This window comes from Oncorhynchus gorbuscha, linkage group LG06 (assembly GCF_021184085.1).
Source record: "Oncorhynchus gorbuscha isolate QuinsamMale2020 ecotype Even-year linkage group LG06, OgorEven_v1.0, whole genome shotgun sequence".
NCBI classification, from domain to species: Eukaryota; Metazoa; Chordata; class Actinopteri; order Salmoniformes; family Salmonidae; genus Oncorhynchus; species Oncorhynchus gorbuscha.
The window spans coordinates 71227462-71448729 of NC_060178.1; the positions used below are offsets into that span (position 1 = coordinate 71227462).

The window sequence follows — 221268 nt, forward strand, 5'->3', positions numbered from 1 at the left end:
GGAGGAGACATGAAAAGAGCACTTCTCAGCCTTCACGTAGAGACAATTCTCTAAAAGGCGCTGGAGTACACGTCGAACGTGCTGAACATGAATCTCGAGTGACGGTGAAAAAATCAGGATATCGTCAAGGTAGACAAAAACAAAGATGTTCAGCATGTCTCTCAGAACATCATTAACTAATGCCTGAAAAACAGCTGGCGCATTGGCGAGACCAAACGGCAGAACCCGGTACTCAAAATGCCCTAACGGAGTGTTAAACGCCGTTTTCCACTCGTCCCCCTCTCTGATGCGCACAAGATGGTAAGCGTTACGAAGGTCCAACTTAGTAAAGCACCTGGCTCCCTGCAGAATCTCGAAGGCTGATGACATAAAGGGAAGCGGATAACGATTCTTAACCGTTATGTCATTCAGCCCTCGATAATCCACGCAGGGGCGCAGAGTACCGTCCTTCTTCTTAACAAAAAAAAAACCCCGCCCCGGCAGGAGAGGAAGAAGGCACTACGGTGCCGGCGTCAAGAGACACAGACAAATAATCCTCGAGAGCCTTACGTTCGGGAGCCGACAGAGAGTATAGTCTACCCCGAGGAGGAGTGGTCCCCGGAAGGAGATCAATACTACAATCATACGACCGGTGAGGAGGAAGGGAGTTGGCTCTGGACCGACTGAAGACCGTGTGCAGATCATGATATTCCTCCGGCACTCCTGTCAAATCGCCAGGTTCCTCCTGAGAAGTGGGGACAGAAGAAACGGGAGGGATAGCAGACATTAAACACTTCACATGACAAGAAACGTTCCAGGATAGGATAGAATTACTAGACCAATTAATAGAAGGATTATGACATACTAGCCAGGGATGACCCAAAACAACAGGTGTAAAAGGTGAACGAAAAATCAAAAAGGAAATAGTCTCACTGTGGTTACCAGATACTGTGAGGGTTAAAGGTAGTGTCTCATATCTGATACTGGGGAGATGACTACCATCTAAGGCGAACATGGGTTGTGGCTTCTCTAACTGTCTGAAAGGAATGTCATGTTTCCGAGCCCATGCTTCGTCCATAAAACAACCCTCAGCCCCAGAGTCTATCAAGGCACTGCATGTAGCACCCGAACCGGTCCAGCGTAGATGGACCGACATAGTAGTACAGGATCTTGATGGAGAGACCTGAGTAGTAGCGCTCACCAGTAGCCCTCCGCTTACTGATGAGCTCTGGCTTTTACTGGACATGAATTGACAAAATGTCCAGCAAGTCCGCAATAGAGGCACAGGCGGTTGGTGATCCTCCGTTCCCTCTCCTTAGTCGAGATGCGAATACCTCCCAGCTGCATGGGCTCAGTCTCTGAGCCAGAGGAGGGAGATGGTTGCGATGCGGAGCGGGGAAACACCGTTAACGCGAGCTCTCTTCCACGAGCTTGGTGACGAAGATCTACCCGTCGTTCTATGCGGATGGCGAGAGCAATCAAAGAGTCCACACTGGAAGGAACCTCCCGGGAGAGAATCTCATCTTTAACCTCTGCGTGGAGTCCCTCCAGAAAACGAGCGAGCAGCGCCGGCTCGTTCCAGTCACTAGAGGCAGCAAGAGTGCGAAACTCTAGAGTAATCCGTTATGGATCGATCACCTTGACATAGGGAAGCCAGGGCCCTAGAAGCCTCCCTACCAAAAACTGAACGGTCAAAAACCCGAATCATCTCCTCTTTAAAGTTCTGGTAATTGTTAGAACAATCAGCCCTTGCCTCCCAGATAGCTGTGCCCCACTCTCGAGCCCGGCCAGTAAGGAGTGATATGACGTAAGCAACCCGAGCTCTCTCTCTAGAGTATGTGTTGGGTTGGAGAGAGAACACAATATCACACTGGGTGAGAAAGGAGCGGCACTCCGTGGGCTGCCCGGAGTAACAAGGTGGGTTATTAACCCTAGGTTCCGGAGGCTCGGCAGACCAGGAAGTAACAGGTGGCACGAGACGAAGACTCTGGAACTGTCCAGAGAGGTCGGAAACCTGAGCGGCCAGGTTCTCCACGGCATGACGAGCAGCAGACAATTCCTGCTCGTGTCTGCCGAGCATGGCTCCTTGGATCTCGACGGCAGTGTTACGAGCGTCTGTAGTCGCTGGGTCCATTCTTTGGTCGGATCCTTCTGTTATGCAGGTGAATGAGGACCCAAAAGCGACTTGGCGAAAACAGAGTCTTTATTCCAGTAAAGGAAATAGGCAATACTCCTAGACAAATCGGAGCAGAAAACAAAACATAAAAAACTAATTCCACTTGTAGTGACGAGGACAGACTGGAGACTTGACCATAAACTGTAGGTTGCCTCGGGAAGGCACCGACCGTAGCAGACTCAGACACCTGCTCACACGCAGCATCTGAGGGAAACAAGACACGACAGGGCGAGACAAAGACACAGCACGGTGAACAATATACAAGGATCCGACAGGACAGAAACGGAAGACAAGGGGAGAAATAGGGACTCTAATCAGAGGGCAAGATACGGAACAGGTGTGAAAAGATTAGATGATTGATTAGGGGAATAGGAACAGCTGGGAGCAGGAACGGAACGATAGAGAGAAGAGAGAGAGAGGGAGGGAGAGAGAAAAAAAGGGAACGAACCTAATAAGTAATCCTTCTCACCCCCCCCCCCCCTTAAAATATTTAGATGCACTATTGTAAAGTGGCTGTTCCACTGGATGTCATAAGGTGAATGCACCAATTTGTAAGTCGCTCTGGATAAGAGCGTCTGCTAAATGACTTAAATGTAAATGTAAATGTAAATTCTTTAAAAAATGATTCAACCTCTGTCAAGTTGGTTGCTGATTATTGACAGCCTAACCAGCCATTTTCAAGTCTTGCCACAGATTGTCAAGCCAATATTAGTCAAAACTGTAACCAGACCACTCAGGAACATTCAGTGTCATCTTGGTAAGCAACTCCAGTGTATATTTGGCCTTATGGATCACCTTATTGACCTGCTGAAAGGTGAATTTGTCTCCCAGTGTCTGCTGGAAAGTAAACTGAAACAGGTTTTCCACTAGAATTGCTTACCTCTATTCCATTTCTTTTTATCCCCCAAAACTCCCTAGTCCTTGCCAATGACAAGCATACCCATAACATGATGCAGCCACAACTCAGTGGTGCGTTGTGTTGGCTTTAGCCCAAACAAAAAACTTTGTATTCAAGAAAAAATGTTAATTGCTTTGCAACATTTTTTGCAGTTTTACTTTTGTGCGATATTGCAAAAAGGATGCATGTTTTGGAATATTTGTATTCTGTACATGTTTGTCATTTAGGTTAGTATTTCGGAGTAACTATAATGTTGTTGATCCATCTTCAGTTTTCTCTTATCACAGTCATTTAACTCGGTAACTGTTTTAAAGTCATCCTTGGCCTCATGGTGAAATCCCTGAGCGGTTTCCTTCCTCTCTGGCAACTGAGTTAGTAAAGATGCCTTTATCTTTGTAGTGACTGGATGTTTTGATACACCATCCAACGTGTAATTGATAACTTCAGCATGCTCAAAGGGATATTCAATGTCTGCTTTTTTATTTTACCCATCTGGCAATAGGTGCCCTTCTTTGTGAGGAATTGGAGAAACTCCCTGGTCTTTGTGGTTGAGTCTGTGTTTGAAGTTCACTGCACGACTGCACGTAATTGTACATGTGGTGCACAGAAGTGAGGTAGTCATTCAAAAATAATGTTAAACTATTATTGAGCTGCATGCAACTTATGTGAATTGTTAAGCACATTTGTACTCCTGAATGTATTTAGACTTGCCGTAACAAATGGGTTGAAATCTTAATGACTCAAGACATTTCAGCTTTTCATTTTTTATTAATTTGTAAACATTTAGAAAAACATATTTCCACTCAGACAATATGGAGTATTGTGAGTAGGCCAGTGATAAAAACATCCATTTTAAATGCAGGCTGTAACACAACACAATGTGGGGAAAGTCAAGTGTGTGAATATCTTCTGAAGGCACAGTATGTTGCCCTAAAAGTTGTCCAAGGTTAGTAGAATCTTAATCAAAATTACTCACAGCTGTAATGGCTGCCAAAGGTGCTTCCATCAAGTATTAACTCTGAGTGTGAAGACACGGAATCAATACATCCTCATTTAGTATTTTTTTGTCATTTGGAACGATTTCTATAATTTTCTTTCACTTTGATTCAGAATCAGAACATGTGATGATGAACATCACTTCTTCATGTGACCAAGGAAAAGGAAAAGCCCAGTGGAGATCACAAACACTTGATTGTGTTCCACTCAATGCTGGAGAGAAACCACTAAGGCAAGGACTTTCTTTCTCTTCTCTGCTCTATGTGTAGCGGGACTTCTACTATATATTGAAGGTATGTATATCTAGAATATTATTCATGTAAACTGTGTTGTAGATTTTCATGTTGGCCCATTGTGATAATCGTGGCGTACAGCAGGTCAGCCAGCGGGGGGAGACACGTCGAGGCCTGGTGAAAGACGGTATATACATCACGAGGCAATGGCTCTATCTGCTGGACGTGCCAGGTCTCGACGGGTGCTCCAGACCAGGACTAATTGGGGCTGATTAGGAGTTGGTGAGTAATCAAGCTGCGCAAGGCCCATAAAACTGCCAGAAGGGCAGCACACAGGGACAGAGTGGGGGAAGAAAGGACTCCCGTATAGTTGGGGACGGTTACAGAGGTAACAGGAGTGAGTGCAGTTTTGATTCCGACAGGATCCAGCAAGACCTGGAGCCCAGAAGACGGTATCCCAGAGAGGGACTCGTGGGGAGACCTATCCTTTTCTTGTTTATTTATTATTTAAATAAACACCCTTGAAACCAAGCTAATCCTACACTGTCTGTGTCTGATCTGTGTAAACGTCTTGACCAACCCCCCTGGTCTGCCACAAGTGGTGGAGAATGTGGGCACCCTGATAATGTGGTCAGATCAGGGTTGACGTTTACATAGCATCAGCATGGACGAGTTGATAGCTCAGTTCGTCCGGGTGCAACAAACACAACAGGTGGTTCAGGAAGGAAAGCTGGAGGAACAGCGACTACAAAACGTCCGCCTTGTTGAGGAAATCAGGAACCTGCAAGGAGGAGCGTCTCCTAAATCACATCCCAACCCATTTTTAATCAAGCTAACCGAAAACATTGAAACATACCTCTGTACGTTTGAATGGACAGCGCTACGCGAAAGATGGCCAAGGCCGAAGTGGGCAAGTCTGCTGGCCCCGTTCCTCTCTGGGAATGCCCAAAAGACACATTGGGACGGACTCAAACGGAAAATACTCAGCTGCTACAGGTACAGCCTGGCCCATCGGGCTCAACGGTTCTACGACTGGAGGTTCATACCCGACGCATCCCCCCGAGCCCAGATGAGGAACCTACTGCGCGTCAACAGGGCATTGCTCCTAACCGACGTATCCACCCTCTCCATCCTCGACAAAGTGGTCCTGGATCACTTCTTACGGGCACTACCCTGAGACAAGAAGAGGGCAGCGAGTTTATTCTCACCCCAGACTATCGAGGGCCTTCTGGAAGCAGTGGAGACGCATCAGAACACTCAGGCCCTGCTGAAAGGGAGCCGGGACGAGTCGGCAACCCGGTCGAGCGGACGGAAAGACAACCGCTGTATCCAGTCGGCAGGGCCAAAGGACCGCAAACCTGTGGAGAGACAGCTGGAGTAGTGCCGATCCGCCACCGACGACCCCAGGTAGATGGAGTCCAAAGGAGGTGTTTTGAGTGTGGCCCCCGGGGGCACATTGCCTGGAATTGCCCAGCTCGAGAGGAGTCGATGCCATCAGCTAGCCTCAGAGGCAAGATGGGTCACACCGTGAACTATGTCACCTCCTGTTGGGCGCGCCACGAATCAACTGCACCCATGGTCCCGGTGAAGGTTGACAGACAAGACACGGAAGCGCTATTAGACTCCGGAAGTAGGGTTACGCTCGTAACCATGAGCCTGCTGAACCAGGAGACTGAACGGGGTAGGGAGATGTCCATTTCCTGTGTTCACGGTGGCACAAAGCGGTCTCTAATCGTATGGGCCAACATTGTGACGCCACAAGGGAGCTGCCAGATGATGGTGGGTGCAGTACCAGAGTTGCCAGTACCTCTCCTAGTGGGACAGGATTGTCCTCTGTTCACGGCCCTATGGGGGCACGAGTTGAGTAAAATGATACGAGCCGGCCGAAGAAGAGAGCGGGGACGACCCATCGCCTATGCGGCCCGGAAGCAACCGGTTAACCAAACTGTATCTACGGGTCGGGAGTCAGAGGGGGCGCCAGAACCCCCCTCCCCCGGGGAACCACCGGAGAAGGAGCCCAGCCTCCCCCTCCTCAATTTTGAGGGGCCAGTCAGGACACCCGCTGTGGAGACAATTCGGAATGGCCCAGTTGGAGGATCCGAACATGAAAGCCGCCGCAGCCCAAGTGGTAGCTACGGACAGCTACTTCTTTGGGTGAGTGACTGGTGATACCCCCATTTCCAAATCAAGAATAACCTTTTGTATCAGGTGTCGTGCTAACAGGGGGAACTTCGAGAGCTATTCTAGCTGCCCCGACGGTTCGTGGAAACCGTCCTTCAGCTGACCCACACCCACCTGTTGGGGGTGCACCTGGGAATGTAGAAGACCCGGGAACGGATCGCCACCCGGAATGAGGAGCGCCGTGGAAGACTACTATCGCAGCTGTCCGGAATGTTAACTCACTGCTCCAAAAACCCACTTCCGAAACCCCTTGGTCCTCCTACCGAACATTGGGGTGCCCTTTGAACGCATCACCATGGACATAGTGGGACCCCTGGTAAAAATAGCATGAGGACAATGGCCACCCGTTATCCCGAGGCCATTCCCCTACGGGCGGCGGTATCCAAGGGAATCGCCGGGAGCTGTTCCACCTTTTTAGCCGGGTGGGCATCACAAACAAGATCCTGACAGAGCAAGGTACTGAGTTTGTCCCTCCTAATGAAATAGTTGTGTGCTCTCTTGCAGATAAAGCAGATCCGGACCTCCGTCTTTCTCCTGCAGATGGATGGGCTCATCAAGTGCTTCAATAAAACATTCAACCAGATGCTGCAGAAGGTCATCAAGCAGAGTGGGAAGAACTGGGAACAGCTACTACACCACCTAATGTTCTCAATCCAAGTCCTCCACCGGGTTTTCCCCTTTCGAACCCCTCTACGGGAGGAGGCCACGCGGCCTACTGGACCTCGCCAAGGAGGTGTGGGAAGCCCAACTGACCCCATTACACATCGTGGTAGAGCACGTGGAGACGATGAGGGAGCGGATGACAGCCATATGGCCAGTCGTGAGGGAACATATGGAGAATGCCCCACGAGCCCAAGCCCAGGTCTATAATCGGTGAGCCCAGCCCCGAGAATTCTAGGTGGGAGACAGGGCGTTGGTCTTCATCCCCACGGTCGAAAGTAAATTCCTGGCAACATGACATGGGCCATACGAGACCGATCGAGAAGTTGGGACCTGTCAATTACCATGGACGGCAACCGGGTAGACGGAAACCCCAACAGATTTACCACGTGAACCTATTGAAGAAGTGGCACGAGAGGACAGCCTTGGCCGTGTTATGGTCACGACCCAGGACGCCAATAGGACCAGTGGTGGTCCTGAGCAATGAGGACCTCGACCCGGCCCAGAAGCAAGAGCTCATGGTGCTCGTCGATCGGAACTCATCGGTATTATCCGAGATGCCGGGCCGGACCACCCTCATTGGACATTGCATCCGTACCTGGCCCGGGGAAGTGGTACGAAAGAGGCCATGTCGGATTCCGGAGGCCCGAAGGAAGACCAAGAAACAAGAAGTGGAAGCTATGCTGAGGATGGGGGGGTCATTGAAGAGTCCCACAGTGCATGGTGCAGCCCCATCGTGTTGGTGCCCAAACCGGACGGTAGCCTCAGCTTCTGTAATGATTGCCGGGGTGTGAATGACATAAGCATATTCAATGCCTACCACCTTTCTGCGACTGATGAACAGAGTGCTTCGACCCCACCAGCAGTACGCAGGGACAGAGTGGGGGAAGAAAGGACTCCTGTATAGTTGGGGACAGTTACAGAGGTAACAGGAGTGAGTGCAGTTTTGATCCCAATAGGATACAGCAAGACCTGGAGCCCAGAAGACGATATCCCAGAGAGGGTCTCATGGGGGAGACCTATCCTTTTCTTTTTGATTTATTAGTTAAATTAACACCCTTGAAACCAAGCTAATTCTACTCGGTCCGTGTCTAATTTGTGTAAACGTCTTGACCAAACCCCCCTGGTCTGCATGATGTATACAGATAAACAGTAGTCTACTGCAGACAGTTGCTTGGTGATGTTTACTGGGCAAGTATTTTATTGGTTCGACTATACTGTATGCGTAGTATACAGTAGACCTAATGTAGTTTTGGTTTATTACTATGTAGAAAACAATTAATATTCATGATAAGAAAAGTGAAACTTAAAGTAATTATTTTCATAATCAAAAGTGATAATTCTCAGGTAATTGAATAGGCATTTTACATCTGAGTGCAATGCTAACCATTGATAGTTGTATCATAGTGGACATTTCCTGGCAAAGCAATCTTCATCAATGATCTTCCAATGAGCCACACCCAAAGTTCAATTAGTTATCATTGTTTGAATGGACTCGATGTATTGATAACAGTGAACCTAGTGTGTCTAACAAGAGTCAGCAGTGTCTAACAAGAGTCAACGGAATGCCCGTGTATAAATATCTTGCGGGTGTAAACGGTAACTACTTAGATAAAACACAAGTGATGTTTCCTCCCAGTTCAACCTACCGTACTGAAGATGGCACTGTGGTATGTGTTAGTTCAGGATCAAAGTAATATCAAGCTCACTGGATTTGTACTAGAGCAAAGACAGGCAGGCTGGACTAAACAGCACAGCTATTAATAGATATGCAGGCTGTGGAAATTGAATTATGTGAATCATATTGTCACTCAGACTATAGGCATGACACAAACAACTGCTGACATATTTGTTACAGTACAGGGAATACGCAAGAGAATAAAACATGAGAATGAACAGGGCAGGATTAATAACCACAATGGATATTTGAAATGTTTATGATGCACAAACCAGAGAGCGATTATTATATTGTATTATTTTTCCAGACGATGGATTAATGATAATGGCAATAGCAGACACTTTGAAAGCATACATTATGGTCCGACTACATTATGTGACTGAAAGTTAATTTTCCATTGCGGTTTGTTTAGTGTCTTAGCTATCCCATCTGGTTTGCGCTTAGTGGGACTATCATTTGTTTTTCAAAAGCACAATGACCCAAAACATACCTCCAGGCTGTGTAAGGGCTATTTGACCTAGAAGGAGAGTGATGGAGTGTTGCATCAGATGACCTGGCCTCCACATTTACCCTACCTCAACCCAATTGAGATTGTTTGGGATGAGTTGGACTGCAGAGTGAAGGAAAAGCAGCCAACAAGTGCTCAGCATATGTGGGAACTCCTTCAAGACTGTTGGGAAAGCATTTGATATGAAGCTGGTAGAGAGAATGCCAAGACTGTTCAAAGCTGTCATCAAGGCAAACGGTTGCTGGAATGAGTAGGCCAAACTTTTGACTGGCACTGTAAATAAACACATTGTCACAAACACTCAGACAAATATCATGCACACAAACTCACACAGAAATACAGAATGTCCCTGAAATGTATGCACACACACCAATATAGTACCATATAAACAGGCACAAATTGACACACACTTTCATTCAAGACACACACACACAGGCTCCATTGAAAACAAAATGCATCTCATCTGATTGTAAAGATGTTTAAATATAAACTGAATGAATGGCTACTGAATACTTCCACTCTCTCTGTTGTTAATTTTGACTGTCCAGCTTGTACCCTCCTGCAGACAGAATGCAGACCATACAGTCCGCAGAGACCTAGGTGCTTTTCCTGACGGAGATCTTCTTCACCAGAGCCTTTAAAGACAGGGCGAAGATTAGTGTGACCAAGATGTTCCGCAGACAGCAGCAACAACAACATCATCCTCACCGGACGCTTCTGCCTTCTCTGGACGGGGAGGAGCCTCGCATTGAACATGCTTGGGTGAGTCGCTCATCCAGCAGCCATTATGCAACAGAGCAGATAGGAGGTAGGGGGAGGGAGAGAGTGAGACTGTCAGCCTCTTCTCAGCAACAGCATCCTCATAGCTGCTCGCAACACCGATGAGCAGGCAGGGATTCGTGCTGAGCTCCCCAAGAGCCAGTTCAACAACCCAGGAACAGCAGCCCCAGCCCCAGCAGCATGGCCTGATTGTCACGGGGGTCCACCTGTTTAGGAAGATGGGGAACCAGGAGGCCAAGCAGAGGAAGGCAGCAAGGGAAGATGTCCCCTGTGATGGGAGAGTTGAGGACAGGGAACCTGAGAGCTCCAACAAAGGCAAGTCCAAAGGGGGGATGGTGGCAAGAAAAAATCTCAATCGGAAGCCAAAACCTCTTGTTTTTGGGCATGCAAATCAGGAAGAGTCTGTCAAAGGCAAAGGGGCTTTCCAAGGAGGATATCCTGGATGGCAAGGGGTCCCAGTTGGAGGGAGCTGGTGGGGTCAGCCTTAGCCTCTCTGCAAACGAGCTGAGAATGATGTCGGATGGTGACCCAGAGCATGGCCACTTGACAATTTCGGATGAGGGCCGGAGAACGAGCTCAGAATCAGACGGGGACCTCTACAGCTTCCACTCTGCTACGGATGAGCATGTGATTCATGTGGATCTGCTCTCTGACATCCAGCAAGGTATCAGGGAGAATCATGGGAACACTGATGTGGTCCTGGATAGAGTCACTGTCCCTTTGGCTGAGGGGGTCACCTCCCCCACCACAGATGGTGATTTTAAATCCATGGCCCTTGACCCCTCTGACCCACAGGAGGTAGGCTCCACTCTGGGGCCAGACCTGGACAAGGGACAGGTTGATGAGACATCTGTTGGTACTGATACTGCAGGACCAGACCAAAGTGCTGAGCATAGACAATCAGAGGCAGAGGAAAGGGCTGCATCTGGGGGGAGTCAGATTTAGGTTTACTAAGCGACAGTGGCCCCTCCTCGGCAGATACGGAGGGGAGCAGCAACAGCCCCCTGCCCAAAACCACCAGCACCTACAGCTTCCCAGACACCAACTCCAGCACCACGTCCTATGAGAGCGCTGAGGAGACCCAGGACGACCTGGAGAACCCGGTGCTGACCTCCCAGCTGACTCAGAGCCAGACCTTTGATGGGGCAGGTAGAGCCATTGAGGGGTTCAGGTTGGGACCGGACTCAGGTTCATCCAGAAGTGTGAGTAACATGGAACTGAATGTGGAGAGGGAGGGGGACATGGGGAGAGTCTTCCGGTCTCTGAGCAGGAAGAAGTGTAGCTATTCTGTCTCTCTGCTGAAGAGTTACAGTTCCAAAATATCTCTTTCCAGAAGGACGTCCTCCACTAGCTCTACTATCAAGCCCGGTCCTCCCATCCACCCTACCTACGTGAAGATCACCACCATACAGCTGACCCATAGGCTCACCAAGCCAGAGCCCTCGTAGGACGGAGCCAGCCTCTGGGGCAGGACTTGGGGGCCACAAGCCCCAGGGATGGAGAACCCCCAGGCAGAGGTCCTGCAGTATCGCCGGGCCTTTCAGTCATTCTGCAGACTGGACCAAGGATATGGATGGCCTCAGATTGAGGCATGAGGCCGCCACTGACCTCCAGGAGTGTGGGGGTTCAGAGAGAGGCTATCCAGGGGCGAGTCTGACCCCATGCACCAGACAATGCCTCTCAGGTGTCCAGACCACCACCACAGGACACTATCAAGATGTCTTCTCTGGTAAGTGACTGAGAGTAGAGGTGTTTCATGAGTTATAGAGTAACATTGGTGGGAAGGAGGTAAATATTGCGGCGAGATGCCTTTTTGCCCAACAGGGATTATGGGATTGTGTAATGATAATTATCATCATGTAAAACTACAATAACCATGAATAAATATTTAGATTTAAACATTAAACATCACATCATGTAATGTAATGATACAGTATACTGAATGTGAAGATCGACCCCTGTAAGAACATACTGTACTGTTCCTTATTAAGCAGTATGTTGACATGAATATCCTCCTATCTCAGTATTATTGGGCTACAGAATGCTGATGGTCTGTGGCTCAGCCGTTTTTGTCTCTCAGCTCCTGCAGCAGAGCAGGGAGTGTGAAAATGATCACTCACCCATGGCAATGCCATTCTTTGCCTGACTGTCTTGAAGGATACACACACCCACAATCACACTCATTTACATTACATTTAAGTCATTTAGCAGACGCTCTTATCCAGAGCGAATTACAAATTGGTGCATTCACCTTATGACATCCACATATGCACAGCGCAACCATAGCTAGCTATTCAGATCATTCCTTGATACAGGGGTAAGTTGCTATGTCTTGCCCAAGATTTGAGCTGTCAAGCTTGATGATTAGTTTATCACTCTATCCGGGTCAGCCAGACTATTTTGATATCCAATCTGGCCCTGGTTTACCTCAGCTATTGGAGTAATCAGTCATGTGACATGGATCTGTTTCAGAGGACATCAATAGCAGAGTTTAAGTTGGACAGAGGTCTCTAGCCTGTCAACTGTTTTGCTGGTGCTGTTGTTGTTCTTTGTTCATGTGTGTCACTTTTATTCCTTTGGATAAGGTTGTTCATCATAATACTGTACGTATATCTGAAAGAGTGGTGGCTATTGCATGAAATCGGATCAACATCGTATTTTAGTAATCATTTCAATTTCTTCATGTTCTTTTAATCACACTGCTAGATAGCTAAAATAGCTTTTCACTTTTACCTGATCAAAATCCAACAAACATCCGCTGCAAGGACCAGAATTAGTTTCATATTGCTAAATGTTTTTTTGCTACCTCGCGAACAAGATCCAATTGTATTCACAGCGCGGTTAACACCTAGTTTACAGCGTCGCGACGGATAAAACTGTTCTATTCCTTCATTCCTTCATTGTTAGTGGTATGTAATTGAAATTTGCCAATATTTTCATGAGTAAATGTGACATTTAAACATTTAAACCACATTTTTCTCTGTGGCTCACATGTTTTAGTGCTAATTTAGCGCTAATTCACGTTATAACATGTTTATAATAGCATTATAGGGGATTTATAGTATGACTGTTTTAAATGAATCACCTGCCAGTAGAACATGTATCAGTAGGGGAGTTCTTCTCCTCTCCTTGCAAGGCCCAAGTAATAATATAAGTCATGGCATTGTGACCAGAGGAGCCTGTGGATTACAAAATCAGGCCTTACCTGTCTCTTCCCTGTCTCTGTCTAGGCCTGTTCACAGATTTTCAGAATATCACAGTGATTTCTATAATAATTCCACCATCTACGACTCTATAATAATCCCATCAATCTACAACTTTCTCCATCACTTTCATACCTCACACAGCTGAGCAATGTGGTATGACTATTCCTCCCCTCCTCCTAAGGTGGATTGACCAGGATGGCCCTGATAAATACTGTTATTTTGATGGTTTGTACAGTACTGTTTAAATGCCAGCTGTTAATGTGAAGGTTAAACTGTGGCATTTGCAGAAAGACATTTCATCATGTGATTTCTAAGAAGGTGCCCTCTTTTGGCCTCCTCAGGACCAATACATGTTGTGCAGAGCAGTTGAAATCACAGTATATATACAATAATAGTACTAACACAATACTGTTTTACAATGCTCGAGGCTGAATCTGATATCTGACATATCCCCTAAAAAAGCCCTCTGCTCTATCATCAATATTCATGTCTTTATCTGCAGTATCTATATCTTCATAACACTGCGTGTCATCCCTGGATATCTATTGTCTGAATCTCTCTCGCTCTTTCTCTTTCTCTTTCTCTTTCTCTTTCTCTTTCTCCCTCTCTCTCTCTCTCTCTCTCTCTCTCTCTCTCTCTCTCTCTCTCTCTCTCTCTCTCTCTCTCTCTCTCTCTCTCTCTCTCTCCAGGTCTCGCCCTGTTGGAGCGTCTATGTCTGCAGGAGGGGGAGGGAGCGAACGGTGAGGCGGAGAGATTGTGTTGTTGTATGATGGGCCTGCGGCTGCTGCAGCCCCTTAGTGGCTTTTTCAGAGAGCAGCATGAAGACATTGTCAGTCCAGTCACAGCCACCTTTAATGTGAGAACAAACTCTTTACTTCAGCACATTGTTTCACTGCTGCCATTTCAACAAATATCACATCGATCATTGTTAGTATTGTTCACTGAATGAGAGTACATGAAAAAGGTAATTCTAACAAATGTATTCTGGGTTATGTATCAACTACATGATCGACCATCTACCTCCCTATCTACTCTACCTTTTAATCTTTTAGCATTCCATTATGTTGAGAACTGTTCTTATGGACAGGCTTACCATAGGAAAACTGATTTCATAAATGTAAAAATTATTTTCCAAGTAACAGTTCACAGATGTAATCTCATGTGTGTGATTATAATATATCCCGCATAGTTCGTCAGGCACGCACACTGTCAGTGCCATTTTTATCACATGCCTGTGGCAGCTGAATCCACTCAGATGAAAGGTTCTTAGGCTGAGGATTCAAATATAGATTTCACAACTTAGTATTTTTTCATGACTAGAAATAGATTTCATAAATTGTCTGTTAGCATGCATGTGTGCGTGTATGCACACGTGTATAAGTGTGTATGGGTGTCTGTGTGCTCCCTGTTGCAGTATCTTCATAGGGACTGAACTTTGTGTCGTGCGGCAATGGGTTGTCATGTTTCCTTCATTGGTGTGAGATGTTGTCAGAGCTGCTTTTCTTTTGCTCAGCCACCAAAGCAGAATTTGTGTCTGAGCAGTTGAGCATTTGTCTCTGGCTGCACTGTGTGTGTGTGTGTTACTATATTGGTGTGTGTGCATGCATTTCAGGGACGTTCTGTATTTCTATGTGAGTTTGTGTGCATCTTATGTCTGAGTGTTTGTGACAATGTGTTTATGTACAGTGCCAGTCAAAAGTTTGGACAGACCTACTCATTCCAGCAACCGTTTGCCTTGATGACAGCTTTGCACAGTCTTGGCATTCTCTCTACCAGCTTCATATCAAATGCTTTTCCAACAGTCTTGAAGGAGTACCCACATATTCTGAGCACTTGTTGGCTGCTTTTCCTTCACTCTGCAGTCCAACTCATCCCAAACCATCTCAATTGGATTGAGGTAGGGTGAATGTGGAGGCCAGGTCATCTGTGTAACGGTTTTCTAGGTGTGGTGAAGGAGAGTCGGACCAAAACGCGGCGTGTAGATTACGATTCATGTTTAATGAAAAAACACATGTAAACACGCATCAATACAAAAAACAATAAACGTAACGAAAACCAAAACAGCCTATACTTGTCAACTAACACAGCGACAGGAATAAAGACACTAAGGACAATCACCCACAAAACAACCAAAGAATATGGCTTCCTTAAATATGATTCCCAATCAGAGTCAACGATAAACACATGACTCTGATTGAGAACCACTCCAGACAGCCATAGAGTCTGCTAGATCACCCCACTAGCTACAATCCCACTATATACCAAAACCCCAAGACAAAACACACCACAATACAAAAACCCCATGCCACACCCTGGCCTGACCAAATACATAAAGATAAACACAAAAATACTTCGACCAGTGCGTGACAATCTGATGCAGCACTCCATCTCTCTCCTTCTTGGTCAAATAGCTCTTACACAGCCTGGAGGTGTGTTTTGGGTCATTGTGCTTTTGAAAAACAAATGATAGTCCCACTAAGCGCAAACCAGATGGGATGTCGTATCACTGCAGAATGCTATGGTAGCCATGCTGGATAGGTGCGCCTTGAGTAATAAATCATTCCCACGACAATGTCACCAGCAAAACACCCCCACACATCCCACCTCCTCCTCCATTCTTCACGGTGGGAACCACACATGCAGAGATCATCCGTTGACTTACTCTGCATCTCACAAAGACACGGCGGTTGGATCCAAAAATCTCACATTTGCATTCATCAGACCAACGGACAGACTCCCACCGGTCTAAAGTTTATTGCTTGTGTTTTTTGGCCCAAGCAAATCTCTTATTATTATTGTTGTCCTTTAATAGTGGTTTCTTTGCAGTAATTAGACCATGAAGGCCTGATTCACGCAGTCTCCTCTGAACAGTTGATGATGAGATGTGTCTGTTACATTTATTTGCGCTGCAATCTGAGGTGCAGTTAACTCTAATGAACTTGTACTCTGCAGCAGACATAACTCTGGGTCTCATGAGGACCGCTTTCATGGCGGTCCTCATGAAAGCTAGTGAGGACCGCCAAAGCTAGTGTCATCATAGCGCTTGATGGTTTTTGCAACTGATCTATATATATATATATAAGAAACTTAGTTATTAAAGTTATTGAAATGTTCTACATTGACGCACCGTTGTATTACTCTTTGATTATTTGAGCTGTTCTTGACATAATATAGACCTGGTCTTTTACCAAATAGGGCTATCTTCTGTATACCATGCCTACCTGGTCACAACACAACTGATTGGCTCAAACGCATTAAGAAGGAAAGAAATTCCACAAATGAACTTTTAACAAGGCACACCTGTTAATTGAAATGCATTCCAGAAGGGCAAAGCTGTCACCAAGGCAAATAGTGGCTACTTTGAAGAATCTCAAATATAAAATATAATTGTATTTTCATAGTTTTGATATCTTCACTATTATTTTACAATGTAGAAAATAGTACAAATAAAGAAAAACCCTGGAATGAGTTGGTGTTTCCAAATTTTTGACTGGCACTGTACGTAAACACATTGTCACAAACACTCAAACATAACATGCACACAAACTCACATAGAAATACAGAACTTCCCTGCAAAGTATGCACACTAACAAACAGGCACACACATATTCACACATGTTTTCATGCAGTACCTACACACACGCGCATGCATGCCTTAAAAAACAGTCATTCTGTGACACACACACACACACACACACACACACACACACACACACACACACACACACACACACACACACACACACACACACACACACACACACACACACACACACACACACACACACACACACACACACACACACACACACACACACACACACACACACACACACACACACACACTGCTTGCGTAGAGCATCAGAATGCTCACTGTGTCTGGGTTGGTAAGAGCATTTTGTCCCCTCTCACTGTCCATACCTGGTCCTGGGATTGGACCCCCAGCTCTGCATTATTCAACTTGACCAGAGTCAACATGATTGTCTTTTGACAATGCTGCTCTCTCTCACCCATTGTTCTCCCTTCTCTCTCTTTTGTCTTTCTCTCTCACTCAATCTCTTGCCCTTTTTTATTTTTTCTTTCCTTTCTCCCATTTTTGTAATGCTACCTTTTATTAAGGTTGATGTTACAGAGTAGGATGCTATAACAGGTTTTGATCATGTTTTCCTCTGGGTCTGTACTGTAGTTGTGATTGTAGTTAGTGTTTTGTTCTGGCATTAACTGCACAGAGAGAGCGATACCTAAGGTCAGCTCTTGCATATTGCATATTTGTCCCTAAAGTGTAGACACACACTCATAAACACACACACACTTGACATGCACAGTATTGGAATGGCTTGAGATTCTTACATAGATGGAAAGTCATTATGTAATGGTCTCTGAATTATGATTCGCAATACGTTCAGATTCATACTAAATTGGGCCCTGAGAATTGTCCAATTCTATCTGGTTATGTAGTCAATATCATATTACTGTGCCGTGCTGAAACTGCTTTCTACAGTGGAAACCATTCACAGCCATTTCCCAGGAAAATAATTTGTTCAGTTGTTAAGGAATACACTCTCATGCATTAAGCGGAACTAATAGAATATACACAGTAACAAGAAGACTTTTCATACCTCAGATGAATGATTGGCTTTGAAGGTGGTGTTAACTTTTAGCTTCTCGCAATTTGCCAGAGGTTGCATTCTACTATAGGGAGCCTTGTGCTTAGCAAACACTGTACCTTACCTCACTTTTGAAAAGTAGACATTTGTATTTGTTCAATTCGGAAAGTAAAAGCCCTCTCTATTTGGCAGTGTTGGTGAATGTCATCTGAACTGGAATCAACAGACATAGGATTGATTCCTTGAAGATAAGTAAATATGATTTCCTGTTTGTCTGTCAGCTATTGACTGTATATTAAATAGATATCTGCCCTTTTGTCTGTCCGCTGTCCCCTTTTGCACAATTTTCTTTATTTGTGTGTATAAGTAAACCAAATCAATTTAAATAATGTTGGTAAAACGTTCCGGTTATGATCACCTGTAGTATCCACCTGGTTATTATACGGTGTTACTACAGTATATGGTACTGTGTTAGTGTGAATAAAATATAGATCTAAAAGTAGATACTGAAAAATGCATGTTCATTGCCTTCTCTCCCCAGGAGGACCAGCTATATACCTGGGCTACTTTCGGCCTGCCCTCCCACCTCTGGGTGCCCCCATGAAGGGCATACCCCAGGCCGCATCAAGGCCTTGAGGCCCCCTCCACAGCCAGGTCAGGTATGTTTTCAACACTGTTTTTGTTGTGTACCACCTCAAGCAGAAGCTCCAGAGAAGAATGTTTGTTCAAACGGGATGACATTGAAAATGTTTTGCCACATTCAACTGAATGGAAAATTACTGTGAGTGCCTCAGGAGGATAACAGATCTTTGTAGTCTTTTATTTGCTCTTAAGTTAACTAATACCCAGTCCCAGACAGGTTTTGATACAGTACTGTCCTCTTGTGGTTATATTTGATATATTTTGTATAATGACAGAGCATGTAGATATCACTCCTGTTCTTCCAACAGAGGTCAGGCTTGTCCTATAATAACTATACAGGTTTCATAAGTATTCACCCACTTTGAATTTTTTCAAAATTTTGTGTAATTACAAAATGGGATTGCTATAGATTTAATTGTGTTTTCTTTTTGCAATTATTCTACACAAAATCATCAATGATGTCTAGGTCAAAAGAAAGTTCTACAAATGTTTATCAATGAATCTAAATTAAATAACTAAAATATAGTTGTTGCATGAGTATTCACCCCCTTTGTTTAGGTAAGCCTAAATTAGTTCTGGAGTAAAATATGTCGGAACAAATCACATAATAAGTTACATGGACTCACTCTGTGCGAAATCATGGGGATCGACATTATTTTTTAATGACTACCCAATCCTCTGTCCTCCATACTTACAACATCTGTAAGGTCCCTCAGTCATGTATTGAATTTCAAGTACAGATTCAACTACAAAGTAAGGGGAGCTTTTCGAAAGCCTCATGTAAAGACGGGCAGTGATTGGTAGACGGGTAACAATAACAAATCAGACATTGAATATCTCTTTAATGTACACGGTCAAGTTAATAATTATGCTATGGATGAAACCACCCAGACACAACAAAGATACAGTTGTCCTTGTGAACTGAGCTGCAGGATAGGAAGGACACTAATCAGGGGTTCATGACATCATTCATTTGCTAGTAACAGACATTCATATTCTGGCAATCTCTGAAATTCACTTAGATAATACCTTTGATGATACAGTGGTAGCAATACATGGTTATACGATCTATAGAAAATACAGAAATGCCAAAGGTGGAGGTGTGGCTGTTTATATTCAGAACCACATTCCTGTAAAGCTTAGACCGGATCTCATGAAATACTGTTAAAATAATATGGCTATAGGTTAATCTGCCTCATCTAAAGCCCATTCTGGTGGGAAGCTGTATTAGACCACCAAGTGCTAACAGTCAGTATCTGGATAACATGTATGAAATGCTTGATAATGTATGTGATATAAATAGAGGTATATTTTCTGGGTGATTTAAATTTTGACTGGCTTTCATCAGGCTGCCCACTCAAGAGAAAGCTTCAAACTAGTGCCTCCAACCTGGTCCAGGTTATCAAAAAATGTTTTAACTTTATTTAACTAGGCAAGTCAGTCAAGAACAAATTCTTATTTTCAATGACAGCGGGTTAAAACTGCCTTGTTCAGGGCAGAATAACAGATTTGTACCTTGTCAGCTTGGGGATTTGATCTTGCAACCTTTCAGTTACTAGTCCAACGCTCTGACCACTAGGATACGCTGCCGCCCCAATCAAGGTACCAAGGTAGTTACAAAAAGCACAGGAATGAAATCATCAACATGTACTGATAACATCTTTACTAATGATGCAGAAATTTGTTAGAAAGCAGTATACAAATCCAGCAGATGTAGTGATTGAAATATAGTAGCAATATCTAGAAAAAACAAAGTTCCAAAGGCTGGCCCTAATATAGCTTATAAGAGGCCATACAATACGTTTTGTAGTAATTCTTATGTTGTTAATGTAAAGAATATTTGTTGGTCCGTGGTGTGTTGAGGAGCTAACAGACGTTGGACTTGACACTTCTATAAATTTGCTTAACCCAGCAAGCATGCACCCAATAAGAAAATTACTGTAAAACCTGTTAAATTATTAACCATGAAACAAAGATAAATAATGATTGTAAAAAGCTTTGGAGCACCTACGCCCTCGTCATTCATTGAATCAGATGGCCCATTCATCACAAAACCCACTGATATTGCCAACTACTTTAATCATTTTTTCATTGGCAAGATTAGCAAACTTAGGCATGACTACTAATTTTGAAAATTACTCTCTCCAGAAACAAGTCTCTCACTGTTGCCGCCTGCTACCAACCCCCCTCAGCTCCCAGCTGTGCCCTGGACACCATTTGTGAATTGATCGCCCCCCATCTAGCTTCAGAGTTCGTTCTGTTAGGTGACCTAAACTGGGATATGCTTAACACCCCGGCAGTCCTACAATCTAAGCTAGATGCCCTCAATCTCACTCAAATCATCAAGGAACCCACCAGGTACAACCCTAACTCTGTAAACAAGGGCACCCTCATAGACGTCATCCTGACCAACTGGCCCTCCAAATATACCTCTGCTGTCTTCAACCAGGATCTCAGCGATCACTGCCTCATCGCCTGTATCCGCCACGGAGCCACAGTCAAAAGACCACCCCTCATCACTGTCAAACGCTCCCTAAAACACTTCTGTGAGCAGGCCTTTCTAATCGACATGGCCCGGGTATCCTGGAAGGACATTGACCTCATCCCGTCAGTTGAGGATGCATGGTCATTCTTTAAAAGTAACTTCCTCACCATTTTAGATAAGCATGCTCCGTTCAAAAATGCAGAACCAAGAACAGATACAGCCCTTGGTTCACTCCAGACCTGACTGCCCTCGACCAGCACAAAAACATCCTGTGGCGGACTGCAATAGCATCGAATAGCCCCGTGATATGCAACTGTTCAGGGAAGTCAGGAACCAATACACGCAGTCAGTCAGGAAAGCTAAGGCCAGCTTCTTCAGGCAGAAGTTTGCATCCTGTAGCTCCAACTCCAAAAAGTTCTGGGACACTGTGAAGTCCATGGAGAACAAGAGCACCTCCTCCCAGCTGCCCACTGCTCTGAGGCTAGGAAACACTGTCTCCACCGATAAATCCATGATTATCGAAAACTTCAATAAACACTTCTCAACGGCTGGCCATGCCTTCCGCCTGGCTACTCCAACCTCGGCCAACAGCTCCGCCCCCCCGTAGCTCCTCACCCAAGCCTCTCCAGGTTCTCCTTTACCCAAATCCAGATAGCAGATGTTCTGAAAGAGCTGCAAAACCTGGACCCGTACAAATCAGCTGGGCTTGACAATCTGGACCCGCTATTTCTGAAACTATCTGCCGCAATTGTCGCAACCCCTATTACCAGCCTGTTCAACCTCTCTTTCATATCGTCTGAGATCCCCAAGGATTGGAAAGCTGCCGCTGTCATCCCCCTCTTCAAAGGGGGAGACACCCTGGACCCAAACTGTTACAGACCTATATCCATCCTGCCCTGCCTATCTAAGGTCTTCGAAAGCCAAGTCAACAAACAGGTCACTGACCATCTCGAATCCCACCGTACCTTCTCCACTGTGCAATCTGGTTTCCGAGCCGGTCACGGGTGCACCTCAGCCACACTCAAGGTACTAAACGATATCATAACCGCCATCGATAAAAGACAATACTGTGCAGCCGTCTTCATCGACCTCGCCAAGGCTTTCGACTCTGTCAATCACCATATTCTTATCGGCAGACTCTACAGCCTCGGTTTTTCGGATGACTGCCTTGCCTGGTTCACCAATTACTTTGCAGACAGAGTTCAGTGTGTCAAATCGGAGGGCATGCTGTCCGGTCCTCTGGCAGTCTCTATGGGGGTGCCACAGGGTTCAATTCTCGGGCCGACTCTTTTCTCTGTGTATATCAATGATGTTGCTCTTGCTGCGGGCGATTCCCTGATCCTCCTCTACGCAGACGACACCATTCTATATACTTTCGGCCCGTCATTGGACACTGTGCTATCTAACCTCCAAACGAGCTTCAATGCCATACAGCACTCCTTCCGTGGCCTCCAACTTCTCTTACATGCTAGTAAAACCAAATGCATGCTTTTCAACCGATCGCTGCCTGCACCCGCATGCCCGACTAGCATCACCACCCTGGATGGTTCCGACCTTGAATATGTGGACATCTATAAGTACCTAGGTGTCTGGCTAGACTGCAAACTCTCCTTCCAGACCCACATCAAACATCTCCAATCGAAAATCAAATCAAGAGTCGGCTTTCTATTCCGCAACAAAGCCTCCTTCACTCACGCTGCCAAGCTTACCCTAGTTAAACTGACTATCCTACCGATCCTCGACTTCGGCGATGTCATCTACAAAATGGCTTCCAACACTCTACTCAGCAAACTGGATGCAGTCTATCACAGTGCCATCCGTTTTGTCACTAAAGCACCTTATACCACCCACCACTGCAACTTGTATGCTCTAGTCGGCTGGCCCTCACTACATATTCGTCGCCAGACCCACTGGCTCCAGGTCATCTACAAGTCCATGCTAGGTAAAGCTCCGCCTTATCTCAGTTCACTGGTCACGATGGCAACACCCATCCGTAGCACGCGCTCCAGCAGGTGTATCTCACTGATCATCCCTAAAGCCAACACATCATTTGGCCGCCTTTCGTTCCAGTACTCTGCTGCCTGTGACTGGAACGAATTGCAAAAATCGCTGAAGTTGGAGACTTTTATCTCCCTCACCAACTTCAAACATCAGCTATCCGAGCAGCTAACCGATCGCTGCAGCTGTACATAGTCTATAGGAAAATAGCCCACCCATTTTCACCTACCTCATTCCCATACTGTTTTTTATACTGTTTTTATTTATTTATTTTTCTGCTCTTTTGCACACCAATATCTCTACCTGTACATGACCTGATCATTTATCACTCCAGTGTTAATCTGCAAAACTGTATTATTCGCCTACCTCCTCATGCCTTTTGCACACATTGTATATAGACTGCCCATTTTTTTTTCTTTTTTCTACTGTTATTGACTTGTTAATTGTTTATTCCATGTGTAACTCTGTGTTGTCTGTTCACACTGCTATGCTTTTATCTTGGCCAGGTCACAGTTGCAAATGAGAACATGTTCTCAACTAGCCTACCTGGTTAAATAAAGGTGAAATAAAAAAATAAATAAAAATAAAACATGCCAGCAACAAGGCCAAGTATCAGACCAAATTATGAAAGACAAGCATTGTAATTTTGAATTCCATAAAGTAAGTGTGGAAGAGGTGAAAAAGGTGAAAACATTATTGTTGTCTATCAACAATGACAAGCCACCAGGATCTGACAACTTGGATTGAAAAGTACTGAGGATAATAGCGGACGATATTGCCAGTCCTATTTGCCATATTTTCAATTAAAGTCTACTAGCAAGTGTGTGCCCTCAGGCCTGGAGGGAAGCAAAATGTATTCCCTTACCTAAGGATAGTATAGACCCCTTTACTGGCTCAAATAGTTGACCAATCAGCCTGTTACCAACTTTGTAAACTATTGGGAAAATTGTGTTTTATCGGATACATGCCCGGCCTCTAGGTCACTTAGAGCTCCCTCTCCTGCCTCTAGGTCACCAGACTGCTTGGTATGGGGGCACACCTGTCACCATCATTACGCATATCAGCGCATAATGACACTTACCTGGACTCCATCACCTCCTTGATTACCTACCCCTTTGGTTTCTTCCCCAGGCGTCATTGTATCTGTTTCGTGTCTGTGTGTTGTTCGCGTTTCTTGTTTTGTATTATGTTTTGTTTATTGATTAATTGATTCACTCCCTGAACTTGCTTCCTGACTCCCAGCGCACATGTTACAATATAATTATATTTTACAGTAAACAAATTGACGACAATCTTTCAGCACGTGTTATAGGGAAGGACATTGAACAAGCACAGCACTATGACTGTTGATTGACTGATAGAAATAGATAATACAACGATTGTGGGGCTGTTTGCCTTAGCAGCAGCTAATGGGGATCCATAATAAATACCATGAGGCCGTCGTGACAGAGTTCAATGGCTGTGACAGAAGGAAACTGAGAATGCATCAACAACATTGTAGTTACTCCACAATAATGACCTAAATGAAAAGTGTCTGGAGGCACTAAAGTTATACTGCAAGAAAATACTGCAAAGAAATACACTTAATGTCCTAAATGCAAATCCTTATGTTTGGGGCAATCCAACACAACACTTCACTTACTAACTGCCTCCTTATTTCCAAGCATGGTGGTGGCTGCATCATATTATGGGTATGCTTGACATTGGCATAGACAGGAATTTTTCAGGATAAAAAGAAATGGAATGGAGTTAAGCACAAGTAAAATCCTAGAGTAAAACCTGCTTCAGTCTGCTTTACACCAGACACCGGGAGAGGAATTCACCTTTCAGCAGGACAATAACCTACAACACAAATCCAAATCTATACTGGAGTTGTGTACCAAGAAGACAGTGAATGTTCCTGAGTGGCCAAGTTATCATTTTGACTTGAATCTGCTTGAAAATCCATAGCCAGATGTGAAAATTGCTATCTAGCCATGAACCCCAACACTGTGACAGAGCTTGAATAACTTTGAAAAGAATATGACTATCTAATGAAAGTATATTAGTGTTTCATTCATTTGTGTAGACCGTTGACAATATATTGCATATTATACATCTCTGTTCTATCTACCCAGGAGCTACAAGAATGGAGTCTAGACATGTGGCCTTCCCTGATCCTGACCTTACCCTCAACTTACAATGGTCCAAACCCCTGCAACCAAACACGCTCAGTTGTGGGTGTTTACCCTTTTCACTCAGGGTGTGGCATGTCATATCCACTAGGTTTTAAGTCTGAGAAATTATTCAAAATATAGCATGTGGTATACTAGGCCTAGAAAGCACATTCCTTGAAAAGTGTTAATGTAATCCTGTTTGACAGTTTACATCCAGTTTACATCCTTCAAGAAGGGCTTCAAAACATCACTTCATGTAATATTAATATGTACAATGTTTTGTATTTTTTATTACTGCTGCTGGAAGAGTGGGTCTGAAATAATTTTTTACTGACAGAATTCATCAAAGTCAGGGAATCTGTCACAAGAAGATAATGGCAGTGATATTCCAGGGCTGGAGCGGATCATCAATGACTTGAGGATAAAGATTGCAGCACTGGAAATCCAGCATGCATCTCTGGAGATGGAGGTCCACTCTAAGGAGAGTGGGGATAGGGACAATACTGTGGCCTTAGGGGGTGTCAACCACACATGGAAGAAGAGGATGGAGGTTTCCGTATAGACATCACCTGTGAAGGTGGGTTTTAGATTTGAAGTGCCTTTCAAGGGAGGGTCAATCCCCTCCTCAGCCTCTGTCCCACTGATCTCCTCTTCCTCCCTCCCTAACCATGCTTTGTCTGGATCTGCCAACAGCAGCAGCAGAGTGGTACCCAGCCACCACCTCCCCCCACCCCAGATATACCCCCTCCTCTTCTTTCTCCTCCCCCTCATCCTCTACCTCAGCTCTCTGGAGGGCCACCACCACCCCCCTCTCTCTGGTGGGGCTGGTCCTCCTCCTCCACCCCTTCCTCCTCCTTTACCTGGTATGTGCAGAACCTGTCCCCCACCTCCACCCCCTCCCCTGCAGAGCTTTGGACCTCCACCCCCATCCCCTCTACCAGGTAAGGGCCCCACTCCTCCACCCACAATCCCCAGCAGTGGACATCCATCTACCCCAGGCTTTGGCCCTCCTCCCCCTCCAGAGGTTTCAAGGTTTCCATGGCCCAGGAGGCTGGCCCTCAAAAGCCCCCCATCGAGCCCCCCCAAGCCCATGAAGCCTCTCTACTGGACCAGGATCCAGCTGCATTCTAAAAAGTAATTACTAGTCCACTTTAGTCCAATCACATTAGATATACACTGAGTGTACAAAATGTTACATTGCCAAACATTACATTTGCCTTCAGAATAGCCTCAATTCGTCAGGGAATGGCATTCCACAGGGATGCTGGCCCATGTTGAATCCAATGCTTCCCACAGTTGTGTCAAGTTGACTGGATGTCCTTTGGGTGGTGGGCCATTCTTCATACACACAGGAAACTGCTAAGTGTCAAAAACCCAGCAACGTTGCAGATCTTGACACAAACCGGTGCGCCTAGCACCTACTACCATTGAAGTTCAAAGGCACTTAAATAATTTGTCTTTCCTATTCACCCTCTGAATACCACAGATATAGTACACAATCCACGTCTCAATTGTCTCAAGGCTTAAAAATCCTTCTTTAACCTGTCTCCTCTGCTTCATTTCCACTGATCGAAGTGGATTTAACAAGTGACATCAATAAGGGATCATAGCTTTCACCTGGATTCACCTAGTCAAGGAAAGAGGAGGTGTTCTTAATGTTTTGTATAGCCAGTGTATATGTTTATCCATAGTTACCTGTTTAGCTACATGAGAAAACCATCAACATAACTCATGAATGAGAATGCAAAAGGTAGAGATGGATCATTGACATTTATGGAGGCTTTCCTTACCAAACTATAGAAGGAGTTTTCTGCTGAAGATTAAGATCAGCCATGTTATAGAGATGGGAACCCAGTGTAAAATGAGAGAAAGATGTGGGAAAAGAATGTGATGAGATGGTGTTTGAGTTGAAACGCGTGTTGTGAGGTGCTTTGGTACTGATGTACTTGACCTCACACATAAAGATGTCATGCATGCTATAATACTGTAGTACTGTGACATGTCAGAAAATAATTCCACCTTATAATAACCAGTGGACATAGTGGTGGGTTTATATGAAGTTATTGGAAATGTAATGTACTGTACAGTAGTTGTCTGAAGAGGTACTGTGGTACTGCTCTCTGTATTCAGGGGCTCGGTAAAGCACAACATGTCAGACATTTTGAATTGTAAGTTTGAGGTACACTCTTAGAAAAAAGAGTTCCAAAATTATTATTTGGCTTTCCCCATTGGAGAACCCATTTTGGTTCCAGGTAGAACCATTTTGGGTTCCATGTAGAACCCTCTGTGGAAAGGGTTTTATATGGAAGCCAAAACTGTTCTACCTGGAACCAAACAGGGTTCTTCAAAGGGTTCTCTTATGGGGACAGCCAAAGAACCCTTTTAGGTTCTAGATAGCACCTTTTTCTCTAAGAGTGCATACATCAACAGGATAAAGATCCAATGATAGAAATGTAATGCAGATCTTTCTCTCTTCTACTTGAGGGATGCGAGTGGTTCTTTGGTCTGGGAGAAGATCGAGGAGCCATCAGTGGATTTTGAAGAGTTTGTCGAGTTATTCTCCAAAAGTTCTATGAAGGAGAAGACACCAATATCAGACACCATCACCAAGTCCAAGGCCAAACAGGCACTGTACATTGTGTGTGCGTACGTTTGTCTGTCTGTCCCTTGCCTGTCTTTGGTCCCATCACTGTCTCTGTCTCTTGCTGTCCCTTTCTCCATCACTCTAGTCCCTTGCCTGTGAATGACATGAGGAAGTGATGTACTGTAGCCAGACAGTGATTATGTGGTGTGGGGTCTGGCATCCCCCTGGCTTCTAGGCCCAGTGAGGTGCAGAGCCAGTGAGTGGCGTGTGGCGAATAAACCCACACTGATGACTGGGAGACGCTGTGGCAGGCCAGTCGGTCATGTGGTTCCTCCCCTGAGACTGCTGCTCTGTGGCTCTGACCTAATAGTCTTACATAGCTTCCCATCCTAAGTTTCTACTGTCCTTTTCTGTCAGCCACTAATCGAAAATAATTTGATAGATTTAAGTACCATGGTAGAGCACTAGCCGAGTATTTCAGCTCTAAGTGGTCACAGAGGAAGGGAGGATATTAAACAGGGGTTAGTAGAGTATTGGGACAGAGCCTTGTGTGTGCTCTTCCCTCTAGAGGGACTACCTCTGTGTATATACAGACAAACCTGAATGAATGGCGAAGAGCAGAACCCCATGCTGATTCACTTTTCATACTCTCTCAGTCAGAGCTGCAGTGAAGAGCATACACTATATGTACAAAGTACACTACCGGTCAAAGGTTTTAGAACACCTACTCATTCAAGACATTTCTTTATTTTGACTATTTTCTACATTGTTGAATAATAGTGAAGACATCAAAATTATGAAATAACACATATGGAATCATGTAGTAACCAAAAATGTGTTAAACATATCAAAATATATTTTATATTTGAGATTCTTCAAATAGCCACCCTTTGCCTTGATGACAACTTTGCACGCTCTTAGCACTCTCAACCTGCAATTCTTTTCCAACAGCTTTGAAGGAGTTCCCACATATGCTGAGCACTTGTTGGCTACTTTTCCTTCACTCTGTGGTCTGACTCATCCCGAACCATCTCAATTTGGGAATTGTGCAGGCCAAGTCATCTGATGCAGCACTCCACCACTATCCTTTTTGATAAAATAGCCCTTACACAGGTGTGTTGCGTCATTGTCCAATTGAAAAACAAATTACAGTCCCACTAAGCCCAAACCAGATGGGATGGCATATCGCTGCAGAATGCTGTGGTAGCCATGCTAGTTAATAATACCTTGAATTCTAAATAAATCACAGACAGTGTGACCAGTTAAGCACCCCCATACCATAAAACTTCCTCCTCCATGCTTTACGGTGGGAAATACACGTGCAGAGATCATCCATTCACCCACACCACATCTCACAAGGACATGGCGGTTGGAATGAAAAATCTTCAATTTGGACTCCAGACCAAAGGACAAATTTCTGTCCATTGCTCCTGTTTCTTGGCCCAAGCAAGTCTCTTATTTTTGTTGGTGTCCTTTAGTAGTGGTTTCTTTGCAGCAATTCGACCACGAAGGCCTGATTCACAGTTTCCTCTGAAAAGTTGATGTTGTGAAGTATCTGTTACTTGAACTCTGTGAAGCATTTATTTGGGCTGCAATTTCTGATGTGCAGTTAACTCTAATGAACGTATCCTCTGAAGCAGAAGTAAAACTGGGTCTTCCATTCCTGTGGCGGTCCTTAGAGCCAGTTTCATCATAGCTCAAATCAAAAAATCAAATCAAATTTCAAATCAAATCAAATTTTATTTGTCACATACACATGGTTAGCAGATGTTAATGCGAGTGTAGCAAAATGCTTGTGCCTCTAGTTCCGACAATGCAGTGATAACCAACAAGTAATCTAACTAACAATTCCAAAACTACTGTCTTGTACACAGTGTAAGGGGATAAGGAATATGTACATAAGGATATATGAATGAGTGATGGTACAGAGCAGCATACAGTAGATGGTATCGAGTACAGTATATACATATGAGATGAGTGTGTAGACAAAGTAAACAAAGTGGCATAGTTAAAGTGGCTAGAGATACATGTATTACATAAGGATGCAGTCGATGATGCAGAGTACAGTATATACATATGCATATGAGATGAATAATGTAGGGTAAGTAACATTATATAAGGTAGCATTGTTTAAAGTGGCTAGTGATATATTTACATAATTTCCCATCAATTCCCATTATTAAAGTGGCTGTAGTTGGGTCAGTGTCAATGACAGTGTGTTGGCAGCAGCCACTCAATGTTAGTGGTGGCTGTTTAACAGTCTGATGGACTTGAGATAGAAGCTGTTTTTCAGTCTCTCGGTCCCAGCTTTGATGCACCTGTACTGACCTCGCCTTCTGGATGATAGCGGGGTGAACTGGCAGTGGTTCGGGTGGTTGATGTCCTTGATGATCTTTATGGCCTTCCTGTAACATTGGGTGGTGTAGGTGTCCTGGAGGGCAGGTAGTTTGCCCCCGGTGATGCGTTGTGCAGTCCTCACTAACCTCTGGAGAGCCTTACGGTTGAGGGCGGAGCAGTTGCCGTACCAGGCGGTGATACAGCCCGCCAGGATGCTCTCGATTGTGCATCTGTAGAAGTTTGTGAGTGCTTTTGGTGACAAGCCAAATTTCTTCAGCCTCCTGAGGTTGAAGAGGCGCTGCTGCACCTTCTTCACGACACTGTCAGTGTGAGTGGACCAATTCAGTTTGTCTGTGATGTGTATGCCGAGGAACTTAAAACTAGCTACCCTCTCCACTACTGTTCCATCGATGTGGATAGGGGGGTGTTCCCTCTGCTGTTTTTGAAGTCCACAATCATCTCCTTAGTTTTGTTGACGTTGAGTGTGAGGTTATTTTCCTGACACCACACTCCGAGGGCCCTCACCTCCTCCCTGTAGGCCGTCTCGTAGTTGTTGGTAATCAAGCCTACCACTGTTGTGTCGTCCGCAAACTTGATGATTGAGTTGGAGGCGTGCGTGGCCACGCAGTCGTGGGTGAACAGGGAGTACAGGAGAGGGCTCAGAACGCACCCTTGTGGGGCCCCCTTGTTGAGGATCAGCGGGGAGGAGATGTTGTTGCCTACCCTCACCACCTGGGGGCGGCCCATCAGGAAGTCCAGTACCCAGTTGCACAGGGCGGGGTCGAGACCCAGGGTCTCGAGCATGATGACGAGCTTGGAGGGTACTATGGTGTTGAATGCCGAGCTGTAGTCGATGAACAGCATTCTCACATAGGTATTCCTCTTGTCCAGGTGGGTTAGGGCATTGTGCAGTGTGGTTAAGATTGCATCGTCTGTGGACCTATTTGGGCGGTAAGCAAATTGGAGTGGGTCTAGGGTGTCAGGTAGGGTGGAGGTGATATGGTCCTTGACTAGTCTCTCAAAGCACTTCATGATGACGGAAGTGAGTGCTACGGGGCGGTAGTCGTTTAGCTCAGTTACCTTAGCTTTCTTGGGAACAGGAACAATGGTGGCCCTCTTGAATCATGTTGGAACAGCAGACTGGGATAGGGATTGATTGAATATGTCCATAAACACACCGGCCAGCTGGACTGTGCATGCTCTGAGGGCGCGGCTGGGGATGCCGTCTGGGCCTGCAGCCTTGCGAGGGTTAACACGTTTAAATGTTTTCCTCACCTCGGCTGCAGTGAAGGAGAGACCGCATGTTTTCGTTGCAGGCCGTGTCAGTGGCACTGTATTGTCCTCAAAGCGGGCAAAAAAGTTATTTAGTCTGCCTGGGAGCAAGACATCCTGGTCCGTGACTGGGCTGGGTTTCTTCTTGTAGTCCGTGATTGACTGTAGACCCTGCCACATGCCTCTTGTGTCTGAGCCATTGAATTGAGATTCCACTTTGTCTCTGTACTGACGCTTATCTTGTTTAATAGCCTTGCGGAGGGGAATAGCTGCATTGTTTATATTCGGACATGTTACCAGACACCTTGCCCTGATTAAAAGCAGTGGTTCGCGCTTTCAGTTTCACGCGAATGCTGCCATCAATCCACGGTTTCTGGTTTGGGAATGTTTTTATCGTTGCTATGGGAACGACATCTTCGACGCACGTTCTAATGAACTCGCACACCGAATCAGCGTATTCGTCAATATTTCCATCTGACGCAATACGAAACATGTCCCAGTCCACGTGATGGAAGCAGTCTTGGAGTGTAGAGTCAGCTTGGTCTGACCAGCATTGGACAGACCTCAGCGTGGGAGCCTCTTGTTTTAGCTTCTGCCTGTAGGCAGGGATCAGCAAAATGGAGTTGTGGTCAGCTTTCCCGAAAGGGGGGCGGCGGGGTAGGGCCTTATATGCGTCGCGGAAGTTAGAGTAACAATGATCCAGGGTTTTACCACCCCTGGTTGCGCAATCGATATGCTGATACAATTTAGGGAGTCTTGTTTTCAGATTAGCTTTGTTAAAATCCCCAGCTACAATGAATGCAGCCTCCGGATAAATGGTTTCCAGTTTGCAAAGAGTTAAATAAAGTTTGTTCAGAGCCATCGATGTGTCTGCTTGGGGGGGGTATATACGGCTGTGATTATAATCGAAGAGAATTCTCTTGGAAGATAATGCGGTCTACATTTGATTGTGAGGAATTCTAAATCAGGTGAACAGAAGGATTTGAGTTCCTGTATGTTTCCTTCATCACACCATGTCCCGTTAGTCATGAGGCATACGCCCCCGCCACTCTTCTTACCAGAGAGATGTATGTTTCTGTCGGCACGATGCGTGGAGAAACCCGTTGGCTGCACCGCCCTGGATAGCGTCTTCCCAGTAAGCCATGTTTCCGTGAAGCAGAGAACGTTGCAGTCTCTGTTGTCCCTCTGGAATGCCACCCTTGCTCGGATTTCGTCAACCTTGTTGTCGAGAGACTGGACATTGGCAAGAAGAATGCTGGGAAGTGGTGCGCGATGTGCCCTTTTTCGGAGTCTGACCAGAACACCGCCTCGTTTCCCTCTTTTTCGGAGTCGTTTCCTTGGGTCGCTGCATGCGATCCATTCCGTTGTCCTGTTTGTAAGGCAGAACACAGGATCCGCGTCGCGGAAAACATATTCTTGGTCGTACTGATGGTGATTTGACGCTGATCTTATATTCAGTAGTTCTTCTTGACTGTATGTAATGAAACCTAAGATGACCTGGGGTACTAATGTAAGAAATAACACGTCAAAAAAACAGAAAACTGCATAGTTTCCTAGGAACGCGAAGCGAGGCGGCCATCTCAGTCGGCGCCGGAAAATCTATATGGATTTTGAGACTGCACTTGAAGAAACGTTCAAAGTTCTTGACATTTTCCAGATTGACTGACCTTCATGTCTTAAAGTGATGATGGACTGTCGTTTCTCTTTGCTTATTTGAGCTTTTCTTGCCAAAGTATGGACTTAGTCTTTTACCAAATTGGGCTATCTTCTGTCCTTGGCTCAAACGCAATAAGAAAGCAAGAAACTCTACTAATTAACTTTTAACGAGGCACACCTGTTAATTTAAATGCATTCCAGTTGACTATCTCATGAAGCTGGATGAGAGAATGCCAAGAATGTGCAAAGCTGTCATCAAGACAAAGTGGCTACTTTGAAGAATCTCAACTATAAAATATTGTGAGCGGACCAAGTAATTGGGCGTCACTCTAAAGCGGGAAGGTGGAATAAACGAGTCAGGAGTAGGTTTTCTTGATTTAACACAGTTCTCTATTGAGGGCATTTGGTCAACAAAAACGTTTCAACATAATCAATGAAAATCTTCCAAGGAAAAAAACATACATCTTCTTCTCCAGATGAAACAGGAACACAATAGGATTATCTTTAAGCTACAACAAAAAGTCACGGGATTGTCACCGTCTTAGTGGTTCTTCCTGGATAGCTCCTCTCTCTCGGTGGCCATCTTCCAGAGATAGTTTCCCCTCTCTGCTGGTTCCATTCTCTCTCTTATAGGGGAAGGAGAGTATGTCATTAGTACCGTCAACTGTGCTTAACCTCTTGCTCCTACCTGGCACGCAGGCGTCCCATGTAGAGCTCTGGAAATGCAAATGCGCTACGCTAAATGCTAATAGTATTAGTTAAAACTCAAACGTTCATTAAAATACACATGCAGGATATTGAATTAAAGCTACACTCGTTGTGAATCCAGGCAACAAGTCAGATTTCTAAAATGTTTTACGGCGAAAACATAGCACATATTTATGTCAAACCACCACTGCAGACATAGCTCATTAGCATAGCCAAGTAGGAAAAAATATGCAAGCAACAAACTCAGGATTAAAAAAAAAAATGTCACTAACCTTTTGAAATCTTCATCAGATGACAGTAATATAACATGTTACACAGTACATTCATTTTTGTTCAATAATCTGCAATATATATCCATAAATCTCTGTTTACAATGACGCATCGTTCAAAAAATGCTACTAAAATGTCAGGAGAAATGAAATAGCTCCGGCAGATAACGTCAGCTAACAAGGCATACACATCATAAACTTTGACTAAATATGCATGTTTTACATATGTATAGGAAGATACACTTCTTCTAAATGCAATCGCTGTGTTACATTTATTTTTAACGTTACAGGTTGAGTTCACTAGGCTATACTAGGAGTCGGCGCTCCAAATGTATCATTATACCTCCTCTATCTTGGAGTCGACAGAAACCCAAAATTAACACATGAATATTCCCATACCTTTGCTGTTCTTCCATCAAAAGACCTGGAAGGGATTATACTTACCAAAACAGCGTTTAGTTTTCAAGTTTGCGTCTTTCGGTTCTCAAAATAGCCACATTTCGGTCGAAATGTAGGCAAATTTCAAGTGGATATTATGTCGAGTAAACTTGTCAAACTATGTTCATAATTAAGCTTTAACATGTTATAAAGGTGAACAGCAATTGTGAGGACGAAGCGAAACACACGTCTTTTAATCGATCCTGAAGAAAAGACTTCACCGGGGCAGAGCGCGCATAATCGTACACTTTTTTTTCGCGTGACCGAGACCTTTCGGCACACTCAACGTCTCGTGAGCGCGCGATTCTCACAATGAGAAGCCCCATTGAAAGCAGGCTTCGCGCTGAACACGTACAGACTGTTCCCAGAGTGGTAGTTGTTTGGGAAGGCGTATACGATGACGTCAAAGTTGGGCCAACTTTTTCCATGACAAGAGAGACTTTGGGAGAATGCATGCCCTGAGACTTCTGCTTTACATAGAGACAAAATTTTAACGGTTTTAGAAGCTTTAGAGTGTTTTCTATTCGATAATATTTTTTATATGCATATATTAGTAACTTTTGACAAAAACCTATCCTGTTTTATATGGGTACCCAATTCCTCCAGAAGGGGCAGTAAACCGGGCTAGGCTTAACAGGTTAATTGCCTCTGGTTACCTTGTCTCCCATGCCTTGTTGGGCTACTATTCATGAGCCCAGCCTGCCCTCTGGCAGTCCTTCCACAATATGTTGATTTGTTTTTAAAAAATATGGTTGCTAGATGATTCCATATGTGTTATTTCATAGTTGTGATGTCTTCACTATTATTCTACAATGTGAAAACAGTAAAGATAAAGAAAAACTCTTGAATGAGTAGGTGTTCTAAAACTTTTGACCAGTAGTGTATCCCATTGAAAGTATTTCAGCCACACCCGTTGCTGACAGGTGTATAAAATGAAGCACACAGCCATTCAATCTCCATAGACAATCAATGGCAGTAGAAGGGCCTTACCGAAGACCTCAGTGACTTTCAATGTGATACCATCATGAAAGCCACTTTTCCCAAAAAATTCTGCCCAGCTTGAGCATCCCCGGTCAACTGTTATTAAGTGCTGTTATCGTGAAGTGGAATGAAGGCTGAGCCATGAAGGCTGTGCATTGACTATAGAGGTCTCAATCAAATCACATCCCCGGTCAACTGTTATTAAGTGCTGTTATCGTGAAGTGGAATGAAGGCTGAGCCATGAAGGCTGTGCATTGACTATAGAGGTCTCAATCAAATCACGGTGAGGTACAGTTACCCGCTACCTCTTACTGCCACGGCGATTGAGTCAATGCATGGGGCGCACTTCGTCACGAAACTGGATCTCAGGAGTGCGTATAACTTGGTGCGTATCCGGGAGGGAGACGAGTGGAAGACAGCGTTCAGTACCACCACAGGGCATTATGAGTACCTTGTCATGCCATACAGGTTGATGAATGCTCCATCAGTTTTCCAGTCCTTTGTAGAAGAGATTTTCAGGGACTTGCACGGGCAGGGTGTAGTGGTGTATATCGATAACATTCTGATTTACTCCGCTACATGCACCGAGCATGTGTCCTTGGTGCGCAAGGTGCTTGGTCGACTGTTGGAGCATGACCTGTACGTCAAGGCTGAGAAAGTCTGTTCTTTCAGTAGGCCGTCTCCTTCCTAGGGTATCGCATTTCCACATCAGGGCCGGAGATGGAGAGTGACCGCCTTGCAGCCATCTGTTTAAAAAAAAAAAATGATTTCACCTTTATTTAACCAGGTAGGCTAGTTGAGAACAGGTTCTCATTTGCAACTGCGACCTGGCCAAGATAAAGCATAGCAGTGTGAACAGACCACACAGAGTTACACATGGAGTAAACAATTAACAAGTCAATAACACAGAGAAAAAAAGGGGAGTCTATATACAATGTGTGCAAAAGGCATGAGGAGGTAGGCGAATAATTACAATATTGCAGATTAACACTGGAGTGATAAATGATCAGATGATCATGTACAGGTAGAGATATTGGTGTGCAAAAGAGCAGAAAAGTAAATAAATAAAAACTGTGGGGATGAGGTAGGTGAAAATGGGTGTGCTATTTACCAATAGATTATGCACAGCTGCAGCGATCGGTTAGCTGCTCAGCTAGCTGATGTTTGAAGTTGGTGAGGGAGATAAAAGTCTCCAACTTCAGCGATTTTTGCAATTCGTTCCAGTCACAGGCAGCAGAGTACTGGAACGAAAGGCGGCCGAATGAGGTGTTGGCTTTAGGGATGATCAATGAGATACACCTGCTGGAGCGCGTGCTACGGATGGGTGTTGCCATCGTGACCAGTGAGCTGAGATAAGGCGGAGCTTTGCCTAGCATGGCCTTGTAGATGACCTGAAGCCAGTGAGTCTGGCGACGAATATGTAGCGAGGGCCAGCCGACTAGAGCATACAAGTCGCAGTGGTGGGTAGTATAAGGTGCTTTAGTGACAAAACGGATGGCACTGTGATAAAATGCATCCAGTTTGCTGAGTAGAGTGTTGTAATTGGCCGACTCCCACCACGGTAAAGGAGGTGCAATGATTTTTAGGGTTTGCCAATTACTACCGGAGATTTATCCGGGCTTTTGGCCAGGTTGCTGTGCCCATTACCTCACTGCTGAACAGGGGTCCTGTAAGGTTGCAGTGGTCGGTTTAGGCGGACAGGGCTTTTTGGCAACTAAGAGCTCTGTTTACTTCGGCTCCAGTGCAGGCCCATCCGTATCCCTCTTTGGCATTCATAGTGGAGGTGGACGCGTCTTTCTTAACGGATCTTCCTCCCTCACAAGGAAATAACATGATCCTGGTCGTTGTGGATCGTTTTTCTAAGTCCTGTCATCTCCTCCCGCTGCCTGGTTTCCCTACGGCCCTACAGACTGCGGAGGCCCTGTTTACACACGTCTTCCGGCACAACGGGATGCCTGAGGATATAGTGTCGGATCGGGGTCCCCAGTTCACATTGAGAGTTTGGAAGGTGTTTATGGAACGTCTGGGATTAGCCACCCCTAGAGTAACGGGCAGGTAAAGAGAGTCAACCAGGATGTGGGCAGGTTTCTGCGGTCCTATTGCCAGGACCGGCCGGGGGAGTGGGCAGCATTTGTGCCCTGGGCCGAGATGGCACAGAACTCGCTTGGCCACTCCTCCACTAACCTCTCCCCCTTTCAGTGCGTATTGGGGTACCAGCCGGTTCTGGCACTGTGGTATCAACGCAAGACCGAGACTCCTGCATTGGAAGACTGGTTTAGGCGCGCAGAGGAGACATGGGAGGCCGCCCGTTTCCATCTCCAACGAGCCGCGCGTCGCCAGAACGCGACCTGCCCTGCCGGAAGCTGGGTCCACGGTTTGGGTCCACGGTGGGGCCATTGTGGGGCCATTTTAACCCCTCGTTCCATGTGTCTCTCCTCAGGCCGGTGGTGGCTGGTCCGCTCCAGGAATCTGTCCCTCCGCCCCCTTTGGGCATCGAGGGGGCCCCGGCGTACATCGTTCATCCCATCCTGGATTTGAGGTGTCGGGTGGGGGGCCTTCAGTCCCTCGTGGAGTGGGAGGGGTATGAACCGGAGGAGAGGTGTTGGGTTCTGGTTGCAGATGTTTTGGATCCTGAACTGCGAAGGTGAAACTCCCGCAGCAATTCACATCAGGAAAATGTTTTGAATGGTCAATTTACTGTAAATTAATAAAACAGTTTATGATTAAAGTTTTATTATATTCTCCAGGGGAATAGTTATTCTGTAGATCCTGTAAAAATATATACAATGTGATATCTTCACTATGAACACATCAGACAATATTATCTGCAGTGTAGTACCACCATTATGCACCCATATTGCTCATGCTGTGTGTCTTTTAGCATTGAAATTAAATTATATCATGTCCACAGTGTGTTTGGAAACCATTTAGCTAGATATAGAGGCAGGAGTTCAGTGATGTAACTGACTCCATGTTCAATTATTATATTTTTATTTCCACTGTGAGTTGTGTGATCTTGAGCACATCAAAGTAGTATGCCTGAGGCTGGGGTTTACTATCTACACTCACCACACAACCTTATTACCCAGCAGTCACTCTGCATACTCAGCCTGACTGTGGTCACAGGGAAAATCTACTGTAAACCATACAGGTGTACTATCTTAATGTAATCACTGTTGTCACTGACAATTGTCCTGAACAGCAGGAAATGCACATTTGTAGTGTATTCTAGGTTATAAAGGCTTCTAAAGTTTGTAATTTCCACTTTAAAATGTCAGACTTGATTTGTCCTAACTAAAAATCAACCCCTACAAAAATGTCAATGAATTATAATCCACATTTTAATTCAGATGCACATGTCCTGTTGCGGCAGGATTATTTTCATGTTATGATCAACTGGTCAAATTAAGATAGAACATATGTACTGTATACTTAATAATATACAGTATATGTCACAGCCGTCAAAAGGAGGATACCAAGCATGTTGAGCGTATATATTATATATATATATATATATATATATATATATATATATATATATATATTATTTTTATTAGAAAAGCCGCCGAACAAAACAATAAACACTACAAAACAAACCGTGAATCTAAAGGCTATGTGCCATAAACAAAGTCAACCTCCCACAAAGACAGGTGGGAAAAGGGCTACCTAAGTATGGTTCTCAATCAGAGACAACGATAGACAGCTGTCCCTGATTGAGAACCCTACCCGGCCAAACATAGAAATACAAATAATAGGGTCTCCTGGGTGGCACAGTGGTCTAGGGCACTGCACAGTGCCAGCTGTGCCACCAGAGACTCTGGGTTCGCGCCCAGGCTCTTTCGCAGCCGGCCGCGACTGGGAGGTCTGTGGGGTGACGCACAATTGGCATAGCGTCGTCCGGGTTAGAGAGGGTTTGGCCGGTAGTGATATCCTTGTCTCATTGCGCACTAGCGACTCCTGTGGCGGGCCGGGCACAGTGCACGCTAACCAGGTCGCCAGGTGCAAGCTGTCACCAGGTGCGGCTTGCTTTCGGGTTGGGTGTGTGCTGTGTTAAAAAGCAGTGCGGCTTGGTTGGGTTGTGTTTCAGAGGACATATGGCTTTTGACCTTCATCTCTCCCGAGCCCATACAGGAGTTGTAGCGATGAGACAAGATAGTAACTACTAACAATTGGATACAACGAAAGTAAAATAAATTTTAAAGAAATACAAATAATAGAACATAGAATACCCACCCCAAATCACACCCTGACCAAACCAAATAGAGACATAAAAAGAATCTCTAAGGTCAGGGCGTGACAATATATTTAAATATATATTAAAACTTCATCAGCAGATATAAATGTATGTATGATTTACTAGGCACAACATAGTGACATATAGTTGTCACGAACGTCATCAGGGAAATGACTGGACCAGGGATATGACTGCAGCGTCGTGAGCGTACATTTTCTTTTAATGTTATAAATGTCTCTAACAAAACAAGAAACAACAAAAACGACTGTGACGCTGACTAGGGCTATACAGGCCACTAACACAGACAGCTACACACAACTATGGTGAAAAAACAGGCTGCCTATGTATGATTCCCAATCATGATTGAGAACCATACCCGGCCAAAACATAGAAACAGAAAACATAGAAAGATGTTAGAATGCCCAAAAGAAACTAGAATGCCCACCATAGTCACACCCTGGCCTAACTGTTATGCAGGTGAATGAGGACGCAAAAGCGACTTGGCGAAAACAGAGTCTTTATTCCAGTAAAGGAAATAGGCAATACTCCTAGACAAATCAGAGCAGAAAACAAAACATAAAAAACTAATTCCACTCGTAGTGACGAGGACAGACTGGAGACTCGACCATAAACTGTAGGTTGCCTCGGGAAGGCACCGACCGTAGCAGACTCAGACACCTGCTCACACGCAGCATCTGAGGGAAACAAGACACGACAGGGCGAGACAAAGACACAGCACGGCGAACAATATACAAGGATCCGACAGGACAGAAACGGAAGACAAGGGGAGAAATAGGGACTCTAATCAGAGGGCAAGATACGGAACAGGTGTGAAAAGATTAGATGATTGAGTAGGGGAATAGGAACAGCTGGGAGCAGGGAAGGAACGATAGAGAGAAGAGAGAGAGGAAGGGAGAGAGAAAAAAGGGAACGAACCTAATAAGACCAGCAGGGGGAAAACGAACAGAAGGGAAAGCAAAATGACAAGACAATATAAGACAAAACATGACACTAACCAAATAGAGAACAAAAGCCTCTCTATGGCCAGGGCGAGACAATAGTAAAAGAGAGTGATGATGGATAATTATTGTACAAGATAAACAATATTTTGAGACTCCACAATCTTAAGCAGTTAACTTAATATATTTGTGATCTGCCAATCTTTTTACACATTGTTGTTGTGACAGTTGACTTTTAAATACTCAAATGTCTTGCCATTGATACCCAGCCTGCAATTTGTGGTTTGTGGAAAACGTAATTTGATGAACATCTAATCACAGGAAAAAAGAGCACAATGAACATATACTACTGTATATTTAGTGGGCAATATTTGGAAATGCTTTCCTACTTATCTCCATATGAACGGCATTATCAGTGTGACGGATTCAAGTGATAAATAAGTCGAGATGTCTCTAAGATCTACAAATTCATCGAAACTCATTGAAAATATGATATATGTGGAGAACTGAACTGGAAGGGAAAACTGACAATCACATTAATTCGACTAGACAAGTTTATAATTTGCATAATGTTTGTGGGATAAGTGGCAACAATTAATTTCCAATTAAATGAAAAGGTAAAGGGGGATAGACATTGTTATGGCCTGTTTTGGACTTATTCTAAAGCTTGATCCTCTTTCCCTTCTCTGTTCTTTCTCTCTGCTCTCTATTCTCGCTCTCTCTCTCTCAGGTGGTGAAGCTGTTGAACACCAAGCGATCACAGAACGTGGGGATCCTCATGTTTAACATCCACTTGGACATGAAGGACATCCAGAATGGTGAGTGGTGATGCTCCACCTCAACCCACTTCACTCAACACAGCATCATGAAATCATTGCAAGCAGTTTTTCCCAGGTAGTTTCCTCAACTCAAGTTTCTCGGACAATGCATGGACCTCTCAGGTTTTGGCATAGCGTTCGGCCTGCCAAAACCTCCCCTAACCTGAACGACACTAGGACAATTGTGTGCCCCCTCATGAGTCTCCCAGTCGCGACCGGCTGCGACACAGCCTGGGATCGAAACTGGATCTGCTGTGAAGCATTAGACTGCTGCGCCACCCGAGAGGCCCCAACCTCTCTACACTTTTGATGCATACAGTGCATTAGGAAAGTATTCAGACCTGTTGACTTTTTCCACATTTTGTTATGTTACAGTCTTATTAAATCTACACAGAATACTCAAAAATTAACCCATTTTAGACAGAAATGTACAGAAATATCTTATACGGTATACATAAGTTTTCAGACCCTTTGCTACAACTTGGAGTCCACCTGTGCTAAATTTAATTAATTGGACATGATTTGGAAAGGTACACACCTGTCTGTATAAGTTCCCACAGTTGACAGTGCATGTCAGAGCAAAAACCAAGCCATGAGGTTGAAGGAATTGTCCGTAGAGCTCCAAAACAGGATTGTGTCGACGCACAGATCGGGGGAAGGGTACCAAAACATTTCTGCAGCATTGAAGGTCCCCAAGAACACAGGGGCCACCATCATTCTTAAATGGAAGAAGTTTGGAATCACCAAGGGCCTTGGTCAGGGAGGTGACCAAGAACCCGATGGTCACTCTGACAGAGCTCCAGAGTTCCTCTGTGAAGATGGGAGAACATTCGAGAAGGACAACCATCTCTGCAGCATGCCACCAATTAGGCCTTTATGTTAGAGTGGCCAGGTTGAAGCCACTCCTCAGTAAAAGGCACATGACAGCCCGCTTGGAGTTTGAAAAAAGGCACCTAAAGGACTCTCAGATCTTGAGAAACAAGATTCTCTGGTCTAATGAAACCAAGATTGAAATCTTTGGCCTGAAAACCAAGCGTCATGTCTGGAGGAAACCTGGCACCATCCCTACGGTGAAGCATGGTGGTGGCAGCATCATGCTGTAGGGATGTTTTTCAGCAGCAGGGACTGTGAGACTAGTCAAGATTGAGGGAAAGATGAACGGAGCAAAGTACAGAGAGATCCTTGAAGAAAAACCTGCTCCAGAGTGCTCAGGACCTCAGAATGGGGCGAAGGTTCACCTTCCAACAGAACAACAACCCTAAGCGCACAGCCAAGACAACGCAGGAGTGGCTTCGGGACAAGTCTTTTCACCCAAAAGTACATTCATCTCTAGGAGACAGAACGCATCTCCTTCCTGAGCGGGATGACGGCTGCGTGGTCCCATGGTGTTTGTACTTCCTTACTATTTTTTGTACAGATGAACATGCTACCGAAATTTCTCCCAAGGATGAACCAGACTTGTGGAGGTCTACAATTTGATTCTGAAGTCTTGGCTAATTTATTTTGATTTTCCCATGATGTCAAGCAAAGAGGCACTGAGTTTGAAGGTAGGCCTTGAAATACATCCAAAGGTACACCTCCAATTGACTCAAATTATGTCAATTAGCCTATCAGAAGATTCTAAAGCCATGACATCATTTTCTGGAATTTTCCAAGCTGTTTAAAGGCACAGTCAACTTAGTGTATGTAAACTTCTGACCCACTGGAATTGTGATACTGTGAATTATAAGTGAAATAATCTGTCTGTTGTAAAAATGACTTGTGTTATGCACAAAGTAGATGTCCTAACCAACTTGCCAAAACTAGTTTGTTTACAAGAAATTTGTGGTGTGGTTGGAAAACTCATTTTAATGACCCCAAACTAAGTGTATGTACATTTTCGACTTTAACTGTAGGTGCAAGTCAGCCAATATTTATCCCCATAATGCAACACACTTTGAAAGGTGATGACCAATAATGGTCATCGACTTCACCATTTATAATAATATAATAATAATATATGCCATTTAGCAGACGCTTTTATCCAAAGCGACTTACAGTCATGTGTGCATACATTCTACGTATGGGTGGTCCCGGGGATCGAACCCACTACCCTGGCGTTACAAGCACCATGCTCTACCAACTGAGCTACACAGGACCATTTGTTTTGTGGTACTTTTTACTACCAATTTAGTGATATCCAATTGGTAGTTACAGTCTTGTCTCTTCGCTGCAACTACCGAAAACATACCCTACCAAGCCGCACTGCTTCTTGACACACTTCTCGCTTAACCCAGAAGCCAGCCGCACCAATGTGTCAGATGAAAGACTGTACAACTGACGATAGGAGTCAGCGTGCATACGCCCGCCCCGCCAAAGGTCCCCTAACCCGGACGACGCTGGGCCAATTGTGCGCAGCCTCGAGGGTCTCCATCTCGCAGCCGGCTGCGGCACAGTGGGGGGCACTATTTGTCAAAAAATCATTAGGGAGTTTTTGGTTGACCCATGCGAACGTGACCAAATACGTCTAAACAGGAACCGATTCTAAAGATACAGGCAGAATGAAATGAAATTGGAAAAAAACATTCAATCCCCACTTGGTCTGCTTATCTCACGTAGACAGATTTTTGGGTGAGATAAATCCTCTCGCTTTGCCTCTTCCTCTCTGAATTAGCATTCACACAGTCACACAGAGTATCTACGCATGTACACTGGTGCGTTTTATGCTGCTACAACTTGGTAGCTACAGACCAAAACATCTGAGAAGTTTAGCCTTGAAGTTCAAAGTTGTTGAGGAAATTGACCCACTATTACTGTATACTTTGTGCATCTGGGTAGCAATTAAGTACATTACTGTCATTGTTTTCAAATAAAATTGTAAAAAATATTTTTTTTAATTGCTTCTTAGCAAAGTGAAATTTCTGAAGCTAGAATTTTGCTAAGATTGTCTGTGAGTGGTCTGAGTGGGGTATGGAAAGCAGAAAACTATGTGTTATTTGCAAAAGGAACTCTCTTTTTATTATTGGTCCCTTAACTGATTTATCACCTGGTGATGTCTCCTGGCAGGCCAAAACTCCATTCCACCAAAACAGGTTGAAATTCCAGCTCCTACATTTTTTATTTACCTAGGCATGTCAGTTAAGAACAAATTCTTATGTTTATTGACAGCCTACCCTGGCCAAACCCAGATGATCAATTGTGCACCTCCCTATGGGACTCCCAATCACGGCCGGATGTGATACAGCCTGGATTTGAACCAGGGACTGTGATGACAACTCTTGCACTGAAATGCAATGCCTTAGACTGCTGTGCTGCACGGGAACGCTCTTTAAGTGTGTAAATATAGAAAAAACACAGAAAAATCTAATTTTTGACAGGACTGGGCCTTTAAACCTAACCTATGACCTGACCCATCACCTTATGCTTTGCTGCCCCACAGTGGCAAGAAGGTACATCAGAAAAAATACACATCATAAATGGCTCCAAGCCTCCCAGGCACAGGCTACATTCTGTCCCTAACACTAAACCTGAAACGAAATAGAAATCTAAAACAAAATAGATTTTTTTTAAATAAAAATTTAATTAAAATAACAACTAGTAAATCAGATCTGAAAACGAACTGAAACTAAACTAATCATGAAATTAATCATCATCTTAAGATGAATAAAAATAAAAATAATATTCAAGCATAAAACTTTAATTTTGATGTGTTACCCTCAAATGAGAGGCCTCATTATTGGGTTATCACTAGACTTTGATGTATAAATGATGTATGATTATCTTTGTCTCTGTGTTTCCATCTTTCATTTAGTTTACTATATTCTCCTTAATCCTGCTCTCGCTCGCTCTTTCTTTCTCTAATCTATTGTCACTCTGCTCCTTAGTCTAAAAGACCTTGTTAAAGCGGAACTACTCCAGACTTTAATGAGAATGGATTCTCCTCCTGTTATAGTCCTCTGATTGCCTCGCCATTCATCCCTCATCTGTGTGTCTAAACACTGCTTACAGGATCTACACTGGGGACGGTCTGTCTATCGTATAAATCCTCTCTATAGGCTTATCTCAATGGGAGAATGTGTTGAAATAAGTTTAGAGGATGAAAAAATGCTTTCAGTGTAAACTTAAACGACCAAATCAAATAGAAACTATGTAGGAAAGATAATGAACCTATATATTTTTTTATAATAGCCTATAATATTTTGTTGCGTTACAAAGTGGGTTTGAAATAAATTAAATTGTATTTTTTTGTCATTGATCTACACAAAATACTACACAATGTCAAAGTGAAAAGAAAACTCAACACATTTTTACAAATGAATGTTTTTTTTAAATGAAATAGTAATTTCGTAAGTATTCAACCCCTTTGTTTAAGTTATATAGACTCACTCTGTTGGAAATAATAGGGGTTGACATGACTACCCCTTGCTCTGTACCCATACATGTAAGGTACTTCAGTCAAGTATTGAATTTCGAGCACATAATCAACTACAAAAAACAGGGAGTTTTTCAAAAGCCTTATCAAGAAGGGCAGTGATTGGAATATAGGTAACAATAAAATATGTGACAGGGAGTATATTTGTAAGCATGTTAATAATTATGCTCTGGATGATGTATTAAACCACCCAGACGCATCAAAGGTGCAGTCGTCCTTCTCAACTGAGCTGCAGGACAGGAAGGAAACTGCTTAGGGATATCACCATGAGGGCACTGGTGATTTTAAAACAGCTACAAAGTACAATGGCTGTGATGGGATAAAACTTAGGATGGATCAACAACATTGTTGTGACTCCACAATAATTACTTAAATGACAGAGTGAAAATAACAATAAAAATACACAATCATTTTCCAAAACATGCATATGTATACAAGGCACTAAACTAATTCTACACAAAATGAATAAACTTTTTGGCCTAAATGCAAATCCTTACATTAGGGACAAATCCAACACATCTTATTCTCTTACCTAATTTAAATAATTACTGCGGTGCCAAAATCTCTGCTGCAGTGTGTGCAAACCTGGTCAAGAACTACAGGAAGCATATGATCTCTGTAATTGCAAACAAAAGTTTCTGTACCAAATATTAGGTTCTGCTTTTTTGATGTATCAAATACTTATGTCATGCAATAAAATGCAAATGAATTACTTAAAAATCATACAATGTGATTTTCTGTATTTTTGTTTTAGATTATGTCTCTCACAGTTGAAGTGATAAGAATTACAGACCTCTACATGCTTTGTAAGTAGGAAAACCTGCAAAATCGGCAGTGTATCAAATACTTGTTCTCCCCACTGTAGATCAAAACAGTGTGAAAAGCCGTTATGCGTACATGGTCTCACTGTGCTCAATTCCATTGCATAACTCAACACCTCAGATTAAACATGGTAGACTCACAGGGTCTGTTCATCTTTAAACTTTCAAAGTATTGTAGATACAGTTGTACCTTGACAGAACTCATATTTATATTTTTCAGTGTTACAGGGAATTGCTGAAAACTTTGAGACTCAGAGCCAATAGTACCTGCGGTGTGAGAAAGTAGTCTGTACTGCAGTGTGTGAGACAGTGACGTGCGGTAGATAACAACGTAGCCAAGATAAACAAACGATAGCTTTCGATGGCCGCATATTTCATATCATCCGACAAAATGGCACACTCAACACAGTTCACCTCAGCTCAGTCATAGACCGATGTAGCATCGACAGTTACAACCAATAGGTGGCACTAAAAGAACAATAAATGTAAACATTTCATCCGAATAGTTTGCAACGCAAACTCCGTAGCCTTTCACAATGGATTTACAATTCTTCCAATTCACCGCACAAACATACACACACACACAATAATATTATTATGTGAAATATTATTACGCGCACATATATAATAAATAATGTTCTAACGAAAGGTCCATATCAACAATCAAAATGATTGAAAATGCAGATCAAAACGAAAAGAAAGTGTCTAATCAAAACCAAAGTCTATCTTGATAAATCAAATGCATCAAAGGGATGTTGTCTATTCTCATGTTCATTGAACCCGCAAATTGCAAAGTTAAATGCATTTAGGCCTACCTATCCTTGTAAATGAAGTCCATTCATAGAAAGTGTCAAACTCTTGTCTCCGGGCATCCACAACTTTCATTAGGTCACTGATACTGTATGTGCACAGCAGAACCCCATTCCATTATTTTATTCTGCATAACACGAAAGAGTGCATCAGTGTACCTGAAAATCTCCCAACAGACCATCAGCGGGAAGACGGTTGATGCCTTTGACAGCGAGATGTCATATCCAGAGGCCATCAGGCAGTGTGTCATCCAGAATAATACCATGTTTTGCCTTGAAAATCCAGCTTGGAAAATGATTTGGGGTGCAGTATAGTATAGTTGTCAGGTTGTTATTTCTAGCTAGCTAGATATGTTCAGTTCAAGGTATGCGATTACCAAACGATGTAGACACGCCCAAATGTTCAGAGCTTACCCCAGGCTTACCTACACAACGTGTTTAGGCAATTTGTGTGTGCAAAATATGAAATCGGCTCAATGCAACAAATGAAGCTATAGGCCAAGCAGCGAGGCCCATGCTGACCCTGTTCATCAACAGTGACTGGAGTCAGCGATTTGAATGGATGGGAATGAAGGCATGCATACTCTGACACCAGTCCTGAAGTTTTGTATGCAGTTTTAGCAAATAGATTTGGAGAATAAAAAACACCAGAATCATTGAGGAAAAAACATTAGATAACAAAAAAGATTGACAATTTTTTATATAATTGTGGCTTTTCAAACAAGTTTTTTTTTTATAACGTTTTATTATCACTGGTGTCACCAGCTCATCAGATGGTCAGCAAGAACAGCCCTGGTTTAAAACCTTAAACCAAATGTACCTCAGATATGGGTATGTGTTTTGTACTCTAGATTATTCATGTGTTGAAGTCACTGTGTTTAAAGCAACAGGCCAACGTCTGTTTCTCATATTCGTCATGAAGAAAATCCAGGATCAATTTCTCCACATATTTGAATATCAGTATTTAGTAGGGAAATGGGAGTGTAATCAGCTCAGATATCTTGACATGACTTATCTTTCAGTCCAGCATGAATGATAACTCAGGGGGCTTAAAGGTATGAGTTTATGGCAGATCTGCCAAGGTTGAAATACATTAAGTTGTTTTACTTGTCATGACTGGTTAAGAGTTCTTCGTGAGATGGGACCAAAATAATTTGTCCAATAGGAACTTGGTATAGGTTATCTTTAAACTCAATATATTCTTTCCCTTCCTTTACAGCCATTCTGAACATGGACAACACTGTAGTAGCAAGGTCGCTGTATAGCAAGGTAAGTTGTTTGTAATGTATTCATGTTATATACTATGCTTTTTTGTTGTAAGTGTTTAATGACAAGAACTTTCACTGAGTGAAAATAGTTTTCGTCAGTGTTTATGACATGTGGAATATGACAGATCAATCAATGGACAAGGAAACCTGTCTACATTACCACAAGTCAGGTAAGATACATCAATTACAACCCATTTTTTATAAAAATAATAATATAATATGTTTCTACACACTTCTACATTAATGTGGATGCTACAATGATTACTGATAGTATTGAATGAATAGTGAATAATGATGAGTGAGAAAATTACAGACACACAAATATCATACCCCCAAAAAAATGCTAACCTCCCCTTTTATTGTAGTGGTGAGAGGTTAGCATGTCTTGGGGGTATGATATTTGTTCCTCTGTAACTTTGCCACTCATCATTATTCACGAATAATTGAGGACCATTACTGAGTACCGCTCTCCATATTTTCAAGCAAAGTGGTGGCGGCATCATGTTATGGGTATACTTGTAATCGTTAAAGAATGGGGAGTTTTTCAGGATAAAATATGAATGGAATGGAGCTAAGCACAGGCAAAATCCTAGAGGAAAAGCTCTTTCAGTCGCCTTTCCACCAGACATTGGGAGATTAATTCACCTGTAAGCAGGACAATAACCTAAAACACAAGGCTAAATCTGCACTGAATTTGCTTAACAAGAAGACATTGAATGTTCCTGAACGGCTGAAAACAACCAATTTGACAGAGCTTGAAGAATTTGAAAATAATAATGGGCAAATGTTGCACAATCCAGGTGTGGAATGCTCTTTGAGATTTGCCAAGAAAGACTCACAGCTGTAATCACTGCCAAATGTGATTCTAACGTGTTGATTCAGGGGCTGAATACTTATCTAATCACGATATATAAGGTTTTATTTTCATGTATGTTTTACAAATGCTCAACTTTTTCCTCCGCTTTGACATTACAGGGTATTTTGTGTCGATTGTTGACAAAAAATGATAATTAAATCAATTTTAATCAAATTTTGTGACACAACAAAATGTGGAAAAAGTCAATGGGTGTGAACTTTCTGAAGCCACTGTAGGTATCCGTCTTTCGACGCCATACTCACCAAAGAGCTAAATGCTATATGTTCATCTCACCTGGCCATAGCAACGGTCCAATCCAAGTGCCATTTAGTAAACTCCAGACATATACATTTGTTGGTTGCTCTCAATAAAGGCTTTCTTCCTGGCAACCCTTCCCTTAAAGCCTATTGGCATGGGGGTGGCGTCTATTTGTAGATTTGGTGAACCGAATATGCCACCAGGTTATTTAATTCTCCAACTTTGGCCGTTAAATTTTTCTTTGCCTCCCTAACATCTTCCCCACTCTGCGTTGGGACAATATACACATGTGACCAGTACCAGGCAAATTAACCACTGTTCCAGTGGTTTAAACTTCTTAGTTGTTGCCATAATAGTGGTAAGTGGTATATAGTCATTTCATAGTTGTTTTTTATACCCATTGCCTGATTTATGAAGTTCAACAACCATGTGTCTCTCTTCGTGCTTTGCCTTTTCACATGGTGATGGATGACAAAGGGATTTTAAATGCATGTCACCTCATGAAACAGGAATCCATGGAAGGCCACAATGCAGTTCCTTAAGATTGCCAACGTGAGTAAGACATTTAAGCGTGTTAACCCTCGCAAGGCTGCCATCCAGATGGATTCCCAAGCTGCGTCCTTAGAGCATGTGCAGACCAGCTGGCTGGAGTTTTTATTGACATACTCAATCTCTCCCTATCCCAGTCTGTCTCCACTTGCTTCAAGATGTCCAACATTGTTCCTGTACCCAAGAAAGCTAAGGTAACTGAACTAAATTACTATCACTCTGTAGCACTCACTTCTGTCATCATGAAGTGCTTTCAGAGAATAGTTAAGGATGATATCATACCCAACACCCTAGACCAACTACAATTTGCATACTGCCCCAACGGATCCACGGATGACGCAATTGCACTGCACACTGCCCTATCCCTATGTAAGAATGCTGTTCATCGACTACAGCTCAGCTCAACCCCACCCTGTGCAACTGGATCATGGACTTCCTGAAGGGACGACCCCAGGTGGTAAATGTAGGCAACACACCTCCGCTATGCTGATCCTCAACACGGGGGCCTCTCAAGGGAGCATCTTCAGCCCCCATCTGTTAACCCATGACTGTGTGGCCACGAACATCTCCAACTCAATCACCAAGTTTTCAGACGACACATCAGTGGTAGGCCTGATAACCAACAATGTTGAGAAAGCCTACAGGGTGTAGGGGGGAGCCCTGGCGGAACGGTGCCAGGAAAATAGCCTCTACCTCAACATCAACAAAAAAGGAGGAGCTGATCGTGGATTTCCGGAGAAAGCAGAGAGAGCAAGCCCCCATTCACATCAACAGGACCTCAGTGAACAGGGTGAAAAGCTTCAAGTTCCTCTGCGTGCACATCACTGACAACCTGAAATGATCTACCCACACAGACAGTGTGGTAAAAAAAGGGACAACAGTGCCTCTTCAACCTCAGGAGGCTGAAGAAATTTGGCTTGGCCTTTAAGACCCTCATGAACTTCCATAGATGCACCATTGAGAGCATCCTGTCGGGCTGTTCCAACGCCTGGTAAGGCAATTGCACCATTCGCAACTGCAGGGCTCTCCAGAGGGTGGTGCGGTCAGCCCAATGCATCACCGGGTGCACACTGCCTGCCCTCCAGGACATCTACAGCACCCGGCATCACAGGAAGGCCAAGAAGATCATTAAGGACCTCAGCCACCCGAGCCACAGCCTGTTCACCCTGCTACTATCTAGAAGGTGGAGGCGGTACAGGTGCATGTTGCTAATTATCTGATGTGCATAGACTAATACTGGTACAGTTAACATTTTGAGTTCCACAACAAACTTGTTTTAATGTGTTATGCATCTGTATATGCATGTGTTAGGCGATTCATTGTTATTCAAATAGGCTAGATGTCCTTTTCCTTAAAAAGACAAATATACAGCTTTAATTTGAAGGAGTACATTGATTGTAAGGAGCAAAACATTTACTGGGAACGAGCCTAGTCAAGTTTAAAAACACCACACAGAGGCCTCCAATTCTTTTCAAAACAGCTTTATTCGGCTGTTGCTGTGTCTTTTTGTAAACTAAAATATGATATTATATATGTCCAAAAATGAAAAACAAAACAAAGCATTATCATTGTACATTTTACTATAGCCAATGCACAACTTATTCATATCCCTGCTTCATTAGGCTACATTCTTTTCAATTATTTTCTTTTTACAGCTTTATTCGCCTTTTGATGTGTCTTTTGGCACACACATCCATTAAAATCATCAACAGTTATGGCCCTAGCCCTTTTTGACTCTACACTTAACACCCCCGAATTGCTCAATCTCTTGTCACTTACTGTATTTCTCAAGACAGTCTTGACTTTAGCACAGAAAAACTGCACTCGCATGCTGCAGTGCTCACAGGTAATACAAGTGCAATACTGAAAGGTTTAAACATCTCGTGGAACACCTCCCTATATGGCTCAGGGAAGACTGTGAGCTCTATTAAACTGGTTGGTGTTTCCAAGCCACTAGTTGGCTTCCTATCAAGATTTCGCTGAAGCTGAGCGAGCTCATATTCTAGATCTTCAGTGCTGCAATTGTATTGTGAGGCAAATAGAAACACTACATTACATGCTTGTATCCCTTGCATTTTGACACAATTTTGTTCAGAAAATCTTCTCTTCACCTCAGAGAGAAGCACATCAACAATTGGAATGAATGAACCTGCCCAAAATGACTCCTTTTCTGTGATGACCTGTCTTTGAACTACTGGAGTAGAAATGTAGTACCCTACAAGCCTAGAGCTTGGTGTGACATGACGCGATGGAGGGCCTGTATGTGCAACACTGATATTGCATTGCTCGGCAAGGGTCACAGTATCAGTCGTGCCCATATTGAGTTGTGGGGGACTGTCAAATGTCTGACGGATGTTTTATATCACCAAAAACATTGGTGAATGTTACAAGGAGGCCAACAAACTGTAGATCTATTTGGGCTAATAGACCTCTTGCCTCTACAGCTCTGTCACCAATTCGCTCTTCAGATATTTATTTCAGTAGATGTATGATGGCTGGCAGTCTGTCCCTCACTGTCTTGCAAGCATTGTACCTACATGCCCACCGTGTCTCCATCAGCTGTTGTAACTCTCTCTGGGCCCCCTGAAACATCTCCCTTTGTACCTCTAGCCACCTTTGGTGCACATATGACCATGACACAACGACATAGAGTTTCTGCAAAAGAGAAAAGAAACAACTGGCTCCAGGGATGCATTTCACACTGTCAACGAATACTACATTTAAGCAGTGAACATAAAAAGCTAATTGGGCCTCTGATTTCATGTGTGCTTGCACACCTGTGTTCTTTCCACTCATGACAAATGCACCATGATATGCTTGCCCTACTAGGTGGTTTCTGTAGTCAAGGCTTCTGCAGTATTTGTACAATGTTCTGTGCTACAGAATCCAGGCGCTCTGCTGCTTCAAAGGTGAGGAAACTTTGAAATATTGACCCATTGTAATAGTACCGAAATACAAAGGACATCTGTTCCTTCTTGCTAATGTCTTTGGTCTCGTCGACCATGACGCTGAAAGCCTCACTTTGTGCAACTTCACAAATGATTGAGGTTTGGATCATTTCAGCCAGGCAATCAACTATTTTGTTTTGCGTACTATGCCCAAGGTATGTTGCATTTCTTTGCCTTGTTATTTTCTTTAGAATGTGTGATCATGCTTGGCTAGCAGTTCCGTAATTGAGAGGAAATGTCCTTTATTCTGACCTTTTCTTCATGTGCTCTCTGTGCAATGTTTTGTGTAGCTGTGAGGAGCAGGGTTTCTCCAACAGTTTTAATGTACTCTCTATTTTCCCTCACAAATGTATTATATTCTGTATTTAAGGAGGCTGAGAGAGAGCATTTGCTTGCAGTTGACTTTTCATATTCTGCCCATGCTAACATAGCATTATTATGTGATTCTGATTTTGCGTGGCATACAAATCTCCCATCTTTGTAAGTTGCTTTTTTCCAAATAAAATGTAACCCCTCTGCAGGTGTAAACACTGAATCACTTGAGGAGGGAGAATGAAGTGCCGGCAGGCATATCAGTAGGCAGAGTCTTTACTCTGAGACTGAGAGTATTAGCCATTTATGCGTACTCTACCACTTTCACGAAGCCCCGTCTTCTATCCCCCTGAAGGCGGGACCCCTCTGTTCTTGACTGGGATATATGTAGGATGAAACAAGAGGCAAAATCAGTTATTCTGATTTTAAAATAATACAAGTAATAATAATAATAACATGAATAGCTAGCCCCTCTCCATAGTAATTACCCATTACATTTGTAATATCAGCCTATAGACAATTATATTCAGACTATTCAAACTCAACTACCAATAAACATGAATCAGAAGGCTTTATGTGATTGTGTCATAAATCATAAATCAATGTAGACACACTATAACCATACATTTATCCAGATAATGTTACTCTCTAGCCATCCATTTCATTATCAGGGTCACTGTCACACCGTCTAACTTCACCTGCTAGTCCAGGAATGGGTTGAATAGCTCAAGCTGAGTCCTGCCTCGCTTGGTTGTCAACCTCTGTGACTGTTGTTGCTCCCTGTTCCGCACGTTCGTGCCATGCTGCTGTCTGTCGTTCTTCACTGTGCTCTGTCACCGATGCTGCCTGTGCCTGTTCGGCGCTGTCATGTTCTGCCTCTGTTCTGTCACACTCTCTCACTGCCTCTGCCTGTTCATTGGCTTGCTCAATGACGTTATCATCATCTTCGACAGCATCCTGTCTAACGTCCTCTCCTCTGCTGCTGGTCCCCTGTCGGCTGCGTCTCCCCTGTACTACTTTTCTTCTTAAAGAAATTAAAGAAAGAAGAGATATCCTTGGACGTTCTCTTCATTGTCTGACAATTGACATAACTACAGTGACTAATCGTAGCTAGTAAGCTAACGCTATACCAGCTCATAACGTCAGCTAGCTAGATGCTCTGGCAGTCCTAATGTTCATCAAGTGGTTTGAAATTCGTTCAAGAAAGCTACGATAACTTTAAATATAGTTAGCTACCACTCTCTGTGCTGCAGAGTAACCTTAAGACATAAACTAGCTAGCTAGCCAACCCCCCCCCCCCACAATCCTTGATTTAATTAGGCCCGAGATGAAGAATCTTAAATATAAAATATATTTTGATTTGTTTATCATTTTTGTTATTTGTTACTTCATAGTTTCGATGTCTTCACTATTATTCTACAATGTATAAAATAGTAAAAACATAGAAAAACACTACAATTATTGGGTGTGTCCAAACTTTTGACTGGTACTGTATATATAAACAAAACAAATCAAACCAAATCATCAAATCAAATCAAATTTTATTTGTCACATACACATGGTTAGCAGATGTTAATGCGAGTGTAGCGAAATGCTTGTGCTTCTAGTTCCGACAATGCAGTGATAACCAACAAGTAATCTAACTAACAATTCCAAAACTACTGTCTTATACACAGTGTAAGGGGATAAGGAATATGTACATAAGGATATATGAATGAGTGATGGTACAGAGCAGCATACAGTAGATGGTATCGAGTACAGTATATACATATGAGATGAGTGTGTAGACAAAGTAAACAAAGTGGCATAGTTAAAGTGGCTAGTGATACATGTGTTACATAAGGATGCAGTCGATGATGTAGAGTACAGTATATACATATGCATATGAGATGAATAATGTAGGGTAAGTAACATTATATAAGGTAGCATTGTTTAAAGTGGCTAGTGATATATTTACATCATTTCCCATCAATTCCCATTATTAAAATGGCTGGAGTTGGGTCAGTGTCAATGACAGTGTGTTGGCAGCAGCCACTCAGTGTTAGTGGTGGCTGTTTAACAGTCTGGTGGCCTTGAGATAGAAGCTGTTTTTCAGTCTCTCGGTCCCAGCTTTGATGCACCTGTACTGACCTCGCCTTCTGGATGATAGCGGGGTGAACAGGCAGTGGTTCGGGTGGTTGATGTCCTTGATGATCTTTATGGCCTTCCTGTAACAACGGGTGGTGTAGGTGTCCTGGAGGGCAGGTAGTTTGCCCCCGGTGATGCGTTGTGCAGTCCTCACTACCCTCTGGAGAGCCTTACGGTTGAGGGCGGAGCAGTGATACGGTGATACAGCCCGCCAGGATGCTCTCGATTGTGCATCTGTAGAAGTTTGTGAGTGCTTTTGGTGACAAGCCAAATTTCTTCAGCCTCCTGAGGTTGAAGAGGCGCTGCTGCACCTTCTTCACGACGCTGTCAGTGTGAGTGGACCAATTCAGTTTGTCTGTGATGTGTATGCCGAGGAACTTACAACTAGCTACCCTCTCCACTACTGTTCCATCGATGTGGATAGGGGGGTGTTCCCTCTGCTGTTTTTGAAGTCCACAATCATCTCCTTAGTTTTGTTGACGTTGAGTGTGAGGTTATTTTCCTGACACCACACTCCGAGGGCCCTCACCTCCTCCCTGTAGGCCGTCTCGTCGTTGTTGGTAATCAAGCCTACCACTGTTGTGTCGTCCGCAAACTTGATGATTGAGTTGGAGGCGTGCGTGGCCACGCAGTCGTGGGTGAACAGGGAGTACAGGAGAGGGCTCAGAACGCACCCTTGTGGGGCCCCCGTGTTGAGGATCAGCGGGGAGGAGATGTTGTTGCCTACCCTCACCACCTGGGGGCGGCCCGTCAGGAAGTCCAGTACCCAGTTGCACAGGGCGGGGTCGAGACCCAGGGTCTCGAGCTTGATGACGAGCTTGGAGGGTACTATGGTGTTAAATGCTGAGCTGTAGTCGATGAACAGCATTCTCACATAGGTATTCCTCTTGTCCAGGTGGGTTAGGGCAGTGTGCAGTGTGGAAAGAAATGAAGAAATATCAGATCGAGCAATGTCAGAGTCTGAAATATATATATATTTATAATGTATATATATATAAATATATATACATTTTTGGAAGTTATGTGTATTGTTTTGTTTTGTTCGGTATTACTGCCCTGTTGGAGACAGAAACATAAGCCTTTCGCTGCACCTGCGATAACATCTACAAACTATTTGTACACAACCAATCAAATTTGAATTAATGTAATTGCTTCATTCAAAAAGGTTGAATGTTAATGCAGACTGTATATTGTTTGTTTTTATTTTGAGGAATCTTTAAGGGTGCCAATCACCTTGACATGTATCTTTCATTGAGAAAATAAATATTACTTCTTAATCTCATGGGGCGGCAGGTAGCCTAGTGGTTAGAGCATTAGGCCAGTAACCAAAATGTTGCTAGATCGAATCCCCGAGCTGAGAAGGTAAAAATCTGTCTATCTGCCCCTGAACAAGGCAGGTAACCCACTGTACCTACAGTAGGCTGTCATTGTAAGTAAGAATTTGTTCTTAACTGACTTGCCTAGTTAAATAAAAAAATATCTTCAAATTAACCACCCGTTGCCTTGATGACCGCTTTGCACACTCTGCAAAAAATATTTTTCTGAGTACAATATAATAATAATTTTTTGGGAGCATACAATATAGCTCAGTATTTGTATGATTTATTTTAAAAATTATTCTCATCTTTATCAAGGAAGCCAATAATTTTAGACCTGACTGTAGTTACAGGAAGCTATGGTTTTATTATATAATGAAATATTTAATAGTCAAGCCCCAGTACTGGCAACTAGTTGAAAATCAGTCAGTAATTTATTTTATTTTATTTGGACTACAAAACAAAAACCACAATTCCCATAAATGAAGTGGTCCTTCCTTGGAACATGTAGGAAGGTGGCCTTTTCATAACAGCCTTTTAATCTTTAGTTATTAACAGTTTAAGGAATTTGTTCTGGTTGTCAGTTCCACAGCGTCCGCTCTGAACATTGCTCTGTATCTGGAGTTCATGTTCCATCTGGGTCACTTGAAAGGCTTAACTAAAGAAAATGTGCATTAAATACAAAAACAAACATGGAAACCACAAGCCCTACTGGTATGTGTGATGTTTGGCCACAGAGTCAGTCCGAGTGTACAGTATGTCTGCTGGAAGGAGAGATACAGTACTATTTCTCGAGTAAACATCTATTTAAGCAATAAGGCATGAGGGTGTGTGGTATATGGCCAATATACCATGGCAAGGGGCTGTACTTATACACATTGCGGAGTGCCCGGATACAGCCATTAGCCATGGTATATTGGCCATATACCACAAACCCCCGAGGTGCATTAATGCTATTATAAACTGGTTACCAATGTAATTCGAGCAATAAAAATAAACGTTTTGTCATACATGTGGTATACAGTTTAAAGGAAGAACCTCGGTCTGATATATCACAACTGTCAGCCAATCAGAATTCAGGGCTCGAACCACCCAGTTTATGGGTTGAAAGGTGTTGTCTCCACTCTTATAAGACATGCATCATCATACAAGTGGAGTAGAGACATATTATATATCTTTAATGTATCCCTCTCCAATGTTATAATGGGCACTTTTAGTAAGTACAATGAGATAACGGGATAATGTTATAAAGTTTGTTATTATTTAAATGCTTTAGAATAAGACTCCCTAGTACACCCTGCTGGTTGTGAAGGTTCCAATAGCTACAGCCAAGCATTGTCATCAAAAGCCCTGCATGACATTAATCCTGTCTCTTTCAGCAGAACATTCAGAGCCCGATGCATTGTTATGTCAATAAAGAGAAGAGCATGAAAAGGGGCATGTTTTTTACATTTCAACCGTGATACAGTTTTAAGACGCTATGACATTCCTGAGAAGCTTTTGGCTGGACAACACAAGAGGCCCGTCCTTTGACTGCTAGAGCCACATTAATAATATTGATCATGTTCAAATTACTGTGACTTGAGACATTGTGTATTTTTTCGGAAATGTGTCACAACGGAGGATCAAAAAGAGTCTTTTAGCTGCTTAACCCATCCTCATCTCTCGCACCCCGCTCCCCACACGCCCTTCTCTCTCCTGCCTGAGGCTATGTTATTGAGTTGTGGAGCCAAATTGTTTCTATTTTGTATTGTGAGACTCCATCCTGTCTCCCAGTCTCTAAACCCTAACCACAGTTGGCAGCGTAGCCACCCTGACTTAGGAATGATGGGTTCTAATGGTTACACCCTCACAGTTCTAGAACACACACACAAACACAGAGCCATGGAGGAGTTCACTCCTCACTTCACAGGAAGAAATGGAGTCACCCTGTCTGTGGGCTCGTACAATAAAACCACTTCTGCTCTCACAACACAAACCCACAGGCAGGAAGGGGTCACTGTGAGGTACCCGTCCCCGCAAATATCAGGAGTCGGAACCTTCTGACACGACTCTTAGAAGTTCAGGGAACCACTCCCAACACCACATCACTTTGCACATGATAAGCAACAACATGACAAACCACAACAGTTACACTCATGAAATATACTCATAGGCTGTGACTGCAGAGGTTGAGGGACATTATAACAACACTGTCACTTTGTATGGATAAACACAGAATTGATGACCGTGACATACAGCACCAGTCAAAAGATTGGACACAGCTACTCATTCAAGTGTTTTTCTTTATTTTACTATTTTCTACATTGAAGTATAATAGTGAATACATCATAACTTTGAAATAACACATATGGAATCATGTAGTAACCAAAAAAAGTGTTAAACAAATCAAAATATATTTTATATCTGAGATTCTTCAAAGTAGCCACCCTTTGCCTTGATGACAGCTTTGCACGCTCTTGGCTAATGCACGCTCAAGGAAAATGGTGGCTACTTTGAAGAATCTAAAATATATATATTTTGTTACTCTATGATTCCATATGTGTTATTTCATGGTTTTGATGTCTTCACTATTATTCTACAATGTAGAACATAGTTGTTGTTTTTTAAATAAGAAAAACTATGGAATGAGTACGTGTGTCCAAACTTTTAACTGGTACTGTATTTCAGTGGTACAATAATAGCACCTCAGGCTACGTTCTCATGAAAGTCATTCATCAGAAAACAACATTGACTTGAAGTTTAGTGCCATACATGGGAAGTTAAGAAAAAAACTGTTGACCAGAAATGTGGGGACTGCGGTGACATGTGTCTTTCATGTTGTCATAGCCAAAGACAAATGCACCAATTTACAGATCTCACCATCATATCTTCTTGTCCCCAAATTACTGCTCACATTGGTACACCCACACGTTGAAAAAGGATATGTTTTGTGTTAGATGTATTTAAACATGTCGTAAACCAGAACCAGAGCTTGCCCTCGCGGACCCAAGGCCTAGTGTGTTGAATACTAATTTGCTCGGTGTTTGATGCCCATATTTGATGTACTGCTGCTGAGTTATGCCTGGGCCAGACCCTGGAGTCAACGTCGGCTCCCCTAACCTGCTTCTCAGACGAACCGGAACTCATGAGAGACCTACAGAGTTTACATTTCTCTTTGTCGGACGTTTTGTGGTTTTGCCAGCCTGCCCCAGGTCTGTCAACCTCTATTGTATTTTTCTTTGTGAAATGAGAGAGCATCTCTGGCCTGGTTAATTTTGTATAAAATGGTGGATTTGTGTCTGGAAAGTGGAAAACATGTTGGAAATTGAAACAATACTGTAGGTTTCACCCTATAGTGTTTATAAAGTATCTACAAATGCTGTATTTGCCTACATTCACTTCCCCTGAATGTGAAGGAACAGAGTTTGTGTGCATGTATGGTATATCTCAAGTACAGGGTATATTTTGAGTGCCACTTACTGTTTACCCAATATCACACTCCTTACTTATTTAAGAGAGTCCAGCAAGACGAGATGGAGAAGATTGAGCAGCACATCAAATCATCCAAAGGCAAGAACGACGCAAAGCCATTGGACAAGCCTGAACAATAAGAGCAAATCTTTCCTCTGTGCCAAGTCTGTCCTGTTTCTGTTTCTCGCTCAATTGCTGGTGATAGGAAAGGTCAGGAGAATGTCCCTCATTTCTCTACATCTTTCTCCTTTCCTTTCTCCTTCTCTTCTCTTCCTTCTCTCCCTCCCCTTCCTCTACCTCCATGTCTTTCCCCAAGCTGTCTATCAGACTCTGCAGAGTGATCAGTGTGTGTTGCAGGTGCTAGGCCTCATCTTAGCTTTTGGGAACTTCATGAACGGAGGGAACCGATCGCGTGGGCAGGCTGACGGCTTCACTCTGGACATCCTGCCAAAACTCAAGGACATCGAGAGCAGTGTGAGTGTGTGTTGAGCTCTGATTGTAACTGCCCTATTATGGTGCTAAGGCAATTATTTGCCCCCAAATGACTGAGTGACTGACTGTTTATTAGATTGTAGTGTATGACCAGTGCTGTCATGTAAGAACATACTGCGAAGTTTTTACAGTATTGGAATCCTAGAGAGATGCCCATAAAGAACATAAGACACGTTACCAGCTCTAAGTTATCTACCCAGCAGAGATTTCACTCGTGTTTGATCCATTGCTTTGAGGTGATGAACTTTTAAGTCCTCTTTAGATATGTTCTACATCCCAATCGAAACATTCTGCTCTCAAATGATTAGATTAATGACAAAAAGTAAATTATGGTTTATTTATTTGGATCCTTTTTCCCCCTCTCTCTTTCAGGATAACTGTCAGAGTCTTTTGTCATACATCGTTGCTTACTATCTAAGGAACTTTGATGAGGTATGTTTTGGTTCCTGTTTATTTGAATCCCTTTCTGATTTACTTAGATATCTATCCAACCACCTTTTCATCTTTTCTCTCGCCCGAGGATAGCGTGGCTTTTCTTATCAAATTATTTATTTTCCTTTTCCTCATTTGCAAAAGAAATGAATGTCTCTTTCCCAGTTCGCCTGGACCTGTAGTACGTTAGCTTCCACAGGATCCAAAGGAGGCCTATTGTAAATAATTAGGTTAGCCAGATGAGATGAACTCAGCCAAAAGTATATTGCCAAAATCAACATACACAACGTGGTTCTGGGCTCCTAATGGCTCCCTAGTAATACTGATGGACATGACAAACGTATGCTTTGATTACAATGGCTCCACTCTAGCTGATGGCCATTACCACCATGCAACATTATCTTACTGGAAATGTTTGGACTACTGATAAGAATGGCAGCGACATCCATCCCAATCTTACCTGAGATGTATGCTGGAGAGGGCTGCTCTGGTCTTTGATGATGATTGCCTTTGTGTGTGTGTGTGTGTGTGTGTGTGTGTGTGTGTGTGTGTGTGTGTGTGTGTGTGTGTGTGTGTGTGTGTGTGTGTGTGTGTGTGTGTGTGTGTGTGTGTGTGTGTGTGTGTGTGTGTGTGTGTGTGTGTGTGTGTGTGTGTGTGTGTGTGTGTGTGTGTGTGTGTGTGTGTGTGTGTGTGTGTGTGTGTGTGTGTGTGCTCAGGATGCCGGTAGAGAGACCTGTGTCTACCCTCTCCCTGAACCCCAGGACCTCTTCCAGGCCTCTCAAATGAAGTTTGACGACTTTCAGAGAGACCTACGCAAGCTAAGGAAAGATCTTAATGGTGAGACTGACTCCCACAAATATATTCTGGTCCATTTGTAGCTCTATTTATAATCCTAGAGCTATATATGTTGAACGGTAGGTAGTAAACCTGAATCAACGTTGATTATGACATTATGATACCGTTGTGTAGGATTTATGAAAGTATTACTTATTTTAAATGCATTCCTGTATCTCTATAACGGAAAATTCTTCAAAGTTTGCCGAGACATAGTGATGTTTTGATCACAAAACAGGGTCAACAGATAGCATCTGTTTGTCATACAAACCCCCAAACTAGAAACAGATGGAGAGTCCGGAGCAGGCTCCTCCAGAATCTGCTAGGCGCCCTTTTACTGTCCTCACAACACAGAGCTCCAAAGAAATGAAGGTTCAGGGTGCTTCTTCTACCTGTGCTCCAGCTCACGTCCTTCAGAGTGAGTCAAGGGCCTAGAGAGACTGCCTTATTTATGCAGCACCCGCATACGCACATTACAAACCATAAGATCTGAAGGTCCCATAATAAAAGCCATCAGTGTACTGTATGGGTAGCAATAATGTTTGACTGCCATCTAGTTGAACAAGAACAGAATATTTTTTGTAAGTCTGTGTATCCTTTTCATAATACTTCAAACCAAATACTAGGTCACTTGGCATATAATATGAGTCCAGGTAGCACTTATAAACATGTTAGAGGTTTACAAGGAATTACCTCGATCAGACTAGGGTTAGGCTGAACGTCTTTCAAGTTTTTTCCCAGGGTAACATGAGTCAAATAGTAGGAATTAGGGAACAACAAAAATCCATGATGAAGTGTGGAAATCAGATTAAACATTTAAAGCCAAGTTCATGGTTAAACAAATTCCCTATGAGACCGATTGAATGACTGAATGGGGAAACACGTACATTCATTACTCAGTTCTAACTCATTAACACATTATAGGGGTCAGGTGGGGAAACATTAATGCTAACGGAGTACAACGTTTTGTATCTGTCGATCAAGAATAGTCACCCAAATCTCCTCTGTTCTCGATCACGTATCTCACCGTTAAACCAATCAAGGCTTGTATTTTGCCAACTATGTTTTTTACTGCACTGCAATCAATCTTGTGACGCATCTCATTATTTGTAGTGCGTGAAGATCGAGTTGACCAGGTCCATTGGGATACTGAGTTGCTTGCTCATTCCCAATAGCAGAGGCAGGTTGACATTTATTGTCATGAATCTTGTCCTGGAGGCAGAAATGAGTGATTTCTCCTTAGATAGCAAGATGACCAAAAATATCTTAATTTAAGGATAATCATTAGGGTTAGCAGTGTGGTTAGGGTTAAAGTTAGGTTTAAAATCAAATTGTATGACTTTGCGCCTGTACCAGCCAGTGACCACTCTGCAGAGCTGCCTCCAGAACAATATTCATGACGAAATACACTAACCTACATGGCAGAGTACCATGATGGCGCACATAAATGCTTCATCACAAACTGTATAGGGTTCACTTTACAGGGACCAGCTGAGTGCTGTAACAGATGTGGGCTTCAATGACAGTTGCCTGGGGGTTAGGTTGAGTAGGCGTCCCATAGCAGCGGGCTTGGATGGCCCTCAGGACAACAGCTAGCTAACTACCTCCACAGAGGGGGCCATGTGGTCGAACAATTAGTTTTGGGAACTCTAACATGCACTTTTTGGATTCATCATGGGCGCTGATGGACCATGATTCTGGAGTGCTCCAAGGGATGCTTAAGGGGTCTGCAGGTCTCCAAGGGGAGAAAAGTAGTAGGGGGAATGGAAATGCATCATGACTGGTTAGCTTAGCCTGTTCCATTATGTTTGGTAGTTAGCTCTAATTACATAAACAGGTAGAATGTAATACTGCAATGTCAAAAATGGTCTTGTGATTTACAAGCTCATTCTTTTTTTGGACAGAAAAACTAATCAAAACATGTTTTTCTTTCTTCCTCCTCCACTCCGGTATGCTCGGCCGAGACAGAGATGGTCAACCAGGTCTCTTCTGGAGAGCACTTGCAACCCTTTAAGGAGAAGATAGAGGAATGTCTGAGTGAAGGTGTCCAGTTGTGGTTACTTTACAAATGACTCAATCACTGAGGCCATTTTGGGGTTGTGGGTGAGGCAAATGGACCATTGATCAATGACAAGGGAAGCCATTTTGGTTTTTCAACTGAGAGCTTCAAGATGGGTCATTGATCCCCCTTATCCTTGGTTAGCTAAACTATAGCTGCCCCAAAGACAAAGGCCAATGACTAATGGCTCAGATATCTCCCTGGATTATGTTCAGTGTCAGGATACCTGAAATGAGGAAGCCATCTTGGCACTGTATATAGAATAGAACATAGAGATGGGCCATTGATCATCATGCTAACCCTTGGTTAGACTGCACTGCATCTGTGCAGCCAAGACTGATGTCTCAGTTGCTCTCCTGGTTAATGTACAGTGTTTGGAAGGAAGATGTGTACAGACCATCATTCAACGCAGTTTCCATGGGGACCTCTGCTTATCCCAGACTGTATTGAATAACTCAAGGCTATTGTTTCAACTTTTTCCATCTGTTATGATAGGTTGCAGCAGCACTTGGTAGTTGAGCCTTTGACCTCTGTCTGAAAGATATTTCATGAGCAGACCTACATTTTAGTCATTTAGCAGACGCTCTTATCGAGAGTGACTTACATTAGTGAATTCATCATTAGACAACAATGTATCACAATCCTAGAAAGTACATTTTCCCTCAACAAAGTAGTTATCTGCAAAGTCAGTGCTAGCAGGAAAAGACAAGTGAATGTTAGTATTTTTTGTGTGGAGGGTATATAAGTGGGCAATTCCCCTTGTTGCTCCTTAGGCAAGCACCAAGGTATTGAAGATTATGTGAGCTTCGACTGGAAGCCAGTGTAGTGTGCAGAGGAGCACGGTAGCATAGGAGAACTTGGGAAGGTTGAACACCAGGCGTGCTGTGGCGTACTGGATAAGTTGCAGGAGTTTGATGGCACAAGCGGGGAGCCCAGCCAACAGAGTTGCAGTAGTCTAGACGGGAGATGACAAGTGCATGGATTAGTACTTGTGGCGCTTCTTGTGTGAGGAAAGGTCATACTCTACGGATGTCAATGCTTTAATGTTATCCAGAGTCACGCCAAGGTTCTTTGCTCTCTGGGAAGGGGACACCATGGAGTTGTCAGCCATGATTGAGAGGTCCTGGAGCTGGCAGGCCTTCCCTGGGAAAAAGAGCTGCTACATCTTGTCGAGGTTAAGCTTGGGGTGGTGGGCCGACATCCAAGCTGAGACATCTGCCAGGCAATCAGAGATGTGCGTCGCCAGCTGGGTGTCAGAAGGGGGGGGGGGGTAGTTCAGTGTCATTCACATAGCAATGATAGGGGAGACCATGTGAGGATATGACGGAGCCAAGTTACTTGGTGTAAATAATCGAGGACTGAAGGACACCAGTAGTGAGAAGCAGTTGGAGCAGACACAGACCCTCTCCACGCCTGCTGGTAGGAATGTGCCGAGCCTGAGCTGCCCAGCCCTGAGAGGGTGGAGAGGAGGATCTAATGATTCACAGTGTTGAAGTCAGCAGATAGTTCTCGGAGAATGAAAACAGAGGAGAGAAAGTCAGATTTGGCGATGTGGAGAGCCTCTGTGATAAGAGGAGTGCGGTCTCATTTGAGTGAGCCACCTTGAAGCCTGACCGGTTAGGGTTAAGAAGATCATTCTGAGAGTGATAATGAGAGAGTAGGTCATAGACAGCATGCTCAAGTGTTTTGGAACTAAAACACAGAAGGGATACCATTTTGTAGTTTTTTACTTTGGAGGGGTCAAGTGTTGGTTTCTTGAGGATGGGAGCGACTCTGGCCATCTTGAAGTCAGAGGATGCAGCAAGTGATGAGTTGATGAGGGAAGTAAGGAATGGTAGGTCTTCAGAGATGGTCTAGAGAAGGGAAGAGGGGATGTGGATAAGTCGGTAGGTGGTCGGGCTGCCAGACATCACTAGTCGGAAAGAGAGGGGAGAAAGAGGTCAAAGTGTAGGGTAGTTCTGTTAGAGTGGGACCAGTGGCGTCAGTAGGCTAAGTGAACGAGGAACAGATGTCGTTAACCTTTTTTTCAAATTGGTCGACAAAGTCATCTGCAGAGGGATGAGCAAGGGGCAGGAGGTGGTAGGCGAACAGCTTCTAGTAAAGGTTAGGTCAAGCATATTGCCTGCCTTGTGAGTGGGCAGGGTATACTAAATTAGAAGGGTATGTAGCCAAGGGGTGGGGAGCTTATGTAAAACCTACAGGGAGAGAAGAGAATAGGGATAGGAAACACACATACTTGACAAAGCTGCAAAAGAGCCAAATTGGATCATCAGAAGATAACTAGGTGAGATACTCAAGTGAGAGAGTGATGTGTAGCCTTCCTACTCTTTCCTTTCTCAAACCGCTTGGCAGAAAGTCTTCGTTTCAGCGACAACACCACCGCTTGACAAGACCGCCAGCTGCCACTGAATAAACACTCGAGACTGAAGCACTAATCGCGTATTGCCCAGCAGAGGTGAAAGATGCAGCTCCCACCACTAATTGCTGATTGCCTGGTAGAGTTGAAGAAAACACAGTAAACACCCCCTACAACACAAGACGATTACTCAAATAGGCCTGAAACTAAGTCCACAGAAACGGACACAAATAAAGAGCGAACAGACAGTTCAAACAGCAATGTTTAAGTAGGCTACTAGGTAGGACAGCACTTAAATTCAAATGCCCTAGCAAGACAATACCAACAGATACTTATTGAATAAAAAACAGACACATTCTTCTCTTGTAGGAGCTGATATCCTTCCAAACTATAGATTATGTACATCCAGGCCAAATATGAACACATAAAGAGGGCTGTTGGCAGAATTGGACCCTGACAAGGTAGATAGTGTTATCTGGAGGCGAAAGATTCAAACACCTATTTAGGCGGGGTGCTAGCTAGCGGAGTAGAACACTTGAAAAATGAAAGGAGAGCCACACACTCTAGGAGCTCAGATACAATCATTTAATAACCTAATATCCAACGTTTCAACAGACAAGCTGTCTTCATCAGGGTATAATGACAAACACCGCAGGGTGACGAGTTTACAGTATATAGTGTCAAAGGACACACACAGGTGTTTGTAATCATGGCCTGAGGTGGCCTGATATCATTGGTTAATTCTCTGATAGATAAGAAAAATAATATACCATGAATGGATAGCATACGATCATAGATACAATTTGGCTACAGAGGCCAACAGACATTTACAAACTGCAAAATCACAATAACCACAAGAATGGCTTCAGATCAACGTCTGCATTGAGGCCGAAGTGAGCAAGGTTCTTCAAATTAAAGATCCAGGCAGCCTCTCATTTTAACAATAAATTGTCGAGGTCACCCCCTCTCCTAGGGAGGGTGACATGTTCGATGCTGATATAACTTAGGTACAAAATCGAGTAGGCCGCAACTGGATAAGTAGATTTTTTGCACCTAATGATGCTACGATGCTTCGAGATTAATACTTTTAATTTTTGCTTTGTTTTACCCACATAATTTTTATCACAAGGACAAGTTATTAGATAAATAACTGCCGTAGTGGAGCACGTGATAACACCTTTAATTGGGATCTGTTTGGGGGTAGTTTGAAGGATCTACATTTATAAGTGCCATTGCATTGAGCTCTTCCATTACACTCAGTTTCCATCCAGTAGGAGTGTAAATAGACGTTGGGCAGGGATCAGAGTTTATCAATAGATCTCTGAGATTTCTGTCCTGTGAGAATATGACCAAGGAAGGGTCCCGATTAGAATGTGCCAATGTTTGTGAATGATTCCCTTAATTTGTTCAGAGCATTTTGAATAGTGGTTAGAACACAAGAATGCTTCTTTTTGCGAGACTGTCCTTGAAAAAGATAATGTCTCGGTTTGCTTTGAATTTTCTCAATGGCAGTATTAATCTGACAATTGTTGTACCTCTCTCTTATACCCCGGTGAAGACAGCTTGTCTGTCGAAACGTTGGATATTAGGTTATTAAATTATTGCATCTGAGCTTCTAGAGTGTGCGGCTCTCCTTTAACTTTTCAAGGTTGATAGTGTAACTATAATGGCAACCTGGTTTATCTTTGTTTTCCTCCTCCTGTTCATTCTTCACCTCTTTCACTCCCTCTGCTCTTACTATTCCCTATCCGGTCCTTGACCTCTACCTCAGTTCCACCTCTTTTTTTATACTCCTTCCTCAGCACTATCTGTCTCTCTCTATCTACCTTCTGAAGAAGCCCCTCTCCCGCCGTCACTTGTTTACTCTCTGTTCATCTCCATTCTTGCCTCTATCAGAGCTGTTTACCCTGAGAGCAGTTAAAACAGAGATGATGAATTAGCAGTGGAATGAGGGTTGATGATGAATCCACCTTCCCTCTGCGATCGGCCATGTTTGTTTTCATTTCACCACAGTGTGTTTGTTATCACCTTCCCACGAAGACCCATTCAACAACCTCCCGTGAAAGAGTACCTTTCGCCCCTGCATATCAGACCCTTTAACTAACATAACTCTGAAGTAAAGCCTCCAAAACTCTAAAATAATGGAACTATTCTCATCATAACAGACAAACTATTGTGTAAAGCCAAGATTAAAATGTTTATTGATGAATGTTTCACAACTCTTAAGTGTAAGGTTTGGTTGTCATGTCTATTAAAACATGTGGGATGTCTTTCTAGGCAGTTTTACATAGGCTTTGCGGCAGGCTATTTCTAGCTAACTCTTTCCATTCTTGTTGTAAGACTGAGCTCACTGACCCTTTCTCAAGTGCTTTTGTATTCAAATGAGAGTCGGTAATTTGTAACACATGTTCTTCCACTATGTCGCTCTCTGTCCTTGAGTCCCAGTTTAAAGGAAGCCTGGATGAAAGTGTCCCTCTGAAAGAAATATTGGGTTCTCCCTTGAGGCAAATGACGAGGTTGTCCACAGAGAGAGGAATGTTCGATATAACACTGACATGTGACTTGGAAGGCTCCAGACGAAATCCACTGGGTGCCTCCACTGCAGAAAAAAAAGCAACAACAGCAATGTCTTATTTGTGTTATTTCTATAATTTCAGACCCCGGGGTTAAACAGTTTCTGGCTCCACAGTTTCCACCACTCTTGTTTATTTTCTGACCATGAAACTAACCACAGAATAACAGTGGAAGCGGACTCGTAGGAACGGCACTGTTTGGTCTAGCTCGATTTTCCCCACTCGCTTCACAGATTCTCATGCGTGCGATGCCTTTGATGGAGCCTCTATTCCTCTGAACAGAACATTGGCCATGTGATAATCTGTTTCTGATGTAAATAACGATTAGTTATACTGGCTGCATGCTCTCTTCAGGGGACTGACTACTGCCTTGGCTAGTAGAGTTGTCTCCAGGAGTAGGCCTAATCTACACGTAACATCATGTCAGATAAGATCTATTCATTGTTGTCCTAAATGTATTTTGAAACCTCTGGACTAGCACTGTAAAACTCAAATGGGTCACTATATTGATCCACTGCATCATGGATTCCACACTCCTTTGGTGACTGTTGTTGCATTGATCTGATGACATCCATCCTGTTCTGATTTCTGATTGGTTATTGATGAGCAACAGAAAGCAGATGTAAAAATGGGGATCAGTTATAGGATGATTTAGTATGGGGAGCCATGGACAAAAGTGATCGTCCCATTGGACATGTCAGGGTTCCTTAGATGTGGCTCTGGCTTCAATTACACACAGCGATTCCCTGAATAAAGGCAGGCCAGAGATCCATGCCAGGAGAGATTCCTGATCGTCTGCTTTAGTGGATGTCTTGGAAAGCTATGAAGAGGTTATGGGTAATTTCAGACCAATAAACGCTTTTAGGCTGCTATGGATTTGGAATATGCTCTTAAAAGCTACTAAGTCATTTCTTAGAATTGTGTGTGAAAGCAAAACCAATATAACTGGAGAGACACGCACATGCGATAGGCTGGGTTTGAACCCGGGTCGACTGCACACCAAAATACTCGGTTGTTAGCCCAAGCGCCATTGTGGTTCACTGAACCAACTCTCTTACACTTCACCTTAGCTTTAAAATGTTCCTCTGCTCATTGCACACTACAAGACTGTGTTAGCCTGCTAAACTAAAACCTTAGCCTATAGGCATTATCTCTGGGAGCTAATGCAAGTCAGGTCTCAAACAAAATTGGTTCACCGGACCACCTTGGCTACAGTAGCACAGACTTCCTCGATATCTCTATGAAGTTAGCTAGAAGGAGAGAGAATTATGAAAAAATCCCTCCTAAGGCTAAGGATATCCTCTGGAATTCCTCTGCCTGTTTGAGGCTTTGCACAACGTGATGCTGCTCTCTCATATCAAGTTATTCTGTGGACGAGTTTGAGGACATTTCATAATAATTTCCTGAACTCAATAATACTAAATGTACACAAAGAATACTTGCCCAGAAAACCATGGTGTTCATCTATCAGTGGTGCGACCACAATCATTTCAACACTCAATTACATGAACTAACCCTGAAAATGACAGCAAGTGTTATTAATGTTGATGTGTGAAATCCTGTGTATACCGTCTGTATATGCAAAACCAATAATTCTGCCTTTATCAAAAAATGGTTTCATCTATTCAGTACTGATAATAAAACCTTGTTCTATGTCTTACGTGTAACCACATTGTTATCATCACCGCAATGTAGCTTTATGTTGTCCATAATGACTGAACTAGTAACTAGCTCATGGGCTGGAGTGCCACATGTTTCTATAATAATCCATTACTGCTGTCCTTGCCTCTACATAGCCTTCTACTTCACTTCCTGATGTTGTCCTGTTGAGTGGCATGTTATCTACAGGGTGCCTATATTCTGACTAGGTTTTCTTTTTATAGCAAAAACTGTTCTGGAGGCACAAGAAACACAACTAGAGAACACTCATGAGATGTAAGAATAAACCTGATATGATTTTTTTTTAAAGATGTTCGAGCTGCAGTATGATAACATTGGCTCAAAGGATAATGTTGTGTCAGAACTATTTTCAATACAGCGAGCTGAGTTCACTCACTTCGATTCTCTACTACTGCATGCCAGTACGTACAGGTCCTGTGTCGATGTTTAGATCCCGAGGCTACATGGAACCTCTACCTCTAGATGGCCTTGACTGCGGGTCCTATGATAGACTGAAGGCCTCCAGTGTCTGTGTTGTTTACCTAAGCAAAGCCAGAGTAGACAGCGTCGGCTCCGGGCTTCTGTTAACACTAGGCAGGAAAGTGTTCTCTCCAAACTCCAAACAAAGGGTCCCCAACCTGTCCAGAGCATTGATCAAGCGCAACACCAGGGCATTTGTCACTTTCACATGTGCTCTCTTCCTCTATTTATCTTTCGCTCCTTTCTGTCTGTCTGTCTGTCTGTCTCTCTCTCTCTCTCTCTCTCTCTCTCTCTCTCTCTCTCTCTCTCTCTCTCTCTCTCTCTCTTTTTCTTTATGTGTTTGTCCCTCTTGAGACTTGAGCACATCAAGATTCATTTCCTTTTAAGGGTTTATAACCTGTACGCCTAGAATTGTATCTGTGGAGGGAAAATATTTATGTTATCGACTTAGAAAAGAATGCCATTGTGGCAGCTAATACATTGTAATATTTGCTGTGTTTTATTACGAAATGGCCAGTCGCCTCTATTTAGTAAACTTCCATATCAAGTTTAATGCATGAAATGATCTTAAGATTAACTTCCACATTTTGCATAATTATTATAAGCATACAGGTTTCACAATGACTTAGTCTTTCTGTAATCTATTGTTGTAATTTTGGTATTTTAGGTTTAATTTCATGTTTTTGTTGCATCTATCCTCAGTTTTTTGTAGTTTAGCTTGTTATTTTCAGTCAAGGCTAAGGCAGGTGAGAAGGAAGTGTCTCCCAACACGCTGTTCTCGGTGTGGCATGAGTTCTCCACTGATTTCAAAGACCTTTGGAAGAAGGAAAACAAACTGATGTTACAGGAACCGTGAGGATTGGGGTAAAATACGCTTTGCTTGTCCTTTCATGTGTGTTGAGTCTGTCCTATTCAATGAAAGCCACTCTTTCTTTGGGGATTGTTGTACAATGTATGTTCTGACCTTCTACAGACCTACCACAGAATGACTGTACATGTCAAAATGACATGTCTACTGCACTACTAGATCCCCCTGCGCATGAACACAATGAACATACTGTTTCACATTCGCCTTCAAGCACATTACCTTGACAAGCCAATTGAAGTCATCTGTCAGCTTAATGTGTAGAGTAAAGCACCTTGACTGAGGTCATATGTAGTGCACATTGAGCTCTTCAACTCCCTTTGAAACAATAGAGAAGGGTGTGTGTTGTAACAACCATGGATGCTGTAGCAACCGAACACCATTAATCCCAGTATGCAGTATATGTTTTATGTAATCATTTCGTAGCAGGGAGAAGCATAAGACTAACTAACATTTTGCTTCCTATAGAAGTTAAAGATGGAATCTGCAGTAGGGGAAACCGCGCCACTGTCCGCCCCACCGCCACCGCCATTGTTATGGTTTTATTTTGTTGACAGAGTGGAGGTGTACTGCAACAACAACCAATTGCAGTGCATATTCTGCTGTTCTGTCGCGTGTGCAATGATGTCAGAGGGAAGAAAACAGTGTTTGTTGTTTGCGGTAACTTATTTGTTGTAATATCTTAAACGGATAGGTCAGGTTCACAGTTAAGGATTCCAGCTGAAAAGTTAAACCAACCCTGTTAGGTCAATATCAAGCAGAAAGTCAGGAGTTCTCATAGATGAGTGTTGAATCTTCAGTGTTGGAATGATCCCCCAAACATGAGTTTCCAATAGCATGCATCACATGTTCACTATTAGATCCTATCAGATTCATTCAAATTCATAGATAAGATGAGAGAGAGGGAGGGTTGAAACGACCCAGATCGGTTTCTTAACCCCACTAATAAAAAGAACACATGAGTGATTCTGTTAGCTTCCAGTGGTTTGATGGGTGTAGAGATAGCATGTAAAATGCTAATTGTTTTGTTCTGCTGGATGTAGATTAGATTGTGATATGTATTTGCTCATTTGCTGGATAAGTAATAAAAACAAATTTGTAATCATTAACTATTTGGCCTACAGTGTACCACCATCTATAAAATTGAGAGCTTTAAAATGACCCCCCCCCCCCCCCGACTTACTACAAAGGCATACCAAATTTGGACAAACACGCACACACATTTGAGTTTACTGGTCTAGAATTGGGATGGGCAACGGGCGGCCCAAGGCCCCCCTTTTATAGGCTCGTGGATACATTTCTGAAGACAGAAAAAGTATATTGAGAGTGTAATTTCAAAATTTGGTTGTGCATCAGAAGTTTTTCTCTTGTTGCCAGTCACTAACAGTCACTTAATTAGCATATCAGCAAACATTGTTTAGATTGGTATGTTAGTCTAGCAGCCACCTATCTAAACTTGTAGAAATCATGGTCGATTTACCGACTGGGGGGGCCCCCATTGATTTTATTAGTCACTCTCAGTCAGATATCATATTAAAAACAGTTATCTCTGCCCCATGTCAAAATGGGTAGAATTGCAGGAAATATGTGATAATATTGCAAAATCTTCTCTCCGCCCCACGGCAAAATGTGTAGAATGGATGGGGGCAGACAAACTAATTTTGCTTAGTCCTCAGAAAAGCCTAGGGCCGGCTGTATGTGTGGGTAAGGATGTGGGTACGCAGAACTGCAAACAACTGATGCCTCCCATGATGAGTTTAGATTTTTATAGCCCCCACCCCCATCAAAGTTGCCCGTCACTGGTCTAGAATGTATCTTTTACCTCGTGCAGTGTGGAAAGAGGTCAGAGCACAGGGTAGGGCAGTGTGAGCAGAATCAGCGGTGTCGTTTGACTTAGCAAACGAGGATCGGATGTCGTCGACCTTCTTTTCAAAATGGTTGACGAAGTCATCTGCAGAGAGGGAGGAGGGGGGGGGGGAGGAGGATTCAGGAGGGAGGAGAAGGTGGCAAAGAGCTTCCTAGGGTTAGAGGCAGATGCTTGGAATTTAGAGTGGTAGAAAGTGGCTTTAGCAGCAGAGACAGAGGAGGAAAATGTAGAGAGGAGGGAGTGAAAGGATGCCAGGTCCGCAGGGAGGCGAGTTTTCCTCCATTTCCGCTCGGCTGCCCGGAGCCCTGTTCTGTGAGCTCGCAATGAGTCATCAAGCCACGGAGCGGGAGGGGAGGACCGAGCCGGCCTGGAAGATAGGGGACATAGAGAGTCAAAGGATGCAGAAAGGGAGGAGAGGAGGGTTGAGAAAGGGAGGAGTGGATGGCTGCAAACTTTCTACTATTAAACTCGGACAAAACAGAGATGCTTGTTCTAGGTCCCAAGAAACAAAGAGATCTTCTGTTGAATCTGACAATTAATCTTAATGGTTGTACAGTCGTCTCAAATAAAACTGTGAAGGACCTCGGCGTTACTCTGGACCCTGATCTCTCTTTTGAAGAACATATCAAGACCATTTCGAGGACAGCTTTTTTCCATCTACGTAACATTGCAAAAATCAGAAACTTTCTGTCCAAAAATGATGCAGAAAAATTAATCCATGCTTTTGTCACTTCTAGGTTAGACTACTGCAATGCTCTATTTTCCGGCTACCCGGATAAAGCACTAAATAAACTTCAGTTAGTGCTAAATATGGCTGCTAGAATCCTGACTAGAACCAAAAAATTTGATCATATTACTCCAGTGCTAGCCTCTCTACACTGGCTTCCTGTCAAAGCAAGGGCTGATTTCAAGGTTTTACTGCTAACCTACAAAGCCTTACATGGGCTTGCTCCTACCTACCTCTCTGATTTGGTCCTGCCGTACATACCTACACGTACGCTACGGTCACAAGACGCAGGCCTCTTAATTGTCCCTAGAATTTCTAAGCAAACAGCTGGAGGCAGGGCTTTCTCCTATAGAGCTCCATTTTTATGGAACGGTCTGCCTACCCATGTCAGAGACGCAAACTCGGTCTCAACCTTTAAGTCTTTACTGAAGACTCATCTCTTCAGTGGGTCATATGATTGAGTGTAGTCTGGCCCAGGAGTGGGAAGGTGAACGGAAAGGCTCTGGAGCAACGAACCGCCCTTGCTGTCTCTGCCTGGCCGGTTCCCCTCTTTCCACTGGGATTCTCTGCCTCTAACCCTGTTACGGGGCTGAGTCACTGGCTTGCTGGGGCTCTCCCGTGCTGTCCCTGGGGGTGCGTCACCTGGGTGGGTTGATTCACTGTTGTGGTCGGCCTGTCTGGGTCCCCCTTGGGTTGTACCGTGTCGGAGATCTTTGTGGGCTATACTCGGCCTTGTCTCAGGATGGTAAGTTGGTGGTTGAAGATTTCCCTCTAGTGGTGTGGGGGCTGTGCTTTGGAAAGTGGGTGGGGTTATATCCTTCCTGTTTGGCCCTGTCCGGGGTGTCCTCGGATGGGGCCACAGTGTCTCCTGACCCCTCCTGTCTCAGCCTCCAGTATTTATGCTGCAGTAGTTTATGTGTCGGGGGCTAGGGTCAGTTTGTTTATCTGGAGTACTTCTCCTGTCCTATTCGGTGTCCTGTGTGAATCTAAGTGTGCGTTCTCTAATTCTCTCCTTCTCTCTTTCTTTCTCTCTCTCGGAGGACCTGAGCCCTAGGACCATGCCCCAGGACTACCTGACATGATGACTCCTTGCTGTCCCCAGTCCACCTGGCCATGCTGCTGCTCCAGTTTCAACTGGCCTGGGCCCTAGGACCATGTCCCAGGACTACCTGACATGAGGACTCCTTGCTGTCCCCAGTCCACCTGGCCATGCTCCTGCTCCAGTTTCAACTGTTCTGCCTTACTATTATTCATTTGACCATTTGAACTGGTCATTTATAATCTCCACCCGAACATTTGAACATCTTGGGACTCATGTTCTGTTATAATCTGTGCTACTGCTCCAGTTTCAACTGTTCTGCAGACCATGCTGGTCATTTATGAACATTTGAACATCTTGGTCATGTTCTGTTACCCCACATAGCCCGGTTCCTCTCTAGGTTTCTTCCTAGGTTTTGGCCTTTCTAGGGAGTTTTTCCTAGCCACCGTGCTTTTACACCTGCATTGTTTGCTGTTTGGGGTTTTAGGCTGGGTTTCTGTACAGCACTTTGAGATATCAGCTGATGTACGAAGGGCTATATAAATAAATTTGATTTGATTTGATTTGATTTTAGAGCAGTTTCTTAAAACAGTGAAACTGGTCACCCAAATCTTTCTTGTGTGTAAACAGCACAGACCCAAATCTTGCCTGGAGAACCTCATTGCTGAACTGCCTAACCTTTTACTACTGCAAACATACCCTATCTCCATTTCTAGGAGAAGATACATTTTAAATGGCTGAAACTATTGGTGTCTTTTCAGACTGAAAATGACAGAGGTCTTCAATCAAGCCAGAGAGAAGGCCTCGTACAGCATCCAACCCAAACAGTCTTCTGGAATAGTGAGTTCTCTTTTTGTCTCTTTTGCCTTTGTCCCAACCCCTTTCTGTCTTTCTTTTGGCTTCTTATTCCTCGTATATTTCCCCCGTTCTCACTCCCGTTTCGAAAATCTCTGTATAAATTCCCCCCCCACCCGTCACCACTTTGAGTGCATAGGATTCTCGCATACATTATTTTTGTTCGAAAATGCACGGATGAATTCATTTTACGTACACCATTGTAATGTCTGTAACTCACTTTCATCTGTTTTGTGTTCCACAGAAAGCCAAACTGGGTCAGTAGATCTGAGCCAATGGACTGGTCTTATCCAGGATACGTTTGCACAAGTGAGATCAACACAAGCTTTTTAGCTATTGTATTGTGTTTAAAAATATATTTACTGTGTTATTTTATTTTTTATTTTTTTCTTTCGGTCACCTAACTGGGTATATGTATGCCTGACATGTTGTCACCTTGTTGGAAAGTGTGATATTAACACAGTACCACACTTTGCCGTAATCTGTCAATGATGCATTTCCCCCAGTTCCAAACAGCGCATTCTGCTGTCCAAAGTAAGAATGTAGATTTAATTAAAGAGCTAATAGTTTTTGGACAGGTGCCATTGTAAAGAGAAATACATAGTTTTACAGTGAGACATGTGTTGTGGTATCAGCCTGTCCCCTGTAGCTATAGATAAGACACCAGTTAAGACAATCATGTTTTACAGAGAAAATAAGCTATTTATATCAATCTCTGCACTGCCTTCAAGTATAAAGAGGAGCACAAAAGTGGGCCTATATAAATACTTGCCTACCGGATAGCAAGTGCCTAGTTAAAGACAAATGAGCCAATTAAATTTAACTAAATTACTCTGTCAATACAACCTGTATGGAAACCAGTCCTGCTCAGTAAAAACCTGCATTGTGACAATCATCAGTTTATCATACACCATAGTTCAAGAATGATACGTGATGTACAGTTGTGGTTTATGCAATAAATCATGAAATGAACCGTGACTTGAGCTTAGCTGCTAAGGTATTTAGTATGTTATCAGGACATCGGTGGTCCTGTAGCTCAGTTGGTAGAGCATGGCGCTTGTAACGCCAGGGAAGTGGGTTCAATCCCCGGGACCACCCATACGTAGAATGTATGCACACATGACTGTAAGTCGCTTTGGATAAAAGCGTCTGCTAAATGGCATATATTATTATTATTATATATTATCTCATCATCCTCTATTTTTTTGATTAGCTACAGCGCCTCACTTTTTCTACATTTCGTTGTGTTACAGAATGGGATTCAAATGGATTTCACTGCCGTGTTTTTGTCAATAATCTACACAAAATACTCTGTAATGTCAAAGTGGCTTTTTGTTTTGAACATTTGTAAAAGATGAATGAAAAATAAAACACTAATATCTTTATTAGATAAGTATTCACCCCCCTGATTCAATACACCTTTGGCAGTGATTACAGCTGTGTGTCTTTTTGGGTAAGTTTCTAAGAGTTTTTGCCCATTATAATTTGTTTAATTCTTCCAGCTATGTCAAATTTGTTGTTGATTATTGCTAGACAACCATTTTCAGATCTTGACATAGATTATCAAGCAGATTTAAGTCAATACTGAAACTCGGCCACTCAGGAAGATTCACTGTCTTCTTGGTAAGCAACTCCAGCGTAGATTTTGTGTTTTAGGTTATTGTCCTGCTGAAAGGTGAATTCATCTCCCAGTATCTGGTGGAAAGCAGACTGAACCAGGTTTTCCTCTAGAATTATGCATGTGCTTTGCAACATTCCATTTCTTTTCAAGCTTTCTCTGCCCTTAATCATGTTCTGAACACCTCCAAAATGAGGGTCATGTGGTTTGATAAGAAGAATGTCCCTCTTCCCACCGGTGTGGTTACTACCTGTGAGGGTTTAGAGCTTGAGGTAGTCACTTCATACAAGTACTTGGGAGTATGGCTAGACCGTACACTGATCTTCTCTCAGAGCATATCAAAGCTGCAGGCTGAGGTTAAATCTAGACTTGGTTTCCTCTATCGTAATCGCTCCTCTTTCACCATGGCTGCCAATCTATCCCTGAATCAGATGACCATCCTACCCATGCTAGATTACGGAGACATAATTTATAGATCGGCAGGTAAGGCTGCTCTCAAGCAGCTAGATGTTCTTTACCAGTCGGCCAAAAGATTTGTCACTCTCCTTATAGGACACATCACTGCACTCTAAACTCCTCTGTAAACTGGTCGTCTCTGTATACCTGTCGCAAGCCCCACTGGTTGATGCTTATTTCTAAAACACTCTTAGGCCTCACTCCCCCCTATCTGAGATACCTACTGCAGCCTTCATCCTCCACAGACAACACCCATTCTGCCAATCACATTCTTTCTTTGGTCCACCAAAGCACACACATCCCTGAGTTTCTCTTCTTTTCAATTGGCTGCAGCTAGCGACTGGAACGAGCTGCAACAAAACACTCAAACTGGACCGTTTTTATCTCCATCTCGTCATTCAAAGACTCAATCATGGACACTCTTACTGCTTGGCGTGATGTATTGCTGTCTCTTCTTCTTTCCCTTTGTGCTGTTGTCTGTGCTCAATAATGTTTGTACCATGTTTTGTGCTTCTACCATGTTGTGCTGCCTCCATGTTGTGTTGCTACCATGTTGTTGTGATCTTGTGTTTTCATGGGTTGCTGCCATGCTATGTTGTTGTATTAGGTCTCTCTTCATGTAGTGTTGTGGTGCATCTCTTGTCATGATGTGTGTTTTGTCCTATATTTGTATTTAATTTTTAATCCCAGCCCCCAGCAAAAGGAGGCCTTTTGCCTTCTGGTAAATAAGAATTTGTTTTTAACTGACTTGCCTCGTTAAATAAATGAAAATGAAAAATAAAATGTAAAGTTGTTGAGCCTATTCTTATCAACCATTGTTAGTCAACCGTATCCTTCAATGCCACAACATTGGTTGCATTCAGACCACACAGATGTTTCACATGAAATAGATTGTATATATATTTATAGTGTCTTGTCTTTTGACATATACTTATATAGTACCACAGTTATACATAATATAACAATATAATTTCTTTACTGGTTAGCTTGATGTTTGTCAGAGTTATTTCACAGGCGGCTCTTGAATCCAAAGGCAGAAACTTAGACAGGCTATGGGGGCTTTCTCTCAGTCCGTAGCCTTACTGGCTGGAGAGTTCCCCCAGGTAAACCCAGTAAAACATGACACAGCCAGCTTAAGAGCTCCACTTTCAGTCTAGAACTTGTTTGTGTTTGTGGTTTTATATGTATGTTCCTTCTAGAGCCAACAGCCAGATGAAAGGGGCCATCAGTCCATGGCCCTAGGTAAGGTAATATCACAACCTGTATGAGCTTATAGAGAGTTGAAGGACCCAGTTGTTGAACTGAAACATGTGTGTGCTTCAGTTGGTGTTGTGCTATGCATCCATCCATTTATATCTGCACATTTTAGTTTTCACCATAGCTGTCCATATTGTCAAAGGTCTTATAGCTGGGTCGCTCTGTACTATCAGTACCTGTCAGGTTCATTTTGTGTGACCAATCAAAGTGATTATGCAGAATAACCCAATATAAGGGAGAAGTACTAGCATGTCCCCTGTCATATCTACGCTATTCATGTTCATGTTAATGTTCACTTTCACTGTCACATTATTGTATCCATGGTGACTGTCATGGTATGGTTCCAAAGAACTCCTCACAGTTTCCCGTTGCCAGTCACGTCCACCGACATACAGCGACACTGTTTGACACGCTGTACCTTGCGATGGCGAAAGGTAGGTTGCAGGCCCGGACAGTCCAGCTGAACAGTGAGCTGGGTGAAGCGGTGTGGCCTGCAGAAGGAACAGGACTGGAAGGGCTCCTGGACCTTGTTGTGGTTTTTCCGGCTGGACCCTGGGCCTCGATTTGAGCTGGGGCCCATGAGGTGGGGGATGTAGAAGGAGTTACACTGGCCGTAGCAAAAGCGGTTGACCACCGTACGACTTCGGCAGCCCTCCTCGCTCACCGTCTGGCGGAGGGGTTGCGTCTTGCACCAGTCACGTCGGAGGTACCGGCGCTCGGTGACCACCAGGGCCTCCCGACTTGACGAAAGGACTTCGGGTTTCCGCGGCAACAGGCGCTGACGATCTGACAGGTTGCCTTTGGTCTTGAAAGGTGAGGGGATGGAGCCTTGGGGACGGGGCTTCCTTGTTTCTGTGGCTACGCAGAGTACCCCAGCCAGTAGGACTGGAAGCGTGATTCTCCAAAACATTCTGGGAAAGAGAAGACAGAAAGATTAGTAACAATGCTACTAAACCAAGATTGAGCCTTGTACCTTCACAGTATAAGCAGTGAATCTACCGTGAGCAGCATCTATTGGTTTAAGAATGTAGCGAGGTTATGTCTACTAGGTATCTATCAATCCTTGAGCTATTCCAGTGTAATAGCACTCCGTCAGTGTGTGAATGTTTTGGTGTTTAGCCTATGTATGTGTGTGAACGTGCCTTTTTCAGTCTAGCCTTTCAGGCATCATTGAGGAGATCAATCTATCATCTGCAACTCCATTTGTCAATGTCTCTTTGTCATTACTTCTATGTGCTTTCTTCTCAGCTACAGAACTTTATCCAGAAATAAACACTGGATAAAATAATCAGGCGTAATTAATGAAATAATTAAGCGATGCTTATTCTAGTTATAAACTATGCCCCAGATATGTAAACATGCATTAGCAGGCCAATCGTAATGCTATTAGGGGAGTGAAACATTACACTGTGGGTCCAGATCCCCACTCTGTGACCAAGCCCTATAGAGCAGAATGAACTGAGAGTGACCTAGCAAGTCTCTGTCTCTCTCCACACTGCCGATTGACAGATGTGAGACTGAGATGAAACCTCCCCCCCGTAAAAACACACACAGACATACATATACACACACACAAAAACATACATACACAACCACACACACAATTCACAATGTCATCTGAAACGTTCTCTAGAATTTGACTTTCTGATTTGTGTTGAGAAAAGTATGCTTTAATAAGTTGAATATATTTGTTGGGACTCTGAGGATTACTGGTATGTACGTATCTGTACATAACTGTCAGTGTTAATGCCAGTACAATTTGTCAATCACTCAAGAATCTTTGCAACAGATGTTGTTCTTGAATTGCATAGATAGTATAAAGTAACAATTCTGAATGTGGACCAAAACGCCCCAAGGTAATTGGCCGTTCCTATTCCCTATAAGACTTTTACATCCCTTATCCATTTCCTGGACTTGCATACATTTTGACGGGGGACAATGACTTTATCATAATCCACTTTGGGTTTCTGTCTCTGTTTAGTTTCTGCTCTTGACCCTGGGTCATGGCGCTCTACCCTGTTAAGCTCTCTCAGTCTCAATGAAACTGTTCTAATGTTCACAGTAATCTATTGAGCAGCTGGGTCTACTGGGTCTTTGACCAGAGAGTATTAAGTATGGAACAGTATACCCAGGAACCATGAGGCTGGTGGAGGGCTAGGTACGGTATACCCAGGAAACATGAGGCTGGTGGAGGGCTAGGTACAGTATACCCAGGAAACATGAGGCTGATGGAGGGCTAGGTACAGTATACCCAGGAACCATGAGACTGGTGGAGGGCTAGGTACAGTATACCCAGGAACCATGAGGCTGGTGGAGGGCTAGGTACAGTATATCCAGGAACCATGAGACTGGTGGAGGGCTAGGTACAGTATACCCGGGAACCATGAGACTGGTGGAGGGCTAGGTACAGTATACCCAGGAACCATGAGACTGGTGGAGGGCTAGGTACAGTATACCCAGGAACCATGAGGCTGGTGGAGGGCTAGGTACAGTATACCCAGGAACCATGAGACTGGTGGAGGGCTAGGTACAGTATACCCAGGAACCATTAGACTGGTGGAGGGCTAGGTACAGTATACCCAGGAACCATGAGGCTGGTGGAGGGCTAGGTACAGTATACCCAGGAACCATGAGACTGGTGGAGGGCTAGGTACAGTATACCCAGGAACCATGAGGCTGGTAGAGGGCTAGGTACAGTATACCCAGGAACCATGAGACTGGTGGAGGGCTAGGTACAGTATACCCAGGAACCATGAGGCTGGTGAAGGGCTAGGTACAGTATACCCAGGAACCATGACTGGTGGAGGGCTAGGTACAGTATACCCAGGAACCATTAGACTGGTGGAGGGCTAGGTACAGTATACCCAGGAACCATGAGGCTGGTGGAGGGCTAGGTACAGTATACCCAGGAACCATGAGACTGGTGGAGGGCTAGGTACAGTATACCCAGGAACCATGAGGCTGGTGGAGGGCTAGGTACAGTATACCCCGGAACCATGAGGCTGGTGGAGGGCTAGGTACACTATACACAGGAACCATGAGGCTGGTGGAGGGCTAGGTACAGTATCAGGAAATTCATATCTTGAAATTCATAACATCATATCTTGAAATTATATCTTGAAATTCTCACTCATCATCACAAATTGTAAGCAAGCTAGTGAGAGTGCCTCCTGAAGAAATGATTGACATTGGGAAAAGAGGGTGTGCTATCATCCGAGAAATGATGTTGTATGTAAATCTGCTAGTTAGCTAGCTCAATTTATTTTACTAATTGTGATATTCCTCTGTTTTTCTACCTCTCTCAGCTGTGTGTATCAGCCAATCAGACTGAATATTGATGATGATGTAGGCTAAATCAAGTGGTAATAAAATGTTATGCTGCTGTCCCACATTAAATAATACTATAGTTCACGGTAGAATACTAGAGTGCTTACTATAGAAACATGTACTGTAGAATACTATACTACACACTGTAGTATCCCTTGATCATGTGTAGTACTTACTATACAATGTTGTAGTACACTGTAGAATACTATAGTAAATAAAAAGCACTGTCGTAAATACTACATTAATGTCCGCAAAAATGCTACAGTCTGTCAAAACACTACACTACACTAGACTTCTAACTATAGCAAATTCTACAATATTCAATTTGCATATACCTTGCCCATTCCCCTCTGGGTCTACTGGGTCTTCGACCAGAGAGTAATTAAGTATGGAACAGTATACAGAGGAACCATGAGGCTGGTGGAGGGCTAGGACCTTTGAGGCTGGTGGTGGTGGAGGTCTAGGTACACTATACACAGGAACCATGAGGCTGGTTGAGGTCTAGGTACACTATACACAAGAACCCTCCGTTAGCTACAGTATACCCAGGAACCAGGATGGTAGTGGCAGGTTTAGAGAAGACTGAATGAAAGGTGTATTGTGGATAACGGTGGTCATGAGAAGGACAAGGGAAGTCGAACCTCACCTCTTCAGGGTCATCCAGAGAAGAATGTTTTTTAACGTAATTTATGCGTTGATGTCAGTAAGATATTTATGTTACGCACGACTGAGTCTGGCTAAACTCTAGCATGAAGACAAACGTCCTACATACACATACACACTCGACCACACAGTGTCAATCTCATTGTCTTAACCCCATCCATAATTCTGTCATTTACTCACCAGTTAAACAAATGCAATTTGCCCTAAAAATGTTGAGTGAATACTGATCATATTGTATGAATTCAGTCCTGGAAGGTGTTGTCTCTCCATATCCCCTTCATTAGATAAGACTATCCCAGGTCTGGTGAGTTATAAGGCCCTGGGGGTTGGAGGGATATCCTCACTGTGTACACAGCAGATTACATATGTTATACAGTCATGGCTTCAGTCCCTTCCCACTTCCAAACTTTGCCTATGTATGATACAGCCGACCCTGCCAGCTATCGTCATCATTCTCCCAGCTAGACAAATTGTGGTTTGGAAGTTGGGGTGGAAGTAGGGGGGTTAATGATAGTGTACAGAGAGACTGTTGGAAAACAAAACAAACTCTTTAGCCCTGACTTTAGTACTTGAGGCCTCCCTCATCTACCCCCTGACTCTCTCTCTCTCTCTCTCTCTTACTAATCATCATGGAGACTGAGCCGGAGGGAGACTATTGCTTTTGTTTTTATCAGTGAGACAGAGCTAAACTGGACCATGCTATTATTGCACAATTACAAATACTAGGGTCTATATGCTTGAATGAACAGTCTCAGTCCTCGGGTCTACAAATACTGGACTCCAAAAACAAAACAGGGATATCCATCTCCCAGAGTAAGAATTGCCAATGGCAACTTGAGCTTTACTGACTCCAGTGGGCAGCAACACTTGGATGGACATTCCGTCTGCACCAAAGTATCCAGTTCCTTTATTGGAGCAGATCAGCCATGTCAGGTCAAGGGTCCTTCAATAATCCAATCCGCTAATTATTCCGTCAATAAGTTCAAAGCAGTACCTCACACATGGGCCCTGAAATAAAGTGCTACCAATGACAAGAACTGGCCCAAAGAGACAGGCCAAAACAAAGCCTGAGCCAGACTATAATTATAGCTAGGTGCGCCAGGAAGTTTCATAGACAGATAACTCACGTCAATTATTGTATTCAATTCAACAGGCCAAAGCTCACACACAGAAAACAAAACTCTGTGTTTTTACATGAAAGCAATTACATTAGGTGCAAGCATGTCATTATCTCAATTTGTGGCTTGTATTTCCCAAAACTGGCCTCTTCCGGCTCATTAAAATTGAAAACGTCCATTTTGAAGAACTTTGGGTGAATGTGTCAAATGCCAACATGCCATGAGGGGACCCTGAGCTGTTTGGACAGCCATTTGTCACCACAATCCATCTTCATAATTTCTACCAGCTGAGAGATGCTATGCTGGTCTATTACAGTTAGGAGAGGCAGTTTGGACTCCATCGCCCTCAGCATTGGTGGAGATGTTTACCCTGCTCTGTACAGTACCCACAGAATGAGAACAACATATTGTAGCGAACAGCATGGCAGAGAAGTGAACCTGCGTCACTGGCATGAAAGACAAACCACCAGAGGCATTGCACCGATAGGGTTTAACCCACATTGTGGGAATTGTATTGTGGCTCATATAGCAAGGATCGCTACAATATCAAAAGGGTGTTCCCCACCTAGAGGGAGTTAATCACGGCATAACATAACCAACCCTAAATTGGAGCTGAACACACAACGACAGGCCTGTACAGTCCCTACCAGTGTCTGTTTGGATAACTTCAATCTGTCAAGTGAGCACAGGAGGTTGGTGGCACCTTAATTGGGGAGGATGGGCTCGTGGTAATGACTGGAGCGGAATAGATGGAATAGATCAAATACATCTCAAACATGTTTTGATGCCATTTCATTTGCTCCATTCCAGACATTATTATGAGCCATCCTCCCCTAAGCAGATCCCACTGCAAGTGAGAAAAACAGTGTTAAAAAATATACCGATTACAAGTCCAGAGAAGGTGGTATTTCAATAAATTAAACTTGGGAGATTCAGTGAGAATCAATTGCTCTACTCCAACAAGGCAAGGCATTGTTTAAATTTTACAAACAGAGAGTATGTTTGGAAATGTATATTTAATATGCATTTTAAATCTGGTTGTTTGGATCCTGGATACTGATTGGACAAGCAGCGTTCCCCAGCCGTGCTGTATTGGAAGTCACAGTCACACTATGGCTGCTAACAGTTCCATCTGAAAATGATCACTGCGCCTCCATAAGAATATCATGTTCACGTTGCCATCCAAATCATTTCTTGTATTTATCACTACTCCCACATTATTTCACCTTGCTTCCAGCCTAGCATTTAGTTTGGTAGAGCGGGGTTAATGTAAGACTTGCTGTCTGCCTGTCCAACCTCAGAAACAATGTTACTCTTTGGAATTTCTATCACTGTAGCTACAATACATAGAGTAAACACTGCCCAGACTCGATGAGACAACTTCTTATGAACCAGGTGAAATCACGCATCAATGTCATTATCATGGACATATCCAAGTAAATGCCAATAGAAAAAAAGCTCAAACAAACAAAATATACAGCTAACGTCAATGTGTACTGTCACTCCAGGTTCAATGTTTGACGTGACTGAGTTAGGTGAAGTTGGCTTGCTAGCTAAAACATGACAATAACGTTATCCAGCCTGCACAGCAAACATTTTGTTTAGAGCTGATGACCAGTCCTTTTGCATAGCAACTATGCAAAAATAATTTGTAGCAACATGACCAAAATAACTAACAACCAGATTTTCGTCTGGACTATATCTTCTCGTGGAAGAATGAAAGTATATGAATTTACTTATCAAAATTATGTTTTAATGAAAATATGTAATTAATTGTTATTTGTATTTGTCGGTAACAGTATTATCAAATAAATAAGGCACAAGAGGCAGTGCTGTATCATGAATGAATTAAGCATTAAGGCACAAGGCAGTGCTGTATCATGTGCTGCATCATGGCATCATGAATGAATTAAGCAATAAGGCACAAGAAGTGCTGCATCATGGCAGTGCTGTATCATGAATGAATTAAGCAATAAGGCACAAGAGGCAGTGCTGCATCATGAATGAATTAAGCAATAAGGCACAAGAGGCAGTGCTGTATCATGAATGAATTAAGCATTAAGGCACAAGAGGCAGTGCTGCATCATGGAATGAATTAAGTGCTGCATCATGAATGAATTAAGCAATAAGGCACGAAAGGCAGTGCTGTATCATGAATGAATTAAGCAATAAGGCACAAGAGGCAGTGCTGTATCATGAATGAATTAAGCAATAAGGCACAAGAGGCAGTGCTGTATCATGAATGAATTAAGCAATAAGGCACAAGAGGCAGTGCTGCATCATGAATGAATTAAGCATTAAAGGCACGAAAGGCAGTGCTGTATCATGAATGAATTAAGCAATAAGGCACAAGAGGCTGCATCATGTGAATGCATCATGAATGAATTAAGCAATAAGGCACGAAAGGCAGTGCTGTATCATGAATGAATTAAGCAATAAGGCACAAGAGGCAGTGCTGTATCATGAATGAATTAAGCAATAAGGCACAAGAGGCAGTGCTGTATCATGAATGAATTAAGCATTAAGGCACAAGAGGCAGTGCTGCATCATGGAATGAATTAAGCAATAAGACGGGCAGTGCTGTATCATGAATGAATTAAGCAATAAGGCACAAGAGGCAGTGCTGTATCATGAATGAATTAAGCAATAAGGCACAAGAGGCAGTGCTGTATCATGAATGAATTAAGCATTAAGGCACAAGAGGCAGTGCTGCATCATGGAATGAATTAAGCAATAAGGCACGAAAGGCAGTGCTGTATCATGAATGAATTAAGCAATAAGGCACAAGAGGCAGTGCTGTATCATGAATGAATTAAGCAATAAGGCACAAGAGGCAGTGCTGTATCATGAATGAATTAAGCAATAAGGCACAAGAGGCAGTGCTGTATCATGAATGAATTAAGCAATAAGGCACAAGAGGCAGTGCTGTATCATGAATGAATTAAGCAATAAGGCACAAGAGGCAGTTACAAATGAGGCAGTGCTGTATCATGAATGAATTAAGCATCATGCTGCATCATGGAATGAATTAAGCAATAAGGCAATAAGTTACAAGAGGCAGTGCTGCATCATGAATGAATTAAGCAATAAGTCACAAGAGGCAGTGCTGTATCATGAATGAATTAAGCAAAAAGTTACAAGAGGCAGTGCTGCATCATGAATGAGTTAAGCAATAAGTTACAAGAGGCAGTGCTGTATCATGAATGAATTAAGCAATAAGTTACAAGAGGCAGTGCTGCATCATGAATGAATTAAGCAATAAGTTACAAGAGGCAGTGCTGCATCATGAATTAATTAAGCAATAAGTCACAAGAGGCAGTGCTGCATCATGAATGAATTAAGCAATAAGTTACAAGAGGCAGTGCTGCATCATGAATGAATTAAGCAATAAGGCACAAGAGGCAGTGCTGCATCATGAATTAATTAAGCAATAAGGCACGAGAGGCAGTGCTGCATCATAAATGAATTAAGCAATAAGGCACAAGAGGCAGTGCTGTATCATGAATGAATTAAGCAATAAGGCACAAGAGGCAGTGCTGTATCATGAATGAATTAAGCAATAAGGCACAAGAGGCAGTGCTGTATCATAAATGAATTAAGCAATAAGGCACAAGAGGCAGTGCTGTATCATGAATGAATTAAGCAATAAGGCACAAGAGGTAGTGCTGTATCATGAATGAATTAAGCAATAAGGCACAAGAGGCAGTGCTGCATCATGAATTAATTAAGCAATAAGGCACGAGAGGCAGTGCTGCATCATAAATGAATTAAGCAATAAGGCACAAGAGGCAGTGCTGCATCATAAATGAATTAAGCAATAAGACACGAGAGGCAGTGCTGCATCATGAATTAATTAAGCAATAAGGCACGAGAGGCAGTGCTGCATCATAAATGAATTAAGCAATAAGGCACAAGAGGCAGTGCTGCATCATGAATGAATTAAGCAATAAGGCACAAGAGGCAGTGCTGCATCATGAATGAATTAAGCAATAAGGCACAAGAGGCAGTGCTGCATCATGAATGAATTAAGCAATAAGTTACAAGAGGCAGTGCTGCATCATGAATGAATTAAGCAATAAGGCACAAGAGGCAGTGCTGTATCATGAATTAATTAAGCATTAAGGCACAAGAGGCAGTGCTGCATCATGGAATGAATTAAGCAATAATGCACGAGAGGCAGTGCTGTATCATGAATGAATTAAGCAATAAGGCACAAGAGGCAGTGCTGCATCATGAATGAATTAAGCATTAAGGCACAAGAGGCAGTGCTGCATCATGGAATGAATTAAGCAATAATGCACGAGAGGCAGTGCTGTATCATGAATGAATTAAGCAATAAGGCACAAGAGGCAGTGCTGCATCATGAATGAATTAAGCAATAAGGCACAAGAGGCAGTGCTGTATCATGAATGAATTAAGCAATAAGTTACAAGAGGCAGTGCTGCATCATGAATGAATTAAGCAATAAGTTACAAGAGGCAGTGCTGTATCATGAATGAATTAAGCAATAAGTTACAAGAGGCAGTGCTGTATCATGAATATCGGGCCGAACATCACCATTTACCTGTGACTGTATTCATGATACAGCACTGCCTCTTGTGCCTTATTGCTTAATTAACAAAGAGCTTGTTGGATTAAATTGGATATAATAAGGGTGTGGGAAGGGTTTATATCAGGACAAAGATGTGTGTCCTGCCTAAAAATCCTCTTTGGAATTGACATTTCAGTGATTTAGCAGACACTCTTATCCAGAACAACTTACAGTAGTGAGTGGATACATTTTCACACTGGTCCCCCATGGGAATTGAACCCTCAATCCTAGCATTGCAAGCACCATGCTCTACCAACTGAGCCACATGGAAATCAGAGTCTGTGACGCTAGGTGGAGTAGTAACCAGAGAGGTGAGTCAGATCAGAAGCCATGCTCGCTACTCACACAACATTCACTCATGTCACACACATAATTCATCTCTCACATATTCGCACTCTCTCTAATAGACACATGCACACTGATGGATTTACACTTTAACACAAAGTTACATTCTCACCTTAATGCTACCATACCTCTCGCACCTACCCACACCAAATCATTGCTTACTAAAGGTCTTTTATTCATTAGCCAAATCAGCAATCACCCACACACCCATTAACTCACAGACGGCTCTCACATCCATTAACATTCAGGAAAATGATTCCTATGATTGAATCCCACCCTCTATACTTGTCTCTCTCCAGCCTGAATAACTGACCAGCCACCAAGGACCACTGCATGTCCTGAAGGAGAAAGACAGTGACTGTACCTCTTGCCAGTGTCCCGGGACAGTGGGGTGATCCTGTCTCCGTTAGGGGTAGCTGTCCACCCTTACCAGTCCTGGAGAGTGAATCCTGGTATTGGTTTCCATGGGAACAGCAGTGGTTGCTGAGGTGGATTGTCAGTTGCGTGTCCCAAGGTCTGTGGTCCTGTTTCTCTCCACTGAGTCTGTATTTTTGAGTTTATTAATAATCCATGTCTATCTCATATCCATCTCAAATATATATTATCTAATAATACATGTAATTATCTCTTAACCTTTCTCTGTAATCTTTCTTCGAATTCTGTGTATCCTAGTTCTGTGTCTGCAGGTCTGTGCGTCTCTGTATGTCTCCTGCTGGGTTTGGACTCTCACTTCTGCTTCCTCCTAGACATAGACGGGGGCTTTCTATTGGCTCTGATCACAACATGAATCAAACCAAGCCTCACCTCTCTCCCTTCCCTACCTCTTTTTCTCAATACTTATCCCCCCTCCTCTTTCCACAAACATACTCACTGCTGACTCTCCAGTCTTGAAATCCCGTCAGTCTTTTGCTCTCTCCCTCCCGGTTCCCTTCTTTCCTCTATTACTCCCTCTCTTAGTCTGATACCCCAAATCCCTCTTGCTCTCCCACCATTTCCCCTTCACGCAATTTCCTCCCTGGCTTACCCTTCGTCTCTAGCTCACTTTCATACTCATCTCTCTCTCTTTCCATCTATCCACCTTTCTTCTCACCTGAACATGAGGTGGGTTCAATGATTAGGGGAGTTCCAGTGCCACTGGAAAGTCTTCAATACAGAGGTCTCTTTGGGTGTGTAAAATCACATAAATCAGTCTTACTCCTGCGTCGACTCCATAAGTCGACAGGACCCTTTGAAATTGCCATCCCCATTCCTTTGGTTTAGGCATACAGTAGTAAGACAATTATGTGTGTGGTTCTGATTTCTGACCACTGGAACTAAGACAAAAAACACTGTCTGTCATTCACCATCAAAGATCTGAAACATCTACATCAAAAAAAAGCGTCAGACTCGCCAAACAATAACTATTTCATCATTTCATCATACCAGTAGAGAATGGCACGACACTACAAGCAGCAGAATTCAGGCCTCAGTCTTTGTCCATACTTTGACTAATGTGTTTAGTCATGGTTTCTCATTGGTTAAATATACTGAGTGGCCTAAAGGTTATGGTTTGTGAAACTTTGAATATTGTATTAGAATGAAGCCTTGTTTTTTGTACAGTATAGGAAATGTCCACATGTTTTGACAAATAACACATTTGAACAAAATCAAGCAAAGCATAATTTGTTGTAAACATAAAACGTATTCCCTTAAGTTACAGTAAAATAATAGAAAACGAGCTACTGCTCTGTTAAATCTACCACCATCTAGCTGTAAAAACTAAAACTGCAGATGACAGTCTGTCCCCTCAGCAGAGAGAGATTAATAATGAGTTATTACAATGACCCCAGATCAGTATGTCCATCTACTCTTTGCTGGCCAGTACAAAATGTATTGATTCATTACCAGGACAGAGAAAACAGATAAAGGGACAACTTTAATACATTTTTAAGTGTCTTTAAATATGGTATAAAAATAAATGCAGGAGAGAGTAACAAAGACTTACGTTTTACATAAGACAGAAAACACCTTTTCTTACAGCTCAAATGTGACTTTACAGGTGTAATGAAAACTGTGCTAATTATTGTAGTGCAATAAAATCAATGCAAAATGAACATAACAATTTACATTTATGCATACCGCACAACACTTCCCTTAGCGTGACCAAAGTATCTGTGATTACAGATCGAGTACTGTATAGTGATGATATTTTGAAAAGATTTTACTGTTAAGCTCACGTTTCCTTCATTTTTTATTTTATTTCTGACATTATTAGCTCAGCTGGAGAGGGACATACGTGTCCATCAGATATGGTGTAAGTAACTGGACACGGACTTTCTGGAAAGGCATTATCCAGCCCCAATATTTGTATAGTCTCCAAATGCCTCTCCTTTCCAATAGTAGACATAGATCAGGTAAAAGGAATAACAAGTCTTCTCCTTGGACATGCAACATCTGATGTACTGTCCCGCTCATCGTCTGAGTGGAAAGCAAACGGCGATGACGTAGAAATGATATGGTCCTCCTCTATATCCGAGAGTGGCTATGTTTTAGCATGATGGCACAAGACTGGTCAGCCTCTTTGACGTAAGGGGTTTCCCCTGTCAGAAGAAGAAGAGGATAGGGATTGAGAAGATACAGTAGAAAATGTAATCATATATCCATCCTGACACCATCCTGTAATCTTAGCGTGTGAAAAAGTCATACTGTATGTCAGCAGAGGGTGTAAGAGTTCTACCAGTTTGGAATGTGGAAGTGTGTGTGAGGGAATGTCTGGGTTATACTGACATCCTATGGGCATCAAGTGTACAACTTGATATGGCATCATACTGTGTTATGTGATGTCAGACATGCTGTAGGTTCCTGAATCTGAGAAAGTTAATTAAATTAATACAGAGCTATCAAGAGCTTTATTAATTCACTAATGTGAGGGAAAACACAGGATGACAGTAAGTGAGGTGAGCAACCACATGCAATTTACTGTAACACTCGGCACAGAGCTTTGGCATTGTTACCTGGAAGCAAAATCCTTCAAAACAAGTTCTTACTTTTCTGTGGGGACAAGGAGAGAACACAGAATGAGGAAGGACATTTTGGCAGGTTGGTTTCAGAGGCCAAAATGTGAGACATGCAGGAGAGGTCACATGCCTCTGTCCTGAATCAGCTCAGCTGACTCATCTAACTCTCAGAAGAGTTAACTCATCAAATGCAGCATTTTGTAGCATCCTACATTAATAAAACATGACTTCACAAGACTAGACGGGTTGGTTGTTCTCCACAAAACTGACATTTGTGCAACTATGGGGCAAAACAGACGGGGTTGGTTTAGACTGTTGACAATATGTAAACTATGTTTAATCTCCAAATGAGCACTTTCTTGCACAATGAGCACTTTTGTCTCTGAAATACATCGTTATAGTTGTTAGCTTCCGAATTTCTGCCATATTAGCATAGACATGACATCAGTCAAAACACCTTAAAACAAGACATGATATCAATAACAAGACATGAGCTGAAACGAGCTACCTAAGATACCCCACATGGCAGCTTCTTGTAATTGTTGCTAGCTATCTGACGGTTCAGAATCATATCAATGCACGCCTTCCGGCCACAGCGATGCACATGCATAAATTTCGTGACATTTACAGCCAACCCGTCTACTGTATAAAAAACAATATTAATAGGTCATGTCCAAATATACACTGACGTTCAAAAGTTTGGGGTCACTTAGAAATGTCCTTGTTTTTTGAAAGAAAAGCATGTATCTTGTCCATTAAACTATCATCAAATTGATCAAAAAATACAGTTGTTAATGTTGTAAATGACTATTGTAGCTGAAAACGGCTGATTTTTAATGGAATATTTACATAGGCGTACAGAGGCCCATTATCGGAAACCATCACTCCTGTGTTCCAGTGGCATGTTGTGTTAGCTAATCCAAGTTTATCATTTTAAAAGGCTAATTGATCATTAGAAAAGCCTTTTGCAAATATGTTAGCACCAGAACTGTTGTTCTGATTAAAGAAGCAATAAAACTGTCCTTCTTTAGACTAGTTGAGTATCTGTAGCATCAGGATTTGTGGGTTCGACTACAGGCTCAAAACAAAGACCTTTCTTCTGAAGCTTGTCAGTCTATTCTTGTTCTGAGAAATTAAGGCTATTGCCAGGAACCTGAAGATCTCGTACAACGCTGTGTACTACTCCCTTCACAGAACAGCACAAACTAGCGCTAATCAGAATTGGAAGACAGGAATGATGGTTGCTGAAAATGGGCCTCTGTACGCCTACGTAGATATTCCATAAAAAATCTTCCGTTTCCAGCTACAATAGTCATTTACAATATTAACAATGTCTACACTGTTATTCTGATCAATTTGATGTTATTTTAATGGGCAGGAAATGTGCTTTTCTTTCAAAAACAAGGACATTTCTAAGTGACCCCAAACTTTTGTACGGTAGTGTACTTTGTGCTCTTATTGCATCTAGCTCTTGAAATGTAATGGTGAATGTCTAACTACCATTGTTGCAAAATTATTGTTTTCATTATTAAATGTCTTATCAATCAGTTAATCATGAAATATATAGGCACTTTTCTCAAATTAAACACAATAATTCAGTTCAAAAGGAACAAATCTCTTAGGGCCGGATTCTTAGGGCCGGATTCAATTAGATCCGCTTTAGCCGACATCTGATGTTTCGATGGTGTTGGAGGTGGAACTGCTTTAGAGCTGTCAAATCCACAAGCAGCTCCCGCCATTATACACTGGAATGTGAGATATCATTTATACCTTCATTAGGCTGATAGAAATCCTCATTATTTAGTTTCATGATTTTCAATTTGAGCATCATCATTATTATTTTTATTTGGGGGGGCGGGGGGTTCAATTATTCAATTATTCAACAACAGAACATTACAATACAGCAAGAGTAATAAGTACTACAACCAAAGTTAATTCAATCCTTCCCAGCCCCCAAAATAAAAAATAAATTAAAACAATGACAGATTACAAAATTAAATTAGAATAGTAATAATACTAATAATGACTAAATATGACAAGCGACAAGAGAGACCAACATATTCACAAAGCAATACAAACAGTAAATTACAAAGAGACAATAGCTACATCGATCTACAAGCTCACATCCACCAACCCCAATGGAAGTTTCCATATAGTCCAGGAAGGGTTGTCATATTTTTAGTTGTTGAATTTATTTCTTAAAGCATAGGTAATCTTCTCCATAGGAATCTTCTTATTCATTTCAGAGAGCCATCTTGTAATTGGGAGAGGGGAATCTGATTTCCTTCCATGTCAATGCGACATATTTTCTTGCAGTGACAGGGCGATTTCTGTACATTTGATGTTGGAGTTATTCCTCATCTTAGGCAGAACGTTCATCTTAATTTAGCTGATTCTCCCAAATAATGTAAGAGGCAGATCTATCCATCTATTCAAGTCATCCACCACCTTCTGACCCAAGACAGTAGTTAAGCTTGTACAAATTTCTTAAGTAATTATCAACTGTGATTCCTAGATATTTGAACCACTGGGGCGACCATCTGAAGGGACCTGTTTTCTCATAGATGCTATGGTCAAAGCTGTTGACTTTGTAACCTGACTTAGAGCTGTATGTACCCAAAAGCTTTTGTAGTTTTGAGATGGATCCGGTCAGGTCAGGGAGGAACAAAATAATGTTGTCTAAGAACAATGAGACCTTGTGCATTATCTGGCCTACCTGAAAGCCCTTTAGGCCAGGATCCGTTCTTATGGCCTCTGCGGGGGGTTCTGTGGCTAGCACAAAAAGGAGTGGGGAAAGGGAACAGCCCTGTCTACTACCTCTAAAGAGTGGGAATGTGGCTGACATCATGCCATTAGTGGTGATCTTAGCTTGCGGTTTATGGTATAAAGTCATAATCCAGTTGACAAACGAAAGTTAAATTTACCAAGGACCTTGAATAGGTATGGCCATAATAGGTATGGCCACTCTAGCCTATCGAAGGCCTTTTCAGCGTCTAGAGATACTGTTATACTATGATCACTCCTCACACTGTGAATTACGTTGAATAACCAGCACAAATGATTGGTAGAGGATCAGGTTTGGCAAATATTGTCCTAATCTGTTAGCCAACACCTTATAAATCAATTTATAGTTGGCATTGAGGAACCTTATCGGCCTATAGGAAGAGCATTGTAGAGGATCTTCATTTTTTTATGTATAACTTTTATAATAGCCGTGGAAAAGGAGTCCGGAAGGCTCTGCGTATCAGCAGATACATTTAGAACATCCATCAAGAGAGGAATAAGCAAATCCTTAAACTCCCTATAAAACGTTTTCTGTTTTTGTAAAGGGCCGACCTAGTTCGTTTTGGTTTTCAATTGTAGACAGTATATCATTGCTGGTTCCGTTACATCAGAAGTGTCTAACTTAGAATAGTATTGTTTAAATGAATCATTAAGGCTTTGAAGATCTTACCTTCTTCTTGGCCTGTAACAGCTCCTGATAGGCACTGGAACGGATGAAGCGGCTATAGGAGTCACTCTTCATCAGCTTGAAGATGTGATCCTGTCAACCACAAGGAAATGGTTCAACCACAGGTCACATAGTAAGAACCCTTGATAAGATTCACCGTTCCAGAATACTTTATGTTCTGAAGAATGTACTGAACAGTATAGTAGCTTATCCAGCTGATACAAAAGTCAGTAACTTGCCTATGTAAAGTTCACAGACATATTATTATAGCGTTACCTGTGCGTCTTCAAAGGCATAGCGTCCAGGGTCCTTGACATTCTGGGTGGTCTTGTCGTAGCTCTTAGAATCAACATTGATGGCACTGGGAGCTCCAGAGGCCAGGAACTCCTGCCAGATCTCCTGAACCCGGGTCGGGACCTCCCGGATTGGCCTCTTCTTCACCTCCTGGACCGCTAGCCAGAACCTGCAAGACACAACACAGGGAGTGTGTGTGTAAAATAAATTATATAGAATTGATATACAGTACCAGTCAAAAGTTTGGACAAGGGTTTTTCTTTATTTTTACTATTTTCTACATTGTAGAATAATAGTGAAGACATCAAAACCATGAAATAACACACATGAAATCATGTAGTATGACTTGATGACAGCTGTGTACACTCTTGGCATTCTCTCAACCAGCATCATGAGGTACTCACCTGGAATGCATTTCAATTAACAGATATGTCTCGTTAAAAGATCATTTGTGGAATTTCTTTCCATGTTAATGCGTTTGAGCCAATCAGTTGGTTTGCGACAAGGTAGGAGTGGTATACAGAAGATATCCCTATTTGGTAAAAGACTAAGTCCATATTATGGCAAGAACAGCTCAAACAAGCAAAGAGGAACAACAGCACATCGTTACTTTAAGACATGGTCAGTCAATCTGGAAAATTTCAAGAACTTTGAAAGTTTCTTCAACTGCAGTTGCAAAAACCATCAAGCATTATGATGAAACTGGCTCACATGACCGCCACAGGAAAGGACAACCCAGAGTTACCTCTGCTGCAGAGGATAAGTTAAATAGAGTTACCAGCCTCAGAAATTGCTGCCCAAATAAATGCTTCACAGAGTTCAAGTAACAGACATACAGTTGAAGTCGGAAATATACTGTACATACACTTAGGTTGGAGTCATTAAAACTCGTCCTTCAACCACTCCACACATTTCTTGTTAACAAACTATAGATTTGGCAAGTCGGTTAGGACATGTACTTTGTGCATGACACAATAAATGTTCCAACAATTGATTACAGACAGATTATTTCACTTATAATTCACTGTATCACAATTCCAGTGGGTCAGAAGTTACATACACTAAATTGACTGTGCCTTTAACCAGCTTGGAAAATTCCAGAAAATAATGTCATGGCTTTAGAAGCTTCTGAAAGGCTAATTGACATACTTTCAGTCATTTGGAGGTTTACCTGTAGATGTAACATCTCAAGACATCAGTCAGGAAGTTAAAGCTTGGTCGCAAATGGGTCTTCCAAATGTACAATGACCCCAAGCATACTTCCAAAGTTGTGGCAAAATGCCTTAAGGACAACAAAGTCAAGGTATTGGAGTGGCCATCACAAAGCCCTGACCTCAATCCTATGGAACATTTGAGGGCAGAACTTAAAAAGCATGTGCGAGCAAGGAGGCCTACAAACCTGACTCAGTTACGCCAGCTCTGTCAGGAAGAATGGGCCAAAATTCACCCAACTTATTGTGGGAAGCTTGTGGAAGGCTACCCGAAATATTTGACCCAAGTTAATCAATGTAAAGGCAATGCTACCAAATACTAATTGAGTGTATGTACATTTCTGACCCACTGGGAATGTGAATAAATAAATAAAAGATTAAATCAATCAATCACTCTCTGTCACGCCCTGACCTTAGTTATCATTGTTTTCTTTATTATTTTGGTTAGGTCAGGGTGTGATGAGGGTGGTATGTGTGTTTCTTGTCTAGGGTTTTCGTATATCTATGGGGTTTCCGTATGTCTAGGTAAATGTAGGTCTATGGTGGCCTGAGTTGGTTCCCAATCAGAGGCAGCTGTTTATCGTTGTCTCTGATTGGGGATCCTATTTAGGTTGCCATTTTCCATTTTGGTTTTGTGGGTTATTGTCTATGTGTAGCTGCATGTTAGGACTCATGTTATATAGCTTCACAGTCGTTTTGTTTCTTTGTTAGTTTGTTTAGTGGTTTTCCCTTCATTAAAAGAAGAATGTATGCTTATCACGCTGCGCCTTGGTCTCATCAATATGATGAACGTGACAGAATAACTCCCCAAATCAGGACCAAGCAGCGTGAAAGGGAGGAATGACGCTTTGTGGAAAAATGGACCTGAGACGAAGTACTGCACGGTAAAAGATCCTGGATGTGGGAGGAGATTTTGGCAGGAGAGGATCGCCTACCATGGAGGCAGGTGGAAACTGCGCAGGAGGAACGGCGAAGTAAGAGAGGACAGCAACAACGTCGGGGAGGTAGGCCACAGAAACCCCAAGAAAATTTTGGGAGGGGACACATGGAGCAGTCGGCGAAGTTGAGGGGTGAGTCTGAGATTGTTGAGAAGTTATTGGACAGAATGGAGGAGAGTGAATGGAGGGGAGATTATGAGACATTCGAGGAGTTGTTGATGAAGTTGGAGGAGAGTGAAGAGAGAGAGCTGTTGGTTTGGCGTAGTATGCATGGCATTCACCCTGAGGAGCGTGTTGGCTGTCCGATGCCACCTGTGTCAGTTCCTCGTACTCATCCTGAAACATGTGTTAAAGTTCCGGAACAATTGATGCCGGCTATACTCACCAGGTCTCCAGTGTACATTCACAATCCTGTGTGTTCTGTTCCTAATGCTCACAATCTTTCTCCAGTGTGCCTCCAGGGTCCAGTATGCCCTGTTCCTTCTCCCAGCACTCGCCCTGAGGTGCGTGTCACCAGCCCGGTACCACCAGTGCCGGCACCACGCACCAGGCCTCCAGTGTGCCTCCAGGGTCCAGTACGCCCTTTTCCTGCTCCTTTCACTCACCCTGAGGTGTGTGTCCCCAGCCCGGTACCACCAGTGCCGGAACCACGCACCAGGCCTACAGTGCACCTCGGCAGTCCGGTACGCCCTGTTCCTCCTCCCCGCACTTGCCTGAGGTGCGTGTCACCAGCCCGGTACCACCAGTGCCGGCACCACGCACTAGGCCTCATGATCGAAATGCTGCAAAGAATCCGCTACTAAAAGGAAACCAATAAGAAGGGACTTGTGTCATGACTGTCCTGAACAGGTCAGGTTACAGGAGACCACAACCCTACAGATTATCTCTCATCCCAACAGAGGAGGAGAGATCTAAGGGTATGAAGATGTGGGGGTTTCATGACCCCTCACGCCCATTGTAAATCTCACTATGGAGAACCAGCCTCAGAACATTAAACATGCAATAAATGGACTTTGGAACAATAGTTTCCGTCAGCCACAATGGTGGTAATGACGATAGACGGAATATGAAAATTAATGTTATTTTTTTGTTTGTTATTAAAGGTTAAAGGGCGGCGTTATTACGAAAACATTGTAACTTAAAGAGTTTTCCTAGTATATGCTTGATGTTTATACATTGTACGTTGTGTGTAAAATGTCCAAATCAAAGAGAATGTTTTGGTAAAGATGAAATGTGAAGTTAGTTGTCTAAAATTGGATTTGAGTAAAATCTAGACCTTGCCTCTCAACTTGGTATGCACAGAGAATTTCCCTAAAGGCAGTTACACCCACTTCTGACCCGAGGGTATAAAACCTCTTTGGGCTGCAATCCCGTTAATGGGATGATATGACAACAGCCAGTGAAAGTGCAGGGCGCCAAATTCAAAACAACAGAAATCTCATAATTAAAATTCCTCAAACATACATGTATCTTATACCTTTTTAAATGTATTCTTGTTGTTAATCCCAGAATACGATTTCAAATAGGATTTACGGCGAAAGCACCACAAACGATTATGTTAGGTCACCACCAAGCCACAGAAAAACACAGCCATTTTCCCAGCCAAAGAGAGGAGTCACAGAAAGCACAAATAGAGATAAAATGAATCACTAACCTTTGATCTTCATCAGATGACACTCATAGGACTTGATGTTACACAATACATGTATGTTTTGTTTGATAAAGTTTTAAAATAAAAAAAATCTGCCGCGTTACATTCGCTAGTTCCAAAAACATCCAGTGATTTTGCATAGCCACATCGATTCAACAGAAATACTCATAAATGTAGATGATAATACAAGTTATACACATGGAATTATACCTGTCCTTAATGCAACCGCTGTGTCAGATTTGTTTTTAAACGGACGGAAAAAGCAAACCATGCAATAATCTGAGACGGCGCTCAGAACAATCAAGTCAAAATAGCTGCCATGTTGAAGTCAACATAAACCATAAATTACATGCTAATATTCCCTTACCTTTGATGATCTTCATCAGAATGCACTCCAATGAATCCCGGGTCCACAATAAATGCTTGATTTGTTCGATAATGTCTGTTATTTATGTCCAATTAGCTACTTTTGTATTTGGTATACATATCCAAACGCTCGTTCTGGTCAGCATTACGTCGGACAAAAACTTCAAAACGTTATTACAGGTCGAAGAAACATTTCAAACTAAGTACAGAATCAATCATTAGGATGTTTTTAACATTAATCTTCAATAAAGTTCCAACCGGAGTATTCCTTTGTGTCTTCAGGAGCCATGGAACGCAGGTCGCTATCATGTGGAATGCGCGTTACCAGAAAATGGCTGACTGCCAGACACCTGATTCATTCTGCTGTCATTCAGTCCCACAACACAGTACAAGCCTCATTCAAGTGGAAGCCCTAGGAAGTGCAACATCATTAATATCTCAAGGGGATTTCAATGAGAACTGTGTTGAGTACATACCAGCCTCAGATTTCTCACTTCATGTTTTGATTTCTCCTCAGGTGTTTGCCTGCCATATGAGTTCTGTTATACTCACAGACATCATTCAAACAGTTTTAGAAACTCCAGAGTGTTTTCTATCCAATACTAATAATAATATGCATATATTAGCAACTGACACTGAGGAGCAGGCCATTGCCTTTGGGCACCTTATTCATCCAAGCTACTCAATACTACCCCCCAGCCATAGAATTTAAGAATTAACATACCAGACTAACTGACCCGAGCTGCAGCAAAGGTCTGAGTAGACAACAAACCCAAAACGCAACACAAGGTTGAAGACAAAGGAATCCTTTTCTACACATACTACGGATGAAGAACCCTCAGAAGAACCCTTTCAGAATAAGGGGGAGGAATTAGGCCGTTAAGCAAAAAGGACACTGACATCGTGAGGACAACCAGTGAAGTGTGCCATCCGAGAAGACGAAACGGTCCACGCAGAGACCCACAGCAGAGACCTTCAACACGTAATAACATCATTATATTCTGACCCATAAGAGCGGCAGTTCGGGGCAAGGTTAGGGTTCAAATAAGCATAGCTGATAAATGCACCCAAGTGTATATTTCTCTCGTGTATTTTCTCTTTTTCTCTTTCTCGCCAGAATGTGTTGGCCTGTTGTACTAAGTTCTAATCAATAGCCTAGACTGTGTTTTGTGTATCTTTTATTATCATTTTAGCTTTCTAGTAAATACATAGTTAACTACAATTGATGTGGTACGATCTCATTGGTGGGACTCGGGATTTTGCAGATGCACGGATTATGCGACATTCAGAATGAGACTGTAGAGGAAATTTATAAATTATCAACTATTGTAAAATCAATATTCTGATCGATATAATTGCCTGATTCATTTAATCACGCAATTATAAACCATTAATCATTCGATGAGCAGCAGTCGGCACATTAACTAATACAACGTCACAATACTTACTTGGGCTAAGAAACACAAGCAATGGACATATGGAACATTTCTGGGATCTTTTATTTCAGCTATGTCAGGACCCGGTTACTTAACCCGGGTCTCCGGAGTGAGAAACAGTCACTAAACCAACTGAGCCACGAATAGACAGCAGAACCCAGAAGATGAGGCAGACACAGCAGTACTTGAGACGGTGTATTTAATGAAGTAAAAAGTGAAGTTCTTCAGGAAAACATTTAACTCCACAACCTCAAAAGGAATTCCACAAGAACAAAGGTAATCCTCCAAGACAAAAAGGTAAAACCACAAGGTGGAAGGTATAGCACAAAAAGCCTCAAAAGATACTCAAAAACAAAACAAACAAGAACAAAAAAACAGAATTCCACAAGAGAGTCCACCGGGATCAACAAGAGTTCACAGAGTACTAGGGCTGGGTGCTAACATACAAACACACAGCAAAGAACTGAGTAAAACAAAGGGTTTAAATACAATCAGGGGAAACGAGGCACAGGTGCAAATAATAATGGGGATCAAGGGAAAACAAAAGGTCAAAAGGCACAATGGGGGCATCTAGTGACCAAAAACCGGAACAACCCTGGCCAAATCCTGACAGAATCCCCCCCCCCCCTAGGAACGGCTCCTGACGTTCCTACCAGCTCTCTCAGGGTGGAGGGCCCTGAACTCCACTACAAATCCCAGGAATTGTACTCGGGATGAATGGAATTCACATTTTTCCGGCTTAACGTACAGATGGCTGTCTAGGAGGCGTTTGAGTACTTGTCTGATATGCTTTGTGTGTTCTTGAAGAGAGCTCGAAAAGATGAGGATGTCATCCAAGTAAACAAACACAAATATGTTAAGCATATCCCTAAGCACATCGTTTATGAGCGCTTGGAACACCGCTGTGGCGTTGGTCAGGCCGAAGGGCACCACCAAGTATTCATAGTGACCAGTAGGCGTGTTGAAAGCGGTCTTCCACTCGTCACCAGGTCTGATCCGCACAAGATGGTATGCGTTCCGCAGGTCAAGCTTTGGCCATAAGGGGTAGCGGGTAACGGTTACGGACGGTTATGGCATTGAGTCCCCGGTAGTCGATGCAAGGACGTAATCCACCGTCTTTCTTGGCCACAAAGAAAAACCCTGCTCCCGCCGGTGAGGTGGATGGACGCATGAGGCCTGCTTCCAGAGCGTCCTTGATGTAGGTATCCATAGCAGCTCGTTCGGGTGGAGATAGGGAAAAGATCCGACCCCTGGGGTGGCAAGTGCCCGGAAACAGTTCGATGGGGCAATCATAAGGTCTATGGGGTGGTAGCATGGTGGCCCTCTATTTGCTAAATACCAGTTTGAGGTCATGGTAACACTCGGGAACTCGGGTCAGGTCGATGGATTCTAAAGACTCGGGAGTAGAACTCGGGGAATTCGGGAAAATACAAGTAGCTTGGCACGTAGGACCCCACTGCTTGATAGTGCCCACAGACCAGTCGATGTGAGGGTTATGGCTGTGAAGCCAGGGGTATCCAAGGACGAGAGGGAACTCTGAACAGGAGATCAAATGAAAGTTCATCAATTCCTGGTGTTGTGAAACTGAAAGTCGCAAGGAGGTAGTGACATGAGTGACAAGTCCAGATCCCAAAGGGCTTCCATCCAATGTAGTAACCCTCATGGGGTCACTTAGAGGTTCAGAGGGAACGCCATTCTCCTTCGCCCAGACACCATCCATGAAGTTACCTGCGGCTCCAGAGTCTACCATGGCTTGAAGGTGAAGCTTGTGGTTGTCCCAGGAAAGGATGACTGGAATGAGCAGACGGGAGTTGGACGGATGGGAGGAGGTTATGTTTCCCGTTCCAGTTCCCCCCGGTCTGTACGGAACAGAGCGTTTCCCTGGAGCCCGGGACACGTGGAACGGAAATGGCCCGGTTTGCCGCAATATAGACAGCGTCACTCCCTCATCCGGCGGTCTCTCTCAGCCTGGGAGATGCGTCCAATCTGCATGAGTTCCGGTGGAGCCAGCGAGGATAAAGGCTGGGGACTCGGAGCTAGGACTGATAGGGGCAAGAGGTCTACGGTTGAGTTCTCTCTCTCTCAGACGCTGGTCAATGCGTGAGGCCAACTTGATCATGGACTCGAGATTGTCCGGTGGTTCCCGAGTGGCCAGTTCATCTTGGATAGTGTCGGAAAGGCCTTTCAGAAAGCACACCGTGAGCGCCTCGTTGTTCCAGCCACTCGCTGCTGCCACCGTGCGGAACTGGATGGCATAGTCCGTCACGCTGCGCCGACCTTGGTGGAGAGTCAGGAGCTGTTTGGCTGAGTCAGGACCACTGCTTGGGCCTTGAAACACTCGTTTGAATTCCTCAGCAAAGGCAGAGTAGCTGGCACAGCAGGAACTATGGGCATCCCACACAGCAGTAGCCCATGCAGGGCTTTTTCCGACAGCAGGGTGATGATATATGCGATCTTCGACCGGTCGGTGGGGAACGACGAGGGTTGCAGCTCGAAGGAGAGAGAACATTGGGTGAGAAACCCTTTACAAGCACTTGGATCACCGGAGAACCGTTGGGGAGGTGGAAGACGAGGTTCAGCCAGAGGGTTAACTGCCATGGGTACGTGAATCTGAGGTACTGGGACGGGAACTGTTGCCGGGGTAAGTCGATCAGATATCTGCTTTATGGAAGTCAGCATCTCCGACAGAAGATGAGAATGTCTAGCCATTAAGGCCTCTTGCTGAACCAGGGCGACTTCGTGGCATTGGACAGTCTCCTGGTGGTGAGACAGCATGGCAACAAGGTCCTGGGAACTGGCTGCCTCTGGGTTCATTTCTGGCTCTGTGTTTCTGTCAGGACCCGGTTACGAACCCAGGTCTCCGGAGTGAGAAACAGTCACTAAACCAACTGAGCCACGAATAGTCAGCAGAACCCAGAAGATGAGGCAGACACAGCAGTACTTGAGACGGTGTATTTAATGAAGTAAAAAGTGAAGTTCTTCAGGAAAACAATTAACTCCACAACCTCAAAAGGAATTCCACAAGAACAAAGGTAATCCTCCAAGACAAAAAGGTAAATCCACAAGGTGGAAGGTATAGCACAAAAAGCCTCAAAAGATACTCAAAAACAAACAAACAAACAAACAAGAACAAAAAAACAGAATTCCACAAGAGAGTCCACCGGGATCAACAAGAGTTCACAGAGTACTAGGGCTGGGTGCTAACATACAAACACAGAGCAAAGAACTGAGTAAAACAAAGGGTTTAAATACAATCAGGGGAAACAAGGCACAGGTGCAAATAATAATGGGGATCAAGGGAAAACAAAAGGTCAAAAGGCACAATGGGGGCATCTAGTGACCAAAAACCGGAACAACCCTGGCCAAATCCTGACAAGCTAAACATGTTGCGTTGCGTCTATTTGCGTTTATTATTTTAACTCCTCTATTTTTGCCCTTCTCTATCAATCTTGAGGCTAATACAGGACTACCAACGTATTAAGTGTGCATGCTTGTGCATGTCTAGTCTAGAAAAAGCCGTTTTCTCACCATGGCTTCTTAAAGGAATTTCTGTATAGTATTAGAGATTTTCTCTGGAAATATTTGTCTGGTATACAGTTGAAGTCGAAAGTTTACAAACACCTTAGCCAAATACATATAAACTCTGTTTTTCACAATTCCTGACATTTAATCCTAGTACAAATTCCCTGTCTTAGGTCAATTAGGCCACTTTGTTTTAAGAATGTGAAATGTCAGAATAATAGTAGAGAGAATTATTTATTTCAGCTTTTATTTATGTCATCACATTCCCAGTGGGTCAGAAGTTTACATACACTCAATAAGTATTTGGTAGCATTGCCTTTAAATAGTTTAACTTGGGTCAAATGTCTTGGATAGCCTTCCACAAGCTTCCCACAATAAACTGGGTGAATTTTGGCCCATTCTTCCTGACAGAGCTGTTGTAACTGAGTCAGGTTTGTAGTCCTCCTTTCTCGCACATGATTTTTCAGTTCTGCCCACAAATTTTCTATAGGATTGAGGTCAGGACTTTGTGATGGCCACTCCAATACCTTGACTTTGTTGTCCTTAAGCCATTTTGCCACAACTTTGGAAGTATGCTTGGGGTCCATTTGGAAGAACAAATTGCGACCACGCGTTAACTTCCTGACTGATGTCTTGAGATGTTGCTTCAATATATCCACATAATTATCCTCCCTCATGATGCCATCTATTTTGTGTAGTGCACCAGTCCATCCTGCAGCAAAGCACCCCACAACATGATGCTGCCACCCCCGTGCTTTACGTTTGGGATGGTGTTCTTCGCCTTGCAAGCGTTCCCCTTTTTCCTCCAAACATAACGATGGTCATTATGGCCAAACAGTTCCATTTTTGTTTCATCAGACCAGAGGACATTTCTCAAAAAAGTATGATCTTTGTCCCCATGTGCACTTGCAAACCGTAGTCTGGCTTTTTTAATGGGGGTTTGGAGAAGTGGCTTCTTTTTTGCTGAGCGGCCTCTCAGGTTATGATATAGGATATATATTGATACTTTCGTACTTGTTTCCTCCAGCATCTTCACAGGGTTATTTGCTGTTGTTCTGGGATTGATTTGCACTTTTCACACCAAAGTACGTTCATCTCTAGGAGACAGAACGCGTCTCCTTCCTGAGCGGAATGACGGCTGCGTGGTCCCATGGTGTTCATACTTGCATACTATTGTTTGTACAGATGAACGTGGTACCTTCAGGCATTTGGAAATTTCTCCCAAGGATGAACCAGACATGTGGAGGTCTACAATTTTGTTTCTGAGGTCTTAGCTGATTTCTTTTGATTTTCCCATAATGTCAAGCAGAGGCACCGAGTTTGAATGTAGGCCTTCAAATACATCCATAGGTACACCTCCAACTGACTCAAATGATGTCAATTAGCCTTTCAGAAGATTCTAAAGCCAAGACATCATTTTCTGGAATTTTCCAAGCTGTTTAAAGGCACAGTCAATTTATCGTATGTAAACTTCTGACCTACTGGAATTGTGATACTATATAAGTTATATAGTGAAATAATCTGTCTGTAAACAATTGTTGGGGAAATTATTTGTGTCAGGTTAAGTAATCCCTCTCACCCCACCCCCCCTAAGTTTTAGATGCACTATTGTTAAGTGACTGTCCCACTGGATGTCATAAGGTGATTGCACCAATTTGTAAGTCGCTCTGGATAAGAGCGTCTGCTAAATGACTTAAATGTAAATGTAAATGTAATGCACAAAGTAGATGTCCTAACCGACTTGCCAAAACTATAGTTTGTTTACAAGATTTGTGGAGTTGTTGAAAAACTAGTTTTAATCACTCCAACCTAAGTGTATGTACACTTCCGACTTCAACTGTATTTGAATTCATTTTCAGTACTCAGTTATGTCCTTTGCTGGTGATAACATCACATCTATCTAATTATAGGGTAATTCATGTGACGGATTAGGTGTAAAATTTCACCTCTGACTCTCACTCAGTTAGATAATATCAACTCTCACTTAGTTAAATGACCAGATTGACCTAAAGATTACCCCTGGGCAAAACAGTTCAGAGAAGTACCAGCAGAGGGAGTACAGGCAACGTGAAAGTTTATGCAAGGATACATTATGATTGTGTGAGAGAAAGGAAGTGAGTGTATGCATGTGGGGACGTACGTGCGTAGATATGTGTTATGTGTATGTGTATGCACTGTATCCCCTACCTCAGGTTCTCTGAGCTAAACTCAGACTCCAGGAACTTGAGGAACTGCTCCCTCCCCACCTGATCCTTGAGAACCTCATTGATTCCGAATGCCCACCTCTTCACCCTCTGCTGACCTGGCTCCTTACTGGGGAGAGACACACGCAGTCAGACACCACAGTGTATAGCAGGAAACCTCAGTGAACAGTACACACTACACAGCTACAAATCATTATAGTATTACCTGACATCCCTCATGAGATGGTTTTCAGCAGTGCAACTTACAAAGCATTTACTGGTACCACACACTATACTTGTACCAGTGTAAAACAACACAGATAAAACATTTAAAAAAGTAAAAAATACAGTACAAGAAGACAAACCTGGCCTCCAGCTCCCACACAGTGGTGTCGTCTGAGATCCAGGGGTTGGAGGGGTCAGTTGGCGTGATGAAGGGGTCGTATTCCACATATTGCTCTGTATAGGCCAACAAACTGGGAAAAAGAAAACAAACTATTCAGTTCAGGCAGGTAAAGTGGACAGAAAAGGTAACAATGTTTCATGCCGCCTGGGGAACTCAGGATATGACTAAGAGCAGTGCTATACAGTATTTGACCTTCGAAGATAGCAGGAAGTGAAATAATCTAGCATATTTACTCTAACACAATAGTGAGTAACCCAGACAACTAAGGATGGGAATCTACATTCTGTTCAGTGTTATGGCACAGGAAATGACAAAAAGCCTTAGTGCTGATGATACACATCCGGGTATTGTTTGGACTACACACTTTTCAAGGTTGTCTAAGCTCTTAATTACTGGCTCCAATAAACATTAAAGAGTTCAACAATGGATCAATGGGGGGGGGGAGTGGAGAGAAGGAGAACGTAGCTCACCTCTCGGCCACTTTGGACATTTTCAGCCGATGTCTGTCTAATTGCCCTCCCCAATAAGTGATCTGGAAAAACAAGGGGAAATAATATTTTGTGAATTATTGCGAAGAGAAAACCAACCAGGCAGTCCAGCACGCCCTACATTACCTGGTCCTGTAGCTCCTCCTCTGTGGCCGGCTTGGCCTCTGGGGCAAGGGTGTGGGTGGGGCTGTGGGTGCGCACATCATTCTGAGGCCCATATACAGACTGAGGCAGAGAGACAATCAAACAGAACCCACCAACGTCAAACTCGAACAACAGTGGTTTCAAGTGACCTGTTATTCAGAAGCAATGAATTTATCAGACACTCTAACCTTTCTTGTCTTGTGGGGGTTTTTCATTCTGGAGGACTTCTTTATGTCAACTTCTGTTGTGTTTACACATCCGGGCTGGAGTGCAACAAAAATCAGCAGTATAAATTAATAAAATAAACACCTTCAGTGAGCATTCTCTGCCTCCTCTTATTGATTCACTAGCGGCTCAGGTAGAACTGTTTAGTGAACCCAGCAAATCATAGCCTACTTCTTCTATTGTAATTTGCTGCATGCGCAGTCAAACATGGTCTTGTGAAATATTAATGTAAAAAATCTAACAAAAATTCCAAACAATCAATGTGTCACTGAGAAATAAAACATATTATTGGTACGTCCTGCATGGTTAAACAAAGGGTACAATCAAGGCATCCTCCAGGATCACGGTGCTTAAGTGGTTTGACAAGGCTGCTGTGAAATCAGAAAGGTACCTGATTATAATGCCGAGAATGCATCAATTAGGCACATCCATTCCCGAGTGGAAGCTAATGCTAAGAAGGATATGTGTCTGAATGGATGATGAGGTCAAACAGACCACTGGAGAGCTCTATGTTATTTTTTATTTTTTTTTGGGGGGGGGATTGACAGTACAGTGATAATATTTAGATATTACAGCAGACAAAGAAGAAAGAAAAAATCTCTGCCTTTACCAAGCTCTGAAAATGTGACTATTATCCAAATCCATTACATTATTCACACTGAATGGTGAAGGAAATATCTTTGAAGACTGAAAAAATGCACAGGTTACATTCTTTGTCATTTTATAAAAAGACATCTAATAAATAATCCATGAAAGTTAATACAATTTCTAAGATAAGAACAACTTAGGTTGTTGACAATTAATATTTCTAAACATGTATACATGACAAACGACAACAATATTTCACAAAGGAATACTAAGTTTGTCGATTCAATACCTATCGTGGAAGTTCAGCGCTATATGTCGGCTCAATCGGAAATTAACTTAAAATTGTAATTATTCTACAAAGCTGAACTTCAGTGATATGGATTTAATTTGAGCACAGCCTCCAGTTAACTGAATACTGCAGTGGAAAATTTGCCCAAATACAGTAGCTAGATGATATGTTATGGAAATAATGTGACTCTTGAAGCATAAGATTTTAAAAGCACAATAAACTCACCACAGGTCTGTGCACATCCCAAAATGCTCTTTCTTGACTATCGAGAATTTTCCTCTCAATCTTATCCCTTTTCTTGTCAACTCTAAGGAGATACACAGTACAGGCAATTACTTTTTTGGTATTTTACATAAACATATTTTGTGTCCTTATTACTGTTTTATCTTTGCCACTTCCCCTGGCCTAAAATTGGCTGTTATTAGGAAACTGATGAGAAGTGGTAGTTAGAGATGAGGGCATATCAACGAATACAGTACTACATTTGTTTCATTTGGAAACTTACTTTGCTTGTGCTTCTGCTTGCATAAATATGAACTCCCATTTTCTGGCAAATGCTCTCTGTAGCCTCGCTAAACTCTCCTGAATCAACAATAAGCATAAACAATCCAGACAGTTATCCCATGACATACAGTGGCTTGTGAAAGTATTCACCTGCCTTGGAATTTTTCCTATTTCGTTGCCATACAACTTGGAATTCAAATATATTTTGGGGGGGTATGTATCATTTTATTTACACAACATGCCTACCACTTTGAAGATGCAAAATATTTTTTCTTGTGAAACAAACAAGAAATAAGACATTAATAAAAACAGAAAACTTGAGAGTGCATAACTATTCCCCCAGCAAAGTCAATACTTTGTAGAGCCACCTTTTGCAGAAATTACAGCTGCAAGTCTCTTGGGGTATTTCTCTATATGCTTGGCACATCTAGCCACTGGGATTTTTTGCTCACTCTTCAAGGCAAAACTGCTCCAGCTCCTTCAAGTTGGATGGGTCCCGCTGGTGTAAAGCAATCTTTAAGTCATACCACAGATTCTCAATTGGATTGAGGTCGGGGCTTTGACTAGGCCATTCCAAGACATTTAAATGTTTCCCCTTAAACCACAAGTGTTGCTTTAGCAGTATGCTAAGGTTCATTATCCTGCTGGAAGGTGAACCTCTGTCCCAGTCTCTAATCTATGGAAGACTGAAACAGGTTTCCTTCAAGAATGTCCCTGTATTTAGCCCTTGTATTGATTCATTCAATTCTGACCAGTTTTCCAGTCCCTGCCGATGAAAAATGATGGTATTTTTGGGTTGATGAGAGGTGTTGGGTTTGCGCCAGACATAGCGTTTTCCTTGATGGCCAAAAAGCTCAATTTTAGTCACATCTGACCAGAGTACCCTCTTCCATATGTTTGGGGTGTCTCCCACATGCCTTTTGGTGAACACCAAATGTTTGCTTATTTTTTTATTTAAACAATGGCTTTTTTTCTGGCCACTCTTCCATAAAGCCCTGCTCTGTGGCGTGTACGGCTTACAATTGTCCTATGGACAGACACTCCAATCTCCGCTGTGGAGATTTGCATATTCTTCAGGGTTAGATTTGGTCTCTTTGTTGCCTCTCTGATTAATGCCCTTCTTGTCTGGTCCATGAGTTTTAGTGGGAGGCCCTCTCTTGGCAGGTTTGTTGGGGTGCCATATTCTTTCCATTTTTTTAAATAATGGATTTAATGGAGCTCTGTGGGATTTTCAGTTTCTGATATTTTTTTATAACCCAACCCTGATATGTACTTCTCCACAACTTTGTCCTTGACCTGTTTGGAGAGCTCCTTCGTCTTTGTGGTGCCACTTGCTTGGTGGTGCCCCTTGCTTAGTGGTGTGCAGAACATGTTTATACATACTGAGATCATGAGACAGATCATGTGACACTTAGATTTCACACAGATGGACTTTATTTAACTAATTATGTGAATTGGTTGCACCAGATCTTATTTAGGGGCTTTATAGCAAAGGGGATGAATACATATGCACAAACCACTTTTCGTTGTTTTTTAAACAAGTTATTTTTTAAATTTCACTTCACCAATTTGGACTATTTTGTGTATGTCCATTACATGAAATCCAAATAAAAATCTATTTCAATTACAGGTTGTGATGCAACAAAATAGGAAAAACGCCAAGGGGGATGAATACTTTTGCAAGGCACTGTAATACAATAACACAATAATACCAACAGAACAAAAGGCTTTCGCTGTGAGGATACAAATCAGGCTGATATCAATATTAATTACTCTACTGCTAACAAAATAAAGAGAGAATTGCGATATGAACAGAGAAGACCTCTTACCGCCTCATAATCTGCTAGCTCCAGACGAGCTTTGTTTTGCATTGTTCTTTTGCACAGGTAAACAGCTGAGAGACAGAACAAACGTATCAGAAAACAGAAAAAACTACTGTTGACAGATGCTGGCTGTTGATCAAGTTTTACTTTGCCAAACCCTTCCTGCAACAGCTGCAGACTAGGCCACAACATTGAGATGCCTCTGGAAAAGTAAATCCCTATGACCAGAGTACAATGTGGCTTGTTAATGCACCTTAACAAAATCCTTAACTGGTCCTAACCTGTTTACCGAAACCACTCAATGGCCAATCTAAACTGGCCTGTAAATTACACAGGTCAATAACCATAGCACTGTGTGTGAAATTGAACGGGGACTTGGATGGAAACACCTTCCCTCCCATTCCATCAATATTTCTCCTACCCTCTATCCCTCTCTACACTGACCATCTGTAGAGATTTCATTATTCCATTACCCCTGTACGCGTATTCATTAGAAAGTGTCAATCATGCCAGTCTGTTGTCTAGTACAAAGTAATTAGAGGTTCCCTAATGCTATGGTTATTCCCATTTCATTCATTAGTCTTCCTACCCCAACACAAAAGGAGAGGAAATGAATGTGCTTGGTGTTAGCTATGCGCTACAGGTGTTTAATAAACTCAGCTTTATTTCCTCTTTTATCGGTTTACACAATCAAACATCTCCTTCGTCTGGTCAATCCCTTCCCCCCATCTCCATTTCCCTCCATGCAATCAGCACTTCAACAACACAATAGGGATGAATCAAAGAGCTGCATTGGGGATGCAAATGGATCTCTATATGGCTGGTGTGGTTCTTGCAACTCACATACAAAATAAGACTCCAATTAACATAGCCCTATCTTTTCCATTAAACCACCATTTTTGGTTCTGTTTTCTTCTGCTAAGCTGGAGCTTTGGGTTACAATGTACAGCATGTCAGATGCTATACAAATGTGTGCCTAGATTCAATCCAAAGGTTTGAAGATCCGTGCTATAGCGCAATTGAAATTTAAAAGCAATGTTCCTGCGTTTGCGGGGACTGACTGCATTGATGGTAAACGCCACATATGACGGCTCAATCGAAAATACTATTTTAATTCCAATCACGCTTTAAGGCGGATCTTCCGTGCTACGGATTGAAAGTAGCCCAAAATCTATTTTTATCTATATATGGTTACATTCAATGCACCATCCAGCCTTCCATTGTGTAATACTATTCACTTCTGCTAAGGCTCTTACCATAGTCTGTATTTTCTGGCTCCCAGCAGTTTGATGGCCAGAAGTAGGGAGTCTGAGAAGAGTGATTGTAAGAAGAAAAGAGTGAGGGACGAGGCAGCTAAAGAACTGAGACACCTTTATCTAAGAACTGATCTAAGAACTGAGACACCATTATCTAAGAACTGTTCTAAGAACTGAGACACCTTGATCTAAGAACTGATCTAAGAACTGAGACACCTTTATCTAAGAACTGATCTAAGAACTGAGACTCCCTTATCTAAGAACTGAGACGCCTGGCTAAAATTCCCATTAGGCCCTTGAGCGAGGCACTTTAGTTGCCTCGCTAAAACATCTAGCAATATAAATGGATTAAGTGTAAAAGATATAGCACTCAACAAAGACATATGGATTGAGTCCTCCCTGTGTGGTCTGATATGGATTGGATGAGATAAAGAAGGAGTACATTATAGTACATATAAGAGCCATACAGCCTATGAATTCACTGTACCTGAAACCTGTAAAAAGTGCCGTCGTCTTTGAGTGTGAGTACGTGGTCTGAGATAGGGAAGAAGTAGCCATGGGCAGCCATCAGGGTCCCTATGTGAAGGGCCTCCACTGGACAACACAAACAACATCATATAATTTTCCACCACAGCACCCCTAATATTCCCATTGTCCCCTTTGAAACATCCCACTTCCCCCCTCCACCGGGGTATGGCATATGAGGTCAGCATAGAACCTTTAGGGACGGCCTCAAAGGTAATTCTGACCTCATATGCCATATCCGTTACCCCTCCTAATGTAAAATGCAAGAAATTATATTTTTATCACTATTTCCACCTTGTCTCTCTGTATGTAGAATGTGTACGACCCAGCTTTGCATGAATAAATGATCACTCATTTAATGTTTAAACATACACTATATACAAAATGGACACCCTTTCAAATTAGTGGATTCTGCTATTTCAGCCACACCCGTTGCTGACAGGTGTTTAAAAACATAGAGTACACAGCTATGCAATCGCCATAGACAAACATTGGCAGTAAATTGGCCTTACTGCAGAGCTCAGTGACTTTCAACGTGGCACTGTCAGTTCGTAAAATGTCTGCCCTGCTAGAGCTGCCCCGGTCAACTGTAAGGGCTGTTATTGGAAAGTGGAAACGTCTAGAAGCAGCAACGGCTCAGTCACGAAGTGGTAAGCCAGACAAGATCACAGAACGGGACCACAGAGTGCTGAAGCGTGTAGTGTGTAGAGAATAGTCTGTCCTCGGTTGCAACACTGACTACTGAGTTCCAAACTGACTCTGGAAGCAACGTCAGCACAATAACTGTTTGTCGGGAGCTTCATGAAATTGGTTTCAATGGCTGAGCAGCCGCACCCAAGCCTAAGATCACCATGTGCAATGCCAAGCGTCAGCTGGAGTGGTGTAACGCTCACCGCCATTGGACTCTGGAGCAGTGGAAACGCATTCCCTGGAGTGATGAACCACGCTTCACCATCTGGCAGTCCGACGGACAAATCTGGGTTTGGCGGATGCCAGGAAAACGCTACCTGCCCCAATACATAGTGCCAACCGTAAAGTTTGGTGGAGGAGGAATAATGATCTGGGGCTGTTTGTCATGGTTCAGGCTAAGCCCCTTCGTTCCAGTGAAGGGAAATCTTAACACTACAGCGTACAATGACATTCTAGACAATTCTGTGCTTCCGACTTTGTGGCAAAAGTTTTGGGAAGGCCTTTTCCTGCTTCAGCATGACAATGCCCCAGTGCACAAAGCGAGGTCCATACAGAAATGGTTTGTCGAGTCTGTGCCCTTTCAGTGTATTTGTGTGTGGATGTGTGTGATATGTTTTATGCATTGTATGCTTGTGTGAGATTTTTAGTCTGCAATTTGGATACAGTGTTTTGAACCAAAACAGCAAAATTGTTATAGATAAAGCAATTACAGAAAGAAAGAGACAGATATGCTCTTCTGTTGGGAAGCTACACAGATGGCATACTGTATATTCTGAAAGAGGATTTGCACATGCATCTATATTACTGTCTGGTTAGAGCTTCAGACACAGTGGATATCAAACAGGATTAAAAACGAATCCAGTCACCCCCCAAAATAACTTTTAACAAATTTATGGATTGTTTGCACATAGCCCTAAGTGCTAAAGCATGCATTTATAACCACCAACTGTGGATAAAAGTGTCTAGAACCAAGAGGTACATAGCTACTTTGTAGGCTAATCGGATTCATATCCTAAACAAAGGATGGAACAGGAGAATACATTTTTTTAAACTGAAATAGAAATTAGTGTCTGGCTTGGGGAGTGTCCTCAAATTTTTATTCCCTAGCTAATGTAAAGCTATCTGACATTTTGACCCCCGACTCCACTCGTGTGCCCTGTAATCATCTTTACAGTGACTCAGCCATTAAAATGTACTGTACTGTACCCGTGAATACCCTGGCATGCAGATTATAATTAATTTGAGGTAATTCTATACTAGAATGTTCTAATGAGCGTATTGGGACTTTTGTGTTCTATATCATTTGTAATCAAATTTTTCTCACAGGACCATTGGGACCTCAAACAAGATTCTCTCAAGCTTAAATGTGTTTCTGTGCAATTTCCTGCTCGTCAGACCTTGTGATTGACAACACAGTGCAATGAGATTCCTCAATCATTCCTCTTGAAGTAAAGGAATCAGAGATTCAGTCTGAACCTGTTTTCTGCTGAAGTATAGGCGCAGGTATTTCAGCCTGACTGCAGTGCTTTTGAGAGTTCTCCAGTGCTCCACGGTCCATGCGCAATTTGTGGAGTGCTGTTGAGTCAGCTTTGTTTTAAAAAGTGAAAATAAAATCACTAATGCGGGTGAATCGACCCTTCCATACCAAGGCATGCACCAGAAGGTACACACATAGGAAAACAAACACACACATCAAGGGCTCTTTGTGATTGTCTTATTGAACAGGCCGTGTGTGGAGCTGTTAACTGAGTGCTTTGAAAACAGGTAGGTAGACGAGGAAATACAATAGAGTCTCAACAGACTTTTGCCAGGTATGGAGCCTGAGGGAGAGAAGACAGGCCAATTATTTTTCTGTCCCCTCTCCTCTAAATCAGTGACATGGGTTATACCTATTGCCTCCCTCTGTCCGCCATTGAAAACCTTCCCCCTTCTTCTCACTCCATGGCAAAGTGATAATAACCAACCTTTTGAAACATGTTGTTCCGTTCGAGTGACGTGACCTAACATGATGGCGCCTACTAGGTTATATAATCAAATCAATTGCTTTAGAAAAGCACTGCTACCGAATGCATTAAGGTTTTAGAGAAACAAAGTCTGACTTTAGGCTACTTTTCAACGAATGTTACAATGATTCTAATTAGCCATTGACATGTTAAACATGGAAGGAACTTCTCAAGAATAATAGTGTTGTATGTAACATAACTGCAAATGACTCACTCTTTCACATGTCTAGTGTCACATAAGTAAAGACATGAGGACACTAATGAGCATACATTACCTTGATCATCAATGTTCAGGTTTTTGATCATCCACTGTACAATGTCAGAACCTGGAATGGAAAACAACATACATAAATACACCCAAAGCATAATGTACAGCCTCTTTATTACATGCAAATTCCTCTCAGGTAGAATAATTGCGAGGGGGTAATTGTCAATCCAAAACAATATGTTTTTATTACAGCCATTCAAGAGCTTGGGACTATAAAGTTTCATCTGCATTTTTGTCCAAATGTAGTTGTTCTGCTCAATGTTCTCTACCTACAGTGGGGAGAAGAATTTGATACACTGCCGATTTTGCGGGTTTTCCTACTTACAAAGCATGTAGAGTAGAGGTCAACCGATGAATCGGAATGACCGATTAATTAGGGCCGATTTCAAGTTTTCATAACAATCGGAAATCGGTATTTTTGGTTGCCGATTTGCTGATTATTATTATTATTTTTAAATACCTTTATTTAACAAGGCAAGTTAGTTAAGAACACATTCTTATTTTCAATGACAGCCTAGGAACAGTGGGTTAACTGCCTCGTTCAGGGGCAGAACGACAGATATTCACCTTGTCAGCTCGGGGGAACCAATCTTGTAACATTACAGTTAACTAGTCCAACGCAATAACGACCTGCCTCTCTCTCGTTGCACTCCACAAGGAGACTGACTGCATGTTAAGCGTATGCAGTAAGCCAAGGTAAATTTCTAGCTAGCATTAAACTTATCTTATAAAAAACAATCAATCATAATCACTAGTTAACTACACATGGTTGATGATATTACTAGATATTATCTAGCGTGTCCTGCGTTACATATAATCTGACTGATAATACAAGCATACAAGTATCTGACTGAGCGGTGGTAGGCAGAAGAGGCGCGTAAACATTAATTCAAACAGCACTTTCGTGTGTTTTTCCAGCAGCTCTTCGTTGTGCGTCAAGCATTGTGCTGTTGACTTCAAGCCTATCAACTCCCGAGATGTGGCTGGTGTAACCGAAGTGAAATGGCTAGCTAGTTAGCGCGCGCTAATAGCGTTTCAAACTTCACTCGCTCTGAGCCTTGGGGTGGTTGTTTCCCTTGCTCTGCATGGGTAACGCTGCTTCGATGGTGGCTGTTGTCATTGTGTTGCTGGTTCGAGCCCAGGGACGAGCGAGGAGAGGGACGGAAGCTATACTGTTAAAAGTGCCTATAAGAACATCCAATAGTCAAAGGTTAATGAAATACAAATGGTATAGAGGGAAATAGTCCTAGAATTCCTATAATAACTACAACCTAAAACTTCTTACTTGGGAATATTGAAGACTCATGTTAAAAGGAACCACAAGCTTTAATATGTTATAATGTTCTGAGCAAGGAACTGAAACGTTAGCTTTCTTACATAGCACATATTGGACTTTTACTTTCTTCTCCAACACTTTGTTTTTGCATTATTTAAACGAAATTCAACATGTTTCATTATTTACTTGAGGCTAAATAGATTTTATTGATGTATTATATTAACTTAAAATTAGTGTTCATTCAGTATTGTTGTAATTGTCATTATTACAAACACATTTTTTTTTAAATAAATCGGCCGATGTAATCGGTATCGGCCTTTTGGTCCGCCAATAATCGGCATCGGTATCGGCGTTGAAAAATCATAATCGGTCTACCTCTAATGTAGAGGTCTGTAATTTTTATCATAGGTACACTTCAACTGTGAGAGACGGAATCTAAAACAAGAATCCAAAAAAATCACATTGTATGATTATTAAGTAATTAATTAGCATTTTATAAGTATTTGATTACCTACAAACCAGTAAGAATTCCGGCTCTCATAGACCTGTTAGTTTTTCTTTAAGAAGCCTTCCTGTTCTCCACTCATTTACCTGTATTAACTGCACCTGTTTGAACTCATTACCTGTATAAAAGACACCTCTCACACACTCAATCAAACAGACTCCAACCTCTGCACTATGACCAAGACCAGAGAGCTGGGTAAGGACGTCAGGGATAAAATTGGAGACCTGCACAAGGCTGGGATGGGCTACAGGACAATAGGAAAGCAGCTTGGTGAGAAGGCAACAACTGTTGGCGCAATTATTAGAAAATGTAAGAAGTTCAAGATGACGGTCAATCAGCCTCGGTCTGGGGCTCCATGCAAGATCTCACCTCGTGGGGCATCAATGATCATGAGGAAGGTGAGGGATCAGCCCAGAACTACACGGCAGGACCTGGTCAATGACCTGAAGAGAGATGGGACCACATTCTCAAAGAAAACCATTAGTAACACACTACGCCGCCATTGATTAAAATCCTGCAGCGCACGCAAGGTCCCCCTGCTCAAGCCAGTGCATGTCCAGGCCCGTCTGAAGTTTGCCAATGACCATCCGGATGATCCAGAGAAGGAATGGGAGAAGGTTGTGTGGTCTGATGAGACAAAAATAGAGCTTTTTGGTCTAAACTCCACTCGCCCTGTTTGGAGGAAGAAGAAGGTTGAGTAAAACCCTAAGAACACCATCCCAACCGTGAAGCATGGATGTGGAAACATCATTCTTTGGGGATGCTTTTCTGCAAAGGGAACAGGACGACTGCACCGTATTGAGGGGAGGATGGATGGGGTCAACAACCTCCTTCCCTCAGTAAGAGCATTGATGATGGGTCGTGGCTGGGTCCTCCAGCATGACAACGACCCGAAACACACAGCCAGGTCAACTAAGGAGTGGCTCCGTAAGAAGTATATCAAGGTCCTGGAGTGGGCTAGCCAGTCTCCAGACCTGAACCCAATATAACATCTTTGGAGGGACCTGAAAGTCTGTATTGCCCAGCGACAGCCCTGAAACCTGAAGGATCCGGAGAAGGTCTGTATGGAGGAGTGGGCCAAAATCCCTGCTGCAGTGTGTGCAAACCTGGTCAAGAACTACAGAAAACGTATGTCTCTGTACCACATATTAAGTTATGCTTGTCTGATGTATCAAATACCTATGTCATGCAATAAATTGCAAATTAATTACTTAAAAATCATACAATGTGATTTTCTGAATTTTTGTTTTTTTAGATTCCGTCTCTCACAGTTGAAGTCTACCTATGATAAAAAATTACAGACCTCTACATGCTTTGTAAGTGGGAAAATCTGCAAAATCGGCAGTGTATCAAATACTTCTTCTCTCCACTGTATATACTACTCTAAATATCCCAATGCATGTTGTTGAATTCAAAAGAATAGTAGATAAAAATTGCTGACACCAATCAAATCAGAACATTAAAGCCAATTATCTCAGAATCATCTTTTTGCAGATAGAACCTTAGAGTCCCAAGCTCTCTCATTAGAAACACCCTAACTCTGTTCCCATTAATACAAATTACACCCCTGTTAAGAGTGGCTGGAACAGTCATGGCATAACCTGTCTAACTAACGCTAAGCAGGACAACTTAATACATATACACTGATTATATCAAACATTAGGTGCCCTCAGAACAGCCTCAATTCGTCGGGGGATGGACTCTACAAGGTGTCGAAAGTGTTCTACAGGGATGATGACCCATGTTGACTCCAATGCTTCCCACAGTTGTATCAAGTTGGCTGGATGTCCTTTGGGTGGTGGACCATTCTTGATACGCACGGGAAACTGTTGAGCTGTTGAGCTCGAAAAACCCAGCAGCGTTGCAGTTCTTGACACAAACCGATGCGCCTGGTACCTACTAACATACCCTGTTCAAAGGCACTTAAATATTTTGTTTGCCCATTCACCCTCTGAATGGTACACATACACAATACATGTCTCAATTGTCTCAAGTCTTAAAAATCATTCTTTAACCTGTCTCCTCTAATTCATCTACACTGATTGAAGTGTTTTGTCACATGCAAGTGACATCAATAAGGGATCATAGCTTTCACCTGGTCAGTCTATGGTTATGGAATGAGCAGGTGTTCTTAATGTTTTGTATACTCAGTGCATAGTGTAATGCTGAAGAGTCGCCTACACTCAATGAGACATCTTATCTGCAGTACATCAGTGTTACCGATGTAGTTAGTTAGTTAAGATAGGCTAAAACAACTGGACAGAATAGAATACGCTTGGAAAGTGGAAATGTAAAAGAATGTCAAAAAGTAAACATTGCTGGAGGTAAGGTAACTAATTAATGGTAAATATGTGAATTTGTTCACCTCACAGTTATCCAAGATGCCAGATAAAATTGTTTACAGTTAGTTAACAATCGCTCCTACTGTCACCCTGATCTGTTTCACCTGTCGTTGTGATTGTCTCCACACCCTTCCAGGTGACGCCCATCTTCCCATTTATCCCCTGTGTATTTATACCTGTGTTCTCTGTTTGTCTGTTGCCAGTTCGTCTTGTCACGCCAACCAGCGTTTTTGTGTCAGAGCCTGCTTTTCTCGAGTCTCTCTTTTCTCGGCCTCTGTGGTTTTTGACCCTTGCCGGTCCTGACCCTGTACACACCTGCCTGACCACTATGCCTGCCCCTGAGCCTGCCTGCTGTCCTGTACTGTTGCCCAACCTCTGGATTACTGACCTCTGCCTGACCTGAGCCTGCCGTCCTGCACCTTTGCCCCTGTTGCTGTAATAAGCATTGTTACTTCGACACGCTCTGCATTTGGGTCTTACATTTGGGTCTTAAACGACACTATTTTCAGCCTGACCACATTAGCCAGACATAGGATATGTTACTTAAATTTGGGTACCTCCATTTAGTACATGTTACGTTACAAATGGAATAATGGTCTGGTTACTTAAAGTTGCAATATGTAACTTTTTGGGTGACCCGACCAAATTCACATGTGGGTTATAGATCTGTCATTCTCATTGAAGTGAGAAGTATTAGATATGTTCTATGTGCGCTATTTCTATGCATCCTGTTCTTAAGTTTCTTTTTTGCTTCTTTTACTTTTGGTTTTGTACACCAGCTTCAAACATCTGAAAATACAATCATTTTTGACATGTTAAAGATATTTCACAGTGGTTTAGATGGTACAATGATACTCTACACTATACTTGCTTGCTTTGTCACATACACTGAAATTAGGTGAACTATTAGAATTTTTGCAATTAGGAAATGATGGAGCAATTTCTGCATAGTGCATCTTTAAGACCGAAATGAAAGTAGGGAGGTTGGTCAAGGAGTATGGGTGGGCGTATAACGCAACTGTCATACTTCCCCTAACCATACGTTAATTCTCCAAAATGTTACAGATGTAGGATCTTAATTTGAGCCAGTCCCTTACAAAAATGAATTTGTTGCTGCAAGGTTCCTTATCAAGTTCTCCACATGAATGGACGGCAGCGTAGCCTAGTGGTTAGAGCGTTGGACTAGTAACCGGAAGGTTGCGAGTTCAAAACCCCCGAGCTGACAAGGTACAAATCTGTCGTTCTGCCCCTGAACAGGCAGTTAACCCACTGTTCCCAGGCCGTCATTGAAAATAAGAATATGTTCTTAACTGACTTGCCTGGTTAAATAAAGGTAAAAAAAAAAAAAATACTGAAGCTCAGCTTGTCATCCACCCGCATTTGTACTTGCTCTATGTACAGTGAGGGATGATTTTGTACATTTTCCCACTGACAAAGAAATGACCAGTCTTTAATTTTAATGGTAGGTTTATTTGAACAGTGAGAGACTGAATAACAACAAAAAAATCCAGAAAAACGTATGTCAAAAATGTTAGAAAGTGATTTGCATTTTAATGAGGGAAATAAGTATTTGACCCCTCTGCAAAACATGACTTAGTACTTGGTGGCATAACCCTTGTTGGCAATCACAGAGGTCAGATGTTTCTTGTAGTTGGCCACCAGGTTTGCACACATCTCAGGAGGGATTTTGTCCCACTCCTCTTTGCAGATCTCATTAAGGTTTAGAGAAGTCATTAGGTTTCGAGGCTGACGTTTGGCAACTCGAATCTTCAGCTCCCTCCACAAATTGTCTATGGGATTAAGGTCTGGAGACTAGCTAGGCCACTCCAGGAACTTAATGTGCTTCTTCTTCAGCAACTCCGTTGTTGCCTTGGCCGTGTGTTTTTGGTCATTGTCATGCTGGAATTACCCATCCCCATGACCCATTTTCAATGCCCTGGCTGAGGGAAGGAGGTTCTCACCAAAGATTTGATGGTACATGGCCCCGTCCATCGTCTCTTTGATGTGGTGAAGTTGTCCTGTCCACTTAGCAGAAAAACACCCCCAAAGCATAATGTTTCCACCTCCATGTTTGACGGCGGGGATGGTGTTCTTGGGGTCATAGGCAGCATTCCTCCTCCTCCAAACACTGTGAGTTGAGTTGATGCCAAAGTGCTCCATTTTTGTCTCATCCGACCACAACACTTTCACCCAGTTGTCCTATGAATCATTCAGATGTTCATTGGCAAATTTCAGACGGGCATGTATATGTGCTTTTTTGAGCAGGGGGACCTTGCGGGCACTGCAGGATTTCAGTTATTCTCGGTGTAATGTGTTACCCATTGTTTTCTTGGTGACTATGGTCCCAGCTGCCTTGAGATCATTGACAAGATCCCCCCGTGTAGTTCTGGGCTGATTCCTCACTGTTCTCAAGATCATTGCTACTCCACGAGGTGACAGGTGTCTTTTATACAGGTAACAAGCTGAGATTAGGAGCACTCCCTTTAAGAGTGTGCTCCTGATCTCAGCGCGTTACCTGTATAAAAGTCACCTGGGAGCCAGAAATCTTTCTAATTGAGAGGGGGTCAAATACGTATTTCCCTCATTAAAATGCAAATCAATTTTTAACATTTCTGACATGCATTTATCTGGATTTTGTTGTTGTTTGTTGTTGTTATTCTGCCTCTCACTGTTCAAATAAACCTACCATTAGGTTTATTTGTCAGGGGGCAAACGTACAAAATCAGCAGGGGATCAAATACCTTTTTCCCCTCACTGTCCATCCAATGTTCAGTTGTGGCCAAAAGTTGAGAAGGATACAAATATGATTTTTCACAAGTTTGCTGCTTCAGTGTCTCTTGATATTTTTGTCAGATGTTACTATGGAATATTGAAGTGTAATTACAAGCATTTCATAAGCGTCAAATGCTTTTATTGACAATTACATGAAGTTGATGCAAAGAGTCAATATTTGCAGTGTTGACTCTTTCTTTTTCAAGACTCTGCAATCTGCCCTGGCATGCTGTCAATTAACTTCTGGGCCACATCCTGACTGATAGCTGTCCATTCTTGCATAATCAATACAAAACCCAGATTGTTTGGGGTTTTTGTTTGTCCACCCGCCTCTTGAGGATTGACCACAAGTTCTCCATGGGATTAAGGTCTGGGGGGTTTCCTGGCCATGGACCCAAAATATCAATGTTTTGTTCCCCGAGCCACTTAGTTATCACTCTTGCTTTATGGCAAGGTTCTCCATCATGCTGGAAAAGGCATTGTTCATCACCTGGATGGTTGGGAGAAGTTACTCTTGGAGGATATATATGTAACATTCTTTATTCATGGCTGTGTTCTTTGTCCTAATTGTGAGTGAGGCCACTCCCTTGGCTGAGAAGCAACCCCACATATGAATGGTCTCAGGATGCTTTACTGTTGGCATGACACAGGACTGATGGTAGTGCTTACATTGTCTTCTCCGGACAAGCTTTTTTCCGGATGCCCCAAACAATCGGAAAGGGGATTCATCGGAGAAAATGACTTTACCCCAGTCCTCAGCAGTCCAATCCCTGTACCTTTTGCAGAAATCAGTCTGTCCCTGATGTTTTTCCTGGAGAGAAGTGGCTTCTTTGCTGCCCTTCATGACACCAGGCCATCCACCAAAGGTCTTCGCCTCACTGTGCGTGCAGATGCACACACACCTGCCTGCTGCTATTCCTGAGCAAGCTCTGTACTGGTGGTGCCCTGGTCCCGCAGCTGAATCAACTTTAGGAGATGGTCCTGGCACTTGCTGGACTTTCGTGGGTGCCCTGAAGCCTTCTTCACAACAATTGAACCGCTCTCCTTGAAGTTCTTGATGATCTGATAAATGGTTGATTTAGGTGCAATCTTACTGGCAGCAATATCCTTGCCTGTGAAGCCATTTTTGTGCAAATCAATGATGGTGGCACTTGTTTCCTTGCAGTTAACCAAGATTGACAGAGGAAGAACAATGATTCCAAGCACCACCCTCCTTTTGAAGCTTCCAGTCTGTTATTCGAACTCAATCAGTATGACCAAGTGATCTCCAGGCTTGTCCTCGTCAACACTCCCACCTGTGTTAAAGAGAGAATCATTGACATGATGTCAGCTGGTCCTTTATGGCAGGGCTGAAATGCAGTGGAAGTGTTTTGGGGGGATTCAGTTCATTTGCTTGGCAAATAGGGACTTTGCAATTAATCTGATCACTCTTCATAACATTCTGGAGTTTGTGAAAATTGCCATCATACAAATGTAGGCAGCAGACTTTGTGAAAATTAATATATGTGTCATTCTCAAAACGTTTGATGATTAGTAACATGCCTGGCATTTGAAAATAACATGAATTTTGTTTTACCCAAATTCACAACCAGCCTCAAATCATACAGATTCTGTTGTATGGTGCTAAATGCTCTTTGGACATTTTCAAATGCTAAAGAAAAACTACCACCACTTGAATAAAGAACAGTATCATCTGCATAAAAATGAACATCCGCTGTTTCAATATAATCCTACGTTGTTGATTTATTGGGCCAAAAATAGAACCTTTGGGAACACCTGAGCACAACTCTAATACACATTGTGTATGATTTAATAGATAATTGCTAAACCAATCTAGAGCATGACCAGTCATTCCACAACATTTTAACCTTTGCACCAACACAGCATGGTCCACGTTGTCAAATGCCTTCGACAAATCAATAAAGACAGACACACAATGTAATTTCACATTTAGTTGATACCAGTTCCAATCTGTCAGTGCCACTGACTGACTGGCTAGCGCTTAGCTAGCTAACGTTAGCTATTATATTTTTCACAATTCAGGTCATAGGTAGCTAGCTAACTAATGATTTGTTGAAACACTTTTATTTTTATGTGAATACATTGCTGTCTTTTAATACCAAGATGCAAGTCAATATGCTAGTGTCACAGTTCAGCTAGTACAACAGCTAGGGTAGCTAGTTAGCAACAATATGAGTTGATTTGAAATCAAAGCAAAACTTTACTTTTGCAGATGGATACCCTTCCCCTACCCTTGATGTTGGAAGAGGCTGTATTGGGAGGAGGATGCATCAACACCCTGGAAATATGTTTGTGTTGCACTCACTCAAACATTTTTGTGGTGATAAATGAGTGTAACATCTTGTCTTGACTGTCCTGTGAGGATCAGAATGGGTCAGATAATCTTGGCAATGGATGACAACCAGACCTCTCTCACCCACAGCAGAGGGGAGCAGGGAACTGGGCCGATTTGACAGCTCACACCCTGCTGTAAATTAAAGGAAACGGAATCTAGGGTCTCCCTCTCCAATATTAACTTCTTTTTGGGATGAAAAACGTTCCCGTTTTAAACAAGATATTTTGACATGGAAAGATGCTCAACTATGCATATAATTGACAGGTTTGGAAAGAAAACACTGACATTTCCAAAACTGCAAAGATATTGTCTGTGAGTGCCACAGAACTGATGTTACAGGCGAAACCCAGATAAAAATCCAATCAGGAAGTGCCGCATTTTTTAAAACCGCCTCATGCCAATGACTCTGTCGCTTCCCCAAGATGTCGACAGCATTGTTATGTCGTATTTGTAGGCATATCATTGGAAGATTGACCATAAGAGACTACATCTACCAGGTGGTCGCTTGGTGTCCTCCCTCGCAATTATTGCGTAATCTCCAGCTGCAGTATTTTTCCGTTTGCTTCTGATGAGAAACCAACTGTCACGACTGATATATTGTCGAATAGATATGTGAAAAACACCTTGAGGATTGATTCTAAACAACGTTTGCCATGTTTCTGTCGATATTATGGAGCTAATTTGGAAAAATGTTTGGCGTTGTAGTGACTGCATTTTCCGGTCTTTTTCTTAGCCAAACGTGATGAACAAAACTGAGCTATTTCGCCAACACAAATAATATTTTGGGAAAAAATGAACATTTGCTATCTAACTGAGAGTCTCGTCATTGAAATCATCCGAAGTTCTTCAAAGGTAAATGATTTTATTTGAATGCCTTTCTTGTTTTTCTGAAAATGTTGCCTGCTGAATGCTATGCTTAATGCTATGTGAGGCTATTAATACTCTTACACAAATGCTTGTGTAGCTTTGGTTGAAAAATATATTTTGAAAATCTGAGATGACAGTGTTGATAACAAAAGGCTAAGTTTGCGTTTCAATATATTTATTTCATTTTATTTGTGATTTTCATGAATAGAAAAAGTTGCTTTATGATAATGCATTATAGTTTAAGTATTTTTCTGTCGATTTCTCAGCCAAGCAGGATGAACAAACGGAACATTTGCTATCTAACTGGGAGTCTCCTGAGTGAAAGCATCTGAAGTTCTTCAAAGGTAAATTATTTAATTTGGTTGCTTTTCTTATTTTTGTGAAAATGTTGCCTGCTGCCAGCACAGCCTAGCATAGCATTATGCCATGCTAAATTTACACAAATGCTTGTCTAGCGTTGGCGGTAATGCATATTTTGAAAATCTGAGATGACAGTGTTGTTAACAAAAGGCTAAGCTTGTGTTTGAATATATTTATTTAATTTCATTTGCGATTTTCATGAATAGGAAATGTTGCGTTATGGTAATGCCCTTGAGGCTATGATTACGCTCCCGGATACGGGATTGCTCGTCGCTAGAGGTTAACCAAAGGAATGTTCCTTTGTCTACACAGAGTCTTCCCGACAAAACTCTAACACGTTCAACAAGTGAATTCTGGAACAATATTTCTAACCTAAGAACGTGGGGAATGGTCGGAGATGATCTATTGAAAAGTAATGTCACATTGGTTTTTATTTTGTGATGTCATTAAAAAGGTTATAAAGGAAATACTGTAACTTGAAAGTATATCCCCTTTTTTCTGTCAAGTTTCCATCCTTAACATTATATATGAAATGTGAAAAATTATAAAAGTAGTTTTGTTAACTTCTTATGGCTGGGGTGCAGTATTGAGTAGATTGGATGAATAAGGTGCCCAGAGTAAACTGCCTGCTACTCAGGCCCATAAGCTATGATATGCATATGAGTAGATTTGGATAGGAAACACTCTAAAGTTTCTAAAACTGTTTGAATGATGTCTGTGAGTATAACAGAACTCATATGGCAGGCAAAAACCTTAGAAAAAATCCAACCAGGAAGTGGGAAATCTGAGGTTTGTAGTTTTTCAACTCTTTGCCAATCCAAGTTGGTGTAAATTTGGTCCGATTGCACTTCCTAAGGCCTCCACTAGATGTCAACCGTCTTTAGAACCTTGTTTGAGGATTCTACTATGAAGGGGGAGAGAATGAGAGCTGTTTCAACCAGAGGTCTGGCAAAGTGCCATGAGCTCAGTCAGGTGTGTGCCCGTGAGAGGTAGCTGCATTCCATTGCATTTCTAAAGACAAAGGAATATTCCGGTTGAAACATTATTGATTATATAAATCGTTTGACATGTTTCTGCGAACTGTAACGGAACTCTTTTGACTTTTCGTTTGGCTTGCGCATCGTGAATTTGGATTTGTGAACTAAACACGTGAACAAAAAGGAGATTTATTTGGACATAAATTATGGACTTTATCGAACAAAACAAACATTTATTGTGGAACTGCGATTCCTGGGAGTGCATTCTGATGAAGATCATCAAAGGTAAGTGAATATTGTGAATATAATGCTATATCTGACTTCTGTTGACTCCACAACATGGCGGGTATCTGTACCTCCCAGACTAGACCAGAACATCAACAGGCTGCAGCTGCGCGTTTAAAGTGATTCAAACTCTGACTATTGACACGAAGTGAAGAGAGCAGAAAACTCCCCTATCAGCGACAATCATTGGTAAGAATGACCAGCTGTCCTAAGTCAAATATCTAGAAAATCGAATCTAAGGGGGACCATCCTAATACTCTCCAAATCATCCTACTGTACTGCTCTTCTCAAATCACTGTAGCTTACTACGCTCATCACCAATGCGAACCGTCGACACGGCTGGCTAGCTATCTTCCAGAGTGAACAACGGTAGAAGACGGGGAAAGGGTAGATGCCTTTCGGACACTCAGAGCCATACACGCTTGCCGCTGAAAGGCCAACAACCTTCCTAAGGAGGGCTGGTTGCGACAGAGATGAATGTTGAACAAAGGCCTTCACACGTAACGAGGCGGTTGAGGTGCAAGGTATATGAGAATAGTTTAAAAATGTATCAACGATATTTGTCCCTTTTTCTCACCCAATCCCCCGGCCCCCTTGTGTAACAAGCCGCCATATGTTGTCAGTCCGTTAGGGACCTTTTTCCTCATGTATTAAGTGTATGTTTATTCTGTGTTATTATTGAGTTAGCTAGTAAATGAATAATTAAACAAATGTGTATAGTACTGAATCATGAGTAAGGCTGGGGTTTTAGCAGATGCATGAGGTTCTGACTGTTCAGAATGATGATATGATAAAAGGTTATGATTTAATACGTTGACAGTTTTATGGATGTGAAAGGTAAAGTCCTGTAGTGTTGAATTTGGGAAATGATAACTCTTTTAACAACCGTTTCGTGGTGCCCTAAATTCCTAATGAGTTAATTGTGTAATAGTTAAGCATAGTTAGTTGATTCGATAAATAACAGTCATCAGATTAATGAAAGTAAAGTCACAACAATCTTCAAGGTTGATATGGTAAGCAAATGCATGTATTATTCTCATAAATGTAGCCCGTACATTCATTCTTTGAAACAAATTATATACTTCATGGCTTTAAACTAGTAGATAGCTCATCTTGATCAAGTATTGTTCCTTCTCACTTTCTAGAATGAGTCAGTTACAAGGCAAAGATACAGATTTGAGGCAAATTAAGGACAGAGAAATATGTGTGCACCAGACAGGTCAAGTCGTCTTGCATGCATGGCTTTTTTGGTTATTAAGGTTGGGCTATGGATAATTATCCTGCCACCAGTGTGTGAAGTCCACCAGAATACTTGGCAGTATTCTATTTCTATTTCTAGTGCAACCGAGTGACTGATGAGTGGAACAACATAACACAATATTAAGTCATAAAGGGTGATGCATTGGGTGCGGATACGGTGGGAACCGATGTGAATCTGAGCAAGTGTGATGTCATTCATGTTTCATTAATGTTTGTGGATATGTTTGTAAATGTTAAGTTGTCTTTTGTTTTTGTCAATGTGTGTTTTTGTTTGTCAAAAAAACTACAACTAAAATAATATTACAAAAAATATATACTGAACAAAAATATAAACGCAACACGTAAAGTGTTGGTCCAACGTTTCATGAGGTGAAATAAAAGATCCCAGAAATGTTCCATAGACACAGAAATATTATTTCCCTCAAATTCTGTGCCCTAATTTGTTTACATCATTGTTAGGGAGCATTTCTCCTTGGCCAAGATAATCCATCCACCTGACAGGTGTGGCATTTCAAGAAGCTGATTAAACAGTATGATCATTAAACTGGTGCACCTTGTGCTGGGGACAGTAAAAGGCAAATCTGTGCAGTTTTGTCACACAACAAAATGCCACAGATTTGGCAAGTTTTGAAGGAGCGTGCAATTTACACTCTAACCCTAGGAATGTCCACCAGAGTTGTTGCCAGAGATTTTAATGATAATTTCCAACATTGTTTCAGAGAATTTGTCAGTACGTACAACCAGCCTTACAACCACAGACCACGTGTAACCACGCCAACACCGAACCTACACAGCCGCGGCCACCCTACTCTGGTGGTCCCAGCGCGCACGACCCACGTGGAGTTCCAGGTCTCCGGTAGCCTCTGGAACTGCCAATCTGCGGTCAACAAGGCAGAGTTCATCTCAGCCTATGCCTCCCTCCAGTCCCTCGACTTCTTGGCACTGACGGAAACATGGATCACCACAGACAACACTGCTACTCCTACTGCTCTCTCTTCGTCCGCCCACGTGTTCTCGCACACCCCGAGAGCGTCTGGTCAGTGGGGTGGTGGCACCGGGATCCTCATCTCTCCCAAGTGGTCATTCTCTCTTTCTCCCCTTACCCATCTGTCTATCGCCTCCTTTGAATTCCATGCTGTCACAGTTACTAGCCCTTTCAAGCTTAACATCCTTATCATTTATCGCCCTCCAGGTTCCCTCGGAGAGTTCATCAATGAGCTTGATGCCTTGATAAGCTCCTTTCCTGAGGACGGCTCACCTCTCACAGTTCTGGGCGACTTTAACCTCCCCACGTCTACCTTTGACTCTTTCCTCTCTGCCTCCTTCTTTCCACTCCTCTCCTCTTTTGACCTCACCCTCTCACCTTCCCCCCTACTCACAAGGCAGGCAATATGCTCGACCTCATCTTTACTAGATGCTGTTCTTCCACTAACCTCACTGCAACTCCCCTCCAAGTCTCCGACCACTGCCTTGTATCCTTTTCCCTCTCGCTCTCATCCAACACCTCCCACACTGCCCCTACTGGATGGTATCGCGCCGTCCCAACCTTCGCTCTCTCTCCCCCGCTACTCTCTCCTCTTCCATCCTATCATCTCTTCCTCCGCTCAAACCTTCTCCCACCTATCTCCTGATTCTGCCTCCTCAACCCTCCTCTCCTCCCTCTCTGCATCCCTTGACTCTCTATGTCCCCTATCCTCCAGGCCGGCTCGGTCCTCCCTCCCGCTCCGTGGCTCGATGACTCATTGCGAGCTCACAGAACAGGGCTCCGGGCAGCCGAGCGGAAATGGAGGAAAACTCGCCTCCCTGCGGACCTGGCATCCTTTCACTCCCTCCTCTCTACATTTTCCTCCTCTGTCTCTGCTGCTAAAGCCACTTTCTACCACGCTAAATTCCAAGCATCTGCCTCTAACCCTAGGAAGCTCTTTGCCACCTTCTCCTCCCTCCTGAATCCTCCGCCCCCTCCCCCTCCTCCCTCTCTGCAGATGACTTCGTCAACCATTTTGAAAAGAAGGTCGACGACATCCGATCCTCGTTTGCTAAGTCAAACGACACCGCTGGTTCTGCTCACACTGCCCTACCCTGTGCTCTGACCTCTTTCTCCCCTCTCTCTCCAGATGAAATCTCGCGTCTTGTGACGGCCGGCCGCCCAACAACCTGCCCGCTTGACCCTATCCCCTCCTCTCTTCTCCAGACCATTTCCGGAGACCTTCTCCCTTACCTCACCTCGCTCATCAACTCATCCCTGACCGTTGGCTACGTCCCTTCCGTCTTCAAGAGAGCGAGAGTTGCACCCCTTCTGAAAAAACCTACACTCGATCCCTCCGATGTCAACAATTACAGACCAGTATCCCTTCTTTCTTTTCTCTCCAAAACTCTTGAACGTGCCGTCCTTGGCCAGCTCTCCCGCTATCTCTCTCTGAATGACCTTCTTGATCCAAATCAGTCAGGTTTCAAGACTAGTCATTCAACTGAGACTGCTCTCCTCTGTATCACGGAGGCGCTCCGCACTGCTAAAGCTAACTCTCTCTCCTCTGCTCTCATCCTTCTAGATCTATCGGCTGCCTTCGATACTGTGAACCATCAGATCCTCCTCTCCACCCTCTCCGAGTTGGGCATCTCCGGCGCGGCCCACGCTGGATTGCGTCCTACCTGACAGGTCGCTCCTACCAGGTGGCGTGGCGAGAATCTGTCTCCTCACCACGCGCTCTCACCACTGGTGTCCCCCAGGGCTCTGTTCTTGGCCCTCTCCTATTCTCGCTATACACCAAGTCACTTGGCTCTGTCATAACCTCACATGGTCTCTCTTATCATTGCTATGCAGACGACACACAATTAATCTTCTCCTTTCCCCTTCTGATGACCAGGTGGCGAACCGCATCTCTGCATGTCTGGCAGACATATCAGTGTGGATGACGGATCACCACCTCAAGCTGAACCTCGGCAAGACGGAGCTGCTCTTCCTCCCGGGGAAGGACTGCCCGTTCCATGATCTCGCCATCACGGTTGACAACTCCATTGTGTCCTCCTCCCAGAGCGCCAAGAACCTTGGCGTGATCCTGGACAACACCCTGTCGTTCTCAACTAACATCAAGGCGGTGGCCCGTTCCTGTAGGTTCATGCTCTACAACATCCGCAGAGTACGACCCTGCCTCACACAGGAAGCGGCGCAGGTCCTAATCCAGGCACTTGTCATCTCCCGTCTGGATTACTGCAACTCGCTGTTGGCTGGGCTCCTGCCTGTGCCATTAAACCCCTTCAACTCATCCAGAACGCCGCAGCCCGTCTGGTGTTCAACCTTCCCAAGTTCTCTCACGTCACCCCGCTCCTCCGTTCTCTCCACTGGCTTCCAGTTGAAGCTCGCATCCGCTACAAGACCATGGTGCTTGCCTACGGAGCTGTGAGGGGAACGGCACCTCAGTACCTCCAGGCTCTGATCAGGCCCTACACCCAAACAAGGGCACTGCGTTCATCCACCTCTGGCCTGCTCGCCTCCCTACCACTGAGGAAGTACAGCTCCCGCTCAGCCCAGTCAAAACTGTTCGCTGCCCTGGCCCCCCCAATGGTGGAACAAACTCCCTCACGACGCCAGGACAGCGGAGTCAATCACCACCTTCCGGAGACACCTGAAACCCCACCTCTTTAAGGAATACCTAGGATAGGTTAAGTAATCCCTCTCACCCCACCCCCCCTAAGTTTTAGATGCACTATTGTTAAGTGACTGTCCCACTGGATGTCATAAGGTGAATGCACCAATTTGTAAGTCGCTCTGGATAAGAGCGTCTGCTAAATGACTTAAATGTAAATGTAAATGTAATGTTAGGTCAGCGCCTAGCTACAGAAAAACCTAGCCATTTTTCAACCAATCAGAAGTGTCACAAAACTCAGAAAGAGCATTATAAATATTCACTTACCTTTGATGATCGTCATCGGAATGCATTCCCAGGAATCCCAGTTCCACAATAAATGTTTGTTTTGTTCGATAAAGTCCATCATTTATGTCCAAATACCTCCTTTCTGTTTGCGGTTTCTGATGACAATTATCCTGCTTAAGGGATGGGTAGCGTCAAGAAGTTAAGGAAGGAAATCTTGGTTGACAATGAAACGACTGAACAAATGAACAATGAAACAGCACAGCAAGTAAGTGAAATAAATAGGTTTTTATTATGTTTTACTGGTAATGGGGACTTACGTAAATGCCAAAAAATAACTTTTTGGTCAGTGTGGTGTGTGTGTGTAACCTTTATTTAACTAGGCAAGTCAGTTAAGAACAAATTCGTATTTACAATGATGACCTACCACAGCCAAACCCGGATGACTCTGGGCCGATTGTGTGCCGCCGTATGGGACCCAATCACGGCGCGATGTGATACGCCTGGATTCGAACCAGGGACTGTAGTGATGCCTCTTGCACTGAGAGGCAACTTCTTGACGCTACCCATCCCTTATGCGGGATAATTGTCATCAGAAACCGTTGAATCGCATAGCGCCACAGTCAAATATTACCTAAAATATTAATATTCAGGAAATCACAAAATATTGCAAAACACAGTTTAGCCTTTTGTTAACCCACCTGTCATCCGAGATTTTGGAACTATGCTTTAACCTGTTAGTCCTATAGGGGCAGTATTTCATTTTTGGATAAAAACACGTGCCCGTTTTAAGCGCAATATTTTGTCACGAAAAGATGCTCGACTATGCTTGGAATTGATAGTTATGGAAAGAAGACACTCTGACGTTTCAAGAACTGCAGAGATTTTCACTGTGAGTGCCTTAGAACTAAAGCTACAGGCAAAACCAAGATGTTTGAGCGACCAGGAAATGAACAGGATTTCTGACGGCACGTTTTCCATGATCGCCTTATATGGCTGTGAATGCGACAGGAATGAACGGACACTTTCTAGCGTTTCCCCAAGGTGTCTGCAGCATTGTGACGTATTTGTAGGCATATCATTGGAAGATTGACCATAAGAGACTACATTTACCAGGGGTCCCGCACGGTGTTTGTGTGGAAATTGGTGCGCAAAAGTCACCTACCAGTATTTTTCCATCCGAATCTGAGAACAATGCAGGCTTCCAGGAACGGCATTTCAATGAAGAGATATATGACAAAACACCTTGAGGATTGAGTCAAACAACGTTTTCCATGTTTCAGTCGATATTATGGAGTTAATTCGGAAAAAAGTTTGACGTGTAGGTGACTGAGTTTTCGGTTAGTTTCGGTAGCCAAATGCATAGTAACAAAACAGAACGTTGTGTCCTACACAAGCATCTTTCAGGAAAAACTGGACATATGCTATGTAACTGAGTCTCCTCATTGAAACATCTGAAGTTCTTCAAAGGTAAATTATTTTATTTGATCCCTTTGCTGGTTTTTGTGAATATGTTGCGTGCTAAATGCTAACGCTAAATGCTAAGCTAGCTATCACCACTCTTACACAAATTATTGATTTTCTCTGGTTCTAAAGCATATTTTGAAAATCTGAGACGACAGGATTGTTAAGAAAAGGATAAGCTTGAGAGCAGGCATATTTATTTCATTTCATTTGCGATTTTTAGAAATCGCTAACGTTGCGTTATGGTAATGAGCTTGAGGCTATGATTACGCGACCGCATGCGGTGTGGGTCGGACTAAGTGGTTAAAGTGAAAGCAATCCAAGCGTTTGTGTAAGTTTTTTGATCGCATGACAAATATTAAGTACACTTAGCATCAGGTAGCTTGGTCATGAAAATCAGAAAAGCAATCAAATTAATCATTTACCTTTGATGATCTTCAGATGTTTTCACTCACAAGACTCCCAGTTACACAACAAATGTTCCTTTTGTTCCATAAAGATGATTTTTATATCCAAAATACCTCTGTTTGTTTGGCGCATTATGTTCAGAAATCCATAGGAAAGAGCGGAAATGACAACGCAGATGAAAATTCCAAATAATATCTGCAATGTCCACAGAAACATGTCAAACATTTTTTATAATCAATCCTCAGGTTGTTTTTAAAATATATAATCAATAATATATCAACCGCAAATGTCTTTATCAGTAGGAGAGGGGAAAACAATAGCTGTCCAAATTCTGTTGCACGAGCAAAACTCATGTGACCACCTGACGCGATGTTATCTTTCTGGCTCATTTTTCAAAACAAAAGCCTGAAACTATGTCTGAAGACTGTTGACACCTTGAGGAAGGGATAGGAAAAGGAATCTAGTTGATATCCCTTTAAATGGAGCAAAGGGAAGCTATGGAACATGGAGTTTTTCAAAATAGAAGCCACTTCCTGGTTTGATTTTTCTCAGGATTTTGCCTGCAATATCAGTTCTGTTATACTCACAGACAATATTTTGACAGTTTTGGAAACTGTTTTCTATCCTAATCTGTCAATTATATGCATATTCTAGCATCTGGTCCTGAGAAATAGGCTGTTTACTTTGGGACCGTTATTTTTCCAAACATAAAAATAGCGCCCCCTAGCTTCAAGAGGTTAACCTCTTTGGGGTAGTAGGCAGTATTCAGAAGTTTGGATAACTGAGGTACCCAAAGTAATCTGCCTGTTACTCAGGCCCAGAAGCTAGGATATGCATATAATTGGTAGTATTGGATAGAAAACACTCAAGTTTCTAAAACTGTTAAAATAATGTCTGTGAGTATAACAGAACTGATATGTCAGGCAAAAACATGAGGAGAATCCATCCAGAATGTTTTTGTTTGTTGTTGAGCTCACTACTGATTATAATGGCTGTCTATGGGAATATAAAAGGAATACCTCCTTGATTGCAGTTCCTAGGGTTTCCACTAGATGTCAACAGTTTTTAGAAAGAGTTTCAGGCTTGTTTTTTGAAAATGAGCTAGAATTTGTAGTTTTTGTAAATGGCTCCCATTTTGGCTGTAGTGTTGTGGTGCGCGTGGATGAGAGCGTTATTTATCTCCGGTAATGAACATACTATTCTCTGTCTTAAATTGTATTACCTGAGGATTGATTAGAAATTTGAGATTCATTTGTATGCATTTTGAATGAGGGAAACAGGTGGATTGCTGAGTCAAGCGCGCCAACTAAACTGACTTTTTGGGGGATATAAAGGACTTTATCGAACAAAAGGACCATTTGTGATGTAGCTGGGACTCTTTGGATTGCAAACAGAGGAAGATCTTCAAAGGTAAGTGATTTATTTTATCGCTATTTCTGACTTGTGTGATGGCTCTACTTGGTTGGAAAATGTATGTAATGCTTTTGTACGCTTGGGCGCTGTCCTCAGATAATCGCATGGTGTGCTTTCGCTGTAAAGCTTTTTTTTAAATCTGACAACGTGGCTGGATTAACAAGAAGTTAAGCTTTTAAACGATGTAAGATACTTGTATTTTCATGAATGTTTAATATTAAGAATATTGTATTTAGAATTTCAGGCTCTGCAATTTCACCGGATGTTGGCCAGGTGGGACCCTAGCCCAAGAGGTTTAATGCATTTGAGCCAATCAGTTGTGTTGTGACAAGGTTTGTGGTATATATGGCAAGAACAGCTCAAAAAAGCAAAGAGAAATGACAGTCCATCATTAAGACATGAAGGTAAATCAATCTGGGACATTTCAAGTCATTTGAAAGTTTCTTCAAGTGCAGTCGCAAAAACCATCAAGCGTTATGATGAAACAGGCTCGCATGACCACCGCCACAGGAAAGATAGACCCAGAGTTACCTCTGCTGCAGAGGATAAGTTCTGAAAATCACCTGTTCAGAGGAGATTGCGTGAATTATTAATTAGGCCTTTATGAAGATTTACCACTACTAAAGGACACCAATAATATGAAGAAGAGACTTTCTTGGGCCAAGAAACACACACAATGGACAGTAAACTGGTGGAAATCTGTCCTTTGGGCTGATGAGTTACAATTTGAGATTTTTGGTTGTAACCGCTGTGTCTTTGTGAGATGCAGAGTAGGTGAAAGGATGATCTCCGATCTTCTCATTTTGTCTGTCATAATTGAAATGTACCTATGATGAAAATGACAGGCCTCTCTCATCTTTTTAAGTGAGAGAACTTGCACAATTGGTGGCTGACTAAATACTTTTTGTCCCACTGTACCTCATACCCCTGTACATCGACTTGGTACTGGTACTCCCTGTATATACTGTAGCTTTGTTATTTTGACTCGTTATTGTTACTCTTTATTCGTGTCACTATTTCAATGTTGTTGTTTTTTATATTGAACTCTGCATTAGACCCAAGCCACCCCCTGTACTCGGACTTGTAACTACTCACCTATGGGCGCAGGTATAGGGCACCCCTCAGCAGGAAAAACAGAACTAGACAATCATTTGTGCCAGGTGTGAAATCCCTCCTAAATAACTCGGGCTAATGTTCCTATAGTACTGTTTTTATTTATTTACTTTTCTGCTCTTTTGCACACCAATATCTCTACCTGTACATGACCATCTGATCATTTATCACTCCAGTGTTAATCTGCAAAATTGTAATTATTCGCCTACCTCCGTATGCCTTTTGCACACAATGTATATAGACTCTTTTACACACTCCATGTGTAACTGTGTTGTCTGTTCACACTGCTATGCTTTATCTTGGCCAGGTCGCAGTTGCAAATGAGAACTTGTTCTCAACTAGCCTACCTGGTTAAATAAAGATGAAATAAAAAAACTCAGTAAGACCTGCAGGCTAGTCTTTAAAAAAATAATGTTTTATTGGTATGTAACTGTTCTGAAAGTGATATTATCAATTTTGTTTTGTATTTAAACGCCACTTTAAGCGTGTACATGACACTGCAACAAAACTTCCCCATGGGGCAATAAAGTAAGTAAGTAAGTATTGTTGGAAAATTACCTGTATGTAAGTATTTCAGTGTTAGTTTACAAAGAATGTGACAAATAACATTTAATTTGATTTGCTCCTTTTAAAGTCACTGATATCTCTTCTTCTGGCCATGGTAGCCAAAATAATGGCCAACTGGGAATTTATATACAATAAGGAAGATGGGATGTTAATTGCTTAATTAACTCAGGAACCACACCTGTGTGGAAGCAGCTGCTTTCAACATACTTTGTATCCCTCATTTACACAAGAATTTCCTTTATTTTGGCAGTTACCCATGTGTATGACAAAACCCTCAAAAAAAAGTGACATTCTGTACGTAAATCCAAAATGCTGGAGTATAGAGCCATGTTTAAAATATGTAGCTTCACAGTCCAAATAAATCTGGAGGAGAGTTTATGTGTGTCTCAATTAACACATTATTGAACTGCAGCTATTACTAAATAGAGGGCATTTCATTTTAACCGAATGCTGAGCAACACTGAATAAGAATGAACAGAACAGCCCATCCATTCATCCTGTGGCTGTGCTATTCATTTAGTCATCTCGGCCCCGGAGTGCTTTACTGTTCCAGGAACCCTACTCACATTACATCAACTGTTCTGTTTGTATACTCTGGGGAAAGTCACTAGTGACATACTTAAGTGATAATGCCCGCGAAGCCGGTGTTTGGAGGATATATTGGCACGGGTGTTGTTAGGCCTGAGATGAAGTCGAGGGCCGCCAAACCGTGCCAATATATCCTCCAAACACCGCCTTTGAGGGCATTATCACTTTGTTACAATGGGTTACCAACATATTCAAATAATGATTGACAGATGGCCATTAAAAACATTATTATGATGAATTAATTCATACTATTTCATCCTTCCAGAAGATATAGTCCCGAAACAAATCTAGGGTTGCTACCCAAGCCGGCTGGTTGTTCGTTCTATTTGTTCGGTTGCCAGAGACACGACCCAGTCGTTCAGTCTTTTTGTTCTGTACCTATGGACGCGACTTAGTTGTTGATTCAAAATGTTCCATTGCCATTCTGGCTGGCAATGTTCCTATCCCTTGCTAGCCAACTATGGCTAACTTACAGTCACGTCAAACAGTGCAGATAGAAAAGCAACAGTAGCTGCATTTGTTTTCTAGTGACATTTATATGGATACATCCATAACAATGAGCTAATGAGGCACGATTTCGCCTGGCAAAGAAAATGTGCTCTCTCATTAGGACAGTGTTGTTCAGAGGAGCTAGCCAACAACACAGCTAACACAATGAATTCAAACTGAAGCTGGAAAGACTGCAAACTAGCTGCACATGTTTCGTTTGACATTTTTTCAATTGACATTTCTTTGTATATATCCATAAAAATGATGCCAGCTGATTCATGATTTCGACTGACTGAGAAACACTGCCTGCTTCTCTCTCTCATCCCGACTCATCCCGACCCCTACACGTGCATTACTATGGGACACTTGGAGATTGAATTTGAATATTGAAACAATGTTACAAATGTCAGAGAGCCAGACAACAAAGTTTATACAAATCTCCGCTGCTGAAAACTAAATGTTTTCTGAAAGAAATGTGAGATAATGTCTCGATGCTTTTTATAGTGGAGATCAAGTGGATCGTTTTATCTCAGCCTGCCTAGGCTGGTGAAACAGTGGATTGGGCTGTCAGATGGAACAAAGTACATAGGCATTTTAATGTCATAGATTTAGCAGGTGGTAACTTGTGAAATAGACACCTGCTGCAATGCGCTTTCAACCAATCAGCATTCAGGATTAGACCCACCTGTTGTATAATGAATAATATCAACTAAGAGACACCCTGGCCGATTCCAGATCATATCTGTTGTTTGCAGTCCTGCAAAGGGAATAAGCATACCACTTTTTTACAAGGTGTTATAGAGAACAAGCCACATTTATAAGGCTATCTAGCCTTTCCAATTTCCATATGCATTGTTTTTAGCTGTGAGTTTTTGTTACTCAGCCTTAGGTTCTCTTTTCAGAACTCTGGACAGTTCCCTGCAACATTATTCTGTCTACTCTCTGGTTTACGTAAATTAGTTTTCAGAACCACCGACGGCTCTCGAAGTCAGTCAGAATCCAAAAGTCCTTATTACCTGGCATTACCATTTTAATATACACTGAGTATACAAAACATTAAGAACTCCTGCTCTTTCTATGACATTGACTGACTAGGTGAGTCCAGGTGAAAGCTATGATCCCTTATTGATGTCACTTGTTAAAGCCACTTCAATCAGAGTAGATGACGGGGGAGTAGACAGGTTAAAGGACTTTTAAGCCTTGAGACAAGTGAGACATGGATGTGTATGTGTGCCATTCAGAGGGTGAATGGGATAAGACAATCGAAGTGCCCTTGAACAGGGTATGGTAGTAGGTGCCATGTGCACCGGTTTGTGTCAAGAACTGCAGCGCTGCTGGATTTTTCAATCTCAACAGCTTCCCTTGTGTATCAAGAATGGTTCACCATGCAACTCAAGGTGTTCCTAATGTTTGGTATACTCTATGTATTAGCACAAAAGCTTTAGTTATAACAAGACTTTTACCTGAAAAAACACTTGGAATCTTGGACAAAAAACTTTTCACAGTGCGGATAGGAATTCCATTCTTCTCATCCTGCATGCGTGCTATTACGTCCTCCATCTGGAAGAAATGAGAGAAGACATTATTTAAGATAACATAGGATTATTATTGACTGGAGGAGAGACTGAGGAAAGAGGCTGAAGTGAGGGAGTGGTGGTGTCTTACTGAGTTCTGAATGGGCTCTGTGACACAGATCTGGGTTGGATATTTGCAGCAGAGACACTTCTCTAATCAATGTCAGTCTATGTTATTGGATTAGTGCTAATCTTACAGCAAAGTTTCAGCCTAATGTTTCCCCATCCCGCGTGTCTTAAAACAAACAGGACAGAACTAAATGTCACAAAAAATACATCTCAGGTACATTTAAAAGGGCACTGTGATGAATAAAATCACACCTTTGAGCTAAAACCTAAAAGAAATGTGACATCAAATCAAAGTTTATTTGTCATGTGCGCCAAATACAGCAGGTGAAGACCTTACAATGAAATGCTTACTTACAGGCTCTAATCATCAGTGCAATTTGTATGTAAAAAAAAGGTATTAGATAAGTAAATAAATAAAAACAGTTAAAAAAGACAGTGAAAATAACAGTAGCGAGGCTATATACAGCACCGGTTAGTTGAGCTGATTGAGGTAGTATGTACATGTAGATATGGTTAATGTGACTATGCATATGTGATAAACAGAGAGTAGCAGTAGCGTAAAAGAGGGGTTGGCGGGTGGTGGGTGGTGGGACACAATGCAGATAGTCCGGGTAGCCAGTGTGCAGGGGCACCGGTTGGTCGGGCTAATTGAGGTAGTATGTACATGAATATATAGTTAAAGTGACTACACATATATGATGAACAGAGAGTAGCAGCAGAGTAAAAGAGGGGTTGGGGGGGAGACACACAATGCAAATAGTCCGGGTAGCCATTTGATTACCTGTTCAGGAGTCTTATGGCACTCCGGTACCACTTGCCATGCGGTAAAAGAGAGAACAGTCTATGACTGGGGGTGGCTGGGGTCTTTGACAATTTGTATGGCCTTCCTCTGACACCGCCTGGTTGTAGAGGTCCTGGATGGCAGGCAGCTTAGCCCCAGTGATATACTGGCCCATACGCACCCATCCCCTCTGTAGTGCCTTGCGGTCGGAGGCCGAGCAATTGCCGTACCAGGCAGTGATGCAACCAGTCAGGATGCTCTCGATGATGCATCTGTAGAACCTTTTGAGGATCTGAGGACCCATGCCAAATCTTTTTAGTTTCCTGGGGGAGAATAGGCGTCTACTTCCGGGTTGGAGCGAGCGGTCGCATCGGCACTTCGCTCCGCAGGTAGTATAACTTTTTCATTACATTTCATTACATTTCATTATAGCACAACGGTTTGATTTGTCTAATCTTAGCAATTTCCTCTTAGCTAGCTACATAGCCGTCTTTGTATCAAAGATAATTGCGTAATTATCGTATTTCGCCGTCCTAACGTAGTCTTCACTAGCCAGCTAGCTAACGTCCACTGATTAGCTGCACTGGAGAAACTATTACACTCAACTGAACGACTTGATTAGTGTAGTGTTAGCTAGCTACATAGCTGTCTTTGCTGTCTTCGTATCCAAGATAATTGTGTAGTTTAGAGTGTGTAGTCTTAGAGTGATTATCTTAATTTACCGAGGTTAGCTAGCCAGCTATTTGTCGTCCTTAACGTAGGAGACTCTGCTAGCTAGCCAACAGCTAGCCAACAGCTAGCCGACAGCTAGCCAACAGCTAGCCAACATCTACCGAATAGACTCAACAACCCGGTCGCATTCACAGGTAGTATCACATTTTAATTTCATTTCATTACAGTACAACGGTTTGATTTGTTTGATCGTAGCTAGCTACATAGCCGTCTTTGTATCAAAGATAATTGTGTAGTCTAGAGCGATTTTCTAGGTTAGCTAGCCAGCTATTGTCGTTCTTTTAACGCTTCTCGTGGAAGAGAGCTCGCGTTAACGGTGTTCCCCCTCTCCGCATCTCAACCATCTCCTCCCTCCGGCTCAGAGACTGAGCCCATGCAGCTGGGAGGTATTCGCATCTCGACTAAGGAGAGGGAACGGAGGATCACCAACCGCCTTTGCCTCTATTGCGGTTCTGCTGGACATTTTGTCATTTCTCGGTTCTGTTTTTTTCCGCTGAAGGCATTCAGATGGATCCCGCTAAGGTCCAGGCTGTCAGTGATTGGCCCGTTCCTAAGTCACGTGTCGAGTTGCAGCGCTTTCTAGGTTTCGCTAATTTCTATCGGCGTTTAATTCGTAATTTCGGTCAAGTTGCTGCCCCTCTCACAGCTCTTACTTCTGTCAAGACGTGCTTTAAGTGGTCTGGTTCCGCCCAGGGAGCTTTTGATCTCCTCAAGAAGCGTTTTACATCCGCTCCTATCCTTGTTACTCCTGACGTCACTAAACAATTCATTGTCGAGGTTGATGCTTCAGAGGTGGGCGTGGGAGCCATTCTATCCCAGCGCTTCCATTCTGACGATAAGGTCCATCCTTGCGCTTATTTTTCTCATCGCCTGTCGCCGCCATCGGAACGCAACTATGATGTGGGTAACCGCGAACTGCTCGCCATCCGCTTAGCCCTAGGCGAATGGCGACCGTTCCTTTTGTCGTTTGGACTGACCAAAAGAACCTTGAGTACATCCGTTCTGCCAAACGACTTAATGCACGTCAAGCTCGTTGGGCGTTGTTTTTCGCTCGTTTCGAGTTCGTGATTTGTTATCGCCCGGGTAATAAGAACACCAAGCCTGATGCCTTATCCCGTCTCTTTAGTTCTTCTGTGGCTTCTACCGACCCCGAGGGGATTCTCCCTGAAGGGCGTGTTGTCGGGTTGACTGTCTGGGGAATTGAGAGACAGGTAAAGCAGGCACTCACTCACACTGCGTCGCCGCGCGCTTGTCCTAGTAACCTTCTTTTCGTTCCTGTCTCTACTCGTCTGGCTGTTCTTCAGTGGGCTCACTCTGCCAAGTTAGCTGGCCACCCCGGCGTTCGGGGTACGCTTGCTTCTATTCGCCAGCGGTTTTGGTGGCCTACTCAGGAGCGTGACACGCGCCGTTTCGTGGCTGCTTGTTCGGACTGCGCGCAGACTAAGTCAGGTAACTCTCCTCCTGCCGGTCATCTCAGACCGCTTCCCATTCCTTCTCGACCATGGTCTCACATCGCCTTAGACTTTATTACCGGTCTGCCTTTGTCTGCGGGGAAGACTGTGATTCTTACAGTTGTCGATAGGTTCTCTAAGGCGGCACATTTCATTCCCCTCGCTAAGCTTCCTTCCGCTAAGGAGACGGCACAAATCATCATTGAGAATGTGTTCAGAATTCATGGCCTCCCGTTAGACACCGTTTCAGACAGAGGCCCGCAGTTCACGTCACAGTTTTGGAGGGAGTTCTGTCGTTTGATTGGTGCTTCCGTCAGTCTCTCTTCCGGTTTTCATCCCCAGTCTAACGGTCAAGCAGAAAGGGCCAATCAGACGATTGGTCGCATATTACGCAGCCTTTCTTTTCGAAACCCTGCGTCTTGGGCGGAACAGCTCCCCTGGGCAGAATACGCTCACAACTCGCTTCCTTCGTCTGCTACCGGGCTATCTCCGTTTCAGAGTAGTCTTGGGTACCAGCCTCCTCTGTTCTCGTCCCAGCTCGCCGAGTCCAGCGTTCCCTCCTCTCAGGCTTTTGTCCAACGTTGTGAGCGCACCTGGAGGAGGGTCAGGTCTGCACTTTGCCGTTACAGGGCGCAGACTGTGAGAGCCGCCAATAAACGTAGGATTAAGAGTCCTAGGTATTGTCGCGGTCAGAGAGTGTGGCTTTCCACTCGTAACCTTCCCCTTACGACAGCTTCTCGCAAGTTGACTCCGCGGTTCATTGGTCCGTTCCGTGTCTCTCAGGTCGTCAATCCTGTCGCTGTGCGACTGCTTCTTCCGCGACATCTTCGGCGCGTCCACCCTGTCTTCCATGTCTCCTGTGTCAAACCTTTTCTTCGCGCCCCCGTTCGTCTTCCCCCCCCCCCCCCTCCCCCTGTCCTTGTCGAGGGCGCACCTATTTACAAGGTACGGAAGATCATGGACATGCGTTCTCGGGGACGTGGTCACCAGTACTTAGTGGATTGGGAGGGTTACGGTCCTGAGGAGAGGAGTTGGGTTCCATCTCGGGACGTGCTGGACCGTTCGTTGATTGATGATTTCCTCCGTTGCCGCCAGGGTTCCTCCTCGAGTGCGCCAGGAGGCGCTCGGTGAGTGGGGGGGGGTACTGTCATGTTTTGTCATTGATTATCATGTCTTGTCTCTGTGCTTCCCTTCTATTCGTTTCCCTCTGCTGGTCTTATTAGGTTCTTTCCCTCTTTCTATCCCTCTCTCTCCCCCTCCCTCTCTCGCTCTCTCTCTCTATCGTTCCATTCCTGCTCCCAGCTGTTCCTCATTCTCCTAACTACCTCATTTACTCTTTTCACACCTGTCCCCTATTTTTCCCTCTGATTAGAGTCCCTATTTCTCCCTCTGTTTTCCGCTTCTGTCCTTGTCGGATCCTTGCTTGATGTTCGCTGTTCTGTGTCCTTGTTCCGCCCTGTCGTGTTTTACCTTCTTCAGATGCTGCGTGTGAGCAGGTGTCAATGTCAGCTACGGCCGGTGCCTTCCCGAAGCGACCTGCAGTCTGTGGTCGCGTCTCCAGTCATTCCTCTCTACTGACGAGTGGATTTCAGTTTTCCTGTTTTGCTTTTACCTAGATAATATCCAGGATTATCGCTTTTGTTTAAAACTGGAATAAATACTCTGTTTCCGTTAAGTCGCTTTTGGGTCCTCATTCACCAGCATAACAGCAACGTAACGTAAACAACACTGCTAGCTAGCCAGCTAGCCCCCGAATAGCAGCACTGTCGAAACTATTACACTCAACGGAACGACTTGATTAGTGTAGTGTCAACAACGCACCCACTCCCAGCTAGCCTACTTCAGCAGTACTGTATCATTTTAATCATTTTAGTCAATAAGATTCTTGCTACGTAAGCTTAACTTTCTGAACATTCGAGACGTGTAGTCCACTTGTCATTCCAATCTCCTTTGCATTAGCGTAGCCTCTTCTGTTGCCTGTCAACTATGTGTCTGTCTATCCCTGTTCTCTCCTCTCTGCACAGACCATACAAACGCTCCACACCGCGTGGCCGTGGCCACCCTAATCTGGTGGTCCCAGCGCGCACGACCCACGTGGAGTTCCAGGTCTCCGGTAGCCTCTGGAACTGCCGATCTGGGGCCAACAAGGCAGAGTTCATCTCAGCCTATGCCTCCCTCCAGTCCCTCGACTTCTTGGCACTGACGGAAACATGGATCACCACAGACAACACTGCTACTCCTACTGCTCTCTCTTCGTCCGCCCACGTGTTCTCGCACACCCGAGAGCTTCTGGTCAGCGGGGTGGTGGCACCGGGATCCTCATCTCTCCCAAGTGGTCATTCTCTCTTTCTCCCCTTACCCATCTGTCTATCGCCTCCTTTGAATTCCATGCTGTCACAGTTACCAGCCCTTTCAAGCTTAACATCCTTATCATTTATCGCCCTCCAGGTTCCCTCGGAGAGTTCATCAATGAGCTTGATGCCTTGATAAGCTCCTTTCCTGAGGACGGCTCACCTCTCACAGTTCTGGGCGACTTTAACCTCCCCACATCTACCTTTGACTCATTCCTCTCTGCCTCCTTCTTTCCACTCCTCTCCTCTTTTGACCTCACCCTCTCACCTTCCCCCCCTACTCACAAGGCAGGCAATACGCTCGACCTCATCTTTACTAGATGCTGTTCTTCCACTAACCTCATTGCAACTCCCCACCAAGTCTCCGACCACTACCTTGTATCCTTTTCCCTCTCGCTCTCATCCAACACCTCCCACACTGCCCCTACTCGGATGGTATCGCGCCGTCCCAACCTTCGCTCTCTCTCCCCCGCTACTCTCTCCTCTTCCATCCTATCATCTCTTCCCTCTGCTCAAACCTTCTCCAACCTATCTCCTGATTCTGCCTCCTCAACCCTCCTTTCCTCCCTCTCTGCATCCTTTGACTCTCTATGTCCCCTATCCTCCAGGCCGGCTCGGTCCTCCCCTCCCGCTCCGTGGCTCGATGACTCATTGCGAGCTCACAGAACAGGGCTCCGGGCAGCCGAGCGGAAATGGAGGAAAACTCGCCTCCCTGCGGACCTGGCATCCTTTCACTCCCTCCTCTCTACATTTTCCTCCTCTGTCTCTGCTGCTAAAGCCACTTTCTACCACTCTAAATTCCAAGCATCTGCCTCTAACCCTAGGAAGCTCTTTGCCACCTTCTCCTCCCTCCTGAATCCTCCTCCCCCTCCCCCCTCCTCCCTCTCTGCAGATGACTTCGTCAACCATTTTGAAAAGAAGGTCGACGACATCCGATCCTCGTTTGCTAAGTCAAACGACACCGCTGGTTCTGCTAACACTGCCCTACCCTGGCTCTGACCTCTTTCTCCCCTCTCTCTTCAGATGAAATCTCACGTCTTGTGACGGCCGGCCGCCCAACAACCTGCCCGCTTGACCCTATCCCCTCCTCTCTTCTCCAGACCATTTCCGGAGACCTTCTCCCTTACCTCACCTCGCTCATCAACTCATCCCTGACCGCTGGCTACGTCTCTTCCGTCTTCAAGAGAGCGAAAGTTGCACCCCTTCTGAAAAAACCTACACTTGATCCCTCCGATGTCAACAATTACAGACCAGTATCCCTTCTTTCTTTTCTCTCCAAAACTCTTGAACGTGCCGTCCTTGGCCAGCTCTCCCGTTATCTCTCTCTGAATGACCTTCTTGATCCAAATCAGTCAGGTTTCAAGACTAGTCATTCAACTGAGACTGCTCTCCTCTGTATCACGGAGGCGCTCCGCACTGCTAAAGCTAACTCTCTCTCCTCTGTTCTCATCCTTCTAGATCTATCGGCTGCCTTCGATACTGTGAACCATCAGATCCTCCTCTCCACCCTCTCCGAGTTGGGCATCTCCGGCGCGGCCCACGCTTGGATTGCGTCCTACCTGACAGGTCGCTCCTACCAGGTGGCGTGGCGAGAATCTGTCTCCTCACCACGCGCTCTCACCACTGGTGTCCCCCAGGGCTCTGTTCTAGGCCCTCTCTATTCTCGCTATACACCAAGTCACTTGGCTCTGTCATAACCTCACATGGTCTCTCCTATCATTGCTATGCAGACGACACACAATTAATCTTCTCCTTTCCCCCTTCTGATGACCAGGTGGCGAATCGCATCTCTGCATGTCTGGCAGACATATCAGTGTGGATGACGGATCACCACCTCAAGCTGAACCTCGGCAAGACGGAGCTGCTCTTCCTCCCGGGGAAGGACTGCCCGTTCCATGATCTCGCCATCACGGTTGACAACTCCATTGTGTCCTCCTCCCAGAGTGCTAAGAACCTTGACGTGATCCTGGACAACACCCTGTCGTTCTCAAACAACATCAAGGCGGTGGCCCGTTCCTGTAGGTTCATGCTCTACAACATCCGCAGAGTACGACCCTGCCTCACACAGGAAGCGGCGCAGGTCCTAATCCAGGCACTTGTCATCTCCCGTCTGGATTACTGCAACTCGCTGTTGGCTGGGCTCCCTGCCTGTGCCATTAAACCCCTTCAACTCATCCAGAACGCCGCAGCCCGTCTGGTGTTCAACCTTCCCAAGTTCTCTCACGTCACCCCGCTCCTCCGTTCTCTCCACTGGCTTCCAGTTGAAGCTCGCTTCCGCTACAAGACCATGGTGCTTGCCTACAGAGCTGTGAGGGGAACGGCACCTCAGTACCTCCAGGCTCTGATCAGGCCCTACACCCAAACAAGGGCACTGCGTTCATCCACCTCTGGCCTGCTCGCCTCCCTACCACTGAGGAAGTACAGCTCCCGCTCAGCCCAGTCAAAACTGTTCGCTGCTCTGGCCCCCCCAATGGTGGAACAAACCCCCTCATGACGCCAGGACAGCGGAGTCAATCACCACCTTCCGGAGACACTTGAAACCCCACCTCTTTAAGAAATACCTAGGATAGGATAAGTAATCCCTCTCACCCCCCCCCCCCCCCCCCTTTAAGATTTAGATGAACTATTGTAAAGTGACTGTTCCACTGGATGTCATAAGGTGAATGCACCAATTTGTAAGTCGCTCTGGATAAGAGCGTCTGCTAAATGACTTAAATGTAAATGTAATGTAAATGCTTTGTCGTGCCCTCTTCACGACTGTCTTGGTGTGTTTGGACATGACAACCTGGCTCAAAACAGACATGCCACAGAAAGACAGATCTGCATTACAACTCTCCAGGACAGGAGCACTGCTCTGCACCATGGCTCAGCTGCCCTGGCAGATGGCCCTATTTCCAGGAACAGACAGGACGGAATGGAGCAGAGTGTGGCCCATATTTGTCAGCCTTCACGGATGGATGCCAAGAGATATCTCAAACCAGCCCTGTGGCATGAATAAATACATGCTAACAATGTGACACACACACAATGCAAGGCCTGCTGCTCTATTTCTGCTACATAGACTACAATGCACTGCCCTTATACTGTATCATATTGGATAGTAATTGGGAACCATTAAGGGTTATTGGTTAGTGTTGGTTACAAAAGCTCATTTTCTATCCTCGTAGAATGCATTATGCTAATCAGACTGGCTTCCCTATGCCTCATCAACTTTCACCCTAAGTCTGTGCAATATCTTGACAACTACACTAATATCTTGATAACTACATTTTCTTCTGGCAGCTGTGCTCTGGAAGGGATTGTGTAGGCAACATAACCATAAAACTGTTTTCTATGGTAATTTGCAAAAATGCTGTGGCTGTACTCTTAGCCTGAGTACCTGAAGTTGCCATGTAAGTCTCAGTTACCGTTACCTAAGCACTGGATCTTTGTACAATAGAGTCTAAAATAGAGGTACATACTTACTGCAAAATGTTGTTCAATCATCAGATCTGTTGTATTTCATTTAAGATCTTAAGTGAAGGTCATGATTTTATTTTTGAGTTCTAATGGACTATTTTGATGTCCTAAGAATTTGTTGACGAGAACACGTAATTGTAAATGCTAGATACAGTACCATAGCAATTTAGGATGTACCAATGTATCAACTGAAATATATTGAATATGGAACAGTGGAGAGCAGACTCCACTGTAATCAATAATAATCAACTATTGATAAGTAAACAATTCTAAAAAATTGAATCAATTAAATATTTTTTGAAAATGGGACCAGCATCTTACAAAAATAGTTTGCCCTATTTCAAGTACACTGAAGCCAAAACCTACAGAGAAATTGGTTTGTAATGGACTGATAGAACACAGACATAGAACATAAAGAGCTGTAGGTAGTATATGGGGTTACAGAGATGCCTATCTAACGTGAGATCAGATTTATAAATATGTATGTCCTCCCCACTTAACAGGTGAAATTGGTGCCAGACAGAGGATTGAGAGCCGTGCTGGACAGCTCTCATCAGATCATTTTGAGGAGTTTAACAAAGCACTGTCACTATGACAAACCGATATCCTTAGGTCAAAGACAGCCACTTCCAGTATTCACATTGCCAATAGGTCAGCCATAGCTAAATGACAGCTGGCAGATTGACATCACATTGGCTGACACTTTTTAGAACTTAGTTACGTAATTCACTGAGCTAACCAGCAGGATAACAGAGTGATAATCGAGACTACACACTGTCTCTCCCTCCCACTCAGTGTAAAATACCATCAGCCTGAATATTTGGGATTTAAAACCTCTTGGTGTCACCCGACACGCTGGCGTCCCACCTAGCCAACAGAAAATGCAAATGCGCCACGCCAAATGCTAATAGCACTCGTTAAAACTCAAACTTTCATTAAAACACACATGCAAGGTACTCAATTAAAGCTACACTCGTTGTGAATCTAGCCACTGAGTCAGATTTTTTAAATGCTTTTCGGCGAAAGCATGAGAAGCTATTATCTGATAGCATGCAACACCCCGAAATACCTCAAGGGGACGTAAACAAAATAATTAGCGTAGCCGGCGCCTCACAAAACGCAGAAATAAAATATAAAACATTCATTACCTTTGACGAGCTTCTTTGTTGGCACTCCTATATGTCCCATAAACATCACTTTTGGGTCTTTTTTTCGATTAAATCGGTCCATATATACCCAAAATGTCCATTTATGAAGACTGTGTGATCCAGGAAAAAACACCGTTTCAAAACGCAACGTCATTTTTTTAAATTAAAAAAGTTGCCTATAAACTTTGACAAAACACTTCAAACTACTTTTGTAATCCAACTTTAGGTATTAGTAAACGTTAATAATAATCAATAATCAAATTGATCATGGGGCGATGTGTATTCAATAGCTCCACGTCTTCAAATCATGGTCGAAAATCTCTCTTCCAAAACATCCTGTCGTATACCGGATGACATGGGGTGTCTCTTCTTCATTTGACCAAGGAACAACCTCCAGGCAATTCCCAAGACTGGCGACATCATGTGGAAGCTTTAGGACTTGTAAACTGGGAGCCATCTATTTTGCTGTGCCATAGACAAAACAGGCAACTGGCGCATTTATATTTTTTTCCCTTTTTGGTGATCAATTTTCCTTGGGATTTTTCACGAAACACACGTTCTGTTATAGTCACAGCCGTGATTTAACCAGTTTTAGAAACTTCAGAGTGTTTCTATCCACACATACTACTCATATGCATATACTATATTCCTGGCATGAGTAACAGAATTTTCGAAAAAGTAGACCTAATGCTTAAGAGGTTGATATTCATGCGTGTACATGTCATGAAGAAGAAGTGTTTGTCTCTTACACAGACTATAACTAGACCCTGCTGCCTTTCTACAGCAGAGGGTATGTTTTCTGAACAGAGGTTTATTAAATATTGTAACGTCTGCTTCCATCTCACACCCTCAAACACGTAGAACCCATGAACACAGCTCACTTTCCAGCCCACTTTCCAGATCACACTCTCAAACACCTAGAACGCAGCTTACTCTCCAGATCCCAATCACCTGAATTCTAATATCCTGTTCACACACCTGTGTTATTATCAAACACTATTTAGTTCAGTTCTTTGCACCCGATCACTGTGAGGCATTGTTTGTTTTGTACCACACGTCTTTCAGAGCTCTGATTTATTCCTCCCGTGTATGATAGTTTTTTCCTGCATCACTAACGGCGCCTTTTGCCTATTCCCTGCCTGTACTTAATCAGATTTCCTGTTATCTACCTATTAACTGATCTCCCGGACTACGTTACTAGCCTTTTCCCTGCCTGTACTTAATCAGATTTCCTGTTATCTACCTATTAACTGATCTCCCGGACTATGTTACTAGCCTATTCCCTGCCTGTACTTAATCAGATTTCCTGTTATCTACCTATTGCCTGATCTCCCGGACTATGTTACTAGCCTTTTCCCTGCCTGTGCTGTTGCCCTTTTTGACCCCCTGTGTATGACCTTCTGCTTGCCCCTGAACCCAGCTACCTGCCTCCTCCATGGTCCTTTTCAAATAACACCTGCTGCGCCCTGCACTTGAAACCAGCTCTCTGTCTCCCCGTGTGTTCATTACAGTATACCTCACTAAAAATGACAGATGGATTCAGCGGAGCTGCAGCTACGTCTGGCCCGACAGGCGGAACGTATCGATGAACTCTGCGACCTCCTTCGCCAGTCCATTCCTGCTTCACCGATATCAAGTGCCAAAGCCTCCTCTCGTTCATCTCTCCCTATATCCATGCCTAATTAATACGACGGCTCCCCATGGAAATATCAAGGATTTCTCATGCAGTGTAACCTTGACCATCACCCCACTGACTTCACCTCTGACAAACAGGGTGGACTTCGTCATCTCCATACTCAAAGGCAAAGCTCTGGATTGGGTCACAGCCCTGTAGGCCGCTCAAAGTTCTGATCTGAATCACGTTTCCACGCCCTCTTCCATAAGGTGTTCGACCATTCAGTTCCAGGTCGTTACACCGGGGACTAGTTATGTGAGCTGCGACAGGGCCGTCGCTTCACCACTGAGTATGCCCTTGAGTTCCGTACCATGGCAGCCAGCAGTGGATGGAGTGAACCAGCTCTCAATACAGTCTACCGGAGGGGTCTTAATCGGGAGTTGCAAACAGAACTGGCCTGCAGAGGAGATTTAACAGACCTAAACCAATACATCCGGATGTCCATATCCATTAGCAACCTACTGGTGGACCGCAGACCTATACAGTTGCCCATGGCCTGCGAGTCTGTGACTCGCATGACCAACAGTATAACGCTTCAGATTGGTCTCCTTCACTCTGAGGTCATTCAGTTAATGTTGTTGTCTTCACCTAAAGAACCCCTCATCCTCAGTCACCCCTGGCTAAGCCTTGACAACCCTGCCATCTCCTGGCGGGCAAAGGGGAACTGCTGTCATGGTCTCTCGCCTGTTTTAAGAACTGAATCAGTCTACCCTGTTGAGCAACCTCTATAGAAGGATCGGGGTCTGCCATTCCAACCCACATCCCACCTGTATATGCCCAGTTTCTGAGTGTCTTCAGTATGAAAGGCGTCTATTCTGCTTTCATCGCCTAGAGGACTGCGTGATCGACCTTCCTGGGGCATCGCCGCCTAAGGGTCGGATCTACCCCTTGTCCATCCCAGAGAATGAGGCTATGGACACATATATAGAAAAGGCTCTCGACATGGGATTCATCCATTCATCCACGTCTCCGGCTGCATCCAGTTATTTTTTGTAAAAAAAAGGATGGTAGTCTCCGTCCCTGCATAGATTACCGACCCCTTAATAAAGGAACTACAACGGCTCCTAGGATTCACCAACTACTACCGCCGATTCATCCGAAACTGCAGCAGCACAACCGCTCCTCTTTCAGCTCTGACCAGTCAAAACACCCGTACCCTCCAATGGACCGACGCCACCCTTACTGCATTTGAGACCTCGAAACGCCTCGTAACCTCTGCACCCATCCTTAGGCAACCAGATCCTACCCTTCCTTTTGTTCTGGACGTGGATGCAACCGAGGTCGGCGTGGGAGCGGTTCCCTCTCAGCGGTTTGGGACACCTCCCAAATTACACCCGTGTGGCTTCTTTTCCAAGAAACTGTCACCCGCTGAGAGGAACTATGATGTTTGGAACCCGAGAGCTCCTCACCATTATGTTGGCTATTGAAGAGTGGCGCCACTGGTTAGAGGGAGCTCATCACCCATTCCTTGTCCTTATCGACCACCGCAATTTGGAGTACTTAAAAAGTGCTAAGAGGCTCAACCCTAGACATGCTCGCTGGGCACTCTTCACCCGCTTCACCTTTACCGTCAACAATCTGTCTGGCAAGAAAAATGTGAAAGCTTATCCTTATCCCGTCTATTTCACCCCCCTTCCTCTAACCCAGCTCCTGAGCCCATTCTGCCTCCGGCTTGTGTCGTGAGACCCATACAGTGGGAAATCCATCCAAGAGGCCCTATGCCATCCAAGAGGCCCTATGCCACGACCCAGCACCTCCTGAAACCCCTGCAGGCAAGACCCACGATCCTGCGTCCGTCAGACCCCAACTAATGCAGTGGGGCATACCTCGCTGAGTTCTGGCCATCCCGGAATCACCCGGACCACGGAGCTACTGACACGCTCTGGTGGTCATCCCTAACAGAAGACACCCGAGATTACATTCTTTCCTATCCCGTCTGTGCTTGGGCAAAGAGCCCTCGCCAACTACCTACCGGTAAGCTTGAGCCTTTACCTACACCACACAGACCATCGTCTCATATTGCCATGGATTTCCTCACGGATCTGCCCTGACTATTCGGGCTTCACAACTATTTTAGTTGTAGTGGACCCGTTCTCCAAGATGTGCCGACTCATCCCCCGTCCGCATCTATAATGCATTAAAATGGCCGAGTTCATGTTCCAACATGTGTTTCGTCTGTATGGGATCCCGAAAGACATCGTTTCGGAGACCCCAGTTCGTCTCCAGGGTGAGGTGAGCCTTCCTTGACCGACTGGGGGTCTCCATCAGCCTATCCTCAGGATACCATCCTCAAACCAATGGGCAGACAGAACGCCTGAATCAGGAAATAGGGAAGTACCTTCGCCAACACTGCACCCACCAACCACATGAGTGGTGTCGCTATCTAGACTGGGCCGGACACGCACAGAACTCCCAGGTGCAAACCTCACTCCATCTCACTCCTTTTCAGTGTGTCCTCAGATACCCCCCGCGTTCCGATGGGAGACAGAGCCCGGAACTGTGCCTGCCGTCGATGAGTGGTTTCGACGGAACGAGCAGATTTGGGAGACCACTCATCGGTAACTCCATCAAGTTTCCCTCTTCCAGAAATGGTTCGCTGACCGGCGTCGCCAACCTACTCCACTCTTCCACCCTGGGAAATGTGTGTGGCTCTCTACCCGGGACATTCGGCTTCGTGACCCCTGCAAAAAGTTCAGTCCTCGATTCATTGGTCCCTTCAAAATAAAACACAGCATCAATCTTGTCAACCAACCGTCTCCAGTTGGCCCACCATTACCGGATCTCCTCATCCTTCCATTGTGTCCCTTCTCAAGCCTGTGAGGTACAGCCCTCCATCCTCCTGTGGTGCACACCTACATTTGACGTCGGCGGTGCACCAGCTTATTCTTTCCAAGCCCTCCTTGCCTCCAAGTGTCTGGGTGGTCGCATCCACTACCTGGTGGATTGGGAGGGGGTACGGACCTGAAGAACGGTCCTGGGTCCCTGCCCAGGACATCCGTGACCCAGCCATGATCCTTGCTTTCCACCGTAACTGTCCTGACGGCCCAGCTCCACGCCCACGGGGGAGGCCCCCTGCTCAGCTCAAGAGCCAACCATGGGAGGGGGGGGGGGGGGGGTACTGTAATGTCTGCTTCCAACTCACACCATCAAACACGTAGATCCCCTGAACGCAGCTCACTTTCCAGCTCACACTCTCAAACACATAGATCCCCTGATATCTACCTATTGCCTGATCTCCCGGACTACGTTACTAGTCTTTTCCCTGCTTGTACTGTTGCCCTTTTGGACCCCCTGTGTATGTCCTTCTGCTTGTGCCTGGACCCAGCTACCTGCCTCCTCCTGTGGTCCTTTTCAATAAACACCTGCTGCGCCCTGCGCTTGAAACCAGCTCTCTGTCTCTCCTTGTGTTCATTACAAACATGACTAAACATAAGTCTGCAAATATGGCATGACCAACAAAAGCTCCTAATATAACAAAGTCTTCCATGGTGCTATTCCAACTACTTCTTAATCTGCTTCTTACTCTCCATCTAAGTGCTTCATACATCTATCTACTCACTTGAACTGCTTGCTACCAGGAAAGACATAGAAAGGAAAGAATAATACATTCTAAGAAATATTGATCCAATTCCATTATGAATGTCTAATAAGCAGTTCAAGTCTGTTTGTGGTTTACACAGAGAATAAAGCCCTAGCAGCAGGCCCACTGTAATGAAATGAAAAGCTCATCCATTATTCTCCTACTCTGTGATAGATGATTATCCAACTGCAATGCTGAAACAAAGGTGGGTGAATGGAATTATCCAGCTGCTGTTATCTGAATACACAAAGCGTATAGAATTTCACACAGCTAGAGACCCCACAAACACTCCATAAGAGACCGACACCTTACACACTATAGAAAAGCAACATTTTGGCGTAGCACACAGTACACCACACATTACGGAGCACACAGGCAGATTTCATGCAGATTTGAGTGAGTTGGTCATGTACACGTCTTCTTCCCGTAGCATTTTTAAATCATCCACTGCAATCAGAAACAGAGGATTGTTCATAATACTTTGGCAAAATGTGTGTTGTTATAATTTAGAACACAGTATGTTGACAAGCAATAGTAAACACAATGTTGAACAGTGTGATGCATTTGCGTATTGACTCATTCCAAAAACAATTCTCAACCATAGGGCAGAGATCATCAACTAGATTCAGCCGTGGGCCGATTTTTTTCTTGAGCGGATGGTCAGGGGGCCGGAACATGATTACAAATAAATTTGTAGACTGCAAATTGTCCACAAGAAGCCCAACCAGATATAATATTTGACGAAAACATAATAATTTCTAACCTTGCTGACATTTGTATACGGTCACATATATCTCTCTCTATTATGCGTGGGAATACTTTGAAACATAGATTCAAATTAAAATCACTTTCTGGTGTTTTTACAGACTTTAATGTCCCAAACATGTAAGAAACAAATAAAACAAGTAGTTTTTTTTGTTCAGAACAGCTGTGGGGCCCACGGGCTACCAATTGGGGGACCCTGCCTTACGGAGAGATGTGAAAGTCATACCTTCACTGGCTAAACAGGACAGGCTTGTTTGTGATCCTCATTCAAATGAACAGGCCATATGAATAGATCTAAAGAATAGAGTTAAATATGAATAGATACAATATCTGATACTGTGGCTATATCAGCTAAATCCATCCAAGACTTTGCCCTTTAAAATAAACATTCAAGCTCATATAGTGTAAAATATGTGGAGAAATGAATTATTAATTTACTAGCCAGTGTTATAGAGGTGTTTTAATACTTTAAGCACCTTCTTCATGAAAATCATGCAATATTAGCCTGTTTGGTTTTCATAAAATACCTTTCTATTCATCAAAATTTAAGTCAATCTGTCCCCCACATTTTAACCAAACAACCATTCTCTCCTCATTTTAACAGGATAATTCACTATCAAACATATCAGGCTTGAAGCTGTCCGTCTCTGAGATAACAGTCAGACAGTGGTATGAGCTCACCGTTTTCGGGAGAGACATCATATCAAACCCCAAATTATGAATTATATACTCAGCAGAAAATCGTCCCTTTTTCAGGACCCTGTCTTTCAAAGATAATTTGTAAAAATCCAAATAACTTCACAGATCTTCATTGTAAAGGATTTAAACACTGTTTCCCATGCTTGTTCAATGAACCATAAACAATTAATGAACATGCACCTGTGGAACGGTCGTTAAGACACTAACAGCTTACAGATGGAAGGCAATTAAGGTCACAGTTATGAAAACTTAGGACACTAAAGAGGCCTTTCTACTGACTCTAAAAAACACCAAAAGAAAGATGCCCAGCGTCCCTGCCCATCTGCGTGAAAGTGCCTTAGGCATACTGCAAGGAGGCGTGAGGACTGCAGATGTGGCCATGACAATAAATTGCAAGGTCCGTACTGTGAAACGCCTAAGACAGCGCTACAGGGAGACAAGACAGAGAGCTGATTGTCCTCGCAGTGGCAGACCACGTGTAACAACACCTGCATGGGATCGGTACATCCGAACATCACACCTGCGGGACAGGTACAGGATGGCAACAACAACTGCCCGAGTTACACCAGGAACGCACAATCCCTACATCAGTGCTCAGACTGTCTGCAATAGGCTGGGAGAGGCTGAACTGAGAGCTTTAGGCCTGTTGTAAGGCAGGTCCTCACCAGACATCACCGGCAACAATGTCGCTTATGTGCACAAACCCACTGTCGCTGGACCAGACAGGACTGGAAAAAAGAGCTCTTTGATGAGTCGTGGTTTTGTCTCACCAGAGGTGATGGTTGGATTTGTGTTTTTTGTCGAAAGAATGAGCGTTACACCGAGGCCTGTACCCTGGAGCAGGATCGATTTGGAGGTGGAGGGTCCGTCATGGTCTGGGGTTGTGTGTCACAGTATCATCGGACTGAGCTTGTTGTCATTATAGGCAATCTCAACGCTGTGTGTTACAGAGAAGACATCCTCCTCCCTCATGTGGTACCCCCCCCCTTTGTTCAGGGACAAATTATTAAATTTCTGTTAGTCACATGTCTGTGGAACTTGTTCAGTTTATGTCTCAGTTGTTGAATATCTAAGAATTCCACAACAAATACCTAATACACACAAATCTAAGTAAAGCATTGGAATAAGAATATCTAAATATATGGATGAGCAACGTCAGGCAGTGGCTCGGGTGGTTGTTGTCCTTGATTATCTTTGTGGCCTTCCTGTAACATCGGGTGGTGTAGGTGTTCTGGAGGGCAGGTAGTTTGCAGGTAGTTTGCCCCCAGTGATGCGCTCACCTCCTCCCTGTAGGCCATCTCATCGTTGTTGGTAATCAAGCCTACCACTGTTGTGTCATCCGCAAAGTTATTTAGTCTGCCTGGGAGCAAGACATCCTGGTCCGTGACTGGGCTGGTTTTCTTCTTGTAGTCCGTGATTAACTGTAGACCCTGCCACATACCTCTTGTGTCTGAGCCATTGAATTGAGATTCTACTTTGTCTCTATACTGACGCTTAGCTTGTTTGATAGCCTTGCGGAGGGAATAGCTGCACTGTTTGTATTTGGTCATGTTACCAGTCACCTTGCCCTGATTAAAAGCAGTGGTTCGCGCTTTCAGTTTCACGCGAATGCTGCCATCAATCCACGGTTTCTGGTTAGGGAATGTTTTAATCGTTGCTATGGGAACGACATCTTCAACGCACGTTCTAATGAACTCTCACACCGAATCAGCGTATTCGTCAATGTTGTTATCTGACGCAATACGAAACATATCCCAGTCCACGTGATGGAAGCAGTCTTGGAGTGTGGAGTCAGCTTGGTCGGACCAGCGTTGGACAGACCTCAGCGTGGGAGCCTCTTGTTTTAGTTTCTGTCTGTAGGCAGGGATCAACAAAATGGAGTCGTGGTCAGCTTTTCTGAAAGGAGGGCGGGGCAGGGCCTTATGTGCATCGCGGAAGTTAGAGTAACAATGATCCAAGGTTTTTCCACCCCTGGTTGCGCAATCGATATGCTGATAAAATTTAGGGAGTCTAAATTTTATCAGACTCCCATAAGGCAAAACAATTCAGTGTAGCATCCATTCATTGAAATTCTCCTCTTGCAAAATAATCTTTCCTTTCTTCCTTTTCTTTTTTTGTCTAATTTTGTAACTCTCCCTCATTGGACACAACATTTCCCTTCTGGCCGAGAAATAATTACATTTTAACTGACAACATGAACTCACACAACACCCTGAAAAGTTGGTATAAAATGTGCAACAGGGTGAGAGAGCTAGAAACATTTAGCTGCACATGCCACAATAAACAATATCCTTTGATTTTGATTTGAAAGTTCTACCCCAGTTCACAGTTAATAATATATTATTGTGATTTCTACGAGGGTTTTGACAGATGGCATTCTCACTTTCTGTATTCCATTTAGCTTGTGCTCCAGATGGTTGCCGACAGACTGACACCAACGTTCCTATTTGGCTTTGAAGCTTTCCCAGACGTATCACTGATGATCTGTTGGCAACTTTAACTGATCTAATCAAACACAGTGTATTAGCCATGCTAAAGTAAATTGAGATGAGAGAATAATATGAAAGTAATGCTGGGTTATTTTTTTATTTGAGTAGAGGTATAGATAGATAGATGTAAGTTGTTAGAGATTGTTCACCCTCCACCTCAGCCAATCACCCATCTCTTTGAATTGTCAAACCAGTGTATTTTCATCAAAGGCAAGCATTTGGAACATGTTGCCCCCATTTTCACATCTCTCCTATGTATGAGCTTTCAGAGAGACACACAGAGAGAGAGAGAGAGAGAGAGAGAGAGAGAGAGAGAGAGAGAGAGAGAGAGAGAGAGAGAGAGAGAGAGAGAGAGAGAGAGAGAAGACTCCCTGTGGCTAACAAAGCTCACAAGATGTGGTTGCTCTAACCCGGAGCCCAAAGGGAATAAGCCAAATGTCTGGATACCTACAGGGAAATGTTGAATTCTCTCTCACCCCTCCCCAGGGAATTCCATGTATTGGAAGCTGAGCTGTGTCGCATGGATGAGAGGTAAGCCTGCTGCCTGGAAAAACAGCAGCATTGATCCTCATTTGACATTTTTTGGGGTTAACACATTTCACAGACGAGATACACTGCCTTCAGAAAGTATTCATACCCCTTAACTTATTCCACATGTTGTTGTGTTACAGCCTGAATTCAAAATGTATTAAATACTTGTTTTTAATCGGCCAACTACACACAATACCCCATAATGACAAAGTTTTTAAAAAAATGTAAACATTTTTGGGCAAATATATTGAAAATTAAATACAGAACATGTAATTTACATAAGTATTCACACCCCTGAGTTAATACATGTTAGAATCCCCTTTGGCAGCAATTATAGCTGTGAGTCTTTCTGGGTAAGTATCAAAGAGCTTTGCACACCTGGATTGTACAATATCGGCCAATTATTATTTTCAAAATTCTTAAAACTTGCTAGACAACCATAGATTTTCAACCAGATTTAAGTCAAAACTGTAATTCGGCCACTCAGGAACATTTACTGTCTTCTTGGTAAGTAACTCCAGTGTAGATTTGGCCTTGTGTTTTAGGTTATTGTCCTGCCGAAAGGTGAATTCATCTCCCAGTGTCTGGTAAAAAGCATACTGAACCAGGTTTTCTTTTAGATTATGCCTGTGCTTAGCTCCATTCCATTTATGTTTTATCCTGAAAAACTACCCAGTCCTTAACGATTACAAGCATACCCATAACATGATGCAGTCACCACTATGCTTGAAAATATGAACTGTTGGCGCAAAAGCCATGACAGGGAAACATAGTGGTGGTAACGCGCATCAAGCAGTTGCTCCCGATGCCAACTGGGTACACTGCAGCACCCACCGAGAGGCTCTTGCTGCCAAGGGAATGCCTGACAGTTTCAAAGACGTTTTGGACACTACAGTGAAAATGGTTAACTTTGTCAAAGCAATGCCCCTGAACTGTCATGTATTTTCTGCACTATGCAATTGTCACGCCTTGGTTATTGTATTTTGTGTTTTTGGTATATGTTTGGGTAGGCCAGGGTGTGACATGGGTTTATATGTTGTGTTTCGTATTGGGGTTTGTATTAATTGGGATTGTGTATGATTAGGGGTGTGTCTAGTTAGGCTTGGCTGCCTGAGGCGATTCTCAATTGGAGTCAGCTGCTTATCGTTGTCTCTGATTGGGAACCGTATTTAGGTAGCCTGAGTTCGCGTTGTATTTTGTGGGTGTTTGTCCTTGTCCTTGTCTTAGTATTGTAGTCACCAGATAGGCTGTAATAGGTTTTCGTTTCGTTTGTTGTTTTCATATACAGTTATTTCATGTACCACTATTATCTTCATTAAAGTCATGAGTAACCTACACGCTGCATTTCGGTCTGACTCTCTTCATACAACAGACGAACGACGTTACAGAATCACCCACCACTCACAGACCGAGCAGCGTGTGTACTGGCAGGAGTTAAATGATGACGTTATGGACAGCAGAAGCATGGAGTATACTACGTGGGAAGAAATCGACAGGTGGGCGGCTGACCCAGAGCGAGTGCAGGAACCCGCCTGGGATTCCCTACAGCAATGCGAAGAGGGCTATAGACATATGGAGTCGAAAAGGAAAGCACGGAGGCGCAGAGCGAAAACTGAAAGTAACGGGGGAAAGCGCAGAGAGAGAGTGGCTGAGTCAGGAGTCAGACCTGAGCCTACTCTCCCTGTTCATTGTGAGGAGCAGCAATATGAGGACTTCTGGTCTTGGGAGATGATATTAGACGGTAAAGGACCCTGGGCGCAGCCGGGAGAATATCGCCATCACAAGGAGGAAATAGAAGCAGCTAAAGCTGAGAGGCGCAGGTATGAGGCAGCACGGCAACGCGGTTGGAAACCGGAAAAACAGCCCAAAAAAATTATTGGGGGGTGGCTAGAAGGGAGAATAGTTATGCCAGGTAGGAGACCTGTGCATACTCCCTGTGCTCACCGTTGGGCTAGAGAGACCTGGCAGGCACCGTGTTATGCTATGGAGCGCACGGTGTTTCCAGTGCGGGTGCAGAGCCAGCTGCGGCACATACCAGCCCTTCCTATGGGCCGGGCTAGAGTGGGCATCGAGCCAGGTAAGCTTGGGCAGGCTCGGTGCTCAAGAGCTCCAGTGCGCCTGCACGGTCCGGTCTATCCAGAGCCACCTCTACACACCAGTCCTCCGGTAGCAGATCCCCGCACCAGGCTTCCTGTGCGTGTCCTCGCGCCAGTACCACCAGTTCCAGCACCACGCACCAGGCCTCCAGTGCGCCTCGCATGTTTAGCACAGCCAGAGCTTTTCTCCCCTCCTGCGCTGCTGGAGTCTCCCGCTTGTTTAGCGCAGCCAGAGCCTTTCTCCTCTCCTGCGCTGCCGGAGTCTCCTGTCTGTCCAGCGCCGCCAGTGCTCCCAGTCAGCCCAGCACGTCCAGTGCGCCTCGCCTGTTTAGCGCAGCCAGAGCTTTTCTCCTCTCCTGCGCTGTTGGAGTCTCCCGCCTGTTTAGCACAGCCAGAGCCTTTCTCCTCTCCTGCGCTGCCGGAGTCTCCAGTCTGCCCAGCGCCGCCAGTGCTCCCAGTCTGCCCAGCGCCGCCAGTGCTCCCAGTCTGCCCAGTGCTCCCAGTCTGCCCAGTGCTCCCAGTCTGCCCAGCGCCGCCAGTCGGCCCAGCGTCACCAGTCTGCCAGGATCCGCCAGAAGTGCCAGTCTGCCAGGATCCGCCAGAAGTGCCAGTCTGCCAAGATCTTCTAGATCGGCCAGACAACCTGAATCATCCAGTTCCACCAGCCAGCCAGGATTTACCGGAGCCTACTACCTGCCTGAGCTTCCTCTCAGTACTGGGCTTCCTCTCAGTACTGGGCTGCCTCTCAGTACCGAGCTTCCCCTCAGTACCGGGCTGCCCCTCTGTCCCGGGCTGCCCCTCTGGCCCGAGCTGCCCCTCTGTCCCGAGCTGCCCCTCAGTTATGTGGGGATCAGGGTGAGGACTATTAGGCCATGGTCGGCGGAGAAGGTGGATTATCCCAGGACGCGAAGGGGAGGAACTAGGACATTAATGGAGTGGGGTCAACGTCCCGAGCCAGAACCGCCACCATGGACAGACGCCCACCCGGACCCTCCCTATGCTCTTGAGGTGCGTCCCGGAGTCCGCACCTTAGGGGGGGTTCTGTCACGCCTTGGTTATTGTATTTTGTGTTTTTGCTATATGTTTGGGTAGGCCAGGGTGTGACATGAGTTTATATGTTGTGTTTCGTATTGGGGTTTGTATTAATTGGGATTGTGTATGATTAGGGGTGTGTCTAGTTAGGCTTGGCTGCCTGAGGCGATTCTCAATTGGAGTCAGCTGCTTATCGTTGTCTCTGATTGGGAACCGTATTTAGGTAGCCTGAGTTCGCGTTGTATTTTGTGGGTGTTTGTCCCTGTCTTAGTGTTGTAGTCACCAGATAGGCTGTAATAGGTTTTCGTTTCGTTTGTTGTTTTCATATACAGTTATTTCATGTACCACTATTATCTTCATTAAAGTCATGAGTAACCTACACGCTGCATTTCGGTCTGACTCTCTTCATACAACAGACGAACGACGTTACAGCAATATGGGCAGTGACCATGTAATGCTTTTACAACATACAGTATTGACACATTTGTTTTTAAATTGAGAGACGAGCTTAAAGTTTTCTTTACTGACCATAATTTTCACTTGTCTCACCGCTTGCATGATGACGAGTTTCTCACACGACTAGCATATATGGGTGATGTTTTTTCTCGCCTGAATGATCTGAATCTAGGATTACAGGGACTCTCCGCAACTATTTTCAAATTGTGGGACAAAATTGAGGCTATGATTAAGAAGTTGGAGCTCTTCTCTGGACAACACACAGGTCTTTCCATCATTGTAAGATTTTTTGTGTGCAAATGAACTCAAGCTTATGGACAATGTGAAATGTGATATAGTCAAGCACCTGAGTGAGCTGGGTGCACAATTACGCAGGTACTTTCCCGAAACGGATGACACAAACAACTGGATTCGTTATCCCTTTCATGCCCTGCCTTCAGTCCACTTACCGATATCTGAACGAGAGCCTCATCAAAATTGTAACAAGCGGTTCTGTGAAAATGTAATTTAATCAGAAGCCACTGTCAAATTTCTAGATCTGAATTGGGCTGCGACTCAAGATATTTTCAGATTTTCTTTTTTAATTAATTTGTTAAAATTTCTAAAAACATTAGTCCACTTTCACACTATGGGGTATTGTGGGTAGGCCAGTGATGAATTTTTTTATTTTACATTTTACATTTTATATATTTTATATTTTACATTCAGGATGTAACACAACAAAATGTGGAAAAAGTGGGGTGTGAATATGTTCTGAAGGCACTATATGTCTGACAGGAGTTTTATGCCAGTCAGCTTTCTCATCTCTTTGCTGGTTTATTTCCACCTACCATTCTCATACACCTCCCTAGATAGATAGGGCACACAGATTGCCGTCATATACATCATCGCTGTTGGATAAAAATGTATTATCTTCAAAACATATATTTTTCAGAAAATGCCATATTTCTTTACCAAAACAAAACAAAAATTGTCTGACAACAACAATATGCTGCTGTCTCTGATTCTATCGCTGATATCTCTCTGCAGTTAGCACAGACTTGGCAGTGGTATATCATGGCTCTGCGGTTTCTCCTATTGATACTACTAATTCAGTTACGGTCCCAATACTCAATTTTGCTGATTCTAATACCGTTTCTGTAACCATAGTCATTGCTTCTATAGCCAAGTCTGCCTTTACAACCACTGTTTATCACTCCAATTCTGTCTCTATTGTTTTCTGTTCTTCATACGCTGTCGTACATTATTGCGTCTAGGTTCAGTGTTGTTGTTTTCTATTGTTTGGCTTGCTGTCTGTATAATGCCTCTAGCTGGGTCTGTGCTCTCTGTTATTGTTTCTACTGTTTGGATGGCTATCTCCCTGGTTGATGGTGGGATAGAGATCCTGGCGAAAGGCCTATCTCTCTCGCTGTGTTTCTTAGTGGGCGGACGGTGGGCGAAATGACTAAGCCAAGGTTGGTCGTGTGCTGGAACAGATTCTACCGAGTGTATATATCGCTGCCCACCTACTGTGGTTTAATCGCTCAAACAGCCTGCAGAAATTTTTTAAATAAATTACAAATAAAAGCTGCATATTTTTGGGATCCAGGCAACATTTTCTGCAGTGACTAATTAAGCTGGCTGATTTGCACTGCTGAAGAATCAGCCACAGGAGTTAATGATGATTAAGAAATCAGAGAAAAGGAAAATACATACCGTGACCATGCTTATAAGGGTATTTACAAAACAAATATAAACCCTGGCCTGTCCTGTAAATGTATTTTATATTATTGCTGCTACTGTACGTGTTCATCTATAATGTATTCTATGAGCGCACAATCAATTCATCAAAAGCAGTTTTATAATGATGTAGCAGCATGGGGCGCATTCGCTATGTACAGTGCATTCGGATAGTATTCAGACCCAATTTACTTTTTCCACATTTTGTTAAGTTACAGTATATTAACTTTCAATGTTTACCTGTAAACTACCAGCATTTTGGTAACTTTCAAGGATTTCGTGGTATTTTATCTCCAGCGAATCTCACGGGGATCGGGACATGGTCGGGTGTCTGCAATATATCCCTGGCCTCCGACTCATTGAAGAAGAACTCCTCGTCCAATCTGAGGTGAATAATCCCAGTTCTGATGTCTAGAAAGTCTTTTCGTTCATAAGAGACAGTAGCAGCAACATTATGTACGAAACAAGTTACAAACAACGCGAAAAAACAAACAAAATAGCATGATTGGTTGAGAGCCGATAAGACGGCAGCTCTACCCTCCGGCGCTAGGAGTCTGTAATTATCTATGGCCCTCTGTGTGGCCTTATCACCTGGAAAGGAAAAAATCATAAAATATAATTTATTTTAGAAAATGAATGACAAAGCTGTAAAACATTATCTTAAATATAAACCATCAATTTAGTGAAGCATTGGTGTTTAATATGAGGGTTTCAGTATGGATTATCCTTTGTATATTTGTTTGCATACTTTGATTTATTTTCCTATGTCAAACTGGTGGCAGTAGTGAAGAAAGGTCAATAGTTGGAAGAGTTGAAGTGTTAATTGAAAAGAATGCCATTGTTGATTAGATGCCTTTTTCATTAATAAGCCTATTTTCTCTTGAACCATGTGGTCTATCCAATAGAAACTCATGGACAATATGGAAACATATAAAAATTAAAACTATATATGAATACATTTTATTACAAGTTATTCAAGTATAAATTACTAAAATGACCACAAATTGCCCTAGATTACCTGTTTATTATCAAAATGACAGAAAATTATATTAACTTTGGTAAATTACTGGTAGGTTTGGGGGAGAGCGGGTGGGGGGTCATCAAACCCAGTTTAGAGATTCAGAGATGGTTGCATTTTAACAGTTGCTGATAATTTGAAAAAAGGAAATGTAACACAGCAGTGGGTTTTAATGAATACCCAGCTAGCAATGAGGAATCGGACCAGAATCGGGTGTCGAACTCAGCCTGGAATCAAAATGAATGACTGCCCAGAATCGGCCCAAGTACATCGGGCCGTTTCCATCTACCGGAATTCAGCCGACTTTGCCGGCATCTTACCAGAATTCCCCAGAAGCAGCCCGATGCAAATTTAAATAAATGTATACAAAATTACCCGATTTAGTAATTTTAAATATTACTATTATACATTTTATAAATAAAAATTATACTCATCCACAAAAAAAAAAAAAAATTGTCGGAAGAAACTCCATACACCTGGTGACCATGTCAGCGTGTATGCGCCTAGCCCGCCACAGGAGTTGCTACAGCACGATGGCACAAGGACATCCCGGCCGACCAAAACCTCCCTTAACTTGGACGATGCTGGGCCAATTGTGGGTCGCCTCATGGGTCTCCCGGTCGCGGCTGGCACGGGTCTCAAACCAGCATCTGTAGCAACGCAGTTTGCACTGCGATGCAGTGTCTTAGACCGCTGCGCCTTAGGTTCTAGCCACAAAGTTTTCCATGCTTATCAATTGCTTTGCACAAAGTATCAAAATACTAAAATACTACACAGGACGCTTAAATTATTGTATTTAAATGTTGATTGTATCTTTTGATCACAGAAACAATGAGGAAAATATGGAAAAATAAATAAATAATGAAATGTTAATTACATAAAGCAGCCCATGTAATCATCTGCCAGATAGTAGCCCCAATCAGCTCGACCCCATGTAATACATTTGGGCCAGATAACTCACATCGGAATCGGCCCGAGCTCAATCCCCGCATCCTAGTAATAAGTAATACTTCCGAAGATGGTCCAGACTCAGGCCACATGATGTCGGCCGAGTCTGACTCTCAGCCGAGTGTCCCAACTCTCAGCCGGAATCAGCTCAGATCCACTGTGCTAGCTGAGTATGGCTTCACCCAAATTAGGGCAAGTGCGTAACTACAGTCTAAATAGTCTGGGTATAGATGTGAAGAGTCTTATCTGTGAACACCAGCCATGTTTACTGAGACAAAACACAGACAAGGATGGAGAAGGAGGGAAGTAGTAGAGGAAAACAGAGGTGCATTGGGATTGGAGGGAGGATGGCTCCTATTTTTAGATCCTAATAACATGAGAGAGAGAGAGAGAGAGAGAGAGAGAGAGAGAGAGAGAGAGAGAGAGAGAGAGAGAGAGAGAGAGAGAGAGAGAGAGAGAGAGGAGCATCTCTAGCCCAGCCAAGCACCCCCTTGACACGTGCAACAGACACTCGGGAATGCACTGTCTCCTGAATACCAATAAGTTGGAAGCAACTGGATCCCGATTGGCATTCCGGGCCCCATCCCTGTCTCTGGAGAGAGAGACGGGACTGAGAGTCAGATTGGACAGACACTCAGCCATGAATGTTATACAGACAGGCAAAATAATGCATAAACTTGGAAGCAAATGTATAGAGATAAAGCTTTTTGATACATACTATTGATACATCTACACTGAGGATACAAAACATTAAGAACACCTGCTCATTCCATGACATAGACTAACCAGGTGAATCCAGGTGAAAGCTGTGATCCCTTATTGACGTCACTTGTTAAATCCACTTCAATCCAACTGTAGGTATGAATCACGCTTCACCATCTGGCAGTCCAACGGATTAATCTGAGTTTGGCAGATACCAGGAGAGCGCTACCTGCCCCAAAATATAGTGCCAACTGTAAAGTTTGGTGGAGGAGGAATAATAGTCTGGGGCTGTTTTCATGGTTCGGGCTAGGCCCCTTTGTTCCAGTGAAGGGAAATCTTAACGCTACAGCATACAATGACATTCTAGACGATTCTGTGCTTCCGACTTCATGGCAACAGTTTGGGTAAGGCCATTTCCTGTTTCAGCATGACAATGCCCCATGCACAATCCGAGGTCCATACAGAAATGGTTTGTCGAGATTGGTGTGGAAGAACTTGACTGGCCTGCACAGAGCCCTGACCTCAACACCATCAAACATCTTTGGAATGAATTGGAACACCATCTACGTGCCAGGCCTAATTGCCCAACATCAGTGCCCGACCTCACTAATGCTCTTGTGGCAGAATGGAAGCAAGTCCCCGCAGCAATGTTCCAACATCAAGTGGAAAGCCTTCCCAGAAGAGTGGAAGCTGTTATAGCAGCAAAGGGGGGACCAATTTCATATTAATGCCGATGGACCCCAGTTAGCTGTTAAAATTAGCTGTTAAAATGGGAATCCTAATAAATCAAATCAATTTCAATCAAAATGATGTCATCATGATCATGATGTTCCCATGATTGTGGAATGAGATGTTCGATGAGCAGGTGTTCACATACTTTTGGTCATGTAGTGTACGTATACATATATATACAGCTCTGTAAAAAATGTAGGGACCACTGTAAAATTATCTGTTTCTCTGGTTTTACTATTTATAGGTAAGTGTTTGGGAAAAAGGAACATTTTTGTTTTATTCTTTAAACTACTGACAACATTTCACCCAAATTCCAAATAAAAGTATTGTCATTTAGAGCATTTATTTGCAGAAAATGACAGCTTGTTAAAATAACAAAAAAGATGCAGTGTTGTCAGACCTCAAATAACGCAAAAAATAAATAAATTCCAAATGAACACACACACACAAAACCTGACACATTCCTCACTCCCTCAGTTAGCTAGGGATCTGTCGGACATCCTGTTGAAGTGTTGGAGATAATAGCGTTTGACTGAGTGCTTGGTAGTCATGGGAATGCTATCCATCAGTAACCCCAGTGGAGCGTGGAGCAGAGTGAAAAAGCACAACTTTCACAGACACTAGTATTGTCCACTGGAATGTCACATTCCAATCAGTAGATAACCAAGACAAGGAGACTGAAACACTCTGTGAGACGAATAATGACAAGACATGTCACATGGAAGAATGACTTGCATTTTCCTATGGTGGTTCTATTTTGTGAAATCTTGAAAACTTCCTATAGCATTCCTGCAACTGTTTAACCATCCTGAATGGAGACCCTGTCATTAGCTTCAGGATCATTTCCAGGGATTTATACAGAGTTAATTAATTGCACCATGTTAACTGAATGAAAATAGAAATGATTTTGATTACAATTATAATGGTTCATTTTTAACAGATTAACAGATTTTTTAACAGATTAATTTCATCACATTGCAAGTATGATTGCATCTTCAAACGTATTCAGAAATGTACTTGCATGATTTGAGTATCTATTGTAGACTGGAGACTGAAAATCCCTACATAAATGAAAGTTTATCAAAGTAGTTTGCTTTTGTAGTAACAATATTGTCATCATTATCAATATCAAAACCATGGTATATATACGGAAACGAAACACAAATAATATTACAGGAACACATTATCTGGGTGAACAGAGAAAAAGCAGAGAGCTTGGATGGAGAATGGGTAGTTGAGGTGAGGTAGGGCTGCCAAACTGAACTAATGGCATGAAGCTGTGAGCTGGGTTGCAAGTGCTGTGACTGCTGGCCCATGAATAATGTGACTTTCCATATTGAGGTCTCAAATATTTTCCAGCATTCAGCACTGCACTGGAATTTGTATGGTGAATAAGTATACTGAACAAAAAATATAAACTCAACATGCAACAATTTCAAAGATTTTACTGAGTTACAGTTCATTGGTCAATCAGGAAATCAGTCACATGACTGGGCATACCGATATCACAGATACCTTAACAAAATAGGCCTCACAATGGGCCTCAGGATCTTGTCACGGTATTTCTGTGCATTAGAATTGGCATCAATAAAATGCATTTGTATTTGTTGTCCGTAGCTTATGCGTGCCCTTATCATAACCCCACTGCCACCATGGGACACTCTGTTCACAACGTTGACATCAGCAAACCGCTCGACCACAGGACGCCACACACGAAGGTCTGCGTTTGTGAGACCGGTTGGGTATCCTGACAAATTCTTTAAAACAACTTTGCAGGTGGCTTTTTGGTAGAGAAATTAAGATTCAATTCTCTCGCATCAGCTCTGGTGGACATTCCTGCAGTCTGCATGCTAATTGCATGCTTCCTCAAAACTTGAAACATCTGTGGCATTGTGATGTGTGACAAAACTGAACATTTTAGAGTGTCCTTTTATTGTCCCCAGCACAAGGTGCACCTGTGTAAGGATCATGCTGTTTAATCAGCTTATTGATATGCCACACCTGTCAGGTGGATGGATTATCTTGGCAAATGAGAAATGCTCACTAACATGATGTAAACAAAGTTGTGCATAAAATTTGAGTGTAATAATATTTTAGGAAAATTTCTGGGATCTTTAATTTCAGCTCATGATCCATGGGAGCAACACTTTACATGTTGCATTTATATTTTTGTTCAGTGTCATATAATTGTCATAGACATGATGCAATACACTATTTATTCAAATATGACTGTTAGTTATTCCATTTGGTTGGAGGACTGATATGTTAAAAAAAAATACATCATAGAACAGAAGTAAGACTCTCGAATAACAGTTGACGAAACTGCAACAAAAAAGGTAGTTTAATGTTCCTACCAAAAAAATCTGTTACTCATGAGCAAATCAACATTTCATATAGGGGGAAAAATAACGTCAGAAAGACAAAGGAGCTGATCGTGGACTATAGGAAACGGGCCGATCACGCCCCCACACACAATAGCAGGGCTGTAGTGGAGCAAGTCAAGAGTGTCCACATCACTAAGAAATTATCATAGTCTACACACACCAACACAGTCTAGAAGCGGGCACGACAACACTTCTTCCCCCTCAAGAGAAGAGCAGAGCTCCCTGCCATCCAGGACCTCTATACCAGTCAATGTCCAGAGGAAGGCCCTACAAATGTTCAAAGACTCCAGCCACACAAGTTATAGACTGTTCTCTCTGCTACCGCACAAAAAGCAGTACCGATGCACAAAATCTAGAAGCAACAGGACCCTGAACAGATTCTATCCCCAAGCTATAAGTTATATTTTCATGTGCTCCTTCTCTGGTTCATGCTGTTGAAGAGCTGTTTTTCAGTCACTGCAGGCCTCCCTTTATAGTCTCAAAATGGTATTGAATGTACAAAGAAAAGAAAATCATGACCTTTATCAGAGCTAGAACTCTGCCAGAGAACGTTAGCATTGTCACATCTGGTGGCTTATCCATTGAAAAAGTGTCAAGTTGTCCTTTAAAGTTCATGTGGATAATCTTGTAACAAAGCTTAAATTGAAATGGGGTTTTATTTTCGTAATAAGGCTAGCTTCTCGCTTATGGCTAGAAAGAAGCTTGTTCAGGCCACTTTTCTCTCTGTAATTGATTATGGTGACTTGTTGTGTATGCATGCAACCTCCTCCGTCTTAGAGAGACTGGACTCTGTTTATCATGCATCCTTGCGCTTTATTACAAATGCCAAGTCACTCCCCCACCATTGCACATTGTACTAAATGGTAGGTTGGACCTCACTTTATATGCACAGAAAGATACAGTTGTATGTGTTCATCTACAAAGCCCTTTTGGGTAAACTCCCTCTTTACCTCTTTAGTCTGGTCTCCTTCACCACCAGCAGTTAGCATACCCGGTCTGCTAGGTGGTTGCTACTTAAAGTCCCCAGGACATTCACAGCATTAGGCAAGACTGCCTTCTCTTCTTGTGCACCAGACGCATGGAATAGTCTACAATACATGCTTCATCTGGATATGATAGTGTCACTGAATTCATTAAAAATATTGATGGGAGACTCTGTTACAGAGGAGTGTAAATGGATCATGTTGTTGTATTGTTGTAATTTTGTAATGTATTGATTGTTGCTGCCCTCTTGGCCAGGTCTCCCTTGAAAAAGATACTCTGGGTCTCAATGGGCTTTTCCTGGTTAAAAAAAGGTTCAATAAAAATAAATGGTTGGTTAAATAGGTAACCAATACCCAGACTATCTGCATTGACAGTTTTTGCACTCTTTTGGCTGATCACATTTGCTGTTGTTACTGTTACTATTGTTACTATTATGTTGCCTATTCACTTTATCCCTACCTGTATGTACATATCTACCACAATTACCTCATATCTCGGGATGGACTCGGGACTGGTATAGCCAAGTTATCGTTACTCATTGTGTATTTATTCTACTATAATTTGTCTATTTTTCTGTTATTTCTATTTTCTTCTCTCTGCATTGTTGGGAAGGGCCTGTAAGTAAGCATTTCTCTGTTAGTCTACACCTGTTGTTTACAAAGCATGTGACAAATACCATTTGATTTAATTTGTATACAACAGGAGTTCCCTGATTCTGGTGTTGAATGCACAGGGTTCTCCCTCCCCATATTGACTGGTACAATTCAATTCAATAATTGAAAAAAGACAATACAAGTAAAAGTTGTGTCTAGTAAAACTTTAATGCCGAGTGCCAGGTCTCTTTCCATTCACAGACATCAGAATCAAGCCGTATGTCAGTCATCACATCATCAAGTCTCTATGTGCTGGTTCCATACATGTTTCTGTGAACACATACACATATAGTCACTGTTCTATTACCAATGGCAGTTAGTATAGGTCATATCTGACACACAAACAGGTACTATGTTGAAGTTTGAACAGGTCAGATAAAACCTATCCAATTATGAGTCTCCCCATCAAACAACCGAGGATGGCGTCTGGCAAAAGCATCTACAGCCCTATCCATCTGTTAAAATAGGCAAGGTTGAGGTAGAGTTCATCAGTGACACAAGGAATGAAAAAGGTGTTGCAGATACTGGACATTTCTGATGTACTGTATTATCAGTAATCACCTTCAGTCCCACATTGTGGATGTGTTGAGTGCAAGGCCTGTCTCCATTCAGAGACATCAGCATCAAGCCTGTCTGTCGATCAGGACTCCATCACATCATCTTGCAAGTTTGCAAGTGCTGGTTCCATTGACGCATCTGTGAACACATATACAGTCAATATTGTAATACCAATGGCAATTAGGATAGGTGATATCTGACTAACGAGCATATACTATGTTGATGTTGGAACAGGTCAGACTAAACCTACCTAATTCTGGTCTCCCCATCGACAACGTTGAGCTCTTTGCCAGCACCCCATTTATGGGCATGGCAGCGTAGATCATCTTCTGTGCCCTCATCCAAGATACTGGTCGTTCACACATAAACACACACAGTACTGATTACTGATTAGTACTGATTGCATTGTCAATGGTGGCTATGATTAGCATGGTGGAACCAACCTGATCGCTGCATTCATTTTTTTATTTCACTTCTCCGTGCTGCTGTGCTGTTTGTTGCTACTTTGTTGCTACTTGGCTACATGCCAACTTTATGGTTTTTACTTTCTATAACCGTTTAATCAAAATCTTTATTTTACACATTATCTTAATTTTACACATAACGTTGTGTTTTTTCCTCGCTCTACTTTTTTCATTAAACTTTTTCACCCGGGAAGCTTCATCTGGACATGGTTCTCCAGGACCTCCACCAGCCAAAGCTAAGTAGTAATATTAACACTATGCCATCTAATTGCAGTCGCCGTACTCATAATATACAGAAAAATTATCACCTTATGGTGAGGATAGCCATGCTACAAGCCCAGCTTCAGATGCAATCGTTAGGCAATGGTAATTTAAGTGTAGGAAAGGATGAAACAGCGTCTGTGCCGCCAGTAAGTACAGATAGCAGTATAAATCGCCTCGCACAGTCTCCACAGACAGACAATTTTCTCAAGGCTTCTGGAAGGAAATGCTGTCGGCATGCTCAACCGGTGTCGCTCATTCAGCCGACAGAAACTTTCAATCAGTCCTCCCCATTAAGCAATGAGTCGGATTCAGGGGCCGAGCCTTCTCTGGTCTCTCCTCCATACATTACAGGGTCTGAGCCGCCCAAGCCTCCCACCATTAGCTCTGACAAAGTGAAAACCCCTAGTCATTGGTGACTCCATTACCGGCAGTACTAGACTTAAAAATAATCATCAGCAATCATCCCGAAGGGCAGTGCTACCGAAATAAAGGCTAATCTAAAGAGGGTGCTGGCTAAGGCTAAAACTGGCAGGTGTAGAGAGTATATGGATATTGTTATTCCTCACGTGATGGTTAACGGTCGGTAGTCATTTAGGCAGGTGAAGACACTTGCAAGTTGGTCAGCAAATGCTGGGAGTACATGTCCTGGTAATCCGTCTGGCCCTGCGGCCTTGTGAATGCTGACCTGTTTAAAGGTCTTACTCACACAGTCATCCAGAAAAGCTGATCCTCTCATGCATGTTTCAGTATTACTTGCCGCGAAGCAAACATAGAAAAAATGTAGCTTGACTGGTAGGCTTTTGTCACTGGGCAGCTCGCAGCTGTGCTTCCCTTTGTAGTCTATAATAGTTTGCAAGCCCTGCCACGTCCGACGAATGTCGGAGTCTGTGTCGTACGATTCGATCTTCGTCCTGTATTGATGCTTTGCCTTTTTCATGGTTCTCACGAGGGCATAGTGAGATTTCTTATAAGCTTCTGAGTTAGAGTCCCGCTTCTTGAAAGCGACAGCTCTACCCTTTTTGCTCAGTGCGGACATTGACTGTAATCTATGGCGTATGGTTGGGGTATGTACATACAGTCACTGAGGGGACAATGTCATTGATGCACTTATTGATGAAGCCAGTGACTGATGTGGTGTACTCCTCAATGCCATCGGAAGAATCCCGGGAACATATTCCAGTCTGTGCTAGCAAAACAGCCCTGTAGCTTAGCATCTGCTTCATCTGACCAAGTCACTAGTGCTTCCTGCTTTAGTTTTTGCTTGTAAGCAGGAATCAGGATAGAATTATGGTCAGATTTGCTAAATGGAGGGCAAGGGAGAGCTTTGTTCGCGTCTCTGTGTGTGAAGTATAGGTGGTTATCAGTTTTTTCCCCTCTGGTTGCACATTTAACATGCTGGTTGAAATTAGGTAAAACAGATTTAAGTTTCCCTGCATTAAAGTCCCCGACCACTAGGAGAGCCACCTCTAGATGAATGATTTCCTGTTTGCTTATGGCCGTATACAGCTTATTGAGTGTGGCCTTTGTGCCAACATCAGTTTGTGGTGGTAAATAGACAGCTACGAAGAATATAGATACATTTACATTTACATTTTAGTCATTTAGCAGACGCTCTTATACACTCTCTTGGTAGATCTACAGCTTATGGTTCCTCTCTAGGTTTCTTCCTAGGTTCCTGCCTTTCTAGGGAGATTTTCCTTGCCACCATGCTTCTGCAATTCTTGTTTGGGTTTTAGGCTGGGTTTCTGTATAGCACTTTGTGACATCGGCTGATGTAAAAAGGGCTTTATAAATACATTTGATTGATTATCATGAGATACTCTACCTCAGGAGAGCAAAACCTTGAGACTTTCTTAGATATCATGCACCAGCTGTTGTCTTACCAGAGGCTGCTGTTCAATCCTGATGATACAGTGTATAACCCACCAGCTAAATGTTATTCATGTCGTCATTCAGCCACGACTCATGAAACATAAGATATTACAGTTTTTAATGTCCCGTTTATATATTGTAGTTCGTCCACTTTATTATCCAGTGATTGTACGTTGGCCAATATGACTGATGGCAAAGGCAGATTAGTCACTCGTCGCTGGCTCCTTACCAGGCACCCCGATCTCCTTCTGCGATATTTCGGTCTCTTTCTCCTCCGAATTACGAGGATGAGGGCCTTGTTCGGTGTCTGGAATAAATCCCTCTCCTCCGACTCATTAAAGACAAATTCTTCGTCCAATTCAAGGTGAGTAATTGCTGTCCTTATGTCCAGAAGCTCTTTTCGGTCATAAGAGACAGTAGTTGCATAATTATGTCCAAAATAAGTTACAAACATTGTGAAAAAACAGTGATGAATTCACCAGTGATTAATTAATTAAAAACCTATTTGGGATAGGGGGAAGCATTTTCACTTTTGGATGAATAGCGTGCCCAGAGAAAACTGCCTCCCAGATGATAATATATGCATATTATTATTAGTATTGGATAGGAAACAATCTGAAGTTTCTATAACTGTTTGAATGATGTCTGTGAGTATAACAGAAGGCAAAAACAGGCAAAAATGGTAGGCAAAAACCTGAGAAAAAATCCCAACAGGAAGTGGGAAATCTGAAGTTTGTAGTTTTTGAACTCAGTCCCTATCGAATTCACAGTGGGATATGGGTTATGTTGCACTTCCTAAGGCTTCCACTAGATGTCAACCGTCTTTAGAACGTTTTTTCAGGATTCTACTGTGAAGTGGGACCCGATGAGAATTCTTTGAGTCAGTGGTCTGGCAGAGAGCTAGAAACAATTTTCTACAGACAATTCTCCTGTTGGAACATCATTGAACATTTATGATAAAAACAACCTAAAGATTAATTCTATACTTAGTTTGACAAGTTTCTTCGACCTGTAATATAACGTTTTGAACTTTTCGTCCGACTGGACCTGATCCCACTTTTGGATGTGTTTACCAAATGCCCTAACAAAAGAAGCTATTTGGACATAAATGGACATAAATGATCGACATTATCGAACAAAACAAACATTTATTGTGGAACTGCGATTCCTGGGAGTGCATTCTGATGAAGATCATCAAAGGTAAGTTAATATTTTTAATGCTATTTTTAACTAATGTTGACTGCGCAACATGGCGGATATTTATTTTGGCTGGTTTGGGCTCTGAACGCCGTATTCAGATTATGCTTTTTCCGTAATGTTTTTTAAAAATCTGACACAGCGGTTGCATTAATGAGAAGTGTATCTAAAGTTCCATGCATAACAATTGGATTTACATCAACATTTATAATGAGTATTTCTGTGAACTCATGTGGCTCTCTGCACAATCACCGCATGTTTTAGAACTACTGAACTTAACGCGCCAATGTAAAATTAGATTTTTTGATATAAATATACACTTTAGCGAACAAAACAATACACATGTATTGTGTAACATGAAGTCCTATGGGTGTCATCTGATGAAGATCATCAAAGGTTAGTGATTAGTTTTATCTCTATTTGTGATTTTTGTGACTCCTCTCTTTGGTTGGGTTTTCTGTGGCTTGGTGGTGACCTAACATAATCGATTGTGGAGCTTTTGCTATAAAGCATTTTTTAAATCAGACACTGTGGCTGGATTAAGGAGAATTATATCTTTAAAATGATGCCTAATACTTGTATGTTTGAGAAATTTGTGATTTCTGTTGATTTGTATTTGGCGCCCTGCAATTTCATTGGCTGTTGGCGAGGGGTTCCGCTAGCGGAACGGGGTTCTAGACAGGTTAACTTCCTGAAAAAAAAGAGAATGATCAATAGAAAGCAAATTACGGACTCTTTGAATCTGCGTAATTCTCCAAAGCTCAGTTGTCCTGAGTCTGCACAACACTGCCAGGACCTAGGATCAATGGAGACACTCAAGTTGTTTTAATCATATTTCTCTTGACACATTCATGAAAATAGTCATGGCCTCCAAACATTTAAGCTGCATACTAGACCCTATTCCAACTGGACTACTGAAAAAGCTACTTCCTGTGCTTGGCCTTCCTATGTTGAACATAATACGCGGCTCCTTATCCCCTGGATGTGTACCAAACTCACTAAAAGTGAGTCTCCCATTCCTCTCATATTTTGGGGAAAAAGCTGTTGTAGGCAAATCATGTATACGAAATGCTTCAGTCTGGTTTTAAACCACATCATATCACTGAGACTGCACTTGTTTTGGTGGTAAATGACCTTTTAATTGCGTCAGACAAAGGCTCTGCATCTGTCCTCATACTCCTAGACCATAGTGCTGATTTTGACACCACAAAACACCACATTCTGTTGGAGAGATTGGAAACCCTAATTGGTCTGCACCAGTGATTCCCAAATGTTGTATAGTCTCATACTCCTTCAAACATTCAACCTCCAGCTGCGTACCCCATCTAGCACCAGGGTCAGCACACTCTCAAATGTTTGTTTTTTTGCCATCATTGTATATCGAATCCTATTTAGACTTTGACGCTTTAATACATTTTTCTGACTCATATCAACCATTTTCAGAAGGAGAAGTTGCTCATTACATTCAGTTGTTCTTTAAGCATGGGGAAGAACATGTGCCAGCCAGGTATGCTTTGTGGTGGAGATCACAGAAATAGAAGTGTAGCAGTGGTCTGTCTACAGATATGCCATATACTGACCTTGACTTAATTCCCTCATAATCCCACCTAGTTGTTGCGCAAGGAAGCGATGAATAAGGTCGAGAAACCTGTCGGTTCCTGGTGGAACAACATCTACTTAATTTTTTTCCAGATAGAAATAACATGATTCTCCAAGCACTGCAACTTACAAATTGATAAGAGATATTGATAAAAGCTAGCGAAAACAGTCATATGGCAGCAAACTGAAGCATATGAACATTCAACTTCAAATCAAATGTTATTTGTCACATACACGTGTTTAGCAGATGTTATTGCGGGTGTAGCGAAATGCTGGTATTTCTAGCTCCGAAGGTACAGTAATATCTAACAAGAAATATCTAACAATACACACAATCTAAAGTAAAGTAAGAATTTCCACTGGAATTAAGAACATGTAAATATTTCGACCAGCAATGTAAGTGCGGCATAGACTAAGATACAGTAGAATAGGACAAAATACAGTATATACATATGAGGTGAGAAATGCAAAATATGTAAACATTATTTAAGGGACTAATGTCCCAATTATTAGTGGCCAGTGATTTCAAGTCTATGTATATAGGGCACCAGCCTATAATGTGCAAGTGATGGCTATTTAACAGTCTGATGGCCTTGAGATAGAAGCTGCTTTTCAGTTTCTTGGTCCCAGCTTTGATGCACCTGTACTGACTTTGCCTTCTGGATGATAGTGGAGTGAACAGGCAGTGGCTCGGGTGGTTGTTGTCCTTGATGATATTTTTGGCCTTCCTGTGACATCGGGTGGTGTAGGTGTCCTGGAGGGCAGGTAGTTTGCCACCGACGATGCGTTGGGCAGACCGCACCACCCTCTGGAGAGCCTTGCAGTTGCAGGTGGTGCAGTTGCCGTACAAGGCGATGATACAGCCCGACAAGATGGTCTCAATTGTGTATCTGTAAAAGTTTGTGAGGGTTTTAGGTGCCAAGCCAAATTTTTCAGCCTCCTGAGGTTGAAGAAGCGCTGTTGCGCCTTCTACACCACATTGTCTGTGTGGCTGGACCATTTCAGTTTGTCAGTGATATGTACGCCGAGGAACTTGACGCTTTCCACCTTCTCCACTGCGATCCCATTGATGTTGATAGGGGGGTTCTACCTCTGCTCCTTTGTTTTGTTGACATTGGGTGATAAGTTATTTTCCTGGCACCATACTCCCAGGGCCCTCACCTTCTCGTTGTAGGCTGTCTCGTAATTTTTCGTAATTTTTCGTAATCAGGCTACAACTGTTGTGTCGTCTGCAAACTTGATGGTTGAGTTGGACGCCTGCGTGGCCACACGGTCATGGGTGAACAGGGAGTACAGGAGGGGGCTGAGTACTCATCCTTGTGGGGGCCCAGAGTTGAGGATCATCGAAGTAGAGGTTGTTTCTTACCTTCACCACCTGGGGGCGGCCCGTCAGGAAGTCCAGGACCCAGTTGCACAGGGCGGGGTTCAGACCCAGGGCCTCGAGCTTAATGATGAGCATGGAGGGTACTATGGTGTTGAATGCTGAGCTATAGTCAATGAACAGCATTCTTACATATGTATTCCTCTTGTCCAGATGGGATAGAGCAGTGTGCAGTGAGTTAGAGATTGCATCATCTGTGGATCTGTTGGGGCGGTAAAGCAAATTGAAGTTGGTATAGGGTTTCAGGTAAGGAAGAGGTGATGTGATCCTTGACTAGTCTCTCAAAGCACTTCATGACGACAGAAGTGAGTGCTACGGGGTGATAGTAATTTAGTTCAATTACCTTTGCTTTCCTGGGTAAAGGAACAATGGTGGACATCTTGAAGCATGTGGGGACAACAGACTGGGATAGGGAGAGATTGAAAATGTCCATAAACACTTCAGCCAGCTGGTCTTTGCATGCTCTGAGGACGCGGCTAGGGATGCCATGAAATGTGTAGACCCACGCTATAGGCCATGCACAAACGACTATAGCAACAACCTACCAAGTTGAATGGTTTAATTATATGGCCAGACTTTTCAGGGAATTATTTTATCATTTGTATGGTGTTAAATATTAGCCACTATCGGTAGCCACCGTCAGCTATACCCACATACATTTATAACTGTCACTTCAGTTTTCGTTTCCTTAAATGTTGCATCATTCCATTCTTTGCTATGTCACGTGCTAGCAATAGTAGATCATATTAGGCTAACATTACAAGTTGTGCAATCATTTGGAACATGTAGCCTATTTTCATTATTATGGAATGCAGACCATTTGTAGATGTTTAAACCTGGAGCCTAGCACATGGTCTCTATGAATGGACATTTGTCATCACAGTCCCCCGACCCCTCACACAGGAAACTGTTGAGCAGAAAAACAAAGCAGTATTGCAGTTCTTAACACATACCCCATTCAAATGCACTTAAATCTTTTGTCTTGCCCATTCATCATCTGAATGGCACACATACACAATCCATGTTTCAATTGTCTCAAGGCTTAAATATCCTCCTTTAACCTCCTTTAGTCTCCTCTCCTTCATCTATACTGATGGAAGTGGATTTAACAAGTGACATCAATAAGGGATCACAGCTTTCACCTGGTCAGGGTATGTCAATGTAAACTCAGCAAAAAAAAGAAACGTCCTCTCACTGTCAACTGCATTAATTTGTGTAAATATTTGTATGAACATAAAAAGATTCAACAACTGAGGCATAAACTGAACAAGTTCCACAGAAATGGAATAATGTGTCCCTGAACAAAGGGGAGTCAAAATAAACAGTCAGTATCTGGTGTGGCCACCAGCTGCATTAAGTACTGCAGTACATCTCCTCCTCATGGACTGCACCAAATATGCCAGTTCTTGCTGTGAGATGTTACCCCACTCTTCCACCAAGGCACCTACAGGTTCTCGGACATTTCTGGGGGGGAATGGCCCTAGCCCTCAACCTCCGATCAAACAGGTACCAGACGTGCTCAATGGGATTGAGATCCGGGCTCTTCGCTGGCCATGGCAGAACACTGACATTCCTGTCTTGCAGGAAATCACACACAGAACGAGCAGCATGGCTGGTGGCATTGTAATGCTGGAGGGTCATGTCAGGATGAGCCTGCAGGAAGGGTACCACATGAGGGAGGAGGATGTCTTTCCTGTAACGCACAGCGTTGAGATTGCCTGCAATGACAACAAGCTCAGTCTGATGATGCTGTGACACACCGCCCCAGATCATGACGGACCCTCCAACTCCAAATCGATCCCGCTCCAGAGTACAGGCCTCGGTGTAACGCTCATTCCTTTGACTATAAACGCGAATCAGACCATCACCCCTGTTGAGACAAAACCGCAACTCGTCAGTCAAGAGCACCTTTTGCCAGTCCAGTCTGGTCCAGCGATGGTGGGTTTGTGCCCATTGTTGCCGGTGATGTCTGGTGAGGACCTGCCTTACAACAGGCCTAAAGCTCTCAGTCCAGCCTCTCCCAGCCTATTGCAGACAGTCTGAGCACTGATGGAGGGATTGTGCGTTCCTGGTGAAACTTGGGCAGTTGTTGTTGCCATCCTGTACCTGTCCTGCAGGTGTGATGTTCGGATGTACCGATCCTGTGCAGGTGTTGTTACACGTGGTCTGCCACTGCGAGGACGATCAGCTCTCCGCCCTGTCTCCTTGTAGCGCTGTCTTAGGTAGCTCATAGTACAGACATTGCAATTTATTGCCCTGGCCACATCTGCAGTCCTCATGTGTTCAAGCAGATGAGCAGGGACCCTGGGTATCATTCTTTTGGTGTTTTTCAGAGTCAGTAGAAAGGCCTCTTTAGTGTCTTAAGTTTTCATAACTGTGACCTTAATTGCCTACCTGTTGGCTAAGCTGTTAGTGTCTTAACGACCGATCCACAGGTGCATGTTCATTAATTGGTTATGGTACATTGAACAAGCATGGGAAAAGTGTTTAAACCCTTTACAATGAAGATCTGTGAAGTTATTTGGATTTTTACAAATTATCTTTGAAAGACAGGGTCCTGAAAAAGAGACGTTTCTTTTTTTGCTGAGTTCATTGTGTGTAAAGGCTCTCCATACCTGTTTAAGTTTATTATTTATAATGATGATGAAACTATCCAAGCAATCGATATATCTCCTTTTAATGTTAATATTTGGTTGCATTGTCAATCAAAAATAATTCAATATTGTAATAGAGTAAATAGCCTAAATTTAGTAAGACGTCCATGGCCACATTTTGAAGTTACCGTAACTATAAATGTCTTCTTATGTAATCATATAAAGTGTGCATGTTCAAGATATAATACATAGGTTGTTGCAGGTCTGTGGAGATCTTTAAAATTGCTGAATAATCTGTGCAGTGTTGAACTGTAACGGTTTTCTAGGTGTGGTGAAGGAGAGTCGGACCAAAACGCAGTGTGTAGATTGCAATCCATATTTAATCAAACAAACGTAAACACGAAATAACACAAACACTACAAAACGTAACGAAAACCGAAACAGCCTATACTTGTCAACTAATACAGCGACAGGAACAAATACACTAAGGACAATCACCCACGACCAACTCAAAGAATATGGCTGCCTAAATATGGTTCCCAATCAGAGACAACGATAAACACCTGCCTCTGATTGAGAACCACTCCAGGCAGCCATAGACTTTGCTAGATCACCCCACTAGCTACAATCCCAATATATACACACCAAAACCCCAAGACAAAACACACCACAATACAACAACCCCATGCCACACCCTGGCCTGACCCAATACATAAAGATAAATGCAAAATACTTCGACCAGGGCGTGACATGAACAGCATTGATCACTTGTACCATGTACATTTAATGTAATCTCAACTGCAATCCAGGTCTTTTGGTTCTGCTATTAGAATAAGCACAGAGATAACACTTTAATCTGTCGTATAAATAAACAAAATATCTGACATATCTGACATTATATTCCCAGTTGAACTTTGCTGTGCTTTTAAATGTTTCAAAGCACAGGGACAGACATTTGAGTGACAACTAAACCAAAAATGAGACATTGTTTTTCCATTGGAATTTGGTTGTGATTTTAGATGGTTGAAAGCATAGTGATAACACATTGGAAATTGAACTCATTTTGGACTGCCTTTTTGAGTGGGTGAATACAGGTTGTAATCTAATCGATCAACCAAATATTACCCAATTACCCACATTGAAATGACATGGTGTGCCCAGTTGGTAGTCATTTCCGCTGGCCTATATAACACACAAAGGGCTTCACACAAAGGTTCCTCTGATCTTCCAATTAATGAGCCTCTCACTGATTGCTGCTTGGGGAGCTTGGCACTTCACAGCTCTTCACTCGGTTTCATATGTGCAACTGCAAGGGCCTGAATAGACCTGATAACCAGCTGATGATTCACTGTAGTGTCTGTAGACAAGATACATTTTCCACAGCTGTATTAGTGTGACGAAGACAAACCTAGGCTTGTTCCTACATAATGACCTGCATACACACTATGCCCTCATCAATCAACAAATCAATAACATAGTGTACAATTAATTAACACAGGTGTCTTTCTATAAATAATGGGGCAAATGTCTGACATTGGGATTAACGTTTCAAAATGATTTTAAACAAAAGGATTTTCATGCTGTTCCACATGTGTACTTAAAGGAATAGAAGTATAAATATGTGAAAATTGACCCATAACTCCAGCTATACAACATAGGCCTAGGACTATACATCCTTCAGGCAGGGTTCATACAGACATCGGTAACTCAAATTCAAGGACTGTCAGGGACTTTTTCAAGCACTTAATATTGGTCTTACTTTAAATGCCATTCAGCTTATAAAGGCTTCATAAAGCCTTCATAATGCCTTCATAAGAACTACATGCATGTCTTACAAAGTATATGTAACTATGTCATGGTTTATAAAGTGTGCATAACTGTGACATAATCACCAATGTAAAATGTGACATAACCCTCAATGTCGAATATGATATAAACATGTGCTTTATAAAGGGTGAGATGTTGTGCTGAAGGATGGCTGATGTTGTGCTGAAGGAAGTGAAGTCATGTTAGTCACATTACACCTAATCTCGTTCCCAGACATGTTAGGGTTAGGTTTAAAATAAAATGACAGATTAGAAATTGTGTAAATAGGCATAGTTTAGCCATAATGATGACTTTGTGGCTGTGTTAACTAGTGATGACCAGGGAGAATGTTTTTGCTAACAAAGGACATAGCCTGATGACAAATACTTCACTTAGTAAGGTCACTCCCATATAATTATATGGTCACTCCCACTAAGGCCAACTATGAATGGTTGATAATATCCCAGGCTTTTATGTGCTGTGTGAGCAATAGCCTGGGGATGACATGACACCAAGAAACACTTACCTTGATGAAAGTCCCCAACATAAGGAAATTGAATGTGGCTTTCTTCTGGAAACAAGTTACATGTTCCTCAATGATTTTATGACTTAACGACCGATCCCTTGCACTGCAGTATGGAGAGGTCAAAAAAATCCTTTGTGTGTCGAGAGAGACTCTACCAACATTTTAACATCAAAAGATTGGACATTGAAACAATATTTCTAACATAATGAATGTGTGTAATGGTCAGTGGGGATCTAAACAATAAATCCTGTCAAAAGTTTATTGTTTTGCAATATCATTACTGCTCGCGCGCCTCAGCGAGCGTCTGCGTGGACAGGCACTAAAATATAAATATGTTCTATTTGTGACACTCAACACGCTGCAGGTCAGGCCTCTGCCATCTCCTCATTGTTTTTTCGGAGCATATACCCACATGCCATCTTTTCATTGGTGTTTAGGAGTATATACCCACATGGGATAGATGAACTGATGCCCACAATCCAGTCGGTTGTATTAACCTCTTCAGTCGACCCTCTACTTTTTTGAACATTCTGTTAAAAATCGCGCAACATTTCAGCGCCCTGCTACTCAGGCCAGGAATATAGTATATGCATATGATTAGTATGTGTGGATAGAAAACACTCAGACGTTTAAAAAACTGATTAAATCACGGCTGTGACTATAACAGAACGTGCGTTTCATCGAAAAGTGCAAGAAAATCTGATCACTGAAAATGGAAATAAATATCCATGCGCCACTTCCAGGAATTGTTCAAAGTGAACCGAATTACATGAGACCGAGGTTTCAGTGCCTACAGCTTCCACACGATGTCTAGAGTCTTGTAATTTGATTCAGCTTTGATTCTTGGTCAAACTGAATCAAGGGAACCGATTCCCTCCGGTCTCCGACCGGATGTTTTGGTCGAGCTCTCTTCAGACATCTTTTCGAGACGGACAGCTATAGAATTTACATCACCTCCTGATGAATTTTAGCGCTTATTAACGTGTACTAATACCTAAAGTTGCATTACAAAAGTATTTCGAAGTGTTTTATGAAAGTTTACCGTCGACTTTTTGAATTTAAAAAAATGACGTTACGTTATGAAACGCTATTTTTTTCTGTCTATCACACAGTCTTCATAGATCGATATCTAGGCTATATATGGACCGATTTAATCGAAAAAAAGACCCAATAGTGATTATGGGACATCTAGGAGTGCCAACAAAGAAGATGGTCAAAGGTAATGAATGTTTTAGATTTTATTTGTGCGGTTTGTGTAGCGACGACTATGCTAATTATTTTGTTTACGTCCCCTGCGGGTCTTTTGGGGTGTTACATGCTATCAGATAATAGCTTCTCATGATTTCGCCGAAAAGCATTTAAAAAATCTGACTTGTTGCCTGGATTCACAACGAGTGTAGCTTTAATTCAATACCCTGCATGTGTATTTTAATGAACGTTTGAGTTTTAACTAATACTATTAGCATTTAGCGTAGTGCATTTGCATTTCCAGAGCTCTAGATGGGACACCTGCGTGCCAGGTAGGAGCAAGAGGTTAATGCACCGTAAAGTTGGTTGCCAACCACCATATAAAGTCCAAAGAAGTAAAAAAGAAGTCTGAGGAAGGACGAGAGATGACGAGAAAGGAATTTGGTTTACCATTTTATCTGTGGACAAATTGTCGGAGTAGAGGACCCTGTGCATTTCAGGTACAACCCAATGTTTATATCCCAGGACAAATTAGCTAGAAACAGAAAGCTAGCTAGCTAAATCTCCATAAATGTTTAATGCTTTTTGACCTGTCCCCAAATTAATATAATTGGTTCAGAGTTTGTTTTGATATTTCAACCTATGTGTCCTGATCGTGTCTGGTATGGGGGGACAAAATCAACATGCACTCAATGGGGCACGCATGGGGGCGCGTCCATTTTGGTCAGCGTGTTACAGTTACGCCTGCTTACATTTGTATGTATGGGTGGTCCCGGCAATCAATGCTCTACAAGGATGCATGACAAGATTAACTATGTTTTGTGAAGCCTCAATTTAATCTGATTTATGTTTGAGGCTTTATGAAGGCATTATGAGGGCTTTATAAGCTGCACATAATTTAAAGTGGGACCATGATTTTCAAGGACATCATTGTTATACAATTGTATAATTGTGACCCATTTCAAAAAGCGAGGCGTATGTCGCATTTCATTAGTATTCTTTTTTTTTGTTTATCCAAATGTCCTTTTTGGCAGAAATGCCTTCTGGAACATGTGAACTTTCATGTGCCTTCATAACAAATGTATATGCCATCTGTAAATATGAATAACATTGTTAAATTATGAGCCTAGTTGGTTTAGCCAGGGAAGAATACAGGAACATTCTCGATAGCCATGATTGGCTGAGATAATGGACAGGCTGGATATGCCGAGAGATGGGTTCGGATTGGTCTGCCATGTAGCTTGCTCCTGTCTATAATATGAGCTGTTCAGTATGTGTGGACAATTCTTTCTACCGTCACTTTTTTTAAAGATATCATGAAGAAATTAAAAAGCTTTGCTGGGATACTTTCTGGAGTACAATCGCCCATGATGACACTCTCTGACTCTAAAAATGAATCAGACAATGAGGAAATGCGGGTAAGAGTCTTGCTACATTTTCAGATATTATACGTTGCTAATTTTGTCAGAAAGTTGTTTTCATTGCAAGTTAAAGAGTACTGTTAGCTCGCTAGCTAATGTTATGTGTATAATCTGTGTTGTAATATCATTATAATTGTATACCCCTTTTTCTCCCCAGTTTCGTGATATTCAATTGTGATCCAATTACAATCTTGTCTCATCGCTCCAACCCCCCAACGGGCTCGATTATTTGCGTAAAAAAATAACTAAAGTTGTATTACCAAATTAGTTTGAATTGTTTTGGCAAAGTTTACAGGCAACTGTTGAGATATTTTGTAGTCATGTTGCGCAAGTTGGAACCTGTGTTTTTCTGGATCAAATGCACCAAATAAATTGACATTTTGGATATATATTGACAGAATTAATCGATCAAAAGGAACATTTGTGATGTTTATGGGACATATTGGAGTGCCAACAAAAGAAGCTCATCAAAGGTAAGGCATGAGTTATATTTTTACTTCTTAGTTTTGTGTCGTGCCTGCAGGGTTGAAATATGCTTTTCTCTCTTTGTTTACGGGGGTGCTATCCTCAGCTAAAAGCATCGTTTGCTTTCGCCGAAAAGCTAGCGTCCCACATATCCCAGAGAGGTTAACACCCACTCGTTTAACCTGGAAGCCAGCTGCACCAATGTGTCGGAGGAAACACCATTCAACTGACTACCGAAGTCATCCTGCAGGCGCCCGGCCCGCCACAAGTAGTCATTCGAGCGCGATGAGCCAAGTAAAGCCCATCTCTGTTAAATCTAATGAGGCCTTGCTGCAAATCAAGCAGACAACAACAGATGATCAACATCAATTCGCTAGGGGTATTAGATCCAACATGGATCCATGCAGAACTGTCTTCACCGGCGTAATGAATGAGACCCCACAATATTCTGGACATTCCTCGCGAATACCTTTTTTCCAGCAATTGGGCTGTTATTGCATCACATGCATTATCACAACAGCTGTTCGTCACTTGACTGTCATTTATAAAATTCCTTCCTGGATCAGTTGATAATGTGTGAAAATATCACAGCGTAACTAATCAGCTGGACTCCAGATGCGCATCCAACAAGTATTATGCATAATTATTGAAGAACCACATTAATGACAGTATCGATTTTAAGTATCAAGGTAAGGTGACTCTTTCGGTTAGAAGCATTCGATTTTGCAAAGCATTGATTATTTTGGATTTGTGTGCCCATGAGGCACACACACACAGAGATATGCATGCATGCATGCATGCATGCGCACACACACACACACACACACACACACACACACACACACACGCACACGCACACGCACACGCACACGCACACGCACATATACACATATATATATATATATATATATATGGCTGTGGCCTGGCTCTGGCTACTGGGGGAGGATGTTGTTCTCTCCTCCGTGTGACTCTGTACTGAGTGTCTCGCCAGGGCTGTTTTTGGCCCACATGAAAAATTCAATACTCTCTCTCAGCATCATTCGGCCTAGATACAGAACACAGCAGAGCATTATTCATCATAGCACACTCACGACCGTGATATATGATATAGCCATATGTTTTATATATGATTGGGAAAAATACATCAGAGGGAGTAGACAATGATTGGGCTGTGACTAGAAACACCACAAATTTAAGTACCAATGTAGTACCAATCTTCATTTGAGCAGTTTCATCAGGAAACTGATGAAACTGGAAAATCAGGAAAATAATCCTGCAACAACAGGAAATGTAAATTATAATGAATGGACATTTTTGTAGTGGTCCATACAAAACCAATTGTGAAATTACAAACATCAGAAGCCTTTTTAAACCTCAAAGTTCTCCTGCAACAGGGTGATCAAATGAAGGTCCTACATCTATCTATATGTGCATCTGCCAAGCATCATTAAGGAGATGTTGTATAGGCTACTGTAGCATTCTCCTTGATATTAAAAGAGCAAATGTTCCATAACCTGGAGGTAGAAAATATTGAGTTTTGCTCTTTTCTATAACCAACAGGGTTATATATATGGTCTAATTAATACAAAAATAGTTTTAAGTCAAATATTAGCTTTTGTCTGAAGCTGAAAAAGACAGAAATTTCCAAAGTTAAAGTAAATAGCTTTAGCTAATTTAACAGTGAAGGGATGCTGGCCTTCTAGGCAGAGTTCCTATGTCCAGTATCTGTGCGCTTTTGCCCATCTTAATCTTTTGTTTTTATTGGCCAGTCTGAGATATGGCGTTTATTTTGCAACTCTGCCTAGAAGGCCAGCATCCCGGAGTTGCATCTTCACTGTTGACGTTGAGACTGGTGTTTTGCGGGTACTAATTAATGAAGCTGCCAGTTGAGGACTTGTGAGGCGTCTGTTTCTCAAACTAGACACTAATTCACGTGTCCTCTTGCTCAGTTGTGCACCGGGGGCTCCCACTCCTCTTTCAATTCTGGTTAGAGCCAGTTTGCTCTGTTTTGAGAAAGGAGTAGTACACCGCGTTGTACGAGATCTTCAGTTTTTTGGCAATTTCTTGCATGGAATAGCCTTCATTTCTCAGAACAAGAATAGACTGACGAGTCTAATTGTTTCTAGCCATTTTGAGCCTGTAATCGAGCCCACAAATGCTGATGTCCCAGATACTCAACTAGTCTAAGGAAGGCCAGTCTTATTGCTCCTTAAACAGTACAACAGTTTTCAGCTGTGCTAATATATTTGCAAAAGGGTTTTCTAATGATCAATTGGATTAGCTAACACAACGTGCCATTTGGAACACAGGAATGATGGTTGCTGATAATGGGCCTCTGTACCCCTAAGTAGATATTCCATTAAAAATCAGCCGTTTCCAGCTACAATGGTAATTTCCAACATGAACAATGTCTACACTGTATTTCTGATCAATTTACTGGACAAAAAAATGTGCTTTTCTTTCATAAACAAGGACATTTGCAAGTGACCCCAAATTTTTAACAGTAGTGTACATTTTACAGACAGTATATTTTACATTTGTTATCTTGTTGTTATTAGTCCCACCCTTCAGCTTCCTTCAACCCCTCCCATCTATCTCTTAACACCATCCGTATTGGATTTCTATTTGCCATATATTTTTCAACTGTGCTGTGATGTTTCACAAAAGTGGTAGCAATATCTTAACTATTTTTGCTAACTTTCAATTAAAATGGATTGGAGTGAGATCATTTCTTCCTTTCAGGATATGTATGCCGAGTATGTCCACATCCCAGTCAGACCATTTTATTGGTAAACTACATGGTAATGTAGAAGTTGTATTTTTTTGTGATCCAATATGTAATATACACATATCATCATTTGGTTTAATCCAGAGATGTAACGGTCGTCGTATGAAGAAGAAGGTGAGGACCAAAGCGCAGCGTGGTATGTGTTCATGGTGTATTTATTTAAACTCCAAACACTAAACAAAATAACAAAGAGAATGAAACGAAACCGAAACAGTTCTGTAAGGTGACGAAAAACACTAAACAGAAAATAATCACCCAAAAAACACAGGTGGGACAAGGCTACCAAAGTACGATTCTCAATCAGAGACAACGAACGACACCTACCTCTGATTGAGAACCATACCAGGCCAAACACATAACCACAACATAGAAAAAAGAACATAGACAACCAAACTAAAACAAAAACATAACAAAGGAACTAAGGTCAAAACGTGACAGTACTCCCCCCCCCCCCCAAAGGTGCGGACTCCGGCAGAAAAACCTGAACCTATAGTGGAGGGTCTGGGTGGGCGTCTGCCCGCGGTGGTGGCTCTGACGCGGACCGTGGACCCCACTCCAACATAGTCTCGGCCCACTTAAGTGGCGCCTTGGGAGCGGTGACCCTCGCCGCCGATCTCTGACTGGGGACCCTTGCCGCGGGTCCCGAATGGACGGAGTGAAGGGCAAATTCCGGCAGCGCCGGCGTGAAGGGCGATTCCGGCAGCTCCGGAGTGAAGGGCGATTCCGGCAGCACCGGAGTGAAGGGAGGCTCCTGCCTGACGGGCGGCTCTGGCAGCTCCTGACTGACGGGCGGCTCTGGCAGCTCCTGACTAACGGGCGGCTCTGACGGCTCAAGACAGATGGGCGGCTCCTGGCAGATCAGGAAAGACAGGCGGCTCTGGCAGCTCAGGACAGGAAGGAGACTCTGGCAGTGCTGGACAGGAGGAAGACTCTGGCATCGCTGGACAGGCGGGAGCACCTGGAGGGAGGAGACGGAGAGACAGCCTGGTGCCTGGGGCTGCCACCGGAGGTCTGGTGCATGGAGGAGGCACCGAATGGACCGGACCGTGGAGGCGCACTTGAGGTCTCGAGGACCGAGCCTGCACAACCTGTCCTGGCTGCATACTCCCCGTAGCCCGGCAAGTGCGGCGGGGTGGAACAGTCCCCACTGGGCTATGCTGGCGAACCGGGGACACCGTGCGTAGGACTGGTGCCATTTAACCCGGACCGAGGAGATGCACTGGAGACCAGATGCGCTGAGCCGGCTTAATTTCTCCTGGCTCGATGCCCACTCTAGCCTAGCCGATACGAGGAGCTGCGATGTAGGGCTATGCCTGTGCACTGGGGACACTGTGAGCCTCATGGCATAACACAGTGCCTGCCCGGTCTACCTCTCGCCACGGTAAGCACGAGGACTTGGCTCAGGTCTCCTACCTGACTTAGACACACTCCCTGTGTGGCCTCTGTTCCCATGGGAGGTGATCCCTTCCAGCCAGGATCTCATCCCATGTGTAGGTACCCTTCCCGTCCAGAACAATAAGAAGATAAGAACAATTTGAATTGAGGTGTGTTCCAAAGTAGTCTTTTTTACTTTTGCGGAACAATTTTTTTTTTTTTACATTTCTGACCCTGTCAAAATTCCCCAAACACTTCCCAATTGTTTGTGCAGTTCAAGTATGCAGAAATGTGTTAATCTCTCGTCCTGCACACACAAGTTCACATGTTCCATCTGTTGCCTGCATCGCAGTTATAGTTGTTTTCATTACCAATAATAACTTTGGAAATGTGTGAGTTTCTATCAAAGTAAGTGCCTTATTACGTTATAATAGATTCTGCATATCGTGTTATGTCGTTTCTACTGTAGCATAATATTTTGTGTATACGCGAGGTAACGTTACTCATTTTATAACCTTTATGGTGTTATACTCAATGCTTAGGTAGCTAGCAGCATTCCTCTAATAGCTCTGGGAAACAATGCTAATTGCGTCAGAGAAGTATTATCATGTGTTGTATTTTAAACCTACCCTGGCCTTATGACTCGCAAGTGGCACAGCTGTCTAAGGCACAGCGTCTCAGTGCTAGAGGCATCACTACAGACACCCAGGCTCAAATCCAGACTGCGTTTCTATCAAAGTAACTACCTTATTACATTATAATAGTTTCTGTATGTCGTGTTATACCGTTTTTACTGTAGCTCACTGTGTGTATGGAGCATCATTTATTTGTTATATTCCTTATAACCACGGACACGCGAGGTAACATTACTCTTTTCATAACCTTTATGGTGTTATATTTAATTATGCTTATATAGCTAGCTACATTCTTCTTTTAGCTATGTAAAACAATGCTAATTGCGTCAGAGAAGAATTGGCTTGTTGTAATTAGAAGCTACCCTGGAAAAATTGAAAAATATCTTCTTATACCAACCATGCACTCGTTTTCTGAGTGCATGCCAACAAAGCTGTTTATCATGTCCGCCTTATCCACTGACCCCATCTTGAGGTTATAGTCAAGCACACAATCTGGTTTAATTTTTCTCTCTCCCGTCAGGTGGTCCACCTTCCCTGTGGCCGACATGGTTGCTGTGGACAGTGGAGAGGACATGGATGTCTCGTTTGTCATGCCACTTTCCTGCCAGCTGTTATTTTGAATAACGGATCATTTGGGATGGCAGTAGCATTGTTGATGAAATGCAGTCATCGCAGCAGAACTAGGAAGCAGTCTTGGGAAACGATGGTGGAAAAGAAGGCAGTTGAAAACATAGGATCTGTGCTCTAGTATTCTCTTAGGGAGTTCTTCTTTACTATTCCCATGAGAAGGACTGTCACAAGGAAGGTATACATTTCACTAATTGTGGTTGTCACCCATTTAGCTAGTTTCCCCCCAACTCCTGGCTCTCTCTTCTCCTGTAGCTCCAAGGCATAACGATTGGTCTCTGATATGTCTCCCACCAGCTCCTCTGTCAGAAACAACTTGAAGCACTCAGCCTCAGATGGAAATGGCAAGGGGAATGGCACTCCAGACTGAGATTCATCAAAGCAAACAGCAGGGTCAGGAGGGGTGAAATGGCTGGCAGCCTTCCAGCTTTCATCCACTGTCGGTCTGCCTCCACCACCAGTATCTTCAAAGGGAACTGGGACTTTGTCAGTGGACAAGGGGTCTTCAGATTCAGGGTTCTCAATGGCTGGGGGGAAGCTCCTCACTGTCACTGGCAGAATCTGATTCCTGACATTCAGACTCATTGTCAGAATTTTTTTAAATCTTCATGTCACGCCTTGGTCATTGTATCTTGTGTTTTTGTTATATGTTTGGGTAGGCCAGGGTGTGACATGGGTTTATATGTTGTATTTCGTATTGGGGTTTGTATTAATTGGGAGTGTGTATTATTAGGGGTGTGTCTAGTTAGGCTTGGCTGCCTGAGGCGATTCCTAATTGGAGTCAGCTGATTCTCGTTGTCTCGGATTGGGAACCGTATTTAGGCAGCCTGAGTGCGCGTTGTATTTGGTGGGTGATTGTACCTGTCTTTGTGTTAGTCACCAGATAGGCTGTATTAGTTTCACTCGTTTGTTGTTTTTGTATTTTCAGTTATTTCATGTACCGCATTATTCTTCATTAAAGTCATGAGTAACCTACATGCTGCATTTCGGTCTGACTCTCTACAAACAACAGACGAAGTTCATTACAGAATCACCCACCACCATTCTCAGACCGAGCAGCGTGTGAACTGGCAGGATCTGAAGGAGGACGTTATGGACAACAGAAGCAAGGAGTATACTACGTGGGAGGAAATCGACAGGTGGGCGGCCGACCCAGAGCGAGTGCAGGAGCCCGCCTGGGATCCCCTACAGCAATGCGAAGAGGGCTATACACGGATGGAATCGAAAAGGAAAGCACGGCTATACAGAGCGAAAACCGTAGGTAACGGGGGAAAGCGCAGAGAGAGAGTGGCAGAGTCAGGAGTCAGACCTGAGCCTACTCTCCCTGTTAATTGTGAGGAGCAGCAATATGAGGACTTCTGGTCTTGGGAGATGATATTAGACGGAAAAGGACCCTGGGCGCAGCCGGGAGAATATCGCCGTCCCAAGGAGGAAATAGAAGTAGCTAAAGCGGAGAGGCGCGAGTATGAGGAGGCAGCACTGCGACGCGGTTGGAAACCGGAAAGTCACCCCAAAAAATGTATTGGGGGGCTAAAAGGGAGAATAGTTATGCCAGGTAGGAAACCTGCGCATACTCCCTGTGCTCACCGTTGGGCTAGAGAGACCGGGCAGGCACCGTGTTATGCTATGGAGCGCACGGTGTTTCCAGTGCGGGTGCAGAGCCAGCTGCGACTCATACCAGCCCTTCCTATTGGCCGGGCTAGAGTGGGCATCGAGCCAGGTAAGCTTGGGCAGGCTCGGTGCTCAAGAGCTCCAGTGCGCCTGCACGGTCCGGTCTATCCAGAGCCACCTCTACACACCAGTCCTCCGGTAGCAGCTCCCCGCACCAGGCTTCCTGTGCGTGTCCTCGCGCCAGTACCACCAGTTCCAGCACCACGCACCAGGCCTCCAGTGCGCCTCGCCTGTTCAGCGCAGCCAGTGCTTTTCTCCCCTCCTGCGCTGCCGGAGTCTCCCGCTTGTTTAGCGCAACCAGAGCTGTTCTCTTCTCCTGCGCTATCGGAGTCTCCCGCCTGTTTAGCGCAGCCAGAGCCTTTCTCCTCTCTTGCGCTGCCGGAGTCTCCTGTCTGTCCAGCGCCACCAGTGCTCCCAGTCGGCCCAGCGCGTCCAGTGCGCATCGCCTGTTCAGCACAGCCAGTGCTTTTCTCCTCTCCTGTGCTATCAGAGTCTCCAGCCTGTTCAGCGCAGCCAGAGCCTTTCTCCTCTCCTGCGCTGCCGGAGTCTCCTGTCTGCCCAGCGCCGCCAGTCGGCCCAGCGTCACCAGTCTGCCAGGATCCGCCAGAAGTACCAGTCTGCCAGGATCCGCCAGAAGTGCCAGTCTGCCAAGATCTTCTAGATCAGCCAGACAACCTGAATCATCCAGGTCCACCAGCCAGCCAGGATTTACCGGAGCCTACTACCTGCCTGAGCTTCCTCTCAGTACTGAGCTTCCTTTCAGTACTAGGCTTCCTCTCTGTACTGGGCTCCCTCTCAGTACCGGGCTTCCCCTTGGTACTGGGTTGCTTCGGTCCCGGGCTGCCCCTCTGTCCCGGGCTGCCCCTCTGTCCTGAGATGCCCCTCTGTCCTGAGATGCCCCTCTATCCCGCGCTGCCCCTCTGTCCCGAGCTGCCCCTCTGTCCCGAGCTGCCCCTCTGTCCCGAGCTGCCCCTCGGTCCCGAGCGGCCCCTCAGTTATGTGGGGATCAGGGTGAGGACTATTAGGCCATGGTCGGCGGAGAAGGTGGATTATCCTAGGACGCGAAGGGGAGGAACTAGGACATTTATGGAGTGGGGTCCACGTCCCGAGCCAGAACCGCCACCATGGACAGACGCCCACCCGGACCCTCCCTATGCTCTTGAGGTGCGTCCCGGAGTCCGCACCTTAGGGGGGGGGGGGTTCTGTCACGCCTTGGTTATTGTATCTTGTGTTTTTGTTATATGTTTGGGTAGGCCAGGGTGTGACATGGGTTTATATGTTGTATTTCGTATTGGGGTTTGTATTAATTGGGAGTGTGTATTATTAGGGGTGTGTCTAGTTAGGCTTGGCTGCCTGAGGCGATTCCTAATTGGAGTCAGCTGATTCTCGTTGTCTCGGATTGGGAACCGTATTTAGGCAGCCTGAGTGCGCGTTGTATTTGGTGGGTGATTGTACCTGTCTTTGTGTTAGTCACCAGATAGGCTGTATTAGTTTCACTCGTTTGTTGTTTTTGTATTTTCAGTTATTTCATGTACCGCATTATTCTTCATTAAAAGTCATGAGTAACCTACACGCTGCATTTCGGACTCTCTACAAACAACAGACGAAGTTCATTACACTTCAGAATTTCCGAGTTGTCTCCTTTTATAAGACTTTGCTAATGCTACATCGTAGCTCACTAGCTACATACATACACAACAACACTAAATGACTCAGTGAGAGGGAGTGAGAGGTGACGTGATTGACTGCCTGCATGCACCATTTGTATCAATAAATCACTATCAGAGAATATTTTGTGTGGTAATTATTGATATATTTACTGTTTTATTCACATGTTTTTCAAGTCCCGGTGATAAATCATGCATTCCGATTCTTGCATAGATTGTAATGGCATATAATATGTGTGTAAAATACTTTTTTGAAGGTTGTACTGATTATGATGAGCTAAGCTTATTCCAGCTATGTGTGGAGCCATGTTTGTTGACATACAATGAATTCTGGGTTTCACGTAATCGTCTGTCAGACCAAAGATGCTATAATAAAATGAGGTGAGTAAGGGTTCACTCATTTTTTGAGAACTTCAGGAAGTGAATGGTGGAATGTGAACGATGGTAGACGACACACCCCTTCAACATGCATACTATAAACAGACCAAACTCATCTAGTTCTCTTATCTTTGGTTTCTGTGAGGGAAAAAAGCATGGCGGCACGCTGAAACTAATCAGCGTCGGATTACTTTCGATTTCTAGAAAGTGTTTTACTCAATTATTTTGACAATGGGGAGCTCACCTGTGATGTGATTAATTGTAAATAGTCATTTCTATTAGCTAATTCATGTTGTAATTTATGTCAGCCGGGAGTTATAAAATATGACCACTTGTGTTGCGTCAATCTTTCCTCAGCTAGCCTACATTTTTCCGGTTTTTGATTGTTATGCTATAGATACTTATGTGAATATCTGAACATTGCATCCAAAAATAAACTGCTCACATTCTGGACATAACTTTGTAAGGACAGTGTTTGTGTAAATAGTTTCTGAAAAAGGGGTGGCCAGTACAAATGCTGATTGTTGCGTCATTCAAAACTGGTCGTTCTAAATAAGCATTCTAATCACACGGGTGTGATCGTACGCTTCAGGGACCACTGTAGAACGATCACACCCATGTGATGGTAGGTGTGAAAGGGTTAAGTTTCCCTGCATTAAAGTCCCAGGCTACTAGGAGAGCCGCCTCTGGGTGAGCGTTTTCTTGTTTGCTTATTGCGGAATACAGCTCATTCAATGCTGTTTTAGTAACAGCCTCTGACTGTGGTGGTATGTAAACAGCTATGAAAAATACAGATGAAAGCTCTCTCGGTAGATAGGGGGGTCTACAGCTTATCATGAGATACTCTACCTCAGGCAAGCAATAGCTCGAGACTTCCTTAGATATCGTGCACCAGCTGTTACTTACAAAAATACATAGTCCGCCGCCCCTGGTCTTACCAGACGCTGCTGTTCTATCCAGCTGGTGCAACGTATAACCAGCCAGCTGTATGTTGATTGTGTCGTCGTTCAGCTACGACTCCGTGAAGCATAAGATATTACAGTTTTGAATGTCCTGTTGGTAGTTTAATGTTCCGCGTAGGTCATATATTTTTGTCTAAAGATTGTATATTTGCCGGCAGAATGGAAGGAAGTGAGCCTGTTCCCGAGAAAGCAGTATATCGTTCACGTCGGGCTCGTCAGACTCGTTAAAGGAAAAAAAGGATTCTGCCAGTCCGTGGTGAGTAATCACAGTGCTGATGTCCAAAAGTTATTTTTGTTCATAAGAGACAGTAGCAGCAACATTATGTACAAAATAAGTACAAAAATAAGTTACAAACAACGCAAATAAACAAACAAAAAACACAATCTGTTGGGGGCCCGCCTTCTTCTCCGACGCCATTATGTGATGGTCCGACCACATTCTGTCCCCTATCAACAATTTCTTTAAACTTTTGGTGCCAGAGAGAATGACTTAAGAAAGTAATCAAGATTGTATATCTCACTAAGTCAGGGTATTTAAGCCCCCATATATCCGCTAATTCCAATATATCCATGACATTCATGATTTCTTTAAGTGCATGATGGTGATAGTTTGTGGTGTGATTTCCTTTATGGTCGGTAGAGGTATTTAAACCATATTATAATATCCTACTTTATCTAAAATTGTTGAATGAATTTCCTGTAAACAATATATATTATATTCCTTCTCTTTTAACCAGGTAAATACTGACTGTCCTTTCTTATTATCTGCTAAGTCATTACAATTATAACTGGCTATAGTTATTTCACCATTTACCTTTATGTAATGATTATGAAAAGTTTCAAATCTATATATCATAATATATGTTGGTAAACTCACCATTAAAAGTACTATAGTGATTGAGTGTCCATATAACTATACCATGATATTTGCATTGCTACAAAGTAAACCTCCAATGTGTCCCAACTATTCCACGCGCTAAAACCCCTCCCCATCCTGAGTTGAGTTGTCCTCCCAGTGACCGGCAGACCACCCTCACCCCCCCCTCCCGGATACCAGGGCCCCCAAGAGAACGGGACACATCCTTTGAAAAGAGCAGACAGTGCCACCCACAGAACAGAAGCAGATCAGCTGGCAAAAGCATTTCCATCGCCCTCACCTCCATTTGTATTATATATAGCCATTAAAAAATATGTATAAATAAAAAATCCTGCTTTTTGTCATTCTCATAATTAACCATTCATATTTGTAAAAATGTAGGTAGTTCATGCAAATGATTGTTACCTCTTTCTAGGATTGCCATTACAAAAATTACATTTTGGCAAGCATTTATTATTTTTGCAAACAATTATTGTGATTCATCTAATATTGTCCCGAACTTCTTTACTCCCTAGCAACAGTTGTGGGATCCACACACACACACACACACACACACACACACACACACACACACACACACACACACACACACACACACACACACACACACACACACCCCCATCCCCCACAAACAACCATGAACTCAGATGCTCAACAGTTGTTCCATCCCAGAGCCCAACTCAAGACAGACCTTGATTTACGAATTCATATACAGTTGCAGCTGTATGAAAAGGAATGTAAAATTTAGCAAAAACTGGCAAAAATGGGGAGATTTGATTAACCATTGTCAAGTCCTAGGTGATTGAGATCAGATACACCCCCTTCCCCTGAAACATCCACATTGGTAGTTAAATACTTTCTCTAATCTCTATGGAGGATCTTGATGAAGAAGGAAAGGGTCAGTTTTTCTCTTTACAACTAGAAATGGACTGAATGTATGAAGAGAGAGCAAAAGGGGCATTTGTAAGATCAAGAAGGAGATGGTTGGAGGAAGGTGAAAAAAATGCTCTTACAATTTAGAAAGAAAAAATTCTGAATTTACATCTATTCATAAGCTTAATATAGCTGGCAAAGAAAATGAAAAACCCAAAGATATTTCAAAATATGTTTCAGAATTCTATAGTAAACTTTAAACCAGTAATGCCTGTCCTACTAGTGTCATGTTTTGTCATATATTGTCTTGTCATTATGCTTTCCCTTCTGTTCGTTTCCCCCTGCTGGTCTTATTAGGTTCGTTCCCTTTTTCTATCCCTCTCTCTCCCCCTCCCTCTCTCTCTTCTCTCTATCGTTCCGTTCCTGCTCCCAGCTGTTCCTATTCCCCTAATCAATCATTTAGTCTTCCCACACCTGTTCCTTATCTTTTCCCCTGATTAGAGTCCCTATTTCTTCCCTTGTTTTCCGTTCCTGTCCTGTCGGATCCTTGTCTATTGTTCACCGTGCTGTGTTTGTGTATCGCCCTGTCGTGTCGTGTTTCCCTCAGATGCTGCGTGGTGAGCAGGTGTCTGAGTCTGCTAAGTTCAAGTGCCTTCCCGAGGCAACCTGCAGTTCAAGATCAAGTCTCCAGTCGGTTCTCGTCATTACGAGTGGAAATTGTTTTATTTGATTGTATTTTTACTTTACTGGATTAAAGACTCTGTTTTCGCCAAGTCGCTTTTGGGTCCTCATTCACCTGCATAACAACTAGTGACATATCTGCCTTTCTAGACTCTGTCAAAGACTTCCAAAAGTCTTGTGATGAAATTACTTCTAGCAATTAAATACAAAAATGTATCAGCAAGTTAAAAGAGAACAAATCTCCAGGGAATGATGGCGTTATTAGTGAATTCTATAAATATTTTCAGGAGGATATTATTGAATTTATATTTGTTTTTAAGGAGGCAATTGATTTAGGGTTCCTGCTTGTTTCTATGACACAAGGCCTAATTTCTGTAAATCCCAAACAAAACAAAGATTCTATGATGTTAGAAAATTGGAGACCAATCACATTAATGAACAATGATGTAAAGCTACTTGCATCCATCTTTCCAGAACGACTTAAAAAAGGTCTTGACCAAATCTTTGATGATACCCAGTCTGGTTTTATGAAGGGTAGACATATAATGTTATGGAAGATAGCTTAATTTTATTTGTAGACTTTTACAAGGCATTTGATACAGTTGAACATTATTTTATTTTTGAGACTTCGATTTTGTGGTTTTGGTCAATATTTTCAAAGTGTAATTAAGACATTTTACAATAATAGTAACAGCTCTGTTAAATTATCCCATGGAAATTCAAAGATTCGACATTAGACGTGGAATTAAACAAGAATGCCAATATTTCCTTTCTTATTGTTATTGGTCACACAAGTTATGGCACTTCATATAAATAAGGATCGTTTTTGGGGTATTCAGATACAAGACAAAGAGATAAAATGTTCACAATTGGCTGACGACACCAGCATTTTTTTTGAAAGATCATAATGAAGTCAGGAAAGCTATTGAGTGTATTAATGCCTTCTCACACGTATCAGGTTAATCTCTGAATATTAGGAAATGTGATTTTTTTTGCGTTGAAAAGATGTTACTTCAACTCAGTATGTGACATCCATGTAAAAGATGTGATCACATATCTTGGTATCTTTCTGATCTTTGCTAACTTAAATGTACCTCCTATTGAGAGAAAATTGGAAAGAGATTTAATTCCTGGTTATTAAGAGATCTTTCTTTATCTGGACGTGTACTTTTATAAAAATCTGAAGGTCTGTCCAGATTAGTTTATACCTCTCTTGCCTTGGATGTTCCTCTGTCAGTAACTAAAATGGTTGATACTAAATTATTTAACTTCGTATGGAGGAATAAACCTCATTATTTAAGAAAAGCGGTAATATGTAGCACCCAAAGTGAGGGAGGGTTGAATGCTCTGGATTGTAAAACCTCTAATATAATATGTAAGGTTAAATGGATACACAACTATTTAAGAAATAAGGATTGCATTTGGAATATCATCCCAAATTTAATATTCCAACAGATTGGTGGTCTAGAATTCTTACTCAAATGCAACATAGATATGGGTAAAATCCCTACTAAGCTTGCAAGCTTTCATAAACAAGTACTTCTAACTTGGAACCTCATGTACAAACACTATGTTTCCCCTCATAAGTATACAATCTGGAATAATAAAGACATAAAATACAAAAACAAGTCTTAATTTTTCCAGAACTGGTTTGACAACAACATTATTTGGGTTAAACGATTATTGAGTTAAAATATTTTACTTTAAAAGAAATGACTATTCATGTTAATTTGAAAGACTCTGATATTCTGTTTCATTTTGATCCAAATGATATGGACCCTGATTTAACTTTCATTGTTAATTTGTTTATCTTTCATGGAATATTCTTTGTCCATAAAATGAAGTGGGCAGAGAACAAATATATAATTTAAATATTATTCTGAAATGATCAGTAAATGTAAAAACAAAAAAGCAATATGCACCATAAAAGTATTTAACAAATTGAAAATGAATCTTGATATGTAATACCCGTCTGTTAGGTTTATGTACTCTTGTTTGTATATTTGTTTTTTTGTATTTGTTTTGTGCATAATAAAAAATTTAAAAAATAAAAGAGCAGGGCTAGCATACTAGCTAGCTATCAACTAACGTTACAACGTCAACAAACGAAACAGATTCAATTTCAATAGGGTTAGGGTTAGGGTTAGAGTCTTTGAACTGGCTTGAATTACATTTTGAATATGGCTTAGATATGGCTGAGAACAAAAATATATTGAGCGTCAATGTTTTTGGGATATAACGTTGGCTATCTAGCTAAAAACCTTGTGTCACTAGCTACTGTTGCTTGGATACGAGTGTGGCTAGGTTTCAGTTTTGCATCACCGCTCGGTACATAGAACATATAGATTTCCATTGAGGACATGCAGCAATTCTCCCTTTGAATGAGACTATGATCTGCCTATCCTTTTCTTTGTCCTTCAACAAAAATGTAATATTAGCCTGTTATCCTACATGTCATTTTCAAAGAAAATATTTTTTTATTACATCAACAACACCATTCTCAGATATTCAAATGGGAGGCACTTCTTATATGTAATCGTTCTCTCTCATTTGGGTGTCACTGTTGACAATTTTGTGGAATTTAATACTTATAATACTTGATATGTACAGTCATGGCACAAAAGTTTTGAGAATGACACAAATATTAATATCCACAAAGTTTGCTGCTTCAGTGTCTCTAGATATTTTTGTAAGATGTTACTATGGAATACTGAAGTATAATTACAAGCATTTCATAAGTGTCAAAGGCTTTAATTGACAATTACATGAAGTTGATGCAAAGAGTCAATATTTGCAGTGTTGACCCATCTTTTTCAAGACCTCTGCAATCCGCCCTGGCATGCTGTCAATTAACTTCTGGGCCACGTCCTGACTGATAGCAGCCCATTCTTGCATAATCAATGCTTGGAGTTTGTCAGAATTTGTGGGGTTTTGTTTGTCCACCCGTCTTCTCCGGACAAGCTTTTTCCGGATGCCCCAAACAATCGGAAAGGGGATTCATCAGAGAAAATGACTTTACCCCAGTACTCAGCAGTCCAATCCCTGTACCTTTTGCAGAATATCAGTATGTCCCTGAAATGGCTTCTTTGCTGACCTTCTTGACACCTGGCCATCCTCCAAAAGTCTTCGCCTCACTGTGCGTGCAGGCCATATTAGCAGATGCACTTTTGGCCACGACTGTAGGTTTCTCACTTATGGGTGGCACAAATTGAGATATGGGGGAGGATAATGGGCAGGGTATATGCAAATGAAATACTGTAGTATAATATACTGTAGCAATTACTGTAGTGTTTTTGCGGACATTACTGTAGTCTTTACTGTAGTGTTTTAGCGGTCTGTAGTATACATAAGCAATCAGGCCCGAGGGGGTTGTGGTAATATGGGGCCAATATACCACGGTTAAGGGCTGTTCTTATGCATGACACAACGCAGAGTGCTTGGACACAGCCCTTAGCCGTGGTATATTGGCCATCTACCACAAACTCAGAGGTGACTTATTGCTATTATGAACTGGTTACCAACGTATTTAGAGCAGTAAAAATACATGTTTGTAACACCCATGGTCTGATATAACACGGCTGTCACCCAATCAGCATTCAGGGCTCGAACCACCCAGTATTTAATGTAATATTTTTAGTTATTCTACAATATACTACACAATTCTATAGCAAGTAGTATACATGATCAAGGGATATTACTGTCTGTAGTATAGTATTCTACAGTATTGAACGATTATTGGGATCTCTGTGTGTGTAGCCAGACAGGTAAGATGACTGACAATAGTGAAGGTGAACAGATGGTCACGGGTCAGGTGACTGAGAGGAATGGAGGAGACTGAGGCAGAAATTAATTTAACCACAAAGTGGTATATTTACTTGATTCATGGATGCACACAATGTCTGGATTGGAAGGAGTTAAGGGAGAGAAAGCCGTAAGGTTGGGTGGTGGCGATTTCCTCCTTTTAATGAGTTGAGATCTGTCGGACATTCCCACCTGACCTAATTAAAGTGCTCTGGCCCAGCTGCGTAAGTTGCCATGAATTAAAGGGCGATTCCACCAACTTCATGGGCCTTTTCCATAAGTATACTGCAGTTTACTACAGAATTCTATAGTAAACTGTAGTATTTTTTTCATGAGGGATATTCTATACAAATTAACATCAGTGGCACCCAAGAGTACTGTCAATAAATCAGGTAATCACAGTGCATGCTATTCATATGTGTGTGAAGGAAAAGCTGCCCACAGGTCTCCAGTAATCAGGTCAGCACCTCTACCCCCTTTCCATCCATTTTCATTAGAGGTAAACAACTAGAGCTGAGAGAGGATATGGAGTGTTACTCCCAATGGAGTCCCTGTAAAACCGCCATTCACTATCAGAAAGTGTATCTTTATTTGATGTCTAGTGAGCAGAGACCAATATCTCATGAAACTCCTTGCAGGAAAGGAATTTGACGATGGCCTTCAATACTTTTGAAAAAGCGAATTCAAACAACTGAGAAATGGCATGATTGTGCAAATATTGTGCAAGGAATGAATTACGTAAGGAATTATGAGAATAGTGACTAGTTGGGCTTTCTGAACTATGAGGATCTCTGACAACATTGTAGAGCTTACCAAGCTTACGCATAAAAGTAATTGCACATGAAAGTAAGTGCATCTTAGTGACTTGAAAATATTCCTTCCTATTGAGGGCCAGACTACCAATACATGTCCATGTGAAAGCACTTGGGTCATCAGTTCACCCAAACACACTCCACAGTACTTTTCTAATTTGAGTTAGCTCTCTTAGAAATGTCTTCAGATGTGGGTCATCCAGTATTTCGTGGCTGTGCAGTGGCCACATGTGGTCAAGAAGTGACCGAATGGAAAAGTATATGAGATCAGGAAAGATCACAGTCATAAAACAGAAATAGATCTGATAATACATTGATATAGAAGCCAAGTGTAAGGAGGTTGCTTGGACATTTATCTTACAGACGCTACTCATTTATTCACATTACCATACCAATTTTCTACCCTGATGAAAATGAAGGTTCAATTTCATAGTCATGAGGATGAGATGTGTGGAAGCCTGAGGTGTGTGGGCTAAATGTTGATATAAAAAGACAAAAAGGAGATCAGAGATTTGTACTTAAACAATTGACCAGAACTGCACAGGATGAAATATTTTGTAGAATTGCATTTTTACATTATTATATCCCATGACCAATCATTAAGTGATTAAAAAGGGTTTGAGATCAATAGTGGGAGGAAGGAAGATACATCATATGTGAAATTGAGTAGCCAAAAATACCACAAATCAATAGGAATGCTCTTAGAGGATGCTATGATTTTCTGCCTGTGAGTCTTTGATACTGTTTCTCCAAACTGCTTCCTTTGTTTAATCAAATAAGTAACAAAATGTCCCTCCCACACTCCGGCTGAAACAAATGTAGACTAACAAATCTGTTGAAATATACCAACCCAACCCTCTAACCCTTAATGTTTTCCCTACTTTTCAAACAGTCCAACGTTGAATACCATTCTCTTCCAGTGGAGTAGGAGGCAGCTGTAGGAGGAGGATATAAAGTACTGTACCATTGTTTTTCACTAGCTACAGCATGAAAGGAGACACTTTGAAAAATACTAAACAGCTGATCCAGGAGGACCATGCAGAACGGGCACTAGAGAGCTATAGGTGCCTGCGGATAAGGTTCAGCCACCACAATTTAGATGTCTTCAGAACTGGTTTATTAATGATAAAGGTTCACCCACACACAGACTGAGCCCACTGTACTGACAGCTCACAGAAGTGACAGTTTTCAAAAGTGAAGTGTTTCTAGGGAAAGATGGAATACATAATACCCATAAGTAGAGGTTGAGGGTAGAGGAAGGACAGGACTAAAAACCCAAAATATATAAATATTGTAAAATAGATTGTCTCCATAAAATGTATATAGTGTGTATAAGCTGGAAGAAGAAGTCTAAGTGTTGTTGTTCATTTGTTTACTCCAATTAGGGGAGGAGTGGGGAGGTTAGTGGAAAATAATGAAGGAAAATATCTTTTTAAAAGAATGAATTAAATATTTTTATTAAATACTTTTTTCATTACATAGTTGAATGTGCTAACAACAAAATTACACAAAAATTGTCGATGGAAATCAAATTTATCAACCCATGGAGGTCTGGATTTGGAGTCACACTCAAAATTAAAGTGGAAAACTACACTACAGGCTGATCCAACTTTGATGTAATGTTCTTAAAACAAGTCTAAATGAGGCTCAGTAGTGTGCGTGGCCTATACGTGCCTGTAAGACCTCCCTACAACGCCTCCTCCTGAGGGATCTCCTCCCAGACCTGGACTAAAGCATCCGCCAACTCCTGGACAGTCTGTGGTGCAACGTGGCATTGGTGGATGGAGCGAGACATGATGTCCCAGATGTGCTCAATTGGACTCAGGTCTGGGGAACGGGCGGCCCAGTCCATAGCATCAACGCCTTCCTCTTGCAGGAACTGCTGACACACTCCAGCCACATGAGGTCTAGCTTTGTCTTGCATTAGGAGGAACCCAGGGCCAACCGCAACAGCATATGGTCTCATAAGGGGTCTGAGGATCTCATCTCGGTACCTAATGGCAGTCAGGCTACCTCTGGCGAGCAAATGGAGGGCTGTGCGGCCCCCCAAAGAAATGCCACCCCACACCTGACCCACCGCTAAACCGGTCATGCTGGAGGATGTTGCAGGCAGCAGAACATTCTCCACGGCGTCTCCAGACTCTGTCACGTCTGTCACAGGTACTCAGTGTGAACCTGCTTTCATCTGTGAAGAGCACAGGGCGCCCGTGGTGAATTTGCCAATCTTGGTGTTCTCTGGCAAATTCCAAACATCCTGCACGGTGTTGGGCTGTAAGCACAACCCCCCCCCTGTGGACGTCGGGCCCTCATACCACCCTCATGGAGTCTGTTTCTGACCGTTTGAGCAGACACATGCACATTTGTGACCTGCTGGAGGTAATTTTGCAGGGCTCTGGCAGTGCTCCTCCTGCTCCTCCTTGCACAAAGGCGGAGGTAGCGGTCCTGCTGCTGGGTTGTTGCCCTCCTACGGCCTCCTCCACGTCTCCTGATGTACTGGCGTGACTCCTGGTAGCGTCTCCATGCTCTGGACACTACGCTGACAGACACAGTAAACCTTTTTGCCACAGCTCGCATTGATGTACCATCCTGGATGAGCTGCACTACCTGAGCCACTTGTGTGGGTTGTAGACTCCGTCTCATGCTACCACTAGAGTGAAAGCACCGCCAGCATTCAAAAGTGACCAAAACATCAGCCAGGAAGCATAGGAACTGAGAAGTGGTCTGTGGTCACCACCTGCAGAACCACTCCCTTATTGGGTGGGTCTTCCTAAATGCCTATTTACATTTACATTTAAGTCCTATAATTTCATTCACCTGTTGGGACAGTCACTTAACAAGCCTATAATTTCCATTTGTCATTCCATTTGCACAGCATGTGAAATGTGTCCAATCAGTGTTGCTTCCTAAGTGGACAGTTTGATTTCACAGAAGTGTGATTGACTTGGAGTTACATTGTGTTGTTTAAGTGTTCCCTTTATTTTTTTGAGCAGTGTATTTATATGTGTGTACAGTGCATTCGGAAAGTATTACGACCCCTTGACTTTTTCCACATTTTGTTATGCTACAGCCTTATTCTAAAATGTATTAAATCATTTTTATCACCTCATCAATCTAAACACAATACCTCATAATGACAAAGCAAAAACAGGTGTTTAGACATTTTTGTAAAAGTCATAAAAATAAAAAAACTGAAATATCACATTTACATGTAAGTATTCAGACCCTTTACTCAATACTTTGTTGAAGCACCTTTGACAGCCTGAAGCCTTCTTGGGTAGGACGCGACAAGCTTGACACACCAGTATTTGGGGGTTTCTCCCATTCTTCTCTGCAGATCCTCTCAAGCTCTGTCAGGTTGGATGGGGAGAGTTGCTGCTCCGCTATTTTCACGGCTCTCCAGAGATGTTTGTAGGGTTCAAATCCGGGCACTGGCTGGGCCACTCAAGGACATTTAGAGACTTGTCCCGAAGGCACTCCTGCATTGCCTTGGCTGTGTGCTTAGGGTCATTGTCCTGTTGGAAGGTGAACCTTCGCCCCAGTCTGAGGTCCTGACTGCTCTGGAGCAGGTTTTTATCAAGGACCTCTCTGTACTTTGCTCCATACATCTTCCCCTCGATCCTGACTAGTCTCTCAGTCCCTGTCATTGAAAAACATCCCCACAGCATGATGCTGCCACCACCATGCTTCACCGTAGGGATGGTGCCATGTGTCTTCCAGATGTGTCGCTTGACATTCAGGCCAAAAAGTTCAATATTGATTTAATCAGTGAATCTTGTTTCTCATGTTCTGAAAGTCCTTTAGGTGCCTTTTGGCAAACTCCAAGGGAGCTGTCATATGCCTTTTACTGAGGAGTGACTTCCGTCTTGCCACTGTACCATAAAGGCCTGATTGGTGGAGTGAGGCAGAGATGGTTGTCCTTCTGGAAGGTTCTCCCATCTCCACAGAGGAACTCTGGAGCTCTGTGTGAGTGACCATCAGGTTCCCTGACCAAGGCTATTCTCCCCATATGGCTCATATGGCTCAACTCTGGTTATTCCATTTAAGAAGGATGGAAGCAACCATTTTCTTGGGGAGAGATTTTTTTTTTGTAGAGATTTTTTGGTTCCCTACCCTAGATCTGTGCCTCAACACAATCCTGTCTCGGGGCTCTGCAGACAATTCCTTCGACCTCATGGCTTGGTTTTTGCTCTGACATGCACTGTCAACTGTGGACCTTATATAGACAGGTGTGGGCCTTCCCAAATCATTTCCAATCAATTGAATTTACCACAAGTTGATGCCAATCGAGTTGTAGAAACATCTCAAGGATGATCAATGGAAACAGAATGCACTTTAGCTCAATTTTGAGTGTCATAGCAAATGGTTTGAATACTTATGTAAATAAGATATTTAATTTTAAAAAATTGTATTACATTTTCTAAAATTTCTAAAAACCTATTTTCGCTTTGTCATTATGGGGTATTGTGTGTAGATTGATGAGGGGAAAAAAATAATTTAATCAATTTTAGAAAAAGGCTGTAACGTAACAAAATGTGGAAAATGTCAAGGGGTCTGAATACTTTCCGAATACACTATATTTCAGTCCAAGTCAAACACAGATAAGAAGTAATCAGGCCTATTTTATGACGTTTCCACTGGATCAGAGCATGACATTTTTCCCTTTCACGCTGAGTGGTTATCGAAAGGGCGAGAGCTGGAAAGATTTTTCAAATACATTGAGGAACTATTGTAATTCTTAATGGAAGTAAAAACAGACTCCGTTTGCTTGCTGTTTGAGGTTAAGAAAACATTTTACTTTGAGAAGCTCCACAGGTATTTAGTGGTGGTGCGTTAAGCCAATCCGAAATACTATCAGGTCCCCAAATGGGCACATTGATATGCCTATATTTGCGAGCAGGCCAGGGAGCCTATAGGCCTACTTCTATGTGTCCATGTCCTGACTAAACATTGACAGCGCTCCAAACAAAAGACAGTGACTAAATTGACAAAACTCCAAAATGGAATGGACTTAAACTAAAACTTGTTTCTCAGAAGCTTAGCATAGGTTGTGAACTCTGCAAACAATGTCCAGTCCAGCAATGATAATGGGAAGAATACAATAATAATAATATTGAATGCATTAACTGAAATTACCATAACCAAAGTAACAAACATTGTAGATGATAAATTATAGGAATTAACGGTAAATATACTACTGATACTGTAATGGGGAATTGACATACACCAACAATCAAACACAAACAATTGACACAATGAAGTTATGAAACAATGAATGTGCACAAATTTGTGAGAGAGAGAGCGCATTCTGGAGAGAAGTGCATTGTGCATCTGGGCGCATGGTCAATCCGATCTGCATTGGCCATCCAGCATTTACGATGATACAGCCACAGCAGAAATCAGGGAATTCATACTTCTTGCACTGCGCGGAGCAGTACAGAGCTGTTGTCAAGGAAGTGAGTTTGTGTTTTCTACAGGATGTACCGTCCCCACCTACCATCAACCAATCATGTAAATGCGGAGATATACAGAGCCCTCTGCATTGTTAAACATTTGGGAGGCACATGGTGATGCAGTATGGAGCTTGATTTGGCCTCTGCATGCCCCTGGAGGCTATGCAATTGCATCACACCCTCCATATTGAGCCTCTGACCACATTTTGGCTATTAGTCGCAATGGATTAGTTCACTGAGAAGGCCGCAAATACAGACAGATTATTTAATTTATCATTCACTGTATCACAATTCCAGTGGGTCAGAAGTTTACACACACTGACTGCCCCTTTAAACAGCTTGGATAATTCCAGAAAATGATGTCATGACTTTAGAAGCTTCTGATAGGCTAATTGACATCATTTGAGTCAATTGGAGGTGTACCTGTGGATGTATTTCAAGGCCTACCTTCAAACTCAGTAACTCTTTGCTTGACATCATGGGAAAATCAAAAGATATCAGCCAAGACCTCAGAATAAAAATTGTAGACCTCCACATGTCTGGTTCATCCTTGGGAGCAATTTCCAATCGCCTGAAGGTACCATGTTCATCTGTACAAACAATAGTATGCAAGTATAAACACAATGGGACCACTCAGCCGTCATACCGCTCAGGAAGTAGACGCGTTCTGTCTCCTAGAGATGAACGTACTTAGGTAGGAGAAGTGCAAATCAATCCCAGAACAATAGCAAAGGACCTTGTGAAGATGCTGGAAGAAACAGGTACAAAAGTATATCCACAGTAAAAACGAGTCCTTTATCGACATAAACTGAAAGGCCACTCAGCAAGGAAGAAGCCACTGCTCCAAACCGACATTAAAAAAAGCCAGACTATGGTTTGCAACTGCACATAGGGAAGGGACAAAGATCATACTTTTTGGAGAAATGTGGTCAAACAGAAATGTGGCCATAATGACCATCGTTATTACAAACAATGTATACGAAATGCTTAAGTCTGGTTTTAGACCCCATCATAGCACTTAAAATTACATTTTAATGGCATCGGACCGAGGCTCTGCATCTGTCCTCGTGCTCCTAGACCTTAGTGCTGCTTTTGATACCATCTATCACCACATTCTTTTGGAGAGATTGGAAACCCAAATTGGTCTACACGGACATGTTCTGGCCTGGTTTAGATCTTATCTGTCAGAAAGATATCAGTTTGTCTCTGTGAATGGTTTGTCCTCTGACAAATCAACTGTACATTTCGGTGTTCCTCAAGGTTCTGTTTTAGGACCACTATTGTTTTCACTATACATTTTACCTCTTGGGGATGTTATTCGAAAACATAATGTTAACTTTCACTGCTATGCGGATGACACACAGCTGTACATTTCAATGAAACATGGTGAAGCCCCAAAATTGCCCTCGCTAGAAGCATGTGTTTCAGACATAAGGAAGTGGATGGCGGCAAACTTTCTACTATTAAACTCGGACAAAACAGAGATGCTTGTTCTAGGTCCCAAGAAACAAAGAGATCTTCTGTTGAATCTGACAATTAATCTTAATGGTGGTACAGTCGTCTCAAATAAAACTGTGAAGGACCTCGGCGTTACTCTGGACCCTGATCTCTCTTTTGAAGAACATATCAAGACCATTTCGAGGACAGCTTTTTTCCATCTACGTAATATTGCAAAAATCAGAAACTTTCTGTCCAAAAATGATGCAGAAAAATTAATCCATGCTTTTGTCACTTCTAGGTTAGACTACTGCAATGCTCTACTTTCCGGCTACCCGGATAAAGCACTAAATAAACTTCAGTTAGTGCTAAATACGGCTGCTAGAATCCTGACTAGAACCAAAAAATTGTATCATATTACTCCAGTGCTAGCCTCTCTACACTGGCTTCCTGTCAAAGCAAGGGCTGATTTCAAGGTTTTACTGCTAACCTACAAAGCATTACATGGGCTTGCTCCTACCTATCTCTCTGATTTGGTCCTGCCTTACATACCTACACGTACGCTACGGTCACAAGACGCAGGCCACCTAATTGTCCCTAGAATTTCTAAGCAAACAGCTGGAGGCAGGGCTTTCTCCTATAGAGCTCCATTTTTATGGAACGGTCTGCCTACCCATGTCAGAGACGCAAACTCAGTCTCAACCTTTAAGCCTTTACTGAAGACTCATCTCTTCAGTGGGTCATATGATTGAGTGTAGTCTGGCCCAGGCGTGGGAAGGTGAACGGAAAGGCTCTGGAGCAAAGAACCGCCCTTGCTGTCTCTGCCTGGCCAGTTCCCCTCTTTCCACTGGGATTCTCTGCCTCTAACCCTATTACAGGGGCTGAGTCACTGGCTTACTGGGGCTCTCTCATGCCGTCCCTGCAGGGGGTGCATCACCTGAGTGGGTTGATTCACTGTTGTGGTCATCCTGTCTGGGTTGGCACCCGCCCCCCCCCCCCCCTTGGGTTGTGCCGTGGTGGAGATCTTTGTGGGCTATACTCAGCCTTGTCTCAGGATGGTAAGTTGGTGGTTGAAGATTTCCCTCTAGTGGTGTGCGGGCTGTGCTTTGGCAAAGTGGGTGGGGTTATATCCTTCCTGTTTGGCCCTGTCCGGGGGTGTCCTCGAATGGAGCCACAGTGTCTCCTGAACCCTCCTGTCTCAGCCTCCAGTATTTATGCTGCAGTAGTTTGTGTCGGGGGGCTAGGGTCAGTTTGTTATATCTGGAGTACTTCTCCTGTCCTATTCGGTGTCCTGTGTGAATCTAAGTGTGCGTTGTCTAATTCTCTCCTTCTTTCTTTCTCTCTCTCGGAGGACCTGAGCCCTAGGACCATGCCCTAGGACTACCTGACATGATGGCTCCTCGCTGTCCCCAGTCCACCTGGCCATGCTGCTGCTCCAGTTTCAACTGACCTGAGCCCTAGGACCATGCCCCAGGACTACCTGTCATGATGACTCCTTGCTGTCCCCAGTCCACCTGGCCATGCTGCTGCTCCAGTTTCAACTGTTCTGCCTTACTATTATTTGACCATGCTGGTCATTTATGAACATTTGAACATCTTGGCCATGTTCTGTTATAATCTCCACCCGGCACAGCCAGAAGAGGACTGGCCACCCCACATATGCTCTCTCTAATTCTCTCTTTCTTTCTCTCTCTCTCTGAGGACCTGAGCCCAAGGACCGTGCCCCAGGACGACCTGACATGATGACTCCTTGCTGTCCCCAGTCCACGTGACTGTGCTGCTGCTCCAGTTTCAACTGTTCTGCCTTGTTATTATTCGACCATGCTGGTCATTTATGAACATTTGAACATCTTGGCCATGTTCTGTTATAATCTCCACCCAGCACAGCCAGAAGAGGACTGGCCACCCCACATAGCCTGGTTCCTCTCTAGGTTTCTTTCTTTGATTTGGCTCTTCTAGCGAGTTTTTCCTAGCCGCCGTGCTTCTACACCTGCATTGCTTGCTGCTTGGGGTTTTAGGATGGGTTTCTGTACAGCACTTTGAGATATCAGCTGATATACGAAGGGCTATGTAAATAAAATTTGATTGATTGATTGGTTATGTTTGGAGGAAAAAGGGGGAAGCTTGCAAGCCAAAGAACACCATCCAAACCGTGAAGTACGGGGGTGGCAGCATCATGTTGTGGGGGTGCTTTGCTGCTGGAGGAGGGCCTGGTGCACTTCACAAAATAGATGGCATCATGAGGTAGGAAAATGATGTGGATATATTGAATCAACATCTCAAGACATTATTTTATTTATTTCACCTTTATTTAACCAGGTAGGCAAGTTGAGAACAAGTTCTCATTTACAATTGCGACCTGGCGTTAGTCAGGAAGTTAAAGCTTAGTCACAAATGGGTCTTCCAAATGGACAATGACCCCAAGCATACTTCCAAGGTTGTGGCAAAATGGCTTAGGGACAACAAAGTCAAGCTATTGGAGTAGCCATCACAAAGCCCTGACCTCAATCCTATAGAACATTTGTGGGCAGAACTGAAAAAGTGTGTGCGAGCAAGGAGGCCTACAAACCTAACTCAGTTACACTATGTCTGTCAGGAGGAAAGGGCCAAAATTCACCCAACGTATTGTGGGAAGCTTGTGGAAGGCTACCCAAAACATTTGACCCAAGTCAAACAATTTAAAGGCAATGCTACCAAATACTTATTGAGTGTATGTAAACTTTTGTCCCACTGGGAATGTGATGGAAGAAATAAAAGCTGAAATAACTCATTCTCTCTACTATTATTCTGACATTTCACATTCTTAAAATAAAGTGGCGATCCCAAATGACCTAAAACATAGATTTTTTATTAGGATTAAATTGGAATTGTGAAAAACTTAGTTTAAATGTATTTGGAAAAGGTGTATGTAAACTTCCGACTTCAACTGTATATTTGTTACTGCTCGACTAAAACAACATTGATCGACCAACAGCCTAACGACCAAACAATCGACCAGTTGACTAATTGGGGTCAGCCCTACACACAAGTCATAGACTGTTCCCTCTGCTACCCACAGCATGCGGTACCAGAGTGCCAAGTCTGGGACCAAAAGACTCTTGAACAGCTTCTAACCCCAAGCCATAAGACGGCTCAACAGTTACTCAAATGGCTACCCTGACTATTTGCACTGACACTTTGCACCGGCTCTATGCACACTCACTGGACTTTACTCACACATACAACACTGACACTCCCACACACTACATATGCTCACACATACAAAACACACACACACTCACAAATAGACACTCTTTCACACTCTTCACATACGCTGCAGCTACTCTGTTTATTATCTATCCTGATTGCCTAGTCACTTTTACCACTACCTACATGTACAGTACATAGTACCTCAATTACCTCAACTACCTCATACCCCTGCACATACTCCATGTATATAGTCTCGTTATTGTTCTTTTGTTGTGTTACTGTTTGTTTTTGTATTTTTGGGGGGCCAATTTTTCTAAAAGTTTTACTATGCATTGTCGGGAAAGGGCTCGTTACTTTACATTCCGTTTTTCAAGCTATTTTGAAGCTTGAAGTAAGAATATATTCCAGTAAGAAGATATCTTGACAAAACATCAATACATTTATCTTTCTCGGGGGGGAGTTGCATTGTTGGACTAGATTCCACAGCTGAATCTAAAGAAATACTGCATTGACAACATACTAGACATTCTAATGCAATTTCCTTTCTTTTGCTCCAAAATATGTAACTCAATTGGTTGAAAATGGCTGAATGTCATACATATAGAACCAGAGCAACTAGAACAAACCAGAGCATGTGACCTGAGTGTGTCGGCATGCAAGCACAAGTGTCTGTCTATGCATGTTTGCAACTGTGCACCCGGTGACAGTCATTTGCCACTGTGCACCCGGTGACACCCCTGTCACACGCTCATTCGAAGCACACATAGCTAGCTCACGCTACAACTCCAAATCAAGGACATAATTCCAGTACAGTCAAAGTCTTTTAGTTCTACATGTGTAGCCTTAAGCATTGAATTTGTATCAACCTATAAAGGTGTCACTACTAAAGTACAGTGCACTGAGGTTGAATGGGTTTTCACCCAATTTAACCCTTTACACTCGTACTGATACACACCTATATTGGAATGCAGTGGCTGTACAGTAACGGGCTATACATGACGTCAGCGCGCTGTCTCTGCGCCTCACAGTGCTGTGTGGGTTTTGACTGACAGACGTTCTGAACTTGAGCACCTTGTGCGACAAGAAGAAGCCCCTATCCCTTCTCCTAATTGGGCAACGTTTGCAAATTTTGTTATTGTCTGAGTGAGGGAAATACTGTAAATTAAGAGGACTATATATTTTCGAAGAAGAGACGTTGAGGATTATAATAAATACAGCTTTAGACCTCCCGGGTCACGCAGTGGTTAAGGGCGCTGTACTGCAGCGCCTGCTGTGCCACCAGAGACTCTGGGTTTGCTCCCAGGCTCTGTCGTAACCGGCCGCGACCGGGAGGTCCGTGGGGCGATGCACAATTGGCCTAGCGTCGGCTGGGTTAGGAAGGGGTTGGCCGATATCCTTGTCTCATCGCGCACCAGCGACTCCTGTGGCGGGCCGGGCGCAGTGCGCGCCAACCAAGTTTGCCAGGTACACAGTGTTTCCTCCGACACATTGGTGCGGCTGGCTTCCGGGTTGGATGCACGCTATGTTAAGAAGCAGTGCGGTTTGGTTGGGTTGTGTATCGGAGGACACATGACTTTTCCACCTTCGTCTCTCCCGAGCCCGTACCGGGAGTTGTAGCGATGACACAAGATAGTAGCTACTAAACAATTGGATACCACGAAATTGGGGAGAAAACGGGGTAAAAAATAAAATAAACATTTTAAAATACAGCTTTGATGTCATACAAGCAAGACAAACACCTTGGAGTCCAAATGTGCACTTTACATTTCCATGGCATAAAATGCATGTCATACAGAGTGTCAACGTTTATGATCACTATGTTTGATATACAGTTACAAGATGACATGGCGTCATACACTGGGTTGCTCTGAACAGAATGAGCCTGTGTTTGTCTATTGGAAAGCAATTTGGACGAATAACTCCTTTCTATGCACACAGAAATTATTATTTGTTTCCCTGAATTGCATTGTGAAAGCCTAACACTGCAATATTGAATTGTATAATTTAGCTAGTCATGTTGGCAATAGAACAAGCTTTCAAATGATGCCCACCTGATCCAGATTATGATTTATAATGGACGGTTTTTGGACTTCGTAAACAACAGCAGTAATTGTTTGATGGTGTGGATCCAGTGTTGTGTTCCAAACAAAACAACTTCAAGTGTGCTTCCTCTAGTTCCTCAACAGCACAGCTTGGAGAGCTCAAAAAAGCACCTTATAGTTGAACACTCTTCTTTGCGGCATAAAAGTGCATTGAAATTACTTAAGAACTGTGTTCACTTGGAGACACCAGTTAGTCCTCTCACGCAAACCCTTTTAATCGTTTTGTCTTGTTGCACCTACCCCATATTTTCCAGGAATATTCTTATCTTGTCAGATATCAACAAATTCAACAAAAAGTACAATAAATGTCAAATGCACACAAAATCAACAGTGCAATGTTTGGATTCAGTCTGGGTCAGGTCAACTGTTGTGTTCTCCCTTTGGTCTAATAATTTCCCCATAATATACACACTGTTCCCTTTCATTTGCTACCATGTTTATGCATTTCATACTTCTTCTGTAAGAAACATTTCAGTTTTGCCCTATACATATAGGCCAATTCCCACGAGTGTAAAGGGTTAAGCACTGTTCTGCACATCTTACCTTTCTGTATACAATCATGTTCGGCGATTCATCGGCTACTCCATTGCTCCCCTGCCCCACGCTGTTGGTCTGTGCCATGATCCAGAAGGGTGAACAGAGTCAGCAATGATCAGGTGCTGAAGCAGAGAGATTGGACAGTGGAGAACATTATAAAATGGATACATTATAGAAGAATCCACACAAAACAAAACAAATGCCCAATGCAACTCTCTCCTTTGCATGGCTATGCACATTTAAATAACCTATCAGTTGTGAGTCTGTTTTTAGTCATAGGCTGACATGTTAGAAATGTTAATGGTGATCAACTAATTGATGTATTGATGACATGTTATGGCTGGTTCATTTTAGTACAAATTGTAGTAATTATAGTGATGTGATCCTCATCATTATTATTCTTGTCTTCTGTCATTATTAATTCCTTCACTATTCCACCTTTTAAACAAATGCATAATGTCTAGCTTAAATGAAAGCTGATACAAAGACATTATTGATTTCTGTATTCGTTATCATATGTAGCCTAAGATGACTGCTATAGGATAGTGCTTATTGACATTGGAGAATTCAATAGCCTGTGATCCGAGAAGGCAGCACACACCGTGGCAAGATAACGTGCACCCAAGCTCTAAATCGAAAATAGGCCCGAGTTGTTACACAAATATTTCATTTAGTGTCATTTTAAGATAAAACGTATATATAAAGGATACAAAAGACCGTTTAATTACAGACGGTGAGAAATGTTCGAGGGTATTCTGTGTGCATCCGAGATTCAGCATCTTTATCGCCACCCCCAAAGACACCCACAACATCCTTTCAAGGATGCTTCCGATAAACATAAAGCTCTCATCATCACATAGTTAATAGTCAATGAAATGTATCCTACAAGATAAGAACCCTATGATATCAGGAACATGGACAGATACTGCAAAAATGCCCGCTCCCTTTATCGACCGTTAATCTATGGCGAATAAAATACAAATAAATACAACATAAATCTTTCTTGGATGATTTACCTGAAAATCACACAGCCTGCGAATATCCTGTTTCTTTGCAGAACTGGTGTGCCGTGCGTGCAGTATGTCAACTGGAAGACATAGGAATGCGAGGACAATTCATTGGCAATGGGAAAAGGCAGGCATACGATGCAGACTTGTTTGTTACTTTTACCGCTTCCCTCCTCTCCACAATGACGCTGAAGAATGGACGCGCAGAATAACGTGAACGTGCATCGATCCATGACCAATCATGTGCAAGAAATCTAAACCCCTTTCTGGCAAATTTACAGGGGACCATCAGCTTGAAGTAGGATAGCGCTATGTTGTTGTTATAAAACAGTAATGATGATGATGATGACGATGATGAAGATGATGGTGATGATAATTGGGAATACACATTTAGTGAATTGCATTTAATAGTGTAATGAGTACTGACCAAACCAATAAATAAATGTATCCCTGTAGACTTTATGAATTGATTATATTTCTGTACACACTGTTACATTTTGCATATTCAAGAGTCATTTCAATTAGTCTTTTCTAAGCATACATTGCTAGAATATTAATCATATTGACATAGCCTAGAGATATCTGATTAGCATTTAGGTCATTAAATCTCTTTTTTTCACCTTTATTTAACCAGGTAGGCCAGTTGAGAACAAGTTCTCATTTACAACTGCGACCTGGCCAAGATAAAG

At 43.0% G+C, this 221268-nt stretch overlaps 3 protein-coding genes across 4 annotated transcripts; 1 reads left to right on the forward strand and 2 right to left on the reverse strand.

The window, feature by feature from the left end:
• Positions 1-60496: 60496 nt before the first annotated feature.
• On the forward strand, positions 60497-77781 carry LOC124037242 (formin-2-like). The gene is made up of 5 exons (XM_046351922.1): positions 60497-61041; positions 61432-61491; positions 62208-62328; positions 76712-76790; positions 77050-77781. Exons 1-4 carry the CDS (start codon positions 60787-60789, stop codon positions 76714-76716), a joined length of 441 nt encoding a protein of 146 aa, XP_046207878.1. The 5' UTR covers positions 60497-60786; the 3' UTR covers positions 76717-76790; positions 77050-77781.
• Positions 77782-79606: 1825 nt separating this feature from the next.
• On the reverse strand, positions 79607-91056 carry LOC124037243 (gremlin-2-like). The gene is made up of 2 exons (XM_046351923.1): positions 90545-91056; positions 79607-81047 (listed from the first exon to the last, which is right to left on the reverse strand). Exon 2 carries the CDS (start codon positions 81044-81046, stop codon positions 80492-80494), a length of 555 nt encoding a protein of 184 aa, XP_046207879.1. The 5' UTR covers position 81047; positions 90545-91056; the 3' UTR covers positions 79607-80491.
• Positions 91057-92076: 1020 nt separating this feature from the next.
• LOC124038288 (regulator of G-protein signaling 7-like) lies at positions 92077-220758 on the reverse strand. Of its 2 annotated transcripts, XM_046353956.1 has the most exons (19): positions 220589-220758; positions 219579-219694; positions 141812-141908; positions 141034-141105; positions 117445-117495; positions 114439-114545; positions 113952-114003; positions 112702-112766; positions 110874-110950; positions 110594-110675; positions 109455-109529; positions 109249-109347; positions 109105-109166; positions 108594-108704; positions 108233-108358; positions 96904-97090; positions 96631-96720; positions 93174-93210; positions 92077-92759 (listed from the first exon to the last, which is right to left on the reverse strand). In XM_046353956.1, the coding sequence occupies exons 2-18, from the start codon at positions 219654-219656 to the stop codon at positions 93190-93192; spliced, it is 1452 nt and encodes a 483-aa protein (XP_046209912.1). In that variant the 5' UTR covers positions 219657-219694; positions 220589-220758; the 3' UTR covers positions 92077-92759; positions 93174-93189. The 2 variants fall into 2 exon arrangements, with proteins under 2 accessions (XP_046209912.1, XP_046209913.1); XM_046353957.1 differs by lacking the exon at positions 141034-141105.
• Between the last annotated feature and the right edge of the window lie 510 nt (positions 220759-221268).

What these genes read in the sequence shown, in the direction of transcription:
- LOC124037242 (XM_046351922.1), top strand. Translation starts at nt 60,787, where the DNA reads ATGTCCCTCATTTCTCTACATCTTTCTCCTTTCCTTTCTCCTTCTCTT. An exon ending in TCAAGGACATCGAGAGCAGT is followed by an intron (nt 61,042 to 61,431) that starts GTGAGTGTGTGT and finishes TCTCTCTTTCAG; the next exon opens with GATAACTGTCAGAGTCTTTT. An exon ending in ATCTAAGGAACTTTGATGAG is followed by an intron (nt 61,492 to 62,207) that starts GTATGTTTTGGT and finishes GTGTGTGCTCAG; the next exon opens with GATGCCGGTAGAGAGACCTG.
- LOC124037243 (XM_046351923.1), bottom strand. Translation starts at nt 81,046, where the DNA reads ATGTTTTGGAGAATCACGCTTCCAGTCCTACTGGCTGGGGTACTCTGC.
- LOC124038288 (XM_046353956.1), bottom strand. Translation starts at nt 219,656, where the DNA reads ATGGCACAGACCAACAGCGTGGGGCAGGGGAGCAATGGAGTAGCCGAT. An exon ending in GATTCCAAGTGTTTTTTCAG is followed by an intron (nt 141,106 to 141,811) that starts GTAAAAGTCTTG and finishes TTCCCTTTGCAG; the next exon opens with GACTGCAAACAACAGATATG. An exon ending in ATGCCTTTGAAGACGCACAG is followed by an intron (nt 96,721 to 96,903) that starts GTAACGCTATAA and finishes TGTGGTTGACAG; the next exon opens with GATCACATCTTCAAGCTGAT.